Consider the following 247,500-nt stretch of genomic DNA (forward strand, 5'->3'; position numbering starts at 1 on the left):
GGGGACAAGATGTTGTCTCCAAAAAGTGTGGATCTTTTCTGACAGGGAGTTGAACCAGCTGTTTGAATCTGAGGAGAGGTTAAGAATAAACATGCGGATATATGAGGTTCTTTTGTTTCACGCAAAAACCTGAGCTATTTCATTTGTGGTCTAAATTAAAAAGAAAACCTTTGAATGTCAATTGATATCTTACACAGCTTCATGATGTCTCTCTCTCTCTCTCACACACACACACACACACACACACACACACACACACACACACACACTCATCAACTGACTCTGATGACTTTATAATGGTGTCTGCTAACTGGATAGAAATACTTTTAATTGGCACGGAGCCATTTAACTGATTAAAGCAACCACATCAATCTGTGTGTGTGTGTGTGTGTGTGTGTGTGTGTGTGTGTGTGTGTGTGTGTGTGTGTGTGTGTGTGTGTGTGTGAGATTGATACATTATTTATATGGTTATAACGAACTAACAGCTATCATGATTGATATGCAAAGACTGAAACGTAGCAGGCAGTAGCCTAATTAAAAGAATGTCACATTTTTTTAAGGTTTTAAGTATTTTAGGGGGAAAAAGATCTAATCTTTTCTGGATTAAGGGTCTGAAGAAGGAAGGTAAAGTATTAAAGTGTATTAAAGTGTAAATATGTTCCTTATGTACGCAGGTGAGAGAAATGTTTTTAAAGCTAGAGTTGGTCAGGATATATTGGTCGGGATATATTGATAATTCCTACAAAAACAACAAAAAAGCTTCTGGAAAAGATTACTGACCTCAGCTTTAATACCAAGAAAGGTTGATGGGGGGGGGGGGGGGGGGGGGGGGGCGGCCTGTCATTGAGAGATGACCAAAGGAAGTTGGGCTGGAAATTAACATCTTTGACTGCTACTGCATGCTTGATCTCAATACCAACTCATAAACACAGACATAAGACCTTACGTCCTGCGTAACATTCAGACGTAACATGGTCATAAGTAGACAGATGTCTGCCACTCATTCATAACAGTAAGAGCCACTCCTCTGTTGTCTTTGCACCGCACCCCTATACTGTATCACTGGACCTCAGACCTGAAAGCACACTAGTTCTGTAATCACTGAAACAACATCATTGATTTTGACTTTATCATATTATAATACATAGTGCCTCTCCCAACTCTGCTTCAATGCATATTTTTATGGCTATATTAACTGGACTCTCTCTTTCTATCACACACACACACACACACACACACACACACACACACACACACACACACACACACACACACACACACACACACACACACACACACACACACACTCTCTCTCTCTCACACACGGTAACTCCCTTTCTCCAAATGACTGAAATAACACTATTACTCTTGCCATCATCATGTCAAAACCCTTTTCAGTGTCAGCCTGTCTTGCCCAGCATGGATGACCAGACCTGCAGCTGTCAAAATTCCACAAAAAAATAATAAAGACTCCTCGAGACCCAAGAAGAAGAAGAAGAAGAAGAAGAAGAGAGGAGAAGTTGAAAGGTAAGGTGAATTCCAGGGGAGTAAAAACTCTGGGAATTTATGAAGCTCCTTGTCTGATTTAGAACAACAACCGCCTTTTTTTTTTTTTTTTTGCTGAAAGGTGTGAGCGGCACGCCAGCACCGTCGCGCCTTCCTTCACCTGAAAAGAAAGAAAGCCTGCAGAGACCTCAGAAACCCACGGCAACCCCACGGCCCGGCCCACAGACACACCTTGACACGCACCTGTCAAAGACGTCGATAGGGTTTTTGTGTGCACGTGCACGAGAGGGCGAGACTGGGGTGGTGGGGTGCAGAAAGTGTGAGTGAGTGTGCAGCGCAGCTCTGTGGGTGGCAAAGTAGAGGGATCGCTGGATCTGACAGGAGCTATTTGACTAATCCAAAACAACAGCTGTAAGGTAGGGATGAGGGGATGAGGAGGGGGGGAGTACAGGAGGAGAAGGGGGTGAGCAGGGCTGTCAGTTACGGAGGAGTATTCGGGGAGAGGGGGAATTATGGAAAGGGAATATGAAAATGAATTCCGCATGTAAGCCCTGAGGAGGAAAAGAAGCGAAAACAGAGAACGAAAAAGTTGGAGAAAAAAGGAAAAGAGGAGGGTGAGGTGCACTATTGTGAGTAGAGAAGAGGTGATAGAGGGAAAAGGGAGACAGGCAGAAACTTGGTCAGACCTAACAGGGTACCGCTGGGGGGGTTGCATCCATTAACCTCTACACAGGGGGTTGTATCAGCACACACGGCAACACAGGTGAGAATGATTACACTCACACATACACACGGCGTCCTTGCGGCCTTCATTACACATCTGGTTGAGTTTTGTTGAGGGAAGCAGCGTTGGGGTGGTCCTTGCTCCTCTAACAAGTCTGTCCTGTTAACACAGCGGGCCACGGAGAGTCCATCACCCCGCGGGGCAGCATCTTAATATCTTAACATCTCCGTCAGCAGCACACGCAGTGTGGCGGAGCAAACCTAAGCAACCAAAAGGTTGGCATCCAACGTGGCGGCGGGTGGGAGGATCGTCGTAGTAACCAAGAATCTGAACTCCTAAAAGTAGTCCTGCAAATAATCCCCATAAAAGCACATTTTATAGAGGCGTCATTTCTTTTTGCCTTTTATTGGATAGAAAACAGTAGATCCTGACAGGAGGCAAAAAAAAAAAAAAAAAGAGAGAGGAGAGTGACATCTGAAGTCACTCGCCAAAACCAAGACAGCATCTGAGACCGCCGGCCCACCAGGACCCCCCATTGGTTCCCCTTCAGCTGCCAGAACCAAACAACGACCAGCACAGTTCGACGCCAAAGTGTGAAAAGTGTCTTCAGCTGCAGTTTCATCATCACTGCATCACACATCATCATGCATATTTAACAGTCATGCTTTTAGTTGTGCAGACATTTTTATAATGCAACACTTGATGAACATATTGAAACGTGATGATGGTTAGTGTGTTTAATACACAAGGTTTCAACATAGGATTTCTCATATAATAATGTTGTTTTGCAGTCCCATGACTGTAAACACTGCTTTATTTTCAAAATAAAATACATGAGAATAATACATGATATACCCGAGAGTGTCAGATCAAATTCAAACCATCTGGGCGCTGTAGTTTTCACTTAACTTCACCGAAACACAAGTGATCGGTGCATTCGTACTGGTGAGGAGGAGGTTATTTACAGCAGCAGAACGCCGTGCACTGACTCAAAGGGAACGTACGGACATGTGACCCAGTGCGACGCTGTGGCTCGCTATGTGATAGAGATGTCCTGTGATTCTGCATCCGCAGGTGAAAAGTGGTCTTGAATTATCAAGTAGATTCACTTCATTTAAGTATGTACGTTTTCATCTTTGCTTCGCATAAATGTGCAAAAAAACTCAACATGAGGTTTAACTGGAATCCAGACCTCACTGCATACCGAGACAGAGGTCTGCGATCTGTGGTTCTGGGTTCTGGGTTCTGCTCAGGGACTTGGCTGTGAAGCCCAGTTTTTGTGGCTTCAAACCAAACCAAGAACAGAAACCATTTTTTACTTAAAGATCTTTCTTTAAATGTCTGGCTTCTCTCATCTCCCTCCTCAGTGTCTAGAAACCGTGAGAGCCAAATGGGGGCTTCTTCTTCTCCTCCGATACATCGCTGCGGTATCGCCGAAGTATCTGAGGGTATTTCGCTGAGGTAAACTGAAGCATCACTCTGATGGGATCAGGCCATGTTTGGTCATGAATGCGGTTTTGGGCGAAGAGATGTGAATGAAAGGGAATGAAAACTGACAGGGCAAAGCAGTTGAGGGCAACGGGGGCCGATGCATTGATGGCTTTGGCCGGACCAATGCAGCCGATATAACCATCCAGGTGTTCCGGTCGCTTTGGCCGGAGCTCTGAGAAAGTGAGCAACCATCTCCATGTCAGTAATGTGGTATGTAAAGAAGAAACACACACAAACAGAGAGTCAAAGACAAGACAGCATGAAGTGATTTGAGAAACCTTCAGCTCTAAGAAAACCCCGGAAAGTCTGAATTTCTTATTTTATTGCATCTACTGTCTATAATGTAAAAAAAATATTTTATACTTCTAATTTAGACCCCTTAAAATAATGATCCATTTCCTTCACATACACCCCCTTAACCCAAACTGTGAAACCTGGACGTCTAGACCTGGGCTCCCTAACCCTAACCCTCTTTAAAGTCACTTTGGGAACTTTAAACACGCCTTCATGTCTGATTGGGTCTCGGTTCTTCAGTAACTTATACAAAGCAGCTCCTGCACCATGCATGTGTGTGTGTGTGTGTGTGTGTGTGTGTGTGTGTGTGTGTGTGTGTGTGTGTGTGTGTGTGTGTGTGTGTGCAAGTGCTCATGACTGCATCTTGGACCTAAGTAGCAACAGATGCTGCGCTGACCTCAGAGGCTTCCTGGAAACGCAAATTTGTCAAAATGAAGCAGGAAAAAGAGAGAGCAGCAGTTTAGGTAAATGTAACATATAGGACACAGATACACACACACACACACACACACACACACACATAATTCCATGCACACCCACAAACGCAGCACGGACACACTCGTACATGTGCAACTTCAGAATGTGAAGGAACTCCAAATTTAGAGTCGAGTACTGTTACATGGGATACACATGAATAATCACACACACACACACACACACACACACACACACACACACACCTTCCTGTGAGTAAACTGCTTATGTGAATTTACAGAATATGCCAAATAATGAAGAGCTGAGGAAGAGTGCAAATCAATCTTGAGTTTTTCACTTGCAAATAAAACAAAACACTAACAGGAGCCAGTGTTGACTTTTCAGACCAATTTTTAAAGATTACAACTGAAATCGTGAAAAAAAAAATGTATTCTAACTGAACAGATTAAAAAGGAAAAAAAGAAAAAAGATCACCTCCCCTAACCCTTCATTTCAGTTTGTGTCGGGAAAGGAAAACAACAAAATAAATGTGTGCAGCTGAAATGCTTTCCCCAGAGGAGATAAAATTAAGCAGCATAGTGTAGATTTTGATGAAGGACAATTTCCTGCTGATGTAATGACAGAGCATTTGAAACACAGCTTGTAAAACAAATCGTTTTCTTTCTCTGGCTTTGTTCCGGGGGGCAGTTTTTTTAAACAGATAACACCAAATTATTCGATGTGTGATTTAATGCCGCCGCGCCTCACCGAGAACCACTTTGCCCTCTCAAACGTCTCTCCCCTCCCCCCCCCCCCCTTTCTTTTCTTTCTCTAAGCACCGGAAGCAATCACGCTATCTCGGTGACGAACAAGCGGCCTGACCGCATGATATCACCTCTTCAGGAAAACAAGAGGAAACGCGTGCCAGTTGCTCTCACATGTGATCAATTATTTTACGGTGAAGTAGGGCTGGGGGGGAAAAAATTCAACCATTAGCCCCTTAGTGCAGGGATCATACTGAGGGTAATAGTGACTAAACACTGAATAAACACATTTGGCTAATAGGTCATTCAGACCCGGAGCGGCGAAGGTGAGCCTGCTGATTGGCCACGAGGTTGTTTGAGCGCTGGCGATATGTGCATGAACAGCAATGGACAAAACAACACTTTATAATATAATAACTCATCATGTTTTTTGTCAAGACTGTCAATTTTAAAAGGAAACAGGCTACAGGACTGTCACGCAGCTGCAATTAGTGGTGTGCGTGTCAGCTTTGATAGAGATTTTTTATTAGAAAAACAAGTTTATTTGTCAAATTCATAAAGAATTATGTCATGCTACTGGTCTCAAAAACTTTTCAAGGATTATGTCAATTTATTTCATTGCCAACTATGGATCCATACTTTATTTTTAAAGGATAAAATGTCACACATGCATACGCACAACATAATATCAAAAACTAGTGGAAGAAGTATCCATTTGTTTACGTAAAAGTAGTGGTGATACAGCATAAAAATATTTTATTACAAGTAAAAGTCCTCAAGCAAACGTGTATAAATAATATAACTAATTAGTGATAGATAAAGATAGTATAAGGTAATAAATAGTGAGAAATAATAATTATAGATAACTAATTAGTTATTGATTGATAATATTGTGTTGTTATTGATTGTCGAATAGAAAATTATTCAATTAAAGTAGAGGAACATGTTACGTTTTTAGATATTTCTATTATTTTGTTCACCTTATGTATGTACACACACACACACACACACACACACACACACACACACACACACACACACACACACACACACAGCTTCAGGCGCTACATGAACATAGTGAAACTCTCCTAATTTACACAAGCTGAAGGTTCCCCCTCTAATTCCAGCACCTTTAACCTCAACATAAGAAGCAGGTACTCACAGGAAAACCCTTGTCCCTGGTGCTCACTGCAGCAAATACACTGCAACCATATTCATCTACTCAAACACGGTCTTTGTACATTTGTATTTTTAATGGATGAGGCACTCGTCTTAATTCAAGATTTTTTTTTTTGCAGCAGAATGTGATTCTACTTTTTTTAATATGCCCTTGGTTTTTAGTGGAATAGCTTCGGAGCACACTGACCGTGCTCTCCGTCTCTCTCTTCCCATCGCCCTCTCCTCCCCTCCCACTGTTTATCCCTCTGGCGGTGCAACAGGCCCCAGAGCCCAGAGGCAAGTCGTGTTCTCAGGGAAACGGCAACTCTCCACAGAGCCGATATCAAAATAGTTTAAAATGTGAATTGTCTGATAGTTCCCAGTGAGCGCCGAGCCGAGCCAAACACTTCCAGATCCCCCTGCCAGCAGAATGTAAACAGAGCCGGGGGGGGGGGGCTGGAAGCCAGCGAGTGAACCTGTTGTGTTCTCGTTGGTTTGCTTGGTTGGACCAAAGTTTTATTTGAATTTATTTCTTTTCCCTACAGTAAAGGAACGTGTTGTTTTTGCTCCAAAAGTCAAGAGCGTGCAGGTGGTGACTCTTGATGAGGAAATATTTTGTCAGAGCTAGAATACTGAGATGAACCAGACGAAAGCACAGTTATTTCTTCAGGTCTAAAATTAACAACAGTGAGAAAACAATGTTGGAATTTTTATACAGTGTAAAATTTGCTTAGTCTGCTCACCTCGGGCTACAAGATGCTGCCCATGTGATCGCAATGTCTCCAACGGGATACTCATCTGTCTGATATACAATATTAAAGGTCATAACAGGTCATTAAAGTTTCTTTTGAGAATCATCTTTTGCACCTCATATAAACAGAAAGGAGAAGATCATTCGTGGGGGAGGGTTTCTGAGATAATGGACATGAAAACACTTTGTAACTGCCCTCCTTTTATTAACATCTGCTGGTTTCTTTATTATTATTATTTGGATCTATTTCAGGGAATGTCTGATGCAAATGCTTGCAACTCTAAGAACATTTTTGAGTGTTTATTATTATTATTAGTCACCAAGAAGCCTATAAAGTCATAAATAACATATTACTTCTGTGTTTGACTGTCACTGTTAGACTATTTAAACACCTGCCGCCACTTGCTGCACAGATGAGTTATAGCTGTGGACAAATACATGAAACCATTTACTGCTTATGAATGCTAAATAGAGGGACATGAAGTAAAGTGTTGCCCAAAATGGTAATAATATGATAGAATACCCAGGAATGTTTAACAGAAAAGTTGTGCACATAAAACAAATAATCAGAAGTTGGTACGGCGTCCAAAGTTTAATGCGTCTATGTTTATATAACAAACATATTTATTGAATGTTTCTTTCTCTGCTTTCTTTGCAGTAATTCCCCTCTAAAACATGGGATTCTCTGTTGGTACTACACAAGGTGTGTTCTTAGAAAGTCCACATTGCCTCTTAGAGCATATTAAAGTTATTATAAATGATTGCTCCCTACAGCTCTTGAAAAGTGCCTTGAACAGCTTATGTAATAGTAACTCTGGTGAGGTTGTTGGACTGTTGGTGAGGGGAAATATAGGGAAACACATTATCGAGAGGGGGAAAAATGGTTATGACTTTTTATTAAATGTGTTAAAAAGGCAAATTGAATTTACATGACGAGCCTGATGACAGCTGCGCATTGGGAGGGAAATGTCACGACCTCGAGGCGCAAATACAAAATCCTGTATGTGTGAAATCCCGGCTTCGTTTTTCAAACCACAGATGATCCGTGCTGAAAATCTAAACTCCCCTGAACATGGAAAATTCAATTATCTTCACTCGTTTGCCAAAAACACGTAATTTGATGTACTCTGTGTGTTTGTATGCAGACACTCTCTGAATGTGTATATTTTCAGTGCATTTGGGATTTGTGGATTTCAAGATTTAATATTTGTGCAAGCACGCCTGCATGCCGAAAGAAAAATAAATATTGCGTAATTCTTGATTTGTTTGCTCACATGTTTGTTTCCACTGGCTTTCAGAATATGTTTTATCAATGGTTGATTTCATAGAGTTACACAATGTAACCTATGAAATGAATTATACAATCGTCATCATCACCAGTACAACAGTGTGTGTGTGTGTGTGTGTGTGTGTGTGTGTGTGTGTCATGCTGTATAAACATTCTACTGTGAAGCCGAGTATGTTCAGCCTGTGTAATGATGTCTCAATGTTCTCTCATGTAACAGCTAATACTCCTGATGTTGTTGTTGTTAATGAAAATCATAGAGAGGTGCTCATTCTGGAGGTCGGCTGTACCTTTGATTACAGCCTAGAGGAGGCCTTTCTGACCAAAGTGCTGAAATATCAGCAGCTGAAGCAGACCATCTCTCAGCTAGGCTACAGGTGTAAACTTCTAGTCTTTATATTTGGTAGTCTGGGGCATGCGCATAAGTTGGTTGTGAGGGGCCTTCAGATGGCCGGCCTCCCTAAAAGAAGAGCTAAACAGTTGGCCAGGTACTGCTCAGTCTCAGTTATTATTGGTAGCCGTTCAATCTGGAGGAGACGTTGTTTTTTGTATCCTTAAATGTCTGTTTTCTATCTGACCTGTAGGTCATTTTGTATGTAACTGCGTTCAGCTGCCCAGGCGTTTTGTGTCTGACCGTCTTCCATTGTCAACTGCACTGGCAGTGTTTATGTCCCTTGTGCAAGAACCCTTGTACTTCTCTATATGTGGGCATAAATAAATATTTAAAATGTGTGTGTGTGTGTGTGTGTGTGTGTGTGTGTGTGTGTGTGTGTGTGTGAGTTGGATGGAGAATTTTCTCAGTTTTGCTGAAATAGAATATTCTAGATATTTTTCTAGACTTTTTTGGGGGTGATTTTTTATTATTATTATTTTTGTTCATTTATTCAATGAACTGTGCATGCTGCTTTAAAAAAGCATCACCCTTGCTCATTAACCAATCATAAATATTATTACCTTGTCACTATGTGAGTCACTTCAATGTCACAAATGCATCATTTACATGGATGCTACATCTCTCATGTTTGACTCTCAATGCAGCTACATGAAGATTTCGTTTAAGAAGCCTAACTGCAAATTCAAATTCAAATGTTCGTGATGTTCTGCTGGTTTGGGGGGGGTTGGCTGAATAAGCACTGGAACTTTCCAGCATTTCTTTTCCTTTTTATTTATTTTTTGTCTGTGTTGTTTTCTCAGTATTGCAATGCATCACTTGACATTACCCAAGCAAGTTTGAGCTGCAGCGCATCAGCTGAAAGCAATTTGGTCCAGAGTGCAGCTGCCAGGCGGATAAGACTTTCCTTCTTTCGTTTACTTTGAAATGTTCCTTTTTTTTTTTTCCAACATCCAAAATACACAAGGCAGCCAAATTGCTGACATGTGTGAGAGGGGCAGCGAGACTCCTGCATTCTTTCATGCCCCACTATGCAAAACTCCACATTGTTTATTTAAAGAACACTGAACACTTTAGCACTATTAAGAAACATGTCATATAGTAAACTAAAGGTTTCCTCTCAGGAAAAATCCCTGTCAGTTTATTTTTCTTTTGCAAAACGTTATTTTAGTTTTGACTCACAAACTGCCTGCATTCACAACGAAGCAACAGTGTTGCAGCGCGGGGCACGCTAACACGCTTGGTAAACCTGGAAGTGGTGTGATTATGTGTGTTGAGGCGTGGACGTGTGACACAGGAGGACTGGACTGTCTCTTTCTCACCACCTTACAGTGACCCAAACGAGACAAACGCTGCAGAGCCAACCGGGAGGGAAACCCCGGATTCCTTTATTTCTGCTTGGCTTATTGGCTAAATTTAAATTAAATTCACACGATTCAAATACATTCAAAATAAACTGCCTCTGAAAGGATGTGTTCATCGAGCAAAGATGAAAAAAAAAAAAGATTCACTACACCTACAGCAATGAAATTTCGTTCTCCGCCTACGGCTTGTTGTGGACTGCAGGCAATTAGAGAACAGCGTGCTTTTAATACATGATGGGGTTGAGAGCAAAATGAAAGATGACAAGTGAGGACCAAACTCTGACACGCCGTGATCCGAGTGGAAAGAAAATAGCAAGGCAGAAGGGATGTAAGGTCTGAGAGACACAGACAAGGAAAAAAAGGGCAAAAAGACTTGACGTGTAGCCTAAACCTGGGATGACAGCCAGAAGACAGGCTGTGCGTCAGCGTATAGGCGAGGCGGTGGGTGGGAGAAGGGCGTGGAGGGAGAGAGAGAGAGGGAGAGAGAGACCATTGTGACTGATAGCCCACCGGGGCCTCGGAGCGGCCCGACGCCGGGGAACAGCTAACCTACCTTGACATGCGTAGGAAACCCAAGACCCTCTGAGCCCTCTGTCAGATAGGAGCCACCCAGTGGAGCCCTGCCACAACTGTGTAGCCCGAGCCCCTATGTGTCCTCTTTAACTAGCTTTGTTTAGATGAGCGCACGGCCGAGGAATGCTTCAGTATACCTTGCAGAAACCGCAAGCACAACAGCATTAGGGCGACATCGGCTTCCCAGTGCATGGGAATAAGTCAACTCTGGCTACTAGAGGGGTTTTAACTGGCTGGAGTCCAATGTGCACGTGTGTGTGTGTGTGTGTGTGTGTGTGTGTGTGTGTGTGTGTGTGTGTGTGTGTGTGTGTGTGTGTGTGTGTGAATGCACGTCAGCTGGTCTGGGCGCTACGAATGCTGGATGTATATGCAGTAAAAGTGCCTTTGATGCTGCTGTGCTGTCAGAGAGATGAGGGTCGACAGGAGTAAAGTGACTCCTCACTCCTCAGTAGAGTGGACCGGAGAGTCGAGACTTGGACTCGCCAGAGATGATTTGATCCAAGACATAAAATCAAAAACACTTGCTGTGTAAAAGAGCAGAAGGTCAAAGCACAGGTGTAATATTAAAAATAATAGATTTTTGCTGTTCAATGGTTGGTAGAGCCATTGTTACACCTGTGCATTTTCCAGGTATGACAAGTCAAAATGTCTGTCAAAAACCTTAAATCTATCTTAACTACCTTTTTTTTTAAATGTTTTATTCAAATGGATGAATGCACTTCACTCCATAAATAAATCAAAGCAAAGAATAAGTGAAGGGCGGATGTCCATATACAATCCAATTGGACTAGCTTCAACCTATTTGGCTGACAAGAAGAGTGAGACGTAGATGGGGGTTTTTTTTCTGAGGGAGAACACTGAAACGCAGTCTGCCATAAAGCAAATGACGACAGTGCGAAGGAGAGGAGAGGGAAGAAAAAGGATTGGATGTTGGCACGCAGGGAAAGGCAGTCTGCGGTAGACTTGTAAATAGCCGGAGGGACAGAGGGATGGAGGAATGGAGCTATCAGCAGAGAAGTGATGAAGGTCTGGGATCAGGCCAAGATAAACACAGGCCGGCCCAGAAGGAGCTGCAGCGCACACACACACACACACACACAAACCACACACACACACACACACACACACACACACACACATAAATGTTACTCACACATACATGTGCAAATGCACAAACATACCAACACTTAAGGCTGCGAGGAGCACTCCATACTCCTCATATATACACACAGAACAAACACAAATAGTGTTTATATTACTGTACGGCTCCCAGACCACAACTTCTAGAGTGTTAATCTGCGTGACAACAGCCCGAGCTGTCATTTAGACATCTCGTTCCATCACACACTTCACATTAGTCCATTTGCTAAGGTACCGCAGAATAAACACGCAGAGAAATGAAACGACTTGGGGTTTTTTAGTTCTAAACACATGGAATAAGCAGAGTTAGCTGAGCCCTCAGGAAATCCCTCTTAATGTCTTGGGGGAGTCATTGAAACTTACCCTTAATGTCACAATGTCGGGGGCCAAATGCAGAAACTAGCAGTGAGGCCAGGGAGCCGAATAGATGGACGAGCAGGCGGGGAGAGCGCCTCTGGAGGACAGTGTTGGAGGCAGGGCGGCTCTGGAGAACGAACCCCTCTGGAGGCCGATGTCGATGGCTGATCCCAAATAAAAGCCAGCGTGGATACTTGAGATGGGGAAATTGGCTGGCACCAGAAGATACAGCTCTGGCATGAGGCAGGCTGCTGCACTGGATGCAGACTCAGGACCCCAGGAGAGTGGACCGGATTGGAGGCTGGTAGCTAGCAGGCTGAGATGTAGGAGTGAAATGAAGTCCTCTGCCCATTCTTGCCTCACCCGAGGCTGAGAAGATACCTTTTCCACATTCCTGGAGGCATATCTCCAGTCATTCCGCAGGCACCAGAGGGTATATGTGACCTCATAAAAAGGTCCTGCTGGGTCCATGATGGCCAGGTTCAGTTCAACAGAGGAGCCAAATGCAGAAACGAGGCCGGCAGGTTAAATTAAACATAAGGCGAGCAGATACACAAGGTGAGCAGGGTGATTAGACACAGGTGGAACAAACGAGGGCGGGGCAAATAATTACAAAGGTGAGAAAGTCATAAAGACAGGATGTAAAACAAGACAAGACACAAGAGGAGAGGACTTTCAAACTAAAACAGGAAACAAACTATAAGAAAAAACATATGACCATGACATACTATGAGAAAACACTTTTACTTTGTAAATATCATAAATTCAACAGAGATATCAACTTTTCTGTAGATGTTATCACAATTCCGTGGGAAGATATGTCTAACTACCATTAATGTGTTTGCATGTGTCTTTTTCCGCATTTGTCCAAGTGTGTCTTCGTGTAGACGTGTCAGTGTGCTTCGCCGCTCGGTGTGTGACCGAGCTTCATTAGTGTGCTGTGAAGCGAGAGCTCTCCTGCTCCGTCTTGTCTTTGAAAAACCAACACCTCGAGTGAAACCTTAACATTTGCTAAAATGTTATCTTAAGCGCTGCATTGCGAGGCGTTCGGCAAAACTGCGGCGTGAAAGAGTGGCGGTGAAGCGTGTCTGCTGGAATGCAAAACACAGGTTCTTGGTCATCGCTCTGTCACCACACAGATATAACACCTGTGTGTGTGTGTGTGTGTGTGTGTGTGTGTGATTTTTTGCTATGTGAACATGTTGTTAGTGTGAAGCAGGATTATTGATGAAGAGAATCCATCCTCAACAAAGATGAGTTAATATCGAGGTTATTGAAAGAAGTAATCTGTATTTTTTTTATAACAATAGATGACGGTATATATAGTACCACAGGGGTCACTCATAGTGCCCCTGCAGATATTTATGACCCAAAGTAAGTTTTCTTCGCTGTATAATCACCTGAAAATAAAAATGTTTGTGTTTTCGTTGACAGAATGATGTGTTTATATCGACATACGGCCGTCTTTAGTAGCTCAGAACAGACATACTGACTCTACTATAATGGCTGTTTTGCTTCTACGTACTTGGCACTTTGGAGAAGTTTCAGTTGGTTGCAACCTGCGACCTCACCTCTCGATGCCTCTAAATCCTACACAAGGCTCCTTTAAATGATTCCATAAATATTCCCCTTAAATGTGATATTTACAATATACCTCTATTATTATTAGATAACAATGTTCAGTCTCACGTAAATGTGCCTTCTCTGAAAGCCCAAATATTAAAAACAACAATGTTTGCTGTGTGAGCGAGTACATGTGCATGCGTGTTTACCCTTTTGAAACGCACAGATTATTAATCTCCATGAGTGGTGGCCGTGCTCGTGTTGTTTTATACATAGTGCAACCTGCATGGCAGTTCAAAGCCACCCTGTGCAGTATGACGGGATGAGAGAAAACATAAAAGCAGCACTCAGCCACATGTAGTCTGAAGATCACAGAGCCAAATGGCAAAGTAGACGCACCGACATAAACAAATCAAACACATTTTAGAGTTTGGGGAACGAAGCGCGCCCACATGTAGGGGCTCTTAAGGGCACGGATGAAAAGTGTACCATGGTGTTGGATGGTAATAAAGTAATGCATTTCTTATTTATTCTATCTTCTTCTGTCTTTATTGAAATATATGCATTTATCACACATTTCCTCTGGGAAATAAACAATATAGATGTTGAACATTAGAAATTAGTTCCTCAGCACAGGTGAACTGATAGAAAAGGAACAAAAAAAAAAAAGAGTACGTACCCGCTATGACTGCTGATGCTCATCACCACCTCAAATATCACTTTTATTATGTCGAACCCGTCGGCGAACAATGGGAATATTGACAGTCGTGTGTTATGAACAAGCCGGGTTGTTTGAGTATTTTAGCGCGTTGGGGCTCCCAGGCGGGCTGTCGCTTTGTGAGAGCGCTGTATTGTATTTCTTTCCTGTGCCAGAGCCCGTTTCCTGTGGCGGTGCCGTGTCAAACGATGACCCTCCGCTTCCTGCAAGTCGCATGGAGACGGGCCTGCCACGAGCCCCGGGGCCTCTCCGCCAGCCACTGAACAACCTCTGAGACCCCCACTCCGTCTGTCTGCTTTCAAGTCATTACCCACCTTGACCCTTTAGTTGGATCTCACTTTACCTTCCCCCCTCGTCTCGTTTCCCTTGATTCTTTACGTCCTTCTTCTTTTTAACTTTTCTATTTTCTTCCACTACTTGACTATTTTCATATTTGCTCCCTGTCCGTCCTCGCCCCCTTCTCCTCCATGTTTCCCTCCGTCCACACCTCCTTTTCCTCTTTGCATCCCTTCTTCCCTCCTCCCTTTGTCCCACCGTCCAGGTCACAAGAGGGTCTGTCAGGCGTTTCCTGTGCACGCCGCAGGTCCAGACCACACCTTGCGAGGGGATTTCTGCCCCGGAGAAACAAGGAGACGTGCACACTCACGTCTGCGTAGGCACGCGGAGCTACTGTACACACCAAAACTATATTTGTTGTTTTTGGTAATGCGCTGTGCATATGTTGAAATGCTTTCTGTGGGATAAAAAGAAAAGTTGTGGGAAAAAATGTTGAAGACATACGGTACGGAAAACCCTTTCAACGGGAATTATATCAACACTCCATCTAGAATAAGCAAAAAAAAAAATGAGAAAAGCTCAAAGTTTATTTTTACATATTCCGAATAAAATCACAGTGACCGACAGCAAATAGCCGTCGACCTCTCGGAGCAAGAAGTCAAGTCTCTGTGTTTTTGTGCACTGAAACAATATGTTTTTACATCATGTGCAAACACCCCCGGGCCACATCTCCGCTTTTTGAGTATGAGAAAGCTGTCAAATCCTACATTACTACTGGTCCCCGAAGAAATCAACCACATGGCACATGGGTTAACGCTGGCTGACATTTGTAGCGGAGCAAATCAAATCATGCCTACTGCTGGTATAGTTTTTAAACAGCTCGTGTGTACGCAGGAACAAAATCTGAGCTTTCATGGTAACGTACACTTTAACTTTGATCTTGAACAGCGTCCTGGTGGTACGTGAGTGCACGTGTGTGTGTGTGTGTGTGTGTGTGTGTGTGTGTGTGTGTGTGTTGGCATGGTGCACCATGCTCCATAGGCCCGGCGTGACTTTGAATTGGTTTCTCATCTCCTTCGATTCAAGGTCACTAGCGCACACACACACGTATACACACACACACACACACGTGCCGGCAGCAATAACACACGTTGCTGTAGATCTCTCTGAAACGACTCCTGTAGTCTTGTTCCAGTCCAGGTCAGAGGCAGGAAGTGAGCTAGGAGAAAAGGAGGAAGCTGAAGCAGCTCTCTCTGGCTGCAGGTAGTGACCCTGAACCTTGACCTCCAACCTCACCCTCCATCAGTCTGACAATACACACTCTGACAAAACACAGATGTGCAAACAAGAGGCGGTTGCCTACAATTTGCAGATATTGAAGGAACCGTGTCTGGCAGCATAAAGGGTCGAAATAGTTGACCTTTCCGATGTTTAAAACCGTATAAATCCTTTTCACTGTTTTAAGGCAACCGAGTATTTAATGGATCAATTTAGGCATTAAAGTCGAGAGTTATAATGTATATTTTTATTATTTGACAACAATAACAGCATGTTGCATTTGTTCACTCGTTACATTTACAGAGGTGGTGAGGAAATGTGGATTAATGGACTTTGCTCACACAACCATCCATGTTTCCTTCCTTTATCGAACTGTTTGATGATGCTGGAGGTACAGCTGATGAAGAGACTTTTAGAACATGAGCCCTGTCCAAAACCAAAGTGCAGACCTTGCACCTTTAAAAAAGGTGCCAAAACCTTTTGAAGTATCGCTGATGTATCAATGATCACACGTAGTCTGGATGTTTTTGGACAGGGCCCATGGCTTTGGAAAGTGACTTTCTGGAGTTGCCTCACCAGCTCCAGAAGAATAATCTGCTGCCATGTTTGGAAGGCTCCAGTTTACCCTCGATGGCTGGGTTGGCCTCAGGACGTGGTCTAGAATGGTAGGGGTTCTCAGGGAGGGCACGCTGGGTATCCACTTTGGTCACCTACGGAAAGAAAAGGAACATGCATTGCATGCCGTGACTCGTCAGACATACATTTGTGCAAAACACATAACAGTGTCTCGTCCATGAGGACTTTTTGGTGGACATGCTCAGGTTTAGTGATGCAAAAAAAGGCTTGATTCATCTTCAAATTGTGAGTAATAACTGACTTGAAACCAGTGAGCAGTAGATCACAAAAGTTAGATTGTATAATAAAATAATGATAGCTGATCATCAATGAGACATATCGGCCGATACAGATATTGTTGTTTGTCGTTTTGGTTCCGCTGTGGTTATTTTATTATCTCACGAAGCTCTTCCCTTAAATCATGATTTACATCCTCTTGGCTCGTGTTTATCCACTTCATCTCTCCTGCTTATTCCTTCCTTGTCACTTTCTGTGTAACGTCTGGGTCGGGTCTGTCTTGCCTCGACTCTCTCCCTCTGTTCCTGCAGGCTCTTGTCTTTCTCCAACACTGGAAATCTCCAAACTAACTCACTCTCTTTCAACCCCTTTGCAAATTTAGTTTATCTCAAACACAAAGTTGTTTCATTTGTTATATAACTCAGCAACCAGAGAAAAGCAGCCAGTGAGAGGACAGGCAACATGGACGTTTTTCAAAGTGATCTGTTATTTTGTCTCACACTGCAGGTGAAAAAAGAAACTTGATTATAACCATTTACATGCTCCCAGATTTGTCCATGTGTCTTTTCAGACGACAGAAATAAGAGTCCAAAAAGCTATTGTCAGTTTTTGGTTAAGATTGCTGCAACCAAATTAGTGGTCGCCATCATGTTATGCAAGCCCCTTAAAAGTGGCAATTTTAAGAAAAGAAAAACCAAAGCAACATAAAATGCATGATTTGCCTGCTCTTTATAGCGGATTGATGATACTATAGCTGAATGAGACTAGAACGCAGATGCAATCAGAGCCTGTTGCACAGCCCATAATCAGCCACAATAGAGCCGATGAACCAAGCTGCTCACATTGGGTGCTTCTCAATATGCTAACGTGTGTTCTCGATTCCTTTCTTGGCCTCCAAATTAATGTCAATCCTGCATATGACTCACCTTAGACAGGTCCCCCAGATCGGGTCTCTGCCATCCCAGCTTATCAAGGACGCAGCCGTCGAAGGCTTGCTGCTGCTTACGGCATTGGCGCAGTTCCGCCAAGTTTGAATAATCCAGGCAGGTCCAGTACTCCGTGAAAGACTCGGCACAGTTTCCCTTGATTTGCCTACAAGGGAGAGAGCAAACACAAATTTTAATCAGAATCAAATATGCAAGAAAATATTGCATGAGCTAGAACTTTTCCCCTCAACAAGGGTTATTTATATTATGTTTAAAAAGATATCGTGACAAACACGATATTTGAAAATATATTGTATAAGAGTTGAGAAGATTTGTGAATAAACGTCCTGCGTGCCTGAACTGCTCATATTCAAAATTCCTACTCAACCATGTAAAAAAAAAAGTTTCCAAAACAAGCATTGTGGCTGACAGCTGCCAGAAAGACCTAAGAATCAAACCAGGTCCCGAGTGCAATTACAGCTTTTCTCAAATCTTTCCTCATTATAATAATTACAGGTAATGCTCTTTCACAACTCTCAAGTTATCTTTGGGGGTCAGAGTGTTGGTTGTTTGTTTCGCACCAAAGGGACAATCTGTTTCAGACAGACATACACACAAAAGCACCTTAGTTGCTTGCTTAGTTAACAGCGGGGTATAACCAAGGCTTTGTCTAAACTTTTAGTAAACACAGACACAGCAGTTAAGAGTGAAAAACCCCAGACCACGTCCCCAAATAGCTCCCAAGGGCAGTTTAACAGACACAATAAACTCTGAACTTCAGTTTTAAAAATGAACAACCCTTTTCTACAGGTCATTGTTTAAAAAAAATAGCACAGATAAATTACATAAAGGTGTTCCCTACATCATACTTTAGTCACCACCAGTTGATTTATTTTTTTTCCCATTTCAAAACAAGCATTTATTGAGAGGCTGAATCTTAAAAAACAGGAAAATATTTTTTTATTAAATCAAAATATACTATAAATATTTATAATATATACAATAAAAAGCAAAGTGAAAATAATAACTTACAAAAAGCTGTGCAGGAATAAATACTGACTCTATAAAATAAAACAAATGATCCAAAGCTGTAGGATAAGGACTATGACACGGTACACTACACAATGGAAAATAAATGTTGGCAACATCCCAGGAAAGTTATTGAGAGTTTGACCAAACATGGTGCGGCTATTTTAGTTTCCTTGGTGGCATGGAGTATAAACGCACATAAAAAGTGCAAGAGTATGTCCTTACCATCAAACCCTCATACAATAAGTTTGACCCATAGCCTAAGTATTCATTTTACTTTTTTTTTTCTTTTTAAGAAGTTATACTCAACGCTAGTCTTTTTCTGTAAATTCTGTTTTCTCACCTCCAAATCAGATTATGAACTGACCAGAACATAATTACACTTGTCCAGGGAAGACTGGTATCTGCATCTACATCCAACTTCTGCCAAAGTTCAATAGAATTACAGCTTATTAATCGGACACGTTACAGGATGTGAACTGTAAACTTAACATCTGTAACCCCTGGAAGAACAACTGTCCAACAGCATTATTTGCAACCTCAGATCTCATTTTCTACCCACATGTCAATCACAGAGGGGGAAAAAATGCAAAAACTCTTGACTGCAAATCTCTTTTGACCAAGGTTTCCAATTAACTCTCCAACTCTGCACCCTCCAGCTGGCTCCAGAGTTCAACCACATCTTCAATCACTCGCTGACCTGACGTTTTGGCCACTGTGGTAGCCTTTTTCACAATATATACACTCTTCCCTTATCATTAGGTTTCTCGTCTATTCACTGTTACCTACATGTCTGATGAATTAACTATTTATACTAAACCTCTGGAAGAAACACATAATGTGTGAACCTTCTGAATGTTTCATACATCGTGTCTAATATGTATACCAGGAGTATTTGGTGCCGAAAAGATTGAAAACCCTCATTGCAAGTTACCTGAAAAAGTTGAGTGCGCACTCGTTGACTTTCCTCCCTTCTTCTAGACACTTTCTGGGGTCCTTTTCTTCCCAGCGACAGAGCATGAACTCCTTGTTGGGTTTGTCACATTGGGAGCCATAATGGTGGGCAGCAGCCTTCAGCACTGCAGATGAGACATTGATCTGGACAGAAAAACGATAGTTGTTTACCAATAAGTAGATAAACTAAGACTTTTTCATTGTGAGACAGGAATATTTTGTGGATGCTGGCACTTGTTGGTATTGATGACCTAATTAAGAGAGCTGAAAGAATGTGTTTGATCAAATATCAGAGATCAAATTTATAATCATGCAGTGCAGAGACACAATCACTACATGGGAAGCCTAACTGGGAGCTAATGGCAAGGCTAGTTCTAATTGTAAAAAGGACACCTTCAAGCACTCTTCAGTTGTTGTTTTCAGCCTACATGTTGTATTTATTTACTAAAGTTGTGCATTAAAAAAAGAAAAGAAGAATAGACTTGATTTGAAATGCAGTCATATATTCTAATTCAACAAATAAAATAAAATGAACTAAATTCAGCAAATATCAAGTCACAGTCCTATGTAGCACTAGCTATGTATGCCCAGTTTTTTTAAATTCATGTTAATGTGTGAATACAATTATGTATATTCAATCAAATCTAATTATCTTTATAAGAAAAGAAAAGAAATATTTATGAGGTCAACAGTTGTTAACGAGGTAAAGGCAGTGATCATTCCAGTACAATTCTTAAAATATTCAACAAATGATTTAATTTAAAAGAAACGTGTACCTGCGTGCATGTTCTTTATTAGATCCCTGATAATGCCATATTAGTGTTGGAAAAACACAACAAGCTGCTTCTGGATAACACCTGACTTCCAAGGACAAATTCAATGTGCCAAACAACACTGCAACTGACACTTTCACTGTCACCACATTTACCTGAAGAGGTAAGGCGCACTTTGAGGAGTGTGAAACAGAGTTAACGATGTCTGGGATTAATAAAATAATTCTATTCTACTCTAAACGTCAATTAACTCCTGCATATTGTGGTTCCTCTAACGTCCGTTGCCACGGTGGGTATCTTAAAGATGCCGGAACATTCACCATTTTAAGTTGCATTCAGAAATATTTGCTGGTGGATTTATTATCAAACTGAATTAGGGAACTAACTTTCAGCATTGTAAAGGCAGGTAACGTCAGTGAGCTACTGAGCATTATGTTGAACCCTACAGCAGCTAGGGTCGGCTAGCGGCTAGCTAGCTAGCATGTTCTGTCTTACTATGATTTGCGTTCAAGCTAAACAAATAACCGCTGCTCACCTCATCCACCTTCAGCTCCTGCAGCGAGGGGACGTCCAGCTGCGTGGGCATGGCTCTGTGTCTTCACAATAAATCAAGGATCAAATGAAAAACATTCAAGGTCCTCGTCTAGCTCCAGGACGAGAGACAGACGAGGCCGCGGAGAAGGTCAGTTTGGTTTGCTGCGCCTGCTGCTGCTGTCAGCCGGGAGGCGCGTTCTGATGACGCAGGCGAGACAGCGACCAACGCCGGAATCACTGGCGCATGCGCACTTCATGAGTTTAAGGAAATACTAAACAAAATAACGTGTTTCTCCAGCTTTGGATCGACTTGTCATATGTTTTGTATATTTTGCTTCAAACTTGTAGAGATGATAACATTGTGACAAACGATCCATTGCTGTTCACGCTGACCACTTTAAGCTGGAGCCTCTGTTGCAACGTTACCATGGTAACGATAGCAAGGCAATTGTGCTGTCTTGCCCAGTTTTAATTCATGGTTTGTGTGCTTGTTTGTTTATTTTGAGAAGAGGGTGTGCTAGCAAGTCAATGTCATAATGGAGACTACCGGAAGCATTTACAAAGAAGACACAAACAATGTCAGGTAAATGTATAGAGACAGCAGGATAATGAAATGGATGAAACAACACCGTTGATTCGAGCAAACAACAGTGTGTGACCACCTCTTCTCTGCCTCAGGGTGGATGGAATAGGAGAGTACACGTTTCCCACAGAGACCAAGTATGCTGGAGAGATGAAAGATGGGATGTTCCATGGCGAAGGAGTGCTACACTTTCCAAATGGAAGTAAATATGAGGCCACCTGGGAAAACGGCATAGCTAAACAGGTGAGGAGTAGTGTGTGTGTGTGTGTGTGTCCTTGCATGCATGTCAGAATATATGCATTCACATGCATGACTGCGTGTTTCACATTGGTTATAGTCGATATTACATCTGGTCCCTTTTAGCAATCACTCACCATTATTGTCGTAGTTATTAGGTTTCGCTGCTTTTTTCCCCCCCTGCATGAAGCTACAGTCTCTTCTGCTCTGATGCAATCTTTCATGGGCTTTTGCCACAACAGCGATCACTCCAATTATTATCATCATTTTGTCTGCGGCTCATTTGAAATGATAGCAGCTCTAAACCATGACCAACCGTGGCCAAGACTACCCTGCACCTGCATCCATGCCAGCCAAAAAAAAAACCTACTTTCATTCTAAACAGAATGGAAATTGTATGTTAGCGTATAGCTCACAGATCCACTGTGTATGTATAAAACACTTGAAACTAAAATTATTCTAATATAAATATTTCTATTAGAAATATTGTGGTTGAGATGTTAATCTCACTACAACTGTTATATCTGGATTTAATCAAAAAGTGCACTGAAATAAAATGGACAATAACAACTAACACAAGACAAATGGATGCCAGAACTTTTTTTACTGCAGACATTCTGTACTGTCAAGTATAGAGGAAAAGCACAGGTGTAATCAATAACATTGATCCCTCTTGCCATACACAAAGTGTGGCAGGTCACCCGACAGACATATTGTTCCACTTTTCCCTTGTGGTTTAGATCTATGCAGACAGTTTGGGTTTTATCTGCTGAGGTTTTGAGATATCCATCTCTAAGATTTCCGCCTTAACCCAAAAATAATGGAAAAAAAATTAAATTCTTTTGTGGGGTTTAGAGCACTGAAAAGTGACATTCAAAAACCTCAACAGCAACTTATCTCTCCAAAAACCATGTCTGGGGTACGTAGGACAGGATAACCCCCAGACCTCACTTTCAACAGTTTTCACTGGAACTACTTTCTGCCAAAGAAGCAGCCCCGAGGCAAACTGCCAACATTGAGGTCTGTGGATTATCTTGACTAACATTGTTTCTGCTGTTCAGCTTTTCCTTGAAGCACAAATGAAACCGCACTCTATAAGAGTGGTGGACGATGTGAATATCAAATACATGTTGGGACATAAAATTGAAACGTCCTCCATGACCAGACACCACTAGAGATAAATGTTTGATTTTGTTTTAATTTGGGTGAATTGACCCATTAAAATGTATAACTGAACAATGAGGACCATTTCACCGTTGTGCTTCCTCACAAGGGGTCATTCACCTTTGCTGACGGTCTGCAGTACCTGGAGAAGGACTGGGACTACTGCAATGGTTACGACAGGCGCTTCTACAGTGAGAGGTGCAATGGGCTCAGACCTGCAGGTGGGAATTCATTTCTTTGCTCATGTATTCACTCATTTGGTCAGAGGACAAACACATTTTTACAATTTAGCTTGAAAATCGAGTGAACTTTGCCTTGAATTAAAACACTGTTTATACATAAAGATCAGGAGCATGTAACACAACCCCAAAGCCATTAACTTGCATACATTCTACAGACCAAAAAATAAAATTTCGAAAGCTGCTTAGTCTGTTCATAGATTCACTTCTCTATATTGCTGGGTGGCTCATGAAATATTCATAAGTTTGATATTCTTGAGTTAAAACTGGACTTTTTTTTATTTCAGTCTATGTTCAATATTTTAGAAGAACTAGGACTAGAACATTTAAAGTCCATTCTGCACTGGCCTGAGATATAGAACAACTTTGTGCCACTTTACATTCATGAGCAACCAACATGACACTCATTAACATTAGAAAGCGCAGATTTGAACATGAGGACTCAAATTTGTAGTAGCAAACCAACATAAGCTGGCAGTTTAATACAAAACAGCTGTTTTGTTCACGCAGGAAAATCTCAGTTGTCCGATCTGCATCCGCCTCGTGTGATTCCTGATGGATGCTACGATTGTGGAGATGGTTTCTATGACCCCAATACCAGAATCGTCACTTCCCACAGTGGCAGATTCCTCCGGATTGCAGGTGAGACAGAAAATATGCTCCTATTTTCACTGTTGTAGCCCCGTGACACCAACGTTGACTGACTTATAGATATATCTCCTAACAGTGTTGCTTTATAACAATCCTTTGCTTCTGAATAATAGACATCTTCCAACCTGGGCATATTTTGGGAACTATATACTTACAGTGAGGTGAACAAAAAAATACCACAATCCAGATATGAAACTCACATTTTCACATCTCTATCATAACCAAAATTGTACCACTTTTTCCTCACTGCTGGTTCACTCTAGTTTGTGCATAATTTTTTCCAACTAATTTGAGGCCAAATTGGCTCCATCTGAGTATTGAGTAATATCCAGGCATCTTAGCTCGTGGTGCCAAAGAAAATGAGGAAGATGAAAGTCAAGCGCAAACACAAATTCCCATTTCAAATTAAGTACACACAGTTTTATGTCCAATGAAGCCCCATGTCAGTGATAGATTGCTGTATGTTAAATGTATTTTTACAGTCATTTATTAAAGCAGTGCCACAGATTCCAGTATATTTTTCGAGAGCCTGCTTCAGTGTGTGCTGTAGTATGCACAGACGGTCAACCTAATGGTTTGTTTGAGTGCTTAAAGAGGCAAATATATAAATATGAACAGGCATATGGACAGTGTTTTGTTTGCATGTCCATCAGATACATGAGCAAAGCAAAGTTCCTAAGTGGAGACTCCTTGTGTAGGTTCCCCAAACATTGTTTGATATAATTATTCAAGGAAAGAAATGGCCTATATTCCTCAATAAGAGTTAAAAGCCATACAATCAGCCAAATTAGTACTGAGGCAGCTGTTGTTGCTGCCTTGTTATACATGATAGCAGCTTTGTGCAAAATGATGTCTACTTTTCAACAACTCTACGTTTGTGAGAACAGGCCACTGGAAATACCAAAACATACCAAAGCTCTGGTATTGAATTGGTCTCAGGCAGGACCCTCTTTTTAAATAACTGCACCTCTGAAAGCACACGGCCATATGGGAAGGATTTGATAGCAATGAACCTACGGAGTGATGTTAAATGGATTATCCCTGGATTCTCTGGTGGAAGATTATTGCTACAAGTCATCTGATAAGCATGCTCCTATAGGCTGTTGCAGTCATTTCAGAACTTTTTTTTTGCTCCTTTTGTTATTTGTCAAAAGTGGAAAATTCAAGACACATTTTTCCACTGAACGGATGCCCAGCTTTGGAGCTCCAGATTTGAAGTGAATGTGATCTGTCAGGTGTCCAGATAGGAATTCCCAAATTCTGACATCCTCTGCTCGTCATGTCTCCTACGCTTTTACATCACTAGACAATGTTATGAATCTCTCAGCTAGTAGAGTAGTTTCTTAATACATAGCTTTTGGCTCACTAGGGTTTCGGTGTAGTTGCTGTTGCATGACTGTTTTTAACACGTGTTGTACCTCAACAGCTTTAATCAGAGGTACATGCATGGGGGTGTTGTCCAATCCTGCAGGACTCTTGTGTGAAATGTAGGAAGCATTCACTCAGACAGTTTTTTTTTCTTCATAATTTTTGTATTTCAATTTCAAATAAAGCCGACCCACTGCAGCGTTGATGTCTGGATCCTCATCTGAAGATTCTAACCTTATACATTCAGAAATGTGTCAAGGTATACGATTCCTGGCAGAAGTTAAAGGTATGACTCACAAGCTCCGTGAGGCAGAAATGTATTTTGGGACAAAATATTTCTATTCAGATGAGCTAGCTGGAACGCAGTACAGATCAAGTTTCCACGAGCACACACGTCTCATTTACATATTTGGAGAGACAGGAGGAAACATTCACATCCTCGCCAGATGTTATCGGCGTGTGTAAGAAGACAAAAATATGTTTTTGGATTCTTTCCGTGATGCGGGTTGTTCATCATCATTAAAGCTCTGGTATTGATCAGCGGAGTGACGGAGAGAGAGAGAGATGGGGTACAAGAGGAAATAATTCTTTTGGAAGTTGAGATGAAAAAGAAGAGGAACTGAACACTTCCCAACAATACTCTGAATCTCTGGAGTCAAACAGGAACTATTTCATTGATGCACACGCCAGTTTATGTGGAAGTGTGTGTGTGTGTGGCTTGTGCTATATATCAAGTATGCTACCCATGTGCGCTCTCTCCCTCTTGTCTCTGCAATTCTGGAGAAAAAATGCCCCTGTATCCTGTATGGATTTATTTTTCAACCCTGGGAGGCGAAGGCACATTTGTCAGAGTGGGTGTGAAGACAGAATTTATTGCCTCACGGCTTCCGCCCAGGATGAGGACTGCCGGGGATGATGGGACGCAGGGAAGACCCGCTCTCCCAGAGGGGACGAGGAAAGAGGAAGGAGCTCCCCATGTAGCGGTTACAACCGAAGGATGTAGGACAAGGGAGGCCTGCGAAGACAAAGCCTCATCTCTAGAGAAGTTTTGAAAAAGTGTTGACGTATGGAACTGTTTTAAACTGACACATGATTTAAGTCTCACCCCCTGAACTGGACGTCGTTCCGAGGATATATTAGGCTCAACTTTAGTCATTGGCTAAAATGGACCAATAGCGAAGTCCTGGCCTCTTTAGTAACTGTTGCTAACTTGGACAAACAGTCCTTCTTGGCAAAGTGCCAGGTAGCAAAACAATAGGATCCGCTGCTAATATTCCCCAGGAGGTTCTAGATTATTTTTGGAGTTGAAGCGATTTCTCGTCATCAAGGAGCTGCCATGCCGACGGCATGTACGGAGGGACGTGTGCAGAACGCTGGAGCGCCGTGTAGAAACGTAGCATGATGGAGGAAATGGGAGGGTGGAGAGGGTAAGTGTGTCAGTTAGGATTATGAAGTGGGAACCTTCCGTCACAGACAAGACCAGAGGATTCAAATGTTAGGAGCAACACCCCTGAAACACATCCATGCACAGGGTTGGTTGTTTCTTCTACATGTGGGAGTATTCTCGGGTAAAATCCTGCAGTCTCGACTTGGTGTGGATAAAAGAATGTGATGTAAACAATGCCAACAGAAATGAGATGGACCTTTTTTATGGCCGGCTCAGAACTAGAAAAAATTAAATGTACATTAATGGAGCGAATCTTAACGGTCCACCCAGCAAGTCCTGCAAAAACACATCGGAAATTTCACTTCGCTCATCAATTTTGGGAAAGGACCAGGAAGCATTTCTCGGATTAGAGTTGTCATCACTGGGCGTTGACCAAAATGATGACAAACGCCCTCCTTTACTGACACGTAGAGCCGGCTGGGCTCACATTGGATGGTGATGGTGCTTCCCATCTTCTTGTTTGGGAGGAAATCGTCTTAGAAAAGTAGTAATTTTAAGTAGTAATTTTAAGGAAAGACATGCCATTCACTCACAGAAGCATGCTTTGTATCACAGCTACAATTAAGTTGGGTTTGCAGCCTTTGATTGGTTGGATCGATGGACTTAGTGATTCTTAGTAGATTTAATGAGAATGTAGTTAGAAGTATTAGTCAGACAGGTCATTTGGATACAAAGACATCTCCTGCAACACAGAAGGCGGAAAGAAAGGAATGTCTGGGTGTGTGTGTGTGTCGAGTGATTGCAGGTGGTGAAAGATGAACATTCAAGGATCGCAGCTTGTCTGGCTGATGTTGGTCCCCACCTTCCTCACAAAGTGTCCAACCTCTACTACCACAGCGATGGCAGGTCGATCTGAGGTTTTTTTATTTTGTTTTTTCTGAAGTTAATTCAAATGTGTGCCTTTCTTGTGACATCAGATAAATCAAGAAGCATGTGCTTCCACTTTCTGCCACCTAACTGTGTCTTAGCAGACCAGACCGGCTCGAATAAAGCCAACAGACTTCCAACACAATGAAATGATTAACTGTTAAACTTGAAAAACAAATCGCATAATCAACAAACAACTCTAAAAGGCTATTTTTACTTGAAACATTACTTGATAAAACTGTCATTTAAAAAAAAAAGTATAAGGGGGGAGGTGCATAGGCCACATCTGTACAATCAAATCTCCACCACTGACTGATTGAGCGTGTTCTGTTATTACAAACAAACACACACACGGGTCGGTCGTGTATATTCTCTCTTGGCAACGGTTGCCGGCGGTGCAGGAGGCAGCGGCAGCTCCAGCAGGGGCCATGTGTGGCCATATTGTTTGTAGCACTTTCCTGTTTCTGGAATAACCCTTCCCTTTGAAAACTCCGCACAGAAAGAGTTCCACACTGAAAAACATTCCACAGCCCAAGGAAAACACCTCTGGTGACCAAGCCACGGCCCCTCCCTTTGTCCCCATGCAGCCGAGGTGTTTCACAGACAGATAACATCAGCCGGGGCCCTGGGGAGTGGAACGTATCCTCGCGCTGCCTTTCCTGAAACTCTCCTTTTTCATGCATCTTAGGGGCGAGAAAAATCACCATGAAACAGGATTCACATGTTAATCATGTGAGCTGTGACAGATGGATTAATCATTTGTGAAGATCAGTATCTCCCTTTTGGAAACTAGAAAACTGCCCCTGTTTTCTGGGTCTGCACGGCTTGCAGCGAATTGGAGACATTTGAATATTTGTTTGAGATTTTCACACTTTGATATCTTTGATGTCGCTGTGGTGCCTCCGCTCAGGAACCACAAAATGTACTTAGAGATTGACTTGAGTTTGACAGCGTGGTGGCTCTGGAGTTTCCCTGGACACTGACGCTAAATCCAGCTGAATGCGATCATCTTTTACGCAGATTACAAGAAAGCAGGTTTTTTTTAGTTTTTGCTAATTAAGCCAGTGTGTCTTCCTCCGTGCGAATGTGTTTGTTTGCATTGTAGCCATTAGGCTGGAAGGAAACACTTTTCCTTCTGAGTGTATTTTAAGGATTAAGATAAACAGACTTTTAACAGGGTGCCATTATCGCTTCCCCTCTCTCTCTCTCTCTCTCTCAACCACAAAAAGGGTTTCACAAACAAGGGTGTCCATTGAAGATTGTCTTGATATTTGCCTCACAATTTTGACAATATCATATTTGACAGATCTTTTTTTTTTTTAATCAGTCTATAACTGCAATATCCCAAAAATCACAGAAAGGATGAAAATAGCCAGGTCAAATGTATTTACTTATAAAACCTGGTGCATCACACCAATGTCCTGCTTTCCTCAAATTTGAGGAAATCACCCACATACACTAGCCAGCCACCTGTGCCCTCAAATAACCCAAGGTGCCAATTACGTAGGATTTAAATCCCGAGATAAACGTCGCTATAGAATCTCAAGAGGGCAGAATTACAGCAAATATGAAAATGTCCCTATCTAATTATCATTAAGGCAGGTTGTGGTGTGTGGCTAATAGAGGTCAGACTAAACGTAACGATGTATAGGCTTCGGTAATTACCTTCTCCGCTAACAAATGCGTCACAAAAGGCCGCTTGCGTGGCAGCTGTCCGCGTGTCCGGTGCGTTCAGGGACCAGGTAGAGAGCAGAGACGGGCCCAGCAAAAAAAAAAAGGGGGAAAAAGAGTGCAGCGGGGTGTTTCGTACTTGAAGTGGCTGTCAGTGTTGACGCCGGGCAATTACACACAATCAGTCCGAGAGCTGCAGACCTGCTCCCCCGGTTACAATGGAGCCCCGCGCGCAGTGGAACCTGGGGGTTGAGGCCCGCGTGCCGTTCAAGTGCGTGCAGCTGCGAGCGCTCCAGAGAAAGCTCACTTCCCCTGCAATTAGCTCCTCATTTCAGTTGTAACAATGAATAAAAAACTGGTTTACTATCAGCTCCTCTGGCTGTCGTTTCGGTTTTTTTTTTAAATAAAATAAAATTGGCGATTATTCTTTGGTGTCTGAAGTGGCGCTGAGAAGTTATTTTCCTCCTAATTGTCAGGCTTATCTTGATTTGAGAAATTTACCCCGAGACGTGAATGCCACTTCACTGTCGCAGCCTCACACGCAAAATGACCTGTGGCGTAATTATGCATCTGCTGGTTATAGTTTGGATTTAAACGCTTTACCTTTACACCTAAATACGCGGTTTGTATTTTTTTTTTTTAAGTCATGGGTCAAACGTTTTAAAAACGTCTTAACTCCAGGCTTTGTTTCCAATACTATTAACTTCTATATTTGTAATAATTCAAAATGAAATCTTCCCAACAGATGACTCCGAGCATGAGTGGATTGTGCGGACCTGTCGCAAAGCCTGGGATGAGGTTGTTGGCGTTGCAACCAGAACTGAAGAGACCAGCAATATCAAATGATATGTTTATGTATTGCCTGTTAAAACTACAGCAAATGTCTTCATTTTGTCTTGTGTTGTTTATTTTGGCTGAAGACATATAATGAATGAAAAGCAAAATGTCAGGTTTCTATTTTTTTCTTTTTTTATTATTATTATTATTAACCTTTTTAAATCCTTAAATTGGAGTTGTAACAACTGTCTGACAATGAGCTTTCCCACATGCAAAGATATTCTAAAAATATTGTAATGGGGGACATTAGTCTACGATAATATATATTTAGGCTTCATGTCATAATGAAATGTTCCATAGTCAAAGTCATGTTCTGATAGTAAATGTGACCCTTGCATTTTCCCCAAAACAACATAATAAATGGTATGTATTAAGTGTATAGTAACATTAACACAGCAGCAGTTCTGTACTCCCTTTAAAATAACACCACTATAGCCTGTTTGTAGGGTACGGAAGCCCTGTAGTGACCTAAACAGTTTCACACGTTGTAAGGTCAAAATAAATAAGATGACTAAGACATCAAGTATTTCAAGCAGCAGTCGTTTGCACAAAGGGGATGATGCACCCTTCCTGCTTCATGGCAAATACATACTCAGGAAAAAATGCAATGCTCACACACACACACACACACACATGCAACTGCAACCAAACAACTAAACATGTATAATTACAAAACACATAAAACATATGATTACTTCATATTTTTTTATTTTATCATGTGAAAAACCTTATCCGGTGGAGCCTAATTTAATCTTGGTGCCAAATTCCTCAAAGTTGTTGTTAAAATAAATGTGAAGCATCGTTTCGTTAATTTATCCTCACAAATGATCCAAAACCACAAAAATATCACATTCTATTTTATTGCATTTTAGTACACAAAACATTTATGATGCACAGTCTATCAAATCAACTTTTTTTTTGTTGAATTTCATTTCATGTTTTTTTAAACAAAACAAAACAATTTCAGAGGGGGGGGAAAAGGTGCTTTACAGGGAATTACCATCTCAATAAATACAAGGACATTGAGGTCTTGTTGGATCCTGTTCTTCACACAATGGCCATGGCACTTAAATACAGATGCACACTCTCTACCCCTGCCAACACACACACACACACACTCACACACACACACACACACACACACCCACACACACACGTCTTACTATGTACAACCCCAGTCCGTTTCATATTGTACCAAGACATCAAACACTCCATTTCCCTCTTTGTGTGGAAAACACACACAGAAGCCCAACAAGCAACCTTAGAAATGATGAATTAGTGACACTCGTTTGTGAAAATATGTACCTTGTGACAGATTGTGTAGGAATGTGTAGTTTGACTAGTATGCTTATCTCAGACTGTCCCTCTGTTTCTCTAAGTTTAAAAGAATGTAACAGGATTTTTGGCGGCCTTAAAAATCCGTCGGCTTCTAATGTTACAGCCATAATTTAATAACACATAAACCCGGATATTATGCATTGTGGTTTCCCTTCATGAATGAATCATGCAGATTTTCTACCATTTAGATTTAAATTTCCCCGTAATTTGTTCTAAAGAATACAAATCTTTGTTTGAGACGAATAATAGCGATTAAATTCACTGCTCAAGTTTCCTTGTATAACGGTAGAGATAAGGCACACCATTTTTTTTTTCAACTATAACAAAAATCTAATTCTACACTGCATTTCAGTGAAAAGTAACCAAAAATTTAACTAGGATACTGTTTTTTGAGAAGTCATAAAGTCACTATGTCATTCCTAAAGGCAATATTTCAGTATAATAACAGTCAACTAATTCAATTTACATTTATGTTTCCTTCATGGTTGCTTGGAGAGAAAAGAGTGAGGAGTCTTACCTCTAATGTGGTCTACTGCGTGTGCAGGGCCCTCCAGCCACAAAGACAGTTCCCCCTTAAGTTTTCTGTTAATCTTCCGTATTCTGACAGCACTCAAGAGGCTTCACTTCTGCTTCTTTGGTCAGTTTCATCCCTTAAAAACTCCCTTCCAAGTCAAGGATGGACGGGTAGAGTGGAGGATGCTGTACGTATGAAGCAAAATGGGTCCTTCAGGTGGTGTGAAATACAGTCAGTGAGTTCCTCGCTAATGGTAAATGCTTCACGGCCATTTTTAACAGAGCTGCAGGTGGGATATTCCTGTCCTCGGAAAGAAAAAAGAGCATAATGACGGATGTATCTTAGTTTTTCCTCGTTCATCGGTTTCTTTTTTTCCGTTTCCGAGTGGGCAGGGCTCCCGTAAGATGTGTCTTTTCTCCAAGCTGACTCCCGCGTGACCTCCGGCTCAGGTCTGCAGACGTCACTGATGGGAGATCAAGGGTTAGGATCCGGAGGTTTAGGGGTCGTAGAGGTCATAATGGTGGAGCGCTAGCGGCTGAGGGGGAGCTGGGGCAGTGACATGGCCTGGTGAGGGAGACTCTGGGAGGTCAGCATGGAGAAGGGATGACCTGCAAGGCAAAAAGCACAGAAAACATATCTTAAAATAGCGAAATTAGGAATAGTCTGCTTTACGAGTGCTAACAAAAGGCTGAGGGGTTTATTGCACCAAAATAACTCACTGTCGATATACCCGTGAAGGGCCACCATGTGTGCCCGCTCAGGGCTGCCAAAGGGGGAGTAATGCAGCTCATCGGGCAGGGACGAGGGCATCCTGGACTGGGGATGACCTGGGGGAACCCCACTGTGCTGGGGCGTGTGCTTTTTGTGTCTTGCTCTGCAGTTTTGAAACCACACCTATGAGGACGCAATGTAACCAGACATCATGTAGCTATATTCTTAAAATCCAATAAGTTGATGTAAGAATCATAAACGACAGACAAAACAAAACATTGAAAATATATTATTTAGCCTGAATGTACATTTTACTATTATATATCGTCTGTTAACATAATTTGACCTTTACTATAACATAGGTACATTCATGAGTAGCAGAAGGAAGTGGAGTTCTGTGTGCTGACCTGTATAACTCTCCTGCTGAGGCCCGTCATGTCGGCTAGCTTCTGTAGTGTTTGGGCGTCTGGATTGTTGTCCTGGGCAAACTGAGCCTGCATGATCTGCATATCGAGGCAAAGCATGACTTCAAACACAGCTGATCATTACATATTGGGTTTAATGTACTTGACAGGGCTGCACATTTACAAAATAAAGCGATAAACTGCATTGGTTTGGGTCTGACCTGTAGCTGTTCTGCTGTGAAGGACGTCCGCGCCCTTTTGGCCGGTTTGGGCTGACTGTCTTGTTCTGTTGGGACGGCTCCTTCTAACGTGATACCGTTGCCTGGAAAACACAAGATACGTGAGATGAGAGAAAAATGCGTTGAGTAAGAATTTGAAATGAATACGATAGCCCCCAGGAGACGTATTTGAACCAGAGCGCTTGGAAACCATGTCATAAAGGGACGTCCTTTCACATTTGAGGGATTTGACCACCAAGAAATAAGAAGATCAATGACATAGGAAAAAATTAATTATACAAAAGGTGAATTAGTTTTGCTCGCAAATTCATGTAACCTCGGTTTTTCGAGAGGCCTTTTGAGCGAACATCTGGTCAGCCACAGGGAACCATTTCCCAGAAGCACGACTCACCACTCTCAGCCGCTCTTTTGAGGTTCTCCACCATGGTGTCGTAGTGGATCCTGCAAAGGACCTTGTCCTCCACCAAGCCAAACTCCTCTCCCGTGGACAACTGCCTCTTGCACGAGTAACACGCGAAACATGCCAAGTGGTATGCGTTCCCCCTCGCACGACGCACCCAGTCGCTGGCGTAGATCTGCCGCCCGCAGCGGGCACACTTAGTACCGAACCTACTGTGAACGAGAGGGGAAAAGAGAACAGAGGCAGAGGAGGAGAAACAGAATGAGGAATTAGCGGTTCATTGATGGGGTAAACCAAGAGAAAATTACAGCGGTAGATCTTTTAAATCTAATCTCACGGCAATTCCACATTATGAACCATAATGAAATAAACATGCAAAGACGTGCTTTTTTTTCGCTGAGAATATTTTTGAGAGAGCTGAAGTTGAAAATGAATGTATTTTAAAAACTTGAAGTTTTGGTAGAACTCAAAGGGTTTAAGGAAGAAACCTTGGAGGAGGATGTGGCCTTCAGGAGAAAAAAGCCTCCTGACTGTGGCTGCAAGCTGAGCCTTGAACGCAAACAAACCAACACCTGCAATTTCCTGGCTGATGCATGAAGGCCCTGACATGTACACACACACACACACACACACACACACACACACCGGGGAACAAACCAGCACACATGTAAACCGGGGTGGTTTTGCACACAGTGGAGGATGGAGGGAGACTTGGATGACATCACTCTAGATTGCCCCGCTGTAACTGATAGCAACAGTGAGGTCAGGCGGCATATAAACCTAAACCACCTGACTTACTGTTCTGAATGGGTGGGTGGATGAAAGATAAATGCACCGACAGTTATGGAAAGAGAGAGAGGCCAGCCAGGGAACGGATTATGGACGTTCATTTGTTAAGTCAGCGAATGCTCAAGAGCTCAAAACAAGATATGAATGTCTCAACTAACATGCTATATTCATTTGAATCATTTATATGTGACTTGACTGAATGAGACAAATACAAGGATGAAAGGGCATAAGGACTGAGGCAAAACAAGCACTGCCATCATTTAAGTACCCTTACATTCATAAAGTATGGAGATAAGATGTGCATTAGTCCCATCATTTTTAAAATGGGTCACAAATATATAGGTCATTTAAACAAAAAAGCTGAATAGTTACCTGAAAAAAAGCCAGGCACTGTATGTTTTTGCAAACATTATTCAACAAGAGTGAGCAATGCATTTGATGGGGACTATTTTCAGCTGCGGATCAGTACATATTTATGGTTTAGCGAGAATGGACAGCAGCAGGACAGTGTAGAACTGCCTCTAAATAAACTCATAATAATAAACTAATAATAATACAGTGCCCATGATCATCATGTCCCATTAATGTGTTTATAGTGGTACAACAGAGAGCAATACGATACATCAGGCTTTGGCTACGCAGTTGGTTTTTTGTAAAATACAAAATAATATAGAATATCAGCAGCCTTCTCCTTTAACTGAGCTAGGGTTCACTGAGCAGCTGGCACGGAGGAGAAAACTTGAAACTGAAATATTACACAAATGTCCTCTTTTACACCACAATCAAAAGACATTAAGCTCCTAATTTAGAGAGCACATTGTGGGTTTAATGGGTATAAAACGCTTTACGTTTGAGATCACGCTGAGGTTAAGAGCCATTGTCCGGGCGAGCAGCTGCCAATACTGTTGAAGGAAGAAGGATTTGTAAGCAGCGCTGCGAGAAAGTGCTACCTCATGTAAAACTGGGGACAAGATGGGATTTAGCTCAAATTAGAAACATTTCCATACTGGATGGGATTGTTCTGTGAAACAGGAACTGACACGGATATTAAGAGCCGATGGTTGACTCCACATTTTTTGCATTCTTACATGTAGCCGTTTCTTCTTTGCTCAGCTTCAGTGTGTTTTTTTTTTAAGCAACGATAATGAGCACGGCATCACAGACCTGAATCTAATTCAAAGAGCCGTCAGCGGTTGAAAGGTAGGAAGAGCGGGTGAGGGCAGGATGAAAAGAAGAGACGTGGAGAGAGGAAATGAGTGGCTGAGGGAAACAGCGATGCAAAGAGCGTCGATGGCAGACAGACAGCAGGGGGACGGAGAGCACGGGGGTTGCCAAGTGAGTGGATTTGGCAGTGTATCAGTGCACTCGAGTCCACTCTATCTGGGATGAAAGCATACTATAGCCCTGACATGTAACAATGTCATACCCCTCCTCATGTACACGAGCTCTTTGGCCAAAAGATTCATTTCTCTGCATGTACGGTGGAGAATATTTACAGGACGGCATTAAATGCCTCCCGTTTGAGGGTCTTATTCTGCTTCTGTCTGTCATCCTAGTTTTGCACTGTTAAGTAACGCAACAATTGTCCAAATAAAAAACACATAAATAAATAAAGCATCTACAGTACCGGGGCCTGGCATTCCTCACAACAAACAAATTCAGTTCAGCATCGCAGCACTGAGACTACGGGGTTATTGTGGTGACCTTGAAATAAAAATGTGCTGGCATGGCACTTACAGAGCGCTTAAGTTGTCACAGATCCGTGCAACTTGACCAAAAAAACCTCTTAAAACCCAATAAAGCCATTCCGGAGACAAATCGACTCCATGGCTTACTGTTACTGTGCGTCTGTAGCACTTCTTATGGAGAATTTCAGGCTGTTTCTACAGTAAAAGAGGAAAACATTGTGAAACGTTGTGGCTAATCGAGCATGACAGCTTGTCAGTTTCATGCTCCGAGACAGAACCCAGAAAAGCTGCAAATCATCCCATGTTTAACCCCCTCCTCCTCCTCCTCTTCCATCTTCATCTCCTCGGAACCCCCACCCTCACTCTACCCCGTCTTTTTTTTTTTTTTCTATCTCATTTTGTCTCTGTACCAAAAACCTGGTGTTTATTTTGGAGCGATGTCAATCCTCATGCCCCCTCCCGTATCACTCACAAGGGAAAATCCTACACCACAAAACTCCCTTTACCCCCAAACCTCTTCTATTTGCTCCACTTCTTTCGTCTAATCTTTACTCTTTTTCTTTTTTTTTTAACAGTAATTCACCTGCTGCTGAAAGAGTGGCTTGAGGAGTTACACGTTTCGGGGATTCTTTCTGATGGGCTATGAGAATCTATTAGATTTCTCCTCAGAGAGTTCTTGCTTGACTGTGTGGTTTCTACGACGCAATGTTCATGTTAGAAATGTGTATGAATCGAAATGATTTACAGACATAGCAGATTAACATTCGTATCATGCTTTACACTATTAACCCTGCTGAAGAGCAACCTTGACATTTGGATTCTGTTCTTTGAGACCGCAGCAACACGGGCAGCTTTCTTCATAATCTGCGTTACAAAGTGAATAATATATTTCATCGCTTTGACTGAGCAGCTTTTATTTAAATGATTAGCATTGTGTGACAGATGTCTTATTATGATTTCACTCGCTCCGTACCCATTCCTTCTCTTTGTTGCTATGGAGACCTAATCAGCAAAGCAGAGGTGGTGTGATGAATAATTATTATTACAACACACACACACACACCACACGCACACATCTCACCCACAAAGTTCCCTGCATGCATGGACTCTGGTTACACTGTCAGTATCCCACGGTGCCCCTGATTAGTGCAGCAATGCAACTTCCTGTGTGGCCTGCAGCTCACGGACGAGGATGAAGTTTCTACAGAGTGAGGCGAGGGAGGGGTTCAGGGAGGCGAGGGGGGTTAAGAGGAGGCTGATAAAGAAATGGTTTGCGTGTGTGTGCGTGTGTGTGTGTGTGTGCGTGTGTGTGTGTGTGTGTGTGTGTGTGTGAGAGCAAGCCCCTGAGGCCTGACATGGCTTTGAGAGGCACAGCATGGGCTCTGTCCTGCACCCCCGATCCTGACATACACACACCACCTTCCTCCCCCTTATACTCGCGCATGCACACACATATGTGCACGTGCACACACACACACACACACACACACACACACGTATGTGGAGGGAAACCCACTCTGATTTCCTGCTATTACGCCCCATTAAAGCAGCTGTCAGTCCAAAGCCAGATGAGAGGCTGACACAGATGAGGAAATATCTCCAGAGGTTTGAAACCAGCCCAGAGGATCTGGACTTGCAGTGGTGTTTAGCCTAGTATAAATCTGGCCTAAACCCAGATTACAGTTTATATTTACAGAGGTTACCATTGTAGGCTACAGGCCCTCAGCCCTGCAGCAAAGCTGTTGCTGCAAGACTTTCTAAATATTCGTTTTCATTATCCCGTGTGGCCAAGGGAATCTACTCTAAACCTACAAACAGTATTATGCAAATGAGGATTTTTCTCCAGAGAGTGAAGCCATATTGAGAAGGAAATTTGCAAAATGTGTAACAGTTTGATCTTCAGTGTATCCAGACTATCAAGTCAAATATATCATGACCTTGCTTGTCAAGAGTCACTCTAAACACAGTGTTCAGCTTTTCCACTGATGGGAATGAAACTGACTTGACTGCTGTGTTTTTGTCTTATCAGAACCATTTGAACTAGCCGATTACTAGCTTTACATCTTGTGAAGGTGTATGGAAGTCGTGATGTAGGAAATGTCTACAGTGTAGTCTACATTTTTGTTTGTTCATTCATACATTTATCAAAAAAAATATCGCTAAACTGCCTTACAAATAGACAGCGCAGTAACACAACCTGGGAAGTTGAAATAAAAATAATTTTGTATGCTAACAACAATAACAGCCACTCTCAATGTCGACAGACAAATAATGTTCTTAAGATTTGTTTGTCCATTTGAACAAATTAATCTTTAGATTTAAATGTAGTTTACTTAAACCAAATGAATGTAACTGGAACTGCTTAGATACTCTGTTAAGATAGGCTAGGCTATTAAGATGCAGCAGGCCTCATTTCCTCATCTTGTGATACGTTTGTTCTCCATTGTGATTAAAATACTGCTTATTAATGTGGCAACACATCTTTCACTAAGTTGTTGGAGCATTAAATGACCTTTGAATTACATAAAAGAGGTGAGGACTTTACCGAAGGTTAGCTGTGGCTCACCAGGTAGCTAGAGTTAGCTAGAGTTAGCCAGAGCTAACTCTAGCTAACTGTGGTCTGCCTCTGTTTTGTGGATTAGTCCCTGCACATTTCACATGTTGTCTTATTTAGAAAATTATGCAATAATTATTGTCATTATTTGGTTAAAACCTGTCATGTCAAACAACCAAAACAAACATGCACTCGCTGTGTTTTGGCTATATGTATATAGCTAGCAGCCAGGCTAAAGTAGAAATTGAAATTCCAGGTTCAAAAACAAGCTTCAACCTCAGAAATATGGGTTTAAATAATGACATGTGCAATAACTATATATGTGTAATAATATATTTACAAGTGGAATAGTAGCTGCCACTGATTGTTTGATTGATATGCCGCTTCTATTTTTTGATATGCCAATTCTACTACTTTTTTCAAATGTTTTCTTCGTATCACTATGGCAGGTGTGCATGTGTGCACGTGTTCAAGTGTGTGTGTGTGTGTGTGTGTGTGTGTGTGTGTGTGTTGGGGATTAACATGCGTGCATGTGAGGAATGTTAAATGTACCGGTTTAAGAGCTGCAAAGCAAATTACGTCCTAAAATCCTGAAAGAATGTGAAGCTGTTTTGTGCTTTTTTTTTAGTTTACTTTTAGTTTCTTTATAATCAAGAAGCAAAATGGACCCATAATTTGAGCCAAAAAGGGGAAACAATGCCTTTCACAATCTATGCGGACAGCTATGCAGTACATGTAAGCTGCTGCTGAACACCGGTTGACATAAAACTGCTGTATGAATCCTGTGGAGTCCGTCTTTACATGTAATTCTTTCGAAATTTATGGTGAAACTTCTGTAATCCTTATCCTGGTGGGTCAAAACATTTATCGCTTCTATATTCAGGCCTGTTTTTTTATCATAATTACTGTGTTTCATATAATTACAGTGTTGGATTTCCTCTGATGACTACATAACATGATCCCAGTGACAGCTACACCTGCACCACCATTACAGTTCTCTAATGCTCCGACATACTTTAAATCCTCCCCGTGTTTGATGCTGGCTCAGCGTCCACAGAGCAGCGATGAGGGGGCGAGAGGGGTGACTGGTGAAGGAGCACTTAAATGGAGACGGGTCAGGTAAAATATTATTATGATGTGGCAGAGCAAACACAGAAAAATCTCCATTTTGTGCAAAAAAAAATAGCAAAATGACTGGCAGCTGCTGGACGTGCATAAATAAACAGAGATCTCAGTGTATGTCTGAGTGAGTGAGTGTGTGTGTGTGTGTGTGTGTGTGTGTGTGTGTGTGTGTGTGTGTGTGTGTGTGTGTGTGTGTGTGTGTGTGTGTGTGTGTGTGTGTGTGTGTGTGTGTGGCTATGTCTGCATGCAAGCTTGTGTGTGTCAGTGTGTGCATGTTTTTTCAAGTCCTTAAAGGAGGCAATGTGTACAGTGCATTCTGATTCATATTCATGTTTTCATATTTAGTGCGTGTGTGTGTGTGTGTGTGTGTGTGTGTGTGTGTGTGTGTGTGTGTGTGTGTGTGTGTGTGTGTGTGTGTTCATGTGTGTGTGTGTGTGTGTGTGTGTAGTTAGGATAGGAGTTACATTCAGAAACAGAAACATGCTGACCAGGCACTCGGGGCGGTCTAATTGCTGGTCTGGAGGCCTGAGGGTCTGGGGTGGAGGACGACTAATTGCTGGTGATTATAAACCTCAGAACGGCGACTTGGTGTCAGCTTTCAATCAGACAAACAGCGAAGCTCACTCACAGCTCCGAGCAATCACACATGTGCACACACAAACTGATGTGTGCACAATGCCTGCGTATCCATTCCATACATCCACCAGCTTCAGGCTACGAAACAGAATTTCACTATGAACTACTGCTGCTGGTGTGAACCCCATTTCACCTCAGATACCACACACACACACACACACACACACACACACAAATAGGATCCGCACACACGTGGTCAAAAAGTTAATTTAAATCTGATTAACTTCCTCTTCCTCTGCTGCATGTATTCACAAATGCTTGAATGAATGCAACTGATTTGATCACTCTTTGTCTATATACTGTATCACCTTTCAATCATAAATAAAAATTTAAGAGAAATGCCCAGCAGTGGCAGAATATGATGCGAGTATATGGCACAGATCTGTGAAACGCTATGAGATTTATTGTATTGGAGCATGAAGATAGAATTAATTGAATTATTATGTTTTTTTATGTCATTTTGCTTTGTTTGGTTCTCTGAAAATGAACAAGGATGTGATATGTTTTATTATTTCAAGACAAATCCTTCTATTTTTCGCCTTTGATGGATGATGAGGCGCACTATCAACCAGTAGATATAGATCTAGAATAGAATAGAATGGAATAATATTTTCCTCTATGTTGCATATTCGTTTTTCGTTTCACCTAACGCTTTGTTTGCCTATGGGGGCCGACTAAACACAGATAGCTGCACACTCAAAAGGGCATTTCCGGCGATTTCCGTTTTGTTTCACGTGCCCCTCTTGAGGTGATAAAACAGCCACGGCGCGCTTCTTGGCGCGTGTCCTTTAACTGTGTGTTGATAAGTTAAAGTGTGTGTGTGTGTGTGTGTGTGTGTGTGTGTGTGTGTGTGTGTGTGTGTGTGTGTGTGTGTGTGTGTGTGTGTGTGTGTGTGTGTCTATTTAACGCCCAACATTGGAAAACGTGGATGGCCGGATTAAAAACAGATCCAGGGCCTGTCTGATATGACTTGGTCGTTAACGAACATGTTAACACATTTTTTTTTTTTAATCTGAAATATACAGTAGAATGTGATGAAACGTGGTCAAAACATTGTCCCACAAAACGCAGCCACCAACAGGCCTGATCCATTCAAGCTTTTAGGATAATGTAGGCTGGATATTCTTTTTGTAGCTGCTGGAAATGTTGTTTTTTTCGATAGCCATAACAAAACGGTGGATCTTTCAACTAGACTTTTTATTTTGTTACAGACCTGAGAGACGTTTTTTAAAAAGGTCTTTCAAGAACACATGAGGCAACCCGCATCCATCTCAAAAGGGGGAGAGAGAGAGAGAGAGAGAGAGAGAGAGAGAGAGAGAGAGAGAGAGAGAGAGAGAGAGAGACTGGGCCTGTGTTGGCTGAGTAGACGTGGTATTTTGAAAACACGGTCATAAACTTACCCTACCTGAAATAATCCATTTTACAGAAGATCTCTTTGTTTTTGATGTAGCAGCTGCTGTGCTGACGTAGCGACGTCCTGCAGACGGAACACTCCAGACAGCGCACGTGCCAGATCAGGTTGTTCACCTGCGAACAGACAACGGTGTCAAACTGATGACAGACCAATGGATTACAACGTCTCTATGACGCTATCATAGCAACAACATTGTTCAGTCCTACATGTCCAATTCAGCTTTTGACGTAGGCCTATGCCTCGTAATAGCCTACGTCAAACACGTCAAATTACGCAAGAGAAATCCTATGCACAGTAATTAATGTACATTCATCATTTTAATATTCAATTATAGGGTTTTTTGGTGAGTCTGTTGCGACTTTGTGGACAAGCTGTTTTACATAGATGTTTTCGATATAGCAACATTTTTTTAATGCCAGCACTTGGGGGTTTTGCTTAGAAATTAAATAAATAATAACGTAAAAGCAATATTTGCTGCTGAAGTGCATGCATGATTGATATTGTGAAATATCGAATCCAAAGCATCCTGTTTATAAGCCCTGGCTAACATTTTCTGGAGTGTAATATTTTCGTTCAACAGCAATTATGATTGCATTACTTTTAAAGGGAAAATAAATAAATACAAAGTATTATTTGGCGTGAGCAATCTGTAATGAAGATTGAAAATAATGATTTGAATAATTTCTTAGGTTTACAGATAACAAAGCCATCACGCTACCTAAACAATTGCCCATTTAATATGTTTCAGAATATTATTATTCTACCGAGAGAGGTCATTAAGGCTGAGCTGCAGTTACCACCTGTTTTTTTTAAAAAAAAGCAAAAATGTAAATACAGTTGTGTTTCAGAATATTCGTTTTTATAGAAGGCAATTCTATCTAACAAAGCATATTTTTAATTAACAATTTTAGGACATTCCAAATTAATAGAAAACTATTTATTTACCAACGAGAAAAAAGGCCTAATATTAAATACTACTAAGACTACTTCTTCTGCTACCACTAATAATAATAATATTTTAGAGAGAGAGGTCAGGACTTCCATTAATGCAGACCAAATAAAATGCTGCTCACAATAGATTTTGATCTTTTTTGAGTTCATACCAAATATTATATGTATCTATTTACAGCTACATTAAATACGTGTTTTTGTAAAGCATTTAAACGAGTATACGATGCAACAACAAAAGTAAACTCACACTTCCTAACCAACACACCCATTTGTGCGCGAGCGAAGAGTGTTTTGGTTGGAAGCACGCGGGCGCACGCGACAAGACAGGGCGTATAGACAGGCTGAAAAACAGGAGAGAGAAAATCTAAACACCCCTGTTGTATTTGCGCTCCCCAAAACACCGCCTATCGCATAAGCTTGGATTCAATAATAATAATAATAATAATAATAATTACTATTATTACTATTATTATTATTATTATACGAAGCAGATAAATGCTGCACCGCAATACAACTGCATACACCCAGAGATGGTTCATGTGTATGTTGGAATAATTATAAAAATGAGTTATAATAAGCTATTTCTCTGTGCCAGTTGCATGTAACGTCTGGTCATTATGGGTTCTGTCTTATTGACTTATTGCTGTTTTTATTTCTACCTGATTTTTATTCCGTGTAAATTCTACAACACGAACGCATAACGTGTTCATCCCAGTCCATTAAGACGCGAGCAGGCCTGTCCAAACCCAAACAGGACCCGAGTCATGGCGCCCTGCTTCATTCGCTCCACGCTCGTCTTGTGTGGAAAAGTCCAAAAAAAAAAGAGAGAATGCTAAACAAACAAACAAGGACGCCCTGAGGAGAAAACGACTCCTGCTCTAGTTTCACAGGGTTCACGCTCGGCCTCTCACCTTCAGCAAGTATCTGTCCAGGATCTCCTGGCCGCAGCTGGCGCACACGTTCTTCCCGGTGGACGGCACCGAGCTGGTGGTCGAGGTCGGCGAGCACACGGACGGCGTGGACGGCGTGCTGGGGGACGAGCGGGTGTCCTCCCGCTCCATGTTGGACCGCTGGGATTCTCCGTCCGAGTGAGACTGCAAGAGGTCATCAGCACAGCTCAGTAACACACACATACACACATACATACACAAACACACACAGTGAACCCCGCAGTGCCAGTGCGCGTAATTCACCCAGAAGATGCAAGAGACGCACTGAACGATTCAGACATGTAAGAGGCACAAATGGGCAATAAAGCTCTCTCTCACCATTGGCGCGTGCTTAGAGTCCACACTGCAGCGCGAGGCTCCCGTATGTGTACTCTGGTGCTCAGTGGAGATCACCTACAAGACAACGGTCGGTGAACGGCGAGTCTTAATCACTTTCCCCCCGTCTCATCCTCAGCCGAGAAATCCTCGGGAGACATTTGCAGACTAGCTCTCCAGGGCCACTCCTCTATATAAAGTGGTTAAAACGGTTAAAAGGAGCCCCGCAACAAAAGGCACATTTTAATGAAGCTATTTCAATTTGGATTGATTTTTTCCCTGCCCTTAACCTCGCGCCTCTCAGAATAATAGTATTTTCCTCGCAATCCAGGACACGCGAGTGGAGGGGGGAAGAGAGAGAGGGAGAGAGAAAAAACTACCTGTAATTACAAATAGCTTGAAACGCCGCGGATAAGAGGGAGCCGGAGTGTCAATTTCAACTGTCAATCAGGGAGAGGCAACGGGTCACCCAAAGAATTGCAAATTTGATTTTTAATGGCTGTAATTAAAATCTAATTCTTCTCGGGCGCGTTGGCAGCGATGGAGAGGCTCGCGGACCGCAAATCACGCTATTCATAACAGAGAGGCGCGTGCCTCTTCACGGCGGCTGGCGCGTGCAGCCGATCTCAGTACACAAGCGGTGATTCTTGTGACATCACGGAGAGACAAAACAAAACAAAACAAGAAAACAAAAAACGCGCACGGGCTGCAAATACACTGCGCGCGTGTGTGTTTGCAACTGCGTTCAATACAGAAGATAAACAAATTCTAAATTTAAAATGATTTCGCGTCGAGGCAACTTATTGCATCGTTGTAGCCACATGTTACGTGCTGTGTGTCATCGCGTAAAAAAAAGCTAATTGAATCTAAAGCAAACAGTGAAGGGCCGCACAGTGCGTAAGTGGAATCTGAACCTTTTACACACACAAAGTTGAAGCCCAGACAAGTGTTTTCCAAAGTGTTAGTACCTTCTTTGTGGGGATTCCTTCGGACAGAATATTATTTCCCTCTGAAAGAGGGGACAAAACTTCATTTTTCCAGTACATGAACCCCCCGGAGCCTCACGGCGTTCAGCGTCTCCAAACTCGGTGCGTGGAAACCGGGAGAAGAGTCGGCGATGGGCGTCAAAACTTGTACCATCCGTACGGGCTCGCGTTGTGAATGTCCGCACAGGTTTTTTTTTTATTATTATTATTATTTTTTACGCAAAACGCTGTTTCTTCACAACGCCGCCGTGACGCGACGACCCGACTGCTGCTGAACCCCAAACTATAGAAGTTATGGAGCTATGCAGAGGCGAGGAGTTGCATCGCCGCAGAAAGAGTTCCTCCTTTTCCCCGTTTCCCCCCTCTCTCCACTTTTTTTTGGGGAAGCAGTCTTGACTACAGGAAGTGAATCAAATGGAAGGGCTGGCAGCGTTTACTCCAAGGCTTCATAGGCTGCAGGGGAGAGTGCGGAGTCGACGGGAGCGCAGGGAACCCGAGTGTCTCCGCAGAGGTGTAGTGAAAGTTTGCGCGGCTCGCTGGCCTGCCTTGCCGTTAAAGAGGGGGGAGGGCAAGAAAGAGTTTCATATGCGTGAGAAGGGTGGACACACTCTGGAACAGTTATGACAGAAGCTTACTCAAACTCTGCTGGCCATGTTATGATATCTCAGGCATATATAGCTGCTGCCAGACCCCCTAAAAAACCCAATTTAAATTATAGTTATTTAGATAATTGCCATTTATTTACCACGACAAATATACAACTAGACTAACGCAATAATTAGCATATACTCGGGTGTATACAGACCTTTTTATACACAGTGTCTGCATATATGTTGAGTTATACTGTATATTCAGGGTCAAATAAAATAATGATCCCTATATTAGAATAGAATCACAATGCATTTAGGCCTACTCAAATACAATACTGTAAAAATGTAATTAATTCCAATGGTAATCTGCTCCTCGCTCCCAAATGCATTTTAACCTCATGATATAAGAATCGCTTTTTAAAGCTATTAAATGATATTCATTCCAAATATTTAAATTGCTCGTGTTGTGTGAAATTAAGGTGAAACACAGAAAAATAAAAACAATCACATATAGTAGAATATTAAATAGGGTAGGGTTGTATTTTAATCCACGTATTTCTATTTTGACACAGGCTACATAACGCAAACAAAGCAACAAAAACAAGTGTGGGATAAAAAGTAAGAGTTATTCCTCTAAATCGTGTAGGAGGAGAAGGGCTGATGCAGATGAAACAAAAACTCACCGGGTGTTTTGAAGAAAGGGAAGGCCGATGATTACAGGATGTGCGAGCCCACACACCGGCTCCGCGCGCCCCTCGTGTCAATCAGGATCTCCGCGAGGATCCAGCAATTATCTGTAAATCCAATCCATCCAAATAAACCAGGCCATCTTCACCACTCCTCCCGAGGAGAAACGAATTTGAAATATGTAATCAATTTGAAAAATATATTTTAACGAATATGATTGTTTTTTTTATTTAAAAGAGATAAATACACACATTGTAAAGAAAACAATAATTTGATCTAATGGCCATCAGAAACATACCGCAACAACCAAGACATTTTTTTTAAAGGGCTGACTTTTGTCAAGAGGTAGGGTTTGATTTGTTCGGCGTGCACGCTCTTTCATTTCATCACTTGCAATTATGTCTGCCGACGCCATCCTTGCTGCAGGGTTATAATGTCGGACTTAGAAAACTTTTTATAAACATTGCTTCTGCAAAACACCTTTGGTTGGCAAATTCATTCTTCCCGCAAACCTACTCAGACTATAATTCCGCCCACACATTTTTTTCTTTTTTTGCATAAAGGTTTTTTTATAGCCTCACACTGCAAGTCACACCTGCAAGAAACACAGCTCAGATCACATCAAAAGTACTGCTTAACACAATAACAAACTGATTTTAAAATAAACCCATATGCAAACGATCTACAAAATATTAAAATGATTTACAGCATGAACTAAACGGTCAATATGCACCACGTCTAGGGAATAAAAAAAAGTGGGACTCGAAATATAATAGACACTTTAATAAACAGAATGATCAGTAATTACAGAAAACACTGGGACATTTGTCAGTACTGACTATTGTGGCAGTCTTCCTGGTTCTTAAAAATTCTGTACTGACTCAGGACTGCAGCTTTTAACCCCATGGTGGAGTAATGGGTCTCATTTCTTGTTCTCGAAAGTCCATTAATGAGATGCAGGTGGTTTATCAAATTTCTTACAAAAACAACACCATATCAGCATAAGCGCGCGTGAGAGTATTCAAATGTTGCTGACCAAATTCAAGAGTGGTTCCTGTATTTTATGAGCAATGTAGAAAATCTATGTAATGATAGAATGATCTATTTAATTGGTAGTTAAAATAAAGAGATTGTGGCAGGAGAAATAACACAAAAGGAGAGTCAAAATAGTCTGACTGCAGTCGTATAAAAAATTGGATCAAAGAGAAATAAAAAGTAAACCATTAGGTAAAGAGCAACATCACACATAAATACTACAACTTACACTGAGTGGCTTATCATTTGAAAACAAACCTGTTACAAATCGGTGTATTTCTTCCTCTTCATTGAAGTCTTGAAACAAAGAATTGTACCTTTAAATAATATGATCTGAAACTAAATACACTAAAACAATGAGAGAATTGGCAGTTAGACTCTTCAACAATAACATTTCTCTTTCCTGGCAGCTGTGCATCACGTGACTCACAGCTGTACGATTCACCTGCATTAAATCTCTGCAAAAGTGAGAAAGCAGACTGATAAAGGACCCGACCTGCACAACAGACAGGTATGGGGCATATCTTAAGACTAAGTCATAGCTGATAATGTAACCCAAAACAACTAAAACCATTTCCGGGACTTGTCCGTGATTGCTGCGATTACTCCCATAGAGTCCGGGTTCTCAAAGTATTGCCAAAACCTTTCATTCCCACGTAGGATGTGTATAGTCTTTACTTTATAGTATCTTGTGTAGAGTCTCTTTGTGTGTAGGTGGGGGCTGAGGTGTGTAAAGGGGGTCTTCTCCAGAATGAGTGGGAGGATGGGTCATCTCCGAAACTTGCGGTAGGGCCTGCTCTGGTTATTGTGGTGTGATTTAGAGTAGGGCTCCCAGCGTTTCCTCTCTGGCGGTTTATTGTAGACGTAGGCCGACGGGCCCGAGTAGTCGTCGTCTGGATTCTCGTCCATCATCTGGAGCTTGGCCTCGATGGCGCGGATTTTAGCACTAGTACTAGAGGTGAAAAAAGAGAGAAAGAGAGAGGGGATGTTAGCAGGGAGGATGAGAGGGAAATACCAGTGCTGGTGCTGAGAGGGCAAACTGAGTGATGGACAGGTCTCGGCTCTTGGCTGAGGGGAAAAGAAGAGGAGGTATTAGCACTCTTAGCAGTGGGAGGGACAGATGCATGGGGGTGGGTGGGAGCACAACTTGCATTTGGAAAACGGTGAAAGCGAATTTCAACAAACAAGTGAGAAAAATTACAGTGCGGGTGAGGAGGAGAGCGGGTGAGGGAAAGGGTGTAAGAGGTATCTAAAAGCAGGAGAGAGAAAGTCTAGAGGGAGAATCGCAGCGGCGAGGAGGAAAAGAACGTTTATAGCTTCTCTCTTGTGCCGTGTGGAGAGATTGTTTTGAAGTTTACACTACAAGTGAAGTGCGGATACTTTTCTGAATCCCTGATGGCTGACAAGTTGCTACACACTGGATTGTCTCTGTAAGAGTCGATACAAGAGGCCTTTTGGCGACTTAAGCTCACGTTGGACTGGCATAGTTACAGTGTGTTTGTGTGTGAATGTAGCCACAATAATGGAATATGGAACACGTGAGAAGCTGCTTTAATGGGACATCAGTGTTTTTGGAACCAAAACATCGTTCAGATGAACTTGAATCGCCATTTAGTGGTGAAAGCAACAAGTCCACAAGCTCTCCTATAATAACTTCAGCACCAAGCAAGGGATGATTTGTTAGCGAAGCCCCTGAAGTGACTAGAAACTATGTCCACACTGAGCTGACAATGTAATGTTTGTGTGACGACATGCAGCGACAGTACGTTTTTTTTTCTGGGTTAGCAGAAGCTTAGTAGAAGCAGAAGTTCAAGACAGCGGGGCTTTGATGAAGCTGACTTAGTGGATTCTGAGGGATAAAAAGGATGGTGCAGCTGTGCGTTTGGTACCAACCTGAGGTGGTTGGTAGGAAGGGCCCCGCCCTCTGCTGCCCCGCTGCATGACGGTTCCAGGCTCGGTGGCATCGTCTTGTCATTGCGGAAACCTTCAAACCTCTGTAGATGAGACACGTGGCCAAAACAAAATGACACACAGACAGTGATGGAAACATGGATGGACAGACAGATGGAGAGAGAGAAAGGGGTAAAATAACAGGTGGAAGCAAGAAAAGAACCCCGTGAAAGGAGACGGAGACACATGGATAGTCGCAGCTTAACCCCCCAGGAAATGAGCTCAGTGCGTCATGTATTTCTCTAGATTTGGTCAAAATCAATATAATACTGTCAATGTGATTAGATAGTAAGGGGTTCTCACATTTTGAGTACAATCACACCTGCATTAGAAACACTTTAGTGCCCAGGTGGAGCAGGAGAAGAAGACAGAGAAGAAGAAAAACATCCACATTTAGAAACCATCGGACCTCCAAATGAACACTGACAGCAGTTCTCGGAAGAGTCAACTCCAGCTTCCTCCCACAAACATCAACATTATTAAACTGAAGTATTGATTTTGTTTGTGTCTGCTCAAACAGACAGGGGGGGGGTAAAGAGGGAGCAGCTGAAGAGCAAAAAACCAACGTCTGCACGCATTCCTCTCAAAAACCACCTTCCAAACATCTCCACCAGCCAACACAGAACTCTCGAAACCTGTGAAGCAGAAAAGACAAAAAAAAAACAAAGCAACGGTCACATGATGGGCGAGAGAAAACCCCGGCGCTTGGTGCAGAAGCAGCCATTCGCAGGAATATGATGCTTCAGATTAGTGGCACTGAATCAAGTTACGTGACATTAATGCACACACATGGTCTTACTATACTGTCCAGAGGAATAAATAACACATATAGCCAAGAATAGGTCTAAAACAATGACCATTCCACCAGCCAGGACCCTTCCCTTCCACCCATTCCTAAAGGCATGTAGCTAGAACGTATATAGATCTACAACACGTATGCAATCAGGCCATACTCACTCTGTACACAAGTCAGAGCTTAAGTTACAAGAGAGTTCAAATGTTTGTTGTGGCTGAAATATCTGCACTTTGGATGTTATATAGCCTACACTGGAACAGGCAGACAGTTAGTCAAGCAGTATTTTGTGATAGATGGTTAGTGATGATGGGAATTTAATGTACCAAGAATGTTAACATAAATAACACACAAGCACACCTTGGCTAAACTGAGAATTGCCGAGTAGAGGAATAACAGAGCACTGAGGTAAAAAGCCATGGATGTTTGTGAAGGGTTTTGGGCAACACTTCAATAAACGTTCATCAACGTGTATTTCCTCTCTTTCAAAGCCATATAATAAAGTCAAGATGTAAGCCTGGAAATGAGAAACGCCAACGCCAACTGTCTCTGACTCACTTATGCCAGCATGTCACTTCTGGGTCGGAAAGACAGGCTTGCTAAAAAAAAAATATATATATATATATATCACATCCAAACTTGTGAAATACAGATTACACTGTGAAATCCTGTTTTTAAACCCTGAAGGAGAACAATCACAGACTATGTGAGACAATGTGAGGAAGATTTTAATTTGTATATTCATCTGAAAGCAAGTCATAGGGTGAAATTATGCATCTTGCAATTCCTCTTTGTCCGCTGACCAGAAAGGTTGGTCCACAGCGAGCAGCTTGACAGAAACAAATCGCTGTGTTGCAGCTTTGCTCATACCTGGTGGATGTGTTTGCAACATCATAACCATGTGTTGTATGTGAGCATGCTTTAGAATTAAAGATGAGAAAGACTTCACACCCGCACAAATTTCTTCAAATTAAACGTGCCGCTTAACTAGTTCGGCGATGCAGCAACATTTCTTCTGGCTGATGACTTACTAAAAAAAATGTATAAAATCCAGATGTTGGTGACACATGGACATGTTGGTGAGCTGTGTTACTATAGCTTTGAGAAAACATTCACAGTAGAAATGAACAGAGGCCGCTGGCAAGTGTAAGGGAAGGGCATGCAGAAGGTGTTGACAGACACACAGTGGTAACAGTTTCTTTGCTTTTGAGTCGCCTAATGACACAGACTGACAGACAGACACTGACAGACAGACACTGACAGACAGGTATTAACTCTGGTATATAAAGAGCTAAAACATTAGGTTGATAATGCTGCAAATAACCAAAACTATTTTTGGTAGGAATGGTGGATTTATCCTACTACGTGTTGTCTCAGAAGCGGCAGCATTGACCTTGACCTCCCTCTACTGTGTGTGTGTGTGTGTGTGTGTGTGTGTGTGTGTGTGTGTGTGTGTGTGTGTGTGTGTGTGTGTGTGTGTGTGTGTGTGTAGGGCGTGATTCGTCTCTATACAGGATATCCCTTCACCCAATGCCAGTAGGCGGTCTATTGTTAAGAGACAGGCATAGGTTGTGCTGCGATCCCACTGCTGACCATGATCCAACCACTGCTAGTAATGTGAAATTGTAAACCTTTTACCACTCAGACTGAAACTCTGCATTAAAGAACGCCCTTCATCTTAAGAATTATTGGTTATGTCTCTATTCTTTTCAGCCTCGTTTTGGACTATGATAACAGGAACCAGGTTCCTTGACTGTTTTTTAATCTGTTTGGTGATGAGCTTTTTGAAATAATGCACAGACGTGTATTTTGTCAAACTGTCACAATCACAGTGCCATACAAAAAGGTGTTGTGCCTTAATCCACTGAGCCAATCAGGCTGTATACAATTGTCAGATTTATAAAAAGGGAACCGAGTTTGACACTTACCCTCACCTGTGCATGCGCCCAGCGCACCACCAGCTTCTTGGACAAAGCTAGCTTCCCATTTAAACACTGGATCGCCCTCTCTGCCTCCTGCAGACGGACAGTCATGGTTGAAAAACACACAAGTCCTCAAATGATTAGTCTTCACAATAGAGAGATGAGAGAAACAAGAACAGGTGATGACATACGACTCTGCAGATAGACCATAAGTGACCTGTGTGTAAATGTGTGTTTCTATGTGTTTGAGAGGCAGTGTGAGAAAATGTAGTTGATACTAAATTATATTAATTAAGCACTTTTTCTGTGTGTGTGTGTGTGTGTGTGTGTGTGTGTGTGTGTGTGTGTGTGTGTGTGTGTGTAAGATAAACACACACTTCCTCTGTATAATCCTTTTGGGACGGCTTCATATCCCACTGATAGACACTAGCTGTGAAATGAGATGCTTATCACAAACCCCCGGCTCACTCCAAACCAAATACAGCCGCTGAACCTGTGAAGCTGAGCGGCTCCTTTTAAGTGCTTCTTTTAGAAACCACGGTTCACATCGGTGAGACACATAATCAGGTCCCGACTGTGTGAAGAAATCTAATAGAGCTTTCTTAAGCCTCGACCCCGAGTTTGTACCATCAGTAGTGGCAGAATAAAAACAATAATGCACATTAAAATCAAATATAAATCATCTTAAATATAAATCTTGCACGTACCTCCCTGGTGTTGAAGTTGACAAAGCAGTAGCCTCGGGGCTGTCCCTCCAAAGGCCCAGACTTATGAAACAGGAAGTCAAACTGCTTCACATTCCCAAACTTCTCCAACAACTTCACCAGGTTGTACCTGTCAATAGAGGAGTCAAGTATAAGAGGGCAGGAAAAGACAGAAAAATGACACATACACTAAGAAGAGATAACGTGTATCTACTCTATACACAATATCTGGTAGTTCAACCCTGTGAACTAGCAACGCAGACCTGCTCCACACTGTATTTGCAGCCCTACAGTCTGTGAATCTGTCAAGCGGGGCTAATGAGAATGACAGCTTTCTCTCCCCGACACCTTTTTAGCAGCAGGCCAGCTGGTGTGGCGGCCCGCTGACAGTAAATCTCTCATTGAGACAATGCTGAGGATACAGTAGCAGCACAATGAGGGAATAAAAAAGAGGAAGCCTCAAATCTCCCCTGAGCAACGAGCGCTACACAAACAACATCCACTCACTGTGTGGAGCTGCCTGGGACCGCCGGAATACGCACAAACATAGATATGTGGTCATTGAAGAGCTATGCGGTGTGTGTGAGGACTCGGAGGCTTGCGTGTCACTGACCACTGGCAGGCATGGGAAAAAGATTCCTTCTGACAGTTTGGAAATGAGTTCAGGGCCACCTGTAAACTGCATTCACTCCTATATTACTGCAGACGATTAAGTGTTGTCAATGCACGCTGAGCAGCAGGTGCTTTTCCATATCATGACTCGTCAAGGATCATATGGTATGATTTATTTGTACAATAAAAGAAAGAATAAGGAATTATCTGGGGTTTGTTCTTCCATTTGATATACAATACAGTACTTTAACTGTAACCCAGTAAGCCATGGCAGAGTGACAGTGAGCCAGCATTCACAATAACAGGACCCTGAACCTTGAAGAAGCTAAAAGGAAGTCCTTCGTTATTCATTTCATCATTTAAACCTGAGCTTTTCCTACTGTGACATGTCAACATGTCTTCTATGAAGGAGAGGTTTACCAATCAATAAAAAAACCCCAACAAAAACAAAAGTGAAAATGCACAAACAAAGGAACTCAACAAAAACCTTCCTGTGTTTTTGTTTCTGTGCCTTTATCTTGTGTGACTGTCCAGGCCTCAGAGTGACCCCATGTGTTTTATATAACCGAAGAATTAAAGAGGAATTAATGCTTCAGCCTTTTATTGTTGAGCTGATGGTTATTTTTAAGCCTGAAGTGGTTTGTGTGTGTGTGCCACCGAGGAGATTACTGTATGACGTTAATGTGCGAGCACGCATTGATGTGTATGAATGGGACTCAATGTGGGATACGGAGGGTGAATTGTGCATCCAAGTTACAGGTTGTACTAATGTCTTCCATCTACGACTCCCTGGAGGGCTTTAGGCCAAACAGAATTCCTGCTTTTCCCAGACAACACCCTGCGAGCCTCCCATGTGACGGGGGCTCCTCCAGCAGTACTAAGCTCATTTACAAAGAAACGCTGATATTATTTAAATGTATTTTTTTAATGACACACTCTTTTTTCACACACATTTTTGCACCTTTGCAATACTAACCAGGAAATGAGAAAGGCAGTCATTTACGTAAAATGCAAAAATATAAAATGTGATAATACACTAAATATGACCTTTATATATATATTCAGATAAATGCATATCACATATTTGCACATATGTGTAATTGTGAGAGAGACTGGATGGCTGACACTAACATCATTTTTGGATGCTCGCAAGCTGAACCACAATGGGCCGCTCCTCCTGGGGGCTGTAAAACCCACCGGAGGAAGAGGAGGAGAGGGGGAGGAAAGGGAGGGAAAGGTGGGGAGACTGGGAGACTAAAGTTCATAGAGGGGATGTTGACGGCAAGGTGAAAGGTGGAGGAAGAGGAGGAGGAGCCAAAAGAAGAGATGGGGTGAGGAGCCAGGTAGAAGAGACTCAAGGCAAAGAAGAGGAAGGAAATGAAACGGGGGATGCGAGTCCAGTCCAGATAAAGATAAGACAAAAGGTCCGATGCTGAATAGGTCAGAGGGGGGAAAGGTAAGAGAGGAGTGTTTACTTTCTGGCAGAGCAGTATCTGCAATTTCTTCACATTTTCATAAATATCTAGGAGTGCAGTATGAATAAGATTATGGTTATCAGTTCTTTAATAAAACATCATGACAACTTCCACGTACACAACTTACAAATTTAACAAGAGGGTCAGATAGGGAGAACAAAGAGGCAGACGGTGATGGATTACCATTAACGATAAATTCCCTCTCTGAGCAGCCAAAAGCACAAAACATGAATATGTGCTGAAAGAGTTACACCTGCTGTGTCTCTGCTGTGTGTGCAGGGCAAGAAAATCTGATTTATTATGTTGGATGCTCATCTAAGCTCCGAGAACAGTTTAAAGAATGTGACTATTTACTGGTCCTTTAATTTCTATGGAGCATTTAAAGGGGCAGTAGTTAGGAAGATTACAGTTTTCTCATAACAGAGTTGCAAGACAGAGATTTTTTGATTAATTTTTCAAAATCACAAGCTTGGGATATATTTTTGTAGATGTTTGTAAGATATGAGCCCCACAGGAATCGTATACCCTAAGAAAACTCTGAGATCAGTAATGACCACAACACACATGCCAAAATCTTTCTTTTTGACAGCAGACACATCGCCTACAGCCTTCTTACCCTCATTATGTCCTAATCGATCTAACATTTCCCCCTGACCAGCAGAGCAAACCTGGATGCATCTGTACTCTGATCAGCAAATGAGGCCAAGAACTACAATATAATTACTCTAGAATAGTGCTACTATATTAAAACATGCAATATAAGGTGAGGTAGGCTGTTTATTTTCACCATAATTGGGCAATAATTAGATTGTTTTTCAAGTTGTACCCACAGGTAGGCAGGAAAATGCCAAACAAAAAATAAAATAATATAAAGTGTATAGCCCAAGTGTAATACTCCTACATGTTAAAATGAACCACTTCTGCATAAAAACAGGAAAATAATCTTTAAAAAAAATAGTTGTAGTGTAGTACACAATTTGATGTCTTTGGGGGGGAAAAAAGTTCTTGCAGAATAAGCAACGTCTTATTAACTATTCATGGCCTCATGTACTCATAATCAGCACCTTGCATTTCAGGTCTGCATTCCTCTTCTGCACTGAGTTTTGGTTTGGCTTACCGGGACAAACAGAGGGAGTACTGCGTATGCTACCCAGGAGCTAATTAATCTTCCCAATCAGCACCAGGGGCCACGGGCATTTCTCTTGTTTTCCCTCCATACTGTGGAGTAGTGAGCTAGTTAAGGAGAGGTAGAGCAGAGCAGGGAAAGGGGAAGGAAACGCCTGTCTAGACGCCCATACATTCTCCAGCAGCCCCCACAGGCGCACAAACACACCCCTCACCCCCAAAATACTACCTTCTCTCCATCACAATATATAAGGGTCCTCTCCACAGTCACATTTGGAGTTTTGCACATTCAACGTGACAATGGAAGGCTTGCATTGTACATACATACATGTATGTTGTGTAAATGAGACACACTTATAGTGTACACACAGCCACCTTAGTATGTTGCACCACTACCAGCAGCTGCCACCCAAACATCAACTGTGTACTTACACACACACACACACACACACACACACACACACACACACACACACACACACACACACACACACACACACACACACACACACACACCAGGTTGACACAGAGAGAGTAAACAGGGCAGGTGAGTGAGGAATGATGGCTGCTCCTTAGCAGAGCAGGTCTCCACGCCTCGATGCCTCTCTTTCACACACCCAGCCCTGTCTGCTCAGTCTCAGCCTGTGTGACACACACACACACACACACACACACACACACACACACACACACACACACACACACACACACACACAGCTAATCAATCATATATGCACACACAATGCATTGCCTCTCTACGAGGGAGAGCCTGGTAAGTTGGAAAGCAATGCCTCAGATTCATAACACAGTCCACTTTACAGGAACCTCTAATCCAACACTTGCTAAATTCTGAAACTCGTGGTGGATTTACTTACTCTGTAATTTTGGGATCAATGTTGCCTATCCACAAGCGGTTTCCATCATGGGCCACACTCTCTGACACGATGGAGGCATTTTTCACTGTCTCTGCTGCAGACGACATGTGTACTCTGTGGGAGGCAGGGATAGAAAACGGAGTGATAATGTTTACAAAAGAAAAGGCAGCGGAAAGTGAACTTGTTTTGCATTTGTGTCAGATATTCAGCAGTTATTAACATGCAGAAAGGGTTAATTTTAAGACTAAAATATTGTCTCACAGAGTGACTATATTACACTATACAATACTAACTATATCTCTCTGAGCACCGGGACTTACCAAACATCTTTTTGACCTACGGTTCAACCACATTCAACTCCCAGACCGTAATAAATAATTTGTGCTTTGAAATAAGAAGCTCCCTGGATAGGTCAAATAAATAAGTCTACATAAATAAGTGGTGTTAATAACATGTAGGCAGTGCTTACATCAACTGCAAGTACAGTGCCTATTCACATCGAAAATGGCAGGCGATCTGATTTATTTAATTTCATTATATTAAAAAGAAAATCATTTGTCTGTTCACTTCATTTCTCGGTTGCACAAAGTCTAGATAAATGTTCATTTATAGTTTAGATATCTAGCATTCTCAGGTAATACTTTATTTCCAGAGTCAGGACATTGTGTAGGTGTGTTACTTTTATTCGCCGTGTGTTGATAATAGTAGGTTCTTGTGTTCCCCCATTAATGATATAGGGGTTCTCTTAGTAAACGTCAACTACTCGCTAACGTTAGCTTAGCTCACCGCAGGTTGGTCGATGGACTACTATCCGCGCGTTATCAACGTGTGCTGGTTAAAAACGATTGTATAAGGTTAACGTTAAACTAACCCCCGTCATGCAGGTAGAGATATGTTGAAGATTATCAAAACCACTAAACAGTTAACTGTCCGTTTTGGACGAGCAGATGATTGCTAGCAGTGAGATAGCTTAGATAGCATCACGTTACCTCCTCGGTCTGTCGAACTTCCTCGTTGATGGCGACTAAATTTCGAACTTAATTTACGAGAAATCCCACTTCGGGACGATTCAGTCACGTCAAAACGTAATGCTAATCATTTCAAGCGATTTTTATGTCTTCCTCCTATAAAACTGACCAGGTTGGCTAGCTCGAAGGATAGTCGCCTTGCTATCGTCTCACAACAAAGGCGCGGGGTGATGTCGTAGTTTGTTTAACCGTCTGTGGAGTCGAGAGGAGGCGCTCGTTTTAATGTTTAGGACCGCCCGCATCCCTCTCCTCGGGACCCGAGTCATCTCGGTCTGCCGTTTCAGGCAGGAACCCCGCCCATTCTGTACACGCCATGAAAAATTTCAAACGCAAAAACTGGAAGTCGCAAAGCTTCGGGCGCGTGATGATGACGACATAGATGTCAAATGTGGCTTTTCCTCAGCTAGCATGCTTCTGAAAATGCTGTAAACTTGAAAGTAAGTAACGCCTTCCTGTTGAAAGTTGCCTTTTGCCGTGTCGTATCTTAAATTAACGACAGTGTTATGGTTAGCAACTACGTGTTTGAGGTTTAGTTTGTTGTTAAGAAATGCGGTATGCACGCCCCCCCATCACACCGACCTTCACACCGCTTCATGTCGGCTTACATAAAGTGTTAGGACCCGTCATTTATCTTAAATGTGTTCGTTACTGTCGTATCTTCCTGCTTTACTCGAGAATCAATTATAAAACCCAGTAGTGAAACAACCTGGTGGTGCCACTCGCACGAGCTGAAAGGCATAATAACTCAGTAATGATAACCAAAATGCAATATTGACGAGCCTATGTGCCTAGTGCCGAGCTAGACATGCATGATGGTGTAAAAGGCTGCCGGAGTCGAGGTCATTTTACAGCATTTCTAGCACCATAGCGTTAATAAATTAGCATAAAATAATTGAGAGTACATTTATATTTCAAATAATCGTTAGTTGCAGCCTTCCTCTGAAGATGTTTGCTTGCGTGGTCATAATCAGATACTCTGCTGTGTTATTATCTGCTCAAACTGTAAAGTGTGCAGAAGAGAGATCATGCGGGTCGACCAGCTGGCTTCTGCCAGTAGAAGAAGGAGCTGTGTGTCTGCAGCTGCTGCTGCTGCTGCTGCTGTGTGAAATCTACAGGATATGAGGCTACAGTATCCCACTGAACACCTGTGCTTCCCCTTTTCTGCTCGACTGCCACTCTAAAGAGATCCATCACCGTCCCACATCTGAGCCTATCTCTGCTCTGCCACTGTGCGCCCTATCACATCAGCTTGTCAGGAAACCTGCCAGCCGAGGGTGCCTGGTTTGGATTTGTATTGTTGGTGGCGGTCCACAGCCTTAATGTTGCCCCTGGACTGTGTTTGGATTTTGGTCGATATCTAAGTGAGTCATAAGTGAATGTTGGATCAACACCGGGGACTTGTGGCTTGGCCAACGCAACCATTAAAGAGATTTAATTAAGTGATTTAGTATTATAGTCCTTCATTTTTTAATGGCCAATCAAATATGTTTTCAGAGTGGTGAGTTTGCTTTTTTATTAAAAAAAAATTAATGTCCAGTGAAGAAAAATACATTTTATAATACAGTTGAGTGCATTTGATCTATCACTTCTCAGTCATTAGTCGAGTGTAGTTTGTTTGTACTTTTTTTGCATTTTACTTACAACTGAAAATATTTCTGGCTTTTTAAACATTTTTACAGAACAAATATATCTCTGTAATACGGTGCATTTGGAACCGTTTTTCTCACTTGTTACCAAATTGTCTTTTAATGCAGCGGCTTGTTTTTCCTCACAGCTACCAGTTATAAATACACACCAGACAATAGAGGACGTCAGGCAGCAATTCACTGCGAGCTCTTCACAGTCGCTGACTGTGAAAGACCGGCTTTAGTGTGCGTTTGTGTCCGTGGGCTTAGATATGTCAGAGTTTGTCTGTGCTTGCATGCACTCCGAGGTTCAGTGACACAGTTTGTAGTCGGGAGCCAGTTTGCGCGGTGGGAGGTGGTTATTCCATAGAAAAGGAGTGGTTGGTCTCATATTGTTGTGTGATTTTTGAACAGGAGGTTCCCCCCCTTCAGGAATGCCCAAACAACTGTGCCTGAGCTGAGTGTAGACTTTGTGTTGGCCCATGGATTTGTGTGTGTAAGAGGAAGGGAACAAGCATGTCTAAAGTGTATTTGAATGTAATGGACAGCTGAGAACAGAAAGTTCTTCAAGAGCAGCGATTTTGACTTTTCATATCAGCAAAAGCACAGTTGAAATTTCACCCACTAATTGAGCCACACACTAATTTCATTAATGAGTGGCTCGATTCTTTGAAGTGTTGCAGTTCGTCAGGTCAGTGAGCCTTTTCACAGTTCATGAACTGTAAAGCAGGATGATATTTTAGATGATGATTTAAATTTGTTACTTAAGTAACGATGGTGCTGTAATGTCAGTACAAGATGTAGGCCTACCTCCTACTGGCTGATTTGAGCTATTACTTCATTTTAATTCTTATTACTTGCGGTGCCTATAATGATTTGATGCTTAGTATCTATTTCTTTTTAAATTTGAACAAACTCAGTAGAATTTTATTTGAATAATTCCTTTAAAATATATATTTTTTAAGTCTTACTTCTCCGTTTCTTTTTGTTTCAGGTATGGCTATGAATCGCCTGTGTCTGCTGCGACCTCTGCTGTGTCAGTCCCTGGTGCGGCATGTCAGGTCTCCCCTCGTGGCCACCTCTAGGATCAGCGGACCACTGCTACACCCCAACACCACCTGCTACCCCGTTGCATGCGCTCGGCTCTATGCCACGAAGAAGGCAAAAGGTCAGTGAGGAGATTTGCAGAGACTGTAGTTCACATGTGCAACCGCGGGTTTACATGATTAGATATGAGTCTCCACTCTTACCTCAGTGCTCCTTTGCTCCTTTCCCTCTCTTCATCCTTCAAGCCAAGGCAAAGGGCCAGTCCACGAAGGTGAATATTAATGCCGCTCTGGTGGAAGACATCATCAGTCTGGACGAAGTGAAGGGGGACATGACAGCTGTTCTCAATGTGCTCAAAGAGGACTTCACACGCAACCTCAGCATCCGAACCTCGCCAGGTATTCAGCTTATCAGCGTTTCTTTCTTGGACTCCCTCTTATGTTGTCTGTCTGGGTCTCTCAAACTTTCTCAAAGTTTACGCAAGACAAAAAAAAACAATATCAGCTGACATGAATATGAATAAAACATGCTAGAATATAAGAATAAATGCAGTAAACTGAATATCACACCACATAAAGAAAGGTTGAACTCATATTTGTATATAATTTCCATCAGCAGGTTTTATCTGCAAAGGTATGTCTGTGATCTCACGGATGTCTGCAGGGATGGATTTCTATTTTACTGAATTGGACACGATATACATGCGTGCGTTGTTTATTGATTGTCCCAGTGTTTCAGTTTCATTTTTCAGCTGCTCATTGTTTCTCAGCTTGCATCTACCTGACAGAGCGCCTAAAGGCTGAGAGTGTGCCCCCGTGTGACCTTACCTTGACCTCACTTTGACCTCAGTTTCCCCAACTACATCCAGGTCTTGACCCTTTTGCCTGTGGGCTCTTAACAAATGTGTGCTGGGCTCGGGGGAGTCAGAGGCGGGGTGTATAATGGAAGCTCCCGAGGGAGGAGGCAGCCGCTAGAATCAGACTTCACATTTAAAGTGTCTGTGCTTTTCCTCCTTTTCCTGCCGATCAAAGTGTTTTTTTCTCTTGACATTTGAGCTGCAACATGTGCAGTATTTTTGCATGTAGGAGAGTTAAACAACAGAAGCATAAACATAACCTTGATTTTTATGATTTACACCTCAATATCTTGCGTAGATATCCTCCAACTGTTTCATTATTATGTTATTATTCATTCTTTATTAATTTATCTGTCCATTCTTCATCCTGTTCCCATCATCTTTTTTTCTTTCTCCCTTCATTACTCAGAATGTTTTTGGTCTGAGTCACTTTCTATCTTTGGCCCCTTTCTTTATATCCCTCCATTACTCACTTTTCTCTTTTTTTCCCCAACAGTTTCCCCCACTTTCATTTCAGCTTCTGCTCATGTGAGATTTTCAATCTGCATTTCATACTCTTTGAATTCAGATGTATTCTTGACCTAGAGGGAAACATTTTCTCCCACCATCTCTTTAGTCCTCCTGTTTCTCTTGTCATTTGTGTCTCCATCCCGTCATCCCCGCCCCATCGCTCCATCCACTCTCCTCCACCCGTCCTCGTCTCTTCTGTCCAGCTGCACAGTAATCCATGGAGGCAGCAGGATTTAGAGCTGACAGGAGAGATGAGATGGTGGAATGGAATGACGTCAGTTGTCCGAATCTGTGTGTGCGTCTCCTGCGAGTGTGTGTGTGTCTGTGTGTGTGTGTTTGTTCCATGAACCTCTCATCTGGCTCTCATTACGCTTACAGTGTGTGTGTGTGTGTGTGTGTGTGTGTGTGTGTGTGTGTGTGTGTGTGTGTGTGTGTGTGTGTGTGTGTGTGTGAAACCGTATGTGTGTTGTATGTTGCCATGAGTTAAGACTGTGTGCATGTATTGGCACATGTGTAGCAGAAAGTCATATCAAGTTGCAGAGAGAGGGGATCAATGCTGTGACCACCGTATTGTGGTTAGTCACTGATGGGTAAAGATGGTCCAAAACAAGCTGTTTCCATGGAAACCATTGATGTTTTCTTTGTTGAGACTGGATGGACTAAGACGTCGAACAACAGTAGTGGACCATAAATGCCTTAAAATTCCTTCAGGTTTGAGATCAACGATCACACTCATCTTATTCTGTTGAATATAAAGTTACATCTGGTTAGCTTAGCCTAGCATAAAGCCTGGAAGCAAGGGGGAACTGGCATCTACCAGCACCTCTAAAGATGGCTGATTTACACCTTATATCTCCTTTGTATAATCTGTACAATAATCCAAATTTTATAATGCGTTGCTCGAACAATTTTTGTTGCGTCTCCACTGACTCCCTGACACTCCTCGGCAATGATAGTGTACCTATAAGAGTATAGTGTGCATATTTATTAAATGTAATATATGATCAGTATTTGCAATATTTTGATGAAGAACAATTTGACTTTCTCAGCCATCCTTCTCTGATCCTCTTCACCTTTCTCAACCCCCATATCCCTCCTCACCCTCCAGCTTTGCAGTTAAAGAAATGCCCGTCTGTCTGTATGCCCTTGGAAAGTATTAGCAGATGTGTAGGTGCTCATTGTCGAGCCGCAGGTTACAAAGACAGACAAGCAGAAGGTCACAGATATGGATGTTTACGGTCTGCATGTACGCAGACAGGAACCGTGAGACGGGCAGGCGGGTTTAGAGCTGCACACAAACCCATGTTTGAAGTCAAAGAGGGAGACAGAATAATTGGCAGGCAGGTAGACGGCATGTCAGTGATCCAGTTGAGCTGCGGCCCTTAAATAAAAGTTATCCATTTCATCACATCAAACCAACCGTTTATTTTTACTTTCTTCTTCTGCGTCTAATAACTATTACATCTATGTTTTTTTGCCCTTGAAATCGTGTGATAAAGGGATTTTTAAACCTGCATCATTGGCTCACCCCCCCACACCCCCGACCCCACCCCCCTTCCACACACACCAATAATGGGTGAGCAGGGAGCGAGTGATGTAAGGCAGAGGTGGAGAAGGAGGAAACAACTGCGTCTGAGGTTAGCCAGATGGGGGAGAGGGAGAGGGATGGATGGATGGAGAGAGGGAGGAAGGGACCGAACAGAAGTCAACTCATGTTGGCAATTACTTTTGTTCCTCAGTGTTGACAGTGAGGAGAGACGGTAGATCATGGAAAGTCTTAACACTTATAACAGTGGTCTCTAATTTCTTTTTCATACTCATGCAGCTCGTGGCTTCTGCTGCACATTGATCCCTCTGTCTGTTCGTTAATCTGTCTGGATAAATATAAAAGAAAACGTGCAGTCAGTCATTCATTCTGCATGGTAACCGTATTACCAAAGAAAAGCTACCATATTTACCACAGCCTGAACAACACTGGATTTTTGGTGCAAACACAATATTTATCTACAAGAATATAACAAATCGGATAAGAATATATTGGTAAATATTCATACATTTTACATAAACATATGACTTAAGGATTTTGTGTGAAAGAGTGCAGATGTTTTACAGATAAACAATAAACTTTATAATCGCAAATTATTGTAAAGGATAGAGTAAATTTGAGTACCTTACAGATGTGTAGGGGGACTGTATTGTATACACATGGCAACATTAAAATCATGCTTTGAATTGTCTAAAAATTGTAATTAATTGCGTCAATAAACAATCGCATTTATCTCTATTTGTTAAGGAGCTCTGGATCACATTGTGGTGACGACTCAAGATGGGAAGTTCCCTCTCAACCAGCTGGGACAAGTCTCCATGAAATCACCTCAGCTCATTATGGTCAACATGAGCAGCTTCCCAGAGGTAAGACGATCACACACACACACACACACACACAGATTCTCCTCCTGGTATCTGTGTGTCTCACGCCGACAAGCACACAGTAACTAAAAGCTTTATAAAAACAATCCGAAAAGAGTGGACAGATAGACGGTCCTCACAGAAGGAGAAGTGAGCCAGACCAGAACTCCGAGCCCACATCTCTGTATAAATGAAACCTGACCCGCCTCTCTCTCTCTCTCTCTCTCCAACTGTGTCTCAGATGCTAATTGATTGATCACTCGGGGAGCCCTTTGTTCTGGGGGTGAAAGATAGCAACATGAACCCAAACTCCGTGTGTGCGTTCACTGAGATGTGGTTATGTCTGCGTGCGAATTGTCACAGAATAGGAAATTACCTCATTTTACCCCCAGGTTAGGAAGGAATGGATTATTTTTCTTATTTTTTTTTTTTTTTTTACTCCTCGTTCTTTCCCCCTTTTCCTTCTTAGATGATACAACACTCTGCTAATCAGAGCTTCAGAAAGACATTTTGTCCACAGGGGCACCCTGTGGCTAGACTTTCTGGTGGTCTGGAAAATCAAAATGTGCTTTTTTTTGTCTCAGCATTTAACACACAATCATGCAATCATAAATACATAGACAGCCATGGCTGAAGATTTAGTTGTTTTTTTTACTTACACAGTTATACATGTAGAATGTTTAAACTACAAAACAAGAGACTGGTCTGCAAAATTAATGTAAAATGCAGAGTTGAGGTGATGAATTGCCGTGCAATAAGCACACATTTAATAAGTTTGTATGCTAAAAATGTGAAAACATGAGGAATCATAGATGATGTAATGATCACAGTAATACAGCAAATGCATACAATTGCAAGAATTAAAAAACAGAGAGAATATAGGATTTATTGGGGTTGGTAGATACAGTTTACAGCTGTGCTTTAATCTAAATGTCAACATGCTAACATGCTCACAATGAAAAAGCTAACATTCTAAGTAGCAGACCGACCTACCAACCGACCTTCACACCCTGCTAACATGGCTGAAAACACAAGTGGGTCACAATAAAATAGGTGGGGGAGACGATATAAAAAGATTAATATCTTATGGACAATATAAGGGAGTTTCCGATAAAAACCAGCCCTGGTTACAGTTTTGGTAGCTTGCTTTAACTAGATCTTTCAAGCACGGATGCCATTCAAAGGCAGTCGGTTCCATTCGGGAACCACCTGTCTGTTAGGACGGACCATCTTCCACCTCCTTGTATTTTCCTCCCAGTTCACCTTGTGAACCTGAACAGTGCGGTTCACCTCTTTGTTCTCCATTGTACGACTATCACAAAACAGCATGCATGTCTATTATGTATCAGTATCTTCAATCTGTAAATTCAGACTGAATGGTCTTTCAGCGGGTCTATCTCCTTCCCAGAAAACGCCACCACAGACCACACACACACATATTCATGCACACACACATTTATATCCTGTCGTGCCCTACGTTACCCATGTCCCACACGGAGGTGATTCCTCAGTACCCAGAGCTAATAGGCTTATAATGATGCCTATCCATTACCAAGGCACTCCAGAGGCCCAACCATTGTTTTCCATTCATTCATTAGGAGCAGCCTGGGAAGGCACAGTGGAACTAACAACAACGACCAGCATGCTCAGATCAGGAGGCAATTTGGTTTGTGTATGTGCATGTTAAAGCATCCCATCACTTTGTTCACAAAGTGTTTTTTTCTTCAGAACTCCCTGTTAAAACATGGCGCACACGCAGACCCTTGTACGCATTCCTGTCTGCTTGCCTCTTTGCTTTGAAGCAGGCCATCAACCCGTTTGATGTGAAACTTCAGTGTAATTTCTCTTCCCCTCCAACATATTAACCAGAACCGGCCCGGGCCTTTTCCAGAAATTCCCCCTCGGTTTTCCGTAACCACCGGCGTGGTCATCGGGAGAGGGGAAACGATGATGAATTTGACGCGGGGAACAATCAAACATAGGTATGGGCTGAATCTATCACCCCACACTCAAAGAGAGCAACCAAAGGGCCTGCGCTCCGTATGATTTTGACGAAGGAAACGAAAAGAAACCTCATGAATTAATTTAATGCACACTAATACATTCCTTTTATCTCGCTGCCATTTCTTTCCCCCAGCGGATAAGGCCAGAAGGAGCTGTCGAGAGAGGAGGGTAGAAAGCGGTTTTAAAAAAAAAGAGGAAATGATATGCTCTTTTCCTCGCATTTCACATTTGCACACTTTGTAAAGATCAGCTAAGGGAATTGTCATGCGGTTACAGAATTGGTTTGAGGAGTGTGACTTTGTTTTCGGTAATTCAAAGGATTTGGCTTCCTCCCCCTTTCCTGTATGCGCTGTTTAACTGTGACTGTCTGGTTCTAATGTAGTGTCTGCTGGGCCGAAGGATTGCGTTGTGTACGGTGGATCAAGTTTTATTATATGTGAATGCTGTTTTACCATCGGGTCACATCTTTCTGCCTGCTGTCCTGCATTTCTGCCTAACAAATATAAATGCACGTAAAAATGTTCAAAATTAATGGACTGATATTATTGAAGTATTGTGTGACTGTAGACTAAGTGTTCTCCTCTGTGTTGAGGCATTATTCATCATTTACAGCACAGCTGCCTCTCCAGCCAGCATCCACATTGACACTGGATCACTTGTTTCCTCACAAAACACACAATGCTCCTTCCTTTCATCTCTTTCTGATTATCTCCATCCTTTAAAAAAGGAAGACAGATGGTGTTTGGGAAATATTCCTTGCATTTATGTGTTTTTTTTTTCAGTAAGTCATTTTAGGCAACAGCTGAGAAGGAAAATGTCTGCAGATGTTTTCATATCTAGTAATAGATAGACTCCATCACTGTCCTCATCATTTATTTCTGTTCCCTAATGAAAGATTTTAATTCCATTACACCGCATACATTGTCATGAATGATGAAGTCAGATGTTCTCTGGGAAACTAATGTACATTTTCACTGATATGTAGCTGGTGTTTGCAAAAATGAACTTACAATAACGACTGTATTTGCAGACAGTGACTTTTGGCAGTGAAATGAATTGTCTCAACATGAGGCTTTTTGAAGGAAAAGCATACTCTGTTGTATTCAAATGTCCCAGAAAGTCATGACAGGGTGACCGTGAGTCGGCATGCAAATACCAGGACCCCGAAACAATAGCACAAATGCCCTCGTGTCTATTTATCCATAATTTCAAAAGTCCTAATAACACTACTGCTGTCAAATCAAAGATTATACCGGTTTTGTCTTCATTGCTTTTCAGTGGATGGAAATAAACAGAATGGATAGAAATGGGTTCAGTCGTTGTAAAAATAAATTGCCTAAAGAACATAAGATATCAATGTCTTTAACATGTGTATCCTGGATGCCTCCAACCTCCAAATGTGTTGACTTCTGCCCTCCGCCAAATTGGTTAAGACCTCCCTTCCCAACCCACATTAGCTGGCCTCGTGCAAAATCTGACCACAATACAAGAGAAGTGTTTACGTCTCCCAGTTAAAGTGAATATACATACATGTGTTCACCTCCAGATAATTACCCTTTCCCATCTTCATAAACAAGCTGACTTTATATTTGAAAATAGAGATTTTAAAAAGGGAAATGCACACAAACTCAAGAGCACATCTGTGTGTGTGTGTGTGTGTGTGTGCGTATACGCGTATCGTACACAAGCACAAGCAGACTGTGCTGTGAGAATACCCTGGGTCAACGCCCTGCCCTGCAACCTCTCAGTCCTGTCCCACAGGGCCAAGCGCTGACAGTGGCCCAAGGCACTTCCACACACACCCACCCACAGACACACACACACACACACACACTACAAACACACCACAACACCTTAATGATTGCCAGCTGGAGCTGGGCCACTACCTGCAGCCTGCAGTTGTAGTGCTGCTTTTCCATTCACACCAGTGCTCGAAGCCAGCACACATTCATATATCTGTGTTTGTGTTTGTGTGTGTGTGTGTGTGTGTGTGTGTGTGTGTGTGTGTACGTGTACGTGTGTGCATGCGCCCTAGGCTACAGCGGCTGCCACCCGTGCCCTGAGAGAGAGTAGCATGAACCTTAACCCTGAGCTGGACGGGACGATCATCAAGGTGCCCGTTCCCAAGTGAGTACACACACACACACACACACACACACATCACAGACACACACACACACACACTTTTTTTAAACATCTGTTTTTATGCTCTGTTAAGCTGTGATATGCATTTGACGTTTCTAAGTTTTTATAGCCTAAATAAGTGATTAATACATAGATGGATATAATCAATACATAATGTTAATTACCATAAATCTAAACCTAGCAGTAAGTCTCATCTGTGATTTTGAAAGTCTTCACAATAATAAATCCCTGTGACTGACATATATATGGACTTTTGTTTGTAGATTTATAGAGACCCCCCTTGTGTTGATGTGAGGGTCGGGTCACTCTCTCTCTCTCTCAATTCTGACCCGACCTCTCCCACTCACTCACTCACTCACTCTCTCTTTTCCTTCCTGCCAAGTCAAACAACCACGCAAAAAACAATCCTTCCATCACTCACTAAACCACTCTGTGTGTATATACAGTATTGTTTTTTACATATACACACACATGTGCATGTAAGTATAAATGTATGAATGCTGGCCTGTGTGTGTGTGTGTGTGTGTGCGTGTGCGTGTGTGTGTGGAGCAGCAGCAGGTGTTAGTCTGGCAGAGGAGGGACACACGAGTCAGACTGCTTTCCCCCTGCAATCAGTCTCAGCACGCTCCAAGCCTCCATTTGCATTTCCAAAGAGAAGGCGCTCCGTGATTGGCCCTGGAATCAGTAATTAGGCCGTATTGTTTGTGGTAAATAGACGCTGCACTCGGATTGTTTGCAAATAGTCCCCGAGGCAAAAACAAGGGGGAGAAAAAGCCAATTAAGTACAAAGAGGGAGAGTGAAATGGGAAGTAGGATTTTCTAAGTGATTAACAAATGCAAAGTGAATACAAAGTTGTTGTGATGACGGATGTTTCAACTGTGGTCTGAGGCCACGGCAAGCGATTGTTTTTTTTCCGTTTTCCTAGGAGTCTGAACTAAAATGACTAGTCTTCATGCTTACAAGCGTGTTACTTTTAATATCGCACAAGTGAGGATATTATTTTTGTCCGTGCACAGTTATGTGTTTTACTGGAAGCCTGATTTAACTCTTTCTTTTAGGTCTCTGTTTGAAAGTATGTTGACTTTTATTTCCTGTCACAACTCTCAAAAGTAGCAAGTACACTTTCTCCAACTCGAAAAGCTTAACTACTACTTGTGCGTGCAAAATCTCAGCAATAATATTATCATCAGTTGGTACAGTGCATTGCCCTGCTTTCATGATGAGCTGCTACTTGAACTTGACACTTGACTGCTCCGTATCACCCTTTAACCTGTTTCCGAGTCTCTGTTATCATATTGTCTTCACTCTTATCCCTCCTCCCCTCCTCTTCCCTGCAGGGTCACGCGGGAGCACAGGGAGAACCTCACCAAGCTGGCCAAACAGTTCAGCAACAAGGCCAAAGACTCGCTGAGGAAAGTGCGATCTAATGCCGTCACACAGGTCAAGAAGATGAAGGAAGGACACTCGGAGGACACCTTACGACTGGTGGAAAAGCAGGTAGGAGACGAGGAGAAGATAAAGGACAACAGTGCTATTACATATAATGCTTCTTAATTAAGACTGAGGAAGTTTAAAGTCACAAGACGGGAAGGAGTCAAGGAGGTCACTGATAATTAGAGCCTACCGCAGACCAAACCGTCCAATTATTCATCAGTCCAGTCTCATAATGTCATCCGTTACCAGACATACACTCGACTGAGGTGAAAAAAAGATGAAGGTGTATTCAAAGTCTCTTTTTCATCTTTCCCTCTGCCTTCACAGATTCAGCAGATGGCGGACAACATTGCAGTGGACATTGACAAACAGCTTGCAGCCAAGACCAAGGAGCTGTTAGGCTGACTGGGACGACGACAAGCTCTTATTTTGATATTTTGGTTGTTGTTACAGGTGGACACGCAGAACAGAAGCAACACGTCTCCCCGCTGTCATGTTCACAATAGACTCAATCGGTAGTTCTCAAGTCCTGTTCACACAGTCCGATAAAAAGCTTCACACACACGGTGGAGTCTCAGTCCCGGTCCATGTTCAGCAGAACCTGGGCTTTGGTTCCTTCCCACATAACTGGCAAAGATCTGCTCCTGGGTGATATCTGCGTTTAACCGTCGGTGCATAAAAAGAAATTGGCATGGAAACAACAACAACGACAGACTGCCAGTCACCTCCCTCCTCCCTTGTTACTCTTCCTGTCTTCAAACAAACACCCAGCAAAGGGACGAATGGACTTTTAATAGGATTTGTGGGCCTCCTCCTAATCAAACTCCTTGCCACAAGGGCTGTCTGTTTACACAAAACAAGCGCACCCGTGAGTGTAAACTGGCTGCGGGTTTGTCTCGGTGGCGAGAGCGAAATAGAGAGAGAGGGTTTTTTTTTTTTTTTTTTTTTTTTCCAGGGACCAGGATATGATTAGCGCGTTGCCAAACATTTGTTTCGCATTGATTCAAAGTCTGTTTAAAAAAAAAATGCACTTGAGTAAAAAAAAAAAGCCTTTAATTTCGGCCCATGTCTAGGATTGATAATGTGGCAACAATAAAGTCGGGAAGTAAGATTATTGATGGACTCTATTAAAGAAACACTGCTTTGTACCATGTGCGTCATCTTTCTCCTGTTTTCTTTTTCTTTTGGTTTGAAGTCGCCCCCTCCTCCATTAGGCAGAGTGATAATGGACTTTTCCTGTGTACAGACCTCCGGGCCCTGGCTGCTGGCACCACACTTGTCCATTAGGGAAAGGGGCTTTTAATGTTGCGCACTTGGCCCTCTTTGTCTTTCAATAACTGCGCTTTTAAAAAGCAGTCGGGGAAATTGTAGCGCGAGTAGTTGTTCCAAGTGGATCAATAACAAGAGACCTACTGCTCAGCGTCACACACACGCTCTGCTTTCATTTATCTGCTGTTTACACCAGCTAGAGGCTTTCCGTACTATTATGTGGTCGTTGTCTTCATCTTTATCATGTTTTTTTTTTTGGCTTCCTCTGCTACTGGTCGGCCCACATGGCAGACAGGTTTAATTTTAAAAGTTTGCCCACACACTTGCTCTTATAACTACCCAGTCATTTGATGATTACAGCGCTGCAACATTGCAAACTACTAATTAAATCTTAATCAAAATGCTGTCCGATCTGGTTTAAATTGAGGAAGGGTGACGCTGCAGATTCCACGGTGGGGTTTTTTGTCTTTCTTGCTGTAAGGTGGTAGCAGCGCTTAGTTGCACGCTACAGATTGTGGCTTTATTGCGTTTTGCCTTGGCCCTCCGTCTCCCCGAATGGCTTTGCCTTAATGGCCTAAACAGACCAGAGTTGTTGGATAAACAAGAGTTTAGCAGAGGAGTGGCTGAGTTGGGACCGAGGAGGGGTGGGGTGGAAATGGCAGGTTTCTGTGGTGATTCTGGGTCCATATGTCAGCAATTTGAGGGCATTGTGTACCTTGGCCTAAAACAGAGGCTTCATGATCGATGGAGGGGTGAAAATCTCCCCAGTCCCTGGCGCAGAACACAGGCAAGCACGAGGAAATTGCTTTCAGCTGATAGCTTCATTTTGGTTGACATTTATCAAGTGAATTACCCTGTTCCTTTTAAATGTTTACTACTACTAGCACCGCCTTTTGGCGTGTGTGTGTCTTTGTGTGTCTGTGGACGTTGCGGTGTGTCCTTTGGCGATTCCTCACAAAAATATACAAGCCTGAATTAGTTCAGTAAACGTTTGATTTAATAGTCTGGCCTTCTATTCGTCGCTGGTGCATCTAAGGAAAGATAACCACTTACACATTTTGAACTTGCAGCTTTATAACGCTGTGTTTTTACCTAAAAAAAAATGTCTGATTCATGCATGAAGAAAATGCAATGTGATGTTCAAAACAGAATTTTCAGGACATAAAGTATCATTAGCAAATTAAATTAACAATTAAACGATAATTGGTAACTTTTGCTGTTTAGCGACAAAGGTCACATTTTAGCATTTACCAGTATTAATGTTCAAATGTAAGTAGAAGGGTCATACATCAGTTGAATCATCACTGACTTGGTAATGTCATTATACAGATATAACAAACTAAAGTTTGCTAGACATAAGATACCGTTCATGCCAGACCAAGTCTGTTTTAGTTCTTATGAATTCAGGTTTTCATTTGTTGGAGGAAAAATGTAATATCTCTCCTTTCAAAAGTTGCATCGTCTCGCTTTATCTTTGAAAGTACAGGGGTGGCAGGCCACTTAATGAATTCAGCATCCCTTTTATTCTTTTCAGAGATTGCAATTTAACCCCATATTTGGGGGAAAATAATAAAAATCCCTTGAGTGTATCTCAGTCCCTCCATCCTCTCTTACTTTAGTCTTCCCCTCTCAGCATACCTCGACTTTTCATGCAGATTTCTGCATTGCATAATTCATATCTTTGGAGTGAATGTCGATACCATGGTCTCATTTTTTATATATATATCCAGAATATGATTCCCCCCTGCTTTCTGCCGTCCCTTTGTGCTGCCTGTGATTACACTCTGAGCATCAAGCCGCGGTGCTCCTGCAGCAGCTGAACCGCTGAGGAGGCCGTGGAGCCGGGCGGGCGACGGAGTCGGCCACTTAAGCGGAGACAGAATTGGACAGAACCCACGCACCTCTTATTCTCTCCCACTCCCTCTCCTCTCATCACCTCTGGAGTGTAAAGGGCATCAGAGTGAGTGAAGCCACCCTGAAGATCTCATCAAGGATCCAATCAGTGGCTGAATACGAAATGAACCCTCCTTTTGCGATGTGATGATTTGGGGGGGGGGGGGGGGCATTGAGAGGGCCTGTCTGAAGCAAAAAAAACCTCTGCATATGCAAATTGAAGGAAGAAATTTAATGGATTTGATGTCCGTAAGAGTATCTCTGACCCCTTCAGGGATGTATTACAAGGCTCGCAGGAAAAGACTATGTGAAGATTAGCCTATTAATATTTATAGATGTAATTGGTTGAGATGTGTGGCATGAGGCCTCGCTGTGCCTGGTGTTATGCAGACCACGTTCCAGGTGGGCGCCCTCACTGCCTCTAACAGGGAAATGGCCGGCCATTTTAGGAGGAAGCTGGATATCCTAATAATCAGGTGAACTAATACCGGGCGGCGAGAGTGTTTCCTTCCGGAGCTCTTGGCACGTCAGTCATTCACAGAATTGCTCCTGTCTGGCCTGCGAACCATTTTAACTCAATGGAACGTGCACTTTATCCCCCCCCCCAAACGTGCATTTAGAGAGGACCGCACGGGCCCCTTTGGATAGGCTCTATACCCACGAGGAGGCTCCCCGACCATCGTATGGAGCAACCAGACGCTCCAGCACACACACCTCCTGCTTCTCAAATGTGAACAAAGCGTTCCTCAGTCTAAAGTGGTTAAACTGTCATTTCAAATCGTCTGGACATCGTGATTACCGGCATGGGAGGAATTATATATTTAGCTTTATGTCCGTCGCCATTTCCTCCCCCCGCCCTGATCTGAAGTGACTAGCCAGTAGTGCCCTCGATATTACTATCTCTGAGGAGTTTAAACCTTCCCCCAGGAGACAAGTGTAATCAAGGACTGCCAGCAGGAGAGAGGGAGAACGAGAGAGGGACGTAGGGAGGGAGGAGGGCGAGAGGTGGGTGGTGGGTGGTGTTGGAGCTCTGAAGTGTTGGGATGGTGGAGGGACTTACAATGGACACAATTTGCAAATATATATCGGTTGATTAGTACTCGGACCTATTTAAAGAAAATGACAGAGAATAAGTGAAAATCTGTCTGGCATGACCTCTTTTTATTCAAATATTTAACATTTTGTACAATATTTTCAGAAAAAAATGCCCTCATGTCATAAAAAATAAAAACTATAAGGATACAAGAAATAATGAACTTTCAGTCCATGCAAAATTTATTTTATTGTTTTTTATTCAGGCCTTAATTTATGTTTTTTGTCAAAGTCTTTTCAATCTGTAGTGGGAGATCTCCCCACACTGGCATATTTAATTTGACTTTCTTTATGAAAATAAGACATTAGGGGCTCAATAATAGACAACAATGAGTTGGTCAGATGGAATATTTTGGAAGCACAAAAACAGCTTCAAGAAAATCCATCTGCCATGTGCTCTAGAAGAGAAACAAATGCACGCATACACAACGAGATGAGTACATAAACACTCTCTTCTATCAGATTTTGTTTATGGAGTCATTGTTTCAGAAAAATGTTTTTCCTAAATTCTTTCCACGGTACACTTCTTAAAAACATTGTCCCCCAGTAAATCCACGACCGCCTCCAGGATCTCATCCATCCTGAAGAGACTCATTCACCCTCAATAACGTCAGCGCGCGGTCATAAATAAAAGTGACCGCTAGGAAAGCAGATGAACGCAGCCAACGGATTGGACAGGAAGCCAGTTAATCTGCAATCCAATCCGGCCCGAGTCTAGTGAAACCCGGCTCAGCTTTGGCTGACTGAGGCCTGGGAGGAAGGAAGTGAAGGACTCAGGAAGCAGTGTTCAGAGCTTTCACCAGTCATATCCATCACAGTGCGCGGTGATGGAAGCATGTGTGTTCATGTGTGTGTGTGTGTGTGTGTCCCTGTTTCACCAGTCGTATCCATCACAGGGCTCTGTCTCCAGGCCTGGGCAAGAAAGTCGGAGAGTCATTAGAGGGGCTGGGCTGCAGCGCTGCGCTTTAACTAAACATCTTTTCCATAAAATAAATGCTTCCAGGTTAGCGCGGGTCCTGGAGAACCCAGGTCGCCTCGCTTTTGCTGCCACTCATCTGATCCCAATTACCAGGCAGACTCGCTCAGAGCCGGCGGAGGACTTTGTGGATGCAGACCCGAGTCGTGTGTGTGTGAGACAACAGGGACAATCTAAGTGTGGCATCCTTTTCGGCTTCGATCGACACATGGCCACCCCCTCCATGCCCCATCCTCCCCACCATGGTGCAGTACTACTCTGTAGGAGAGAAATGACATAGCACTTATACAGTTGCAATGCAATTTTATATATATAGGGTCGCCCATAAAGTTGGAATCATTTGCAAATGTCTTGTTTTTATAGTGCCAAACAAATGTTATGCATGAATTTATTTCACCTGGGTAATTGGGACACATAATGTAATCACTGCACCAGGTCAAAGGTGATTTCTGATGTATTTAAATAGGAATAAACAGAGGATTGTGTCTAAAGACAAGATATTCCAACTTTATAGGCAACAGTGTATAAAGTTTTATAAAACTTTTATGTCATGTCCAATTATTTAACATTAGAAAATTATTCTTATATATTGTTATTATGTCTATAATGCTTTTATTTTATTATTTTAATCACCTATCTTTAACTTGTCATATTACATGCGTTTAGTAATTTAGTAACATACTCTGGAGCAAACATTCAGTAAGAATAAAGAACACAACAAAGCAGCACCTTGAATATTACAAATGCAAGATCTCACCCTCAGTCCAGCACATCCACTACATTCACTCCAGTTGGGTTTCCGTGTCTGAGAGTAACCTGATCTTGGAGGAGAGGAAGAGTCGATCATGGTGATATATATGTGCTTGTGCGTGCATGTGCTTTTTTTTTGTGTGTGTGTGTGCATTTACATCCATACGTTATTGAATAATTGTTTCCCGATGCTCTCCGCTTCCCCAGAATATTAATTACCAAATGATGAAACCGCCTCTTTGGTCTGGGAGGTTGAGGTTGAAGGAGGAAATGGGGGCCGCGCATGGCGGAGACCATCCTTTTTGATGGGGTTAACTCTCATTTGTGTGTGTGTGTGTGTGTGTGTGTGTGTGTGTGTGTGTGTGTGTGTGTGTGTGTTTGTGTGTGTCAATATTGGGAGGTAAGAGTGGGTGGAGGGGGGGGGGGGGGGGGGTACAGCGTCAGCTATGTTGGGGAGTTGAGTTTCAGGGGGAAGCATTTCTCTCAGATGGAATGGATGGTGAGAATATATATGGGACAGCAGAGTATTCTGGGCACAGATTCACTCATTAATAATTTATCTTGTCCCCAAAGAAAATTGTCTATAAGCTGGAGGGAAAAAATTACAATAAAAAGAAAAACATTAAAAGCAAAGATTTGTGTTCATGTGCTGCTGCTGCTACTTTGGCCTAAATGTGTGTAAAAGTGAGATATATGAGCATTCACATATAAAAGCAATACAATAGATATGAAATAATAAAATAACAAAGCTTAGACAGTGAAATAGAAGAGAATGTATAAAAGAGACAGTTTCATTTTATGAAATGCAAGCTTTTTGTTTGTTTTATGTCTAAATTATTTCCGTCTTTAAACATAACTCCATATTGAGCCGTTATTTATCTCACTGAGGCTGCATGGAAAGGAGGATGGCTCCATCTAGTGAGAGAAGTAGGGAGTGACAGAAACCACACCATGTATGTTGTCATAATGACAGAAATGTAGTGCTTGAAGATATTGAGAAGAATGACAATGTATTGTTTAGACTGTGGAGGTTTTCACCCCAAAACACACATTTCATTATAATGCCACATAAATGTCACAAATGTTAGAGATTAGTTCATCCAGGAAAAAACTGTACTTTACATTCTAGATGAATTACTGTAAGAAATCATAGTCATGGGGAATATCGGAGGTGTTGTGATATTTTGGAAATACGCTGATCGACAGAAGGGAAGTGGTTTATGCAAGCGTTTACAAGCATCTCCTGAAGGATCATTTTCTTTTTTATCCAACATGAGAGTTGATCACAGCCGCTGTTTTCTATCAGTGGGGAAACAACCAACTTCAAACACCTTATAAGCTTGTTGGAGGAGAATGTTTTGATATTTAAAAAAGATTAATGTTGGATGAAGTATTGATTTAAGCCTGATTAATTAGTCTCACTTTCAATTTAAAAAACAGCATTCTTGGGTTTAACAGCCGTGTATCAACTGTTAATGAATAGTTGATATTTATGTTGTTGTTTATTTGAACCAATGGCTATGAGACTGTTTCTGTTCCTCTTCACATATATGACTGTATACCCAATGACACCCGCTCACATGAACAAACCCAAAGTGCAGATGGTGTATTAATCACAGCTGTGACTGCAGATTAAAGGGCATGTAATTCCTTTTATGACCTAAATTTCCTCTTCCTTTTTGCAGGAAAATATAATTGTTGTTTTTTAAAAGTCTAGCAAACTTTCAACTTAACTTTTTTCCACCTCTCTTTTTGGTCTCCACCAACTCCTGAAGTAAATATACTAATATTTTTGCATCTAAATGCTCCACTAGGTTCACCAAGGTTAACTTTTTGGTGCCTTTGCCGTTTTTTATAACTGAAAACAGCAGCCTGCTGTGGCTGAAACCAGGGTTGATGAGAGCGGTGAGACTCAAACAACACAGTAAAGTAGCAGACCTCAAAATAAATGAGCTGTGAGACTCCGAGAAGCTCGATTTAGAGCTGAGAGGAATCGCAGGACTGGGTGATGGTCCTCTGTGGACTCATCGGAATACCTTCCATCTTTTCACCCAATGCATTACAGAAATATAGACTAGTGCAGCTTTAAGTAACCCCGTTACAGTTAAACCTCAGAAATAATGTGAAGAGAACAGCAATAACAACTTGATGATGATGATTTTCAGTAGAAAAGAAGAAACCCACAATCAGGTTCCGTTAAACCTCTGAAAGGCTGATGCTGCAGTTATTGGAGGTGAACACTGTGATATAAATTTTGCATGGGAGGGAAAATATGAGTCAAACATCATTCAAAACCACAGGACAACATGATGAGTGAGTGAAAATCAGATTTACTCATAGATTCGGTGAGAGAAGGGATGATGCATTACTGGATATTGGAGAATGAAACAGAAAACTATCACCAAACGTTACTGGAACCGGTGAACCATCTTGCCAGGAACGCTCATGATGTCACTTCCCTTTTTCACCAACAGCAAAGAGAAATAGTTTCTGCTTTTCTTGCAAACGACCCTAATAAAGTGTTTCTTTTTGACACAGAAACAAAAGTGATCGGTCTCAGATCTGCTGAAGACGGAGGGTTACTTGGTGTAGACGAAACCACTTTCAGGGGTTTTACGAAAAAGCTACAGTGGATTGTAATACATTACCCTATTCAAATCAAGACTGTCATGTAAAGATACATGCATTTAATGCATATATTGAATTCAACCTATTATGCAGCATATCTGGGCTCATACAAAATCAAACCATGCAGTTATTATAACATTAACATGTAACGAGTGCTTAATGTCTTTGTGTCCTCAGACTTATACTGTCTGGAGCTGCAGCACCCTTTCTGGCTCAACCGTGCCCTTGAGTGTGGGGCAGTGTCCCGGGCGGGCCATGACCAGCACCCTGCATCCCCCTTTTTGCCTTAAAAACTTCCTCACGGACTCGTCCAACAATTGGTTGCCTTCTCTGTAGTCATCCAACAGCAGCAGAACCTCACCGGGCCCGGTCAACACCGTCCTCAGCTCGTCCTCCTTTCCTCCCCCAAGAGAAAGTTGAGTCACTATTTCCTGGAACAAGTCGCCCTTCGCTTTGCTGCAGTCCACATATAAGAGCAGTGGAAGGGTGCCGAGGCCTGGGAGGTTTGAGAGGGCTTGCATGGGCCTGTCGGTCCAAGAAGAGACCAGGATGTGGGCTATGGTTGTCTTCCCGCTGCCCGGGGCGCCCTCGAGAAAAAGTGTCTCTCCAGCTTCTGGGAGTAGAAGACTCACAGACTGGCCCTTACTGGAGAAAAAAAAAAGCATAATTTAGATTGTAAGCTACAGGCCCATACAAACAATAAATGTGGATCTGAAATATCCTCCACCATTGGTTAACTGACAGTTAAGCTAGATATAGACCAAATATAATTAAGGTAACATTTTCTCACTGGGTTTGTAAGTCAATGTGTTGCTCCTACTGATGACTAATGGCATCATGAAGTGGAAATTTGGCTTTGTGACTCACTGGTTTTGCAGAGGCAGCTCTCCCAGAGCATCCCGGCGGTGCCTCACTTCTCGGCTGAGGTCGGAATAATGGCGTCTCAGAAACTCCCCCAGATTCTCCTCCGTGGAACCTGCAGACGATAAAACAGACCTGATCATAATCACATCCACGTCATTTCATGAATCACTTCATCTCGCACAGAAAAGTACTTGTATGGCAATACAGGCTGATATTTGTACAAGTTAGTGTGGTTCAGGGGTTTTTAACATCTCAGGGCAGCTTTGAGCAAAAAGCAACAGGTTTTTATCGACTCTCACTGCAAATGAATTATGCATAATGTATATATAAAGCTAAATAGATTAACAGAAAATGAACAGCTTAATTGATAGCATTTGCTGCTTTTCCATTTCTCATGTCGTAATAAACTGAAAATCTTTGGGTTCTGGGCTTCTGATTGGACAAAACATGACATTCGGTTACTAACTGAGGAGCTTCTACCAACTATAGTCAGCAGACAACAGGAAATTATGACTCAACTGAAAAACAAACAAAAAAATAACATAAAGAGGAGTTTTTAAGAGTCTCTTACCTTCATTAATACTAAAAATTTCTTCCTCTTTGTCTTTGTCTCGACCTTTTTCTGGGTCTGATGGAAGGTGACAGCGCTGGAACACTAACACAGAGGAGAGTAACATTTAGTGTTATTAATAATTGTTATTAATGAACAGTTATGTTTCAGTCAGGCCAGCTTCATTGATACAGCTATAACCGTGGCTTTTAGACTTTTCAGTCAGGCCATTCCAATTTTTTTTCAAGAGTAACTTGCGGCACATTTCACAGCTGATGCAGTGAAAGATGACTTGGAAATGAGCGTGATATTCACAGCATGACATCCAATCAAGTGGAGAGGGAATGATATCGATAGTAGAGTCATCACTGTGGAGGAGCTTCAGGTTCCCCTGAAATACTTGTTCTCAACCTTCTTCGTGGAGCGTGGCAGAAAGCGTGGGCGTATTATTCTGGCATCAAAAATGTTTTACAAATGCAGCGTCAGCAATTTGACTAAATTTGGACCGATTTGTTGCAGAACACACTTTCTTTTTAGATAAAATGATGTCCAGTCGTTGGTTGAGACCATACAAACATACAAACAACTGCATGCTAGTTAACGTAGTTCAACTGCGATATGTTTGTGGCTTGTGGCACCATCCTATTAATACCATAATTAGGTTTCCGGACCCGTAGCTGAAGTAAGAGTTCTTATCGCGTTCACACATTCATATACGGAGAAAAAAAGTAAAATAAGTTAGTCTACTATTAAAATGATGGAGGCGTTTAACTTGGGGGATTGTTCAAACATCAAACGTGCTGTACTAAAAAAAACACCCACGCATTAACAAACAGCCTAAAATTCCCCTGTCACACACACCAATACTGGGATGGGTGTTTTCCACACGGGTAGTGACACGTGTCCAAAAAAGACAAGTCATGGTGACCTGTAAACATGTATGATGAGTCACATGTTGGTAAAGGTGACAAATATAAAGATCAAATGCCATAACGTTTCTCAAACACTTCCTCTTTTTACTAGAAAAAAAATAACTAAAATAATACATGTGTCACCGTCTGGTCGGGAGCTCGCCTCGGCTTTTCCGTTGAAATGACACGTTTGTTTTTTAGACAGCAAAGCAAGTTCCTCTGCCAAATTGAAGAACATAAAGTAAACACAGCTCAGCTGCGATGCCTGGGAAACAGGAACGGCAGACGTTTTGGATGCTGATTAATGCATTTAGCACCGCTGTGCTTTGTTTGAGGGGCAATAAAGTTCAATCCATTCTTAAGTATTGCAGAATTTTATGTTTTTCCAATCTGCACACACTGTCGGTGCTGCACACACTGTCTCTCCTGCACACACTGTCTCTCCTGCACACAATGCACTTGTTGTCCACCACACATCCTGATTCTACTGTACAAATAAAGTAAAACTGGTTACCTTTTTGTCGCCGGCACATGAGCACAGCAACGATGATGGGGATCATTATCACTCCTATGCACAATACAACGATGGCGGCACCGTTTTGTACACGAGGAACGGGTATTTCATCTGTGAAAAACAGTGAAGAAGTTTATTGTTAAAATGTGACAAAAAAACTGTATAATTCGAGTGTGGTTTGAAATTTATTACCACTGTGGAAATCACCAAATGTACCAAAGACGAACCGCTGCGAACTTCTCCTTACTGGTGAAGACCAAAAAGAGACCTAAACATTGTAGAAGTGAACCGTGCTTGTGTACTATTCTTTTTGACTGGCTGTGCATGCGATCTTCTTCCACTTTTTTTTTTTTTTTTGAGAACACGTTTGCACACTTTATAAGCAGAAACATGAGCAGCCTACACTCACACACAAGCCACATTTTCCATATTTAGCAAAAATCTCAGCTTCATCTCACATCTCACAGCGTCACTGAAAACCAGGGTCAGATCCTGTAACTCTGGAAAAACTGTGAGTAAGAGCCAAAAGTCTCACATATCACCTCTTTGAACAGTGATCCTATTTTATGTGGGTTGACAGCAGATATAATTTGATCAAAAAGAGAATGTGAACATAACAGGAAACAGCAGTACAAGGTGATAACTACGCAAATGATGATAACTTTCCTGTTCATGTCAGTGCAGTGAGGCACACAAAATGTCAAGGGTGGAAGGAGTTATCTTATGTAAAAGTACCACAGAGGGAGAAGAAAACTACTGTTAGTTAAGTAAAGTACTTAAAGTACCAAAAGTAAAAAATATACAAACAACTATGCGTCTAAAAATCTATAAATACACATCCAAATGTATTAGTTGACTTTGTATTAGTGAACTGAATCAGTGAAATAACTAATAAAGTTATCAAATGAATGTAGTGGGATAAAAAGTACAATATCTCCCTCTGACATTGAGTGGAGTAAAAGTACAAGGAAGCATGATGTATGAAATATTCCACCGCTGACACAGACTCACTATAACCTGACTGCTTGCTTCTCATTTGATGATATCTTGTTGTAACTGAAGCAGACAAGAGCTGACAAGAAACAGGGGGGGGAGACAAATGGCGTAACGTTGACTGGCTGGGCGTGACCTGGAGATGTTGCAATTAATGCCTTTTCTCTCCAGCTTGATAATTTTTTTTCTTGGAGCGAAAGCCTTATGGGAACATTTGAAAAAAGTACCTGGAATATGAAATGTCGCGGAGTGGCCATCGTTGAAGAGACACGTGTAGTTGTTTGTGTCTGATGAGCTGACGCGTATCTGACTGGTGACTCTAAACAGCTGGTCTGGCGTGGACACCGCATTGGTGTCGGCACTGAGTCTCTGCTGGTGTCCGTCCTGCCACGTGACGGAGGACTCGGGGTATCCCTCGGACTGGCAGGTCAGCAGCGCCTTATCCTCCTCTGCAGCCTTCTCAATGTGTTTGGTCACCATTTTATAAGGTGCTGTGGGGGAGATCCAGACAGGAAGAACAAATAATAACTACCTTGCTTTCACTATAAATCTCCTATGATAATCATTTTATGTTTATGCTCCAGAGATCTTGCATGATAAGGGATTCTTTACCAGATTGAGTAATATAGACCTTAGTTTCACTTTCATTGTCGTTATGCTGTGACTGCCCAGAAATGACCACTCGCTATGGACAGCCCAAAAGCCCCTGAATTCTCTGCCCAAAGACCTGAAACGTGACACCGTCACAGAGTGGGTACTTACACACAACGGACAAAGTGATCACTTTGTAATCGGCTCCTTCTCCTGTCTGTACCATACACTGGTAAGTCCCAGAGTCATTGATCCTGAGCCTTGAGATCTGTAAAGAGACAAAAGAAGACAGCAAGGTCCTTAGATGTCCTGGAGGTCATATTACACACTATGCCCTTATAAACTAGAGGCCTAAATAACCCATCGCCTGCCCAACAAATTTGATCTGAACACATCAATGCCCGTATTGACCTGTAACTTGGCCCAGCCTCCCTGCAGCTCATCGGTGAGAAGCTTCACTCGGCCCCGATAGTCCGGATCCTGGGTCGCCAAGTCCTCCTTCCAGTTATCCATGCGGTACACGTGCCGCAGGGAAGGAGGGCTGGTCCAGTGCCAGGTCACCTTCAGGTTAGCGCGAGGACTCGAGAGCCTCGGCTGAAAGCTGCAGCCCATCACGACATCTCCTCCGAACGGTGCCTCGTACGTGGCCCGCTCTGTCTCAACAGTGAACAACACTGCGGGGAAATAATGTAATGATTATGCTTTGTGAATTGGCTTGTGTGTCAAATAGAACTACAAATGATTAATGTCAATGCAATTTGTGTCTCTTATAGTCTTCTTTGCCTGAGAGAGGTTATTACTACACACCTGAGAGAGATGGCTGAAGTATGACTTGTAAAACTACAATAAGGGCCCAGTCCATTGAGACCTGAGAGAGAAACAAAGCAGAGATGAACACATGATGAAATTTTTTGGCCACGTTACTGAGAAAGTCAGACTGAGGTCTGAGGAAGACCAGATGTGAATTCCACAGCCACAACTGGTTTCATCTAGTTTGCTCTGTTACTCTGCCAAAGTAAATGGCATTACACTGGATTTAACAGACACAGCAGCAACACACACATCACATGCTGTCAAGACGTACTTTGTTTACAGCTCTGCAAAACAAATTACTTCCTCTTTGGTTTATTCTTGATAAAGAAATTAACGGGGACACACACACACACATACACACACACACACACACACACACACACACACACACACACACACACACACACACACACACACACACACATACACAGAGCAGTTTTTCTCTTTGTAAAATACACATTTTACTTAATGTGGGAACTTTAACATGCAAATCATGCTTCAGTGGAAAATATTTAGTCAATTTTTAAGTAATTAGCTTAATAATTAATTATATAGGTGCCTTACATGAACATGAGTGTGCACTTTTCTGTGCAAATTTCCTGGAAAAAGGAAATAACTGTAGTTCTGCAGAACAGCCTTTGATTGTGTGTGTGTGTGTGTGTGTGTGTGTGTGTGTGTGTGTGTGTGTGTGTCCCATCATTGATTACTGACATCAGTTAATTATTAAGATGACTTATTGGTCTTCAGGCTACAGAGTTAGATTCAAACATACGGCAAAAGGTGATGAATGGCAATAAATCATCAAATTATGAAATTAAAAATAAAGAGTAAACAGATTATTATTATTATTATTATTATTATTATTATTATTATTATTATTATTATTATAGGAACTATAAGAATATTAACAAAAATACTAATAATCATTTTCAAAATAAGATTGAGAATAATTTAAATTTAAACCGAACCGTGGTTTATCAGTCAGTAATAGTCTTACCTGTAGGTCTGGCAACAACGAGCTCTTGTCTGCTTCTCCCTTGAACGCTCACTGATCTGAAGTTCGTCGCCCTCTCCGCTGTAAGATTTAAGCAGGACGTTCCTCGACAGACGACGCGTGAGAAATCCCAACACGCCCACGAGACAACTTTTTGTATCGTTTACGTTACTCGACCGAACTTATTCTGGTTGACAGTTAGACAGAAATGAATAACAACTACAAGAGGACGCGTCGATTTGACAAATGTAACTGCGAGGAGACAAGTAGTGTGCAGTTGTAGTTGTGCAGCAGGAAACGTGTTCAGCAAACACGGTAGTCCGCGGCAGTTACTGGAAGGAAAGTGGGCAGCGGCAACGGAACATAAAAACAGTCATAAAACCGCTGAGACGCTATACATTATCAGTAATCTGACAAAACATTATTATTATTATAACAGGTTATAGTTTATAGCGCGGGTCAGTCAGACGGCATGTATAGATATTCTGTGATTTTCCCGGTGGGCTTTCTTTTTCTGTCTCTGTATGATTACTTCTCGCTCATGGGTCCCCGTGACGTCACGTGTACAGTACAGTACGACGTCATTGATTGTCGAACTCAAATGAGCATTTACTGTAACAGTGCGTATCCTGTACGTAAATTGATAGCATCCATGTATGCAAACATGCTCTGTTACATCGATCGATTGATTGATTGATTGATTGATTGATTTATTGATTGATTGATTGATTGATTTCAGCCCTCAAGATGCTGTTGTGGCCAAGTAACATTTTTATTCCATTAGAAAATTAGGTTATTTTGCCAGCTTGGTCTTAAACTGAAAATATTACGCCTCCACTCCCGGGTTTAGCAACAAGGAAGGTCTCTTCCTGAAGCACATCTCAAGTTTTGCATAGTCAGATCAATGGCCTTTTTACAAAAGGGGGCATCTCTCATGTCCCTTATGTTAGTAAAACAAAAAGTGCACCTCATTCTACACTTCACCTATAACTCTAGGGTGAATTGTAATGAAGTCATACTTCACTTAAGGAAAAGTTACGCATTTTAGTTGGTTTAATCAGTATAGACATATTTTATAAATTCACCAAATGTTCTGTATATGTCAAATTGTATCCTGCAAAGGAACTGTCACATATATTTAGTGGCCTAAATACATATACTTGCCTCTGAAATGTAATGGAATATAAATATAAAGTACAATTACCACAGCATTGCACACAGACCTTGAGTAGATGTAGCCTACATGGTTCCATGCCACCGCTTATAATATAAAACACTACAGTACAGTACAGCAAGTAAACTGGAATTGTCTGTGCTTCGGACAACAAAGAGATTCGTGTTATGCAAGTTAACACGTGTAATTTGTGAAAGCTGGAAATTTGAATGGATCCAATTTTCATGGAGAGAAGTTTTAGTGACCAGCCCGGTGGAATTCCCACACCCCAGCAGCATGCATCCAATTATTTTACCTGGCTGGCAGAGATCCCTCTGGGTCTCATCTTCAGTACATTATGACTGTAGGAAAGTTTTGTGGGCTCCCATAGACGGTGTGTTCTCACACCACGTTTTGTTACAATCTGATCTTATCAATGTTTTTGTCACAAGGGAGTTTATTTTTGTCACAATTGCCATCGCGTCGGGGAAATTGTCATGGACTTTTCAATCCAGGTCACTAAAAGACAAAACAGATGAAAAAAAAAACTTCTTTGCAGGAAAGGTGTGTGATACAGATATTGTATAAACAAACTTTTTTTCTATGAAATCCATCATTGGTTAATGTGGAAGAGGGTTATGGTGTTAAATGAAAAAGTTTACAATTTAGTACGGTTCTTGAGAGAAAGAAAGAAAAACATGTCTGACAGTACGACTCATTTATGTTGAGTTGGTTGTGAACCTAAGGAGGTGGAATATCCGGTATTATTTGTGCAGGAAGGTGAAAGTTTGTCAGGAGTCCCCAAGGCTGTTCTCACACTAGATGGAAAATGATAGCTTGGCTTGATGTGGATCACTGCAGCGTGGCGATTTTTTCACACATCAAGTCAGAACTAAACAAAAAGGTGCTAGGGATATGAAACCTCTCACGAAATGAATGTACTACCCTCCCACCTGTTGAAGGCCATATCTATCTATCTATCTATCTATCTATCTATCTATCTATCTATCTATCTATCTATCTATCTATCTATCTATCTATCTATCTATCTATGAATACATATAAAGTAAAGTAAATAAAATGTATATTATTTTATTATATTTATTTTATTTTGAAAAGTTTGACCAGAAGTGTCTATTTATAGCCACAGACGGTAGACAGGAAGTTAGCGGTGCGCGCTCGCGTTTTGTTTTGCCCTTGAATAACTCGTCGGACTTGCTTCATGACGAGTGTCATTACCTTGTTTTGCCCATCGTCTCCATATTCTATTAGGTATGTAAAGCTGTGTCTGTTTCCTTTTTCTAGCTAACCAAGCTACGACCACCAACGGTTAAAACAGAAGCTAACCAGGTGAAGCACAGGGAGCAGTTTCATGGAGAATATAGCATATAGTTAGCCAAATTAACTGACAGGAGAGCCCCCCCAAAAAGTCGCCTGCTAACGTTATCGCTTGCACCTGGCAGCGACATTTGTGTACGTGTACGGTGTTAGCATCACTGGAGAGAAGCAATGAAAACACCAACGGCGCCATATTGCACGTTGAAGTTAATAAAGTTGGTCGTGTGTCTCTCTACACGTCGACTATCTGTAAGTTTGAGTGGTTGTGTCTTTGTTTCAGGACCAGAGCAGCAGCGCCATGGGGTTTCTACTGTCTAAATCCATGGACGCTAACTTCACAAAGCAGCAGGAGTTCATGCTCCACAACGCCCGGCTGCAGGTGAGTCGAGGTGCACCCAACTGGCGAGACATACTAAAACACCCAACATGCTATGCACCTATGGTGTACTCCGTCTCCATGCACCCGGAAACATGTGGAAGTTCCGTCAGGTGGAACAGGGAAGTAGCGTTATGTTTGACCTGCTGTGGCTTTGATTGTATTTAATTTTTGTACGTTGTCTTGGAAAAAACAGCTGCATGTACTGAACGTACCATGAACATGTTGCACCTGTCAGTCAAGCCAGTTAGGACCTTAAATTAGGTCAAAGAGGGTAAAAAAAACTGTTGATGAAAACTTTATTATTGCTTACACGTACTAAAATCTGTTAAATATAATGACGGGAAACATGAAATAATACCTTTTTAATGTAATTACTACACCGCAAACTGTAATATCTCAGCCCATTCATTAATTTATTTTTCTATATGTCATCTTTCTTTCTTGAACCGCACAGCGTTAACACGAGGGTTAAGCTTCGCTTAGAATTTCCATTTAGATGCCACATGTTTTATTGCGCTCATTATCCTTTTTAAACAAAGGATTGTGTTTTTCTTCTACTTTTGGGGGGCCAATTTGTCGTGATTTATTTATGCCTGTAAGCTGCCGGTGGGCAGCAGGTGGGATGTGTTGCTGTCATAACACCAATGACATTATCCAATAGCACCCAAAAGGCTTGTTGTTTTCTGTCCCGTAATTTTCTCCCGCTGTAAACGCGGTGGAGGATGACAAATATTATTATTCAGTGAGGGCAAAGGTTTGGAAATTGGGTTTCAGAGCGCGGCCCTCGTTTGGGTCGTGACAATGACTCATGGTGAATATTAGGTACGTGATGTTTAAGCATTGCTGTAGTGGATCTACATTGTGTCATTAATACAGATAGTTTCATATTTATAATTCACACTTTGAATACACCTTTAAAAAGACATTTCTAAGATTTTATTAATGTAGATTAATTGACAGCTTCTCAGCATTTGGCTGAACAAAACGCACTGAGATGTCGACAAGTCAAACAAAAATCTTCAGTCTGTAATGGTGAAATTGCATCTTTTCATCAGATTCAATTGATAAAATTGACCCTGGCAATTTGAGAATATTGGCGAAGCAATGCCGTTGCCTCCCCGTGCATTAAGCTGTCAAGAGATGATTGCTTCCCAGTGTTTTCAAGTCACGTCATTCGATAGTTAATTGTTCCTTTCTGCGCTTTTGCCCTCATGGATTCTCAAGTCATCGGGGCTTTGTGTTTGAATCACGGTGGATACTGATGTGTTTGTATGACGCATGGCCAGAGGATGAATGGCAGCTGTGAAATTATCTCAATGCCGCTTTTGTTCATTTTAAATATTTAAAAGCGGTCTTGGCCACTAATAGTAGGTCTGTGCTTTTCCTTCACAGAACTTGAGTGGGTTTGAATGTGAGTGAGAGGTACGACCTCCCCACAAGCGATTGGATTTATTTGATTGCACTGGTTTTTGATCGCTGTGATCCTCACTTTCTAAAGATAATGGGGTCATTGTTATGACCGGATATCGAGCCTCGATATCTATCTGGTATCAACGTTTTAAATGATACCCGACATTCATCGTTACATTTTGTGTAACCAGCATCGGACTGCGCTTATGTGCACATCAGACATGTTGTTTTCACTAACTACATACCGGTAGTTATTTTGTAGTTAATCAACAGGCGTGTTTCACATTCACACAGCTCCATGACACATTTGTGAATCAACTTTTTAATGAGGATAACCAACATTTTAATCATAAGACAGGCAGGTGTGTGGCTAGAGTGAGCTACATGATAAGATGGCGATGGTTCGGGTTCAAAACTGATGTTTAAAAAAAAAACTTCCCAAAGCATCCCAAACGCATGACCCCCAAAGCTCAGTCATGACACACTGACGGTCATCAAGTTGTTGGCTATTGTTTTCACACATTATGCTGATTATACTCTGATTACACCTCCATCTCTTTTTAACTGCTTTTTATCTCCAATGGAATATTCTGCACGTGCAACTTTAAAATACATTTACATGCATGTGACTTAAGGGACAAAATGATGATCCTCAAGAAGTACCTTTTTTTTTTCTCCCCTTTTTACATCAAACATCCAGTATCTCTGGTGTACTTTCTGTTTTGTGACCCAGATGAGGAAAGGGATGACTTTGCGAGAGATGACGTCTCTTTCACCAGGTCACCAGAAACCCATCATTGCACATTTCCTGCTGCTGAGGGATTTAACAATGGGTTACTTCCCCTGCTGTCCTTGTAAAGGGGTCTGCTCAAAACGTGACATGACTCATTAACGATGGATCTTTAAGTTTGCTGTTGACCACTCATTGAGCTCTGCCGACTCCACAATTAGGGAACAAGCACCGTTGATTGCATTCCTGTAATTTCCCATGACACATTACTCGCCCAGTATGACACCGTCACCCCTTTGGCTCTAAAACCTTTGTAGCCTCCTCTTTCCTGGAGAGGGTAGCAGTTGTAGTCAGACTGGTTACAATAATTGATTCCAAGGTTTTTTCCCAGTGAACCGTTTTCATTTCATTTCTCGGGTGTACACAGAATCTTTCCCGTGTTCCTAGCAGACGATTGCTTCGTATTACATACACTATAAGTGACGTAGGGCCGAAACTACTTAATGTCTTCATTCGTTATTAATCTAATTTCTTTAGTTCTTTTATTTAATTTGCTCTCAAACACCTCATTTCACCTCCTTAAATACGTTCTTGATTGATTTGTAATTGTAACGAAAAGGGACCAGGAAAGAAACTTAAATTTTGCTGTTCACAAAGTGATTCAGCTCACCACAGTCGGTCTAACAGCATGCTTAAAAATCATATTAACACTAACAGAAGTGGCTTTTACAGTATTTTTTTACCTGCTAATGACGTCTCGGCTCAGTGATTACAGCTTTACCCTCCTGAGCTGCAAACGGCAACTTGACTGGCAGAAGCATACAGCTTCATAATTATTAGTCTTAATTTTACTTCTCTCCTTCTCCTCTTGTGACTTTTATTAGTCAAATACTCTACATGGTCACAGCGGGGGAAACATTTGGCCGCGAACTAGCTAACTATGGTGTTTGATTAGCGCTTGTTACAGTTTTTGTTAAAAGAATTGCTGTTATAAAGTAAAGCTGGATAAACACGAGAGGCAGCATTATCTCCGTTTGACTTCCGAATGTTGCAAACTTGAGCTTTCTGGGCAATGCTTTGTCATTATATGTTAAACCATTCCGAACAACTATTTTTAGTGTAGAATTATGAAATATATGCGTCCATCAATGAATAGCATCAATGAGTTTCTGCCTCCCAATTAAAAAAGTGTGAGCTTTGGCTTCAATGCAATGAAATGTTCAGCCATTAACACAAATATACAGAATTTTTATATATGGGCAGAAAGTCAGAAATCACAACCTTGCTTTTCCAACATGTTGTAATTTGTCACTCGCTTGCGTCATCATGCTGCTTTTAAAAAGAATTTTTTTGAACCTTTGCGTCATCAGCGAGTTAATTTCACATTCCTTAAGTGGATCTTTGACAAATTAACTTTTTTTTAAGGGTTGACATCTTTTTAATTGAAAATGTCACTCAGTTTGCTCAATAGCAGTCATCACGCAGGAAGCATGAATATGTGTGCGTGTAGATGTGAGTGAACGTCAAACAGGAAGCTGCAGACAAAAGATTCATCCGACTGAGGTTCAGCAGCAAGGACATAGGTGTCTCTGAGACTGGACTGGTTGTCTCTCGTTGCTTTGACCATGGCTTTGTCCCTCTGACTGCCTGTCTATCTCACTGCTTCAATTACCACGGTTATATAGACTAATATAAAAAAAAAACATTTTAGATCAACACATACCTTGGACAAAAATGTTTTTTCACCCTTAAAATTACCACAAATTACTCACTGCGTTCCCTTGAGTTCTTGAAGATTTTTTTCTCATGCATCCACACTGATGGGTGAATCCAGAAGCATCTGAAAACGGAGTAAATCCCTGTTGAACTGAAAAAAAAAACAGTGTACAAACTCACACAACTTGCGCAGTATAATCTAAGTCTGATATATCCAGTCACAATACACAAGGATTTTCACCTACATCTTACGATTTAAATCACTTCCTCCACTACCGTCTCCTGCACAGACTTGCATAGCAGCATGATGCGGTAGTGGAGCAAGTGTTTCAGCTCAGGAGTGAAGATTCTCCGTTCACAGAGGAGGCATGCAAGATAAACTGTGTTTTCTATAAGAATCCAAGGACCTTTGCTGCATGTCATTTCCTCTCTCCCTTGTCGTTTCTCTCTGTCTCTTTCACTATCAAATAAAGCAGAAATGCAAAAAAAAATGTTTTTTAAATAATGTAATAAAAATATATATATATGGAGATACTGTTACTTAATTAATCTTTGACATTTGCAGTATTAATGTATTTTGGTTGGCATAAATGCTGTAGTCGTTATCTTCGGTAATTTCATTAGTTAATTGTTTTTTTTCTGAATTCATAAAACAATTTCATGTTTCAAGTTGTACATTGAGAGGCACTCAGAGTGTCCATATTTGGTTTTAAAGGTCTGTTCCGCCTGATGACGTTTTCTATCTTTTCTTTCTTTCTCCTGTATGGTTGTGTGTGTGGTTGTGTGTGTGGTTGTGTGTGCGTAGATGGAGCGTCAGATCCTGATGCAGAACCAGATGAGAGAGAGGCAGATGGCCATGCAGGTCGCCTGGTCCAGAGAGTTTATCAAATACTTTGGGACTTTCTTTTCAGTGGCTACACTTGGACTCACTGTAGGGTGAGTGTTGTATATGACGGCTCATAGAGGAAATTAGATCCTAGGTGTTTTGCTTCACGTTTAGGATTCACCCAAAGGTGACCTCTGGTTTCTAACACTCATAGGAAGAGACCAGTCATAATGCAGAGCGAGAGAACAACTTTATCAGCTTGTGTGGCAGCTGTAAGTCTTCACGGCTTCAGTGTTAGCGTAGTCACAGTCTAGTAGTCTTTACTGGTGCTGCTCCATGTATGACGTTTTGTCAGGGTAGTCACATCGAGTTTAACTGTGTGAGAATCCACCAGTAGGTTGTGCTACAGAGAAATGACACATGAAAACTGAGTCACCGCTCGTCTGATTCACTAGACATTTTCCACAATTTCATCTTCTATATTCCTAGGAAGTATTTGCGAAAATTCCACAAAGTCAACATAATGGCAGATGAAATGTTCTTAAATCAAATATAAGTGTGTAGCCTAAATATTATTATAAAAATTCTAAGATGTTCTTCTCTTTGTCCCTACATTTCTTCAGTGCCCTTAAAGGAAAGAAACCATTCCTATTGGCTCCCATCGTCCCTCTCAGCTTCATATTAGCCTACCAGATGGACAGTGCCTATGGGACACTTATTTATCGCATGAGAGGTAGGACAAAGCTGTTATTATTATTATTATTATTATCGTCACACAATCAATGCTTTATGCTGGCAGAATTTTTTTTTTTATATTTCCCTTCTCAAGATCCACTGATTTTCAGCCATATTTGCTTCAACATCTATGAGAGCTGTTACATAGACATCCACAATGACCAACATTTATTACACAAAAAATGCCTTTATTACAAAAGTGCAGCCCTAATGCAATCAATTTGACATTATTATTATATGTACTATTTGAACATCTGTGTATTCCCAAAATATACCCACATGCCACTGCCATTTTAAGTCATTTTAGCTGTTTTCCATTAATTTAATACCTCTTATACCTCCCATGCCCAAATGTTTCGGCGGGTATCAACAACGTATGCAAATATATCAAGTTTGGTCTCCAATCATCTGTTTTATTTTTCTGACATTAGTGCTCGCCTGAAAAGGGAGAAACCCAATAATTAGTTACTCAGAAATACTTACTTGTTGGTTTCACAGACAGCCACTGACCACAGTATCACCATTTTTTCCCCCATTGTACCTTCAGGGGAGGCTGAGAGTATAATGACGTCTGAACATGACCGTCTGGACATGCCTCATGGGACGCCAACGTTCGATAGCATAGAGAAAGCCCGGCGCGCGAGAAGCAGCCTCGCCTCCTTCTTGGAGAAATGACGTGTTGGTTGTTTGAGACAAAATCATAACCGTCCAGGCGATGCATTTACCCATTATGCTTTTGTTTAGAAAGAAAAACTGCCTTTTTGACATTATTGAGTCTATGGTTTGCACTAATTCTTCATCATGGACCTTGAGTCAAATTCGTCTAAATATGAATGGATATAAACCATAACGGTGCTTTGGTTCTTATTGTTATTAGAGGTGCATCAGTAGCCAAACACATATACTTAAGCCAAACAAAATACTAATCGTATTTAGTAATACACTGTCGGTAGTATATCATGGAATGATATGAATATTTAAATGAATTACATTCAACCATTGTTACTATATTCACTCAGAGGTTTTTGTACACTGAGACTACAGTTATGTCCCACATCCAGACTTCATTACTACATACTAATCTATTACTAACATACTAGCCTTAATATACTAACAGGGAATGATGCAACATGAAAGCTGCTGCCTGTGTGTTAAACATCACAGAGAGACATTCAAATGTCCAGCATTGCTGTAGTATTTAAAGATAATATAATATATATCTATAAATGTTTGTTTGTTTGTTGGTTTTTCAAGATTTGATCTTTATAACCACAGTTTATTAAACCAGCTGCCGCCACTGTATTTCCTTTGTGCACTGCATAGTGGGGGAATAGTGTGCATCAACAGCCCTTTTGACAATCAAACAACAGCTTAGCGGTAGTATGTAGCATGGAAGTGGGATGTGGCGCATCTCTCAACAGGTTGTGTTTATGCTCGTTTGTTATGTTCTTAGTTAAAGCTGCATTGGTTGATTTTGACCACTAGGGGGCAAAACGACTTTTAAACACACTCACAGTAACTTAACGGTACAAAGTGTGAGGTTATCAAGGCCATGTGGCTGATGTTTTAGTAAACGGTTGCCTACTTGCACATCAGGCAGACACAAAACTACGAGAAAATCTCACCTGACATGAATAAATGCAATAATCACATGCTAGTTTGGCTCACAATCTCTGTGCTTTCACGTGTTCGATGCTTAACTTGTGGGTTTTACATTAGATAGATGTATCCTGCTAGTCAGGCAACCGGTACACTGGCTGTCAAAGCAATAATCAAAGCAGCAACAGAGTGATCAAGATTTCATATAAAAAATAATGGACACTGCAGACATTCGTCCTGACAGCAGAAGATTGTGATGACTCTAAACTGTATCACTAAAACTTTTGGTCATTTTTACTGAAACAGCTAATGTGTCGAACGAGTGCTAAGGAGCTTTAAACCATTGGTGTACCTGTAAGTTTTATTTTTATTGTCACCGTTATATTCAGTGGATGTAATACATTCTAAGGTGCTAATATTAATGCATTGTTTATTTACATTTTTTATTCATGTTTGACATCATGGAAACTATATTTGAAAATTGAATAAAAAGAAATATTGCCAACACTTTCTCTTCTCCAAACATATTTTTTAACATTGTAGTTTGATGCAAAGCTCTAAAGCCAATTATTGTATATAATATATATTTATGCCATACATCCCTTCCTACTGTTTGTCTCAAAATTATGACCTCAACTAGTGTATGAGTAATGTGCGCACTCACGCTTTACGTTCAACATATTCTCCTAATATCATTACAATAAAGAAATAACTCCCAAGTACGTCATTGTCATCAATCTAAATGACGTGAGTGTGTGTGAGGGAGGGAGGGAGGGAGGGAGGGAAAGCGAGGGAGGGGGTGGGGTTGAACGCATAGGTTGATGAGTGAACCAGTGACTAGGTTTATAGAGAGAACAAAAAGAGGGAATCAAAGCCTCCTCTTCAACACAAGACAGACAAACAGGAGCATCTTGTACAACTCCAGCATTTAGCAGAAACAAAACTCTCCTAACAGGAAAAAAAAAAAGCAACAACAAGGAAACTTAACGGGATTCCAAACCCTGATCAGACCTGAGGTGGAGCTCAGCTTGACCCTCCTGCACAACGCAAACCAGCCAACTGGTCCTGTTGATTCCAAGTGAAAATGCTGTGGAGATTGAGTCTTGGCGTGGCTGTGCTGTGCGTCAGTGGCATATGCAACTGTATGAAGGCTGATGTGATGAGCAGGTTGATCACGCAGAGGGACTATGGGGTGAAGCTGTGCGGGAGAGAGTTCATCAGAGCAGTCATTTTCACGTGCGGCGGCTCCCGGTGGAAACGCTCCACAGAGGGAGACAAAGGTGAGTCAATATTACTGCTGCTTTATTAATGCTTAATTTCTGTACACAAAAAAGGTGTATATCTGAAAATAGCGATACCAAAAACGTGTGTTTAAAAACATAACGGCTTGTCGTAAAATCTACTTTTTTACCATATGTTGAAACATGTCTGAATACCATTTTTGAAGAAAAGAAATAGATTTCCGCATTAATTCTGGATTATTAAAGGGAAGATAAAAGGGTCCACATGTGAGGAACTGTCACTATTTTCTTCTTTCTTCTTCTAGCAAGCCCCTATTACTGTAAATGGTGAGTTAGGCTGCCGTAGTGTGAATCAGCCAACAGTGGACAGTTGGTAGACAGAGACTGTTATTTCAGCACCATGGTCAGCTCATGTTTATCAATTGGACTTAAGTGATAACCATCATTCCCATGGTGTTATTTCTCCGAAAAAACTTTTTTTAAACACTGATCCGTTCATTAGATTTTTCTTATAAATAAAGGTGCATTTGATAAATGATTTACTGTAAGCTCAACTTGTTATATATGCATCCTTTTCTCCAGATCCCTTCCAGTGGGGTTCCCTCAGTGACGTTACAATGGAGGACAACCAGCACACCTGGCACTCTGGGGCAGAGCTCACAGCAGACGACCTTTCTCCTCTCTATACCGGCTCCTCGTACTCCCTGGCAGACCTCCTGGTCCATTACGCCACCAGAGGAGACAGGCAGCAGCAGCAGCAGTCGCCAAGTGACTCGGCTCCTCAGTCGTCCACAGTTTTAGGCAAGCAAGTCAGGAACCCGGCTGCAGCTGACTGGCCCGTACCGAGCAAGAAGAAGAGAAACTTCTCTCTGGGTGTGGCGGGGAAGTGCTGTAACCAGGGCTGTACCAAGAATGATATCGGACGCTTGTGCTGAGACGGGGAGGAGGAGGGATGGGTGATGGCAGAGAGGTTGTGGCAGGAATATGGTGTAGACAGTTGTGGAGGTGTAGGAGGTTAAATATGGATCAGAGTTCACATCTGCTCTTTAATAGGCTGTAGTTAGCCATATAATATTTTTATTTATTCTGCTCACTTGATATTTTGTTAAATTCATGTTCTGTATGTTTGGTGTGTCACCTTTTCAACATAATTGGAAATAAATTTTAAATACTGTGTTAATATGAAATGTTGAGCCGTATCATATGTTTATACTAGCACCGGCCAATATTGCGCATTAATGTCATTTAGGCTGTTGTGAACTTATTGCTGGCCTCTGTTCATAACATTACGTCTGCATGATCATTTTTCTGTTGACCCCCTGAGGACACTACTGCAAAAGAACAGACGAGACAATAGTAATAAATACATTTACACCCCTTGCACAAAATTAATTTTTGGTCTAAATGCAGAAATCATGTACAAAAGCTGGTTGACTGTGGGTACAATATGAGGAGGCTTTGCGAAAAGCAAACCACATTTAGATTTAAAAGTAAAATTTTCATGTCCATATTACTACAATATGTTTTGTTTAAGTATAAACACGTGGAATATACTACATATCCATCTTATTCTTATTATTCAACTAAACATTTACATCTGTCTAGAGTAAAAGTAAAGTAAATCAGTGGACAGAACCAGGCTTCATGGCGTTCACAACAAAACTCCACTTAAACGAGTGGAAAGAACGACCAGTTAAATCTGGTTTAATGTGCTCTGTTTTCTTAATGACATTAAAATAACTGGAATGTGTGGTTTTGAGTTTCAAAATGAAAAAAAAAAGATGATGATCCACAAGTTGGATTCTGTTCAGCGACTGAGTTTCCTGAGGTACAAATACATGACAAATCCCCTCCAGTCAGTAACATTTGGTGCAGTTTAAAACATTTAAATAAAAATAAAACCCATTTGTGGCCGACACACATACTCAACATATACACAAGCTCTTCAACAACTTTAAATGGGTGGAAAAGTGACCAAAAGTCAAAGAACTTTTGAATAAAACAATCACTTGTAACAACAAGCTAGAAAATAAAAGCATCTCCCTTTATTACTTTTTTCTCCACCAAAACTTTCACAGTAGGTATCTACAGTGCAATCATATAGTATAGCACAGGCAGGATACTGTATTTGTAAAAAAATATATGCCCATTACTTACTACAAAGGCAACAGCATCATTTCCCATTTGATTCATATCGGAATGACACGACACTGGATCCCTTCAGTTCCGGTCCTTAAAAGTCCGCCTGCACCAGAGCAGTGAGGCCACTTTGGTAAACAAAATCAGCTGCCGCTTATTTTACAACAACTAAAGTATAAACTCAAAGACTGAGCATGAACAGACAAAATGCTGGCTGTTGGTGATTTATACATTTTTGGCCCTGATATTTTAAGGCTTAAACATTCAACACAAGTTCAAGATAATACTGTAAAGAAAAAAAAATGCATCCCATAATTAAATGTTTTTGAAGGCATCTGAAATATATGTTGTTTGGTGACTTGAGTCAGAGGTAGTGTACCAATTAATACAATCATTTGTATACGTCATAGAAAGAAGTAGGTAACCTGCTAAGAAAGCGGATGTCACTGTTCGTCATCCTTATTTGAGTAAATGGTTAAGTAGGCTGATGGACGCCGAAAGGGAGCAAGTGCACGTCGGACTAGCGGCTGCATCACTGCGGTGAAGAGGAGACTTTTATTGTTCTTGTGACGATCTGTGAGGAACGACTCCTGGGAGTCGACGCCTAAAGGTCAAAGGTTGAGGGATGGATGCAGCTCATCTGTCCTTGCTGTCTCGTATGTTCTCCACGCTGTGGATTAATGTCTTGAAAGTGGGCCGCTGTGTCGGTTCGCTGCTCCAGCACTCTGTCATGATCTTGTGAATCTGAAAGAAACGTTAGCACGGACATTAACAATGAGGAGAACATTTTTTTTTACCTTATTTACTCGAATAACTAAGCTAGTTTGGAATATAATATTTTTGCTATTTTTGCTTCTCCTTGCTTTGTTTACGCAGCATTTTCTTAGCGATTTTTTAGGATTGTTGAGTTTTTAAGGAGTTACTGACCTCCTTTGGACAATTACTGGGAGCAGGCAGCCTATATCCCTGTTTCAGCAGGTCTATTAGATGGTAGACGATCATCTGGCCCTGCTTCTCATTTCCCATCTTGTCCATAAACACCTGCAACAGAAAAAAAGCGTAGTTCTTGTTTGGCATCGGTGAAAACAGCATGGTAAGACATAAAAACCTGCCGACAGTCACTCAATCAACAGATTTCTTTAACAACACTTCAGACTAATCACACCAGACATAGTTTCCTCGCTCTGTTGGTCGAGCCAGAAATGAAGGGTTCAATGAAAGAGCTAGAAGAGAAAAGTCCAAAGCAGTACCGCAGGCGGGCTGCTGTTCTTGTCGCTAAAAGTGAAGAGTTCGTAGAGGACGACACCGAAACTCCACACGTCTGATCCCACAGAGAACTTGCTCTCCGTCAGCGACTCTGGAGCGTACCTGGAAGATAACACAACCCGGTGTATATACAGTACATAACACATACATGATGATGACAATCACTTATCCCACATTACAAGCAGACATGAAGGCATGAGAGAAACGAAACTCTCTCAACCCACACAAATGCATGCAGTGTGTCTTCCTCACCAAAAGATGGGGCTTTCCCCAGGCTCTCTGACGGTGTAGTACTCTTTGTCCTGCGGCAGCACCTTGGTCAGGCCGAAATCACCGATTTTCACTCTCATCTCACTCTCCACCAGGATGTTCCTGGTGGCCAGGTCTCTGTGGATGTATCGCTTAGTGGCGAGGTAGTCCATGCCCTGAGGGGTGAAGACGATCACACAGAAAGAGAGCTGGTTTATATGTGTACTTTTGCTGTTAAACAATGTCATATGTATGCATATATGTGTGTATATATGTATATATATGGGTCCCATCCATCAGCAGCTCCTTCATGGAGTGCAGTGTGTGTCTTGGATCATTTCAAGGGCCTGATGCTGTCCAGCTGTTTCTTCGATGTCTGCCATTGTTATGGTAACCGGGTCTTGATCCTGCACTCAGATCCACTAGCCACTGAGCATTGGCGTTGCCTCATTTTCTCATATAGTTCTCCAGTATTGGTCAGGCTCCGCCCTGGGTGAATTTGTTCTCATGCTATTCCCCTGACCCTGGGAGTACACTTTGGATGGTTTCGGTGGAGAACATTGTGTTTGTTCTGCTCTAGGTTCAAGGTTACCTCTTCAGGCGGGTAGCCAGAGTCTTTGTTTGGGAGTATGTTTGGCGTACGTGCATGTATGTTTATATATATTTGTAAGTATATGTAAAATGTACCACCTAACAAGGTACTATGCTACATTACCTTGCAAATCTGTGACGCATAGTGCATCAGCTTGTTGAAATCAAAGCGGTCCTTGTGTTTGATGAGATAATCTCTCAAGCTGCCGTAGGGGAGGTACTCCATGATCAGCTGTAGGTTCCTTCGGCCTGCAGAAACAAGAAGTTAAGAGAATATATGACAAATGGGTAGAGAAAATGTGTTTGTTTAATGGGCATGGTTAGTGATGCCCTAGGCACCAATTGTGGGAATTACAAAGACATGAATACACATAACACATATAATATAACATATATAACACATAATACATATAACAAAATCTAATCTCACTAGATTTAACTCCTCTCATCTACTGCTGGAAATCAAATCTGTGGAAAAGGATGGGATATTTAATTGTTTTCTTATCCCTTTATTAATCTTTGAACCACTTATGTAGAACTTATACAACTATGATTTATATAAAGAATATGGGACACAGAAGCTGACAGCATCCACTGTGATTACAAATATAAATAATACAACAGTTACTACAGATACTACTAGTATATTGCCCATATAGGTATTAAACGGCGTGCTCATACCTGCACTGTAGCAGACCCCTTTGTATTTCACAATGTTTTCATGCTGGAGGGATTTCAGGATCTCGATTTCCCGCTCAAAGTCCCTGAGGTGCTCCGCTGTGCTGTGCTGTAGTTTCTTCACCGCCACCACCTCCCCGGTGCTGTCCTGCAGGGGGTCGTATCTGCACATCTCCACGCTACCAAAGTTTCCCTGCAGCGAGACATTAAAAGAGGCATAGAACATCTAAAGTTTGCTACTGTACATCATAGTTTATCTGAAGGGTGCATTTCCCGCACCCATATAAGCAAAACGTAGAAAAACTGTAGAACAAAAACACTTCAAGAGAGCGTGACACTTTGAGGAAGTTTTAACAGATGATCTCGCTCTGAAACTCTTTGTCATGCAAAGTCATGCAGTTATTCAAAATATTCGCACTTACAGACAATATGTAAATATGCCGGAAGGTGTTAAAAGTGAGTCACGCTAAAAAGTGTGTGCGTGTGGGTGTGCATGTCTCACTTTGCCCAGCTGCTTGAGAAAGATGAGGTGCCTCTCCTCGAACTGGGCGGGCTCCTGGCTCTCGGAGGCCCACGGGAAGCCGAAGCCCCTTGTCCTGTTGGGCACCATGTCGCTCTCCACTAGTAGCTCATAGTCTGCGGCGCAAAAAAGAAAGATGGAAGGTAGTTTTATAAAAAAAATAACTGATAGAACCTTAGTTGAAGAGGGTAAATTACCTGGCGTGAAGAGGCTGTTGAGATCTCTTATGATGGCCCTGAAGGAGGGTCTGTGTGAGGGCTCATAGTCCATACAGCTGTTAATCAGATTGGCCAGCTCTGTCCATTTGGGAGCCGGGAGCTGGTGCCTGTCCTCGTAGAACAAGTTCTTCTGCAGAGCAAAAGAGCAAATAATCAGAACCTGCATGTTTTAAGAAAACAAGTTGGGAAATTATTGAGACACAAAATGGGCCGACATCCGTAAAATAATCAGGATGTGTTTTAAATAACCCAGTTATTCTCAAAACAAAACTAATCGTGTGAGTTAAAGGAATAGTCTGACATTTTAGGGAAATAGTTTTTTTTTTTTTGCAACTATTTCTTGCCGAGCGCAGTGACTTCCTGGAGTGATTGAGGCAAGAAGGCGACCAAATGATTACAACATTTCCCAAAACATCAGACCATCCCTTCGGTACAGATACTTTTCAGTGAACGCGTCCTCTGTGTTTGTGACCTTTGAGCAGTCCAAGGTGCTGAGGGGTTTGTCTCCGCCACTGCAGATCTCCCAAAGGGTGGTGCCGAAGCCCCACTTGTCTGTGGCTAGACTTAGGTTTTGGGGGTTTTCGATGCATTCGGGCGGCACCCATGGGATACGCTCCACCAGAACTGATGAATGGACACGAGGAGACAGAAGGAAATGAATGAATGGAATAGAAGAAGAAGGTGTGAGGTTTGACATGACCCGCATGTATCTCACCTTCTTTGGGCAGCACGGTGATGCTGATTCCCGGGTCACTGAGTTTGATGAAGGGCAGGCTGCCCGTTGTCCGATCCTCCTTTCGAATCAAGAGGACATTCTTGGCACAAACGTTTCCATGTATGAGGTTCTTATCCTCCTGCGTGCAGACATGACAGGGACAACGTTCATTCCCTTTGCATTCCCTTTGCTTTAACAACTGGTTTTATCTACATGATGCTGCTCGTCTTACCAGGTAGTGCATAGCCCAGGATAGCTGCTTGGCCACTTCTAGCTTCCAGGTGATGTTAACACAGCTTTTGTTCTTTTTCAGGTAGGTGTCCAGTGAACCAAATTTACCGTACTCCTGCACCATCATGTCTGTGAGGGAGATCCTTTTATTAGACCAGTGTGTTTAGTGTGTTTATTCTACTGTTTATAGGCCTACATATGAGCAGATACATTGTTATGGGCTAGTGCTGTCATTTATTTGATGATTATTGCACATTTCCTATTTTTTTTTTACCATTTTCGTTTCAATAGGGATCCTTGATGTCCAATCTTTTGTTTTCATCTCACAATAGATAATAACATTTAAGACATTCTCAAATATTTCCCACTGAAGCTTCGATGCCTAACCCCAACACGTTAACAATACATCCCCTTGTGTCAGTGTTGCTCTGTTCCTTCATTGTATTCCTTGTTTTTATTCTTCAGCCTGCTCTCCTCTGGAAGGGTCAGGGCACAGCAGAGAGCAGGGTGTGTGTGTGTGTGTTTTGTAGACTCACTTTCATTGCCACAGACACACACGCCATAGTTGAGCAGTAAGTGCTTGTGGGACAGCTGGCTCATCATACTGGCTGCTTCAAAGAAGGACTGTGAGGAAGAAAACGAGAGAAGAGATCCTCAGTTCATAGAGTTTAATTCATCAGATCCACTCACTCACTCGCTCACTCGCTCACTCAGCCAACCTCTGAGTAGTTGCGGTGAGCCTTGTCCAGGATCTTGATGACAACGTCTATCTGACGTATCTCTCCGTAGTCTCCCAGGTCCTTCCTCACACCGCAGAAGATCTTGGTGAAAGTTCCTTGGCCCAGACTCTCGTTCTAAAAACACATGTATGTTGTTGTATGTTGAAAAGCTAGTTTCACCACGTTCTCACAACATTGGCCTGGGAAGTCGAAGGGTGGATTCCACGTCAGATAAAATATAATATAAGACATATAACATGACATATTAACACATAAGGAAAGCTTCCCATGTCCTCAACTGAATAAAGCCCACTCCTGGAGCTAGGTAGACTGGAGCTTTCTTCCTTTAAGTGTTCAATGGAAACATTTCCATAAAAGGCACTGGTCACCCACTTTGGTACAGATCACCTTTGTAAATCTAGAACATATCTGCCATCTAATCATATCCACTAATACAACATACTGCCACTACAGAAATGGCCTAATTATGAATTTGTTTTTAATGTTTGTATGCCTTTTTTCAGACGAGTGGAAAAGCCAAATGAAGGGTTATCTTACGATGACGAGGTCCTCTTTTCGGATCTTGTGGAAGACCATCTGGCTGATGTTGTGTTTGTTGAGCGATGGAGACATTGTGACATCCGCCCCTTGATTATTTCTACATACCACCAGGTTGGATTTATCTAAAGAAAAGGGTAAACATAGGCAGGCATTAGACACACGCCTCAGGAGAGCCAGATGGAGTTCTAAAACTACTATAAGGACTCAAAAAGTATTCTGTTGAAGAGTAAATGTGCAATATATGGGATTCAGAGCATTAATACCAGCTGCTATGGACAACGTGCTGACAGCTTTGTTTTTCACTCTTTGTGCTGTTAGCGTGTTAGAGAGCAAATAGGAATGCGCCCTATGTCTCTATCAATTTGGGATAATTTAGCTGAACAAAACACCAAAATACCAGTGGCAAAGAACCCTATAAGGAATTGCTGGGACTCTCAACAAAGGGGTAATTCTAACAGGATGTTGAACTGGGGTCATTCTTGCAACTTTAATCTTATATCGTCTCATTATTGCTATTTTTTATAACTTCTACCATCATTCTTTCTAGCTTAAGCATGATTTATAACCCAGCAAAAAAAGGTCTGCTTGCATTATTATTGTTCCAAACTAGCTTCAATAATTAATTCTGTAATCAATGGTTTTGAAAAAAGGTGTGTGATTGATCCAAGATAAAATACGAGTTCCTCTATATATGATGGAAAGGATGCTGTTTCCTATTTTTGCAGCCTTGTGGACAAAGAAACACTTTCAGTGAAAAGGTCTTTACTATTCTGAGGAATATTTTAGTTGCATGAAATGTATACAAACTGTGTTGTTATTGGTGTGTCTGTGTGTTCACCTTTGAGGCTGGGCGAGCAGCACCGGGTCAGCTGGAATGTGTATCCATCGGTGCGGAGCGCCTCCTTTTGGTAGCAATGCAGTAGTTCCTTGAGTGAGCCGAAGCTCCTCTTGGCACCGCTCAGAATGTACTCCCCCGACTCCATCTTCACAATCTGACAGTGTTTATAGTCCACCATAGCTTCGGACTGAAAATAGAAATGTTAAGAATTACAGTCAAGTTGTGCTGAACATGCCAACATCTGGACGTCTCAGTCTAACACATAACAGCTGGGGGGGAAAAGGATAGGCTCACATCGTCTTTCTAAAAACAGCCTCTTTCTCGTCCTCCCTCTGCTCGAACATAAATTACTTATTTTATCAGAAGAGATTGAGTATACATATATACCGATATAGTATTAAAAAAGACACCCCCTTAATGTCAGGCTGCTGAAGCCTCATATGATCTTCAGAGAAACTTTGGAATGCATCTTGTATACAGAACGGTGAGCCAACAATAACAGCTTACCCCCACCACAAAGGACATGAAGTATTTGTCGTAGTCCCTGGGGCTGCAGCGGAGGATGTACAGGCCTTGGTGGTTACCAGAGCGACGCAGCTTACCGATCGTAAACTCCATCCTGTGATCAAAGAGACAGAGTTTTTGCGTGTCTGTGTGTGTGCGTATTGGCTCTGTGGTTGTGGGCGCACGAGTGACGCGCCACGTCTGCGCATGTGTGCGGCACTCACGAGACGGGGCCGTGGCAGTAGCTCTGAATGCACTCCAGGAGTCTCGGCGGAGCCACCTCTTTGCACAGATAATGGTGGGCATCGGCAACCAGTCTGTAATAGCCGTCGACTAACGAGACGAATGAGAGAGCCTCGGGGAGGGAGTGAAACTCCAGCTCCTGTGTGGTCAGACAGGAATGCAGAAGAGGGCAAAAATACATAATTCAGGGGTTATTTATACATGAAAACAAACTATGTTACATAGGGATGTTTTCATTTAAGCCCATTGCAGGGTAGAGCTTTAATGCCCCCAAGGGGCCATATGGTTTACAGACTGTAACAAAGCAAAGTAGATAAACGATTCATTTGAAAGTGATAAATGGAGCAGTGTGTACTCTACCAGGCTCTGGTTGTCCTGTCTGGTGAGGGTGACTATGCGACTCTCCACTGAGCCTTCCTTATTGCCCTGTTTGATGCTGATGTCGATCACCTGTGGGAAGTCACAGTACGTCTGTAGCTCCTGGTAGACACACAAAAAAAAGAGCACAAAAAACAGTGGTGGACATTAGATGAAGACGTTTGCTTGTTTGTTATTGGCCATTTCAACCAACTGCTAGCGCTCCGCCCACACTGTGACCCATCCCTCGGCCCCTCACCTCCTCTTCTCCCTCCTCTTTCCTTTTTGACCACTGGATGCCCCCGTCGCCCGTGACAACGATGGTGACCTCGTGCATGGAGAGGTGGGTGACCCGGAAGCGCTCGGCATAGAAGGAGGGCAGCAGCGTCTCCAGGTTTATCAGGTATTTCATCTTGAGGTTGCACACCGTGGCCTTGCATTCGATGAACTGCTGGATGAACTTCTTAAAGCGGTAGCGGATCCTCTTGCGGGTCAACATGTTGTACTCCTGGATGTGGCTCCGCATGCATCTTGGCAGGAAGGCCTTGTAGCTGGAGGGGCAAAATGAGAATGTAGAGGAAACGATGAACAAACAACCGGATGGGAGTGGGCGGGACAGAGGGGAAACAGCTCAGCCACTGTACATGCTGCGTCCAGCCTCGGGTCAATCAATCAGTGAATAATTTCAAGCATGGACACAGCACATGAGGAGGATCAGACACCTTTTGAACTGAAACGTCAGCTCATACAAAGTGATAATTCATTCAGCTGCATGAATACACATAATAAGACTATCTTGATGCTCACTGTGTTCCGAGAAGCCCACCGCACTGCTTTGAAATGGTTATTCATGAGCTGGACCACTGGCGCGCCAGCATGACGGCGAGCGTTTCACACCATGGTTTCGTTGTTTCAAAGGGATGCTTTATACTTTAAATAATGTGTGAAAGTGGCGACAGTCCAAAATTATGATGTAACATCCGAGCGCATCACCTGGTCTTGTTGTAAATGTCCACGGGTGACTGACCGCACTCTTTGGCGACCCTCATTATGTCCAGCACCGCCATGCCCAAGCACTCCTCCTGGGCCTCGTGGCTCACCGGGATATTAGCCCCGTCGTTCAGGAAGTCGCTACGCCTCTGGAATCACATGGTGCAAAAATGGAAATGACACGACACGGACAGTCGGTCAGAGAGATTTTTATCTCCTCCGCCCACTTGATGATATGAGTTACTTACAAGTCACTAACCTGAAAAAATAGGTATGCCATGACACAATCATCCATCACAGGGCTCTCCGTCCCCTTGGAGACGCCATAGCGATGGGCGTACAATGAATTGCCGCTGTTATACCAGCCAGAAAAGTAGTATCTGGGCAGAAAAAAATACGAGGCGCATGTAAAAGTCTGAAACATGAAGGAAATTAGGAAAAAAACATCAAAAATATCTACCTGATTCTGAAGTGCACGGTCTCACTGGCTGGCTGGTGCATTTTGAAGACGTGATTAGGAGGGAACCATATCCTGTCACTTTTCCTCATCAGGCCAAACAAGCTGCAGTACACTGGCGCAATCCCTGGAAAACAATCCTCTGTTTACTTAAATTACAGCGCAGACCGTTTGATTCTGGAACCGGGACAGTGGGGGACCCTCACACCTGTATTTCAAATTAAAAGTGTCCACTTAACGTTCCCATTAACAGGAGTATTGTTTGGAACCAATGGGTTACGACTTCATCACTCAGCCTATGCCCTGTATTTGATGAAGCTAAAGATGCTTGAACGTCCGTTCCGCATTTCTGCGTTTTTGTTTCGTTCTTCAAAACACCCGTCGCTACGACCACAAAGCTTCCAGTCGATTTTGGAAATGAGAGACTGGCATTGGCAAATACCTGTGGGAGACTGTGATTAGCAACTTTGTGTTGTTCAGGCCGATCTTAATCCACGCCCATCATCAGCCGTCTTGGTTTTCCTGATGGCACTTTTGCCACATTTTACGATTGATGTTAAATTCTAGACCTCCGAGGAACTAATTTGTGTGAGTATTTTTTTTTCGTGCCATGAGGGTGAGCAGACAAAACATTTCACCACACAGCAGGAAGCACTCGCACACTCACAGAGTGGAGCAATAGTACGAGGGTGCGTTAGAGGAAGTATGCTCGACCACAAAAGGGGAAGTGGAGTCAAAGTACTGTGAAGTTGAATGTATGTCCTTACCTTTGTGTTCTTTATTACATTAGCAAATAATAAAGTCAACTTCAAACTTTATTTCGGCCATCACCTGCATTGCATACACGAAATCTGTCCTCTGCTTTAAACCCATCCTTTTAGGAGGAGCCTGGGGAGCCACTTGGGGTCAGAGTCTCACTGGAGGACAGTTTGAGGACAGGAGGAGCTGGGGATCGAACCGTCAACCTTGTGATTGAAGGGTGACCCAGGCTACATGCCAAGTCTGTCACATGATATCTCCTCGCTCCTGGGTTGAACCGGAAGTCGTGCCCCCATCTTGAAGGCGTCCCAAAGGTCTTATTTCTGCTCCGAGGAGTGAGGATTGAGGAGAGATCTCTTTTAAAGGCCACCACACCTTCTCATTGGATATCAGTTACCGATTGGACGCTGCAGCTGATGGGAACTGATCTAGTATATCTCAAGTGAACCATGATGAATTTTATACTCTATTTGTTTTCTGATTCCCCCGTCTGGTTAAACAGCCGCATCACTGTAGGTCTGAACAACGGAAAGACCGCAATAAACTTTATTATTTATAAGAAGGATCTGTTTTATTACGATTTGCTATTTTCCCCCTGTTAACTTTTATTATAATTTAAGTCAGAGAGAGTCCGTCTGCCAGCAAGGAACACATTTTCGTGAATTTCTATTCAGTCACATGAGGCTGATTCCTGAGTTTCAGCTTTGATATGAGGTAGATAATCCCTATCTTCCCCGGAACCTTTATAATAATAAATAATCCAGCGTTCAAAGGAAACTCTAATCACAATCTGGGTCATTAAGTATTGAATTTGCAATCATAAAAGCAACAAATTCCAACGGGAATTCCAAATGAATAACAGAAAGGCATCCTGCCACTTCAAATGGAGAACGTAGGTTGGTATTCATGTGCGGATGTTTGTTCCTGGTAACTGGGACTACGGAGAGAAAACACTGCTGCTCTGCCAGTGAAAACTGTGTGCCTTCATTAGAATGTGTACAATGCAAATGTGTTCAGACTGTACAGGCACTCCATAAAAAGTCTCTACAGGTTGGAGACAGCTGACCCAGCTGTGGGAAAGCTGACCCAGCAGTGATCAGCTTTCACTTTCATCAGAAAAGAGACGTCGCTCTTCGTGGCACTTCAGAGGACTTTCTATAGAAACGTAACTCCTCGTTTGCTCTCAAGGCATTCCCGCAGGGAGGGGCTGAGACACAATGAGCTAGGGAACAGTCTAGCTCCTAACCCACCGCCGGCCACAAATTTCTCTTATCAAAGTCCACTCATTGGGGGGGGGCTATCAATTGTCCCCATAAAATAAGTCTCTGAAGTCCAATAGGATAAACAACATTCTTCCAAAAGAGATTCCCTTATTTAGTGTGGAGATGAAAGTACTTTACTGATTTTGTTTTTTCCAAAAGGATCTGCACACATCTTCCCATGGGTGTTCTCAACATGGAAATACCCTTATAATGTAGTCCTACCCAGGCTCCCTACTTTTTTGCCCTTCTTGGCAAAGATGGCAGCATGTATGAAATGTAAATAGAAGCATTTCCCCCTCTTTTTGTCATGTATTTGATGCGTGTTTTGTTTTTTAAGCATCATGTAAAGTCCATAATAAATAGAATTGAAATCCTCTCGTAACTCACCACACGCTTTCGCTGCACTGATGCACAGTTCCTCTGCGACGTACTCCCCGGCTGGGAACCGAAGAGCGCTTTCTGAACCGTTAACCTCTCCTCCGGCCTTCCCCAGGTAGTACAGGTGGACGGTGAGGCAGGTGGCGTCCGCGACCTGCTTGGGGTCGACTGCGGTGGCTGGGTGGAGGTCGGGGAGGACGACATTAGGATGCGCTGTGGGACTGGAGACGGGCGTGTCCATGTCCATATGTCGCTAAAAACAAACATCCACCTGTCAGTGGACAAAGGAAAAAGATGGAGAAAGGAACACAGGTAAGAATGAGACCGATGATGGCAAAGTCGAGATGTTTTGCAGATATAATGACGTTGAAGAACATTTGCTAATTAGCACAAAGTGGCTGATGGGAATGACATTGGTTTTTGCAGGTGATGATGAAAAGTTGCGACAGTCCTGAATGGATGTCTGAACCAAATTTTAGGGCAAATAGTTGCCAAGACATTTCACTCAAAACCATAAAATGCCGACCTCAGCTAGAGGAAAACTCAGGGATCACCAGCAGGATTCATCCTCTGGGGAACATGAATGTCCCAACAAATCTCCCGGCTGCCATCTTGGCTAAAGGTACCTATTTGGAGACAGTGGCTTTGAATTAGGGCTGTTCGATTTTGCCCAAAAATAAAATCCAGATTTTCTTCTCTCAAAATCCGATTTTCGATTACGAGTATTTTGTGAAATGACAAAAGGCAAAGAAATGATCTCAAACATGCTGTTTTTTATTGAACATTTTGCAAATAATTTCCCCATTGGGATTTGAGTGCAAACCTTGCTCTTATTAAACAAAAAAAAATCCCTCAAGGGATTAATATAAAGAACAATTAAAGAACTTTTGCTATCTGGCTTTGCTCCGTGTTATCTTCTTGTAGACCTCATAAAAACTATCCCTTTGGGATTAAGAGAAAAACCTCACTTTCACATGTATCTTAATGTGTGTCCATTAAACAAAAATGAATGAATAAAGTGCAGAACTTTAACTTAACTAAAAAATCAATTTTACGATTTTCACGTTTTTAACATCGTCCGAACTACATAATCGCGATTACGATTTAAAATCGATTAATCGAACAGGCCTACTTTGAATGTTTAGGTAAAGGCTCTATCAGTCACAAACATAGTCTTATGGAGGATCGTTTTAGTGGAGAAACAGCTCATCTAAGAGATTTCTACCTGTTTGATGAATAGAGTCAGATTCAGACGGATATAAAGACATGTTTCTTTGTTTTATTAGGGTCACAAATGGTTAATCCGTCCATTAATTAAGGACATAATGGGGATGAGTATGTGAGTGATTTTATAGGTTCCTGTCATTCTTCACCAAACATCATTATCCTCATTATCCGCTGTTTTTATATGCACTGTATGTTGTTTCTTCACTCTCAACTACAATCATGAGCTACAAAAACAATTCCCATGCAGTGGGATTAGTGCTCTGTTTTTCTCAACTGGAGCATCACAGTGGCTGGAGACCAAGGTTAAGACCTGGTTACAGTTTAGACTTTAATGGCTCCGTGGAGTGCATTATGTTCTTGGTGTTGAGACAATAAAAAGGATACAAAAGCCAAGAAAAAAGAGAGTCAACGACTCAATCTTGTTGCTATAAAATGGTTGTTAAAACACTGTGGCATTGTTGGAACATATTATTATTCCAGCTACACCCAATCACCTTGAACACAAACAAAGGCACTACCAGTGAAATCTATTAGCTAAGATCCATCCATCTTCGACCCCTTATCCTGTATTCAGGGTAGCTGACATTGGGCGAAGGCGGGGTTCACCCTGACCCTAACTGACATGCTGACATGTAGAGACAGACAACGTTCACACCTACGGGCAATTTAGACTCAATGCACCCACCCTGCATGTCTTGGGACTGTGGGAGGAAGCCGGAGAACCCGGAGAGAACCCACACTAACACGGGGAGAACATGCAAACTCCACACAGAAGGAGCCCGACCCGGGAATCGACCCTCTCTGTTTGAGGCGACAGTGCTACCCACTACACCACCGTGCAGCCCCTAGTAGCTAAGAGTTATTACACAGCCATCGTTGGATGTATCAGGGGTTACAGAGAGGAGGAGTATCTCAACACCTCTAAGATGAAGGAGCTGGTCATTGACTTCGGGAGGTCCAGAACAAGACCGCGACCAGTCCTGCTAGAGGGAGCTGAGGTGGAGGCTGTGACATCATACAAATAACTGTGGCTGGATAATAAACTGGACTGCACAACACACACCAGCCATCTGTACAGGAAGACACAGAGCAGGTTGTACTTCCTGAGGAGATGTTTTACCAGTCTGTGGTCACCAGCGTCCACTTCTACACTGTGGTGTGTTGGGAGGGCAGTATATCCAAGAAGGACACCTCCAGACTGGATAAACTGGTCAGGCGGGTTGGCTCTGTGGTCGGCATGAAACTGGATTCATTGGTGACGGTGGCAGAGAGGAGGATACTCGACTGCTGGACATTATTGACAATGCCAGCCACCCCCTGCACACCGTCATCAGCAACCAGAGGAGCCTGTTCAGGGGAAGGCTGCTCCTTCCCAAGTGTAGGACCAACAGACCCAAGAACTCCTTTGTCTCTCATGTCATCATACTCTACAACTCCTCACTCGGGGGGGAGGGGGGGGAGGAAATAGGGTAAAGAGGACCGAAGGGAAGGAGTGGTAGCCACTCACTGTGCAATCAATAATTAATAATCTACTCATACATACCTGGACACTCTTCTTCTTTTGTTGTGCAATAACTTAATCCACCACTTAAGTGCAATCATTTAATTTAATTTAACTGCTAATTGCCGCTAATGTCATTTATCCACTGTACAAAAAACCATATACAGTCCTATTATATATTTTTATCTCTATTTATTTATGTCCATCCTCTATACAGTTCTCTACACTTAACTTATTTCTATTTAACTTGTATTTTTATCTCTACTTTATATATATTTAGCTAAGAGTTTATTGTTTACTGTCTATTCTTTACCTTCTATATTTAGCTAAGAGTTTGTTGCTGGAAATCCAATTTCCAAAATCCAAAAGGGATCAATAAAGATAAGTCTATGTCTAAGTCTAAAATGAATTCATCACACGCATGTACACAAACTATTGTTTTGGTCTCCAGGGCCCTCAGCAGACGAGACGGACCAGTATTTAGAGGACAGGAAACGCGGCTCTTTAACTTGGTGTCAGTGTGTTTACACACCCAAAACGTTTATCATGTCGCAGACAGGCAGAGAGTTGGACAAGTTCCTTATCTGGGCCTCGGTGCTGGTTGTGGTCGGCGCTATCAGCTCGGACACACTTTGCCCTTAATGGCTGCTCAGCTTCGACGTCGGCCACCAATGACACATCTTGAATCGGCCTCTGGACACTTAGCTCTAAAAAAACGGATGGCCTACTAGATCCAACGTGTTACGACATTGTCTAAGTCCCCCAGCAAGCCAAGTCTACAACTAGAAAACTAAGCTTCTGGCACATCACATCAGCCATTTATCACGTTCCTTTTGTCTAAAGCAGTGTGACACTGAAATGATGTCCAAACAAAGGGATGACTTGGCCTCTGGTGGCCCGACACATTAGTTGAACAAATAGGTCAAATAAATCCAACAGTGGAGCCACTTCAAGCAGGAATAAAAAAGCCAGATGACAAAGAGTCTTCATGAAAACAAATGATTCATTTTGACATCCGGCTGTGACATCACAAAATACTCAATGTCCCCTTTGCTTTGCCCTCTTCCCTCCTACTCTACGCCATGTAATGATTATTATCCACATCTTACTGCAAAGCAAGGATATATTTTAAAACTACACTACTTGCTATCCTGAATGTGAAAAAATGACTATTATTTTGAGTAAACATGACAAATTTAAACATTCTTTTTCTGAATGAATCAAGAACATAACATCTGATTCATGTATAAAACAATGAGAGGGTTACTAAGAAGGGAGACTTCCATGGTAGCTTTCCAAACACAATATGGGTAGGGAGACGCTCACAGTCACATTCATACCTACGGGCCATTCATAAGCTTGAAGATGTACAGACAAAAATAAAAATAGGAGAATTAACATTGAGCAAGTCTGGAGGAAAGTCGGAGGTATGGAACCATTTTAAATGAGTCAGTTGTTTCACTATTCATTAAGATCATTCTTAACAGATTTCTGTCATTCAAACAATTCGGAATTGTAGTTGAAAAGTCAGTTATAACGGCCTACTTATTCAAATACTGTCGGGTTTAACCCGGGCTCATAATTACAGTTAATGGGCCGGGCTGGGCTCAGACAGGCTCGGTAGGGTCGGTCTGGATTTTTGGGGCTGGATCTACTGGTAAGCTCTAATCAAATCAGATGACAGAAGCTTGAAAAAGTCTACCGAAGCATTTGTTTGACAGTATGTAATCTGCACCAAGCAAACAGCAAGAGAGTTATGTCTAAAGTTCATATTGTCCTTGGCTTTACTGCTCTCCCACGGCTCAAATCAGTGTTTGGGCAAGTTACTTTCAAAATGTAATATTTGACATATTACTTTCATTTGGAACCCTTACTTTACACTATTACTGTCAAGGTTTTTGTTGTTGCTTTTGCTAAAAAAAATAACCAGCAGAACGTACTTCTAGCATTTTAAAATGGAAGAGGACGACGTTAATGTTGTTTGATAGCAGGTCATCAAAGCATCACTTTGTATTAAAATGTGTATTAAGTGGAGCAGTGGGAATGAACGAGAACATTAGAACAATAAACACTTACTTCCAGATGCTAGAACATTACTTTCATGGTATGTGTATTAATGAAATCCTATTAGTAACGTGTCATATTACTTAAAAGTAACAATGTTACTGTATGTTATATGTTCCGTTTCCCACGTGAAAACCAAACACACTGACACAACACTGATTGCTTCACGTTTCATGAAATCCACAACGGCACAAAAGTGTAGGATGTTTTCACTCTTTTGGGTTCAGACGTGCGAGCATCTCTAAGATCTGCCACTCTAAAGACCATGAACCGAACATTATTATGGCAAAAACAAAAAAACATGCAACTGTAACTTTGCTGTCACAGCTGTTCCATTTGAAATCAGCCAACACACGTTTTCTCCATGACAGCAGCTGAAGGCGCAGTTCTTTCTGTGTGACCCGAATAAAAACTGGCAAGAATAATGTACTTTCCCCGTCGCCGTCTCACCGTCTGTCATGTTCTTGCAGTAAAGCCCTAGATAAAAAAAAAAGCTAAATCATTCGCCTGATGCCAGTAATAAACACTGCCTACTTAAAAGGAACATAAACAAAAAACAGAACATTGTCACAGCAGGACACTATTTACAGCAACTGTAACCGAATTAGATGCACTAGTAAGTGTAGGTTGTGATGCATGTTGGCCCAGCAGTCCCCTACACAGGTTCTACAGTCAAGCGGAGAATCCATATTACTAGTTGGTGGTTGGGGATGACTAAACTTTGCAAACAAGACCGCCTCCCTTCTCAAAACCAGAGAACAGAGATGCTGGAAAATGACTGATCTTTAGAATCAAAATGATCTATATGAATCTCGCCTGCTGTAAATGTTCACTCATGCAGAATAAAAGCACAGTTTAATTGCATTGTACAGACAGGTATATGCTGCAATGCAATTCAACAGCACCAAACGCTGCAGCTTCCGCTATGTGAAACAAAGTTGAATGGACGCATCTTGAAAACAAATTTGAATTTCAAACGTGGACAGACAAACGAGCCAGGCCGATACACTGACCGACATTAGCTTATCTCCAAAATGTGGATATCAGCACACACGACAACAAATCGCAGTACACAAATACCACAGATACATCGGAGGTGATTTAGTGTCTGTGTTGCGTAGTTTGCCTTCTGGAGTAAACTGACCATTCCTTCAGTTCCAAATCTAATCCTTATAAAAAAAAAAATCTAAATGTTAATGTTAGTGAAATAAACATCAGCCAACACACTGACAAACTCAAATATAATGATTTTTTTTTTTACTTTTGACTTCATCATTAAAACATGTTTTGCAGATTTGTTGTTTTAGCAAAACAATCCAATTAGCTGCAGATGTGTTTACCTAATATGGACATCAACACGAACCCAGACTGAGTATCACACATGTGCAGGTTATTTAAACATGGTGGATTCAGTCTAGGGGATATCAGGTCTTTGGCTCAACTATGCATCACACACACAATGTGTGTTAACTCTGTTGCTATCTGTAACTAACTGTAATTAGCTGTAATTAACTTGAACTAACTGTTAACTAACGTTAACTGACCGTAAACTAACTGGTTGATTGCAGGAACAATCAAGATAAACACACAATCTGTGAGTTAACTCTCTGTTACTATATGTAACTAACTGTAATTATCTGTAATTAACTTGAACTAACTGTTAACTAACGTTAACTAACCGTAAACTAACTGGTTGATTGCAGGAACAATCAAGATAAACACACAAACACACAATCTGTGAGTTAACTCTCTGTTACTATCTGTAACTAACTGTAATTAGCTGTAATTAACTTGAACTAACTGTTAACTAACGTTGACTAACCGTAAACTAACTGGTTGATTGCAGGAACAATCAAGATAAACACACAATCTGTGAGTTAACTCTCTGTTACTATATGTAACTAACTGTAATTATCTGTAATTAACTTGAACTAACTGTTAACTAACTGTAAACTAACTGGTTGATTGCAGGAACAATCAAGATAAACACACAATCTGTGAGTTAACTCTCTGTTACTATCTGTAACTAACTGTAATTATCTGTAATTAACTTGAACTAACTGTTAACTAACTTTAACTACGGTAACTGTAAACTGACTGGTTGAGTGCAGGAACAATCAAGATACACACACACACACACACACACACACACACACACACACACACACACACAACTTACCTTGCCTGTTGCCTTCTGATGTGGCTGCTTGACTTTTCCAAAATCAACAAGTCTGTCTGTCTGCCTGCCTGTCTGTCTGCCGCACTCGACCTGCGAGACAGGACCGCGTTAACCCAACGTCACCTTTAACGGTTCCCGTTAGCTGTCAGCAAAAGCGCCGTCGCTTCGGTGGTTGCCATCCCGTCGGCCCTTCATCTCGTCTCCTGGACTACTTTAACGCTCCGCTCCGATCCGAGCTCACGTGACGCCCGGGTTTTAGCCTTAAATCGCGACTGTCGAGCTACTTACTAACCCAGCAAGAGTCGCGCTCGGTTCTCTCCTCATGTCGATACTACGATGTTGTAAGATGATGACGATGTGGTGAGGGCGGAGCGCGGTGCCTCCAGACGGTTGAGTCTGCTCGGCTGTCTCCCCCCAATCGGGTCCTTCCGCCTTAAACACGGAAGCAATGGGCTCGTTGGAGATGAAGCGCCTCGCCTGGAGGGTAGACCAGAGTTAGTATTAGTATTATCATGAGAGCACGTGCTCTTTTGCATTCATTCAATCGACACATATTTTGTGCAACCTTAAGTGGACACGGTGGTTTGTCACAAAGGCAGTGAGGTATATTTCACCATCACACATGGTGCAAACTTCTGACTTCTAATGAAATACAGAAGAAAAACCGACTTCCAAGAAGGGCCGCGGGCAAACAAGATTACAACAGGATTTTATTTGCTTGATAGTTAGCTTTTAACAGCACAGCTGGAGCCAAAGTTTCAAGTTTAGTTGCTAACTATTTGATTGAGTCACTAACAACATATGAAGCCAGATGGGGGGGATTTCCCCATCATCCACGCTTTATCTTTCTTCTCAATTTGAAACAATAAAGATTTGATGAAATACAAATGTCAGTCCCACACGTATCCCATTGTATAAGCTGAGCTTCATTGCTTACTAATGTTTATGTGTAAGACATCAATTATGAATTTGCATGTTCTAAATGAACATTTGTAATGGTTGTTACACAACCTACAATAAACAATATTGCATATGTGTGCAACTATGTGTTGTAGCCTTGCATGTATATTGCAGTATTGTCTCAACCCAGTGAAATAAAGGCACTGACAGGGTTAATAGGTTCACAAGCTCCTGCGCATCTCACACACAGCTGTCTAAATTTAACATCCTCAGCAGAAAGCTAGAGGAAGTCGCTTCACTGGTCAAAGATTCCTCGCTTCCTTCTGCCTTCTGCGTGACTTTCCTTTTTGATGCCTTTTTCCCGTCAATGATTGTGGTTAAACTGCCAGGTATCGGACATATAGAGACTCCCTCTCTAAGTCATTTGTGGTTTTCAATCCGCCGGATCCATCTTCACGGGATGAGCCTGCAGTAAAAGGTGGGACCGGATCGTCACATCCATGTGTGTTCTCTCTGTATTGTGTACTGTGGTGCATAGATTATTCTTGACCAAAACGATTCCATGTTCGTCAACTTTTAACACAGTTCAACTAGCAACAAAAGGCCTGCAACCTATTTAAAAGACAGTTTAATGAAAAACAATCAATGCACAGCTTTTCTGTATTCGACCTCTAACAAACTCTGCATCAAATATCCTTTTTAAATCCACACAGACCATCATGTCAAGCTCCTCTGACACCCTGAGGTTTCGTTTCCCCGCCCACGGTGACTCCATCCTCAGCAGAATCAACACCCTGAGGGAGCAGCGCCGCTTCTGTGATGTCACACTCCTCCTCGGGGATCCACAAGGCACCGCTGTCCGGCCTCTCCACTTCTGCGGCCACAGAGTGGTGCTCGCAGCGTCCTCGGACTTCTTACGCGACCAGTTCCTGCTCCACGAAGACCGGGACCAGCTGAGCGTGGGCGTCGTCTCCAGGGTGGAGGTCGGCGAGGGACTCCTCCTGTCCTGCTACACCGGGCTCTTAGAGGCGTAGTATCATTACATTACATTATCAAATCCATCCGAGTGTCAGAATGAACAACATCAAGTGCTATGGGTTCAAAAACAGAAATAAGGAACATTTAATAAAAGAGTGTGATTCTCGCACTTGTTTTCCTTAATAATTTTTGCTGTTTTTCCTTGTTTTCCGTTACATAAATCGCTGTAGGTCCCTTTGAGAGAACTGGTGAGCTACTTGACTTCCGCCAGTGCGCTCCAGATGACTCAAGTGGTGGAAAAATGTTCCCAAGCCATCTCCCAGTACCTCAGTCCAACCCTGGCTTCCTTGGCTTACTCAGAGGAGAAGGAAATCCTGCAGCCAGAGAGCAAACGGTCAGGTAACAGATGTACAAATCATGAGGAAAAGGATGCAGCACGGCCCAGCACAAGAATCCTGGAAGCAAGTAAAGAGGAAGGAGGGGCGGTCGGGATTCGGTCCATGTCGAGGTTCAGCAAAGGATCAACGGTGGACGGTCAAGGCCTGAGGGAGGTCAGAGGTGACAAGGGGGCGGATATAGCTAAAATAGGGCTATCTGAAGATGCAGCATGCTGTCTGGAGACTCTGGGTTCAGAGGACGGCAGCCAAAACCAGCCTGTTCGCACAAATAAACCATCCTATCACCACATTACAGGTGCTTTGACATGCAAGCTACACCCTTTGTCAGCTCCCCGAGATCATAAACCATCCACAACCAAAGGAGCCTCTGCTAAAAACGGATCGGTGGACAGTTTTCAGAACCAAGATGCAGAACAGCAAAGAGGAGAAAAAGAGATGTTCCGGCAGGCGGCTCAACTGTTGGACCCCGATCTGTTTTGTGTGCCAAAGAGTCATTGTTCTGGAGACGAGCTGGCAGGAAGTTCAGGCGGCGTGTTGTTCCAGAGGCCATACCTGTGCAGGAGGTGCGACAGGGTCTTCCAGCACCTGGAGAGCTACGTGGGCCACCTGAAGGAGCACAGACAGTTCTTGTGTTTAGTCTGCGGGAAAGGCTTTCCCCAGAGGAGCGACCTGACCCGCCACATACGCGTCCACACCGGGGTCAAGCTTTTTCGATGCCCGCTGTGCCACAAGACATTTCCCCAGAAGACCACGCTGCAAGACCACCTCAGACTGCACACAGAGGATAAGCCCCATCAGTGTAAATACTGTGCTGTGCAGTTTCCACACAAAGCAGGCCTCAGGCGCCACCTGAAGGACATTCATGGTAAGGGTAGCCTGCAAAACATGCTAGAGGGGGCTGTTGATCAACAAGCAGTTCTTGCATGAGCATTGTTCCATATCACTCGGGGAACATGCCAAATAAGGTATCAGGAAGCACATTAAGCTATGTTATTATTTTAGCAAAATGCTGCACCAGTGACTCCCATCACACTGATGAATGAGAATCAAGGAGTCAATCAATGAATATATATGAAATTACCTCAGTTTCAAAAGACTATTTCTTGGAAAGACCCAATCATGCATACTGCCTGCTGGGGTTCACAGACAACCATTGACCACCCTATGACCCGACTGAAATTGTGTGCAGCTCACTGAGCATTGACTTAGTGGGCTCGCCCACATGGCTGAGAGGGTTTCCAGGCTCTTCTCGCTCCTTTCTTTCTCTTCGCATCGCTCCCGTTCTCCTTCGGCCCAGAAACGTAATCGTCACTCATCTGGGTGAATGGAAGAGTAGTTGTTTTCCTGCTCGGGGGCATCCGAGGAGGCTCGAACATTTCTGTGCACGGACATAATGATTAATTGATGGTGAGGTGTGCGTTCAGTCCAGACATGAATGTGAGAATGTGCGATATAACTCATAATATAACAACTGAGCATAATGACAAACAAAACACTTAATTTGACATGGTCCGTGCACACACAGTTGCACAGATAAACACACACACACACAAAGTAAATGTGGCATTTGGGGCACCTCTATTATGAATGAGGGACGGAGAGCTATAAAATATGAGGAGGATGCAGGCCATGGGGACGATGAGGAGTGGTGGATGAAAAGAATAATAGGTCATTAAGATATTGTGAAGTAGCATTTAATGTGTGTGTGTGTGTGTGTGTGTGGGCAATTCCTGAAAAATATGGCATTGCTTTAAGCAGAACTTTGACAAATAAAGCAGTGAAATGTACTTTTGTTTGAAATTTCTCTGAAGCTAAAAAACATAATCTTTCACCAATCTGGGCATTTGATGTAAACTCAGCATAATAATACTGAAGTTCAACAGGGGTAATGTTTGCCATCTTAGTTCAACTGTGTCCTGACATTTACATTTACATATATTACACTTTTGTCCAAAGCGACTTACAATAAGTACATTTGTCAAAAGAAGGAAACAAAGAAACCACAACGTATCATTGCTGATAAAGTAAGAGCTAAAAATAGAACAAGTGTTAGGTCCTCATCTGAGTAAAGTAGTACTTCAAGAGCAACAGAGCTACGATCAGAGTGCTATAGGTAAGGTTTTTTGTTGTCAACCTGCTGGTGGCACTAAAAGAAAGTTGGGGTTGGATCCATCATCTGAGGACCATGAATGTCTCAAAAATGTTCATCCAATCGGTATTTCATAAGCTCATAACCTATGCATATGACACATTGCGTTGACATTGTAATGTTTACTTTGATGTAAAACAAACTCAAATGCATCGCCCACTGACTGCGTGTGATTTAAAGGTGCTTTAAATGAGCTTGAATGCTCAAATAAAAACTTTCAGATAGAACAGTTCAATCACTGTTTAACTTACAGTAATGTTATCCAGACCCATCATGTAACTGATTAACAGTTCCTTGCAGTGACAAATGAACCATTACTTTTTTACCACCAGGACAGGAGCCTGTTCAAATTTTCATATAGTAAAGTGATAGATAGATAGATAGATAGATAGATAGATAGATAGATAGATAGATAGATAGATAGATAGATAGATAGATAGATAGATAGATAGATAGATAGATTCCCCTGTTGTATTGTGTGAGATGAGATCATCTGGGTTATTAGAGTATGACAGTAAACACTGGGGGTAAAGCCTGCAGTCCATTATAACGAGGCTATCCAACTAATAGGATTTACCTCAGTAGGGCATAATCACCAACATAATCCACTGTTTGTATTAACCAGATATAAAAAGGCACTCTCAATATATGTGACATATATTTTAGTCAACCTGCGTTACATACTTTATTTACTATCAACTGCTATAACAACCTGAGAATAATAACTATCATTTAAGATTATTTAAAATATTTTATTCGTGTTTATTTAAGCCTAAGCAAAGAGCCAGTACAATCATGGGGAAGACCAACTGAGTGCAGGTGTGTGTTCTTTGTTTCCTGTCTACTCCACTTCTGCAATAAAGCGAGCGGTTACTGCGTACGTCGTGTTGAACTTCCTTTTGACAGGCGCACTTGTTCGAAGCGCATCAACCTCCGCCGCGCTGTGCCTTTAAAACCAGACAGCCCACGCCTCGAAAAGCGGCTTGTTCCGGCTTGCCCATTTACATCTTTTTATCCTTGCCCACAACATTAAAATAGTGCCCCACGCCGCCCCTCCGACAAATAATAACACACACGCAAATTATTTTTTGTGTGCGTGTTGAACCTTCAGAGGCTGGACGGAACCGCGTCCCGGACGGACTGTGCAGAGATGCAGCAGCTCTCCGCCTTTGCAGCCCGGTCGTGAGTCTGAGGAGGCGCAGTTCGGGCACCATCACCGGCGGAGCGATATCCACCGTCCTCCTGTCTCTCTCTCTCTCTCCTCCTCCAGCCCCCGGTTTGTCAAGCCGAGAGCGTGCGGCGCTGGGCTCACTGTACCTGAGCGGACGTGTCCGTCATGTGCTGTCGCAAAAGGGGGGCAGAGGATCCGAACTGGACCCAGGGACCTGGCTCTGATGCTCTGACATGCAGAGCCGTGTCCCCCTCGCATTAAGAATCATCTCCCCGGGGCCGGCTGCTGCAACCGATGAAGATATTTTTATTCTTATTTTGATGCGCTTCTGTGGATGAATATGTTTATTCTGGCGCGGTGGTGAGGTGAGTGACTTATCCAGATGTGTGCGTTACTTTCTCCTTCTCCTTTTTTAAAATGTGTATTTGTGTGCAAAGCCTGATGCCAGATTAGAATAATGTTTTATTATCAGCTAAATAAATGATATCACCAGACGTGGAACTACTCTGCCCCCCAGCTCATCATCTATTCCTGCAACTGGTGCGGATGTATCACAAGAAGGCTGGTTGTATTGTAATGATGGGCCCGCAGCTCATAGATACCAACGCAAACCAGGTTTTTTTTTTTTTTTTTCTAGAAAGAGTTGAGGCAGTCATTGCATGCTGTAAAGCATTATGAAAATGAGATGCTGCTGCGATGCTGGAGACTGGCTTTATGTTACCCCAAGCATGATGATGATGTGGATTTGCGCAAATGATTTGTGAAGGAGCATCACTTTTTGGCTCTCAAAGTGACTCCTGAGAGAGGTTCCCAAGTTGAAGTTGTTGCATATTCTTGCTGAAACGCAGCAGTGGGTTGAGCGTGCAGCAGCAGTCGCTCATGTTTGGAGGTTATTCCTTAATCTGCTGGTTTTCCACTGGGACACCACCTGGTATTCGAACAATATTATCTGAGGCTGGAGCAAATCAGCATAACTCATAGTAGCCATATAGCTCACAGGCGTAATAAAGTAGGCCTTAAATGTGCTGTTTAATACAGCAGCTCGTGCACGGTTGCCCTGCCTACCATCTACACACTTTTATGACAGGCCTCATGAATAAATAATCGCACAGACCCACATACCCCCACTGTACACTCAGAAACAAGGGAGCAGATCTAAAAACAGTAGTAGGCCTGTCATAAATTATGCGACATGATCCCAAATACTAAAAAGTTAGCTGCTTCAAGATTCAAAACTACCTGTATGATGCCAAAATATGACGTGTTTTTCATTGCACACAGCAGGTGCATTCAAGTGTTTTTATGTGTTTGCTTAAAAAAAAAGATTAACAAGCACCGTCAGTGTTAAAGTTGTACTTGTATCTGCTCGCCGTGGTAACAAAGTATTACTTTCCCAGCCCACAGGCTCTGCCTCCTAAACCACCTCAAGACTTTCTCTGCATCTAAACACAATTTGATCGAAATTGTTTTGTAGTTGAGGACAAAGTGGTGCGCTCGGGCTAAAAGACTTTTTCAGTGTGTTTTTGTTGAGCGATGTGTTTGGGTGTGAAGTTTCAGTCTTGTTGTTCTTCACCCAGAAGGTTGCGTTGACTTGAGGTGATTGCTCATGTTGTAAAGGGCATACGAGAGATACGTGGGGGGGATTTAAAAGGTCAAGAGCAGAAAACACACAGGATTGTGTTAATGAAACAGTTTTGAAATACCAATACAGGCTCATTCAAACAGTGTGTGTGTGTGTGTGTGTGTGTGTGTGTGAGAGCACAAGCGGCACATCTATTTCAAAATGACTAACTTGCAGTACGGATTAGAAGAAGTCTTGATTTACAGTCTGAGACCTTCAGTGGAGGGACTGGTTTCCTCTGCATGTCGCCTTACAGGTGAAACCGTGAACGTCAACTTCAGCAACCTCCATGTTTACTTCTGTAGGACGGCGAGCTGTGTGTGTGACGGCTTTGCCGCTCACTGGAATCTCACATTGCCCACATTTAAATATCATGTTTCATAAATCTGGGTTTACCGATCTAGTGGCGTCATAAACAGATAGATGCATATTCTTGCACACACACACACACACACACACACACACACACACACACACACATGGAATGTTCCATTTCAGGGGTCATGGTGACAGTGAGAAGGGGTCCTCATATTACTTAAGATTCCTTTACTTCAGGTCCATCTCATGCTCTGTGGCAGTGTGTGTGTGCATGCATCCATTCAATATTAGTGTATGTATATTTGTGTATGTGTGTGTGTGTGTACATGTAGAAGATTTTATGAGCATGACTATTTGTCCATCAGGTGACCACCCTGAGACAGCTCATCCTTTTTTGCTGCTGCTGGTTGTCGTGAATCCATAAACCAACCAGGCGTCTAACTTCCAGATTATTTTTTTTCTATTATTTGTTTGGTTGTTTGTAGTCAGAGACCCATTAGTCATGTTCTTTACACACAGACTGATGTGTCTCTACAGTAGAGGGAAGCGCCCTCCTCTGGGCCGACAGCAAGACTCAAGCTGGAGGTGCAAAGTGACGGTTAAATGTCATCATTAACTAATGCACCATACACACACCTAACAGCTGACATCCATCCATCACTGTTACAGGCCTAGCCTTAGCTCTTATACTCCGACCATAACCTAACCCTGCATGAGGGTGTGTACCGCTCGGATCAGCCTCCCATTGGCCGTCTGCAGTCTCCTGCTTCCTTCTGCTCCCCCTTTAAGTTGCGCCGCTGTTTTCAGAGTCCCTGTTTCTATGGCAACAGCCATGACAAGGACTCGAGCTAACGAGCTACATGCAAAAGGACGTGAAAGCTGTTTGTGCAACCGTTTCTCCCCCCGCTGTAGTCGTGTTAGTCTGCACCGGCACAGGTCTGATTTATTTCTACCTGACCTTTCACTGGCCATGTGAGAACATCAACCTTTACCCTTAACTTAACCTGAGCGTAACCCTACAGGGGTCCAAATCCATTAAACACTCTTCAAAATCAAGCCGGATCTCGTCCCGTTGTCAAAATGTTCTAAATCTTCTGAACAACATTGCTTCAGAAACAATCTTTCACTTTCTGTCTGTCTCTCTCTCTCTCTGTCTTTGTGAGACGTGCCAAAGGAAACTCCAGATGCCCTCCCCCGCACAAAGGGGGCCAAGTGAGGATTCGCTGTCTTGAGCCAGATGATAGCTCGCCAACTGTTGGCTGTAAAGACACAATGTACTTCTCATCCTCCGCTCCGTGGAGTGGGTGGCTCGACGCCGGGCCACTGCAAGCGAAATCGCCTCATTAGTTCTGAAGCCGATCACATTCTGCTCTTAAAAAGTAAACGCAGAATGTGCCGCGCCGTTCTCGACGCTTGGCATGTGTTTACAATGACACATCCAGAAGTTTTACCATCACTACAACCTCTCTGTATAGGTGAACTGCAGACATAAAGTCTGAACATGAAAAAAATAATAATTGAAACGATCAGAGCGGGAGAGAAGCCTGATGAGGAAGTTGAGATATCCTGTGACACAAACCACACCACTTCTTCTCCCTGTCACAAGACCAGACTTATTCATCACTCTGGGGGCTTTTTCTGTGTGTGTGTGTGTGTGTGTGTGTGTGTGTGTGTGGCATGCTTGCAAACACACACAAGAAGTGATCCATTCATGCCAGTAATGGAAGTCTTAATCATATTATGGACTAGGTACTTTTTGCATACCAGGAATCTGATCGTGCTGTGACACATGCAGAGATACAACACGACCCGCTTGTATTCTGTAAAAAAAAGCAACAACAAAAACAACCGGATGTAAGTGTTGATCTGTCACTCAGTGGCTGGCAACGTGACTCGTGCCAGTTGTCGCCCGGAGTTTGCGCCACTCCCCTAAATCTGCACACGCACACGCGCGCGCACGCAGAGACAGAAAGAGAGTTTTTACAAAAACTCCCCTCTCTCGTCGTCTTCCCCCATGAAGTCTCATCACATGAGCGTTACCTCACTGTGAGTCAGACGGCGGCTCCTCAGGTTGCGGTGCTACAGTGGGCCGTAATCGGTGTTCTATTTGGGAAAGGAAATATGACGCGCGGGGACAGTGCGGAGCTGTGCACGCGGCCAGGGGGGGGAAGGCGGGCACCAGTTTGCAAGGTGCGTGTTTGGGGTTATAACTGCCACATATCATGACTTAAATCACTTGTATTTGTGCATTTGGCTAATTAACGTAATGCATGCGTAATGCGCACTTTTCCACCTTGTCTTTGCACTGGACTGCTGCATGTCGCTGTTCGTTATTCATATTCTAATGAGATCTTATTGATTTCTCGGACGTGGAAAGCTTGCTTTACACCACACCGTATAGTTGATACATGGAGGAGAGTTGCACAGGCGGTCAGGATCACGTACTGGTTGCAGCTCATTTCCAAAACTGGTCAGTTATCTGAGTTGCTTTGTCGTCTGTAATCTCATTTCTTTGTTATCTGTGTGTGTGTGTGTGTGTGTGTGTGTGTGTGTGTGTGTGTGTGTGAATAGCTTCTTGTTGGGTTTATTATGGCGCCTGTTCTGTGAGGGCACCAGCTGTTATTTTTTGGTCAGCAACAGGTGCTGGTACTGTCTGCACACTGAGTCTAAAACACTTTGCTTAATGGAGTCAGAGGGATGTATAATTCTACATTTGTGTCAGGTTTTGCTTTGGGTTAATGGGATGATGCATCAAAAAACATAGAATATCTGTATGTAAAAGAGTTATATATGGTATAATACTGTTATCTCAGATGCAGAACCTTTGCTGGAATTAAATGTTTTTGAAAAATGTACAAAGTGGAATATTTGAGTGACTACAAAGTAGATTTGATGAAGTTATATATTCATTGGCTCAGTCAGTCCATCTTTTCTCACACCATTTTGTTTCATCACTTCACTTAACCTTTGAACATCTCTGCCGTCCTGCTCTTGTTCGTAACAAACTTGCTGCAGGCCAATAAGTTGTGTCATATATCTTGTCTTCAAGGAATTGGAAACTGAGATGAATCTGCAAGATGGATCTCACTCTCGAATGAATACTCAGAACTCAATCTTGGATCAAAAACAATAATAATAATGAGTTTTTGATCTACTCTCACTTGATTTTAGGAATATAATGTCATCAAATCCATTTTGTTTTCTACTTACTGTGCTGGTAAGGATGCGGGTGACATACAGACCTACCCTGACTTACTGTACTAATCGTGTTCAAGGCCTTGTAATGCAATATACTTTGAGAATTTGGCAACTGCGTCTTTTGGGAGACTGGGAGAGAGAGCACTTTTATTGCCCACATTAAATGAATGTGCGACTTTTATGGTGAGAGAGGCTGATGATTGCCTGTGTACTTAGCTAAATGTTGGACACCAGTGTTTAAGCGCCTTCAAACTGTATAACTTATATATATTTATTTTCCAATGTAGATCACTTGATAATACATCACAGCAACCGTATTGTTGATTTATAAAGCCTTGGCTGCATGTGCATGAGCATTTCTACAAATAGAGTATATGCATTTAATGGATTCTTATGGGCTCTGTAACAAAACTGTCACAATGAGGTTGTAATAGTGGAGGTTTAAACAGGCACTCTCTATTTCACATTCTTCTGTTTTCCTTCCATTATTTAAATTTGATGCGTTTGCTTTTTTCACTCACATTGAGTGTCATGCTTTTCCTTTGTGCTGTTATTGAATCATGTTCTTGTAATGAGACACACACTGTGATCTTTAATATGTTGAGTCTTGTCATGTGGTGGATTATCTAACATAGTTCATTTTGTTAGTTACTTTTACTTTTTTTTCTGTTATGGCAGACAGATAATAAAAATGTGTTTTTACAGGCCTGTGCCAACATGCGTCTTTGCAAAAACAACCACTGCATAACTCCTGTTCCCCCTTGTAGACATCGTCGAGCAGGAGCTGTTGTCGGGGCTCGTTGGCATGCGTTCCCCCTGAGCTCGCCGACGCCCCCCTCCTTGCTGTGGTGGCAGGATGCCAGTGCAGGCGGCCCAGTGGACGGAGTTCCTGTCCTGTCCCATCTGCTACAATGAGTTCGACAGCAGCGGCCACCAGCCCATCAGCCTGGGCTGCTCCCACACGGTGTGTAAGACCTGCCTGCACAAACTGCACCGCAAGGCCTGCCCCTTCGACCAGACGCCCATCAGCACCGATATCGACCTGCTGCCGGTCAACTGTGCCCTGCTGCAGCTGGTCGGAGCCCAGGTGAGTTGGACGGACGGAAGGTTTTTAAATGAAACTCTTGTATGTGCTCACGATGTGCGTCTCTTAGGTCCCAGATGTGCACCCGGTGAGCCTGAGCGGCGCAGGAGAGGTGGAGAACTACGAGGTGTGCAGGGTGTGCGTGGAAGAGCTGGCTCTCTACCTGAAGCCCATCAGTGGAGCCAAAGGTTTGTGTGCGTGTAGACAACATGCATGTCTGTTTTTGACGGTACATGTTGGAGCTCCACATCCGTGGGTATCTGGGAAAGAGAACGGAGCTCCTCGTACTAACTGTGCGTGGGCCGCAGTTGAGCTGCTGTGCAAATTGGCATTCTCACAGTTCACATGAAGCCCGAGAGCTGCACTTTTCATGCTACTGAGAGGATAATTATCTCTCTGCGTAACCCGACAGGTAAGAGAACCTCATGGAAGATGACCAGTTTGTTGGGTTTGACGGTGCTGTGTGACTGCGTTGAGCATTTTTTGATCATTTGGCCACATTCACACTTTGTCACGGCTCCCAGAAGCACAGTGAACCATGCATTCCACAAAGAGGCCTGAATCATCCGACTAAATAGATGGTCGTAACGGAGTTAAATCGAGACAACATCAGCTGTCACCTTTTTGCAGGTGTGACGAATCTGAGTCCGAGCGTGCTCAGTCGGCCGATGCAGAGGAAGCTGGTCACCTTGGTGAACTGCCAGCTGGTGGAGGAGGAGGGCCGGGTGCGTGCGGTGCGGGCAGGCCGCTCGCTGGGGGAACGGACCGTCACCGAGCTCATCCTGCAGCACCAGAACCCCCAGCAGCTCTCTGCCAACCTCTGGGCAGCGGTGAGGGCGCGAGGCTGCCAGTTCCTGGGACCTGGTCAGTGATATCCCTTCATACTCCAAGACACACATGTGTGATTTGTACGATATTATGCTTAACCAGAAGTAGCCTTTTTCGATGTAGATTGTCTCATCAGACTGACTGCTGGCGTTGGTACCTGGTGTCCTGTGATGATTACTCATAGGGCAGATTCTGACTGGGAAACATTTTCTCATCATGATATCAAATGAGTTCAATTTAAAGTCTGAGGACACCTTGTTCTAAGAAGCCCGTGTGTTACAAATAGATTAAATTAATTGGTTGATTAAAATATGTATTGTATCTTCCCACCATCCTCGCCCCTTGCTGTCACCCTCCGTACCCCCCACATCATCCTCCTCCATCTCTTCTCCATCAGCTATGCAAGAAGATGCTCTGAAGCTGGTCTTACTGGCTCTGGAGGACGGCTCAGCTTTGTCCAGGAAGGTGTTGGTTTTGTTCGTAGTCCAAAAGCTCGAGGCTCGGTTCCCCCAGGCCTCCAAAACCAGCATAGGGCACGTGGTGCAGCTCCTCTACAGGGCCTCCTGCTTCAAGGTACAGGTGACGTGAATGAGCGTACACACATATGTACACATCAGACACTTGTGGAACAATCTCACACTGTTAAATGTTTTATGTAAAAGAAGCTTTTTGGATGTAATCTACGTCAAACGGGACAAAATAAAGTTTGCTTCTCTCCCAAGAACCCGAGCCATCATACCTGACCTGATTAAAACACGGGTATTTAAATAGATCCTCATTTACCACCACGTATCCTTTTACCACAGAGATGGTGCTCCAAAGGAATGCCTTTTTTATGTCAGCAGTTATAGAGAAGTTTTACAAAACTACACTTTTGCAAACGTGACTATATATACCTTTAGTCAAAGTTTACCTGCATAAAAGTAACTTCTGTAATACGGATATGTGGATATGTTTTCCGCGTGTGTATTTCTGTGCCGGTGACCTGATGACAGGCATTGCTGGGAGGCCAGAAATGTCAGCTATCTGCTCCTGATGTAACAGCCGTCTATATTTGCCTGCGTTGCGTTGCCTCTGCAGGACGGAGACAGATGGTTGAGAGACACAGAGAGGAGACTCTGGTTGTGTGTGTGTCGGTGTCTTATGATGATTACTCATAGGGCAGATTCTGAGAAGGGAGAAATCCCATTGACTGATCTGAATTTGAGTTCATTAGTCTGAAGACACCACGTGCGGACAAACCGACCAAATTTGGTTACGTTTTAATCAAAGCAAATATGACTCTTGGCTTCTCGTTCCAAAAATACTCTATTTGAAAGGAGTAAGTCATCCCAAAATTATTATGTAATTGTCCCATTAGCCACTCCAGGGTCACTAGAGTGTGTAATACACACTGAGGGTGTTATGCAGCGTTTTTGAAACTATATTATAACTACATATTCTCGGACATATCAAGGATTTTGTTCCCATAAACAAGTAAATCATAACTGGAGAATAATTTCCTGGGTTGAATATTAAAAAAAAAACTAAAAAAAACATACTTTTCATGGCAGCGAATAAGCCAAAATGTACAATTACCAGTCGTCGTGACTGGTTCATACAAGGAGTGAAGACTCTTTAAGACAAACACACCAAAGAATTATTCTTTTCATTTGTTCTGTCTCAAGGACAAAAGTCTGACAAAAACGATAATAATCCGTCCAAACCCTCGTCTTCCTCCTCCAACGCCTGTCAGGTCACCAAGCGCGACGAAGACTCCTCACTGATGCAGCTGAAGGAAGAGTTTCGAACGTACGAGGCTCTCCGGAGAGAACACGATGCTCAGATCGTCCACATCGCCATGGAGGCGGGCTTACGGATTTCACCCGAGCAGTGGTCTTCTCTGCTGTATGGAGACCTGGTCCACAAGTCACACATGCAGTCCATTATTGACAAGGTACCATGCTCCAGCATTCATTATTGATAAACTTACTTTTGAACACGGTGGGTATAATAAGCCTCTGTAGAAGAGAAGCACAGGGCAAATACATTTATCTATTCTTTTTTATTTATCTTTCTTCTTCTATCTTCTGCTCCAGTTGCAGTCTCCGGAGTCATTTGCGAAGAGCGTTCAGGAGCTGACGATCGTTCTGCAGCGGACGGGAGACCCCGCCAACCTCACGAACCTCAGACAGCACCTGGAGCTGCTCGCCAACATAGACCACAATCCAGGTGATTCGGTTTCTCCCTCCGAATGAACGCTGTGATTCACACTCCTCAGAATAAAGGGCTGGTCCTGGTCCACAAAGGTTAATGAGATAGAGAAGTGAAGCAAATAGGAAATGCAATTAAAAAGTACAAAAGAGAAGATTAAAAGTAGCGCTTCATCTTGTGTGTTAAATATGCATTAGTCAAAGCACAATGACAAGAGTTTAATATATCACAGCACTATTGTGGCTTATTGGTGAGTTATTATATAATCATGAAATTACTTTTTTTTTTTTTTTTTCTTGAAATTTCTTCCCTTTTTGCGTAGACCCTTTGGTAAAATGAAATGTGAGCAGTCCTTTGGTTTATGGTCAATTACATGCATAATGAATGGCAATTCCTTCAGTCTCAGCTAACGTTAGCCTGCTCACATGCTAAACTAGGATGGCTAACACCAGAAACATGATTCCTGCTAATTGTCATCAACGTTAGCATTTAGCTCAAAGCACTGTACAGCTAGAGCTTCTAGCACGGCTGTGGACTCCTCGTCCAAATCAGCTAGAGAGTTTTGCACCGACTCAAAGGACTCAGGATCTTTGATCTCAACTGTGTCTGATACAAGACATTCGGTCTAGGTTTGTTGCTACCAGGGTCTTTTTTTCAGAACCTCGCACAGTGATAAGAATGGCTTCTAAGTGTGTTGTTGATCTGTGTGCAGACGCTCCGGCACCATCATGGGAGGAGCTAGAAAGCGTGATGCTGGCTGTGAAGTTGGTGGTTCATGGACTGGTGGAGTTCATACAGAACTTCAGCAAGAAGAGCCACGACGCTCCGCAGGTACGCTGATACACCGCTAGCAAGAGATTGTCTATCTGTCTGTCTGTGTGTTACAAGAACTGCTAGTTATGTCAAGTTATGTCTGGGTATAACACGTTAGAATAGTATGATTTTCATTCATCTAATTATCATAAAAGATTCATAGCTGTTAAGGGATCTTTCAGTTGTAGGTTGCCGACCTTGCCTCCGGGTAAAGTCTGATGTGTTTTCCCGTGAACCATTTCACTGTTTCTGACTGTGAGTAGCCACGACTTGGCCGTGTGATGCAACTGTGTCGCGGTGTATTGCTCAGGACCAGCGTAGGTTTGTCTAAGTGGTTCTCTAGAGAGCTAAGAGCAGCAGCACCACAGGCCGAACATTCATCGAGGGAGTCCTGCTGCGTCATTCAGGCACCGCAGAAGGCCAACGGCATGGAAGATGGCTGCGGCTTCCAACATGGTTAAAGGGACAAAACATGCTCTCTGGATGCAGGCATAAAATGACCGTTAACAATGATCAGATCACGCAGCTGGTCTCTAACATTACAGACAATATTGTGGAGTGAAGAGGCCAGAGCTCTCCTGTGTGTCATAGTGTATTCTAATATATTCTTCATATGTGTATTCTATTGAGATATACTGCGTACTGCCAGCATAGTGTCTTTGACCTCTGTTGACATCCATCGTGATACTTGCCACAGTCTACTATTAGGAGTAACAGTCTGCAAGACTCACCTTGGATGGTTAATCTGTCACAACAGTGTATAAACGCTGTTAAGAGTGAACATTAACTAACACCTCGACATGAACTTTACACTTATAACCCATTAAGTGTCACCTATGTTTTATGATCGCTATCCCATCTTACAACTTCAGAATAAGGGTCATATTAAAATGTTTGTCTTTTATCGAAGATGTTCATTCATTAGTTGGATTTTGAGGACCGTTGTATGCATTGTGTCTCTTGCAGCCTCAGGCCAATAGCAAGTACAAGACCAGCATGTGCCGAGACCTTCGTCAGCAGGGAGGCTGTCCAAGAGGAAGCAACTGTACATTTGCACACACGCAGGATGAGCTGGAGAAGTGAGTCCGCTGCGCTCATTTGTTTCTACAAAGACTTCACCACCTTTTTTAATTATATTTTAATTATCTAATGGCGTATCCATTAACCAGAGGATTTACAAGCGGTCCTCGGTGTGCAAATATCCCATCACCACATGTTCATTAAGATGTTCTCTGCTGAGCAAAACAAAACCATTCCCCATCGTCTCTTCTTCTCTTCACAGATTTAGACTGAGAAGCAAGAAGAGCAGCAGCGTGGGCCGCGCGTTCCCGCTGTCGCCGGGGGTTATGGGTAAAACCTTCACCATGGAGGGCAGCGTCCACACGGATGTGTCAGGGGGCGTGGGGCTCAAGGGCACAGGTGAGAACGCGGCCTCGCTGACGGAGGCAGTGCCGGGCCTGACTCACCCCCAGCTGATCTCCAGAGGGGCCGACATGATGGAGGAGATGAAGAGAACGGTGTCGAACGGATCCAACGGGGCTAACGGATCCAACGGGCTCTCCACCAGAAACAGTTCAGGGTCAACTGAACAGTAAGATTATTCACCCACTTATTCCTGTTGTTACTTTCATTGACATTGTCATGTCATAAGCTATTCATAAGCAAGTTTCATTTCAAAGTTGGGACAAATTCACATGATTATTTCTGTATCAAAAAATGGGGTTTTCTTAGAATTAGAATGAATCAAGTCAGATGATTTGCAGATGATTTATGATTTTGCAGGGAAGTAATGTTGGTTAAAGAGCCCTGATGTGTTCATTCTTTCTCTCCATGTCGTCATTCTGTCCATCAGGAAGCCCGTCTCACCTCCCAGGACTCCGGTCAGCCACTCCTCTGCGTCTTCTCCCCTGACAACAGTTGGGCGGGGTGACGCTGGCGCCTCTATGCCCAAACATGGTCAGTTCATCCTGCGCGCACCACATCCTTCTCAGGCGTCCGAGCTGTACTATCAGGAGCCCCACTCTGCGTATGACACACCCCATTACCCACCAACCTGTGAGTCCATCTTTAAATAAAAGCTTGAATCAAAATGAATATTTCTCTCGGGAAAGTGCAAATGAATGTGCTCTTCCCTCTCTCCTCTTCCCTCCTACTCTTCAGCAGGTTCCTACTATCAATCTACTTTTCATCCCTCTCACAAACCCTGCATGGCTCGCTTCCTCCGATCCTCCAACGTCCCAGAATCCTCTCTGCCGCCCACTGTCGGCCCTCCGCTATCTTCCTACCCCAGCGACCCTCAAGCCCCACACCCACCCTCCTCCTCTTCCTCGGGGTACCCGCCACACCCGCCTAGAGATCGGATGGGACCTCCTGCCTTCCATCACCACCCGGGGCAGCCTCAGTATGGGCCCCTGGCTCCTGCTCATGGTGTTTACGCTCCCCTCTATGACAGCAGGAGAGTATGGCGGCCTCAGGTAAGCCTTCTGTTCATTATCACGGTTCTGTTTATTCCTGGACTGATAATGATGATTACGATCACCAACAGCTGTACCACAGAGAGGATGCCAGGAGTAACTCGCTGCCTCCAGAGGTGCTGCATTCCTACCAGCCTCCACTCAGGGAGAGGTTCAACTCTCTAGACAGCAACTACTGCTCCGGAGCTGAACACCGCGCAGGGCTGCACAGGGTAGGCGGAAACAACGCACGTCTTGTAGCGCGGCCGTGGGAAATGCTCACTTCTGATTGGCTGTGGGGGATTTATTTTTAGATGACACCTCTGATGTTACTGCCGCATCACTTTTTAAATGTAAGACGCGTATCCGTTCAAAGCATGGTGGTTACTTGGCTAAAGCTTCTCCCACGTACTTGGTTGATGCTGATTCCAACATTCAGAGTAGCTATTTCAAGTGTAATACCTTAAAAACTGTGTATTTTAATTATGGACAAATGGGCACACTATATGAGCAATGCAATAATTGAAATAATGTTAAAATTACTTTTCACAATGTCATGAAAAACATGGATAAATCAATGTTGGTCTGTCTTACATTGAAAAGACTTATGGCTGCCTTCCTCGCAGCAACATTTCCTTTCGTTTGGTTTCTCTTTTTACACCCACATATTATCTCACCTCTACCTTCCCTGCCAGCCACAGAGCTGCAGTATGTGGCTTCAACCTCCTCTGTAGTCCTCCCACTGCTCACCCAAATATGTTTCTGCCTCCCCCACTCTCTACTCTCCTGCTCACGTCATCATATAGCATTACCAGCATGCCTGCTGCAGTGCTACGGCATATTTTACCAATAACTGTCTGGCAACAATAACTTGTTTAATAGTAAGCTTCTACATAACCACAAACTACATCACTGCTGTATTTGTGATGTATTTGCCAGCAGTCCTACTCAGAACTGAATGGTAGTTATCAGTTGTCAATTATGGCTTCAGTCATATGGTATTGTCACTAAACTGTTAATTAAAATACATCATTATGTTGATATAAGTCTTATCTTTTTCTCACTTTTCCTGTCTGCGGTCCCTTGTCAGGATTATGGCCGTGTTCCTCTCGGCTACGAGGATCTATTCAGAAGGAAGCAGGAACAGTGGGCTCATCATCACCACCACCACCACAACGCCAGCAGGCCCTCCCAGTCCTCCCCCATCTTCACCATCGATTTCGGAACTGAGGTAGAACAAGAGAGACGACGCATGCAAACGCAGAGAATTATTACCGGCGTTCATGATTACGACAGAAATGCCATCATGACCAGTTTGTTCATAGTGTCCCTGCAACCACCTGAGAGTAATGAACTGATTTTGTTTTTATTACCATTTCTAAAATATGTAACGTTAAATTCCTATCCCGAAAGCTTGCACCTCAACTGCGCCCAGTGCTATTTTAGTGGGGGATGGTTGCTTAGCAACTGTGGAGGGAGATATCATAGCAATGCACAATTGTGGCGGATGTGCATGTGTGGGTGTGTGTGTGTGTGAGAGAGAGAGAGAGAGAGGAGAGACTTTAACAAGCAGTGACTCAGGCATTCAGCTTAGTAAAGCTTTCCTTAACAGCACGTTGGACATGTTTCTTTGAAGATATCTGCTTTAAATCTGAGCACTGGTTTAAGAAAGGATATGGAACGACATGTGCTTGTCGTATTAGCGACAAGAACCACCATTTTTAAATGTCCCTCTCTTGTTCTCGCTCTCTCCCTCTTCCAGCACGTGGAGAGCAGTGGAAGCCAGTGCGTAGGCTGCAGGTTCAGAGGGGAGGAAAGCTTAGCACACTACTCCCCGTGGTCCTGCGGGACCATCGGCCCCTGCCTCAGCCCCTTTGAGCCCGAGGCGCTCGCACACACCTCGACTCACTCCTCGACTCACTCCTGCTCAGAGCACTCGGTGAGACTCTTCCCACACCCACAAGTAGGCGCAGACACACATCTGAAGACACATTTGTATTTTTTATTTGAATATCCAGCGTGTGGAATGTCAGCGTCCATGTTTTTCTTTTCCACGCAGGAGTTGGACAGTAACGGAGGCGTTGGAGGCGGTGGAAGCGGTGGAAGCGGTGTTGGGAAGCGATGGCTGCATTCGCTGGATCACTACCGGCGCTTGAAAGACGAGGACCCGATCATTCCCTTCAGTGAGGGGCCCATTATCTCCAAGTGGGGCGCCATATCCAGAGCGTCCCGCACGGGCTACCACACCAGCGACCCCATCCAAGCCACGGCCTGCCAGGGCAGCGCCAGTACCACCCCCATCAACTTCAAAGGTTACAAGTCCTTTATGTAACCATTTTTTATTTGGATTTATTTATTTTAAGTGTAATTTATATTATTATAATGTAAATATTGCTTTCGTGTTATTTATTTCCATTTTTTCCTTTGTTTTTATCTTAAAGATTACAACCACCACCTGGATCACAGTGACTACAGGTGGAGCTCCAGAGGATCAGACTCTTCCAGCCACTCCAGTTTCCTAGAGAGGTACAACATATTCACATTTATTTTCTTCAATCTTTTTATCTCTCCATTTATTTTCCTCAAGGTCTTACATGTTGTTAAACTCTGCATGGAAAGAAGTGAGAATGAGAACTGAGCAGAAAACCACTTCAATCTTAAAGTTCACAACCTGCTACAAAAATAAAATTATGCAAACATGGTCAAGGCAATTTCACAGTCTCAGTTAGATTCCTCTCTGCCTGATTCTTCTGAACACCTTTGCTCTCGCTTGTCCTCTCTCATCTCTCTCTCTTATCTCATTGTGCTGCAGTCATTTCCTCTCTTTTTTCCGTTTTTCTCTGTGGTCAGACTAAAAATAGTGCCACTAGCTGGTAGGTAAAAACCCAAGAACCTGGGTCTGGAAGCCATGATTTAAATCTTTACACGGTGCTGTATTGTGTCCAGTTACTAGACCACAAACACTCACTGTAATGTTTTGTTATTTTTCTTTCGTAATGGTAGTTATTCTTTGAATATATGAAACAATCGTCTCTATCCGCATGTTTTTTAGCGAGCACCTCTGTGCATCAGAGCTTCACTGCCGTCGAACGTCAATAAGCGGTGGAGAGAAAATTGTGTCGGATCTGCAAGCCTGCCAGACCGCCTTCACCCGGGGTCGGGGCCGGGCCGAGAGCGAGCCGGACCCGGAACGAGACATTGAGCTCGAACTGTGTGCTCTGGACATGGAGGACTCAGACCACCAGGAGATTAAGTCTCAGGTTTGTATGATTACGTAAAATCCCCGTTACAGTTAGACATGTACGGTAAAGATCATGTTGCCGGATTATTTCCGAAGGGATGTTTTGACACTTAACGTTTTGATTGAAAGACTTTTATGCCGGTATAAACAACCAAAGCTCTTCCTCGTCTTTCTTTTCTTTTTTTAAATCATCTTTCTCTTTCAGGATTCTTTAGACCTGACCGCCCCACAGTCTCAGGATGCTTCCCACCTCCTCCCCCCACCCTGCTCCTCCCCCCTCCTCTCTTCTCCTGTGGAGGAGCACCCTCAAACAGAAAAGATGGACGCTCACCTGCTGAAAAAGATGGCCTTCCGGTGAGTTGCCATGGTAACTGCTTCACATAGTCACAGTCGTCCTTGAGTTGACCTTGATCTCCCTCTTCCTTCCTCTCTTTCCAGGAAGTCTCTGTCTCCTGGAGGGCTGGTCTCGGGGGGTCTGGGCGTCGGCAAGCTCGTGCTGCGTACCGGACCCCCTCGACTGGGAGACGCTTCCACCCGGGCTCGTCCCGAAACGCCCGGCACAGAGATGCTGCTCAATGGAAGCTAAGCGGACACAAAGTCAGGAAATAACCTGAGTCGCTCGCCTGCAACCGGATCCTGGTTAAAGGGAATACCATTTAATTCCAGCCTTCATAAATGTCAATCATACGCCTAAATGAAACTTGACAGATATAGGTTAACAGTTAGTGCTGCGCCACGTAGTCAGAGGCAAGAGAAAACACATTGTCCTGCCTCCCAGGTGGTGATTTTCACTGCTTATGCCCACTAAGGGCCAACCAGACCAGTTTTAGCCCTGAGATGGTGAACTTGTCCATGTCTGCAGTTTAAATCCTCAGTCGGGTTCAGCACGGGCCTTTTTTTCATGGTCCGTCAGGCAGCAAGCGCTCACGCTGTTAGGTGCCACTTTTAATGCCACTTTTTAAGTCAAATCAATTTATTTTGTACATTTCATACAAAGGTCAACTCTGCGTGCTTTACAGTAAAACGGATGAGAGAGAAAACGCATATATAAAATACATTATTTTAAGATAGCATTTCAGTCTATGATGCGATACACATAAATAAAAAAAAAAGTCCAAAGACTGACTTTAGGGATTTTTTGATTCTATGTTAAATTTTTTCATATGGATTGATCCAACATTTCCTAGCAAATTCTGTCTTGAGATAATACATCATGTTTTGTAGAATGTTATAAATATAATTTACTGTATGTAATTGAGCTTGTTTCCTACAAGGTAGGCGCTGGTTTACAGACACTTAGCTACAGTGATTATTTATCCGATTTGACACATTTTGAATACCTGACAGTTATTCTTCATGTCTTGCTCTCTCTTTTACACGTTTAAGCATTTCCTTCCCATCATTTGCCTGAAAAATCAACATATATATCATGTTATTATATGAAAAAGAAGTAGGTAGAGCAATCCAATTCCCCCAGACAACAGAGGTCTCCACTATTCTGATACTCAAACGAGCTCTGTGTTTTTGTGCGTCATATGTCGACCTCTGAATTCCTTCCAACTATCATGAGATCACAGAACACAATGACACAGTCAGGACCTGCGGACAAATGATCAGGAGGGTTGGCAAGAAACATAGATGTCCCCCCCCCCCACCATGCTACATTTATTGTATTCTTAGGTGACTCATATTGCATAACTAAAGATTTACAATGCTGGAACAGAAATTGTATTTTCAGCTGCAGATGGAGCTAATTTAGTCCATTTCTATACATGCCACATTAACTCACAATCAGTCTTAAAAACATTGCTTCATATTTGTGTGCCAGTAGTTGTTCTTGATTTAATCCTTCTGACTGTCAGTTAGGAACACACACACACACACACACACACACACTAGACACAAACAATACAGTGGCCTTTCTCTCCTTGGTGTTTTAGGACCCAAACATTGGACTCTTTTGGCCACGCCCCCACTGTCCCGTCTCCAAGGTGTTGATCTTTTGTGTAAAAATGTGTGATCTCAGAAACTGGAGTTCACATTTTACAGCTTTTGTTTTCCGCGCTTTTCCAGTTCCGGTGACCTTTACCTAAACAACATTCAGAGGTCACGCACGATATTTCAAGCTGAAGCCCGCGGGAGTGAGCGACGCCACTTCCTGTGTTTCGTCACGCTGTATCTTTGTTTAACTTTTTGAAAAAGTTTTGCTTTCTTTTATTTGATGCATCGCTAACTTCTGTGAAGTTGTTCGTTAGGGATATTTTTGTATCGGGGTCTTTGTTACTCTTGTTTTGTTTGCTGTATTTTCGAGACACAAAAATCAATGGGATTGTCTTAACGTTTCTCTTGTGGTTGCCGAACCATCGGACGCGCTGTCATCACTACGTTGTCTAGTTCACTGTCATTTTGTGCAGTATGGGTATGGGTGGCTTTGCCTCACTTATTTTAATAGATATGAGGCACGTAAGCTACTGTACACTTTTCAAAAATGTTCCTCTTTACATAAAACCTGAACTTCCATGTTAGATGATGGCAGAATGACTCTAGGTGTGAGGACTGCCATCCTCTTTGGGGTTTCTCTCTTATCTTTAACTAACCCAGCAGGTAGAAAAAGTGAAGAAATCAGTGTAATGCTCTTTTGAAACCTCTCCCGATGTTTTTGTAGGGGTTCCTCTCTGAGGAAAGGGGATTTTGCTGCTCAAAGTCATGAAATTAGCTACCTTACCGTCTGCTCTGCATCTGTTTACAACTTCACCTTTTGAAGTCATGTAACGTTAAGTGCCATTGTTGTGTACAGTACAGTACAATCAATCCCCACGATCTTCCTACAGCTTTTCACATTCCTCAACTGTAAACTCTGTGAGGAGAGAAAGGCTCGGCGGAGGAGGGAAGCGTGCTGCTTCTCGTGTAGTTCTGCTTTGTTCCACTAGAGGGGGCTGGATCCTTGTCCATCTGAATTGCTCAGGGAATACTTAAGTTGCTCGGCTCCTTTTTTTGGCTATTTCTATATTCATCACTTGAATATTCTGTGGAAGTATTAACCTGAATGCTGGTGACTGACCCTTTCACCCAGAAGCATAAACGGGTTGGAGATTATATTGTTTGCCAGTGTTTACTCTGCCCGTGTTTTCTTTTGCCTCTCAGTATCAATATTGGCTTTGCTATTCCTGTTTCCATGGGAAATGGCTGGGCATTACTGTATGTAAAAGCAGTATTGTGAGTATTGAACTGACGTCAAAGTGATACTCCCTGTTTCCTTTAAGGTGTCTATAGAGTGTTGCTGTAGTGGCCAATTGCACTCCACTAATTCCCACCCCATCACTGCCAGCGGGTGCACTCTGAACCCCCACCCTGATTTTCTTTCACGACCCCACCCTTCCTGCATCCTGCGTCATGCATGCGATATAGTCCCTCTTGTGATGGCGGAGGAGTATTGATGATTCTGTAGTTGTGATACAACACACCCAGCGCTGTAAGAGTTCTGCACATGCCCACTGTGTGGCCACGTCAAGTGCTGAAGTTTGCTTGCAGCATTTTACTTGTTTACTCATGAAAAATCAATTCTTGTTTGATAGAGATTATATTATTATGATTATTATGACTATTATTGTTATTACCACATTTGGTTGTCGTTGTTGTCGTGGAGTCAGCTTCTTCGTTTTTTGGAATTTGAGAATTTGCTGAAACGGCTGGCATTTTTTATTAGACAAGAAAGTGTCTCATTATTCTATATTATATGAAAAAAAAAAGCCTGTTTGTTGATTGTGAAACATGATGAACTGACGTTTTCTGACTATTCATGTCTGTATTAGACATTTTATTTGCGAATCTATTGTTCGATTGAAATGTAAATGAACTATTAAGAGATGGTACACATCCGTCATTGTATACAGTCTGGCACCATCATTAGATGGACTTATAGTTCAAACGCTCATTTATACAACTTGTGATAATCAGATATATTTAAGTGTTTAAATCACTGGGGCAGTTGTGTAATGTTTCAGAATGAGGAAAATAAACTCCTTAAGAGACAGCATACCTAAAAGGTCCCCATAATGAATAATACTGTTACGTATTCCATTTATTTCCTTGGAAATATCACATTGTGAAAGGTTTCCCTTTTATTGACTGTGCACAGGACTGGAGCAAGTCAAACCGATGATGATGATGATGATGATGATGGTGATTCATGTGCTATTAATGACTGATGAAGCTGTATTGTTTGACTGACTGATTGATTCTTCTCTTCTCTGGCTTGTTTATCTGTATAACACTGACTTACAGCTTGGCCAAGCAGCAAACTGCTTCTGTGTTGCACTGAGAGATGGAATTATGAAATGGCACATGAAAATTGCATGCCACAATAAACCAACAACAAATGATGTTTCTTTGTGATTTCCTGTCATCTTTTTTTTAAGGTTGTTTTATGATATAGGAGATGATAGATAACATGCACAATAATGAACTACATACTAAGAGCACTTCATTATGTATTTATTCATATGTGCTCATGGCTCTGTAGTGCTGCTGTAGTAGTATTTAAATGTATTCTGAAAAAACAATATGGTTAGCAAAGCACAAGAGGGTGCTAGAAATCTCTGAAACTGGAAAAAAAGGATTGGTCTAACACCAAACTAGCTTTGTGCGTTTGCATGTGAGGAGCAACGGTTCAAACAGTGACCTGACAGGCCGGACAGGAAAGGCCAGCACACAGCGACAACAGTGCAGCTGTTTCTCACAAATGTGATGAAAGGAGAACATTTCAAGACATAGAATGGGACATGAAATTGTTATAATAATATGATCTTAGTAATGAATGAATCACTAAGGTAGGCATTCGTGGCACTTTGGTGGACCTGAGACGTTTTTTTTTTTATTGTAGCAGGTAGAACTGTTTAAAGTTAAGTTTTGATCTCATTGGTCAAACTAAAAAAATCACAAATGAAAGGGGAAAACAGTCAAATCCCAGTTTACATTTTCTTTCTCGAAGTCTAACATTTTAAATCAATTCATCTTCATTGAGACATGTCACAAAAATTGACTGACTTGACTTAATCTACCCCTTACAATTGGAGACTTCACTTGGACTTGATTTGAGACTTGACTTGCCCCTAAAGACCCACGTAGAGCTGAGCATCATGTCATTATTAGGTAACGCCGACGCTCCCCCTGCCAAGGCGAGAGAGAGGCTCTGACAGGCGCATGCGCAGCCCCCCTCATCCCTGGCGAGAGGGGCTCTGACAGGCGCATGCGCAGTGCGGGTGTCAGCGGGTTGGTTTGGACTAGTGTTTACAGCTCGGCTGGATGCAGTTGGCTGCTGATGTTACTAGGAAAGTGCAATGTTGTGCCAACCGCCGTTGGAATAAATACAACCGTGGGGATAAAGGTAAGCGTAAATGCATTTGCACACGCTCTTGCACCTGTCAACGTCAAACACGACGATGTCTTCCGGTTGTTAAAAAACAATGAACCTGTTTGTTGGTTGTAAGTGCAAGGGTAGCATGGCTAGCAGCCGTTAGCTAGCCATGCTACACACAGTAATGGCCTGTTTCAAGGCTTCAGCGAGGGCCAGTCAGCGGCTAATTCAACCGAATTACTGCGAACACCTTCGCAGAGCAGTTCGCTTGGCGTTGACGGAACAGTTTCCCTAATTGGTCTCTGTGCGGTTAAGCCATTTCGTCGGGACGTTGAATCGATGGGTGCTGAGTAGCTTTCGTTGCTAACGTAAGGCAGGTTTGTGAGAGCTAACCGGGGCAATAAGTTAACACGAGCGCTCGCAACATTAGGCTTGTTCAACGGTATTGAGCAAAAAAACGTGATGTTAGCTGTTCATTAAGTTATCTATTAGAGAGATGGAGGGTTTGAAATGCATCGAGGCTTAACGGGGTGCATTGACATGCAGCAGGTTTGCTTGTATCCAGATTAAGTGGTTTAGAAAGCCAATTAAACCGGTACATCTGTCTGATAAACGGCGAATAACTGCTGGGGTACCAGTGACTTCTGTTAATTGTAAAGCAACACATATTTCTCTATATTTGTACACTTGATTTATGTGTCATTGTTGATATTTCAGCTTCGACTTGAACTGGGTGTGCTATGTTTTTGTCTTAAACACGCAGTGTGTGCATATAGGCAGGTGTTTTCTGTGGAACATTTACTTAATCAGTGAAACTTCATAATGCATTGGTCATCACATAAACCAGCCTGTGTTGTATGTAACAGAAATCCCATCATAAGAACTTTGAGATTTTTTTGTAGATTGTCATGACAACACAAGATGGGGGTTAGATGTAAAGGTTTTGATAGTGAATCTTTGTTTAAAACTGTATACTAAATGGTTACCTATTGGTACAGCCCAGAATTTAACTTATGGCTTTCTTAAGTCAAGTATTCAGACGGAATGAGCACGCTAGTTCTTGTTAGTTGAAGTTCTGTTATTGTCACATGATATGGGAGGGACCAGCAGGAATTGTTTTGAGAAGTCTGCAGGTGGTGTGCCTGAGAGCATTTTTTTTTTTTTTTTTGCGTAATCCCATTGACATGTTTAACCAGTCCCTCTAGTTAGGCCCAGAAACAATCATTACAATAACAAAAATATATACATTTAACAGTATTGGTGAATAACAGGTTATTAATGTGTCTTAGAAGAATATTCAAGGATATATTTTTCAATCCACTCCTCTCACCCTGATTTCAACATATCAAAAACGGTGTGCCGTACAGCATCCTTCCTAAAAAAAAGAAGAAGCCAACTCAATTCTCTGTTTTAGGGTTAACACTGCACAGCTCTGTTGCTCAAGAAATCAGTTTGTATGTGACAATATAGGATTTTTTATTGTGCATCGGGATAAAAAGCATTCACGACAATTGATTGGTGTGATTTGTTTCTGAACAAAATGTAAAGTGATTCCAGTATGTTTTGGTGCCTTTTTAAGAGTTTAAAATATATTTTGATTATTATTGGGATAATAATTATTTTGACCAGTGATATGAAATTTACAAATTGTCCCATGTCTAGTTTATTCTTACTGAGTTGTTTTCCATATTTCTCTCACTTATTGCTGTTGGTGAGATGCAATTAATGCCCGAGTCTGAGACTATTGTTTGTCAAGACTAGTATTGTTTATACCAGTAGCTCTTTTCTTTTTGTGAATTCAAATACTTCTCAGCGTTGTCAACATGCATGGGATCTTGGGCCATATAATGTACAGTAATGCAGGTGACACATGCAACAAAGCACATAAACCAGATTTCTGTGCATGCAAATATTTCTTTTTTGAAAACAATCATCATTTATACCTGAGAATGGAAATGGTCAGTGCTTAAAAAAAAAATATGGAGCAGCACTAGGCCTATGTGTGAACTCTTGTAGCAGATGCAAACCGAGATGCTCGCTGATGCCACACAGATGCATTCCAGATATCTAGCATGCTAAATATCTGGACCTGTCAGGGAGCTTCAGGCAACAAGAGTGCAAGAAACAGGTTGAGGGAAAACCAGTTGCCTGTAATTGTGCTATGGAGCAAAGTAAATACTTGTGGTGGAAACATAAAATATGGACCAAGACTCTATGATGTCACACATAGTTTTTAAAAAGTCTATACTATAACTATAACGATTGTCACACTCCTGATTACAAGACAGTGAGTTTTGTTGTGTGAACAGTACAGTTGTCTGACAACTTTGAAAGTCATGTAGTATGAACTTGACCAGAGTCGCAAAAAGACTCAGGCTTAGTGTGTCCCCTTTTATCCTTCCTGTTATATCTTTATCTGTAATTGAGTTTGTACCGAGCCCTGAATTCTCCGAAGTCCCAACAACGCCCCTCAGATGCACCTGTCATTTGGGGAACTGGTTTATACTGAATGGGGGGCGCTGGCTTCAACTGTAGTGGATTTGTGTTTCCTAGCAATTGCTGTGGACAAGATGAAAAGAAACCGTGTGATTGAAAAAAGGAAAATGTATTTCATGGCTGAAGGAGGAGTTGAAAGGTACAGGTGTATTTCTAAGGTTGACTCCACACATAACAGTGTTGGACAGAATATTTCTGGTGCCACTAGGCAAAACCATCACTGGGACAGTCTTTCCACAACTTTCTGTGGAGCTTGGAGATGCTTTATTATTTATTAATTAGCCTCGATTGAGTAAAGCGTAAATAATGAGTAGTTCAACCAGTGACTTACCTTCCTTCAGCAAACTTCTTGCATCTGAAACATCTCTGTCTGTGTGTAGTACTGTGCCTTGTCTATTAAAAACAAATGGCTAATAACTCAGATCACAAAAGTCAATGTTTGCTTTAATGATAATTAATGGCTTACCCTGAGACACATAAAGCCTGTATTTTAAATGAAAACATTCCCTTCAAATTATTCAGGCCCCCAGTCATCACCACATTAGGGAAATAACTTTAATCAGTCTTATGTATCACTGATTGCTTATTAATTATGTTACCATTTTCATGTTTTAATTAGTAGGCAAGGAAGATGATCTTAGCTAGCATTTTTTTTTATTTTGTAATTTAAATGATCTGTTTTTTCTGTCCTCAGATACTTCCTTCTGACCCACACTAGTTGCACACAGTTTATTTGTGACTACATGTGTGTATACACATGTAACGCCCTCGAGTGTTTTCAGTTCCTTTCATGATCACACGGCATCCATGCGCCTTCTCTTGACCACAGCCTGTCGCCTGACTTGTAAAAGTATAATGCAATATGGAGTAAAAGCACAAAGTTGTTCATGGTATAGAATCATATTTTAAATTGAGAAATTTGTTGATGAGAAAATCGGCAATCATGACCCCACTGTTGTTGGACAGTAATATAATGCTGTTATATATACAGTATATTAAACCCACACTTCCTTTTAACCACATATGAACCTGTGTCATTGACACTTGCTGCTTTCAGTTTTAATTTCTAAAAACCCAACACCCTTAACAACAGCTTGTTGTTGGAGCATACTCCATTAAGTTCCCCTTCAGCCATATATCTGTTTATACATCAGCAGAGAAACACCACGGCTCTGTAACCAGCCTGGCATTGCGGGTTTGTAGTCACTGCTCCAATTCCAAAGTTAAAGGCAGACCTGCACCGAGTAATTGAGTTGTTTGTTTTTTCTTACTCATGTGAGATTGTTTTGTCGTTGGGTGTACAGTTCACGGGCGTGAGACATGCAAAGGTTTTCATTCCGGGATAACTGTGAGTCTGTGTTTTCTGCAATGGATCTGAATTGAGATCATTATTAGATGCTCACACTGTGTCCAAATAAGATGCAAACTAGGGACAGCATGTATTTCCTTGATTTGTACAATCCATAACTGTTTTAGAGTTCCTCCTCTAGTCCCTTTTTTCTTTCTCCTCTCTTTTGTGCCCTACCTTGTGGTGACTCACCTTTTGTTCCCTCAGCCTTTTCTCTCAATCCGTCTCCTTTTCCTCTCTGGCTCTCCCTTTCTCCCTTCTATCTCTGCCTGGCTGAAATCACTACTGTGGGGCGAGTCGAAAGGGGACTGTGTCGCAAGCTTGAATGCTCTCTGGCTGTGTCTTCCTCTCCCTTGTGAGGTGCACGCAGGGCCCAGCTGGCAGCCCAGAACAGCCCGTTCAGCCGGAGAGGAGGGAGGGGTGGGGGGAAAAAAAAGGAAAAGACAGGCATAGGATTCCAGCACGCACATTTATGCACATGGATTGACATAAAATATGCTCGTTACAGCTTCAGATTCTTTGCACGCGTGTTTAACCTCAACAAACTGCTAAGAGAGGTCACTCTCGTCAGTCACTTGGTCCAAAATTTAAACTACCTACGATCCACTGCAGGTCACGTCCACCACGACATCATCATCAACCTAACTGCTGTCAGCTGAGTTGGTAAAAATCAGCTGTAACGCACCTGAAAAGTTAGTATGCAATCCTGAAAAATGCAGTTTGGTGCATACTTGCATCTCACTAAATATGTGCTTACTTAAACAATCTGTGATTAATGCTCATTTTAAAACCTTTCCCCCAGAACAACGACTATCATGTGGTCAGGATCACAATGTTTAACACACAAACAGCTAATTTGATTGCATGCGCATATGAGCCTCTGAAATACAGCTGATGTCCACTGATCGCTTAGTCAATGATAAATTAATAATTTAGTTCATCAATCAAGCAAACATTGTTGTGAAATGAATATCTTTTGATTCTTTTGAGTATATAGTACATTTTATTACATCGTAAAATACTTTTCCCTTCTGTCCTTTAAATATTTAAATTGAAGTATTTTACAGTTCACTTTCCTGATGACTATAGAAAAATTGGTAGATGGATTACTTATCCAATAATCTTAAGCTGCAGTATTACATTTGAAAATTGGCTGATGTACATAGTGTAATGAATGTCTTACAATAACTCTAAAATGTGCACGTCACCCTTTTGTCGCTGTATTTATTGCTACAAAATATTGTATACAATACAGGAAAGAGCATAGTGATATAGAGTTATAGTATTTTATTGAGGAAGTAATAGACCTAAAGTATCAGTCCGAAAGAACCAGAATTAACTTTCAGAGCTGTTTCTGTCTCAGTAACAGGACATATGAGTATCGCCATCTTTGCCAAAGTGGTTTTCACCACACGAACCACTGTAGATGACGAGGGTCTTGTTGTCATGGTGATACACACAACAGTGTTACAGAGGAAACAGCTTCCAGCCTCTCTCACCTTTTGAGTCTTCTAACATGGTATGTGAGTACAAGAATAGTAAAAGAAAAGAGGGAAAAAGTTATATTTGCAAAGCAAGATTTCAGTATTTAAAAGGGAGAATGAAACGGACACAAGAGCAGGAAGGGAATGGGTGTGGCTGGAGAAATAACGACGTGACGAAACGATCCGCTGCTCTGGTCTTCTTTAGTGTAGTCAGGCACAGTGCAGCAAATGTGATGTGCAGAAATTAAATAAAAAAAGTGTGACTTTGTGGAATTCTCTCGAAGCCTTGAAACGACCTCCAGTTTAAGACGTTTAGGAACCCTTTTAAGCATTTAGATTCAGATCGGAAATGCTGTTGCTAAATCTGTAACAGCATAGATAGGCAGTGGATTGTGTGTCTTGCTGGAAATGCACCAAGACACTGAAAACATTGATAACGAACAGTGTGGCTTGGCAGGAGCAGGCACAGGGCTGTTGCTGAGGCTCGGGAGGGTGACAAGGCAACCATTATAAGGCTGTCTGAGCCACCAGCTAGTCGGAAGGCATAGCAGGGTATGAGGTTTGTGCATGCATGCACATATGTGTCTGCGGGTGAGGGCTTGATTTATTTATGTTCATAATACAGCTGCTTGTGCACGTGTATGTGTGAGCCAGCATGAAACTGTTCTCTGTTTGTGTATACATGTGTGTGTTGAGTCTCGACTGCATAGTTTGAGTTTTCAGTGTTAAAATGTGAATGAATTAGAGAAGCTAATTGCCAGGTTTCTCAGATAACAGCACTGCAAGTTGTGAACTCTCGGCATAAGAACAAGTTTTTAGCGGCCAGAAAATGGGATTGGCCTCCGTCTCTTTTCTTTTCTAATAAAGCAGTGTTTTGCGGGAAGTGTTTGTCTTGGCTCATAGGGCAGAATGGTTATTGCTGTATGAGGACTAAGCATGGAGATAATATGCTGTCGGGTGGCTTTATTGGACACTGCTCAGATGTTTTATTAAAGTAAAGGACTGAAGAAAGGCCTAGGTGGTACATTTTTCGAAGTGTATGATTTATTTTAAGTTCTCTAATTTATATTTTTGTATATCTATCAAAGTAGAAACTGCAGTTTGAAAATAACTGATCGAGATTTAGTATTTAGTTTGGTAAGAATTGACAAACAAAAGACCAAAAACATGTAGACTAGAGTACAAGTGTGCTAAAAATGGAAAGCGGCATGCCTTTCAGCCAAAAGTAGAGTAAACACCTGCTATGCCTCTTCAAGGTTAAACACCTGAGAAGATCAAAAGGAGGATGAGGAGAGATGCAAATTTCCCTCTTCAATTGCTACCGAGTCAAATGCCCTTTTTCTTTTATGTCGGTTTAAGATTATTTATAGGCTGTAATCTGCAACTTGTATTTTCTATGTATGAGGAAATGTGCGACAGAAGCTGGACTCAACATCCAAGCAGGTGATAGGGTGACCCCTAGGATGCTCTGTCAATCAATCACAGTCCGTACCATGTAGTCCTGAGAAGAGGTTTGATCAGGGATTTAAAGGGCTTTAATTGAAGTCATATAGTAACATGTTCTGTTCTGCAGCATTAAAGGACATGATGAAAGTTATTACAATTAACAGTGATCACGTGTCCTGTAGGCTATGTGTTCTTCATGCAAGATCATTTGTAACCACGCTAACACTAGTGTATGCACGCCCTGGGATTTTCCTATGACGTCAGGATAGATAAGGAGGAAGAGGTGTGTTGGGCTTGTGTCTGTGTACTGTAGCTGTTCTGCATTAAAAATGGAGTGAAACATCTTCTGTCAACTGTTGAAAGGATGCTCATAATCAGTTATTTATCCATGATCCTTGTAATATCAGAGAAGAAAAATAAGCATAAGTTGCTGTCACTTACTGGTCTTTTATTTTTCCCTTCTGGCTCTACGTAGAGCCAAAAATGCAGTTAGATGTCAGTTAGTAATGAGTTAGCTCCATATGACTTCTCTATTACTCCTCTTGGGTCATTTGTAATATGTCAGCATGAGCATAAAATAGACAGCAACAACTGAAAGGCAACAATATATCATATCATAACAAGTCCTGGCCAACTGAACCAAACCCCAAGTGTTAGATCTTCAAGTTATACGGCTGATAATAAACCTACTGGCCACAGAGCAAATGCAACTTCTATTGAGGGATATTTTGGGTCAGTATAACAATGTTATCTAATGCACATTATTAACTGCTTTGACCTTTCCGCTGTAGACCTTTTCCCTATCACTTTTCCACAGTTGGACCTGCTTTGAATAGGAAAGGTGGGGGTTTGGAAGGAGAGCAGGAATGGGAGAAACAACGAGTGAAACCTTTTAGAAAAATGTAGAGGTTGCCCGTATTTAACAGCAATAAGGGCTGAGGAAGTAGAAGATCACAGGGGATAGATAAGGAGGGGATGAAGAAGAAAAAGAGAGAAAGGGAGAGAATGAAAAGGAGGAGTGGAGAGGGGCAATGGCCAGAAATAGCCTGTTATAGTTTCTTGCCAAACCTCTGCCAGAGCCTTCTGTTGCACCTTTCTTCCTGTATTACACACAATAGCACCTCTTTTTTTAAAAAGTTACCTCATGTCCCTCCCTACTGTAATGGACTTTTCCTTTCATAACTGTTCCAAAACTGACTTCCCTTTTCTTGTCATTTCTCCTATCATCAACTGACCTCACAGACAAAGATATAATTTTTCAGAATGTGTGCAGTCTTTGTTGCACAATGTCATATTTGATGGGATTGTATGGATTTATCTTGTGCCAAAATAGGATGCTATGTTAAAATGTCATTGATGGATTGCTGGAGGGAGCTGGAGTCAAAGGCAGAGCTAGGGATGAGCTGATGATGATGTGCAGTGTTTCCCACAGGATGTAGGTTATTTGTGGTTGTGGGGGCAGGAGTGCACACAATGCAATTAGCACATATGGTGCATCATTTTGTTTTTTGGTGTGTTTAAGTGATGCATTTCTGCTGTACTCTACTGTGGCGATGGGGGCCAACACATCTGTATGAGGGGCAATACTGACATGGAATAGATGATCGCTTGTTGCAAGTTGGCGTGTTCCCTATTTCCTCACTTTCATGTATGCATGTTTCTTTTTCAAAATGACACCTCACCCTGACTTTGCATTGCATCAAGTTATTTTGCAAATCTCTCCTTTATTCTGCAGAGATAGACAAATATCCATCAGATAGCCCACAGATCCTTTTGACCGCTGATCTCTCCCATATCTTCTTCTTCATGTTCACTTTCACTTAAACTAAGCTTATTTTGCGTAACCTTTTATTTCCACCCTCTCTGGGTTTTCTAAAGCTTCCTCAAAGTTTCCTAAAGGTGTTTAAAAGACCTAATAAAGTGAATTATTATTATTATTAGTTTCTAAGTATCCAAGTGTCCAGTTGCCTTAAAAGATGCCTTTCATGGATTTCATCACATCATGACTGTTTTCTGCTTGTTTTCTTCATTTTTTTTTTTTTTCTATTTCTAGGTGATTTTGCTCATCATCTCCCACCACTTTCTCCTCCCGTCTTCCATTCATGAGCAGCGTGGCTGAGTTTAACAGCGGCAGCCATGGATGACAAGGGCTCGGTGGGGAAGATTAGCGTGTCCTCGGACTCAGTGTCCACCCTCAACAGTGAGGACTTTGTCCTTGTGTCCCGGCTGGGGGATGAGACACCCTCCTCCACTAATAATGGTAGTGATGACGAAAAGACAGGACTGAAGGTAAGGACGGTTGGGTGTAGGTATGAAGTACAGAGGAGAGAGGGGAGACTTCAAATCTGTGCTGGTCAGAGTTAAGATACAGTGTACAAAAGCCTGTTGACATTTAGTGTGATAACAACCTCAAGGGCATAAATAATTTGCAAAGCCAATTCTTACTTTAAATATCATCAGTGTGCTCATTTCTTGGTCCTGATTACAAAATAGAGGTTACAGCCAGTGTAAAGCAATAGTTATTTTTAAGGTATGAGTAGGATAACAGGCCAGACTGTGTTGCAGGCTGAATGTTGTCATATCGGTACAATTATTTTGTAATAGTCTTAAAAATGTAACATTTGTACTGTAAAAGCATGGAACAAGGTTCTAGACTATGTAGTGCAGGCTCCTTCCATTAACTCTTAAAATAAATGGATTGGATCAATTCTAATCAAGGAGAAAGGATATTTTGTATATTTATAAACTTGACTTGAGCGATTATTTACTAAATTATTGAGATTTCAAACAAATATACAATATTGTGGTATTATTTTGTTGTTTTTCTCCATAACTTTAGGTACATTTAACACAGATTGAGGATTCTATCTCAGGACCCACAGTGTGATTTACCAAAACTTGATTTTCATTTCATCTTTACCTACAAGTCATCAGTGTAACTTGTTAAAATTGCAGGTCAGGGGTCACAGTCCAAACATACTCCATTGTGAACAAGTTGTGTTCATCACACCTCTCTACCATCTTTTTAAACGGTCTCACACTCTAACCATAAGGCTAACCATTTTCTTGTTTTGCTTTTTCCACATTCTCACTACTTCATTCTCATAGTTGGTCTTAGATCTGTGTTTGTGTGTGACGCCTTTAAATCTTTGTACATCACCTGGGATTAAGATTTGATCATAGTGAGGAACTTGTTCTTATCTCTCAATCCTGTGAAGAAATATATTTGTCCGTCCCAATTTCTTCCACTGTAAATTGTCTGTATTATGTAGATAGTATTAGGTAGTGGAAAATAGAACAGTCATCTTTGTAAATCAATCCGCTGAAGAAAACATTTTTATTTGACCAGTTAATGATTTAGTGTCAGCCAAGTTGGACATATTTGGAGAACCTCTCCCATCTGTTTATCAGCGGATTTGTTTTTTAGGATGCAGCATGTGCTATCAGACCACAGTATGTCTGACACACAGTATGGTCTCATCTGATATTAGTTGGCAAACATTGTGGCGATGCAGCTGCGAGTGGTTTCAACTCATTGTCAGGGAAAATAATGGTGTTGTGTGGCCAAGGTGGGTCTCCACAAAGACAATAAAGACTTTCTGAGGAAAGAAATGCATCCTGTGTGTGCCAATAAAGGTTTAAGTTACTCCTCTCCTCTCCTCTACTCTCCTCTCCTCCTCTTCTCTTCTCTCCATCTGTACTGAACTTCACTGGAACTGTGTTTCTTTGTAAAGGAAGGAATTGTCGACTCAATGTTATAAAGCTACCAGAAGATGGCGCCAGCAGAACATGGCTGTAACAGCAGTTCCTAATTCCTGTAACAGGAAGAGGTCCGCTTTCTTCCCCCCGTCATTTGTTGTGCTTTCAAATGAGTGAATGTGACGGTCTCCTTTGTTTTGCATATCACACTTACTTTAATGGAAACAAAGTTGAGGTACCAGTTTTGCGCAGCTTAATGGTGGCTTAAAGGAGTCTCTGCACACATCCACTCTTCTCAATACGCAGTGGTGAAATCACTCCATTCACCGACACTCGGTCATCCAGATATCATGTATTGGTTCTCGCCAACACACTCTTGTGCACATTTCCCTCCCAGTCAGTCCATCCAGTCAGAGAGGAGTCAGTGTGTCTAAACTTGTTGTTTGTTATGCAGGTGATTTCTGAGGAAGGGGTCAGCTTTAAGGTCAGTCTCTTCTCTCGCTAGCTTTCTCTTCACTCTGTATCTCGTTCTTGCTTGTATCTCCTTTCCTCTCTTTCTGTGACGTGACTCTGTTGTGATTCTGTCTGTGATTATTTGTGCTCTCTGTATTTTTGCCCGCTGTTCAGTGATGGACCTAGCCAGCCTCTTTTAAAACTGTTGGCGATGGTAGTGACTCTCATATAGGACTGTAGTTGTATGTGACAATTGCACAGGGTTTTAGCACTACTTGTGCTCAACACCGGTGCATTGTGACGCGGTTCTGTCAGATGTGTGAACATATATTTAGAAATGCTAGCTTTACATCCGTCTTCAAATAAAAATGCTTTTTTCCCACGTTAATGGCACTAGGACTATTAACATAGACACTGTAGCCGTGGAATCCAACGGCATGGAACATATTACCATACACCCACAAGGCACAGATGTTATTTATGGCTGTCTATACATGGGAAGCTGACTTGGAAAATGTAGCCAATCAACCATACAATAATCACATATTGTATACCGCATAGGCTGAAAAATCTGAGGCTCTATTCTTAATTGTTTGTTCCCATCCCTTATTGCTCATTAGCGCCCTCTGCAGCTTAGGTCTGCTGCTCTCCGTTTGTTACCTAACATCAGGCTGCTGCCACAGCACGCTGGGAAACTGAGGCCTTGCCTTGTTTTGTGGCACCTCATGGTGTTGCTCTCCGATTGTTGTTTGTTAGCATTGGAATCAGCTCACACAATTTAGTTTTGGCGCGGCTCATGTAACCTCTTGATACAGGTATTTCACAACTCAAACTCACATGCCTACTAATCACTAATATTTGATGAAATGTAATACATAAAACCAGGTGTCTTTCCTGCTTACACACACTACGATCACTTCCAAAATAATCACAAAATCACTGTTGAAGGCGGAGCTTCACATTTCTACAGCTTGTAAAATAGAATTGTAATGCGGTTGATTAAAGTTGAAAGATTAAAATCAATATTTTATGGTGATCGCTTCAATGCTTTTGTTTTGTAACCATATTTGTTCTTGTGTTTTATTGTTTTTCTTCATACTAAATGCGTTTCCCTCTATGCTTCCTTTTGTCCTTGCTCCTTGGTGTGTTTGTGTTCATGTCTGTTTATGTGTGTGTGTGTGTGTGTGTGTGTGTGTGTGTGTGTGTGTGTGTGTGTGTGTGTGTGTGTGTGTGTGTGTGTGTGTGTGTGTGTGTGTGTGTGTGTGTGTGTGTCAGATTGTGGGGAATGGAAGTGAGCAGCAGCTTCAGAGGGAGCTAGAGGATGTCCTCATGGACCCATCGGTAGCTGACACTGGACTCAGATCAGAAACAGGAATGGAAAGCCTTGGCGGGGGTGACCACACCCCTCCTCCCACTACGGCGTCATCTGTACCTCCGGGCTCTGACCCTCTGAGCGCACCACCACCCAAGTTGGAGATGGTGCTTCCTGTTCAGACGGCTCAGGAGAGTGAGCTGAATGAGAGGTCTTACCGAGGTGAGCCACCATGGGACCTTTCTGTTTTTGCTTTTCTACAACTGCCAAAACCTACACTATGACTTCTATGGTCACTATGGTCTTCCTAGGTCCATCATTACCTCTTTTATTAAATGTTTCTATCAGAAGACTCCTTTGCCATTTTAATTTAATGTAATTGTTCCCTTCTATGCTTCTGTTGCATGGATTTAGATGACTGATCAAACTGATCTTCTCACATACCCACCTATCTCCCCTCCTTTTATTCCATGTCTACTTCCCCTCATTTATACTTTGCAGAAGGCAATTTACTTATCTCAGATGAGGACAATAATGTTGATGTACATCCATAAAATCATGATGAGAGTTACAAAATGGTTAAATCCTTTGCTTTTCCTTTCTTCTACTCGTCTTGCCACCTCTCTCCCAATGCATTGCCTCATTGCAGCAGATGAATCCTCATCAGATGGCAGTCCCTGCAGTCCCATCCCAGACGAGGACAGTGTTGTGTTCAGCCAGCTGACATATCTGGGGTGTGCCTCGGTCAATGCCCCCCGCAGTGAGGTGGAGGCCCTGCGTATGATGAGCATCCTCAGAGGGCAGTGCCAACTCCCCTTGGATGTCACACTGTCTGTGCCAGGCGTGTCCGAGGGCACTGTCAGGTAGGTTCAAGTTCATCAGTGTACTGTAACATACTTACAAGTGCACACTACTCAAGCACTTATAAAAAATCCAATCTCATCCTGCAACAGCAATATTCAAGATATCAAATGATATGATATTCCAACAGATTGCTGGACCCCAACACCAGTACGGAGATCGCCAACTACCCCATCTACAAGATTCTGTTCTGTGTGCGAGGCCATGATGGTACACCAGAGAGCGATTGCTTTGCCTTCACTGAGAGCCACTATAATGCCGAGATCTTCAGGATCCATGTGTTTCGCTGCCAAATCCAAGAAGCGGTGAGGATTCAATCAAATGATTGTTGTTGAAATCATCTGCAACTATGTTTACAGAAGAAACATTTAATGGATAGGTTCCTACTTTTTTTTAAAGTTTTTAAATATAAGTTAGTAAGGAGATCGACAGTGTTTTGAATAAAAACTTTAGAATGCATTTTTGCCAACACAAGGACTGTGGGTTTTGTCCTTCTATTGGAAGCACAATAGTAAGGGATCGTTTAAGGCCAGTATGAACAGGAGGAATGATTACAGCAATGGCTATGCTTTAAAACCAGCCTTGAATTGTGAAGCTATCCTTTTAATACGAATTTACACATGACCAAAAAAAAACAGTGACACGCAATGTTACTGCAATTCAGATAGTGAACCAAAGGGGGAGCAAAAGCTCCTCTTATAAATATTCTGCTCTGCGTTTCACATGACACTCTCTTCTCCCTTTTCTTCCATCCGTTGTCTATCTCTTCGACTCACATACATAAACATGTGTACACACTCGTATTGTCAGCAGTATTCTGGTCGACCTTGTCTTAAAGTGTTGATCTCCCCGTGGACCGTTCCCCAGGGTTCAGCAACAGTCTGGGAGCTTCGTCAGTGGTCCATACAGGAATTTATCCTACACTGCAGGCTGCGCCGCAATGCACATGTACACCACACGCAAAGCACACACAGCCCCCCAAGCTAAATTCTAGGGGAGAGGAAGTGCTATTGCTTACATATCATAGGTTTAGCAGAAACATAAAAGAAGAGAATAGGGAATAGAGTCGTGAAACTGGGTTAAAGTAGTGCTTCAATGTTCAGTGACCTGATTCCTCACCCATGGAAGCGTTCGCCTTCAATGTCACTAAGAGCCTCCAGACAGACACTACTTCATCAGTCCCACATCGTAACACACATGCTCACACTGAAACACAATGCATACAATGCATACACGCACACAGACGCACACACAAATCTCACTCAGATAACCCCCCCGTAGTAATTCACTTCTTTGCTCAGCAACTGGCCATCTCTGTATTCAGCTTCCCTCTCTTCTTCCCCACAGTCTTCCTCTTGCAACCATCCTTCTCTTCCTTCCCAATCCACAGAAAAAAAACATCCACAAGGACTCCGGCTTTTAATGGGCCTCTTAGACTTGAGTGAGGCAGCATATTGGTTGCTTACTTCTTCAGAAACACTCTAGTCATATGCCTCACATCAGCCTCAAATCCACTTTAAATAGCTTCTAAGATAATTAATCCACAATTAATTATTCATTAATTTCATCACCGATCTGTACTGATATAACCTTGCAGCAGGCCATCACAATTGGACAATTGGAAACGGCCTTATTTGCTTCAGCTCTATTATTTTCTGAGTCCAATCACATAATCACTCTGAGAAGAGCTACTCTGCCTTATTTGTGCCAGAATTCTTAGTAATGTTTCTATATAACTAGCTTTAAATCAATCATATGGTGTTGATGGTGACATGGAGCTCGCTGCCTCTGTCCAGAGATGTGTATCCAGTGCTGTTCAAATCAGTAAGTCTTTAATAGATTTGTTTCACTCAAATGATTTGCGTTTCCTAACGAAAAATAAATCACATGTTCAAAATTTGAGGGAAGAACACAAAAAGGGCACTTATGAAAGGATACAGATTGTTGCCATGACATCAGATAAAATAGTCTCATGTCAGACACACATAAGGGTGATGCTACGAAGTAGGACACATACAAATATAAAGTATAAACAAATTCGCTTCACGTAACAATTTCCAAAAACTCAAAACTCTTACACAAAGAACTTTTTCTTTTTTTTACTAGAAAACATGAGTGGGATAAAACAACTGTCCTTGTTTCCGATTGAAATACATTTGTTTGTCATCTTTTGTGGAATCAAGTGTTGTTTCCAGATAATATTGTATTGACCTTCTTTGTTTTTTCCCGTCTGGGGTAATTTACAGATTGCCTGGGGAAAAAAACAACATTACAAAGATGGAGTGACAGAATGTCGCTATCAGAGAGGCACCCAATATGAGCCTAAATTAGTGGTTGAGATTGATGTTTTTGCAGTACAACTGTCCAGGTCCTAATAGAGCTCTTCACACTCCACACAAAGAATAAAAAATCAATTTGTAGACAGTCGAAACGGGTCAGTTTTGACTCCAGCTTTGATTGGAACAGTCCAAACTAACAATCCTTTTGTGTTGTTTGCCATAATTTCATCCGTACAGGGGCTGACCCCCATCTCACACCACTTTTCCCCCCATCTCTTGCATCTAGTCCCAGTTGTTTCTCAGTAAACACCCCCCCAAACATCCTTCAGAACTGAGAATTTAACAAGTGCTTTTTGTAGGAGAGTTTAGGAGCTGCTTTGTGCTCTGGCCTCTCAGAAAGCAAAAGAGCGTTGTTATTTAATGATAGCAGCAGTTTCCCCCCACAACACCCCTCCGTCACCAACCCTGAAGCTCTGCTTTTTACAAGAATAACAGATGATCCAAAACCACCGGACTATGGCCCTCTGTTTGTTATCACACACATGTCTGTGTAAAAAATATAAGAATTTAAATAAAATACTTTTTATTGATGTAAAGCTCATGAATCTAAAGTCTTGTGAGCGGAAAAGTACACCCCCCCCCCCCCAAACTCTTGGGATTGGAGATTGAGCAGAACCCTGCAGTCTCTGGTAGGACTGAGTTGCCTCTGCTTAATGTTAATAGTAACAATATGTCCACACCGTCAAATGTGAATCGAATGTTGATTAAAACTCAAAATGGGTAATAGGTTGGATGATCTGCTGTCAGTAAGTAAGTAAGTCGAGTAGTGGTTCATTAGGTAAGCTTTTACTGCATCATATTGCAAAATGGTATTACAGATCTGCAAAGGTTTGGTGCAGTTTTTAATCAATACTAATGACTATATGATTTTTTGGGATGTGCGTGTCGTCAAAAACTAAATTTTATGGTCTGCAATACATTTCAGCTACAGAAGCTGCTGAAACTGGTTTCCAAGCCCATGAAACTCACTACAATATTTAGCCTTGTGATACTGTTTATCTATTTAGTGCTTTCTGCTTGAATAAGCTAACTAACTTTTCAATGTTGCCTGCGTTTTTAACTTAATACAACAGAGGCGGTGGGGATTTCTATTCTCTGTAAATGATAGAGGTCACTAAAGGTCATGAATGCCTATTCAAATTGTATATCTGTATTATTATTATTATTATTATTCCCAATTCTAATGGCTTAGTTTTGTGTGTGTCTACTCTCCGCCTGCAGGTGAGTAGGATACTGTACAGCTTTGCCACAGCGTTTCGGCGGTCAGCTAAGAAGGCAGTTCTGTCTTCTCAGCAGTCTGCTCCGCTCACCCCTGACAGCGACTTGTTTACCTTCACTGTCAGTCTGGAAATCAAGGAGGATGATGGCAAGGGTACCTTCAGGTGAGACATGCAGTCAGATTTTCAGAAACAATTATTTACAATGCTTACGAAGTGGTGTAAATTGTAAAAAACTTAATGTGTAATTCCATGTCTTGAAAAAGTTTGTAGTTGCACAGAAGGAAGAAAACATAATGGAACTTTCTTTCTGTTGAGTCAATTGGGGCTTTTGCCAGCTTTTACATCATGTACTGTAGATGTTGGCATTTGGTTCAGTCTCTGCCATCAGAACTGTATTGAACCAGCTTTAATTATCAGACCTAACCAGTAATGTATGTATAAATGTTTAGAAAACGTTAACATCATTAGCATTAAAATTTTAACAAAATATACCACAATTTTAACAAAATATGTGAAGAGTTTTGTATGAAAATAGCCCTCAAATGACCACAGTTTCTAACCATTACCAGCACATGAACACAGGAACATGTAGCCCCCCTACCTTTGGGGATAAAGTGTTCAATGTTGGCGCATTTTTGGGTGATCCGCTTGCAGAAGTCACAAACGTTTCTGGGCCAAATACTACCCACGAGGGGAGAAATCATTTATTGGTTTATAAAAAAGAAAAGATCATCAGTAAATTAATCATGAAATGTATTGAAGTAACTGTGAAATTATAAAAATAGATGACTAAAGGGGAAACAAAGGTGATCACGTTCCTGTCTCAAAGTTGATTGATATGTTGACCACTCTTATAGATTAAAATCAAACTCTTTTTCACATATTGATAAGAGAACACAACAGAAAGTTCCTGTGTTTGTGCCATTCAGCTCATCTTCCCTGACATTTACAAAAAAAAAAGTGTTTTCCCATACTACTGAGTCACATCCCAACGAGCCCTAGATACTAAGCTTATTTGGAAAACAAAACAAAACAAAAATTGTGCCTTCGGTTATTTTTAGCCAGCACATATTTCCTCCTCATTAGCTCTGTGTTGATTATTTTTGGTGTGCTGACGTCCAAGCAAACAACTCTCAAATGTAAGCACATCACGTTTGTTTGTGAAAGAGTTTCTTCTTATGAAAAATAAGATAAGAAATGAATGCTCTATAGAAACTATATGTGGTAGAGTAAAATAGAAGTACAATATGTTTAAATCATGGTTTCTTTAACAGGGTGTAAACTGATAATATAGTTGGCTCGCCTGTATCTGCTACATAAAGTTCCTACTCAAAAAGAAAAAGAGTGGAGATTTGTGGCACAACTATAACTACTTCCAAGGTTCATGGAGGAGAAAAAACGTCTGGAGAGGTCAAAACTCTAGTGACACTTGCAGTATTCAGAACAATAACAAACCTGTTGGTCGAAACAATTACGTTGTTCTGCAAGTGTTGCTGGACTTTTGACTTCTTCGTCCTCAAAAAGAGACACGTTTTGCAACTGAATTGCCAGAAATCAGGGCAGGCTCCAAATGTTTGCAATAGATTTCAATTTGATTAATGGACCTTTTTTTTTTAAGAATCTTTTCTTTTTAAGGTTTCTTCAGTTTTTTTCTCGGGAATTTAATTCTGCGAAGGTTTGAAGAATGTTGATTACTGTTCCTGCCTCAAAGCTGCTCTGCTTTCAGAGCAGGAAAGGAACCAGGGCCGCAGCTTGTTTGAAAATGGCTCTTAAGCTTGCTTTTATGATGAAAAATTGGACAATTTTGAATAAGAGCCATGTTCTTTCATTTTTTTTCTAGTCAGACTGATTGATTAGTAATACATTTCATTGGTGGAGTTGTCCAGCATACCGGTAGATGCTTTAATGTTGTGTGTTAGTTTGTCTCAACTTGTAAATGTTTTTCTTCCCAGTCCAGACATAAACAACCTGTAAGCCTGTGGTCAAATATACCTGAAATAATCTTTAATGACATCGGAATATTCTCTAAATTAATGTCTGAATTGATGAAAATCTCCACTATTGTATGTCACTTTCAAGTGTATTACTGTATGATTTGGTCACATTGTTTTTTCTATGTGCAATCTGTTAAAAATGTTGGTATTATTTCTTGTTTTCACATATTCAGCGCTGTAGCAAAAGACAAGGACAAGCAGAGCTTCAAGCTGCGTGCAGGAATGGACAAGAAAATAGTTATTTATGTCCAGCAGACCTCCAATAAGGAACTGGCTATTGAGAGGTAAAATAAACCAAAAACACAACCACATGCACTCATGCACTCACACAAGTCACCTTCTGAATAGCTTCATTCAGTCGGAGATGTGACTACTTTGAAGCAGATGAGAAGCACATTAAAACACGTGCAGGTCCTTGAGTTCAGTGCTCTTTTAAAGTTTCTTCTTTTAAACAAGAAAACCTTTTTCTATGTAGCTCTTTCATTTTTTCTGAAATGCTACAACCAAGACAACAGATATATCTCAATTATCATCACGGAAATAATCTAGATTCACGTAAACTTAAAATAACTTTTTTTTTTTTGTAATTGTCCTATGGAGATAATCTGTCATTTATCCATCAGACTGACCTCCATTTGCTTCAGTTGAGACGTGTCTGAACATTCATCAGAAAGGAATCGCCCAGCTATAAATGATAAACACACACCGGTGAACACTGTTACATCCGTGTGTCGGCCCGCGTCAGGTTTTAAGTGTTCCGGCACAGTTTTAAGATGGTGAAAGATGTGAGTCTGTCTCCGAGGCTCCTCATTTTCCATGGTTTGATGAATCTGTTCAAATGTAAACATTCCATCACCTTTTTTGCGCACTTCCAGTTTCACGGTGGTTTGTTATTGTTTGACGAACCCAAAGACTGTGAGGATTGAAGGGCTGTGTTAAATATCCTCCATGTTCTGGTCTGTGTTAGAGGATCAGTCCAGGAAGCTATTTGTGGTAACATGCGATGGTTTGACAACTGGTTTTACTCTATAGGGAGATTTATAGTTCTGGTTCCCGCTCTTTTTCCTCTACATTTCACTTTTTCTCTGTCTGTCGCATTTATGTGTGTTGTTTCCTTTTAATGTGCGTGTCCTCTCCAGGTGTTTCGGTCTCCTGCTCAGCCCAGGGAAAAATGTGAAGAACAGCGACATGCACCTGCTAGATCTGGTGGGTTACTGTTTTCAATGTGTGTGTGTGTGTGTCATTGTGCGTTTGCGTGTGCTCTCTGACTTCCTCTAAATTGTGCCCCTTCAGGAATCAATGGGAAAGAGTTCCGACGGGAAGTCTTACATCATCACAGGAAGTTGGAACCCCAACACGCCTCAGTTCCAGCCTGTGAACGAGGAAACGCCCAAAGGTAACATAAAACTGAATGATTTCAGCAGTTATGACTTTCTTGGTTCATATTTCATTGGTTGATTTTTTATTTATTTTCACACTAATATCTATAGCGAGTTATTGTACAATTAGCTACACTAAATAGGCATAAAATAGGCGTATGAACTTTACTGTAACAGTTGCCATCCCTGCATCTAAAGCAGAGCTACAATATTAGATCAGATGTTGCACAAGTATCACACATAAATATAGGTGAAAGAGCCAGGCACTGACTTTGTTCCACCCTTGTGCCACATGTCATATATCATACAGCACCAATTCACCTTCGGAAACAATACGTCAAACTCCAGTGTTCTCATAAATCACACAGTTGCAGGGTTTGGTTTAAATATGTTGTTTTTTTTATAGATTGTAAATGGAAGGGAATCGCCCACTGGGGGATAATATTTGAGACATTTTCTCATTTTTCCAGATAAATTCATGTACATGACGACAGCAGTGGATCTGGTCATCACAGAGGTGGAGGAGCCGGTCCGTTTTCTGCTGGAGACGAGGGTCAGAGTCTGCTCCCCAAATGACAGGCTGTTCTGGCCTTTCAGCAAGCGTAACTACACTGAGACCTTCTACCTTAAACTACGGCAGGTATGTCAAGTCATGACTCAATTTTCCACAATGGTCTCTCTGTGAATTGCCCGAGATGGCTTGCAATGATGCAAAACAACACCAGTTTGGTAATACACTGTGATTTTGTAATTTTGTAAAATGTGACGGATGTTTTGTCACCTCTCTTCAGATGGAGCGTAAGGAACGTAAGAGTCCTGCCTCTGACACCCTTTTTGAGGTGGTGAGTTTGGAAAGTGAGACTGAGAGAGAGAAACGGAAGACCACAGCTAGTCCCGGCATCGTGTCCGCTGGGACTGGTACCACGGTCCCTTCACCACCTGAGGATGATGAAGAGGAAGGTGATTGGACGCTGTCTTACTTCTTTTTGCTGAGTCACCTCTTATAGGACCTCTTATGGGACACCTCTTATTTTATTAAAGGCACACGATACAGATGAAATTTCTTTATATAAGCCACATTGAAAAAATGCTTTGCATAGAACCACAGGAGAAGACTTGACTAGCAGAACCAAATGAAAATGGTTTTAACTTTTTGAACCACTTGTTGTTATTGATCATGTCACATGACACGTCAACTGCCTCAAAGCAGGCACTTACGTGACGAGGTAATTTGACTGTTTTCCTCTCGAACGCCGAACCATTGTGGTGTCCTCGGTCGGGACTGACCTCATTGAGAAGCACGCACCTCTGAAACACAATAATAGAAATATTACTCCCCAGCTGCCAGACATTTAACACGGTTGACAAGCATAGCTGAATTTTGCTGCATGAGCTCAAATATTTGGGTCTCACCATTTACATTTATAACCTGACTCGATGACTGATACGAATGAAACCGCTACCCTGTGGGGTTGTACCAGACATAGACTTGTGGTCCACAGGAGTCGAATCCCGTGGGAGATAAGACACTGTGCAACAGAACTGCTTGTACTGTGTCCTCACAGAGGACTTGGCCAGCAGTGTTGTGTATAAGTGTGTGCCGTTGTGATTGTGTGTGGAAGTAGGAGGTAGCAAAGAGAGAGGATAATTGAGGTACTTTTTGTATCCGTCTTTGGTCTGTTGGGCCTTTGCTACAGTTTTATCTCACTCTTCGGACTGCATGTCCGTTGATAGCACACCTGAATGTTTATACCACATTACACTGGGATATTATAGTTTTTCAGCTGATGCCATGAAACGTTGAAATAATGGCCCAAATAATGTGTTTAAATCATAAGATTCTTCACCTAGACCTGTCTGTTATCTACTAAATACACAAATAATTATTTAGAGAGCTCAGATGTAGAAAACTGCACAACTTACAGTATTCGTTATACAACTTAAAACAAAGTGGCTTAAGCAGAATGCTTGTGACAGACTCTAAAAAACAACAATTTGAATGATGAAACATTTATATCTTAAATGATTTAATCATTTTCATTTCACATGCGTTTAAGTCAATTGTATAACATTTGGAGCATTAAAAGGGCAAATCTAAACGTGAAAAGGAAGAGGAGAAGAACGCCTCTCACTTGTGCACTTGTTCACTTGTGTGTCCAGATAATGATGAGCCGTTACTCAGCGGGTCAGGTGACGTTTCCAAGGAGTGTGCAGAGAAGATCCTGGAGACCTGGGGGGACTTGTTATCCAAGTGGTAAGACTGCTCCCCTGTTAACGTCTGCCTTCCTTTTCAATTGCTGTTGCACAAGAAATGTGCGCACACACACACACACACACACACACACACAAGTAATTCATTTTTGTGTGTGGGGTTTAGTGAATATACTCTATGTGAAAGAAAGTGCAGCAGGAGTTCTTGATAAGCTGCTTATTAAGATGGCTTCCCTCTTCCATTAGTGCATTTGTTTTTAATCACAAGCTTGTGATGAACTGAATTGAAACTGCTTGGACTTTAATTAGCTGTACACACACACACACACACACACACACACACACACACACACACACACACACACACACACACACACACACTCACCCTCTCTCTCCGCACAGCATGCCTCTCTTTTTCTCCCTCGATGTTCTCATGCATGTTTTTCAAGAAAACAGTATAATGTAGTTGCATTTATACAATACATACTGCACAAAAAAATAACATTTTTATTATAATAAATAATTTTTCACTTCATTACTGACTATAATTGGGTGTATCTAATGTCTTTGACAATACCAAAAGTTGAATGTGTTGGGTGTATTTGTCTCGCTCCTCATACAAAATAATGCTTAAGTAAAGAAAAGTAACGGTGGGAATCATAAGACTAGCCTGTCATAATACTTGCTTTGTGCGAGTGATTTTGTTTGTGAGCTGTGGCATTGTGGGATGCGCAAGGGGGAAATAACAGAAAGCCCTTTACAATCGTACACCCCTAAGGACCAGGCCTGGCATCACATGGGCACACACGTAGACAGTATTTTTTTGCACTGGACTTTTATCCCCTTTAGTCTGAAAAGATAATGCCACATATTGCATAACCTGACCCTGGGAAGTAAATAAGCCAAACAAACTCGGAAAATAGAGACGGTTGATTTACGAAAGGGGGGAAAAGTAAGAGCATCGTGATGGATTCAGTGTTTTTCTGTTGACTCCAGGCATGCGATGGTTGTTAGGTAGATACAGCTGTGCCTCCAAGTTCACCTGGTCTTTCTCTCTAACTCTAACTCTGTCTCTGCCACTCACTAGTGGGCTGGCAGATACATGAGTTTTTTATGCTGCGTACGGTGTTGAAAACAGCGCCGTTGAAATTTGAAGCTGAGGAAGGAAGGAAGGCATTAAAATTGGCTTCTCTGTATTGTTGCTGTAGTTCTGTATTGGCTTATTGTCTCCAATTGTCAACTGTTTTCCCATGCTATTAAAAATAGTGCATGGGTAAAAAATAAAGCAATACTAATGTGCAAATGCCAGAGAAAAAGTGTATTTTCCACTCTGAAACAGTGACATTTGATTAGTTGATTGGTTGTATAATTTGTTGGAGGTGAGATAATTTGAAAGCACATAAAGGTTATCAGGTTATGTAACTCCTCACCATCTTGATCTTGGCCCTGCAGATCATCTGCGGAGATGATGAGCGGCCTCTTAGACACAGCGTACAGCCAATGAAAGCAGTAGATATTGTAGACAGGTCTGTCAGAAAGATTGCAGATGCAACAACTTGAGTATTTCTTTGATAAACTCATGGTTGGCTCCCTCTCCCCTCTCCTTCCTCAGGCACATGAACTTATCAGTGCGTCCCAGGCAGCTGCCAGCTTTGGTGCGTAGTGGCATACCTGAGGCTCTCCGTGGGGAGGTGTGGCAGCTCCTGGCAGGCTGCCATAACAATGACCACCAGGTAGAAGAGTACCGCACCCTCATTACAAAGGTAAGTCTGCCCAAAAGTATAGCCTACGTTAGTATGGCGATGACGTCTTAAATCCCATGATCCCCTAATGTTGGTGGTATAAGATGTAATTCAACGAAATGGCTCGTACACAAACTCCTCTAATTTTAGGATGTATCAGCAAGCTGTGCACTTTACGCTGATAATTTAAAAATGTCTGCCGATGCTGAAGCCATCACTGAGATATCATCAAGCTCTACCTTAAGTAAAATGTTACGAGATAGCGTTATCAGGAAACCAGCCCCATGTACTTCCATACACACCACTACCCTTCCTCTATCAAACATTTTCAGAATCGGGATTTCTGTAGTTAAAACACTCTGAGATTCTCCCCAAGTGAGATCTCATAGATTAATGATTTGTAATTCGTCTGTGGTGTCATTGCCTATGTCATACTGGTGATATTCTTGCTGGCTTAAACACAACACAAGTGGATAGTTACTGATAACTTCATCCTCAAAGCCTGCACTGCAGATTTGTTATTGTCTAAAATACGAAAGAGTTGATTGCTACCTAACAAGGCTCGCCTAGTTTTTGTTACACTTGGTTATAGTTGGATCTCTTTACCTGAAACACATTTTCATTCAATCATATTTAATTCCTTGATCGTTTTTTTCTTTTTTCTGCCGGCTAGAGTCATTGTCCTAGGCAACAGTTGTTTGGAAGCAAACTTCAGGGGCCACTGATGGCAATGTTTCATAACTTTGTCTCATGTGCTTCAAACTTGTGATGCTCACCACTGCTGCCCTGTAGGTCAGGCCAGCTGATTACGCTTGATGTTATGTAACTGATTAATGCACCTTTCTTCAAGAAAACATCTGTTTTGTGATAATGGTTCTGTCGAAACTAATAATCTTGAACTTCTTATAATAACTCAATCATTTTGTAGATGAAGAAACAAAAGCGACATTCAATAGTTGATACTTTAATTATTATTATTATTCAAATATTTTTAACATTAGTTTTCTCATTGCTGCTAGACCTCTGGCTATGTGTCTCTTTTCTGCAGACCTGTGTCTGTATGTATGTTCTGAAATGACAGCTAGCTTTGTTTGTTGGAGGATCATGGAGTGCATCTGGAGGTCTGTGTGCGGCCGTATGTGTTACGATCAGAGGAGCCTTAGCACTGCTGCACATGGTTAGCACTGAGAACTGTGTTAGTCTATGTAATTTGTTTCTCTGCTGCAGCCCTGACCACTGTGCTTATGTAAAAGCAACATCCCCAGGCAGCATGCCGGGTCTCAGGTGGTGACAAGATTTCGGTCTTGCCCTTTCCTCCCCTCTGCTCTCTTCTCCCTTTCTCATTTTCCTCACCCTCCCTTACCACATTTCCCTCCTCCCTGCTTTTATCTTTTGCTCTTTTCCTATCTCTGCCTTTTCTTTATTTTGCCTTACATCTCTGGCATGTGGTGAAAAAATGCAGATGCAAGTTCAAAAAAGAGGATTAACACGAATAGAAATGTTACGCCAAAATCACGTCGGGATGCCAAGGCTGTTTTCTGTTAACATGAACAGTATGAATGGAATCTCAACTTTCCCTCAACAATTCACGACAACAGTAACGATGGATTACTATGCCATTGTACTGATAACCATTGGACACAAAGTTGGATAGGAATTTATTGCAGTTGCACTAAAGCATTCCAGTTTTGTACGTCAGCCAACAAACACGAGAACTCGCGCAGCTTTATCTGACTCTGACGGATGATCTGTGTGTTTTATAAAGTCTCCTTTGAGCACGACTGGGCAAAGTAGACAAGAACTGTTATAGGACAGAAAGATGATGAATCTTATTCAACACAACAAGGTGTGAACAGAGTAAGTTGCATCGATTTATTTATTAGAACTAAAACTAAAAATAGCTCTAAAATGTTGAAAAGCAAATTGAAATGAATTGCATAATAGTATCCTAAATATAGCGTTAATTAGGAAATAATTGAATCCACATTGGTCTTGATATTGTTACTGGTACTAATTACAACATATCTTCTCATGTACTCTTTTCAGCCCGTATTTTAAAATGTGTACATACCATACTCATGTGCCAGCTCCTAATTTGTTTTGTCTTCCTTCTGTATTCAGCCTGTGCTTGTGTGTGTGTCTCTTTGTGCTGTATTGCACTGTATGCACATCATGTCCTAGCTGTTGTCCTCTTTTGTATCCTATCCCTTTCTGAACTTGGTGTTCATCCACATATCTGAATGCGGGGCATTGAATGAACATTCAACATGTTCTTTCCCCAATAGAGCCCTAATGAATCCCTGAATTCCCCTCCCTATGCGATATATATCGGAAGTATCGGTCTATCCTGTTAAAATACCGTTACATTTGGGAAAAAATAAAATAAATACAGTTACAAACTTTTTCCGTGACTGTTATATCAATCATATTTACATTGCTGTTGGCATTACATTTTGTGTGTGTGTGTGTGTGTGTGTGTGTGTGTCTGTGTGTGTGTGTGTGTGTGTGTGTGTGTGTGTGTGTGTGTGTGTGTGTGTGTGTGTGTGTGTGTGTGTGTGTGTGTGTGTGTGTGTGTTTGTGTGTGTGTGTGTGTGTGTGTGGGGTTGACGGTGATGTTATAACATTGTGTTACTGCATGGTATTTAAAGTGTTTCAACCACCTTTTACCTACATGAGGGGGTCAGTGTGTCTCCTAAGCGCACACACATACACAGATATGTGTAGTGTAGACACAATGTGGTCATATAAACACAGGTTCCGTTTCTGGATCTGCTGCACCATCCTCCTGTAAGCAAAAACAAGCGTTCATATCCATCTTTCTGCCTGTATGTCTCCATCTGACCCACATAATGGCTTGTGTGCCTGCTTCTCTGTCTATCTGTCTGTCTTTGTAATCACTTGTGTTTTCGTACGCCTGACTCTGACTCTCTCTGACTTCCACCTAGACCTGTTTGTGCTTCTGTCAGCTTTCGCGTCTTTCTGCCTTCCTGTCTTCTCTCTGCCTGCTCATTTGTGTTTTTTTGTCATACTGTCTGCTTGCCTCTTTCTTGGTCCGCTTCCATTTTCCTGTCGGCCTGACGTATCTGCTTCTTTCTTTTCCTGTGTTCCTGTTTGTCCCATACGTTTAGGTGTGCATTGGTGTTGTGACATCTGTAATGGAAATAAATTAGATGTTTTATAGGCCAGTTTCTCACATTAGAAATTACACGGTGAATACCAGAAGAAAGATTATTTTTTGCAGTTGTCTGTGACTATGTAACACTCACCACCCTTGCCCTTTAGTATTTATGTACGAGCTCTGTGCTCACCATAGAGACCACAGAGATCAACATCATTCATTTTCAGATAAACACGATGGTGTATTAGCTGTCCAGTACTTTGAAATTCATTTCATTTTTAAAGTTATTAAAAAACCTCAGATCGGACATGAATTGACTAGTGGTTTTTATGTTTTTTTATATCACACTGACACAAAAGTTGGCAGTGTGGCTGATTATTTTTATATGTAGCAAAAAGCAAGGAGTTTCTGTCTGTATTTCTTTACATATCTCGAGAACAGTTCACCCGATCTATTCTCATCTGCAGTGTGCAGACCGCGGCTCGACTGGCGTTTCTGCATCGTTACTTATATCATAATGCCGCCAGCAATATATCTTCACTAATTAGCTTCATGCTCCATTATATAACCGCAGTGGTTATGTCAATGTAAGCGACCAATACCACTATTTGGAAATTACCTCACCTCAAGTGTATTTTACCGACCACAAGTAACAGCGACTTGGCAACAGGCAAATGCTGTCCTACAGTACTTTTAACTGTTTCTCAAACTGGGAATATTGGTATCGGCAGTGGTAGAAGAATTGACCTACTCAAAACTTTTTTCTATTTAGTATAACATATATTACATAATACAGAGGAAATGTACAGCATTGACATTTTTACTTCAAGTGAAAAGTGAAAGAGAGGCATTACAATGTATTTAAATGTACTTAACATCTGGATAGTCTACTGAATAACAATGCATTTTACTTTAATTGCTTTGTTTTGTGAGTCTGAATCTTTAACAGCCAGTAACATTTCTCTATCAGACCATTTTTATACTACAATGTTTTCCTCTGAAGGAGAAGGACACAATATGTATTGTGCAGTTGAGTTGCACATTTTAAAGTGCATCATATAGTCAGTTATAGGTGTGTGATGGCAGGTGTATTGCTCATGACCTCAAGGAAGCTCAGTGTTGAGTGGGAGCATGTTTGTATGAGCGGTTCTCCAGAAACACCACAGGCCTAGCACTCAGCCGGCACTGAACAGGCATGTTTTGAGCGGGCACTGCATTAGTTTATATAAAAACAGGCTAGAATTATGAGGATTATGATCCACCAGCTGGGTGGTGGTGGATGGCGGGTGTTAATAATAATCACTTGGAAGTCAGCCAGTGTGGCAGTTGCCACTTAACTATCTTATTCTTTTAATAGTGTTTAGCTTTGTTTGTCAAACGGAAAATGAATGAATGATGAATGTTGTTATTTAAGTAAAAATACAGAATATTTGCTGGTATTGTACAGGGCCCGGTTTCCCGATAACGTCCACTCTTAGCGCTACGAAGACTCCTACGTTATGACTTACCAAAGTTGTTTACCTCTGTAGTCGTGGTTCCCGAACGGTCTCTTAGGAGTCTTCTTAAGAAACACTCCTTACGTCGTACGTACACGGCGCTGTCCAGAAAGAAAGTGCTGAAATCGATTGCTCAGAGTTCGATTTTCCATTTCATGCACAGGTGCATGACAGCATTATATTATAAAATGTAGGCTATTGCAGTGTTTGTGAATAAAACATTGCTGGAAATCCTTCTAGGCCTAAACATTTATTTAACCATGGTCGAACATACTACCATGTAGCCTACTGATTTAAAAAAAGATATAATAAATATAGAAACAGCGGAGGAGATTGAGCCAATTACATGTCAGGAGCGGAAACATCACTACGGTAGAGCTAAGAAGGCTCTAAGAGCGCTCCAGACCACTCTTACCAACGTATGACGTACGAAAGAGATTCGTAGCAAAGAACGTTTCGGGAAACACGCGAAATGTTAAGTAGGAACTCTAAGTAGGGGTTACGAACGACGTAGCGTTAAGAAGGCTTTAAGAAGGCTTAGGGAAACCGGGCCCAGATGAATAATATGATCATTTTATATATAATAATATGATATATTATGGTGAAGCATTAACTGTATTACAATCCAACAATAGGTGCAGTAACAGCATCTTTTTGACCTCAGGAACCTTCCCCAGGGATACAGAATGTTTTGAGGAAATACTCTCAATGAAGGACCCTTTTAGGACGAGGTAGCATTTCACCTGTTTGATAACTTTAAAAGTAAAGTTAGGCTTTGCTGTTGGCTTCATGACTTATTTGAAAAAAGACAGAACATCATTGCAGGTTTTTACCACTATGAGAACGCAGACAATAATGGGCTGAAGGAACCATGTTGTTCCTTGAAAAGTACTCCAAAGACTAAAATTACTAGCAACTTCTTTCTAAACGCAGATTGAATAATATTATTCACATCAGACGTGCTTTGAGGTTATGATCATTGTGTGTTTGCCAGGTTTCTGTCAGCTAGTCGAAGCCTGGTTGACAAGCTGTAAGAAAGCAAAAGTTAATCAGGACTAAGTTGTGCTCAGCCAGGCAACCAGGTGACAGTAAATCACGGTCTTCCCTCTTCCTTGTTTTTCATACTTCCCTTTTCTTCTTGCGGATTTGTATTTTTTTTTTCTCCTCCACCGTTTCCTCATCTTAGCTTTGAGTCCTTTCCTCATCCTTTTTTCTTATTCCTCTTCTTCCAACCCATTTCGTCGTACTGTCATCTATTTTTAGCTCCTCGTGTGGTGGGCAGAGGCGGTGTGTGAAAGCATGGGAGTGTGTCTGGATTGCGGGGGAGAAAGGTGCAGGTTGGTGTGTGTGTGTGTGAGTATGTTTGGGTCTCCATCACGCTACACCAAATTGCCCTGCACGAGACTCACTCTGCAGTCTTCAGAAAGCCATTAGTATGAGGATGTAGCAAGTCTAAATCTGTCTGTGATTACTACCCACTGAAGTTTCTAATTTTAGTGCAGGATTCCAAGTAATTAAATGTAATCAGGACATCATATGACCTAAAAATAGCTGTTGGTAATTGTTCGAGGACAGATTCAGCAGGCTCTTCACAGAAATGGGAATTGCTGGGGCTAACCTGTTTATGAAAATTTAATAAAGTGTTCAACTGAGTCCTTCAATAATAATAATAATGAAAAAAAAATATTGTTGTTGATGTTACTGCGTGGGAGATGACAAGCTGTCTGGTGAGGTCATGCTACCTGTGTGTGGCTGACTGTGTCAAAGCAACTCTCGTGTTAAGTCGTTGCATCTGCTGATACATACAATGTCAGGAGCAGGTGCATATCTGTTTGGGGCTCTCTGACCAATGAGACGGGAGGAAATGTATGCACACACACACACACACACACACACACACACACACACACACACACACACACACACACACACACACACACACTAAGAACTGTTCAAATGAGAAAATTTGATGACGTGAAAAGTATAAATCAAATCTGAAAACGTGTGGATCTTGCATTCATTACATTTGCCTACAGATACAGTACTACATTGGCTCTGGTACAACCATAATATACTACTTTACCTCAGAAATTAAGTAGTTACCGCTTCCTCTAGATTTTGAAGTGTCCATACAGTTGATGTCTCTCTCTCTCAATTCAATTCAATTTTCAAGGCTTTATTGGCATGACATTTGTAATGTGTTGCCTAAGCGCAACTACAACATACAATGCATTCAACTGTCATCTCTCTCTCTCTCTCTTTCTCTTTCTCTCTCTCTCTCTCTCTCTCTCTCTCTCTCTCTCTCTCTCTCTCTCTCTCTCTCTTTCGAGATGTTATGTCAACGTATTCATGGTTGTTTTGCGGGGCAAGTAAAACCCTCTTTGTTGTAGTTGCTTTGGTTTTGAGTTCATTAAACTTGAACTTGAACTAATGTACTATGACAATAGCATAGTGCTGTGTCCCCCCCCCCCCCCCCCGCCCCAGCAATTTTATGCATGTCTTTTTTATGGCGTTCCATCTCCTTCTTTTTCTTAGAAGTTCTTTCTGCTACATTAGTTTAACAAAGAGTTCTATAGATCTAAGTAAAACCAATTCATTTCTTGGATTTAAAGTGGGCTTACAAAATAATATATTTTTTGTATTGTAACTTGCTGAATTCCCCCTGTTGAATTCCCCCTTTCAATCTCTCCTTCACTGGCGTTTTCCACCTAAAAGGCAGACCCGGTTACTAATTACATAATTACTTGATGCGTTAGTGAATCAGCTGGTAATTACACACAGGCTGGGAACGCAAATTAAATTATTTGCGCTATGCTTTCATGTATTTAAAACTGTCTCTCCGTCTCTTAAGCTTTTATTTCGCTGTTTTTTATTAGATTACAAATATAAAAATGAATGAACTATTAAAAATAGATTCAGCAGAACGTGAAAAATCAGAGAGCCAGTAAAAATGCAGTTATATCTTTAACAGTCTTTCACAAGGAAAGAGTGTCTGTCAAATAACTTAATAAAGTCTGTGTTTTTGGCTTTTATTCACAGAAGAATATTTTAAATCCACAAACATAAAAAACGAATTATCCTTTGTGCAACATGAAGTACATACTGTATGTATAGTAGTCAACGTGCCTAAATGCACAAAGCTATAGGGGGATCTGCCGTCCTTTACTGTATGTCCTTGGTTTACAATTAGATTAATAATAGAAATACTGCCTGTAAACTGCACCCAGGCATGCAGTTATTGTTTCCCTGCAAACAAATACAATAACCTTTCTGCACTCTGGAAAGACAATGCCCATTCTTACAGCTCAAAATGCCAAATCTTTTGGGAATGAGGTGAGAGGCTGCAGGGATGTTAACAGTCAAAAGAGCTGTATGTTCCTAATTTTAACAACGTGATAGAGTATGTTTGAATCTTGGGATGATTATGGGAACTGGCATAAAAAAAAAATAACAGGGAGGGGTAAGAGGGTGGGGGAAGGAGGCAAGCCTCGTGCCCTTGCAGTTGATCATTGGTTGGCCACAGGGAAGGGGAGGGGCCTCGGTGCCACTGTTTCTGTAGAGAGAGAGGCAGAGGGAGCGAGAGAGTGAGAAAGAGACAGCAAAGGAGGGTAAATGCACACGGGGGGTTCTCCCAGCATCGGTATGCCTGCCTACCTCATTTCCAGTCCAGACATAGTTGCTGCTCCTCTGGATAGAAATAACAGCTGAGGTGTGTTTTTGTATGTGAGTGTACGTTTTTTTTAAATACCAGTAACCCCGTGCAGCGCGTTCATCCTCTCAGCTCACGGCAGTCTGCTGTGATCTTACTGCGAAGGACCAGACAGAAACTGAGACAAGAGCAAGCGGACATGGAGGAGTGGTGAAAAGAGGCAAGAAGCAAGGGGGACAAGAAGAAGAAACAGGGAAGAGAAGCAGGAGGACAGAATAAAGAAGGAGCTATTCTTCAATGCATGTACACAGTACATTACACAGTAATGTCTTTTTTCTGTAAGCTGTGACTCTGTGGACTATAGACAGATAAGAGAGAGCTTCGATCTGCGATTTCTGCAGCTGCTGCAGATGTTGAAGACATCTTTGACTTTATTGGGCGCGGAGTCATTTCAAGCCTAGATTGGATTGGAATTCCTCTAAACAAAGTCACATTTCGTTCTTTTTTTCTCCCTTTTGTGCCTTCAGTTGGGATATTTGCTTTACTGAAAAAAAAAGAAGAAATTCACGCGCTTTCTTTTGTGTGTTGATCTCTTTTTATCCCAGTGTTTTTGTATCTTTGTGTAAAACCACAACCGCCTGAGCCGAGGACAAACCCAGGAGGCTTCTCACCTTTCTCTGTCCTTTCCATCCCTCCTGCATTTGAAATGGCACATGGCAGCAGTCTCACCGTGGAACCGCAGCATGGAGCTTTTTGTTTGAACTGAAACCATACAGCTACGTTCGGGACCAGCCAGCTACCTGTCAAAATAGAGGGTTCTTTGGTTCATTGTATCCTTGAAGGGCCTCTCAGACACGTATTCCTGCCCAAGATGATGAATTCCTCCCTGGATCCACTGAACCAGAGCTCTGCTGACCCGTCAAACACATCTGCTCCCTTCTGCCTGCTCGAGATAGGCTATTCCCAAGCTTTCACCACCTGCCTCCTAGAAGTCTCGATCATATGTCTCCTCACTGTCCTCATTATTTGTGGTAATCTGGTGGTGATTATCGTGTTTCACTGTGCCCCCTTGCTCAGCCAGCACACCACCAGTGCTTTCATCCAGACTATGGCATACGCTGATCTGCTGGTTGGGGTCAGCTGCCTGTATCCGTCCCTGTTCCTCCTCCATCACCTCCAGGGCCTCGACCCCAAACTCACCTGCCAGGTGTTCGGCTACATGGTGTGCGTCTTGAAATCCGTGTCAATGGTGTCGTTGGCGTGCGTGAGCGTCGACCGCTACATCGCCATCACGCAACCCCTGACCTACGCGTCCCTGGTGACACCGTGTCGAGTGCGATGCTGCATCGTTCTGATATGGTTGTACTCTGTTCTGTTGTTTCTCCCCTCTTTCCTGGGGTGGGGGAAGCCTGGTTACCACGGGGACGTGGTGAAGTGGTGCGCAAATGAGTGGAGCACTCGTCCGGCTTTCACGACCTTTATTGTCGCACTGCTCTATGCCCCGGCCGCTCTCACGGTTTGCTTCACCTACGCCAACATCTTCAAGATCTGCCGACAGCACACCCGGGAGATCAGCGAACGCCACGCACGTTACCGACCCCAGCAGCTGCAGGGCCCCGGATTGACAGCGGGATCTGCGCTCAAGGACAACAGTGCAGTTGATAAAGGGCAGTTGTCCCACTTGTCTCAACCGCAAAAATCCCAAGCACAGTATCAGCAGCCCACATCAACATACCCAGACAAGCGATACGCTATGGTACTGTTCCGCATTACAAGTGTGTTTTACATCCTATGGCTGCCCTACATCCTCTACTTTTTGTTGGAGACTGCTGAGATCTACAAACACCCCGCAGCCTCATTCCTAACCACGTGGCTCGCCATCAGCAACAGCTTCTGTAACTGTCTCATCTACAGCCTCTCCAACTCTGCCTTCAGGAAGGGCCTGAAACGCCTCTGCTCCTTCTGTGTACGGCGCAGTGGCAGTGGTTTCGGGGTTAGGAGCACCAACAAGGCTTTCGTCGGGTCCGTTGAAAAAGGATTTGGAGGGCCGGGGTATGGATATGGTCACGGAGAAATAGGAATTGGCACGACGTGTCATGTCTAGAGCACGCACAGAGGAAACCCTTGTGCCAAGTTGGCATTTGAACTTTTTTTTAAAAAAGATGCCTGATGTGATTGCTGTAAAATGTCTCCTCTTTCAAGCTTCAATGTGCTGTAAAGAGATGGAAGGAGGCCTTAATCTGCCACTGCTGTTTCTATCGCATTTGGAGGTTACACAGGCGTCCTCTCTGCGCACACTACAGCTGGCAAAGACAGAGAAAGCGAGTCAGGAGCAAAGCACTGTCGGAGAAAAGGCCTAAATAACCCTGCAAGGTGTTTTAAAATGGTCAAGCAAAACCAGCAAGGAGAAAAGAAGCGTCTGAAAACTGGTGAAATGAACTCTTTCCCCTCAAAGTGGAAGGGAATCCTTATTTTTGCCAAAACAACAAAACGTTACAACAGAAGTGTTCTGAAAGGCTGTTTTTGAAACAAAGTGAACTTTTGCTGCCAGATGATCAGCACAGTTGAATGCAAAAAAAAAAAGAAGAAGAATAAAATGCAAACAGTTGACCGCTGTGTTTTAGTCATGTGCTGCTGAGGCGACCTGAAGCAAGCTCTTAAAATGTGTGTTTGCTCGCTCTTACCCTCTCAGTATCTGAACACTAAAAGTGATGCAACAATGTGTTTGTGTTGCGTATTTGTTGTGACTGTTGCTGTTGAACGGAGTCGGTCCAAAAAAGAAATGGAAACGTCTGTTCCCAACGTCTTTTTCTAGTTTGTTTGCGTTGACTGGACTGATTGACGGGTTTGTCAGCATCAAGACTATTCTTTTCATTTACATGGAAATTTCAGATTATTATATTATTATATTTTTTATTATTGGTGTCTTTCAAACATTGAGCCTGCTGTTTGCAATATAGGATATGAGGTGCGACGCAGACATTGTCGGTTTTATTGTACCTTCATTGTTTTGATTATATAACTAAACTCATTTAATAACTGTGTCCGAGGCAAAGCAAGACCAAGAAAGGTTGTATTTTACACAGATTTTTGGTACATCATTGGGCTGATTTATTTTTTTTATTAATGCCTTTATTTGAAGGAAAGTCATAAAGCTCTTAGATGATTGAACTGTGATCCTGATCCTTGTCTTTTGCTGAGATGAATGATCTAATAAGTCTAAGCAACGGTGTCCGAAATGGTGGAAACAAAACAAAAAAAGACAAATAATAATAATAATAGTAAGAATATTTTGCATAAATAACAGTGGACTGTGTTTTGATTTAGCCTCTGCAGTTAGCCGTGATACGCGTTTATGCAACTCTTACACATTCATAGAGAAAGAACGATGAAGAACTGATCTGGCTAACATTCTTTATGTTTCTCAGCTGCACTTGACCAAATGACTGGTTAGCACTCCAGGTGTATTGTGATGGCACTATTGGCCCTCAATAATGAAGGCCATGGAAACTCATGTCACAGTTTATTTAGGGGCAGATAATCTAACTTTATATATCTGATCTAATCTACCAAAGAAAGTTCAACACATATTCTTGGATTATGATATTTTTTTCTAATGATCTAATACAAGACGTTTCGGTAATTGCGTGGTGGTGTAGTTCCACTGTGAATACGACTGTTTCTCATTCTAGAGTGATCTATTGCTGCCTTGATATACAAATGACAATGAAGTGGTGGGGAGAGTATTTCCCTTACGTTTAGGGACGGCTTAATTTATAGACGCACGACTGTTTTCAGAGGGAACGACACAGACAGGAAATTTAAATGAAAATGTACATTAGCCAGCCTGGAATCCACACTTAGTACATGTGTACGTGTGACGTAATTCAATAAGGTCACTGTTTTTTCAGCTACTCTTTTAAAAAATTCAGATTTTTCAACCATTGTTCCTCTCTGCTGAAAATTTACGACTTAAAACTGTTAATTTTGTGTTTAATTTATTTGTTTGCGTGTGCATAGGTGTGCTTGAGTGCGTATGCAGGTGTGTTAGGGTGTGACCATTGGCTGAATTGGAGTGTTACGGTGCTACCGGACTTTCATTGCTTTATTTGCTGCACATCACTTCCCTTGTATACTGTGTGTAGGTGGTTGTATGTGAGTATAATGTATAATGGTGGTAGATTCACATGTTGTCTTTAAATATTCTGGCTGTCATCTGTGAAGCATTGCCAAATATTGTAATCTTTCCTATTTGTACAGCCTTTTGTTCAAATGACGTGCACAGAACTGGCGTATTGAATGTTTAGATTGTCAAACTACAGACATTTATTTTTGTAAAATTCTCTTGTGAAATGTTGTGAACTCTAAGTAGGAGTAGTAGCATGCATACCTATTGAAAGGATGAGAGTCTCTATAAAGATACATTTTAATTTACTTGGGACAGTTTTTATTAAAGGTGTCTACTGACTTTTGCAATCGGGGAAAAATAGATTTGAATTTGTGGAAAGAAAAATGACACACAGGAAGTAATGGTACAAGTCCTCAGAAGTGTGTAAGATTTAGGCCAAAGTGTGTTGGGAGGTTATTATGCCAAAACATGCAGCCTACACACACACACACACACACACACACACACACACACACACACACACACACACACACACACACACACACACACACACACACACACACACACACACACACACATTCCCTTTTCCTGTGGGAAAACAATAGACTCATGTTCCTGAGGGAATAACATTGTGGCGGTGGCTGTGTTGAGGTGCAGTGCCATGTTGGAAAGGATTAGAGGGAACGAGGGACACTCGGGTTGGTTAAGAAAAAAATAAGGTTGATGGGGCACAAAAATTAGTGAGTGAATACTAAAAAATAACAATTTTATCAGTAATATTGAGTAAAACCAATCAGTGTTTTTCAGGTATGGAAGTATTGATCAAATTTGAAGTAGATGCAAAGAAGGACGACTAGAACCCTGCCTACCTTCTTTAGCTGTCAGCTATTTTGTGTAGCTTGTCCTTTTCATTTTAAGCCCTTTACAAGTTCTCTGGAAACTTTAGAGGGCGGCTGCTGTTTCTTCATCTTCCTCTTCTGGCATCTTATGTGGTTGGCACACAGCTTTAGGTGCCTCACCACTTTCAGGACTGAGGCTGCCCAGGTGGGAATCTGTCTCGGGAACATGCATAGTCCTTTTGTAGCATATTGTTTTTGTGGATCAATGTAAGAAAAGAAAAAATTGTAGAAACTGTATCTTGATTTAATCAAAACACATGACAGTGATAAGTGTAATTGGGGCCTTATTTAACTTAAGCTATACAATTAATTTAAAAAGCACACATTTTTTTATATTGAACATATTGGTCTCTCAGTTTCCATAAGAAAGGAAAAAAAATCATTCCAAATTATTTTACACCAACTGAATACTGGTTGGCTATGGCATCTTAAGAGTAGACTAAATGGGCAGTATAGCCTTACTTATAGCGCACTTTAACACACACTTAGTGGTATTTTCTTATCTTTCTTTTAGTCTGTATTGGATGTTTTCCTGTATATTTCATAAGTCTCCAAATAGGCCACACCGGACCCCCAGTAATGGCTGACGCATGATTCAGCTGTTCTAGGAACTGATTATTATTAAAATAAGACAGATCACTGTAAGAAAACCTTGGTCTGGTCCCAAAAGAGGCAGGAATTTAACTTTGCACGTGTTGTTGTTGCTCACAGTCAACAATGGGATGTTTGTTAATTTCAGATTGAGAAAAATTAAACCAAATCATGCCATATTTCATACATCAAGAGTTTTGGTAGCATGCATGTTTTTATAGTTGGGTTGAGAATGATTGGAATTGATCGAACGTTCTGATTTTGCTGTCATGAAAGTGATTTTAAAAAGATATTTCATTCCACAATGCTTTGTAGGTGATAAGCCTTTATGGTATTATAAGATGTACATGTTGCGTATCTGTTCTGATCAAATAAATGTAATGTTGTCCTAATGTATTCCAACTTCCTTGTGCTTATTACCTTGTTACGAACACAGGGATGGTGGGGACGGTCTCAGGTGAACTGCCATTATGTCAATTAAATCACCACTGAAGTATGTCAACACACATTCTGTGTAATTTGTCACCAATACCACAATACATTCCCTTTTACACAGCTCTATTCAGTGAGGTGATAGGCTCTCTAAATGCTGCTGGCTGAAGATCAAACAATGTAGCCGATAAGAAAAGTAATAGCTTTCACACAGAATTTTCCACCATTTACCAAAATCGTGAACGCTTTGGCGTAGCTCATTACAGAGGAGAATGAATTGTTGCCGTGTTGCCGTGCTGTTAATGGACTCGAATACAGCAGCACCATATTTGTGCAGGCAGTTGCAGTCTGCTGGATTTGAATGCCACAAATCTGCAGTGGGAAATGTTACTGGGCTCAATGGGAAAATAATACCATAATAGAGACAGCAGTGTATGCAGTAGGTGGCGTTGTCATTACAATGTACATTGCTTCTTTCTCTCTGTCATCTCTCGTTCTGATCAGATGCATACGCGCCTGCTCTCCTGCTGCTGAAGCAGCATACCAGTGCACAAATGCCACAGAAAGTAGGGCATGAGACAGACGATTAAGATTTAATGATAGATGACGCTAAGGTGAGGAAACAGCGCTACTGTTAGCTTGAGCATGTGCTCTGTCTGTTACAGATTATTATAAAAAAAACAGACTGATGGAATCTCTGAATATTGCAAACTAGTATTTGCTTCATTAATAAAGAAATTGCTCTACTAATTATTTAGTGAGCATTAACGTTACCGTCACATTCATTATTTCTTACATAATTAAATCCAGTGATATAATCAAAGTGTAGCACTCAGGGTTGTTTTGGGTTAGGGAGCAGGGTTTGTATGGAGTTTGATAAATATCAGCCCGTGTTCTCTTGGCATCTCAGCAGGCTCCTTTAGGAGCAGAGAAAGAATAACAGAATGACATGTCAGCTATTGTGTTGAGTCAGAGAAAATCAGGGACATAAACAATAGAGGGCTAGCTACTCAGCCTTCCCACGGAAGCCCTACTCCGGTACTTTATTCCTAACTTTAGACACGCACGCACACACACGCACACTCTACCTCTGCCTCCGGTGAAGAATTTTTATTGTACGTCTATAAGAAGAAAATGTTTTTGTTCCTTGACTTCCTTTCAGTTTCTAGATGCTGTTTGATTTCCCTACAGGACTCTGGCAGTTCTGTGTCACTGACAGCAGATCCATAGATAGTCGAGACAAAACGTAGCTGTAGCTGTTGCAGCTTGTTATCCTTTGATGTCATATCTGGCTTCTTATTTGCTGTTGATTGTTATAAAAAAAAATAGAGGGACATTTTTTAGACTTTGTTGGAGAAACAAACCAGAAATCTACAGTTTATGATGATTAATAATCAGCAATGACTATGAGTAAAGTAGGGGAGACATTTTTATTTAAATATCCTTTTGTTATTGACATTAAATTGCTTAAAATAACGCATTTAGACATATTTTTTGCACAGTTCATAACAGGAATAGTTTGACATTTTGGTACAATAATGCTTTTTTGCTGATATGTAGTTAGTGAGAATACCTCTCTTAAGTACGGAGCTAACGATTAGCCTAGCATAGCACAAAGCGTCTATTCTTAGCGTTATCTTTCACTTCGGTCTTTCTATTTATCGCGTGAAGCTGGCTCTCACACTTTGTGCACCACCACGAGACACTGGAAATGTTTTCTCTCCCCTCTCACGCTACCCTCATTCCAAACCTCTCTTTAACCGAATTGACAGACGGACAGAAAGGAAGCTAATTGGCCTTTATGTCAGAGGTCTTTGTACATGCTCTCAGCACTTCGGATAAGTATGGCTAAGTGGTGCTTGTATAAACATGGATCCTTATCATTCACTGAGAGACTTCAGCCCTGTGTAATGGGCCCTTCACCCTGGATGCAGTGACTCCACCCCGGCGCTCGGAAATGTATCAATACCAAATTTCTGATTTGGAGTGCCGTGTGCACCTTCACTAATGTGCTGCATAGTGATGCTCTTAATCCGCCAATGATTTTTGGTTTAATCGATTAATCATTTTGTCTATGAAATGTCAAACATATTGAAATAATGTATTGACATGTTGACAGTTGAGAGAAGCATTAAATCCCCCAAACTTTAGAAGCTGGAACGAGAGAAAATATAGCATTTTTCAAACGTTTGCTGGATAACTAGTTTATTTTTCTACTGGGTAATTAACAAGTTACTAATCGTTTCAGCTCTTGAAAATTAGAATTGTGCACACACACACACACACACACACACACACACACACACTTGCACAGTAAGTAACCATGACTTACAGGGTGTGGTGGAAGCTGGGGAACTGACTTATAAAATAGCCCCCTGCTGTTGGTCTCTGATCCCCATTAGCTCACTTTGTTTTTACTATTCCTTTCTTCCTGCATTTCTTCTTATACTTGCATTATTTTAGTTTCACTCTCTTCCTCTGTGGAAGCGGGAACAGAAACCTTTAACGAAGAGGGTATAATTAGCTACAAAGAGAACAGGAGGGGTTTTTAAGAAAGCATTTGTATTTGAAACTCAGGGATTTCTGTTTTGATTCACCTCCACGTTGTTCCATGATGGGGTTTTTCAGTTGATATTTTAAGCCCCCGCAGGAGCCGACGATGATAACTTCAGTCCTGCAAACGTGCCATTGAGCAAGGCACAGGATGCTGGGAAACTTTCTAACTTTCTGTTTCCTTCATGGATCAATGGAGTATCACATTAATTTGCTCCTTTCACATGAACTTAGTGAGGCATTATTTTCTGACTGAATGGAAAGCCTTCTTTGCTCCTGATGACCGTCTCATTATTCTCCGAGGGTATGAAAGCAGGGTCGCAGCTCCGGGCAACAAAGAATGCCGTAACAGATTTCTGCTCGCTAAAGTTCAATGAATGTCCGACGTTTGTGTTACATCACCCGACATGCGGTCGCGACTTCGGAGCCATCTCACCTCCAAACGCTGCACGAAGATGTCTTTAAATGTGTATTTGATTCGTCATGTAATGGCCAGGGTGTCTTGGAGTAACATTACTTATTTAAAGGCTGTTTTGTTCCAAATACACTGAGTATCAATAATGTAATGAAGGGTGATTAATCTCTGCTGGTGGAGTAGTTACTGATCTGTGTGTGTATTTCCACTGTGTTGTGCGCCGTCACCACAGTGGAGGGATATCCCAGTCTTTCTGCTGATCTTGTACTTGTAGTTTATGACCAAAAACATGCAAAATGAATGATCATCATCCTCATCTTCCTGATCTTTGTGTTTAGTGATAATGATGTAACTATACTATGATGATGAACACAGTTAACTATACCTACTTAGCATCAGCATATTAGCTTTGCCATTGCGAGCACAAGCCATTAGCATAGTTCTAAACTCTTACCGGTAATCTTGTTCCCCCCTCAACCCCCCAAGTTTTTTAAATTTTCTCTGCTCTAGTCATCCATCCATCCCCAGCCAAAAGGTCTCACTCTGTTCCAGATCATAGTGGTGCTGGTAGAAGTCAAACCTCTTATCTGCCTTATGTATCAGATATTCTCGGTGCTGAGTGCAAAGAGTTATATGCAGAATGTCACTAATAAATTGTATTTCACAGTATCAGTTTTTTCAGAATTAACCATTTTAGTCTGGCTTCTGGTGACAGCAGAATCGTTGTGTATGTTTAATGTGTTCTGTGTTACACAATGTCTGCCTTCACTTTCCTTAATGTTTTATATAAATTGTTTTTTGCACTTTGTCAGAGCTACGTTATTATTGTTAGTAACTTTTATTTTTGTATCTTAAGCTTTGGCAACATAATTACTCTTCGAGCTCCAAATTGATTACAGATAAATAAAATAAGGATAGAGGGAGAGATGTGCGGTCTGTACTGTAGAAGAGAACACTCTGTGCTACCACTAATTCATCCCGAACCACACTGTAAATCTCAGGAGTGTGTTCACCACAGAGTGAGGAACACTGACCACTGCTGGGCTTTGAGGGATGTTTCCCCCCCCCAGTGGTTATCTAATAAAACTGCTTGTGGATTCTTAAGTGATAATCTCACACACCATCTTCACTTCTTTTTATTCACCTTGACCTTTTTTTGTCTCCCCCCCTCCTTTGTCCCATTATTAGGAGTCCCCTCAGGACAGTGCCATCACCCGGGACATTAACAGGACATTCCCAGCTCATGACTACTTCAAAGACACTGGAGGAGATGGACAAGACTCCCTCTACAAAATCTGCAAGGTGGGACACACACACACACACACACACACACACACACACACACACACACACACCAACACGAAAGGATGTGTGAATGACATTTTTAAAAGTCAGCGCAGGGTATTATGGAGCCAGTCAAAAATAGGAAAAATGTGGATCAACACAGCATCCTCAACAGCGGGCTGACTGGATGCCACAAGAGATAATCATTTAAAGAGCGACCGCAGGAAGAAGCATGTGCTCCCTTCCTCCATTTTGTGGAATTAAATACACAAATCAAGCTCATATTCGTCTGTCAAATATTGCTTATTTATTCTTGTATGTTTAAAGATGAAAATAGATAAGAAACAGGATTTGATGGTATTTCTACAACCCCATCTGTCACAATGAAGAACCGGTTAGTTAATACTGTAGACTGTCTTCTTGGGGATTAGTTATAATAATTTACAACCAGATGATGACTGGTATTTTTGGTAGCGCTGATTGTCATTGCTAGAACCACTTATGGCATTCTGCATGTGAAATAGAATCACATGTTCTCCCATAATACATCCAATTATTGTGTATATGACTTTCATTACATTACATTTCTTTACATTTGGTCTCATGACCAAGTTTCCACATTAATAGAGAGAGTTTATTATTTACTTGTATGGTTGCTCTGTGTCTGGCTGGGTCAGCGAGTTCATTACAGCCAGTGGTCTAACTAGAAGTGCAAAACAAGTTTGTAATCGAACAAACACACACACACACACACACACACACACCAACCTATAGTTCCATAATCCCACATGAACGGTTTGGCTGGAGTTTGTTCACAGTTTTCAAGTCATTCATTATGTATAACTCGGGTGAGGGTATCCATCTCTTTCCCAGACAAGCACCTCCTCAGGTGGGTTTGAATAATTCAGTGCCTCCCCCTTCCTCTGTGTGTGGATTGATCCACACTTTGTCTGTTTGACTGTTTGACTCATTATTTGTGTTTATAGCTCAGTAGGCCACTACAGTCCTTTTTCAAACTCTCTCCCTCCCCTCATACCTCCTCCATTTCCTCTGTATCAACCCTTTCCTTTCCCTCTGTTTGTGCTTTTCTTTATGTTTGTCTTGTCATTCCCCCTTTTTTCTGTCCCTCTCTCCCAATCTTCCCCTCATCCATGTCTTCTTTTACTGTGTTTCTATTGTAAAGTGTACTCAAAGATAATGGCTTACAGGAAAAAAACGTATAAACTTGACATTTTTGAAAAGGGATTAAAAACAATGTTATTTCCCAAAAGTGTTCTTTAGTTGGTTTCTGTTTTGTTAAGCTGCTTTTAAGCTTCCAGTGTAGCTTGAGCCATCTTTCTCCCAACCTGTGGAATTCACTGAATTTAAAAATATGTTGGTCTTATTTGGATCATCTACAGGCTGCAGCAACATTTGGTCTAACATCTGTAATATAGTAGCTGGACAATCACCATCAAATAATTTAAAAATAGAAAATATTTTTATCACCATGAATTCCCCTCGTCAGTTTCTGAATTCACTCTGAAACGTCTTCACTGACGGTGTGCCTGTTTGCCTTTGTTCTCTCCCGCAGGCTTACTCTGTTTACGACGAGGAGATTGGCTACTGCCAGGGACAATCCTTTTTGGCTGCTGTGCTGCTGCTGCACGTGAGTTCACTTATCAGCAGGGTCCAGCAGAAATATCCTGCCCAATTTAATCCACTTTCAAGGGCTGAGAGGGACTGGCTTGTTTTCATATGACATCTGTATATATTTTTTTGACATTCTGCGATGCTGGAGGACTGGCTTGTCTTACTTTGAATGTCGTCGAGCCTCGTCTGTAATACATTCAGTATGATATGATATGCATGATGGACAAAAACAGTTTGAGGACTATTTCTGATTAGGGATGATATCTGTGGGTAACTGACATTTTATTTTTTATGAACAATGTTGTGTTCTGTTCATATGTACACTTCAGGGACAGCTCATCGCTGCCACTTAGTGGACAAACAATGTCAATGCCTTCTTAGAAGATGATAGATCGGTGCAAGGTATAACTAGATGAGTTATTTAAGAAGGTCAGGTAGTGGTATATGGGAAAGCTGTTTGTATACGGCTCATCTAAAACCTGTGCAGGTACTAATTATTTCTTGATGGTCATCTTCAGATGCCAGAGGAGCAGGCTTTCAGCGTCCTGGTCAAGATCATGTTTGATTATGGGCTCAGGGACCTTTTCAAGCAGAACTTTGAAGATCTGCATTGCAAGTTCTTCCAACTTGAGAGACTCATGCAGGTATGTGTGTGTGTGTGTGTGTGTGTGTGTGTGTGTGTGTGTGTGTGTGTGTGTGTGTGTGTGTGTGTGTGTGTGTGTGTGTGTGTGTGTGTGTGTGTGTGTGTGTGTGTGTGTGTGTGCGCGCCGAGCTGAAGTGTTACCTTTTTATTCGCTCCATCTATTAATTTACCCCTGTCCTCTTTCTTTCCCTCCACATCATTTCTTCTACTTCCTGCCTCTTTATGCACTTTCTCCTCCTCCCATTCCCTTCCTCTCCGTCTTAAACAGGAATATATACCAGACCTGTACAACCATTTCCTGAATGTGGGTCTGGAGGCTCATATGTATGCCTCTCAGTGGTTCCTCACCCTCTTCACAGCCAAGTTCCCTCTTTACATGGTCTTCCATATCATCGACCTGCTACTGTGTGAGGTTGGTAATAAAAGACACCATTCACACACTACTACTTAACATATGAAAAAAATAATATCGTGTTCCACCAATTTGATTTATTTTTACCATTATCCCAAACTGAAGAAGACATTTTTTTTTATTATATTTGTATGAACTGTAAACGACAACAAAGTATTGGAACTAAAATACAGAAGTACTCCAGGCATCCTCTTGCTACGAAGTTCTCATGTGCATCCTGTTTATTTTGTTCATCTATGTGTTGTCTCTAGAAGTGTATTGATCTGTTGACTGTGGCAAATTCAAGTAGTGAAAGCTCCCAGGAGTTTAATTATAATGCAATTTGAAGTGACGTTTGAAACAATGACCTCCTCTGAGAGCTGGCTGTTAGGCCAACGTCAGTAAAAAGACAAATGTATCCACTTGAATGCCTCAGAGAGAAAATAACGTTTTTTCTGATGAGACAAAAGTATTTTGGCCTGGATGTTAAGGTCTAGGGAAAACTTTGCCCCATCAGTCACCTCAATAATGCTGGACACCATAATGCTATAATGATGCATCACAGCAGCAGGAACTGGGAGACTCTCCAAGATCTAGAGATGACGAACTGACTCAAACAAAAATAGACAACGGAGGTGTCAGCCAAATCCTGAACCTCTGTTGGTAGATGTTAGGTTTGTAGTTTTTCAACTTCCTATGAAGACTGCGCTGATAAATACATCAATCTGCAAGAACGTGTAGGAGACACTGCAGATTAAAATAATATCAACAACGGCAGTTTAGACAATGTAGTTTAGACATTTCTCTTTTAATTTTAACCAATCTGGAAAAAAATGTCTTCGTCATTGTCGAGTGTTATGTGATTATTGATGGCAAATAATATTCTAACACTCTTTGGGTACATACTCCTTCCTATTTACAGTTAAATCCATGTTGATGTTAATTTATTTGAACTTACAGTAACTCAATTCCTTATGACACCATTATGTTTCTTACATTTTCAGGGCATCAGTGTGATCTTCAATGTGGCCTTGGCACTTTTGAAGGTAAGGTCGACCACACACCTGAATACACACACACACACAAGCACCAGCCCTGAGTAGAAACAGATAGGAAAATCTAACAATGGAAAGATTTTACACGTCTGCACTCACATCCATCATGAGTTTGGCCTCAAACGTAGGCATCCGTCAGTTTCAAATAAATCTTGGGAGCATATTTAACCTCATGCTTGTTTCTAGACCTGAGGTATTTATCATATGGAGATCAGAAAATCTGGAAATTGTCAATTAGTGAATCAGCTTCATGTTGCAAAAAGGCAATAAATGTCCACTCAAAACTACTTGAGTGTTGCGTTAACGTGTCGCTCATTTGTCCCCGTCCTTCTTTCCCTCAGACATCGAAAGATGATCTGATCCAAACAGACTTCGAGGGTGCACTCAAATTCTTTCGCGTCCCGGTTCCAAAGAGGTACCGCTCTGAGGAAAACGCAAAGAGACTGATGGAGCTGGCCTGTAGCATGAAGGTGAGTGGAGTAGAAAAGAAAGAGAATAGCACAGAGTCTCAGTTCACTAATTATATGCAGTAATTGTGTCCATTCAGCCTCCCTTACCCCTGAGACTTCAGGTTCAGCTCTATATTCATGCCTTCAAAGTGTTGGTAGTAACAACAAGTGCAAGTTGTTTAAGTTGTTAAGCTAATGGTCTTCAAGATGTTTGGTAAAAAAAAAACCTCAAGCAGTAATAGATTTCAAATATTTCAAACAGAAAACTCAGTATGCCGACAAGTCACATAATCAATATAAATGTAATGGATTGAATGAATGGATATGTGGACCTCTTTGCAGTACAACTTTAATACCAGTAGGGGTCACATTTGAGCTGTAAATCTAGTTTAGCAGATGCAGTGAACATGTGCACAAATGCACCTTGCTCTCTTTCTGTCTAAACACACACACACACACACACACACACACCTGTGTCCTGGCCTGTTTTGAACAGACTGACCTAGTTTTAGAGGGCCTGACTTTGAAGGTAACTTTGGATAGAAATATTTATTAGCACAAACTCTGTAAAGGAGCCAGCCTGGATAGAGATTTGAGCTTTTTGGTTCGGCAAAAAGACAGCTGGGCAGCAGAGAGAGAGAGACACAATCGGCTAATCCAGCAGAAAAAAATCCAGTGGAACAAAATCAAAAGCAACATAAGCTCGGTGTGCACCTACAATTTACTGCCTTGAGAAGTTATTTCCAGCACATTGTGTGGCACGGGAAAATAATTCCAAGAAGTCGTCTGAGCCCACTGAGTACGGCCGTGGTGGATCTGAGAATTAAATCTGAATCAAGGTAGGCTAATCTGAAGCTTGGATGTTACTATAGAGGGATTAGTGGAACAGATTACTGGTGCCCTCATTGACTGATGACACTGCCCTCTGATTGGAGCACATATCTTTCTGCACCACCTGGTGCTCTTACTTTCTTGCCCAGCGTTGCCAGGTACAGTGTCCAGACATCTTAAAGGGCTGAGCTGTTTAAACCTGATTTGGGATAAGTCATGTTGATGAGAAATGCATTGGTTGCATGGAGTGTTAATACATCTCATTTATATACCAGACTTTAAGGTCCCTGTACTTTTTTTTTTTGGGACCATTTGAACTATTGACTCCTTCCTTGCTTCATCACCCTTCCAGTTTAATTTGCATGAAACTGTGAAAACAGAATCAGGATTATAGTGATCATATAGGGAAAAAAAGTGTAACTAAGTGTAAAGTTAGGGAATCAGAAAGGTGGAATTTGCGGTTAATACAGTTGGAAACTACATTGAGGTCAGAAAATGTATTCAGGAGACATCTCGGGGTCGAGCTAGGGTCAGTGATGTTGTCTGGGTGTTCCGTTGTTCCACCTTTCTCTGCTCGTCCACCAACCTTTTGACTTCTAAAGAAATATTTGGATTTAAGGGGAATTTGTTCGTCTACTGTGTGTTTTGGTTTTCCATCTCTTCCCCCTCATAGTGCTGGTCTTCCTCTCCAGCACACACGAGCTTGTATGCAAGATATTTGTTAACTGTTACAGCTCCCCAGGTGAAGAAAGCTTGTAATAGGATTTTAGGTTCAGAAAAGCCAAAAATCACCTGAGAGAGAGCAAGCAGTTTTACAACTTGCCTCCTCTTGTGCACTTTAAAGAACAAAGAACAGTACTTTTTCCTTCCTTATATCCGTCTCCTACACAAGTAGAAGCACCATTACAGCAGGGCAACGTGTCCCAGTTCTGTCAGCATCATCAGGTGAAGAGTGCTGTGAGCTGATATACTGTACTACAATCGTAAACCTGAGATTATAACACACACATGCAGACATGCATGCAAAGAATAATGGTGCGTTGATGTTGCAGCTGTAACGAAATGCATTTAAATCCACAGAATGGACAAGCAAGACTCTTTCATGCTGAGAATCAGGCACATAGTGTTGATTGTATGGGAGCTGTCTCTTTTAAAAAGCCCAATGTGTGGCAGCAGCTGGGCGGTGAAAGGCCTGTTGATGGCTTTGCCTAAATGCAGCTTGTGTGCAAAACTGCATCTGTAGGCGTGAATGTGACTGTGTTTAAATGAGAGCGCTGATCTGAGGTGAAGCACTGATCCTGAACTCTGTGCACTGAATTTTGGGTCCAACAAGATAATAAACAGTGTAAACTGATGCAATTTACTTCTACCTACCTGGAGAAACATGAGCACAGTTCCTTTGGTTGCCCTTTTTGCGTCCATACTGAAGCAGATTAACAGTAAAACAACACAGAAGCTACTAGAGTGCGTAATTGATTATGCGATGAAATCCACGATACAGTACAATGTCATCTTAATTAGACGTGAACACATGTACGCTGCCTTCAGGGAACATTCGGCTTCTGTTAATGTGCATGTTTTGACGTACCAGCCTAATATAAAAATGCTGTTAATCTTTGATTTCTGTGCTACTGCAGTAGCTTTACAATTTAAATGTTTGCAAAAATGAACTTGAAAATTTAAAAAAAATGTGGCCAGTGAAATCCCAGTGACCTGGGCTGGTTTATTTATTATTTTTCATCATGTGTAAAATTGCAATTATTTGTGTGTGTGTGACATAGTTTTTGTGCTCTTGCTGCCCAACAGATCAGCCAGAAAAAGCTAAAGAAATTTGAGAAGGAGTACCACACGTTGAGGGAGCAGCAGGAGCAACAGGAAGCCCCCATCGAAAGATATGAGGTAGACATAAGAAATTAACATCAACTTAATATTATGTTATATTTCCTTTAAAATGCAGCCCCGATTTGGTTCTTCTGACAAGAGCAGCAATCTTTATTTGTTGTCTTTATTTATATTTCTATAGTTTATAATTTATTATCCAATTTTTTCACGACGTTGAAACAAACACCTTATTTTGGCAGATTTCCCACTAAACATAATATATCTTCTTTTTTTTTTTTGTCCAGTCACTGTGGACCTTGACAGTCCTTGTTTAGGAAAGAAAAACTACACAGCACCAAAAAAGCCATTAATTGCACATGCCATAAGTCATCTCAAGGGTAGCGTGTTGGTCCTATACAGTACAAGATCATCAATTACAGTGACTGAACGTCTGCTGTTCGCTCTGAAAAAATGCTTCCAACAAACTGTATACCGACACCATTTTTTAAGGATATCAAACAGTATTTCTTGAGATGTTTAAGCCACGACCCGATTTCACTTGACAGCAGTCAGGTTGGTTTAGTCAGATTACAGTAGCTTCAACATTATTAGATGCTTAAACATATTCCAGATTATCATAATTGATATTCCGTTAACTTTTGAAGCAAGACATCATTAAAAATGTCTTATTCCTTATTAAAACATTTGACTATTTTCCCAGAATTTATAAAAAAATATTTAATTGCATGGGAATGTGTATTATTTGCAATAACATACGTGCCTGTGAGTGCCAATATGAGTCAGACAAATGTTGCATTATTTTTATAAATCTTTTCTTGAAATAGCAGCACTGAAGATTCATTATCGCCTTAACTCTTATCTAATCTCTGGCACCATATTTTAACTGTGTCCGTTTTTTAATATAGCTGTCCATTGCTGTTAATGATGTACAAAGAAGTTACACCCTGTTAACCATTACAGACAACTGTAATTATGATCTGGTCACAGTTCTGTATATTGCCACGATGAGCCAGGAGGAGATTATTACGTATTCATTCCCAAGCCTTTATGATTAACTTGTTTCACTTCTTCTATTGCTTCCTCGCTTCTTTCCGTTCATATGCTCTTCTGTTTTCCTGTCCAACTTTTTTTTCTTTCTTCATCTCTCTCTCTCTCTCTCCGTCCAGCGGGAGAACCGTCGCTTGCAAGAGGCTAACATGCGTTTGGAGCAGGAGAACGACGACCTGGCACATGAACTAGTCAGCAGCAAGATAGCCCTCCGTAAAGACCTGGACAACGTAAGCTAAAGAGAAAGGATCTATTTGTTTCATTTTGTGTGTGTGGGTTCATGAATATCTGAGCTGTCACTTTTTAACAGAAGCAAGCGTTCAGTATATGTGGCAACAATTATGCAAGAACTGAAACACAAGTGTGTCTGTAAAAAAAACACACACATGCAGCAAAACCTTTATTTACACAAGCTCAAAGTGTAATCCGTGTGTGTAAAGGCACAGTTTGACTTACTTTGTAAAGAGTGAGAGCAAGCTGTAGAGAAAGTAGGGCAAGTGTAACTTTCAATGACCTCATCAACACTGGGGTATTTTGTCCTGTTTGTGTGTCAGGCTGAGGAGAAGGCAGACGCCCTGAATAAAGAATTGCTGCTGACCAAACAGAAGCTGGTGGACTCCGAGGACGAGAAGAGACGACTGGAGGAAGAATCTGCACAGGTTAGAGCCGAGGAATGATCAGAATTACTGTGAAAAGACGCTGCTTAAATCACCAGTCCTGGGGTCGAGAGGGAGGCTAGAAGGAAGTTTGCATTTTTAATGTGACCGACCAGCCGATTTTACAGCCGGAGCCGAGAGCCTGCAGGTTTTATTCTACTAATAAGGTCGATCTTTCTGTGGATCATGGGACTCACGGCATGCCTTCTTGTTTATTATACTGTTCTCTGCAAACAAGGCTGTAATTTACATTTTTCTCAAAACATAACCACATGTTGAATTCAGTCAAAGTCAGAGCATAAGCAATTAGATCCTCTTAAGCCATACAGCAAATGTCAAGCTCTGTGTATATTCACCTATCTGTCTCCAAACGACTGTTTTAATTAGTCCATGCCGCCCCTGTCTGTGTAATACAGTTGGCAGAAAAACAAAAACTACATTTCCAGGGCTCCCTCCATCGTCTAACCTCAGATGTCGGTTCTTCTTCAATGTCGATTTTCTTGGGTTCAATGAAGAATCCGTCAGGTGGACAGGACCGCTGCCTTCCGTTCCCGTGTGTCCTTCCTCCAAATGTGTCCTGTCTTGGTGAATGTGTAGGTGTAGCTGTGAATGATTTATGTGCTCGCCCAGAGGTTGTGTTGAGGGTGTGACTTTGCCCCGAGCTTCAAGTCTGCCAATACCGTTCTCCGTCTCCTTCACATGTCATGACAGTCACATGGCCTCATGGGCCTCTGACTCTGCCCCTGTCCTTGGCCTCTGCTACCTCAACAGCCTAACAGTAGCTGTGTGTGTTTGTTTCCACAGCTGAAGGAGATGTGCAGACGAGAGCTTGATAAGTCCGAATCGGAGATAAAGAAGAACGGCTCCATTATTGGCGAATATAAGCAGGTATTTGTCGTGTATATCTGAGATTTGTGTTTGAGTCCAGAAATAATTTATGATCTTGCTGATGAGGTCATTACTGAAGTGTAAAAGTTTAGAGAAGTGAAAATGGGAACGTTGGCTGCCTTAGTTTCCTCTTTTTGAACATTAATTTATTAATTTCAGTTTAGATCCAATATCAAAACCCCTTCTCCGCTTCACTTGACCTCCCACTAGCCCAAGTCTAGACAAATCCCCACGGCTCCTTAACATCGTGATACACCATCCAAGGCAGAAATATTTAACTTTACAATTATTCCAATGTATATATTAATATATATCCTAATACGTATACATACAGTATTTACCTAAATTAAATACAAAAGTAAGAAATGTAATCCGACAAGATGATGGAAAGTAAATACAGGAAACAAACAAGACACAGGTGACCCATCACATGGTGTTGTTCCTGTTGCAATTAAAAATTTAGCTCTGGTTAAAAGTTTAGCAGCTGACCTGTTCTCCAGAAGGTTAGTGTACACTAACTATTTCTATCATGTATTCTAATTTGTGGCTTAAATGGATGGACTGGATGATGAGAAAGCTGTTGATCTGCACAGAACAGGGCTTTTTTGTGGGGTTTTTTGCACCACAACCTTTGAGCATCTCTTCTCCACGCGTCCTTATTTGGCTTGTCTTTTCAGATCCGACCTCTGATCAAGCATTTGCCGCGGCAGGACTAGCCAAAAATATTCCAAAATAATACAAGAGTGATCTGTTTTCATTCATCCAGAAACATCTAATTTTTACGAAAATGTCCTTAAGCTGAACACAGAGCCTTTGATGACTGAGCCCGTGAGCATACTTTTGAGTTCCTGTCTTACGGTGGTTTTCATCCTTTCTGATCTCATCCCGTCACTTAATGCTTAAATATAAACCTGCCCAGATCAAGCACTATTAGTATCAGCAAAGAGACATTATGCAACAATGCCACTCTCATGTCTCCCCGAGGAAGCAGACAGAAATAGCAAGAGGACTCATTTAGAAGCCGACCTTAACCTCACCTGAGACTAAAAATATCTGGCAACAGATGGAAATTGACAGCAGGTCTGAAAACTGTCTGAAGAGCGAGCAGGGATTTGACGGCTGTGTGTGCGTTTGTGTTTGTGTTCTGGGGGAAAAGCTGCCTTTTGGATTGCCAGCTGAGCAGAGCTCAATGTGAAAACTGAGCTTTGTCAAAAAATAGTTATTTTCATGACGGAGAATAAGAGCTGATAGATGGAGGGAAGGAGACAATGTAGAGAGAGTCTGTGGCAGAGAGAGCAGAGGGAGGACAGCAGCATTCAATCCTCTGGGAGTGACACGTTGAGGAATGCCCCAAAATAGCCTGCATTGTTTTCCAACCCAGATAGCTCAAATTATTCTTCAAATAGGATTTTCCTATTTCAGCGGCTGTGAATGCCACATTTCTTTTTGTGGGATAAGAGCCAAAGGGAGGAAAAAAAAAGGCTTTGCGCGCTAATTGCCCCTCCAGCCCACGAGGACAGAAAAAGGTCTGTTAATGGTAAGGCTAAAAACGGTGTCATTTGGCGTATCGTAATCCCCGTTGTAGGATATACACTCAGGCCTTCTGGGTGCTTGCCATGGACACTCTCAAGTGCCAGTGCTTGTTCCTGAGGCCCTGTTTGCAATATATTTATGTAATTATTTCTTAGTTTTAAAATAGTTTTTGATTAACCATTGCATCCTATCTGTTTGCTTCTAGTTCTAAACATGTTTATTGCCCACTGTAATCATACATACACATGCATTATTGACAAAGAAAAGTTACAGAAAGTTAACTTTAATAAACAAACACTAAATCTTTTATGTGACACACAAAAACAGTATCAAGATTTCAAGAATGACGAAAACAACAACTCCGGTTCATCCTTAATGTAAACGAGCAAAAGTAATCCTCAACAGCTTGAGTGCAGGTGGTTCAGTGATAAGGATTCCTGTCTGTCGACCGACATTTACCTCCATCTTACATAGACTTCACCCCGTCCTCCTCAGCCCTTTCATCTAAAGGGATGAACATGTCTGCTTGCCACATGCAGGAGAAAAAACGATTTAAGACAGCTAGTGGCTCATGTATAATAAAGATGTACAGCATGCTATGGAATGGCACTATTTTTAAAAAAGGAAGTGGGGAGAGTGAAAGAGGAAGCAATGGTGGGGTAGAATTAAGAAGGATAAGTGATCAGTGGTGGTGAAGGGAAGCGAGAGCGATGAGTTTAAATGAAGGCGAGGACGACAGGAGGGAAACATAAAGACGTGTAGGAGGACAGATTGATATCCGCTTGGCTAAAAATACACAGGTAGATGTTTAGATTGATCTCTAACGGAGGAGGATGAGGAGATACAGTATAGGCTACGGGGAGTCTGAGAGATATGCCGGGGGCAGGAACAGATTGAGAGACAGATCGCATGTCTACCCAGAGGTGGGATGACCCGATGTTCCCGGTACGATGACTCATGTCACATCGATCTCTCTGTCGGCCAGTGAGCCGGAGCACAAACATGTGGGTGTTTGTATGTCTGTCAATGCATCTGCAGCTGTGGGTTACAGGTGTAGAAGAAGGAGATTGGATATATGTGAGGATGCACATGCTTACTTGTGTGTTTGTACACCTCCTGCTGCAAAAGAGGGACCTTATGACACCACTAATGGACTTAAGTAGAGAGGATGAAGTCTCTGCCACAGAGACTGATTCACCAATAAACACAAACAAAGGAGGACCAGGGTTGTGCACAGTGGTACGTTGAGGAGAGGCAGAAATCAAAATAACTTTATTATCCGTCTCAGCAGAACAATACACTTTCCTTTTTGTATTCAGTTTAAATTTGTTATGGAGGTTACACATTTGTGTTCCCTCATACTATCACGTTAAAAAATACTAGATTCTTTTGGGATGGATGGAAACAAAGAGATGGTTTTAATAACATAGATTGACTGATATATATATTGATGATTTTTATTTTCTGTATTTTATTTAATTGTGCAATTATAGTAGATCCAATCCTCAAAACTCATAAATATGAATATAATTTGTATATATTATAGTTTAATTAAACCTTTAAGATTACAAAAAGTAACGTGCATCTATATTATGTTTTTGTGTTCACCTAACAATGCATTGCAGGTCTGAATGGCTTAGTAGATATTCAGTGGACTCGGGGTGAATTGTTGATCGTGTTGACGGCGGTCTGAAAACACTGTAACTAAACACTGATCAACTGTCTCTGGTTCTTATAGATCTGCTCCCAGCTGAGCGAACGACTGGAGAAACAACAGGCAGCCAACCGGGGAGAAGTGGAAAAAATCCGGGTGAATTTTACACACAAACACTCTCAGACCACTGTGGCGTGCACACAAACACACACTGTAGATTAACAGCCTGGACTGCAAGTGGGGCATAATTACAGAGCTTTGCCGTTAGCAACAAGTGTATGAATTTGTGTCTTTTACGGTGGCTGACGAACCCTAATTAAAAAATAGCTCAAGTGTAGACGGAGTGGAGACGATAATTTTACAAAGCTTTATTTACAGTAAGCAACTTTCAAATTTGTATGATATGTCTCTCAAAAAATTCCCCACAATCATTGCAGAGCTATAATAGTATAATAATATTAGATCCAGCTGTTACCTCCATGTAGAAGATTTCTTTTGAGTATGCAGGTATGGTGGGAACTATGCTTCTATCTCATTGTCATTGACTTGGCAGTGAAATCAAAGCTTTTCTGGGAAGAATGAGGAGTTCGGCCAATAAGCTAGGGCGAGGCATCTCACTTACGGCTTTTGCACACTTGGCTGGCAAACTGTTTGTTTAGACTTTAGCTGGGAGAAAGGCCATTTTGGCAGAGAATTCTGCCAGGGCTGCCCAAGGACTCACACAAGGACAGACAAAAGGTTCATTGCTACAAGGACAAGTCCTGTAAAGGATGTAGCAGCTTCTCTCTCTGTGTGTCTTTATGTCTGCACGTCTATTTTGTTTGTTTGTGTCCTTTTTCTGATCTTTTATTATTATAATAGTGCAGCAATTCAATATAGTTATAATCAATCACAATAACATCTGCAGAGGGGGAGCCGTGATGTGCAGTGAATACTATATAAGTCTAAAATGTGTCAAAAGTGTTAATTATGAATGTTTATACAAAATACTTATTCACTAGAACTCTATTGAAAGCAACGACAAAAGCAATTTGAGCTGCTTCATTAATGCTCTCATCCACTTCTGCAGTGATGAGCCGAGAAACGTTACGTGTAATTACTATCCACTTTTAAACCCAGTTGACAGTTTAATCAAAATGAAATGTAATAGTGTAAGAAATATTAATTCTGAGGGAATATTTCAACCCACATTCAACTGTTGTTGCTAAGGAACGCGATCTTAACTATGAACCGAGGTGCTGTGGACTCACTCGGGCACTAGTCTATCTTCGGTGGTCTCAAAGGAGCAAACCTACTAAGCAGGACCCAACCTGCACCGCCACGAGGACGTTCGGTAGCCATGAGCCAAAGTTAGAAATAGCAAGTGAAGCAGGAATCTATCATTTGTATGTATCTGTGCTGTCGTATTATCCCGGATTAGAGTATTTTCACACCTTCAAACACCTCCAGTTTAGCTTAGCTGGTCCGGCAAAAATAACGTTCCACTCCCACAGTGACAGGTAATTAAATGATTTAACCCGAGAAGTAGTCAGTCAGTACGACTCTGTTAGCAGGGATTTTCAGTTGCTGCTTGCACAAAAGCTCTGCACCCAATAATAGCTCATCAACATACAAGGGCCCCCAAAAAGAAGTCTCTGACAAAAGGGCAGGGAGGAGTGCAGCCCTGACTGAAGGGGGGGAAGCAGAGCTGGCTTGTCTAATGAGCTGCCATGCTTCAGTAACTAAGCAGAACACTGTCTCCTCTCAAATTATAAAAATATCTCGACTGCAAAAAGATAGACGGGGCAACTCACACAAAAACATGGCTGCAGATAATTGCATTTCGGTTCGACACATAAATCACGTCCTGGAATAACGTGCAATTAAACTATCCTTAAAAATTGAATTCTATAATATGCATATGCAGACAGTCAAAGTACAGTATATCATAATTATTATTTTATAATATAGTATGTCATAAAATAACAATATATTACGGCATTAAAACCACATATATTATAACACAAAAACGCATAGTATGCCATTAAAACTTTACTTTTGCTATAGAAAAAGTTTATTATGGCACAAAAATGCCCTAGTATATACTTAGTAATGTGTGTCATTAAAATGTCATAAAGAGGCATATGATGGTATGCCATGCCATGTCATATAATATTGTTTCATAGCACAGTTTGTGATGAGAAATGTCAGGAAAATCATAGTATGGCATGACATAAAGACATCAACGCATAGTTTGTAAAGAAAAAGTACTTAAAAGTCAGTGTAGATTTTCATAAAAAGTCATAGTACAGTATGTGATTAGAAATATTGTGTGCCATAAAAAGGTAATTGTCTTTTTTTAACAGTATTAGCTAACCTGAAGTCTTTCTTTAACACTGTTCCTTTATCCCACACATCACTCTGCCATTCTCGTCTCAGGTTTTTTACTCAACCAAGGCTTAAAGGTATATATATATTTAATATCTTCTTTTTCTCTCTCTTTCATCCTTCTCTAGTCCAAAGTGGAAGGCTGTGAGAAGTGCAGTAGTCTTTTCAACAAGGAAGGTCGTGTGCGGTCCGCCGTGACCAAAGCATCTGCTGGGGGGACGGAGGAGACGGATGAGGAGAAGGAGGATTTGAAGAACCAGCTGAGGGAGATGGAGCTGGAACTAGCTCAGACCAAACTACAGCTTGTGGAGGCCGAGTGCAAAATCCAGGTACACTAACTCGTAGTTCGGCTGGATCACAGTGTGCTGCTCCCATCATGATTCACCGAGCTAGAAGCTGTTCAACAGACAGATGTTGAGTCACAGTGAGCCTGCTGTTTACACTAAGTCACTTTCATTGGTATTATCCTGTTGGCGTTGGTAGGGGAGGCTCCACAAACCACAGCAGAAACTACAGGAAATATGATTAACGAAATAGGGAGCATTATTGGTGAGCTCAACTTAGGCCTAATTTAATATATGATTGATGACATTGCTGTAATCAACAGTGTCTGAGGCAGCATTGGGGAGAGCAGTTTTATTAAAGCTACAGTTGAAATATTTCCAAAAATATAAATAAGCACAGTTGCAGTCATTTTAAAGTCAGTGTGTAAATAATTGATAAGATTAATAAAAACATGTTTTTTTAAGAGACCTGAGTGTGGTGAGTTTGGAAAACAAGATTGAGCTATTTACGATGATTTTTAGCCCAATTGCAACAAGGAGCTCTAGAAGGAGTTTATTAGGAGTGATGTCAAAGAAGATAGATGAGGATTTCATATGATTAATGGTTTCTCGTAGGGCGGGAAGGGAATTGGGATCAAAGTTGCTGATTGGAGAAATGCAAAGTGGTAAAAAATTAGATACTATGAATCTTGGCCTGTACTCATAAAACGCTGGCCAAAATCGGGTCATTTAGTTATTCATTGGCAGACCTGTTCCAGCCCCTGTTCTGTGATAGTTCTCTTTCCTCTTCCATCAGGACCTAGAGCACCACCTGGGTCTGGCCCTCAACGAAGTGCAGGCCGCCAAGAAGACCTGGTTCAACCGAACGCTCAGTTCGATCAAGACCGTCACTGGGACCCAGGGCAAGGAGACCACCTAACCGTATACACCCATCATCCAGTTTTACCCAGACCATGTGTGGAGCTCAGTGCAACTCACCACGCTGATACCTCTGGACGCCTAACTAAACCCACCGGGCCGTAACTTTAACTTGAACGTTGACCATTAAATCCCAGGATGACAATTCAGACTGTTTTAGTTCTTCCCCCTTATCAAGAATGTCCTTTACGTTTCCCTGTTCCCATCGCTCCTGATCTAATCACCCCGCCCCCATCCATTAACGCTCCTCTCCACCCCGAATGACTACAGCCAAATGTGCTGATGAGAAGGGGTGACAAAAAATAAGATGAAGTGCAACACTACCACTTTCCCCAGAGACACAATGTGCTTCCACCGGTCACAGTGTAAAGAAAAAAAAAGAGAAAAGAAACGCTTCATCATTTATTTCTGTCTTTGTACTGCTGATATGAATTACCCACAGAAGGAAGGTGGGACATCAGAACTGTTACTGTCCTGACAAGATGTTCTCCCTAACTGTTCTGCGTGCTCCCCTCCAAACTACTGGCACAAACCAACCAGTTCCTGTAAAAAAAAACAATGTTGTTTTAGGTACGAGAGCTAATAGATGTCTTTTCAAAACTGAGCTTTTTCTAATTTACGTTGGAACGATACCTTTCTTTTTCTATCCATGAACACGAATGTGCTTATGTAATGAGCATATGTGCGTGTGTGTGTGTGTGTAAGCACGCATGTTTGTTTTTTGTTTGTTTTATGTTGACTGTGAGATGTGTGAGACTGAAAAGAATTGTGTTTGAATGCATAAATAATTGACTGAAGTAATGTTAAAATGTGTGTATAAAAGAAAGAGCAAGATGGCGTGTGGAAGTCAAGGGAAAGAAAAAAAAAGCACTAAGGTTATGAGTGTGTGCATGCATGTAAGGGGGAAATGTTTTCCCTGCTTGTCTAGTTTCCGATATGTCGAAATGTGTTTATGAATGATGCTAAAGAAGTTTTCTGACAAAGCCTTGATCTGAAGGTCGATATTGATGATACTAATGGACGTGATTATATCATTTACAGTAAGGACAGAAGCATAGAAGCTGTTGTGAATACAAGCAGCAGCATCCTCACATCAAATTTCAGACCAACATGCTCGAGGTTCGTTTGGTTTGGATGTCTCGGCACAAAGAAACTAAAAAAGAACTCCAAACCATGCAAACCTCAGCATGAATCATAATGTACATGTATGTTTGTGAGAACACTGTTGAAAGCCAGAGTGATGCAATGCTTGTAAAGCTAAAGTGGAAAGCACACACGCTCACACACAAAGAAAAATTCCTGCTGCACTGAAACACACCCCTCCCTATTCTGCCACCAACTGCTCTGTGATCTTTGACCTCTGACCTTGATTGGCAGGGTCACATTTGATACTTTGCTGAGCAGGGTGGCAGGCACTTAAGTCAGACCTTTGGGAGCTCTATTACCACTAGACGCGAACACGCTCAACTACAGTGTTCATTCCATATTACGGTCCCTACAGAACAAACACTCAGTGGCCAATTTATTAGGGACACCCACTTGTTAAAGCAGTCAAGGCATTTGGTCACTTTGGAGCCAAAATATTAGAGTGCATGACTTTGGATCTGAAATACAGTATGGTTATTGTTATTAGACGAAGATGGTTATTTTATACAGAATGGTGAGGAAAACAGAAGCACGGCAGGCAGCAGCAAAAACGAAACATGCCCAATCAGTCAGCAAGGTCAGAGGACAATTGGCAGAAAAGATGTTTAAAAGTAACAAAGGTGACAAAGATTACGATTGTTTTAGATTTAGCTCCAGCTGTTGACAGCTAAGAAAATGAGGCAACAGCAGGCATGTGAACTGAGTGATTGATGATTGGAAATGCTACATGACGCATATCGGAAGGGTCAGAATTGTCGTTCAAATCTTGCATCCAAGGTCGAATGTAGATCATGGAATAATGGTGAGGAAAATGTCTCGGCTTGTGACAAAGAGCTCGTCATCTCAAGATGGAGACAGTAACATGACAGAAAATTGTGTTTGTTCTGGCTGCCTGCACTCGACTCAGAAAGAGAACCTTTGGGATAACCACAGCACAATCATCTTGCATCTTCCAAAAATCCGCAGACATCGATCAAATTTATCGAACCAGTGTGGAGCAAAAACCCTGTTCAATAGTTTCAACACCTCGATGATCTCATGTCTCCAATAATTTAATTTGTTCAGGGGCAAAAACAGATGTTTCCCAGCACTAAGTCGGTTAAAATATTGAAGTAGCCACTGAGTGTGTACTGTACACACACTGTTGTGAATGCAGAAGCAGAAAAGTCTCACACACCAAGACACTTGTCAAATACCACGAGTGAAACTGCACCTAAAGCGTGGATCGGTATCAAACGTGTTACACAGCAGTCAGAGGACTTCAGAGAGATGTCATCAGAGGTCAAAGCAGGGGTCACACTGACATCCACTCTAAATGGATCCTTTTTAAAAAAAAGTGTGTGTGTGTGTGTGTGTGTGTGTGTTTTAATTTTTAGAAGACTAGAAAAGGGACTCAATATTCCAGTTCAGATTAGACGAAAGAAATAAGAAAGTTATATTTCCGTTGCTCGCTTTAATTGTTACTGTAAACTGCATTGAACTTGAAGGTGATCTGATTGGCTGAAATCTACTGGTGATGTCAGAGGAAAGGTCCAGATGAATTTGAAAGAAACAAAGGGCCGTTCCTCTTAAGGCACTGGGGTTGTATATAACAAACATTAAAAAAATGAATATTGAGGTTTTGTTTATGATTTTCTACTCTGTTACTATAATGTTGCCTACTTGTACCTACCAACCTGCTGTCGTGCTACAGTTTAATCCACAAAGATGTTTTATGTTTTTAATGTTTATTTTGCTCCAAGCTTCTCAGTCAAACTGCTGTTTGGTTAATTAAATGCCAAAACGTAGCTTATCCATCAACAAAAAACATTATCAACGTGTGAAAATTGTAATAGTATAGGATGCATTGTGTATACTTCATGAATTTCAATATAAAGATATCGACACAAAAATGTCTTCCTTTGACTTTTTTTGGCATCTTTTTGAAAAGAACAATCAAACCCCAGACAACTCAACAGCAAGTTGTTGCAGTGGATGATGAAAAGAAGGTGGGAAGGGAAACTTAGATGGAAGGTTAAGCTCAAAGTAAAGTTATAAGTGTCACAGTAAAGTATGTCACAAAAAAGTACTAGAAAGTGTCACAGTAAAGTATGTCACAAAAAGTAATGTCTCGCAGTATAGTGTATCACAAAAAAGTAATAAAAAGGGTCATATTATGTCACATAAATATAATAAAAAGTCATAGTATGTCACACAAAGTAATAAAAAGTGTCATAGAATAGTATGTCAAAAAATATAATAAAAAGTCATAGTATGTAACAAAAAGTAATAAAAAGTGTCATAGTATAGCAGTCACAGAAGTAATAAAAAGTGTCATAGTATAGTATGTCACAAAAAGTAATAAAAAGTGTCATAGTATAGTATGTCAAAAAAAGTAATAAAAAGTGTCATAGTTTGTCAAAAAAGTAATAAAAAGTGTCATATTAAACTAAGTCACACAAAAGTAATGAAAAGTGTCATATAGTATGTCAAAAAAGTAATAAAAAGTGTCATTAAACTGTCACAAAAAAGTAAAAAAAAGTATCACATAGTACATCACAAAAAGTAATAAAGTCATAGTATGTCACAAAAAGTAATAAAAAGTGTCATAGTATAGTATGTCAAAAAATATTATAAAAAGTCATAGTATGTAACAAAAAGTAATAAAAAGTGTCATAGTATAGTATGTCACAAAAGTAATAAAAAGTGTCATAGTATAGTATGTCACAAAAAGTAATAAAAAGTGTCATAGTTTGTCAAAAAAGTAATAAAAAGTGTCATTAAACTATGTAATAAAGTCATAGTATGTCACAAAAAGTAATAAAAAGTGTCATAGTATAGTATGTCACAAAAAATAAATTAAAAGTGTCATATAGTACATCACAAAAAAGTAATAAAAAGTGTCATATTAAACTACGTCACAAAAAAAGTAATAAGTGTCATTATAGTATGTCACAGAAAGTAATAAAAAGTGTCATATTAAACTACGTCACAAAAAAGTAATAAAATGTGTCATAGTACGTCACAAAAAGTAATAAAAGTGTCATATTAAACTACGTCACAAAAAAGTAATAAAAGTGACATTAAACTATGTCACAAAAAAGTAATAAAAAGTGTCATATTAAACTACATCACAAAAAAGTAATAAAATGTGTCATAGTACGTCACAAAAAGTAATAAAAGTATCATATTAAACTATGTCACAAAAAAGTAATAAAAAGTGTCATATTAAACTACGCCGCAAAAAAGTAATAAAAAGTGTCATAGTATGTCACTAAAAGTTATAAAAGTGTCATATTAAACTACGTCACAAAAAAAGTAATAAAAAGTGTCATAGTATGTCACTAAAAGTTATAAAAGTGTCATAGTATAGTGTGTCACAAAAAAAGTAAGAAGAATGTCAGTCAAATATGTAAAAAAAACAACAACAAAACAACAACAAAAACGTACTGCGGTGAAACGCAGCCCTAGCAACACCTCTAACTTTGATCCATCATCAAATTTAGCAGAAAGAGGGAAAGAAATATAAAGATGTTATGTGAGAGCGCTCTTTGAGAAGAGCCATTGACATAGAGAGATATGTGCACAGTGCAGATTAGGACTGAATTGTCTGAATAAATAATTTATCTGTGAGCATTTAAATAAAAATAAACAAATCTTTTGGTGCCATATAATCTTTCTCCAGAATTAGCATTCAATCAGCTGTTGTCTGTACTATTCTGACCTTACTTACCTTCCCTCCATCACTTTTCACAAAAACACTCAATGGTGCTTTTTGAGGCACCCATTTCAAGATGTCACCCTAAATCTTAAAAAAAGGTTATTTATATACCGGTATTGGTGTTTTGCATATTTATCTGTCTTGCAAGTTCAAAGGCAGCTTCTATGAAAATCTATGAAGCCAAACATTGTTTCCTCTCCTTTTCCTCGCTAACATTTCGTATGGCTGCTGAAAAGGCGAATGAGATAAAAGAGCCCCATGCTGTCACCTCTTGGGAACACTTCTCTGGATATGTGAGAGTTTTGAACATGAAACATAAACCCATTTCCTTCTCGCTAATTATGTCTTGTGAAAACAAACTGCCAGCTACTTGATTGAGCCGTTTCCCCTCAAGTTGGATGGAAATCTCCTTGGCTGCTTTGTTATCTTTGTCAGGGATGAGCCATTTTCTGCCATGGCGTCTCTGTGTTTAAAATGTACAGTGTGCACTGATTGTGCTGGTGGTCTTATATCATCTGGAGTGTTTCTAACTTGGTGCGAGCCAATACAATTATCACCTGTAGTTATGACGTCCGTCGGGACCTTGGCTCTGCGTCTGCAGATTGTACAGTAGCAGGCATGATGAGTTGGAAGCCCACTACCCGCGGCGGCTGCATGTAACAAGCGTCAGCATTATACAATCAGCTTGCCACCTGCCCCCTCCTCTTTCTGTCCGGTGTTACAGAACTATAAATACGTCTAGCGAGGCAGCAACAGAGTAAAATGCAAAGGTGGAATGCTGATGGGATTGCCGTCTTCGGTTGCTGCTCGGCTCAGTCGTTGATGATCTGCGAGCATGAATGAAACATACAAACTGTATGTGAAGCAGGCCCTTACTACATTTGAAATAAATGTACTGATATGCTATTCAAAAAACTGTTCAGTTTAACTGAAAAGAAAAAATAATTCAACTTCAGGCAAGACCTACCTAGCAAACATCAAATCAGTGCTTACTCTGTATACTTACTACTACTAAAATGTATAAATATATCAGACTTTCACTTATTAACATTGTGGTGTTGACACTTACATACATTTTCTCTTTTTCCTCACACAGACACATTTTCCTTTTGCTCCTGTACTCACTTCTGGAGGAGTGTGTGAATATTTGGATGCTTGAAACGGCCCTTGAAGGCGAAATCCTGAGCGTTGAATCCTGTTAGTCTCGTTGCTGTTATCTCATTTGTTCAGGCGAGGAGTGTGACCAAAGCAGAGCTTCCACCTGTTACCTGTCACAGAATACAACAGTTTTGTGTTTCCATGAATCCGACCTGACTGGTTAAATATAAATTTCCTTCCGCTTAACTTGATTTAAAACTGTTGTAAACTGGTTTGAGGAGGCAAACTTGTTAAATGCAGATGGTAGCAGACAGTGTAAGATAGTTAAAAAATAATCTGAGTGCAAAGAAGAGAGTTTGACAGTTAAAAATCAAATACCCTGACTTCAAAAAGTGTGAATTTAAATTTGTTGTGGTAAATACAAGAAGGTGGCCGGTTGGTGACCATGTTAAACCAAGAGGTCTACACTGGCTTGTGCATTTATCTTCATGAGAATTACTTTAATGATTAATCAGAATTACTTTGGTTCTTTCATTCATTGTAATTGGGGTTTTATTTGATATTTAAACAAAAGGTTTGTTTAAATGTAGTGTTTCTAACCAAAACAACAAAACCACTCAGGGTACCAAACACCTAAATATGTATTTATCATTTATTTATGCAGGGAGACCATATGATTTATGATTATTATAATTTATTATTATTACTTATTTAAGATTATTTGATTATTTGTTTTTCCACTTAAAAGGATGTTCACTAAAATCTTTTTTTTTTATCTGTGACACAATGAAAATATTTATTTCTTAACAAAATTTTAAGTGTTTTAGTGTCATTTTTCACGAGTTTAACATCGTGAATCGCAATTATTTTGGCCAGGATAATCGCGAGATGACATATGGTCCCATGCCTTATTGTGAGACTAATGATGCTTCGTCATTCAAATGGCCATCCTGTGTGTCCTCAAAATCCGCAGCAGTCAGCCCTTTCTCTGCACAGTTCATTTGTTTTTATCTCTTTACCTCTGCAAGTCACCGATGGCCTGTTGATGTGCAGAAGAAACCGTGCAGAATTATGAATCCAAACGACTCATTTGATGTGCACAGAAGCATGGAGGAGTTCTGTGGTGATTTTACAACCGTCTGGTTGCCCAAAATTTATCCAGCGGAGCTGCCGCGCATAATTATGGCATGGCAGTGTGCAACTAATCACTCCGGTTAGAGACAGCAGATGGAAAAGACAGCCGCTGCCTTCAGATGGCTGTAAGGAGTCACCAGTGTGAAGGAACAGCCGTCAGTATACTACTAAATGTCCTGGCAGGCATTAGTGCTATAACCGCTGTTTGAAAAATCCTGTCATCAAGTTATTGCTGTAGTTGACGCTTGTTGACAAACTAATTAATGTCTGCAAATTAATTTCTGTCCATGCAGCTATAAATTCACATTCTATCCCAGGAATCCATTTCATAATATATAAATTGTCAAAAAGAAATGATGGGAAAAGCATCATAAACCACAAAAAGTTAGCACACTGACACTTTTAATGGTGGGAAAGGGAACTTTGCTCATTGATAAGTTTCTCCAGATGCCAATGAAGCAGATGAATAAGCATCATGATGTCAGGATATTGGCAAGTATGCTGAGCAACCATACATATTCATCACCCACCATGATTATTAGAGAATTTGGCTGCTGAACTTGAAACAAAATTCTTTTGAAGGTCTTCACTGATGCTAGATTGGAAACTCTGAAGTATCACTCGTGTACAACAAATGTTCCATCAATCTGATACTTAAGCTTCTGTTAAACAGCCTCTGTTATTGTCTCATTATAAGCAAAGCTGCATGCTGTAATAAAAATAAATTTAATGTGGATGTTTTTTGTTTTTAATTGGCATGTAAATGTCACATTACATTCTTTTTTTGACACTTCTATCCACATTTCCCTAATTTTTTTGTCACTTTCAAGGAAGCAAATGTCCCATTAAAAGTGTATTCATGTCGTAAAAAAGTGCCACATTTGACAGAATCTGCTGAACGGGGCTTAATGTTCATCTTCTCTGTCTCATTTGCTTTCTCTCAGACAAAAGCTCTTTTTCTTTTCGTTATTTTAATAAAAACACACGTGCACAGAAACACACACTCATTGCTCTGCAGGATGATTGGCAGCTGTGGTTGGAGACGTCTCAGCAATGCTATTTTGATTGACAGCTCGTGGGCTGAAATTCTTCTCTGACAAACTTGGTAATTATCACTCATAACCTTGACTCTGTTACATTTTGACATAACGAAACGAGTATTATCAGTATTAAGGGTCGGACTGCAGCAATGTGGGAAATGTACGTGTCATACAAAACCAAACCAAGATACTGTGTACAGACTTTATTACTTCGACCTTACTTTGACCTTCATTTTATGTTCTAAAAGGTGTTATATAAATAAAGTTTATTATTATATATTTTTTTAATGTTCTGTAACGCTTTTTGCTGGAATCCCAAATAAGTAAGTGTCACATTACGAACTGGTTACTTTGTGTCTCCTTAAAAACAATAACAAGTATGTTACCATTCAAAGAAATGTGCTATTATTGTGCATGGTGCTGATTTTTTGTCGTTTGTACGGTGTGCTGCAGTGCAACGGGGAAGTTTTCAGAGAGCAATAAAAAGAAAGATCTTCCAATATAGAGATTCAGCACTTTCTCAGATTTATTTTCAGTTCGTCAAGCATAGATTATGTCAAAAACCGTGACAACCACAGATCATCACTGCTGCGAATGTTGCTACTAATCAAAACGTTCAACACAGCGAGTTCAAATGCCCCCCCCACCCCCCACCCCCAGTCCTCGGTCTGTTCAGCATGACCCGGGAGACTCTCACCCTGCCATCGGTACATTTCACAAACAGATTCTGTGGATAGATATCACTTCATAGTTTCATAGGCAGCATCGTAAAACTGTTTCTTTAAATCCCCCTTTTTGTCAAAAATTAAATAAAAAAAAAAAAAAATCATATTTACAGGAAAAAGTAAACACTCATCACTCATTAGACGCTACTTTTGTCAGAACAGTATGAACCCAAATTGAAAAAGGGGAAAGAAATGTGAATCCTAAGGGTGGATGCGCCCAAAACAACTCTCACGCAAGTAGTTCAAAAGATATATAGATGTATATATATGTATGTATGTATGTATGTATCCATATATATTCTGTATATATGCTTCTCTACAAAAAAGCAAGTTTACTCTATGAGTAAATACATTCTACTCTACAATCACTATAACAACGGTGTACATTCCCAACCAAAATGCTTCGATCGTTTATCGGATATTGGACTTAAACAATCAGTGGACGGTGACCAGGAAGTATGTGACAACATGCTTAATGTGACTCAGCAGTAATCTGTGTGTGTGTGTGTGTGAGAGTGTGTGTGTGTGTGTGTGTGTGTGTGTGCACATGCATATAGGTGTGAAATAGCTTCCCATTCCCCTCTGGTATGTACCGGTATGTGCTTGCCAGACAAACACACACACACACACACACACACAGAGGAAAATGATGTGCTCAGCAGTTAGTCTGGTTCGCTTTGCCTCAGCAGTGGAAACCTGATGCCGGATCTATTTCTGCCGCCCTGCTCTGCCCCGAGTTCAGGGCGACTCGCGGATGGACTCTCCGGCTCTTTCTGCAGCTCTTCACCCTCTAGCTTCTGGACGAATTTAGCACGACTCCCAGATTTCTCAGAATGAGCAATACACTGTTTTCCTTCATTTTCACACAGGAGGAGCTAAGATTTTTTATTTTTTTTTACCTGATATTTCATAACTGTCTAGACGGCGAATATCAGATCACATACCATACGGTTTCTCACTTGTGAGGGTGCCAGGAACAGATTTGTGCAACAAAGGCTTCAGAGTCTTTGGTGTCTGGATAAATCCCATTCCATGGAGAAAACCACAACCCGTTTCCCAGCAGCATCTCCGCATCATAAGCTTTCCTTTTTAACCTCTGACCTGGCACGGGGGATGAAGAGTCGCCTTGGGGAAAACGGGCAGTACAGCCTTCAAAGTAAGTCCAACATTACCTGGCAACGAAAGCACTCACAACCCTTTAAGTACCGAACATATTGCAGCATCTGAACGCGCGACGCTCCTGCATGTGTTGCCAAAATAAGTTTTCTTCCTTCCCGTTTGTGTCCCGTCAGCAAAGCTTGAGTTGTTCACATAGAACTGCTGTCTCTCAGAAAAGCAAGAGTACCATCCATTACATACAGTGCTATGGACATCCTGTTATGATGCACCAAGATGGGTGGGGGTATTTCTCAGCTATACATGGCTCAAATCCTAATGTACAAACAAGGCCTGACCACTCGTGTGACTCTCACTACATACAGGACAATCTTATGTGTAATATAGAAACCACAGAGCAGAGGATGTCACGCTGTCACTGTTATTGTCGGTGGATGCTTAAATATTTACATTAATGATTTAATGTGTGTGTGTGTGTGTGTGTGTCAGGTGGCCCTGAGAACGATGTGTGTGTTTTGTGCTTCTTGGATTTAAAGGTGTACTGTAGTTGTAGAAGTGTGTGAGTTCAGTGTGTCTGCCAGGTTTGCCCGTTTTATAGCGATCTCATAGAGACACGTCTGGGAAACACCGGAGCAGAAAGAACATCCATCAGCAAAAATCACCAGGACCCCGAGTCCAGCACAAACAACCGTTACTCTCCAGAAAGGTTGTCCACGTGAACTGTCCAAGCCTTCACACAGGGATACGTGCAGAAAAACACGTCCTGGTGATGTTTTTATTGAGTCGTTTCATAGTGGAGAGCGGCCGGTCATCTGTCATCTTTCCTGGTGGAAACAGCTGCGGACTATTTCTGCATATACTGAATTCTTCTTCTTTTTTTAGTTAGATAATGAAGGGGCAACATTAGTTTCATTCTCCTCTTACTTTCTCTAAATTGCCAGCTAATATATACTTTTACACAACAAGAAAATTTGATTATATTTGTCTTTTTTTCCCTGCAAAAATCCCTATTAGGCCACAAACCTAAGTTATTTTTCATCACATTAAAGCCAGACAAGAAAACATACATATGGGACCTCGGCCTAACTGGGAAGCAACTCTCAAACCTCCACAGTCCCATCAGACCACATTGGCCAGTTTCAGACCGACTGCATTTCCCTGAGCTCTGCCACCCTTCCCTCTGAACGTTAGCTCAGCCATCAGAGCAGGAGGACAGGGTCAGTAGTCAGGGTGACTCCTCCTGCATGTCCGCTCAGTCTGAGGGGAAATGAAAAGGTTGCTCACTGAGGTATGACTGTCTGCCTTATTAATGTGGGCCATCTGGCCTGAGAGGATGGGGGCAGAGAGAGAGAGAGACACATAGAGAGAGAGAGAGAGAGAGAGAGAGGGCAGAGGGGAAATTAGGATAAATTCTTAGCCGATAGAGAAGCTCTGTTTCCACAAGTTATTCACCTCCATGTGAATTCCACACCAGAATGTCACGGCGAAGCGGTGCCTCTCCCGGGCCGAGATGAACCGACCGGAGGTGCTCTGGGATTTGACGGGAAAATGCTTGGAATGGCAACGGCGATTTGTCATGGGGGAGCACGGCGGCTACTGCATGGGCATGGAAGTGGACTCCTGCTATAAGACATACAGCCCCACTGTGTGTCGAGGAACCAGCTGTTCAAACATACAATGGCCGAGGGCTCGACCTCAACGCTCCGACACACAAAGCACAGCTGGAGGAAGCACATATCCTCCGGTTCTCCTCTGATCTCCCATTGTCTCCGTTCTCGATTCGCTGCCAGCTCTGCGGCGTCACTAAATCTAACTCTAATTTGACTTTCTGTCTTGAAAAATAGGCTTTGGGTCCTAAGTGAGTCTCATTCTCGGGCGGTTTTTTCGTTGAATCAAAGCAGGTACACACACAGGAGATGAAACTGGCGCCCGGATCAAGGCCAGCGTGAGAAGAATCAAAGACTTTTGATGCATGCTGTTTGATTTTTGCCTCTGCTGACTGACACCTCGTCTCCGTTAGAGGTTAAAGATGAGGAAAATAACCGCTGAGGAGCTTTCAGCAGAAATCCCACACAGCGATGAGTGGGTTCTATTTGATGCTGCGGCTGCTACCTCGGCGTGTGCAGTGTTGTGACACCTGCTTGGTTCCAACGACACCCTCGAATGAAAGGCAACATGCTGCATATGCACAAAGCGTATTAACAGTTTAATGGAATATATCATGTCTCGGTCTAATTACTACCTACGTAAATAATATGAGCATTATATGCGATAGCAGCTCTAAACCCACAACACTAGGACTACACAGTCAACAGCTACTGCGAAGTGTAATATAGCTCGGCAACAGTTCAACCTTTTCGACTAGCCAGTGTATCTTAAAATGTAGGAACAATAACAGCATGAGGATTCTAAAAATCTTCAAAAAGGACAGTTTTCTGTGTGTGTGTTCGACTTATTCAGCCAGACAACTGAGGCATGCACCAATATAACTCTCTCTCTCTACCGATGCGGTACAAGCCTTTTCCATAAATGTATAATCTGTAAACCTCACCGGGTGGAACGCACCAGAATCGCTTTAAGGTACTCTAACAGGAGATTGCTGCGGCCGATGTTCGATGGGCGCATCCCCAGCTGAAACATCCTCACTCAACCTCAGCCTTTGCTCAAAACCCCCATCCCTCCAAAAAACCATCAGCAACCTCTTTCTGTGCCTTTGAACATAGATTCCAACTCAAAATCCAACCTTTTTGAAGACTTTTGCTGAGTCACACTTTTAGGTAGTAGTCTGTCTTTCACATTGTGTGAGAAGGCCCTGACAAAGCTGTATCGTCCATACAGTGGAGGATTGCTATGGGAAGGTGGAGGGAAGGGTGTGTGTGTGTGTGTGTGTGTGTGTGTGTGTGTGTGTGTGTGTGTGTGTGTGTGTGTGTGTGTGCAGGAAGATGGAAAAGTGTGTGAGTGAGCTGTGCTTTTGGTCCCTAAGGCGAGCGGGACAGAGCAATCTGAGTGTTGATGGTGGAAGGAGAGTGCACATGTACTATACACATACAGTACTGTATTTGTAACAACAGTATTCCCTGCCAGCAGTGAGACTATAGAAAATGTGCTTTCTGACAGGAACAGTGTGTGTGTGTGTGTGTGTGTGTGTGTGTGTGTGTGTGTGTGTGTGGGTGCAGATGTGTGATTAGTTCGTGAGTGTGTTCAGTAGCGAGCACCTCTGGTCCGGGCCGAGTAACCAAACCTCGGGCAGCAGAGAGCGTGCTCAGAAAGGCTCAGAAAGACATACAAAGAGAGAGGAAACGTTTGAAGGAGGGAGGGAAGGAAGGAAGGAAGGAAGGAAGCATCGTCATTCTAACAGCAAAGGTTAATATGAATACCAAAGATAATATTGCATCTCCTAGAACTAGCTTCAATTGCTCAGTGTATATAAAATTGGAAGAAAGCTATACTGTGATATTACAGTTACATTTCACTTTTATAATTCTAAAATAATTTATACCAACAAATAGTTATATTTTATAGAATATTTACATAAATACATGGTCATATAGTAATATTGTTGTCAACACATTGTTATAGAAACATACACCATACATATATGTGTATATAGTCATGTTATAGCCACACGTACGCACACATACAATGGATATACAATCAGAATGAGCTATTGCAATGCTGTGTTGGGTCGAACTCCGTCGGGACATTCACATCATCTCTAGTGAGTTAGCTCAAAGAGAGGAGTTCTGGTGTATTGCTATAAGTAAGAAGTCCAGCCCAGCCTCGCACCGTTGCAGCCGGACGCTTCTCGTAAAATCCGAGTATTGCTTCGTGTAAAGTTTCTCTCCTCTGGTGTGATAATCTGGGCGGAGAGTAGAGGAAACGAGGAGAGGAGCTATGAGCCTCTCGGTCCGTGGTTGAGATTCTGTCGCCAGGCAGAACGTTTTCTTTTTTTTTCTCTCTCCAGTGGACTGATCGGACAGAAACAGTTTTGGATTGGTGATCGCCCGGATAGAAAGGCAGCCCCGCTCGGACGGACAGAAAAACGAGGGTTTCCTGCGTAGACAGGTGAGTGTAGAAGAGAGGATTCAACAACCTGCCACCTCTAGAAGTCAGAGAAGAGATCCTGGGGACCCAGATGAATGATAAAGGGAGCGAGGGTCCGCGGCTGGTAGAAGGGATTGTCGATGAAAAGACCACCTGCAGTGAAGATGGAGAACAGAGACATGAGAGGACACACACTTAGGGACAAAGACATCCAGAGAGGTCATTCTATAGGACAAGGTGTACTTGAGCTAGATTATTAATAACACTACATACACTTGCCTTTATTGGAAATGTCCAGGAGATAAGGAATAGTTCATCAAGATGTCATTTTGCTATAGCACATATAGTGTTTCCCCTTGTTTCCAGTCTTTATGCTAAGCTACGCTAACCAGCTGGCTGTAGCTTTCTATTGTCCAACAAAAATGAGAAAAGACACTGGTAAGGCGAAGTATATACAAATACCTTTGTATACTCTCTAGTGCTCTGTGTGCACTAAAAATACAATTCAACCTTGAAAAAAAGAATGACAGAAAATATACACAGAATACAACAGCTGGACATTAATCTTCAATCATGTGAGATGGAAGTAAAGCTTTGGTGATGTCAGGCGAATTACATTTTTAAACGACTCAGTGGAGCTCAGGCCCGGTTCTACGGGGGTGCATAAGCATGCATTGCACCCCCAAAAAAATAGTTTGCACCCTCAATTAAAAAAAAAAAAAAAGATTTTGATTTTTAGAAATATGATAAAAATAATAAAATACTTGCTCACAAAACAAATTGTAGTTAAACTTGTGACAATTTCCATTAAATACCGTTGAGATATGAGCTTCCAACATCACTCTGACTGTTCACCAAACTGTCAAAATCACTCCGCATTTATGTATGGTGTTTTGTTTATATGTTGCTTGGCAACAGTCCGCTCAGTCGGGATCTATTTTTGTTGGCGGAAGCAATTTCATCCGTTTATATGATTAAATAAACAAACAAATCACAATCTATTGTCAATTATTATTATTAACAGTACATTTTACGAAATATAACTGTTGTATAAAGTAATATCACGCTCGAGGTCGCAATGTTGTCGCTCTATATCAGCGCTGCTGTGATAGCCTTCGGCGGCCGGTGGCCGGCCGCGTCGTGTGTCATGTGTCGTGTGCAAAATGCGCGCACCCTGATGCCATCTTTTAAGCACAGTAAATGTTTGTTGTCCCAACATGTCAGTAGAACTACGCAGAAGTGCTTGTCTATGGTAGAGAGGCCTGTGTGTATAAAAGCGAAGTCTGAACTGAAGCTGGGTAGCTGGTTTTAGTATAGTACTGGTGCACCCTCTGTAATCTCAGATGCACCCCAAGGCATTCTGTTCTGGAACCGGGCCTGGTGGAGCTCCACCAACCATTGGACAAGATACCGGGTCCTCTCGTCCAATGGCTGCGCCTCGTAGTTCTGACCACGTCGTCATGGCGTTTTCTCTCGCTAGTTGGACGACCAGCATTGGTTTTGTGTACCATACATTTGGATTTGTTTTTACCTGTGATATTAGGTCATTACTACAAATATTCAAATATATGAATCTTTATTGGAAACACACAGAGTCTAGTTCAGCCAGTCTTTCAGCGGCCCAGCTGAAGCTGATCCTCATTTGACGGTTGAAAAAGGGTAAAAAAATTTACAACATCCAGCAACAACATAAAACACACTGACAGTGATAAATTCACGTGGGTCCCTTATTGCCGTTTTTGGTTTTAAGGTGCACCAAGGTTCACATTTGTTGTCGAAATGCAGTGTTAACTGATCTATAAATACACACAAAAAAAAAACTAAATGTGTGTGAAATTGTCATAATTAGAATATCAATTATTAAGTTGTACCAAAAATGTATTTTGTGAGGTCAGAGTGACATTTGACCACTGAATTTTAATGAGTTCATTCTCAAGTACGGGTGGATTTTTGTGCCAGATTTTATACAATTCCCTCCAAGCGTTCCTGAGATATTACTTTCACAAGATCGCGGTGACCTTTGACCGGCAAAATTGATCGGACATCCCGAAAATATAAAACTCCTAGTCACAGGCGTCGCTGCTGCTGCGGCATAAAAATAGACGTAGGCTATGTAGTTGTGACATGTTTTGTCTTCATCATTCTTTTGAGCCCTTTTATGTCGACTGAAACCAGCGACAACAATATACTGAGCTCTAAAATGTATGCTGCAAAAAAGGCTTGTGTGACAACTTCACATGCTCTGCATATACTGTAGGTGAATCCTCTGACAGCAGTGGGAAAGCTGCCAGATATTAATCCACATTAGGTAATGGGATTGTGCAGCTGCATGCAAGACGCAGGATCTGACGTGCACGTTCAAAAATGCATCGCCGTCTTCTTGCCTTTTCTCTCTGAATATCTATAAGCTGAGGGGTCAAAAGGATCAAACAAAGACGCCCTGATGGACGATTGAAATTCAATCTGTGTGCATGTATGAAGGTGGAATATTAAAGCTTGTTGTAAGTGTAGGTCAGGGTATTGTGTGCAGGGTTGAAAGAGATGAATCCTTCATCATGTTAACTGACATCCAAAAAGTCAAAGTCCGACCCAAAAACAGGAAGTTGCTGTTTCAGCAAATCTCTTACGAGACGAAGGTCTTCCAATCAGATAAACACCAGTTCAGCTTTTATAGGAGATAAACTTTATTCATCTTTCAACATTATTATTTATTTATTCCTAAACATCCTTCACACAGCTCATTATTTTCTTCCTTTTTTTTTCTTTTTACAGAGAATGTGTGTTGTGTGTCATATTGCAAAGGCTCTCCTCTTCCTAGCAAATAATAAGCACAATAACAAAAGATTGATATATATATAATTTAGATTCAAAAAGAATGAGGTCACAATTCACAGTACAAATCCTTCAAGTTTTTTTTTTTATCTCTTAAGAACTTAAACCTGCAGTATTTTTTTTTTCATGTTCATAAAAATTTCTGGAAAACAAAAAGCAAAACATTCGTCTTTACAAAATCTCTCCCCGTCACTGATATTGTAGAAAAAAAGTTTCCCTTCTAAAAAAAACAACCCCAAAAAGACAAATTGTACGGTTTGGAAGAAGCGTTTGGTATGTATGAAAAATCATGTGTGTGTGTGTGTGTATGTGTGTGTGTGTGTCCTGGGCTAAAAGAAGTGGTAGTGGGGGACGGGGTAGGTGGGCACTTTCATGACGGGCAACAGAAGCATTCTCTTTGGCAAACCTAGAGGGGAGACACGAGAAGAGCACAGCTCTGCATGAGTCCAGGGCAACAAATACACAGAGTGTTTTTTGATTCTCGCTAGACTACACGCTACGCTACGTCTACTAGGTCCAACAGGGGGGGTGAGAGAGCAGGCGGCGACGTCCTTCATCGGTGGTTAGAAGAACCGAGAAGGAGAGAGATTCAGAGTTAAAGAGAAGAAAGCAAACGGCCAAAGTTAAAGGTTAATGGTGATTTATTACAACTTGTTTTTTGTTTTTTTTTATGCAGTTTTAGCAATCTTTTCCATCAGTTATGAAAACATCGTACTCGCAGGCAGTGGCGGTTCTACACGGGGGCCTACAGGGGCCAGTGCCCCTGTAAAAATGTCCCAGGCCCCCCCTGTGGCCCCCCCAGAGCTGACTGAATAAGCTGACTGAATGATAAAATGAAAATGAAATAAATTGATCAAGTTATTACGATTTTATGCGCTAGCGCCAAAAGCGGAACTAATGTGACTCAGCGCTCTACACGGAATAATTAGAGCGACGCACCCAAACACTGCCTTGCCGGATGCGAGATGAGAGTGAGAACGGCAGCCACAAGTTTTGAAGAGAGGAGCTAATGTCTTGTTGCAAGAGGCGAAGGTAAGCAAAACGATTTCATCTCGTAAAGTGATTTATTGCACGTAACCGTGTTACTGTTGTTCCTCACTACGATAAGAAAATCAAGTTTGTAAATGTCTGATCTCGCTATGTTTAAATATCATTTGTTTCCATTTTTTAATGTGCCCCTCTGATCAAACATTGGCCCCACCTTGGCCCCCCCAGTAAAATTTGTCTAGAACCGCCACTGCTCGCAGGTCAACGTTACAATATCTGCCTTTGTTTTTTCCCCCTTCAAAATAAGATTTGCGTATCGGCAATTAGGGATGATGGACAAAACCCAAGTTGTAATAAAGTGGAATATCTGAGCCGGAGGAGTTGCTGTTGGTTCTGTCCTGTCATGATTAGTAAATGGATTGTAGGCGTCATGTTTGTTCTATGATCTACTGTTCTGTGTTCTACCATGTAGCCTAATGCAACAGCCTGCGCCCCGCATAACGAGCTAGCGTTCTAATGAGCCCTGCAGTATTGTGAAACGCTTTCTGAGCGTTTGCCAGCAAGTCAACCCGAAGCAGCAAACGGGGCCAGAGCACAGTGGAAAAGCAGGAAACAGGAAGAAAGCTCTGCTTCCAAGAGATAAAGGGTAGAGTAGTCCCCAATGTTTTCACGACCCTTTTTTTCTCCGTTCTGATTGAAATGTAAGTGGCAAACCCAAAGATGTTTTTTATATGTTTTTCAAATGGCGTGAATTGAACTTCCTCCGTATTTGTAGGGAGGTCACAGCTCGGGGTCAGCTGAACTCACATACTGATGAGTCACGGGGGAAGAGAGTGTGCAACCATTTAGAATTCATCACCCCCAGGGCACCAGACTGCCACCCTTTAGTTGCATTTTGAGACTTTTTTTTTTTGAGAAGATGATCTTTCATTTTATCACGAGCTAGCAAATATGACCCGTTTCCCCCCCAAATCATCGTTGTATATCATATTAAACACCAGGAGGGAGTGAGAGTGCGTGTTTCCAGTCCAGTGTGTTAAATGTGAACTTATTCTGATTTATCAACAGTGCAAGGATAGAAGTTTCACAATACATTTCTAATTAGGTGAAAGTAAACATTGAGTTCTGAAATCAAACACCCACAACGAACGCAGAGTTCCAGCTCCGCCATAAACAGCAAAACTAAGGCGCGCTTCATATTCAGGGCTGTTGGGACCTCACGGGGGTACTAGCCGTCTGACTGGGGCCCCGGATCAGTTTCTCCACACATAAGGACCATTCAAACTCAAAGCTGTAGGACGGACAGAGAGGCCTCCCAACGCTACACACCGCGATACAAGGCTCGGTCTGTCCAGGTAAATGTGACTGCGTGTGACAGAGGGACGCATGTGTGAGAGGATTTCTGCACCAATATTTTCACTGTTAAAGGTCAAGGACCGGGATAGATTTTAGCATGTGAGAGAGAGCCCTTTTGAGGTGGAAACCTCTTCTCCATGGGTTATTATCAGTGCAGGAAAGCTTGTATCGATAGTTAGAGGTGGCTGATCTATCGTTCACTTATCTACTTTCCCTTTTCATTCAAGAAGTGCAGGTACGAGTGTCGTCATGATTACGATCACTTTCTTTTTGAGATAAAAGCTCGATGCAGACGGCAGCTCTTTACCGATGGAGTCGTGATCCAACCAGGAGAGATCGGGAAGTGAGTGGCAACAAGCAGATTAAGATAAAGATAAGATTAAGTGCCGAGCAGCCAAAGAGCAGACAGAGAAGGCTTTGTTTAATTGTCACTGAAGCCCTAAGTCTTGCTTTTGATCATTTTTGACAAAAGGCGGAGAACTTGACGTGAAAGAAAGTGAAGAAGAAGAAGAAGGGTTGATTGATGATGTAACCCGTTAATAGTTAGCAGTTAAAGTATGTTGGAACAGAGTGGTTAAGACATGACAGTAGGTGGAAGAAGGGGGTAAACGAACAAGAAGGACGTACCGTATGCAGGAGCAGCTGCTGCAGCAGGGCTGTAGCCATACGGTGTACCGAAGCCTGTTGGGAAGAGGTTACAGGCTCTCAGTCAAATGTGCACTTGTTGAATTTGCTGCATTTCCCAAAATCTGCAGCGAGTTAAGATTCTTATGAAACTGAAAATTTAATAACCAAAATAAACGGCCAAACCTACTATCATGTTCACTAATACGACTTCTAACTGACCCACATAGAGAAAAACAGAGCTGATAGCCTCAGTTAAAACCATCACACAGCTATGCTCTCACTACCTGGTGTGACGTATCCGGGTGCAGCCGCACTGACGAAGGCTCCTCTCGCCAGGGCTGCTCTTCCTCTTCCTCTGGCTACCTGAGCTGCTACCGCCGAGGCTGCTGCTGCCGCCGCCGCCGCCAGAGCTCCTTTAGTCTGGACGAGCAGAGACAAACACACACAATGTTTAGACACGCGGCGTATAAGATGCACGTCTGCATAAACATGGTTGCACTGAAATATGGCATATAAGTATCGATCTGATTAGACACTTGTTAAAGGCATTGATTACTGATGGGTGATGGTTGTCCCATGACTCATATCTGACGTATATGACATGTATCTTTTCACCTGAGGCAATATCTTCTTCTTCTTGTTGGCAGCGGCGTTGGGACCAGAGAAGAGCTTTTCCAGAGCCGCCAGAGCAGCGCTAGCCTTTGCTACTTTTTTGTTGGGGCCTGCCCCGCGAAACTTCTGCCCGTCGACCTCCACCTGACACACACACACACACACACACACGCAGAACGTACGATATTAATCAAAACATGTCAGACAAATGAAACGCAAATTAAAACAAACAAACAAATGTAGGCTTATTATCATTTCCTTTAGTCGTCGCATATTATATATATTACAGCTCTGTCAAAACTAACAATCACACTTCTTTTCCATTTTGGCCCAAAAACCATGTGTTTATCAGTCATCTGTGAGTCAGCCCGCGAGCCTGGCTGAACACAACGGCTTGTTTAGCGATGCCCTGCTGTCAAGCAGGTTGGCTAATCAATCAGCAGAGCGATGGAGCAGCCAGGCATGTCGGAAAACAACACACCCCCGCAGAGAACAGGCTCCAGGAACCAGGGTGACTGACGCTGCCGGTGTTTGGTTTCAGAGTGTGAGTAAGGCTGAGCCCCGGCATGCTCCCCCCCCCCCCCACTAGCTGAAGTGCACTCGCAAAATCTCTTCCTGTATTTTTGGGATCATACGTCATGGCTCCACACTATGTCCACATTATGTTAGCATTGCCATCTTCTGCAAAAGACTCACCTGTTCAGACTTCACCTAAAGAAATGCACTTCTATGTCCTTACCTTTACTTTGACCATAGCACGTAAGGTATCGTTGCTGAACAGCTACTACTTTACTCAGATGAGGACCTAACACTCTATTTTTTCACTCTATCGGCAGTGATATGTTGTGGTTTCTTTCTTTTCACAAATGTAATTATTGTAAGTCTAAAGTCTAAATTAAAATGTCAATGTTATGACATATTACTCATACACGTGAAGCCCTCACCTCCATAACAAAGCGCTTGTCGTGGCTGCCTCCGCTTTCCGAGATGAGTTCGTATTTGAGGCCTCGTCTCTTTTCGTTCAGCTCCATGACGGGGTTCTTCCCACTCGCTGTGAGGATGGGACCCTGAGTTCGCACCTGGGGAGTGACAAGATTATGCGAGTTATTCAATATGAAAAGCATCTGCTTTCGCTTTATTAGAAAGCAAACAGGTACAGTGAACCTGTGAGACGGAGCGTGATGTTCAAGAGCTGTGAGCAGAGTGAAGAATTAACAACGTTTGGATACCTTTTATATCTTTAAACCAGAGAGACATGTTACATTTTAATCTCTTACAATCCCATCAAATGCTTTTTTTTTTAAGTGTGTATCGGCATGCATTTCTCAATCCCCACCTCCAGTGTGTTGGAACTGTCCGAGGAGTGTGTTGGGTTATTGCTAGTGTGTGACGACGTCTCGCTCTTCCCCTCACCATCCGACTTCTCGTCTGAACTCATGGGGTCCAGGTCTGAGTCGAAGCCTGTCGGGTAGCCCATCGCCTGGAGGACCTAGCGAGGGAAGACGATGATAGAAGGAAAGGAAGGAAATCAGCACACAAAAAACAGCTGTGCAGTCCTAAATTAGTCAACATCTTAGAGAATGTATTTGCTATATTGTTGAATAACGCACTAAATGAGATGAGATAGATTTTACAATAAGAGAACAAATTGATGTCATTTTATGTCTGTTTTGAGCGGGATTTATTGGCACTATCAGCCTTAAAGGATAGAGAGCTGCTTACCAGGGCAATAAGAATGAAAAGCATCGCATAGACAGGAATTACAACCACATTTGTAAAGGTACTGTGTTTAATCTAACTCACACAATGGTGACAATGAAGCCATTATAGCACACGTGTAAGTGATCCGGGATGGAAAAGAATGGAAGAAGAGCACGTTTCTGACCCACATGACGATTGTGTTACAGCTGCAGGACAAGCCAGTGCAGTGTGTGAGTACAGCAGAGGGAGAGGGAGAGAGGAGAGACACTGAGGGAGAGAAAGGGAGATCAAAATGTGAGTACTTGAGAGCAAGAAAGTGAGCGAAAGGAAGAATGGAAAAAGGGGAGAGAAGGAGCCTTTTATGGAAATGGAGCGGATAGCGGATTATCCTGGCTCTGTGCTCTGGAGAGCCTCTTTGTTCACAAGCACTTTGGGATTACATGGATTTTCCCACCTGCATCCCTCCTCACACACACACACACACACACACGCACGCACACACGCACACGCACACGCACGCACACACACACGCACACACACACGCACACACACACACACACACACACACACACACACACACACACACACACACACACACACACACACACACACACACACACACACACACACACACACACACACACACACACACACTTAACATATTTATAGATACACACAGGTTTGGGCTGCAGCTGGAACATAGACGATTCTTCAGGTTACCATGTTTTTTTTTGGATTCATGGGTATTTTATCAATTCACTGTTCAGTGAACGTAATGTCCAAATAAAGACTAAATAAATCAGAGATAATGTTGTTATCCCATCAGTTGCATGTACATCACACACATTCATTCATTCTCCTCCTGACCTTGACGGCGACGTGGAGCTTGGCGGTCTTCTTGGAGGATCCAGATGCTTCGTAAATGGTTCCGTCCAGATCCACCGACATGGTGAAGACCGGAGCGTGAACCGGGCCCGACTGGGACAGCAGGCGATACTGCAGGCCCGGCCGGATCTGGTTCAACCGCATCAGGGCGTTCATGGGCTGGTTGGAATCTATGGCTTTACTGTCTAGGACTAATGCAGAGAAAAGGAGAGGTTACAGTAGAAAGTAAAGCATAAAAGGATACATTTAATGGGGTTTTATAGGGAATGTGTTGATTATTCCGCCAAAATTGGACCGAGTGGTTCGATTGAGACATACTGTCCGTAATGAATCACACAACAACAGGGTTTTTAAGGTGCCTCTCTATTTTCTCTCTCTGTCAATCACGTTCCTCCCGCTTGCCAATATCTAAAAATGCCTCTCTGTCTCCATTAGTCGTGGTTAATTTTCTCCTTGTATGAAGAAAGAACTGGGGATGGTTGGGTGGCCTACTAAAACGTTAGCGATCAATACTATTGATCTGCCTCCCAGAGATGTGGAAGGGAGAGAGGCTGACGGGGGGGGAAATAGAAATGGTGAAGAGAAGCAAGGCTTCGGTATACAGAATATGATTACTTCCATCTCTAATTCTGGTCTTTGTTTTCCGGTCGTTTTAATAACAATAAAGGGAATCAATGCTGAATGGACATTTTTTTAAATGGTATTTCTTTCCATCTTTAAAATAAACACAAACAGTCTTTCCTCCCTTCTTGTACCTTTCCTCAGATTCCTCTTCATCTTCTTGATGAGGTCCTTGTCATCCATCGCTCCATCCTCGTATGGCCTTTTTAGACCTAAACCTGAGAGAGAAACAGAGTTACAAATCAATCAGTGGCGACAAGAAATGTTTCTTGTGTGTGACAGAAATAGAGGCAGAAAACAAACGCCATGAAAGGATACCCAAAGATGGATAAACCGACAGACAGGCAGACCGGCGGACAGTCAAACAAAGAGGAAGACATATAAGCTTCTTTCCTACATGCACCTTAATCTGTAAATGCTCTGGCAGTTTTCCACGTCGGCGTCACGAGGCACAAAGGGCTTGAGACGATTTTCCATGAAAGTGGCTTTGAAAATTTGCCAATGTTCTCTTGAGCACAGAGCACAAACGCTCCCAATAAACCATGCACAGGTTCACAGCATTTCAACGAGCGTGTGAAACACAAACTTTGTGGTGCTTCACATGACCTGAAGTCGTCTGCCTGAATGCTTTAGTTTCATGTGAAAATGAATGAGAGACTGACGGACAAGCCTTTTTTTTTTTTAACAGACGGATTAACAGATATAGAGTTATAAAAACGGATACAAATAGACAGAAAGCTTATATAGACAGATAATCAGGCACGGACAGAAAGACAGACTATGGAGGATAATATTGGACAGATGACAGAGACACACAGGTCGAGGCAGACTGAGCGGACACACCTTCTTTATCAGACCACGGGTATTTCTGTGATGGTTTATTTGAGGGAAGGGGCTCCATCTCCAGCACCTTGTAGATCTGTCCGAACGCCATGAGTCGGAGAGCATGCTGTTGAACGTAAAGCGCACACGGAAAAAATAAAGAACAGCTGAGAAGATGCATTTTATTGACAGTGTGGACATTAACAGTCAAATCATTTGCCGTTTTTGTTTTTTTATGCTGGCAAAGATGAACTCCGAAAATTAAGCAATTCATCTAGAATACGCAGGCTGATGTAGTGATATTCATTTTCACAAATATTAAGAAGTCATGTTACTACAGAGTTACATTGGGAAAGATGTGCATGTGAATGACTACTAAATCTCAGCCAGATCTGTGGATTAATGTTGATAAAAAAAAAAAACCCACCTTGAGCTATTTCGCACCACTCAAAGATAACCAGAGTAGACATGCTTCTTAAATTTTGGTAAAATCAATAACATCAGCAGTTATACTGACCGGTGTGTTAATTCATCATTCTCAATCTCCCGCAGACATCCTCAATTTGGACAAACAATCAGAAGCATAACCAGAACGGGCCACGGTGGCTCCACTAATACAAATCTATTAGGGAGGAAGGGTGTCTCAGATATTCATGAGGCTCGGTGTAGCTCATTGACAGAACAGCTCCCTCTCTAATATCTGCTCTTGTATCTGCTCCAATACAATTATCCCCATTGACATTCCAGCCTCGTTCAGGCTGCCTTCAAAGGAAATGGCCAGCAGGATTCACTAAGCCATGCGGCTCAGAGGCTGCCCTGCTCAGGCGAGTGTGTGTGTGTGTGTGTGTGTGTGTGTAAAGAAGGACATGACAGCACGCACAAGCCCAGAGTGCATGCACACAAATACTGTCCTCCGGGTGTCAGAGATGGATTTATGGCTTGTAATGGCAATAGTTTCCCACACCAATCATTAAAATGCAGCACCGCATAGCAGCTCCTTGTGCACGCACACTCAAGTGTGTGTGTGTGTGTGTGTGTGTGTGTGTGTGTGTGCATACAGATTTGTGTGGTTGGGGGTGGTGGCGGCCAAAAGACGCCATCACCACCCCTCGCGGTAATAGGCGTGTTCCTTACTGATTCCCACACACTGACAGCTCAGGGCAAGTGCAGCTGGGTGATAAAAACTGTGTCTTTAAGCTGTGTGTGTGTGTGTGTGTGTGTGTGTGTGTGTGTGTACCTGTGCGCGGTAAGTAACGGCCTCAGCCTGATGGTCGGTCATGTTGGCTAGTGTGTTTGTTGGCTCTTTCTCACACGGGTCGTGTAAACCTGGACCACCTGGGGGAAGGAGGGGGGGATGATAGAAGATGATAAACACACATTTGTATTTGTTTATCAGTAAATATATTTTCCTGCCAGGATGACACATTAAACAGTACATTAAACATGTATATACTCTTCCCTCTTTTAAAATATAAGTCTCTTTAAGTACTTCTTAAAGTAGGGCCGTAATAAGTCTCAATCTAGAAGTACTTAACTGGCTTTTGCATCCAAATGAAATGCTTTAAATGAACTAAAATGAAATTCAGCTTTCACATACTATTGAATATTTCTCCACTAAGGGTGCACACCATTTTGTAACAAAACCCTTCAGCTGCCCCTAATTAAGATGCTCTCTTAATGAGGACCATCCTCAGACAGCTGTACTCTGCTGGGTCACTGAGAATGTCTCGACCTCCTCTTCGAGAAGAACAGCCAAGCAGAGCCTCGATATTTTCTCTCGTCTACCCAAACCTAGAACGCTCCCTCGCCACTGATGCAAATTTACATGGAAAACACACACGCTCCTCTGTGGATTCCTCTAGTGGTCCTAGCCGAGTATCCATCCATCTACCACGGGTTCATACCTGGCAGCAGTATGCCTGAGGCCAGACACTCCATGACTCGACGCAGGGCTTCTCCAGCCCCGAGAGGTCTGTTGCAGGTGGCGATCGCCTTCTCGCAGATGAGCTCTAAAGGCTGCGAGAACACAAACAAGAACAGGAACATGAGGCGCCGTGCCTATATAAGGCATTTACACATTAACACAACTGTACTGCTATTTAAAAAAAAACAAAAAAGAAAGAAAACGTGTCGCCATCTGTTGCTTAAATGTTGTATTTGCATAAAAAATGTAATGTTTTCTCACTAAACATAATTCATTCAACAGCGCATCTTTTAGCCTGTTTTAAGGTGTTCTTTAGCTTTTTATGAGTCACACAGTTCCCCATATTTTAACAGAGATATAAATCTCCCATAACAGCAGGGAGATGCACAAACATACATAATAGCATAAAAAGTAAAAAAACTTTTTCATTTCATAGGATTCACACTCAAACACAGGTAATGACAGCAGAAGTCTCACCCATCCCTTGAGAGGTTCCCAGATGGGGTGTCGATTGCAAATGTCTCTGAGTATCCTGAGGACGATAACGCAGGACTTGAGCCCGTTCACTCGAGCCTGAGAGATGGAGGGATGAGAGGGGAGAAGAAGAGGAAGAAAAAGGCGCCAGGAAGCCAGAAAGGGAACAAATTGAGTGCATGAGGAAGTGGTATTTGTACACACACACACACACACACACACACACACACAGATAAACAGCCTGCTTTACACGACAAAGCCACATAATGAAGTGATTGTAATTGTAAAACCCCACAGAAAATGAATAGCCCGAGTTCTGAAGGCACTAAACAGTTTGAATTTTAGTTCACAAAAACACGTTTTAGCGAAAAAATAAAAAATGACAACATTTCCGCCTTCAGAAAAAACACCTACATTCTGAAGTTGTAAAATGTTGTCAGTGAGGTAAGTGAGTTGGGAGATGGATGGGGAAGGGTATGGGAGGGGAATCAAAAGGGAAGCATTGACATACTGTACAGAGCAGGCAGGTTCACATAATAGCCAAAAAGAAAAAACAAGTATCAACCATTGCTTTTGTAGCCTGATGATTCTTCTAACTTTTCCTAAATTTGAGTATTTCTGTCACATTTATTTTTTATTTTATTTGTGATGCTGTAAAACAACATCCTGCTAATTGAACTGGACATTAAGGAGCATAACAAATTTTACTTTTTTGTATAATTTGAACATGTTTAAGCGTCTACATCCATCCATTGTAGATTAGTCCGACCTGAATGGGCATAACAAGCACCGCAGCATTGGCTGACAGCGTATGCCCTCCGGGTGAATCGTCAGGCTACAATAAGCATCGGGCAGGAAGACAGGAAGTGAGTGGGTGCCGACCTGGAACCACTTGGCGTGTCGCAGCGCTGCCAGGGCCAACAGACATCTGTGTCTATCCAGCACCTCCCCCTCCTCCTCCTCCTCCTCCTCAGCCTCCACTCTCTGCGCAGCAGCACCCAACACTGCCACAAAACAATAACAACCCAATATAGAGAACGTAAAACACACACACGTCATGTCATGAGTGTGTGTGTTTGAAATTGTGCCTGTGTGAATGTGTGCGGACGCACATACACACACGCGCATGGATATATTTTTGGTACATACAAGGTGCTTTTCATGCCATAAAGTTGTTCCTCTCCTTGCAGAAAAAGCCGAACTCTCCGCAGGTCACAGATACGTCCATCCATTAACTGACCAATCAGTGAGAGGGAGAGCAACCGGGGGGGGGGTCACAAGGGAAGAGACAGCTTTGTGGGATGGAGAGCCCCCCCATCACAGACATACACCAAACAAATACCTAAGGAGTGTTTGATTTAATGTGCGGGCGTTGCCGGGACGCGTCCATTCATTTCACAGCGCCCAGCAAGCTAAATCAATCTCTCCTTTAGGTATTTGAGGAGGATTTCATTTATTTTGATCCAGTCTGCACCAGGCAGGAGTCAAAATAGAAGTTTTTTTATCTTTCTTCTGGATTACTTAAGGTGCACTTGATTTCACAAGCGCGTCGAAAAATTGTTGCAGAGAAAGCAATTCAACTCCCTGTCTGGGCAAACACAGAATCAAGCGCTCCTAAAGTAGAAATGAAATAAATAATAATAATTAAAAAAAAAAAATCTAAGATAGTTTGACCCAGTCTCAGACAAACACAACACAGGAGGGAGCAAGGCAGGGTTTAGTCAGAGCATTGTGGTAAAAAGAGGGGCATTCTTGCACTTTTTTATATGCAAGCGTTTGATTCTTGCCGCCGAGAGCACCGGGATGGTTGAGTTACTACGGCGTCACCAATTCTTCTATAAGCATCGGCACAAAACCTGCCATGTGCAAGGCGAGCTGAATCAAACGCAGCTGTGTATGAATGAGTGCGGTTACATGGGGGGTTTCTGAAAAGGGTATATTGTATGCGGGACCTACTGGAAGTAACATAAAACACACTAAAGAGCCCTGTGGGTCTCTATGAAAACACCATAGGTAAATATTTTCCTCATCACTCTCCCGTGAAAAGAAAATCCCCCCCCACCTCCCCCCGAAGAGGTATTAAGTTGAAATGTCAAATGTGTCAGCAGGACGAGCACATCAATCTCACATAATCCCTGAACTCATCCGGTCATTATTGCAGCGTAGCTCTTCCTCTGCAGTGGTGTGTGTGTGTCTATGTGATGTGTATCTGCAGGTGTGTCGGCAGGATCACGTCTCTGCTGCTGGTGGATCATAACGAGATATCTCCTCTCGTCTGCTGGTGGTCCCACTGCTCTCCAATAAAACACTCTGCTGGCTGTGGCCCTCACTCGGCCCTCTTATTTTATCATGATCTCCTTCTGTGTTGCTGCACCCTCCCTCCCTCTGTGAGCCCAAAACGCAGCGAGCGGCATCTGAGCCCAGAGAGCGATGCAGGTACGCGATATTCAATTAGATTAAATTAAACTTCACATACACTCGCGAAAATACAATCAAACGCGGCGACCCTGATTCACACGGCGACCGATTTAAGTGGCGGATAAAATGGACCAAGCACCATTTTAAATCAATGTATTGATTGCCTGACATCAAATCAGAGGGCGTTATTGCTCAAATGAAGTGGCCGCAGCATACTGATTCGAGTGGCTTTCCCCCTTAAACGTATACCACGCTGTTGAGCAAAGGCTCAAAATACTTCACTAATAAAGCTCGAGCAGCCACGGCTTTAAGAGCGCTGAAAGAGGTGCTGACATCGGAAAACACCGCCGCTATCTGTGCCTGTCGATGCGTTATTGTGTAAAAGCATTAGACCCCTGCCTTTTTTACGATATGACCCCATTAGAGGGACCGGCCCGCAGCCCTCGATGCAATGGATGCCTGATGAAATCTAAGCAATTAGGCCGTTATCTTTATCTGTCAGGCTAAACCGTGCGCATGTCTTGGCTTCCTCCGCGCGGCTGCATGTCGGTGTGTGCTCTCCGTGGCGTGCAAGAGAAGAAAAAGGCAAGCCGTCTCCTCCGTCTTGCCGTGGCACATGGCGTGATGTATGGCTAACCTTTGTGCTATCTCTCATCTCTCCCCGAGACCCTGAGTGTCTAGTTGGACGGGAGCCACAGGATGGATGGGCGCTCGGTTATTGATTTTGCCGTTGCTGGCCTTGCCACCCCCCCCTCCCTACCCCCTCCCTCCCACAACCAATTATAATCAGTTTCTGCTACTGGGGTGGTGGGGGGGATTGTATTTGACTGAACACCAGTTCCTTCATGTTCCAGCGTTTGGAATATGCGTCCTGTAGCTGTCTTGTCTCATGTCAGAATCAGTTAACGAGGTCATACCTCTTGTTTGAGGGAAATAAGACGAAATACATTAAAATGTTGGGGTGTGGAGTGAGAGATGTGTGTGGTCCTACCTCGCCCATTCTGCTTCTCCTGCTCCTCCTTTTCACCCTCCACTTCCTGCTCCTGCTCCTCCTCCGGGCCTTCCTCCCCATTCTCCAACTCCTCCTCTTCCTCCTCCTCTTCCTCCTCCTCCTCCTCGTCCTCGTCTTCCCTCATGGAAGGCGAGGTGAGGGTAATCGTCAGCGTGAGTTTGGGCTCCGTCGTCGTTCGTACCAAGATGGCCGCCTCGGGTAAGGAGCTCGTGACCTCATATTTCTCTCCTGCCAGCTTCTGTCATGTGTCAAACGGAAAGAGCTGTAAGGTCAGAGCGGCCAAGGTCACAGCATGGCTCCACGTCGATAACAATATATAAAAATATATCAGAGCCTACTGCCGCCTCACGATGCTGCAGAAACATCACCAGGGAAACATCAAGAGCATAACGTGGATGAGGTACTGCGACTCTTGATATTTTCAAACGGGGCTATTTTGGTCTCTAAGATCTGACAGATATCCTCAACTGGAGCAGCATTTTGAAATGTGAGAAGTGTCTAACTTGCTTGTCAACACATCATAAAGGTGCAAAAATCCACAGACTTGTTTCAAAATGTTCCATTCTGTTGCAACGTTGCCACATCCATCTGGATTCCACTTCATGCAAATGAATAAAGGGCCAGGGAGTACGCCAGTACGAAAGCTTACACGCTTTTATCCTCTATATACATTTGTTGTAAAGATCTAGCGTGTGTATTTACATATCTACCTCTATTGTTTCTCAGCATCATAAATCTATTTGAAACCATCTATCTGTATACACTATGCTTTTTCATCCTCCATTCTTTGCCTTTGCCTTTTTGTCTTTATTCTGATAGGATACCTTATGAGGGCTGAACCCGGGACCGCTGCAATGAGCGCCTCCACTCTAAAGGAATCAATTCCTGCTGACCTCTGTGGTCAGCACTGTGGAGTACTGATGATAATGAATTCATGTCATTATTCACAGCTGCCACATTCGTTACTTGATACAGACACAGGCATTTAAGCACACGCGTGTCCACATACAGGAATTAATGGGACCACAATACAGATTTAACAATATATAGGTATATAGGGATAGGTATATAAGGCCTGAAAAAGTACAATACAATCCCCAGATCATTTAACATAACATTTAACATTAAAGTCCAAGAGTCCTCGGTAACAAAGATGAGAAATATGCCCTGCCAACACTGTGTGTGCAGCCTGTGTGCATTGTGGGGGATCGGTGTGTTTTGTATTTCTGTGCCATGACTTGTTAATGAGGACACATGACACTGAGGTAGTGACGAGAGCATTAATCACACATGACTCATACATACTAGAACACCTCTCAACTTCTCACTTGACGACATTTCTGTCTCTTGCCTCCGTACGCCAACACACACGCCTCAACGTATCATACATACACACATAGCAGGGAGAGGCACTAATTACATGGAGGACACACTCGTTCAGATGTGAAAGCTTGTTTTCCAGCGAGTGTGTGAGAGAAAACAAGCAGGTATGCATGCATCTGTGTGTGTGTGTGTGTGTGTGTGTGTGTGTGTGTGTGTGTGTGTGTCTAACCTCTATCTGTGAAGGTAAATTGTGACAGACAGTGTCCAGCAGCGTCTGTGTGGGTTTGTCTCTGCACATCAGCACCAGCTCCAGGTCCATGTCACCTTTGATCAGGAGGCCTTTGGCCACAAGGCCGATCCGCATCACTCCGCACAGCACGCCGCCACTGCTGGGCTCTCTGCTTTTACAGAAAGATAAACGGCAGGTAACGTTTGTATCTCACTTCACTTTTAATGATCAGACATTTCGATTCACAGCTGAGAAAATTAAACCGTTTCTACAACCTTCCCCCCCAATAAAATCTATGCTTGCACTGGGAATAAAAAAATATGGAAATTACTTATTAAAAATTTAAAATTTGAAGTGAATTAAATGTGAAGTGATTAAAAAAAACAATAAAACAATATTTCAAAAACATATGTTGCTGTATAATTAAAATATTGAAATACAAGTGCCAGTTAAGATTGCAAAATAAGCTCTGTCATGCAAACTCATGACCTTAAAGAGAAGTATTGAAAACAGCAGGAGCCACATGCTGTTCATCTAACCCTCTGCCAGAAGGCAAAATAACTGTATTTCCCAAAACAATCACCAAATGTCAAATTTATGACATTTTAAACACTGAATAATCGATCCATCAGGAAAAGAAACACAAGAGTTATGCATCTCCACTAGCACACCTGTAGCTGTCACTGGAATCCTCCGTTTCATTGCTGGGCTCGTCCCCGGGATCGTCCTCCTCTGTGCCGTCTGCTGGTTGGCCATCGAGCTGGCCGTGGACGTCGCTGCTGCTGCTGCTGCTCTGATCCAGCCAATCAGAGACGTGTTTGAGGGCGCACTCGACAGTGGACACCAGCGTCTGAACGGCTTCCAGCTCATTAGAGGAGGGGTAGATGGTGGAGTGTTTCGCCATGACGTGGCGGTCATCGTTACTAAAGGAACGAAAGGACCTCTGAAAAGAAAAGACGAGCGAGGAGTTAGTTATTAAATGTTGTACGTTACGATTAAAACTGCGTGGAAACGCTAAAACACGCAGATGCACACACACTATTACAATGTACACACAAACACACACACACACAGCCAGGGCACCATGAGAAAGAGGATTTCAACAGCAGATTGAGCTTTAATCCATCATATCGAGCCTTTTGGTTTCCCTGTTTGGGCTGAACTTCCTTCCATCAGGCAGCTGAATTAAACAAACACACACAACACACACACACAATGCTTGCATTACAACAGCAAAAAGCATACTGACACTGATGGTCCCATAATGCGTGGGTAAAAATAGCGTTGTGTGTGTTGCTTTCGTGCAGACGGCACACGTATCTTTTTTTATGGGAAATAAATTCTTAACTCGGTGACAGCTTCCATTTAACTGCACTGACCTCGACGCGCTCGCATGCACACGCACACACACGTGCACACAGCTATCAGAAATCCATCTGACCACCATCCTCATATCCTCTCCACCTGTCCTAATTCAATCAGAAAATTCTGGCCCTGGGAATTTATGTCAGCTCTTCCAGCCGTTCTCATTTGCGCCTCCTTGCTCTCTGGGAGGTTTAAGTAGGAAACCACTGGAAGGAGGAGATCAGGTGGGAGGCATCAGACAGAAAAAAGGACAGAAAATAGAAGGGGCCCGCCAGGGATGCCTGGAAGAGAACAGCGGATAGCAGAAGAGGGTGGTGGGAACAGTACCGAATCTTTAAAAAGGGAAATAAAGGATATAAAATGCTTGATGCAGGGCAGGCTAAATTCAAAGTGAAGCAGGTGCAACGGGGGGGTTTTGTGATTCACACTCTGCAATTAATACCAGCGAGATGGGCCCCTGTGTGCGCTGATATGAAAACACCTTTTAAATTATATGTTGAACAGCATTTCAGTGCGCGTCTCTGATATGCGGGAGATGATTTAAACATCTGACCATGAAGTATTAAATAACGCAATCTGCTGTAATGTAAAGCTGATAATGTGGGAGCTTAAGTGGCAGTGTGAAATAATTACATTGAGAGCGCATTATATTATATAATCAAAGCGTTTGCAGCAATACACTTAATGCACATTCTCTCGGGCAACTGTATAATTACATACAGAAATGTCCATAAAACAGATAAAGAATATATCACAGCGCTTGTCAGGACACATTATTTCATATTAATTCAGCAACAGCGCTTCGGTTCTATTCTTAATTTTCAATTGTCGCTTTTTTCTTGACTCGTTTTGTGTTGTTATTACAATAAATTAATATCATAGTAGTTTTGCTTTGTACCGCCTTTGATCTCTTCTTTCACTTTCAAGATTTCAAGGTTTAGATTATCAGTTGTTAACCTGAATCTGAAATCCTTTCATAATGGCTGTGTTGGGGAGCCGGAGGTACATCAGTTCAACGTGAGGAGGCTGCTCTCAACAAGCTGCTTATCTCCAAGACCCACATTTCCCTTTATTCACTGCACACATCTACGCTAAGAGAATCACACACCCGGCATGCTAACTGACACACACACACACACACACACACACACACACACACACACACACACACACACACACACACACACACACACACACACACACACACACACACACACACACACACACACACACACACACACACACACACACACACACACACACATTCCTAATTGAACTGTTGACATTCTGTTTTACCAGAGTGTGTGAGATAAAACTATCAACAGACTGGAGGATGAGCGGCACACAATGACTGCAGCCTCCCAGCCTGTGTAGCTCCGTATGTACAGTCGTCGGGGTTAGACTCTACAACGCCGCTGGGACCCAACAGTGATTCTCCAACTCTTTGGCACTTCAAAGCATTTTATTATTATTTTTGATCACCGTGACACACACTGCTTCATTTGACATTTCCTGACAATCAAGCCTCCTTCCTTTAGAGGGACAACATTGGCAACGGGATAAAACAATGAAGGCAATATAGTTTAAATTGTGCTAGCGCAGGGCAATGATCCAACGTTTATCTTCATAGAGACAATGTTATCTTTTGTGTGTGTGTGTGTGTGTGTGTGTGTGCGCCTACACGCGACGGTATGATCCTGTGTGTATCTTTACACTTGTGTGTCTTCTCAGCGCGGCGTTTAACAGACCAACAGTCGCAGATTTTATGAGCCGTTGCTAATGTGAGCTTCTGCAGCCATAAACCACACGAGGAAGAGAGCGTCCCTGTATCTGTGTGTGTGTGTGTGTGTGAGTGTGTGTCCGTGCTACTCGACCATGGGGGAGTTTTCGCCCAGCCGCTCTGATCACCATGTAAATCAGAGCAGTTAAGGAGGACTCACTGACAGGAATCGACCCCCTAGGCCAGCGCGCGCCCAGATAATGTTGCAGTCATTTAGACAAGTGACATGATAAGTAAGCTGCAGCGGCCAACATGGCGAGTGATGCAGGATTTTAGCAGTTTGACGCTAGTTTAAGAGAAAGGTCGGGTGAACACGTCATGGTACTGTAAGCACTAAATGCTTTATCCTATCCTTTTATGCTTTTCATAACATTCTGCAAAATGTAAAATGTAAAATCCCCCCCAAAAAATAGAAAAGAAAGAAAAGACTGAAAAATGCTCTCAGGAGGAAGAGTGTGAGTTGCTCTCATGCCCTCTTAGCAACCTGATTACAAAGACTCGGCCCCTCGGTTGCCCTTGAGTCGACCCTGACCGGCACATAAGCTAGGGGTCAATCACACAACATGCTCTCCTGTCCACGTGTGAGTGTGTGGCTGAGAGGGAAATTAATCACAGAGCTCCATCCCCCAAACACTGCCTGTAACAGTGTCACCAACACAATTAGACTGCCCAGTTTCAGCACATTGACCCAAAGCTAATCCTTGGAAGGGAAAATAAAGTGTTTTGTAGGGCCAACGTTCATGCTGCTACGTCTCCAAATTCAATATATCACACAGTAGGGATGCACTGATGCCACTAATTGTCCGACCAAGTACTTAAATTCCAGTACTTGCTGATACAGAGTACTGATAAGAGTGCTTAATAATACCAGAAATCAGGAAAAGACGCGTTTGCTGAAATATCACACAAAAGTGAGCTTAAATATTTTACTTGACACATTTAAAAAGATATTAACGTCAACTTAACATCCTTAACATTGACTATGCTGCATTTCTACTGCAATATATACCCTGTTGCGGTATATTTTCTGAGCCGATAGAAGGCGGAGCTAAAACACTCCGATTGGTCAGAGAATGGTCACTGGCGAGGACATCCTGCACAAATCCTGCCTCTCAGGACCCGTGTCCACACAGCGCCCTTTTCCGAGTGTTTTTTCAGTGGACGTGAGGGATGCTAGTCCATCATACAATAGTGGATAGAGTCATGATATAGTGTCAAGATGTTGTTGTCATAGAAACATAGAAAAAAGCACTCTGAGCACTTTTTTTGATGAAACACTGAAGCGCTCCCAAACACCCTACGGCTGATTTTTTTTTTTGCCAGGAAAAGGCACCATGTGGACACAGGCCCCTATTATTAAAGTATGTGATGATAATTAAGAAGTGTAAAATAAATATTATTATAGCTCACTGAGGGATGGAAGACCCAGAAATGAATAATGCATAAGCTGTAAAAATGGTATTAGGGAACACACTCCCCTCTAGGACTCAGAAGCAGACATGCAGTCATGTAGCTGTTAAATCCCAGCGGTCTGCAGGCCACCAGCATGCACCAGGCGCTGTGCTCTGTGTGTATACATTCATATGCCATTGTTGCATAGTGCTTTTAGACCACACGCTCACCAATTACGCTCCATTTCATGCTCTAGTGGGGCCGAGCGGCTGGCAGGCCCGCGTTACATAACCACATTACACAGCGTTTACAACTCGCTGTGCACTGAACTAATGTGCAAACACAGCAACACAAGAAGAGCCTGAACATATCATGGGCTTAAAAAAAATATATATACAACACATTCTCACAAAACATGAAAATTGTGACATAAAACCTGTACAATCCATTACACGCGGCGTCTTGCACACATTACTGCCATCCTTCACTTTTTCGCCCCGCAGTAAAAGCGTTTCGGTTCAAGGTGTTGTGGTTAGAAACGCACCCTGTTGGTCACGGCTGCGAACCTTAATGACTCTGTCCATCCCTGCCCGTCTATGTCCATCTCTTCCTGTGTCATCCTGTCTCATCTGCTATAAATTATGTGACCCAATGCCAAGGACAAGACTCACTGGAACAAAAGCAGCCGATTGGAGACTACATGCCCGTTTTTCTTTCTCCAAAAAGCTATTATTTTTAAGAGCACTATTTGAGAACATTTTGCTGTATGTGTGTGTGGAAAGGCAGAGGTCCCTGAGGAGTTTGTGCGCTCTTATTTTTAATAAGTCATGTGCCTGAAGTGCATGCCGAGTGCTTGGATGACAGCGCACACTTCGAGGCATTGTGAAGAGAGACTGAGAGACGAGGGAGAGGCGAGGATGACGGAGAAAGCCTCCGAAAGTAAACAAGCGACCAAAGCGGAGAGATCGACAGAAGGAGAAGCAGGGAGAGATCAAGACGAGCTGGATGTTAATATCCATCCAGCCGCAGAAGCTAATTTTGTTTGAACTCAAGCTGACAACATAGGCCAAAACATCCTAAACCCAGAAAAACAAACCACCATCCATAAATACAACACGGAACTATATTAGGAGTGGTGTCACGCCTGCTAAGTTTAACTTGAAAGCAAAGTAAGGTTGAAGGAGAACAGAAAATTCAAAAACTTCAAAAACCCGTCAAAAACAAAGGAGTGATGGAAAAGCAACACACACACAAACACACACACAAAACTCTGATGCCTTCTCTGTAACATTCTGCAGCCTAGGGCTGATTGCATTAAAAATTCATCCTGTGATTTATCTGCACTCTGCACGGCAAGCCGGACCAACACACTCTGCCATCCTGGCTCTATCTAACTCTCTCTCTCTCTCTCTCTCTCTCTCTAAAGTCACACACATGCACACAAGAGCAGCGTACATATACATCAAAATATATCTAAAAAGATCATCCAGCAGCAAAACAACAAACCATGTCAAACCAGACTTTCAACAGTCCTGATAAACATTTGATAAAAAGCATGAATGGAAAAATCGAAGCAAGAAAAACACAGGTCGATATATAGTCATCGTCACGTCACTACTTTTCATCTTGAATCTGCTGTATTCAGTCAAGCTTATAAACCAGCCTCCGTTGCACTAACAGAAGAGATGTTTGCCCTTTGCCCCCCTTAAATGCATTGCCATGGTTTTATAGGTTGATGGTCTGCCTGTAAAATATTATGACCGGACCCCTTTAGCAGATGAGTTGACACTGTTTGTGGGAATTCTATTACAGTATTGAGTACCGCCATGTCCACATACCAGAACACAATAACATGTTACCGGGTTCAAACAAAAGCTTTTAAAACCTCACCGATTTAAAAAAAAGAAATGTTTTAAAGCATTTTGTTTGTCTTTTACTAAATGAAGATGTCTAAATTGAACATAATATGAGAACTGAAACCAGAAAATTGTTCGAACTTGACCAATCTATACAACACGCACCATAAATATATGAAATAATCAAGGCGAGACGTGAGCATGCGTGTGTGTAGGGAAGGCATGAAGACAGTGGAGATTCATTAAGGGCACAAAGCTCAGCGGAAAGTCCATAAAGAAGCCGTTGGTGTGTTGTGCGGTTTGTGCGTCGCCATCACCGCCAAGGTCACTTACAGTAGTTGCTGCCTCACCATAACAGGAGACTAATCATAGTAGCGTGTTTGCTGCGCACACACACACACACACACACACACACACACACACACACACACACACACACACACACACACACACACACACACACACACACACACACACACACACACACACACACACACACACACACAGGTCTCATTACCCTTGGTTATTTATGAGCTCAAACACATGCCCTCTTCTACTGTGTCCAACCATCAGCAACATCTTGTGTTCTCTCAATCATTCCCCTTTTCCTCCTCCCTCCATTCTCCCACCCTCCCCTACAAACCCCCTCTTTTCCCCCACTCATTTCTCCTCCTTCCTCCTCTTGTTCTAGTTTTTAATAATTCATCTTCTGCTCTGCTTCCCCCTTGGGGAAAAGCTCCCACTGTCACAGGCCAGGAGCATTAATCAATCCCTCGTCTCTCCCTCTCTCCCTCCCTCCCCCATTTCTCCACACCACACTTCTCTTTTTTTTTGCCTTCCTTATCGCTTTTCACCCGTCATGCTTCTGTCCATCACTTATGTTTTTATGGTCTTATCTGCGACCACTTGTCATTCTGCGCTGCTTGCTTTCATCTTTTGAGACGCCCTCTCCTCCTCCTCAATGACACGCTGGATCTTTTTCTGCATCTTCTTCCTCCCGTAACGCGCCCCGTGCACTATCACGTACGGAGCGAACCTCATTTCTAAATTCATTCAGTATTTGTGATTTTGCACTGGTAGAAAAGTATAGCCCAATGAAAAGGAATCATCCATCCTTCATATTTAACATCAACAAATGACTATAGGCAGGATGTAACACATTTATTCTTTGCATAATTATAGGATATCTAACTACACAAAAATAAGCATTTGGAAGATAATAAATTCATAGTTTTTAGATCACATTCGCAAGAAATAAACCTAATAAACACTAAGTAATTGAACAGTTGTTGAACACCGCCGTCTTCTTCCGTTTCCTCTCATTGTCCTTCATCTTCTTAATCTCCTCTATCACTTTCATTCTTCTGTCTTCTCCTTCTCCTCTTCCCCAATGTAAGTCGGTTTATTTCCTCCCCGGCTACCCAAAGGTACACGTTTCTATCTGCACGATCTCTTATCAGCTTGAACTCTTTCAACCTCCAGTCTGGAGAGTGTTTCCTTACTCTTTTGTGGATAACTCACTTGCATCCCTCCACAACACAACCTCAACACAGACATTCACACACACACACTGGCACTGACACACGGAGAGTGTATTACCATGCCTGCAGCAGGAATGGTCGCACGTTTCCTTCCTTCTGACGCCCTGCTCCTGGAGGTTTGCTGGGCGCGTGGCGGGGGTGCAGAAGCAAGGTTACCGGTCAGGATGTTGCTGTCACGCCGGTTCTGCTCCTCATGTGCTCCTCTGTCGCTCTGGCCACCACTCCACGAGAGGCTGTGCTTCTAAAAGGGATGGAGAAACGGAGGGGATGAAAGGTTGATCAGTGCGGGAAGATGAAATGCTGCTTCTTCTCTTCCACATAAAAAACACACAAAAACTGAACAAAACAACAAACTCCTTCAGAAACAAAGAGCCAAACAGATCAAACAAAGACTGTAGCATGATGGTCATCTAACCAGCATCTCTAAACCTGCAGAGCCCAAGTCCACCATTCCTTCATATATCCCCCTGTTAACACCCAATTCACCCTGACACAGCTTTCTAGGCGGGGACCCCCGTCCTCCAGCAAGAGATCTGACAGAATGGTTGATCGACCCATGTGGAGATAGACATGCATGTGGACACACACACACACACACACACACACACACACACACACACACACACACACACACACACACACACACACACACACACACACACACACACACACACACACACACACACACAGGCCTTCATTCATTTTTCATGAGCTGGCCGGGGTCTGGGGCAGAGGGGGGGGATGAAATACAAACATGGACTTGTTTCTATACACAGGGTTCCACACTTGAGCCCAACACACCCTCCTCCATTCACACACGCAAACACGTTGACAGGCGACATGTAAACTAGTCTTTCTTCTGTTCTTCTATAAAAAAAAAAAAAAGGCCCACAGGATACAATGACTGACAAAATGACAAAAAAAATATGATGCATGTCTCAAAAACACTGTGTTTTACTGTAAATCACTTCAACTGCCCCCTGTGATGAACAGTAGGGAGGGTGAAAGTGGGAAAAAAGGGACTGAGCAAACTCTTGCTGATTGCAATGTCAAGTGTTTGGTGAGAGTCGGACCACAGTGCTACGGGGTGCTCCTTTCAAAACTATTTGTGACAGTAATGGTACGACCCATATATCTTCCCGGCCTTTATTCCTTTCAGTGAACAGAGGTGACAGTAAGTAATACTGAAAACTCTATTTAACTCTGAATACACAACAAAACAAATGAATCATTCAATGACTGTGAACCAATTCATCAAAAAAAAAAAGAAAATAGTAAACGCAATCTTAAACTTCAATGGAGGTACTTGTGTCGCTACCTTTAGCTCATCTTAGGGCACCGTAAAGTAAAGTCAACATCTGGTGTTGCTATGAACACACTGGCCGGTTTTATCAGCGCAGAGCAAACGGAGCCGAACAGATATACAACGTTCCTATTCACAACATGAAATGTCAACAGTATCGCCACTGACAGTACACAGACACATCTGGTCACACTCAAACCAGACCAATGACATTTAAAGCTGTGCGTGTGTTCACACCAGAGTGTATGAGAGGATTTCTCAAAGGTCTCCCAGATTCGGGGGTTGCCTGTTCAAACAGGTGTGGAAAAATGCGGCGGACAAAAAAAAAAGATTATTTAAAAAAAAATGTAGCTAAAATGGGATTTAATAATAAAAAACTTAAATGTATGATGACAATAATGGGATTGATAGAAATGAATAGGCTGATATTTGGATCCACTTCATTTGTAATTTAGAGAGAAAGACTGATTTACATTTACTGGAGTCAGATCAAAAAGGAATTAAGTACTAAAATGATTTCAGATATTTTATCTTGCCTAAAACTACAGTAAATCCAAAAATGGGAGGTCTGCTACTAACATTAATTTGCATTATCCATTCATCTGCTGATCAGTGTCCAGATTAATCATTTTTATCTATAAAATAACAGAAAATGTAAAAAATGCCCATCACTTTCCCAGAACCCATATTCAGTATCCAAAGAAATAAAACCCTCACTGAAACCAGATTCTCTGTCAGTTTTGCTTAAAAAATATGGAAATGATTTAATTTATTCATCAGGAGCAGATACATTTTTCAGTTGATTGGCTGATCGTTTTAAACAACAACAAAAAATGCCTCCAAAATAAACAGCGCGGTGCCAGAGCCTCATTACTGCAGTTGAGTTTGATCTTGCAAAACCCATCGTCTCTGAGGAATTCAAGCAGGCACTGATATGGGGAACAATACATAAAATCATGTGGCAGCATCCAATAGACACATGCATCTATTGAAGCCCATTACAGACGCCAGACAGAATCTCTACAGTTGAACGTTGCAGAACTGTTCTTTTTTTTAAATAAATAAACAGTCTAATGTGCAGAGCATCTCAAAACCCTGCACATACATGCAGGGTTTTATCTGGATGCTGTCAGGGGACAGAGACGATAAACACACATGTGTGATTGTCAGTGAGTCGACCTGCTGGGGGATTAAACTGTGGAGAAGCTGCAGCCTCTCACTGGGATGTGGCGATTAAAAGGAGAGGAGAGATAGAGATGCACCGAGTAGAAAAGACATTGTGAATGGACAGGAGCACGTAGGACAGCGGGCCAAAAAGAGGCAACTCTAAGGGCGATACGCAGTGGTGTAAGGGGACAGAGGGGATCGGATGAACAACAATCAGTGGCAGATATTGAGCCGGCCCCCTCGGGCAAACAGACTCCGCCAAAGGCTGCTCCTCATTTTCTCTCCAGGTCTCCCCTCTTTAAGCCCCGGGAGCCCCGCTGGACTGTCACACTGGCAATTACCTCCGCAACACACCTGGCAGTGACAGCGTCTGTGTGTACGCAATTGTGTTTCGCCAGCTACCTTACAGCCAACACTTTGTGCCTGAGAAGGGCGGGGAGGGGGGGGGGGGGGGCACTTAGGGTTGTATGCACACGATTATAGTGCAGGCAAACAAACCCACGTACAGACACAAAACACCCCGCCAAGAAGCAGCAGCAACAACAACGACGTGCCAGCCCCACCATTCCATTCTCATTATCAAGACAATTCACCACCGATTCCCGTCCTTTGTCTCTCTCTCTCGTGGTGCTTTCCTTCTCATTTTGCTTTATAAAATGTAATCGGAAGAAAATGCACTGCTTATGTTGACAGATTCAAAGTCTAAGAGGAGCCCACCCTCCTCCGTCTCCCACTGGGACGGAGGGCGACCGAGGGGACCATGTTTTCACATTCATGGCTGCGTGTCGCCTGTACAGAGAGGAGCTGCCTGCTTGCTCGTAAATCCTCTTGTGGCTTTGTTTTGCTTGGGCTCAGACTGTCCAATTATTACACCCCCCCCCCCCCCCCCCCCTCCCCCTCCCCATCTCTTTTTGTACGCCTCCCACCAGTATCCACTCTCCACATTTCATCTTCTCTCTTATTCACACCATCCTGATGGGTCATTAATGAATGCTTGTGTTTTCCTCCAGAGAAGCAGAAAGAAGAGGAAGCGGGTGGGGGTTGGGGTGCCTCATTAATACTAGTGGTGGCTCATTGACATTAGCATGTGCACACAAACAGGCATGCAAACACCTTCACCTCTATTTGGTCCTATCCTAGAAGTTTATGCATTAGGAAAATGCACACACACACACACACACACACACACACCTGTGCGGTGTCCTTCCCGTGCCAAGACTTGGCAAAAAAACATCCCGTATTCCCTACAGAGATCTGAGGATTAAGGCAGAGAATGAGAAACAAGGGATGGGAAGTGATTGAAAGATAAAGGAGAGATAGCAGAGCTGGGGGATTTGCTGAGACGGCTCTGAGCAGCAATTTACACCTTTCTCATCTGATAACCATCAAACGAGATGAGCAGTGGAGGAGACGGAGTGAACGGAGACAGAGGACTGACGGAAAAAAGCCAGAGAGCGTGCTAATTAGTGTCGGAGGAGCTAATTTTCACAATATATCCCCCGTTTTTAGAAGGGTTGTTTATTTCACTGCATGAAAAGTGGGATTTTCGTCAGTTAGCGGCCCTGTAAATTGACGTGGAAGTTCAGGTTTACGACTGCAAACGGCAATTTGCAGGAAACACCGAAAACTGACGTAAATTGCCGGGAATTGACGTGGGCCTTGCTTGGCAGTTGTCCCCCCATGACCCCCCTCCCCGTAATCCTAGGGGAGGCTTTAACATGTAAATGAAAATGCTGTGAGCTATACAAATGCAAATCAGGGTAGCAGGGGGAGTTTTCCCCCAGGTGACATTTTTCTGAAAGGTGTTAACTTCATTTCATCTTCATTCAAAGATATAACTTCATTTCATCTTCATTCAAAGATACACAAAACAATTTGCTTCAACAATTACTTTTAATCAGGCTTTGCCACAAAGGTAAAATGTACATTCATGCAAACAACATCACAGTCTCCTAGAGCTCAACCACTGTGCATAGTGGCATGACTACAGTGACCCTTTCTGTGCTTAAATGCACAGTGGATGTGTTAACCACACATCTCCCAGCAATGCGCTCAACAGGCAGAAATGATGCTGGGTATGACGTGTCTGTTCCCTGCAAGCTCCAAACTTCTATTGACTTTCCATAAAAATGTCTGTCCGGATGGGGATGAAGCCAGGAAACTTGCGCAGTAACATGTTTAAATGCAGTACCTTTTGACACAACATTAACAACTATAAACTGCTTTATAATGGCTGGTCGTAGTTCTGCTAGAGGGTCAAGGATGGGTTCATAGATCATAGATCTCGGCTGTGTTCGAAATGCCATACTAACGTCCTACTCGTACTTAATTGTGACGTAAATTTGAGTACGTAGTGCGTTCACATACAATAGTATGTGAATTTGTGCACGCGAGAAATGCCCGGATGTATACTGCATTGGCAAGAATTTCTGAGTACAGCGGACCTTGCTAAATCTACTCAACTTCCCAAAATGCATTGCGGCTCGTCTGACTTCACAAGTTTTGGATAATGGCGGACGACTGCGGTGATTCTGGCGAGGAGCCCGACACAAACCGCGTACACATGTAAGTATACTGTAACATGACTTTTACGTTTCCAGCTGACTTTTAAATCGTATTGATAATGAACGTTACTTTATTGTTGTTGGCATTGTACGTTAACGTTACGAATCGAAGGTCCTTCCAGCCGGCTAGCCTACTGACGCTAATTTACCATTTAGGGGTTAGCGAGCGCAAGCGAAGCGGAAAATGTGCCGTTTTACCGACGTTAACTAGTAATATAGTGCTTATGTTAAACCGTGGTTATATATTTACTAACGGTGATTAATAACGCCGTGCACCGTTGTCCGTTAAAGGGACTGATGCAGACACCGGGCGCCTCATTCAGTGGGGGGAACGATGACGAGACGTTCACGTTCACCGGCAGCAGGAATGCTGCTCTGAGAGGCTTCACTTAAGAAAATGTGGTTTAAATGTTATAATTCTTATATCCAGGACTGCTGGAGACTCTCAGGATGTCCCAGGACTGCTGGAGACTCTCAGGATGATTGCGGTAAGAATATGTTCGGTGACTGCTAGCTAAGCTAAAATTAGCAAAGCAAGCCCAAGCTAAAAGTAGCTTAAAAGCTAATAGTCCAAGCTAAAAGTAGCATAGTAGCCTTGTAAAAGAACAAGAGAGAGGAACCAGTGTAACGTTAAGTT

General features: G+C 42.1%; 14 protein-coding genes across 26 annotated transcripts in view; 8 read left to right on the forward strand and 6 right to left on the reverse strand.

Moving 5' to 3' along the window:
- Positions 1-16,279: 16,279 nt before the first annotated feature.
- ndufa8 (NADH:ubiquinone oxidoreductase subunit A8) lies at positions 16,280-21,300 on the reverse strand. Its single transcript, XM_084034808.1, has 4 exons — positions 21,117-21,300; positions 19,789-19,952; positions 17,826-17,991; positions 16,280-16,757 (listed from the first exon to the last, which is right to left on the reverse strand). The coding sequence occupies exons 1-4, from the start codon at positions 21,165-21,167 to the stop codon at positions 16,620-16,622; spliced, it is 519 nt and encodes a 172-aa protein (XP_083890934.1). The 5' UTR covers positions 21,168-21,300; the 3' UTR covers positions 16,280-16,619.
- A 167-nt stretch (positions 21,301-21,467) lies between these two features.
- Positions 21,468-42,090, forward strand: morn5 (MORN repeat containing 5). Of its 2 annotated transcripts, none has more exons than XM_084035876.1 (5): positions 21,468-21,698; positions 21,794-21,941; positions 23,209-23,320; positions 23,849-23,980; positions 42,025-42,090. In XM_084035876.1, the coding sequence occupies exons 1-5, from the start codon at positions 21,652-21,654 to the stop codon at positions 42,042-42,044; spliced, it is 459 nt and encodes a 152-aa protein (XP_083892002.1). In that variant the 5' UTR covers positions 21,468-21,651; the 3' UTR covers positions 42,045-42,090. The 2 variants fall into 2 exon arrangements, with proteins under 2 accessions (XP_083892002.1, XP_083892001.1); XM_084035875.1 differs by lacking the exon at positions 42,025-42,090 and adding an exon at positions 30,088-30,226.
- Positions 30,908-45,654, reverse strand: lhx6a (LIM homeobox 6a). Of its 3 annotated transcripts, none has more exons than XR_014598950.1 (9): positions 45,173-45,654; positions 44,208-44,282; positions 43,851-44,033; positions 41,980-42,101; positions 33,777-33,997; positions 33,368-33,468; positions 33,150-33,245; positions 32,751-32,905; positions 30,908-32,639 (listed from the first exon to the last, which is right to left on the reverse strand). XR_014598950.1 is itself a non-coding variant. In XM_084035873.1 (9 exons), the coding sequence occupies exons 1-9, from the start codon at positions 45,248-45,250 to the stop codon at positions 32,560-32,562; spliced, it is 1,131 nt and encodes a 376-aa protein (XP_083891999.1). In that variant the 5' UTR covers positions 45,251-45,642; the 3' UTR covers positions 30,912-32,559. The 3 variants fall into 3 exon arrangements, 2 of the variants coding, with proteins under 2 accessions (XP_083891999.1, XP_083892000.1); XM_084035873.1 differs by having other exon boundaries at positions 30,912-32,639; positions 32,751-32,925; positions 45,173-45,642; XM_084035874.1 differs by lacking the exon at positions 44,208-44,282 and having other exon boundaries at positions 30,912-32,639; positions 32,751-32,925; positions 45,173-45,641.
- A 1,526-nt stretch (positions 45,655-47,180) lies between these two features.
- rbm18 (RNA binding motif protein 18) lies at positions 47,181-58,154 on the reverse strand. 2 transcript variants are annotated; one of them, XM_084035657.1, is made up of 6 exons: positions 57,948-58,154; positions 56,959-57,072; positions 52,875-53,001; positions 52,174-52,260; positions 49,396-49,496; positions 47,181-48,454 (listed from the first exon to the last, which is right to left on the reverse strand). In XM_084035657.1, the coding sequence occupies exons 2-6, from the start codon at positions 57,063-57,065 to the stop codon at positions 48,271-48,273; spliced, it is 606 nt and encodes a 201-aa protein (XP_083891783.1). In that variant the 5' UTR covers positions 57,066-57,072; positions 57,948-58,154; the 3' UTR covers positions 47,181-48,270. The 2 variants fall into 2 exon arrangements, with proteins under 2 accessions (XP_083891783.1, XP_083891784.1); XM_084035658.1 differs by having other exon boundaries at positions 47,188-48,454; positions 52,180-52,260; positions 57,948-58,153.
- Positions 58,155-58,286: 132 nt separating this feature from the next.
- On the forward strand, positions 58,287-71,125 carry mrrf (mitochondrial ribosome recycling factor). The gene is made up of 7 exons (XM_084035656.1): positions 58,287-58,423; positions 60,606-60,779; positions 60,904-61,056; positions 64,318-64,436; positions 68,473-68,564; positions 69,921-70,080; positions 70,345-71,125. The coding sequence occupies exons 2-7, from the start codon at positions 60,608-60,610 to the stop codon at positions 70,420-70,422; spliced, it is 774 nt and encodes a 257-aa protein (XP_083891782.1). The 5' UTR covers positions 58,287-58,423; positions 60,606-60,607; the 3' UTR covers positions 70,423-71,125.
- A 7,182-nt stretch (positions 71,126-78,307) lies between these two features.
- On the reverse strand, positions 78,308-85,468 carry LOC311029729 (programmed cell death 1 ligand 1). The gene is made up of 9 exons (XM_084035022.1): positions 84,859-85,468; positions 83,856-83,916; positions 83,460-83,722; positions 83,220-83,316; positions 82,685-82,948; positions 81,465-81,575; positions 80,061-80,144; positions 79,493-79,601; positions 78,308-79,270 (listed from the first exon to the last, which is right to left on the reverse strand). The coding sequence occupies exons 2-9, from the start codon at positions 83,908-83,910 to the stop codon at positions 78,805-78,807; spliced, it is 1,449 nt and encodes a 482-aa protein (XP_083891148.1). The 5' UTR covers positions 83,911-83,916; positions 84,859-85,468; the 3' UTR covers positions 78,308-78,804.
- A 1,673-nt stretch (positions 85,469-87,141) lies between these two features.
- Positions 87,142-95,248, forward strand: plgrkt (plasminogen receptor, C-terminal lysine transmembrane protein). Its single transcript, XM_084034646.1, has 5 exons — positions 87,142-87,280; positions 87,627-87,725; positions 92,387-92,517; positions 93,031-93,140; positions 93,690-95,248. The coding sequence occupies exons 2-5, from the start codon at positions 87,645-87,647 to the stop codon at positions 93,815-93,817; spliced, it is 450 nt and encodes a 149-aa protein (XP_083890772.1). The 5' UTR covers positions 87,142-87,280; positions 87,627-87,644; the 3' UTR covers positions 93,818-95,248.
- A 152-nt stretch (positions 95,249-95,400) lies between these two features.
- On the forward strand, positions 95,401-97,854 carry rln1 (relaxin 1). Its single transcript, XM_084034645.1, has 2 exons — positions 95,401-96,021; positions 96,565-97,854. Exons 1-2 carry the CDS (start codon positions 95,826-95,828, stop codon positions 96,915-96,917), a joined length of 549 nt encoding a protein of 182 aa, XP_083890771.1. The 5' UTR covers positions 95,401-95,825; the 3' UTR covers positions 96,918-97,854.
- A 151-nt stretch (positions 97,855-98,005) lies between these two features.
- On the reverse strand, positions 98,006-109,904 carry jak2a (Janus kinase 2a; the record flags this gene model as incomplete). The annotated part of the gene is made up of 23 exons (XM_084034628.1): positions 98,006-98,865; positions 99,049-99,162; positions 99,372-99,489; positions 99,640-99,812; positions 100,352-100,476; positions 100,909-101,098; positions 101,408-101,541; positions 101,623-101,773; positions 102,116-102,267; positions 102,359-102,497; positions 102,591-102,718; positions 103,126-103,213; positions 103,309-103,443; positions 103,867-103,991; positions 104,708-104,894; positions 105,215-105,326; positions 105,436-105,593; positions 105,815-105,934; positions 106,071-106,362; positions 106,805-106,950; positions 107,061-107,181; positions 107,262-107,385; positions 109,667-109,904. The coding sequence occupies 23 exons, from the start codon at positions 109,902-109,904 to the stop codon at positions 98,758-98,760; spliced, it is 3,378 nt and encodes a 1,125-aa protein (XP_083890754.1). The 3' UTR covers positions 98,006-98,757.
- LOC311029487 (zinc finger and BTB domain-containing protein 6-like) lies at positions 109,838-122,448 on the forward strand (the record flags this gene model as incomplete). 2 transcript variants are annotated; one of them, XM_084034641.1, is made up of 4 exons in its annotated part: positions 109,838-109,969; positions 110,084-110,279; positions 118,242-118,556; positions 118,737-120,775. In XM_084034641.1, exons 2-4 carry the CDS (start codon positions 110,241-110,243, stop codon positions 119,829-119,831), a joined length of 1,449 nt encoding a protein of 482 aa, XP_083890767.1. In that variant the 5' UTR covers positions 109,838-109,969; positions 110,084-110,240. The 2 variants fall into 2 exon arrangements, with proteins under 2 accessions (XP_083890767.1, XP_083890766.1); XM_084034640.1 differs by lacking the exons at positions 109,838-109,969; positions 110,084-110,279; positions 118,242-118,556 and adding an exon at positions 122,165-122,448 and having other exon boundaries at positions 118,568-119,769.
- Position 122,449: 1 nt separating this feature from the next.
- rc3h2 (ring finger and CCCH-type domains 2) lies at positions 122,450-142,357 on the forward strand. Of its 5 annotated transcripts, none has more exons than XM_084034623.1 (20): positions 122,450-122,589; positions 128,129-128,448; positions 128,516-128,633; positions 129,076-129,309; positions 129,671-129,846; positions 131,009-131,209; positions 131,352-131,484; positions 132,179-132,297; positions 133,246-133,358; positions 133,562-133,870; positions 134,132-134,334; positions 134,440-134,753; positions 134,825-134,965; positions 135,823-135,963; positions 136,495-136,695; positions 136,792-137,044; positions 137,174-137,258; positions 137,785-137,992; positions 138,179-138,327; positions 138,412-142,357. In XM_084034623.1, exons 2-20 carry the CDS (start codon positions 128,218-128,220, stop codon positions 138,557-138,559), a joined length of 3,477 nt encoding a protein of 1,158 aa, XP_083890749.1. In that variant the 5' UTR covers positions 122,450-122,589; positions 128,129-128,217; the 3' UTR covers positions 138,560-142,357. The 5 variants fall into 5 exon arrangements, with proteins under 5 accessions (XP_083890749.1, XP_083890753.1, XP_083890752.1 ...); XM_084034627.1 differs by having other exon boundaries at positions 136,495-136,671; XM_084034626.1 differs by having other exon boundaries at positions 134,443-134,753.
- Positions 142,358-143,218: 861 nt separating this feature from the next.
- Positions 143,219-204,115, forward strand: rabgap1 (RAB GTPase activating protein 1). Of its 2 annotated transcripts, XM_084034629.1 has the most exons (27): positions 143,219-143,359; positions 152,157-152,392; positions 154,257-154,286; positions 155,531-155,789; positions 156,217-156,430; positions 156,559-156,733; positions 159,989-160,149; positions 162,155-162,265; positions 163,121-163,187; positions 163,275-163,377; positions 163,831-164,000; positions 164,152-164,320; positions 165,521-165,614; positions 167,184-167,334; positions 185,784-185,897; positions 187,453-187,527; positions 188,030-188,155; positions 188,423-188,566; positions 189,550-189,591; positions 189,942-190,070; positions 192,687-192,779; positions 193,889-193,999; positions 194,324-194,428; positions 195,230-195,313; positions 198,585-198,656; positions 200,996-201,196; positions 201,948-204,115. In XM_084034629.1, the coding sequence occupies exons 2-27, from the start codon at positions 152,240-152,242 to the stop codon at positions 202,068-202,070; spliced, it is 3,276 nt and encodes a 1,091-aa protein (XP_083890755.1). In that variant the 5' UTR covers positions 143,219-143,359; positions 152,157-152,239; the 3' UTR covers positions 202,071-204,115. The 2 variants fall into 2 exon arrangements, with proteins under 2 accessions (XP_083890755.1, XP_083890756.1); XM_084034630.1 differs by lacking the exon at positions 154,257-154,286.
- LOC311029488 (putative G-protein coupled receptor 21) lies at positions 175,471-178,355 on the forward strand. The gene has a single exon (XM_084034642.1). It carries the CDS (start codon positions 176,448-176,450, stop codon positions 177,678-177,680), a length of 1,233 nt encoding a protein of 410 aa, XP_083890768.1. The 5' UTR covers positions 175,471-176,447; the 3' UTR covers positions 177,681-178,355.
- An 11,866-nt stretch (positions 204,116-215,981) lies between the features above and the next one.
- Positions 215,982-247,500, reverse strand: part of strbp (spermatid perinuclear RNA binding protein) — a 66,908-nt gene continuing 35,389 nt past the window's right edge. For 2 of the 3 annotated variants that reach the window (XM_084034637.1, XM_084034636.1), the window contains exons 3-19: positions 241,888-242,070; positions 234,567-234,838; positions 233,896-234,064; positions 232,323-232,581; positions 229,796-229,917; positions 228,917-229,012; positions 228,420-228,531; positions 227,753-227,850; positions 226,537-226,642; positions 225,828-225,911; positions 225,055-225,263; positions 223,823-223,975; positions 223,431-223,565; positions 222,490-222,630; positions 222,159-222,294; positions 221,875-221,928; positions 215,982-216,225 (exon numbers count right to left, since the gene is read on the reverse strand). In XM_084034637.1, the coding sequence (XP_083890763.1) occupies positions 216,131-216,225; positions 221,875-221,928; positions 222,159-222,294; positions 222,490-222,630; positions 223,431-223,565; positions 223,823-223,975; positions 225,055-225,263; positions 225,828-225,911; positions 226,537-226,642; positions 227,753-227,850; positions 228,420-228,531; positions 228,917-229,012; positions 229,796-229,917; positions 232,323-232,581; positions 233,896-234,064; positions 234,567-234,838; positions 241,888-241,890 (2,244 nt within the window). In that variant the 5' untranslated portion in view covers positions 241,891-242,070 and the 3' untranslated portion in view covers positions 215,982-216,130. Of the gene's footprint in view, positions 216,226-218,762; positions 219,311-221,874; positions 221,929-222,158; positions 222,295-222,489; positions 222,631-223,430; positions 223,566-223,822; positions 223,976-225,054; positions 225,264-225,827; positions 225,912-226,536; positions 226,643-227,752; positions 227,851-228,419; positions 228,532-228,916; positions 229,013-229,795; positions 229,918-232,322; positions 232,582-233,895; positions 234,065-234,566; positions 234,839-241,887; positions 242,071-247,500 lie in introns of those variants that run through there. The other variant, XM_084034638.1, reaches the window with a different exon arrangement.

The sequence above is a fragment of the Eutrigla gurnardus genome (genome assembly GCF_963514095.1).
Source record: "Eutrigla gurnardus genome assembly, chromosome: 19".
NCBI lineage: Eukaryota > Metazoa > Chordata > Actinopteri > Perciformes > Triglidae > Eutrigla > Eutrigla gurnardus.

What these genes read in the sequence shown, in the direction of transcription:
- rbm18 (XM_084035657.1), bottom strand. Translation starts at nt 57,065, where the DNA reads ATGTCGTCTGCAGCAGAGACAGTGAAAAATGCCTCCATCGTGTCAGAG. An exon ending in ATTGATCCCAAAATTACAGA is followed by an intron (nt 53,002 to 56,958) that starts GTAAGTAAATCC and finishes CTCTATTGACAG; the next exon opens with GTACAACCTGGTGAAGTTGT. An exon ending in GGGCGCATGCACAGGTGAGG is followed by an intron (nt 49,497 to 52,173) that starts GTAAGTGTCAAA and finishes TCTCATCTACAG; the next exon opens with AGGTTTGAAGGTTTCCGCAA.
- rln1 (XM_084034645.1), top strand. Translation starts at nt 95,826, where the DNA reads ATGCTGTGGAGATTGAGTCTTGGCGTGGCTGTGCTGTGCGTCAGTGGC. An exon ending in CTCCACAGAGGGAGACAAAG is followed by an intron (nt 96,022 to 96,564) that starts GTGAGTCAATAT and finishes CCTTTTCTCCAG; the next exon opens with ATCCCTTCCAGTGGGGTTCC.
- plgrkt (XM_084034646.1), top strand. Translation starts at nt 87,645, where the DNA reads ATGGGGTTTCTACTGTCTAAATCCATGGACGCTAACTTCACAAAGCAG. An exon ending in TCCACAACGCCCGGCTGCAG is followed by an intron (nt 87,726 to 92,386) that starts GTGAGTCGAGGT and finishes GTGTGTGCGTAG; the next exon opens with ATGGAGCGTCAGATCCTGAT. An exon ending in ACTTATTTATCGCATGAGAG is followed by an intron (nt 93,141 to 93,689) that starts GTAGGACAAAGC and finishes TTGTACCTTCAG; the next exon opens with GGGAGGCTGAGAGTATAATG.
- lhx6a (XM_084035873.1), bottom strand. Translation starts at nt 45,250, where the DNA reads ATGTACTGGAAAAATGAAGTTTTGTCCCCTCTTTCAGAGGGAAATAAT. An exon ending in AAGGAATCCCCACAAAGAAG is followed by an intron (nt 44,283 to 45,172) that starts GTACTAACACTT and finishes GTTGTCTTGTAG; the next exon opens with GTGATCTCCACTGAGCACCA. An exon ending in TCACAGCAGAACAGCTACAG is followed by an intron (nt 33,246 to 33,367) that starts GTCAGACCCAAA and finishes CTCGATATGCAG; the next exon opens with ATCATGCAGGCTCAGTTTGC.
- LOC311029729 (XM_084035022.1), bottom strand. Translation starts at nt 83,910, where the DNA reads ATGGACTGGGCCCTTATTGTAGTTTTACAAGTCATACTTCAGCCATCT. An exon ending in ACTTCAGCCATCTCTCTCAG is followed by an intron (nt 83,723 to 83,855) that starts GTGTGTAGTAAT and finishes ATTTCCCCGCAG; the next exon opens with TGTTGTTCACTGTTGAGACA. An exon ending in GATCACTTTGTCCGTTGTGT is followed by an intron (nt 82,949 to 83,219) that starts GTAAGTACCCAC and finishes TCTCCCCCACAG; the next exon opens with CACCTTATAAAATGGTGACC.
- rabgap1 (XM_084034629.1), top strand. Translation starts at nt 152,240, where the DNA reads ATGGATGACAAGGGCTCGGTGGGGAAGATTAGCGTGTCCTCGGACTCA. An exon ending in AAGGAACTGGCTATTGAGAG is followed by an intron (nt 162,266 to 163,120) that starts GTAAAATAAACC and finishes TGTCCTCTCCAG; the next exon opens with GTGTTTCGGTCTCCTGCTCA. An exon ending in TCGACCTGCTACTGTGTGAG is followed by an intron (nt 188,567 to 189,549) that starts GTTGGTAATAAA and finishes TTACATTTTCAG; the next exon opens with GGCATCAGTGTGATCTTCAA.
- ndufa8 (XM_084034808.1), bottom strand. Translation starts at nt 21,167, where the DNA reads ATGCCCACGCAGCTGGACGTCCCCTCGCTGCAGGAGCTGAAGGTGGAT. An exon ending in AGGAGCTGAAGGTGGATGAG is followed by an intron (nt 19,953 to 21,116) that starts GTGAGCAGCGGT and finishes TTTTCTGTCCAG; the next exon opens with ATCAATGTCTCATCTGCAGT. An exon ending in TGCGCACTCAACTTTTTCAG is followed by an intron (nt 17,992 to 19,788) that starts GTAACTTGCAAT and finishes TCTCCCTTGTAG; the next exon opens with GCAAATCAAGGGAAACTGTG.
- LOC311029488 (XM_084034642.1), top strand. Translation starts at nt 176,448, where the DNA reads ATGATGAATTCCTCCCTGGATCCACTGAACCAGAGCTCTGCTGACCCG.
- mrrf (XM_084035656.1), top strand. Translation starts at nt 60,608, where the DNA reads ATGGCTATGAATCGCCTGTGTCTGCTGCGACCTCTGCTGTGTCAGTCC. An exon ending in TGCCACGAAGAAGGCAAAAG is followed by an intron (nt 60,780 to 60,903) that starts GTCAGTGAGGAG and finishes TCATCCTTCAAG; the next exon opens with CCAAGGCAAAGGGCCAGTCC. An exon ending in CAGCATCCGAACCTCGCCAG is followed by an intron (nt 61,057 to 64,317) that starts GTATTCAGCTTA and finishes CTATTTGTTAAG; the next exon opens with GAGCTCTGGATCACATTGTG.
- rc3h2 (XM_084034623.1), top strand. Translation starts at nt 128,218, where the DNA reads ATGCCAGTGCAGGCGGCCCAGTGGACGGAGTTCCTGTCCTGTCCCATC. An exon ending in CTGCCAGTTCCTGGGACCTG is followed by an intron (nt 129,310 to 129,670) that starts GTCAGTGATATC and finishes CTTCTCCATCAG; the next exon opens with CTATGCAAGAAGATGCTCTG. An exon ending in ACCAGGAGATTAAGTCTCAG is followed by an intron (nt 137,993 to 138,178) that starts GTTTGTATGATT and finishes TTTCTCTTTCAG; the next exon opens with GATTCTTTAGACCTGACCGC.
- morn5 (XM_084035875.1), top strand. Translation starts at nt 21,652, where the DNA reads ATGGAGACTACCGGAAGCATTTACAAAGAAGACACAAACAATGTCAG. An exon ending in CAATGGGCTCAGACCTGCAG is followed by an intron (nt 23,321 to 23,848) that starts GTGGGAATTCAT and finishes TTGTTCACGCAG; the next exon opens with GAAAATCTCAGTTGTCCGAT. An exon ending in CAGATTCCTCCGGATTGCAG is followed by an intron (nt 23,981 to 30,087) that starts GTGAGACAGAAA and finishes TCTTCCCAACAG; the next exon opens with ATGACTCCGAGCATGAGTGG.